The 249,350-nt window shown below is 37.4% G+C and overlaps 1 protein-coding gene across 2 annotated transcripts; it reads left to right on the top strand.

Annotated features, from left to right (window-relative positions):
- Positions 1-32,317: 32,317 nt before the first annotated feature.
- Positions 32,318-194,566, top strand: ARAP2 (ArfGAP with RhoGAP domain, ankyrin repeat and PH domain 2). 2 transcript variants are annotated; one of them, XM_032495548.1, is made up of 33 exons: positions 32,318-32,624; positions 46,065-47,104; positions 58,345-58,403; positions 59,497-59,573; positions 60,307-60,398; positions 61,852-62,205; positions 75,652-75,721; positions 81,782-81,902; positions 89,566-89,744; positions 99,371-99,486; positions 102,070-102,269; positions 104,397-104,482; positions 105,239-105,421; positions 108,243-108,417; positions 108,888-109,022; positions 115,961-116,105; positions 118,148-118,250; positions 118,884-119,076; positions 119,250-119,313; positions 132,450-132,613; positions 136,754-136,966; positions 140,482-140,587; positions 143,880-144,027; positions 145,487-145,555; positions 147,791-147,865; positions 149,549-149,666; positions 158,342-158,470; positions 169,510-169,649; positions 178,166-178,248; positions 179,321-179,356; positions 181,312-181,375; positions 186,839-186,973; positions 192,309-194,566. In XM_032495548.1, exons 2-33 carry the CDS (start codon positions 46,209-46,211, stop codon positions 192,690-192,692), a joined length of 5,112 nt encoding a protein of 1,703 aa, XP_032351439.1. In that variant the 5' UTR covers positions 32,318-32,624; positions 46,065-46,208; the 3' UTR covers positions 192,693-194,566. The 2 variants fall into 2 exon arrangements, with proteins under 2 accessions (XP_032351439.1, XP_032351444.1); XM_032495553.1 differs by lacking the exon at positions 145,487-145,555.
- The last annotated feature ends 54,784 nt before the right edge of the window (positions 194,567-249,350 follow it).

Genomic DNA, 249,350 nt, shown 5'->3' with positions numbered 1-249,350 from the left:
GCAAGTCTCCTGGGAGATGGAGCTAAGTCCTTGGCCTCTTTACTCTCTGATCATTCCTCTCTAATTGGATGAAATGCTCCTTCACTAAGAGAAAGCAAACCTGAAGAGTGTCTTTCTCTGAACCAGCAGGGCATCTTCACCATGTATGATGGAAATTCAGGTACAGCAAGTTCTCACCACCGCTGGCCCCTCAGTCTACACACTATATATGAGGCCATTGCCATGCAGGACTTGAGACTTGGGCGGAAACAAGAACAGCCTGCTTCCTCCTGTCCAAGGCCCTCCTCTAACAAGGGAGGACACCACACCAGAGGGAGAGGGCAGTACACCCCAGGCAGGCTCACGTTCCCTCCAAGGTCCTGGAATGAAATGAACATTTTCCCAAGGAGAGCCAGAAGGCTTCCCTCCCGCAGGCCTTGCGTTGTCTCGTCGTCAGCGCTGGGGTTCTGAGAGCTACGCTCGTGACACCTGGCAGACAAGATGGGGAAACACAAGCCCAGGGAACAAATCCTAGAGAACAGATGCCACCACGGGCCTAAGTCCTGCCCGGGCTGCTTGTGGTCTGAAGAGTCTGAAGGTAAAAGAAAGGAGCGGTATAAGGGATGGTGGCGAGGTTAGGGGTGGGAGCGCGGGCTCATTCTCTAGCAGAAATCTTATCTTTCGTGAGCCTCTGTTCCTTTAACTCCTGAAATATGTGTGTAATTCTCTTAATAATGTGGATATGGCTTTAATTTGATGCCAATTCTGAGAACATTCTAGAACATTGACTGTGGACCAGGCACTGCCTACATGCTAAGAATAGGGCATTTTAGGACTTCAGAGAAAGGCAGACACATGAACAGATTATTAAAAAAAAAAAAAAAAAAAGCTTAGATTATGTTAAAAGCTAGAGCATAAGGATAAATTAAAACTCTCACCAAAGCTTTGAGGAGTAAAAAATTTCATTCCAGTTAGAGGCCTGGAAGATGTTTAAATTGGAGGCTAAAGGATGAGTGGGATTTAAGCCAGCTTGCCAAGAGAGGGAAGGAACATTCCAACATAGGAAATAATATGATCAAAGTAAGGGAGGCCTGAAATGACACCATGTGATCAAAAACCAGAAACTATGGCTTGAGAGGTAGGTTTATGAGTCAGGGGAAGTGACAAGAGTTGTCTAATAATGATGGGGAGTCAGGAGGAGAAGCTGACATTTTGTTTGGTGACAAAAGAGAGATGTTAAATATTTTTGAACCAAGCAAATATATAACCAAATCTGTGCTGTAGAGATGCAGATGGTTTATACGGTAGAGACGTGAGAATTAAGAGATTTGAGGGTCTCTATTAGAGCAGCAACAGTGCAGGCAAGGGGAGGGGATGCTTTGAAAGGGGATTTGAAGTAGAGTAACTAGAACTTGCTAAATCATGAGTTAGAGGGTGAGGAATAGAAAGCACTGGAATCCATTCATTTATTTATTTGACAAATATTTATTGGCCACTGGTTTAATAACTGTACTCGGTAGTGGAATGTGACCAAAAATTTTGGTTTAGGTGACTGAATAGATAGTAAAACAATTGAGTTAAGGAATTTAGAAAAAACACTAGTCTTGATGGGTAGATAATTTGATTAGTTTTGGATTTGTTGTGTGTGAGATAGCTCAGGACAGTTCTTTGAAATACGTTAGACATTTAGAAGAGTCAGAACAATATTGGCATATTTGAATGTCATCAGTCAATAGAAGGTGAAGAAACAACCCCTGGAAGTAGAAGAGATCAGTGGGGAATTTACACCACGTACGTTTTAAGTATTGAATAAAACTGATAATGAAATGCTAACTCACTGGACCAATATACATTTATTCCCTTCTAGATGTGTGGGAAAATTCTTTCTCAGGGCAAGGGAAAAAAACCCTAAACATTTCTCCTTAGCCTCATTGACATTTGCTCTCCTCAAGTCTAAACTTGTCCTTAGTCTGGCTTCCCAAGAACATGTAATATTTGCAAAGCGAGACCTACCACAGGCCATGCTGCCTTTACTCATTAAAACAAGCATCTGCATGTTCCTGCGTCTTGTTCTCAACTAATTGATGTCACTAACCACAGAAAGATCTGACATTTGCAATCAAGATTTCTGACATTCACAAAAGTTAACTGCAAAAATTCACCTTGATGGGTTTAACATTGAATCAGCCTCTTCATTGTGGCTACTTGTTATTATGACTATTAATACTTTCTTTTACTTTCTTTACTGAGAAGTTTGTGCTTCCACTAACATTAAAGGAATTAGTGTGTAGTCTTGAATTCATATAAAACATTATGTGGTTGAAAAGACAACAGTTCTTCATATTAAAAGTATCAAAGTGAGTAGAGAGAAAATTCCAGTAAGTAGGATAGTCACTTGTTCACCAGTTGAAGAAATAAAACTTTGTCATAGACAGGACAGCCTACTGATGAGATAGGAGGGGAGGACAAGAAAGTTTTGAAGTGTAACAAAGTGGACTGCTTTCCGTGGAGTTCATGGTGGGGAGCAATGGGTAGGTCAGATGTTAGCGAAAGAGTCACATATGCTTAAGACATGATGAGGTGTTAGTTTTAGTTCTGTTATCTGATTTTGTCATTTCCTTTGAGTTCCTGGATAGTTGCAGACACCAGACTTTGGCACAGTCAGCCCAGATTAATTTTTCCCCATTTGAAAATTCTTATTGAATGTCTGCTCATTTTTGTCTGTTTGGACCAAGCTTACACAACTGAATGACAAGTGAAAAGAGGAGAAATAGTTGTTTTGTTTTTGTCTTCCCTGATGACTTAGTGCACTGGGAAAAATACAAATGAGATATCAGAGTTCTCAATGTGCACATCAATTTTTAAATGTTTCTGAAAAGTAAGTGGTAAAAACCAAAGCTTTGATGTCTGATTAAAGAGTATAGATTAAATACATATTCTATTTCTGCTTCCTTCTAAAATGCCACCAAAGAAGATAAAATAATAGATAAACTCAAAAGGACAAAGAAAATGGGTGAAAATATGACAGAGAAAAGATGTCAACAAACTTTTGAAAGATCAAAAGCAGATGGATAAGTTGTAAATGACGGAATCAAGCAAAAAGAGTACCTGTACGGCGGGAAAACAGGCCAGTTCTTGCCATGGACTCTCAGAAGGGCCCAAGAATTAGGGAAAACTAGTCCCTCTGCTAGAACCTCTGAAAGTGGGAGTGAAGTTGGGGCTGTTAACAGGTTTTGTTAGAATTCAGTTTGGGGGGCAGGTAGATTTCTATATCCCTCTCCTCTGTCCTAAGCAGCCAGGCAACAGCCTCTCTTTCAGCCATTAGAAACCAGAGATGTTTCCGATGCAAAAACTGCAGCAGACAGGCAGGAGGCCCGGCTGAGCGGAGAACCAGAAGGAAGTGCCATTCAATAAGGGTTAAGTGAAATTCTACGAGTTTAAAAAGTGAGGGCCCACTCTGTTCTGCAGCTCAGCTCCAAGCATACGTGCCAGCAAGTATGAAGTCTCAGGCAGGAGTGGGACCACAGTCACGGGGGTCAGGCATTTCAAATAAGCCTCTAATACAATGCAGAAGACTAAAGCAAACACAAAGAACTTGGAAAAAAAAAATAGAGCCAATAGAGGAAAGAGGAGAAAATACCAAATAAATCTATAATTAACACTCGTAGAGTCAGGGATAAGAGAAGCTAAGGCACCCACAAAACAAGAAAAGATTTTCTAATGAAAAGATGCACTCAGACAATGAGAAAGACCTCATAGAAATGAAAATATAACAGACATTTTAAAAAACTGGTATATGGGTAGAAAGAAACAGTTGAGGAAATATCCCAGGAGGTCACACAAAACAAAACAAAGAGACCATAGGAAAAAAAAAAAAAAGATGAAGAAAATTAATTGTTCAATCTAGGTGTTTCAATTAATGAGTCCTAGAGAAAGAAAACAGAAAGAAAGAAAGAATCACGGAAATAATACAAGGACATTTCCCAGATAAAGGACTTGATACTCCACACCGAAAGAGATAAGAGGGCTATAGATTAAAATTAAAAAATCATAACTTGTCATACTATCATGAATATTCAAAGCATCAAGAACAAAGATCCTAACAGCCTCCAAAGGGGAGAAAAAGGTCACATTTAAATCAGAAGGCACTGGGCTCCTCCACAGTAACAGTGAGGCCCAGAAAGTAATAGAGCTGTGACTTCAATATTCTGAGTTTTCCCTCTTTCTAATTCAGGATTCTCTTTTTCCCCCCAAAGCCTCATTCGAGTGTGCAGGGACAGAAAAAAAGAAATGGTAATTATGAGATGTGACGGAGGTATTAGCTAAGGCTATGGTAGTAATCATATTGCAATATAAAAGTATATCAGATTGTATAACACTGTATACATTAAACTTACACAATGTTATATGTCAATCATTTCAATAAAACTGAAAAGAAAAAGAATAAGACATTATTTTTAAAAGTGTGCAGAGGAAGAAAGGACATTTTCAGGTATGCAAATATCAAAAAATTTGCCTCCTGTGTACCTTCTCTTGGGAAGCTACCAAGGAATGTAGTTTGCCAAAAGCAACGGACTAACAAAAGAAAAACGTCAGAAAATAGAAAACCCCAGCAAAGGAAGGAAGTAAATTAATGCCTAAAGTGACGTCCCAGGGTAGCAGCAGTATTGTGGGCCTAGAGCGCTCCTAGTCCAGACCACAGCCATCCTCTGAGGTGACCAAGAGGCTGCCCACAGGAGAGAAAGTGGAACTGAGGAACTATCTGATGTTTTAACCATTTTAAGAGAAATTGTGCAACTCTTAGAAAATTAGGGGGAAGAATTATTGGTAGATGAGCAAATGAAAAAAAAATGAGACAACTGATAAAACTAAATTCTAAAGGAAAAGATACGTCCCCAAAGTGAACTGTTCAGCTCTTCTATGGAGGATATTTACACGGCCATGATAATGAAAATATCCATGATTAATGTAAGTAAAGCTGGTGATAGAAATCCATTACCAGGATAGGTGCAGAAAGCATGTGTGGGAAGAATGAGTTAGAGTTGGGTGGGTATGCGAGCAAAAGCCTTATTCCTATAGGAGGAAGTCAATATTTAAAAATGAAAATTAACAGTTAGGAATTGGGAGGTAAGTTCTAGAAGAAACTGCTAAAAGATGGAGTGTGAGTGCCTCTGGGGAAAGATGTGGGAAAGAGCAGAGCAACTCCTGACCTCTAGGAGCTAGTCCAGGACTATCAGCGAGGTCTTGCTGTTGCTGTGAGCTTGCCTGACACTCATAGCTACGTCTTGGTGTTCTCCTGTTTAACATAAACAATTTCACAGAAAATCAGTACCAGACAAGGCCGCCCTGTGACTGTGATGGATCAAGGCAAAATAAAGACCATCCTATAATCAGGTCTAAACACAGATAAGACATGAGCATGATGCAAGCCACCAAATATGAAACATCTCCTGATTCCAGCTAACAGGAGTGAGGGTTACCTTTTAACCAACAGTAACTTGAACATCTTTCTAGTCTTCCCTCCCTAGGGATAAGATTGATTGAGATACCCAATCCTGGCATCGTCCCCACTTTTAAACAGCATCCAATCTAGAGCAGAAAACTTGCCCCAGATCTCACAAAAGCCCAATCCTTAGTTCCTTTTAACATCCTTTAACGGAGACACCCCATGGCTCCCTATGGTGCAAGTTTCTCCCTCACTGAAATGAGTAATAAGCCCTACCTGTTCAATTACAGGTCTCTTCCTGGTGGCCTTCGGCTGGAGGGCACTGACAGATCCTTGGGTACTTGGGTTAGAAGGAGAGCAAGGGGCACTCATCTGTTGCTTCTCCAGAGTGTTGTCATGCTATTTTATTTTCAAAAACTATATATATATACAATATATATTACATTGAGATAAACTAAATTCACATATTAAAAAAAGAATTAAGGCAGAATGTTGCATTTACTACTGGTCCTTTGACAATGGTATTGAAGTTGATGTAACATATTCATATCGAATGGGTTACTTCAGAACAGCTAACACATATTCTATTAACTTTATAATGAGTAATTTATCATTGAAAATGCCTGGAATTCAGTGGCAAGTGTTCAAGAATAAACTTAAGTTAGAAGCAGTCAAAGAGGCTGGGCATGATCTTCAGAGGTAGAATAATTTCCACCTGGTCATGGCCCAATATGAAATACTTCATCAGGAGCATGGAGCTCTAGGTACAGCAAAAGGTCAAGAAAAGTTTGATGACTAAGATAATGATGAAATCTAATAAACAACTCACAGGTTCTTTTAAAAAATTCATCATCAAAGTCTCCTAAAAATGTAATAAAAAAATTCCGTACCATCATCAAACGCTTGATCAGGGTTCAAATTTCTAATTGTCTCATAAAAGTTTCAAATGCTTTCTTATTTTTTACATAAGTTTAAAAAATTGGACTCCAAATAAGTTCCACGTAGGTAAGTAACTTCTTGTTAATGATTTTCATGTAAATTAAGACAACTGTAAAATTCACTTGAAAAGTATGCCAACAAAAATGGGGATGGAGCCATTTAATTATAGATTTGAAAATGATTTTTTTCTTTTTTGTCATTTTTATGTGTTGATGAGAAGTAGAAGTAAAGGAGTTGATTCAAACTAAGTCACCAGATTTGAAAACTAGAGCAGACATATTTGCAGAGATGATTTCATTCCTTTGTGTTTAAGTAAATTCTCAAGTCTCTACCATTTGAGTACTGTAATTACTGTTTTTGATATGTTTTGTCATACCCGGAAGTTTAGCATTAGACTTTCTTACTGGCAAATTCTACAGTCACTGTAAAACAAAAATGGTTTGTTCAGGGTGTCAGGAACCGTATTATTCAATTATTTGGTTAGCAAAAGCTCTCTTTTTAACAGCATTAATGGCCTCTGAAATTTCTCTCAGTGTTGGATTATAGTTTACAACCCATCTCTGTTGAGTCATTGTGTGAAAACCATGACTCCGTACACAGTCATGGGCTGACGATATGAAACCGATGCAGTACATTTTCACGTGAAATGAAAACTAGACTGTCTTCTTTTCTGCCAGAGTTTTCAGAGACAGATTTTCCAGTGAGGGTGTGTCAGATGCATGGCTACAGCAGACTGTATGGTATCCCAGTATTTAGAATGTGTTTCTGTACCTTTGTCACGGCTTACTTCTCCCTGGGCGAGATTAGACATTTGAGGTGTAGTTCTGGCAAAGAGAAAAAAAAACTAACCGAAAGAAGAAAAAGAATTTTTTTTAAAAAAGAAAGAAGTCAGAGAAAAGAGAAAGAGTGTGATATGTTTTGACATGATACATATCTTTAAATTCACCTCCAGTTTCCCTCCTCTCCTCTGGACAGTCATAAGGAGATCCAGCAACGGACAGGACTGTACTGTGGGAGACCTCACCTCCACAGAATGTCCCTCCTACCCACACTCTATGACATTTCTTAGAGAATTTATTCCTAGACATATCATAGAAGCACTCATCTCTTTGAAAGTTGAATTTGTCATCAGAAGTCTTATTCCTTGCACTGCAAAAATAAATTTGCAAGAAACAAATTCTTCAGCATGAACCTCACCCTCCATGTCATGGACACTCTTTTATAAACTGGGGAAAGGAAGCTGAGAGGTGTCCAATGTGCTGCTTTACAGAAATAATTGAACTCTTCCAACTAAATCTGGATGAGCTGAGACTGCCTCAGGACCCCCTCCACCAATGTCCGTTATCACTCGGAGAACAATATTGTACACATTGAATCCTCAAGTGTCTTTGTTGCTCAGAAATAAAATTCATTATAAATGGAAAGTATTAAGTTCCTTAGAACCACAGCTTTCTCCCCTCTTTCACCCTTGTTATCGTGATACATTTGATCTTATGCCATCAACTGCTGGGTTAAATTACTTACATTCACTACAGATATTAACCAGGTCTGAAATCAGAAAGTTGCTATCAACCTGTCTTATTTGTTCACTGCCCCTCCTCTCTGCTCTTATCACCAGGTTCAGGGCGCCTCAGGATCTCAGTGAGTGGCAATGGTGGGAGGAACAGCCCTAGGCAAGCGGTTTTGTTATGAAATAATCACTGGCATCTCCTTTTTGGCCCTGTTTCCCACCCACCTCTTCCTTTCAGCATATCTTCCATGCTATTCTTTTTCTTTTGCTGCCTTGCATCATCTGCCAAAAATCACTTGGGTAAACCCATTTGCACCAGAGTCTTGGCAGGTCTATGAGTTTCCTCACCAACATTACTTGAATTTTTAAAAAATGAATCTGTGATGGTAAAATTGAAGCTTCTCTGGGATGCCCTTCCAGGTCCTTCTCAGCCCACACGTTAGGTCTGCGCAGTGAAGTGCTGTCATCGGGAGGAGGTTTTTTCTGATATTTAAAGTACTATGAGAAATGCATCATTTTTTACTGGTTGATTTCTTAATTCAAGACTAGCTATACACTGTATAGCACAGGGAAATAGACACAAAATGTTATGATAACTCACAAAGAAAAAAATGTGACAATGAGTGTGTATATGTCCATGAATGACTGAAAAATTGTGCTGAACACTGGAATTTGACACATTGTAAAATGATTATAAATCAATAAAAAATGTTTAAAAAAAAAGAAAAAAAAAAAGACTAGCTATAAAATTTTAAGGACACTTCATTTGATTTAAAAAATTTGAGAAAAGACTCAGTCTTTGCTAGGACACAGACGATCCAAGATTGTGCCACCTTTAAAAGATGCTGTTACAGTTACTGGTAGACCCAGATAACAGCTCCAATGTAATCCCAGGTTCCCATATTGAATTAAACCTGCTTTGGGTTATTTAGGTCACACACTCCATAAATGCCCTCTCTGTGTCATTTCTCTGTAAAGAGTGAGTGTGCTTCAGTTTTCTCTATAATATACATTTATTTTTGGAGCTCATTAAACAGGTTAGGAAATTTAAATAGGTCTAGTCAGTAGACAGAAGCTAACGCTGAAGTTAGAAATACTCTGTGGTATTATCTAACACAAGATGAGGGTTGTTTTTTAACTCTTGGCTGCTACTTTCAAAGACACTAAGAATGCTATTTGAAAATCAAGTCTAAAAATCAGGTCTACTTTTTTTTATATGTGTAACTATTGCCTAAGAATATTTGTTTTGTTTTAAAAGCAGAACTCCTAATAAATAATGGATGCTATATGCCACTTTGTCCAGGTGGAGGCAGACGAAAGAAAGTTCTGGTTTAGATAGTATCATCCAATTTGTCTTCACCACTGCCTCTCTCATATTCTCTTTTGCTGCAAATACCTGGTTGTGATCTCTCCTTAGTCTTAAATTGGTTTGTATTTTCCTAAAGTCCAAGTTCACTCCTGGAAAATAAACTAGGTGCTTGGGGATTAATATTTAATTGCATTTCAGTAAGGGTGCCATATGAATTCATTTGATCATACAGGACGGTACAGTCAGTCAGTGTCTCTGTATGGGACGCGGCTTCCTTGTGTTTTGAAGGAATGCCTTATTCATGTCCTGAGAGGGGCTGATAGTACTAGGAGAAATATGCCAGAATGCTCAAGACCAGAGGACTTCTTTTATTTCAATGTACAAGAGAAGTGATGTATTCATCCAAGGAAGAACCAACTCTTCTGTTTGGGTAATTTTAAAAACTGCAGTTTCATCCGTGAAGTCTTCAAAATGTTGATGATAGCTTAGAATAGGCAAAAGGAGCAATTTCTAAAGAATCAATCATTACTAATCCAGAAACTGAAAGTACAAGGAGTCTTCAGAATTTAGCTTGTGGGATAAGGTGGAGGATTTTTAAATATGCATTTTTCACATATTCAAAATATTCTCATTAAGAAATTCAAGGGTTTATTTTAAAGCACTAGACTCCCAAATATTTCCTTGTACTTCACTTGCTCTCATTTCAGCAACAAGCTGTAAACTTAATACCTGGAAAACAATCTCAGCATTCCTAAGAACCCAGAGAGTGAGCGGGAGACAGGCTAGGAATTTAAAACACAAGAAACTATCTTTAATATGCTTTTTGAGAGGAAGAGGTGATCCAGGGGAGGGCCATTTATGAGTTTATGGGGGATTTTTATAGGAAGTTGAAATCTTTATCCATATCCAAAGGAAGAAACAGCAGTGTGTTTGCGTGACCTTGAAGACTGGTATTTTGAGCCATTGCTTAATCCGGCAGCTGTGGCAATGCCCTTTTGTATGATACAAAATAAACAAAGAAGCAGAATATAGTAGGGCAAGTGTATTCTTGAAGAAGTTTGCTATGTGGTTACAGCTTCAGCTTCCATACAGTGTTAACTGGTTCAACACAACAGTGATGTCTTCCCTACAGTTTCACAATTAGCTGGGAAATCTGGGCCAATAATATATATTGTGGACAGTTAACAACTTTAATCAACATCACCTGTGAGCCATGACTCACACAAGCAGCAGGATAAGGTCAAGGCTAATCTACTGAAGAGAAGCCAAGTATTTATCACCAAATCTCTGCCGAATAGATGCGAGGACAATTGGTCCATCTACATATTACAGAGAAAGGAGCCCTTATGTGAAACATTTGCCCACTCATCAATAAATATTACGGGCTTATTGTTTGCTAAGCATTGTCTTAATCCTCCGGGTGGCTTAAAAGACAGAGCTCTTGTTCCTGGGGGGTCTTAAAAATCTAGTAGGAGTGACTAAACATTGCACTTGATAAGGATCAAAGGAAACCAAAAATGTAAAGAGCAAAGTAGCCATGTATTAAGCAGGGTTTCAAAAGCCTGAGTGCTATGGATTAGACAAGGAGAGCAAAGGGACAGAACAGCAAATAACACAGGCAGGCAAGTCGAATGGTGGATGTGAAATACAAATAATTTGCTTGAGACATCCTCAGATGCAGTGTAAAACCTGTTGCAAGGTCCCCGACTTGTAGAAAGAACAGTGGGACCACAGAGGAGCCAAGAGTGCAGCAGTCAGGAGAACTTCCTAGTGAAACCATCCCCAAGGATGCAGCTGCAGCACTGAGGGAGGTGGCTGTTTCACTCATCACCTAGTTCGACCGAGCACATCCTGTTACCGTGGGGACAAGAATTGTGAAGCTGGCAACATATTGAACTTAAAAATAAAAAGTCCTCTAGGTTGTATACCAATTTATTTTTAACAACGACATTTTTCTGCTCAGTCCTTGAACCTGTCAGGCTGGTGGCTAACTGAATTTGGTTGGTCCAGAGAAAACTTTGTGGATGTGAGTTTGGATGAAGATGTAAGCATTCTGACCTACAACATGCAGGGCACCTGCTTCTTCTCTGGGGGATCCTGGGATTTCTCACACTACTCTGTGTTAATTGCCAATGTGTCTTTTTTCCCACATGTTTACTCTCGAGTGATTTTCTGGGATGCAAAGATGGTAAAGCAGTGGAAGTATACAATATCAGGTAGCTGCTTCTAGTCCCTTTCAGCTGAATCTGCAGATTCAAAGTTTTTGGATCTCATGAAGTTTCAGAAAATTGCTGTTTTTGTGCTGTGACTGATTGCATCTGCTACATAAAATATAGTCTCCTTTTGTGGTTTTGAGAGATGTGTTCTTTGGAGAGCCTCAATACCAAGATAAAATAGAGCTTATAGCACTTTATAAGCTCAGACCCAAGGGATTTCCCACAAGTTGAGAGTTCATTTTCAGTATTTGAGAATAAAACAACAGCAACCAACTCAACTATACACTAGACTGGAAATATATCAGTGGCCTCTAAATATACATATATAATTACACACACATTTTAAAATGTAGTCCATAAGTTTTGCAGAAATAAAATCCATCCATTTTGGTGAGTGCTAATTAATTCAATTCTAAACCCTAAATTGAGCAAGACAACTTACAAACATGTTCATTCATTTAACAAATGTTTACTGAGCATCTATTGTGTGTTATGTCTTCTCTTAGCACTGGGGGACACACGTCCCATTCCTCACGTGGCTGATATTAAAGTGGGCTACTTAACATCCTTTTCGTATAGTTTAGATTACTAGGAGAGGCTAGCTAGCCAACTTTTTAAGATGGACTTAAATAAACAATTTCTAATGCTTGAAATTTGCCTTTATTATATATTTTTGTTTGGAGTTTTTCTTAGTGCTACAGGTAAAAGACCAGTTCCCAACCTGTTGCAGCCTGGAGAAACTATCTGATATTTCACAATAAAGTTAATGCCAAATTCTTTCAGATCTGACTGCTTTGTTTATCTTGATGGCTAAAACAAAGCAATTGTTAACAGTTATGCTTGAAACAAAACAAATGACTCTAGTTCTAAATAGTAACTCAGAGTATTCTCCATTGTTGATAGTATCTGTTTTTCACAATGTGTAACAAAAAAAGTGTGTTTTTTAAATGGTTATAGTTTCAAAAAAAACTACTGTAATAAAGATGTACATTTTTTTGGTATCAATTTTTCCCCAAAATGAATTAGTTCTTTTGACATGTGAAGGATCTGTTTTGATGATGTCAGATCATTGGATGGAATTTTGAGTTCTTGAAACTTCAGGAGGCTCATATGTGATATAACATTCAAATCTAATTTGAGAGGAAATGCTTTCACTAAGGTCTATTTCCTGAGCATGTCTTTGTAAACAGATGCGAGTATGGAAACTTCCTTTTGCCAATGCCACCCCTCCTTGTCATTCCTGAACATGTTCTCTTAGGATAATTAAATGTTGAAGTGTCAAAATCGAATAAACTTAAACTCTAAAGAATCATACAATTCCAGAGCTGGAAGTGATCCTTTAGGCCCCACTGGTCCTCCTTTTATAAATGAGGACACTGAGAGGGAAAAGTAGGTGAAGAGCACGAGGTTTTACTACAGAGCTGCCTCTGCAGCTGGTGAGTTCCATGTTCCAGTTCCGGCACCTGCTGCAGGTGAAAGAGAGTGAATCATTCTTTTAAGTAGAAAAGCTGAGATACAAGCTTCACACACTTACTTGAATTGGAACTGTTAAAGTATTTACAACTCCCTTAAGTATTATTTCTTTCTAAAAGTTAGTCAGGAATTTGTAATCATGGTTTGAGTGGAGTCAACATTTATATATAAAAACATATATAATATATGCACATATATAGGCATATATAGTAGTTATAACCTGTGTATTTCCCACCCCCACAAATCCAAATATTTTGAGGTACTTAAACTCATAAATATATGATCATTACAAATAAAATCAGAAAAATCAGAAATTATTCAGGAAAAAAAAAAAAGAAAAGAAATTACTGAAATAGAGCTAAGATTGCTCTTAAGCATTGAACCTAACAGTGAGCTCCCTGGTCATCAAGGCAACAGCAGGATGAAGTCTACTGGTCTCATGTTTAGATGAAAGAAGGTATAACACATTTCTAATACTGAATCCTAGATGATTTTAATGTAGAGATCTTGATGTAAAAAGCACTAAAATAATAAACAAGTTCTCCAAAAGAGGCTTTGAAAAAGCATCAAACTCTCTTCATGGTTCTTGTATCAAATTTCAGTGAGAGTAGTTGAACATTAAATTGTATTACGGGAAAAGAATTGTCTTTAGGACAATAGAATATTTACTTAGATGTGCTAATTACTGATAACCTCAACTGATGCAGGAATAGAAGTTAAAGCAGGCAAAGAAATGAGGATTAGTTTATCTCTGTTGAATTAAACAAGGAGGCCAACAGACTGAGAAGGCTCCATTGCCATGGCAGCCACACAAGCCAATCCAAATTTAAGTCTGTAAAGGCCTCAAGATTATGAAATTAAAGTGCTAAGGACAACCAATCACAAATAGCCAGCTAGGTTTTAAACTGTAGCCAATCAGATCATTTCCTTTCTTTGCTTCTGCACTTTCTTTATATAAGTCTTTCCCCGGCTCTTGTTGGTGGAGTGCTCCTAACCACTTCTAACTTGACACTGCCTGAGTTGAGTCGATTTTTGCCCACGTGAACTCTTAAAATGCTTAATATGCCTCAGTTTATCTTTTAACATCCCTAACAGTCTTATTTAACTATTACATTAACTACGCTTTAGGCTGGAATAGATGCGTGTCCACTCAATACTGCATTGTAAACAGCAGGATCAAGTGTCTCTCTACCTACTTGGACTCCTGGGACCTGGAAAGGTTGATACTCTTCCCAGGATACTCTCCCAGCCATAACTTCATTCCAGCCAAAAAGCCCAGTGGCTGTGGACAAGAAGGAAGGGAGGTAGGAAATGGGAGTGGCTTCCATGAGTCTGCACCAGTGTGGTCTCAGGAGAATAGGATTTTCCCCTTCTAACTGAGGGACTCCCCAGTCACAGCCTGGCTTCTGAGAGAGAAGGTAGGGTGTATAAAATATGTAAATGCTATGTAAAAATAAATAAATAAACAAATAAAACTTTTATCTTGAAACTCTCTGTAAAGAAAGAAGTTGAGAATTAATACCCAGGCAGCTTTTCTTGGTGGTCTAATAAAATTATAAAGGTCAACTCTTCTGAATTAATCATCTGTTTCTTAATTTTTCCTTTTTTCACTTTTTGGTGCTAGACTTTATTTTTTTAGGGTACTGACATTTTTCCTTTACACTGAAGTTAGTCCATGTCCTCCAAAAAACAAACACCAGTACCAGATTAAACATGCTAGAAACTTATTCAGGGGAACTGCCAGTGAGAGAAAAGGGGAGAGAGCTGGGAGAAGCTTGGTCTGACCTTGGGTGAAGAAAAGAGACAGGGAAGGAAGGAAGGAAGGAGAGAAAGTATTGATTCTAGATGCACCTTGCAGCTCTAAAGAAAGTTCATCATGGTCATCTAGTAGGTCTTGAGCCAAAATCTCTACTGCCAGAGGAATTTCTGGTCTCCAGGAGCATACTTGCCTTAGTATTGCTGCCACACCCAGTCATTGGCTGGAGGCCAACGGGAAGGCATGGCCCTAACAGCACTGAGGTGATGGGTTTCAAAGCTTAAAAGCTGGGTCCATTAGTTACACACTCAGCAGTCAGAGATCCAAGAGACACCGTCTCATGGCCACCAAAACAATATACTGGGCATATAATGAGTACATAGAATGTCCTTAATTTACTTTGAGCAGAGTTAATCACACTACTTTCCATTTTTATTTATCTCTTTAATATATAATAATAATAATAATAATAATAACAACAACAACAACAACAACAACAACAATAATAATAATATTTTGAATATTCACCATGTGGCAGACACTGCTAAAATCTTTATGTGCATTATGTCATTTCATTGTCACAAACTCCCTGTTATTATTCCCATTTTACAGAGGATTACTTAATGAGTTTCTTGCATGGGCAGGCTGTGATGTACTATTACATCATTCTCATTAAATTGAGAACTATGTTTCCCAGAATCCCCTCACCTAGATGGTCCCCCTACCTATAGAGGTAGCCAAAAGAAGCACTTGCAAGAGGTTTGAAAATTGGAAGTGATGCAGCAGACATTACTCTTTGAAAGTTGTTTTGCAGCCAGATGAGATGATGGGCAGATGAAGCTGTGATCAGTGGGTTCCAGTGTGTCTTAGTTCTCCCCTTCTCTGCCAGTTGGTCTTGTAGCTTACTGGCCCTGAAGATCAACAGTGGCCTCATGTATACTCCTAAACACTTGGCTGTGGACCCAGAGCTCGTTGGTCTCCACAGAAAGAACAACTTTCCATGGAGAGAAAGCTCCCCATGGAATACCCTTTTATGGTTCTAATTTAGCAACAGGATGTACTTGGCTTCTCAGATTGGCTGCTTGCTAACTTCTCTGATGTTCTAAATGCTGCCTTCCAGATTTTCACTTCCTCAGCTCCTCCCACATTTGTAAAGTCTGTTTCTTATAATAAATTCCTTTTCTCAGAACACATAGTGACTCTCCTCCCCTGCCTGAACCCTGACTGATAAAGTAAGTGCAATAAACATCTGTTGAATGAATGGGCAAGTTAGCCTAGAACAGGGATTGAGATCTACACAGCCAGGCTTCAGAGTCCAATATTGAGCCTGTGTTTGGATTAGAGCAAGCATAATCCATTTGTTTCAAGTACCAAATATACAGAAGAAAGTGTGACCAGAAGTTATTGAGATTAAAGTAACTCCTTTGTAGTTTAAAGTTCCTCACTTGCAGTTTTCCAAGTGGTTTAACAGTTTCTGCCACATGGTGAATATTCAAAAAGTGATTATTACTATATATTAAATAGATAAACATCCTACAGTTATACAATGTGTGATATATGGAGCAAAAATTTTATTCAAAAAATTAAATAAGTATGAACACCTATAGATGTATCTGGTTGGGACCCCAGAATTTTGAGTTCTAAAAAGCAGAGGATAACACTTTAGTCAAGAAAATTTTAAGAGCAGGCATTATCAGTCAAGCCCCTAATATTATATGATTTCTAATGTGTGTAAAATTGCCTATAATATATATTTTCATGACACTGAATGGTGCAAATTTAATATTACTACCTCAGTATATAAAATTGAATGTCAAAAATATCTTTCAAAAATTATGGCTTTGCCATAATTTATATAAAACTTTTTTTCTGAGAGTAATTTTACAAGACATTTTCTATCTTTTATGCTTTTCCACTTTAATTTTGAACAATAGAGAATCAAATAAGGAAAAAGTGTCACCAAATGGTGCTGTCACATCAATCTGGGAAAAAAAAATATAGGGCCATAATTAGTCGTACACAGTTCTTTTCTGTCCTTCTCTGTTTAGCTATTGTGGTTTTGCCCCAAATGTATTCTTCCTTATGCTTCTGTATGGTACAGCTTTACCGGCTGTTGTCCTATTTGGTTCTGCCAATAGGGGTCACTAGAGGGGATGGCGGATAGGGTGGGAAGGGCATAGAGGACCTCCCTCTCTTTCTTGTTTTTTTCTTAGCACTGCCTGGAAGCAGTAATCCAGAGCCAAAGTGACTGTTTCTTCCCACTCCTTTTGGTACTTCCAGAATATCTCATCACATGCCTTAGAGAAACCAGCACCAGCCAAGGGGGACTCCCTGTCAGAGGTCTGAGCCTCCACTCTATGAGGCCCCCACCTCTAAGCTGCTACTCTGGCAACTTCCATCTTTTCCCTTTGGGTCCCAGAGCCCTTGGGGCACGTGAGTTGCTTGTCCTTATTAGCTCTGGGTTTGCCCAGTGTTCTGTTTTAGCTCTCAAGGTCTCCAAAGCTTACACCACCATTCCTTATATTAAATCTTCCTTGTTGAAACTCTTGATGTGAATTCTCTTTTTCTCATTGCACTCTGTCTGATACAGTCACTGTTATATGGCTTCTAGCAAGTAAAGGGGGACTAGATTTTCTTCCTTGCCTTTTTCGTCCCCTCAATTATTTATGAGTGTTTCTAAGGTATGTTGTAAATTTCCTCAAGAAATGTCCTATCAGCTACCATGGGCATCTGCAGTTTTTCTCTTCTTCCTGGTTCCTAATGATGTCTGCTGCTAAGGCCTTGAAAGCTGTGAAACTTAGGTCCTGCTGATAGGCATCAAAGGTGAGGTCCTCCCTGAAGATCCAGATATGGGAAGCTACTCATTCTGCTGCTCAATCAGCTGTGCCCACCTCTTGATCCAAAATTATCCCTCATAATATAGCCTCCACTCTCCAGGACTGCTTTCTTTAACATACATTACAAGTTACTTCTGTGTTGGGCTCAGTGTCTTTTATCATGTAGGGAACAGCTCTCACTTTTACAGACTATTTTGTTGCAAGTCCTTCCCAACAGCAGAGGCCCGAGTCACGAGGCTCAGTTGCAGAGCAGTCTGTGTCACTGATAGAAGGAACTGCTTAGAATTAGCCACGTTCCCACAGAGGGGAAGAGGTCCCACCCCCACCCCCGCCTGACTTCAACCAGAGTATCATCGGTTTTATCTGTTTTATTTTCATTTCCTCTGAAGATTTCATTTGAACAGAGGAGACTTCTGCTGCAAAAGATTTTCAAAACTGCCAGCATAGAACCTCCAGATGCACCCAGACTTAACTAAATCCAGTGATGAAAATGCCTGTTTCCATCTAGGACCACTACCATAAATGAAAAAAATAGATGCGTGGCCTATGATTCTTAGGATTCAATATAAAATTTTCTCCCAGGTTTTAGAACATTCAAAAAGCATAAATGTCTCCCTTATTTGTTGAAAATTTGTTGAAAAATACTGCTATATGTACATGATCTGCAAGAAAACTCAAGGCCTGCATTCCTTGAAACTGTGTTTGTGGGACCCATGAACTTACTAGAAAAAATGTAGTTACACTTCGTGCTTTAGAGGCTCCAGAGTATGAGAACTGCCATCGATTAAAAAGATCATATAAATCAGAAGCCCTGGATTTCACTAGTCAAACAAAAGAAAATTAAGAAAGGTGTTGAGCTTCAGAAATCTCTAAGAAAACAGTGTACTTTACATTCATATGCATTAGTTCCAAGGAGTAAACGAAAATTGCATATAAAATGGATTTGAAAGCTGTAAAGTACTAACACAAGTAAGGTGTAGACATTTGCAATGCTCTTCTCAATAAAAGTGAATTCTTGGGAAAACATCTGAAAAGGTAAAAAAGAAAAGAAAGGGAAATGAAAATACAAAAATTTAAAAGAAATCAGAACTCTATGTAGGTGGAAGTCATATGAAAACTGGATTTTGAAAAACTGGCGTATTTCTGTCAAAGTGATAAATTCACTAAATGTTAGTGTTTATTAGTTAAAACAAACAAAATGCAGGAAAATATTAGTCTTCAAACGCTAAGCCAACTATTCATATTTGCAATAATTTCAGTGTGGTTCCATCGATTTTTCATGTATTTTTTTCCAAAGGAAAATGATTCTTAACAGACATTTCTATAGAATTTTTGGTTGTGTCCTACCCTCATGTATTTTGGAATGGATTGCTCTAATGTAGATTTTTCTCTCATTTGGTGTCCAAGTTAATCTCAGAGGTAGCTTGATGGCTTTCACATATGTGTTTATTTAGAATAAATATACTTTATTGCTTATGACGTGATTTTTAATTGGTGAATAACACTTTACTCATATTTAGTTTTCTTATTTATAATCCATTTAATCCAGTAGGAATAAATGAGACTGTGAATAGCTTTAGTGACTACTCCTTGACCCTTGTAGACATGTATTATTCATGGACTTTTCTGCATGAATTTAATGTTGATCTTTTATGCTTTAACACAGTCTACATCTTAATAGCATTGTAGAGACATGGTGAGTATTTTTGACCTCTAGATTAATAAGACAATAATTTCCAATGAATTTACAATATTTTTGGAGTTGTTGGATGTATTTTCTGTCATGATAACAGAAAGATCAACTCTTTCCCATCCTTGTGAAGAATTTTTTTTGACTCAGACTTCATATCATTCCTTTCAACTGGCCCTGCTAATTCATTTTCTAGCAGAAACGACTGCCTAATATAAATAATTCTAAGGTTAAAACACAATTTTTGAAGGGCTCTGTAATTAACTGGCTTGTAGCTAATGCCTCTGTGACAAAAACTGTTGGTATTCCCCAAGTAGGCATTCTCCCGTTATTGTTTTAATAGTAGTAACTAGAATTTTAAGTAATCACATGGATGCCCAGAATAAAGATTTCATTTCTCAGCCTCCCTTGGAGCTAAGTATAGCCATTTAGTTAACTTCTAGTCCATAGGATATGAGTAAAGTAATGGACAACTTCTAGGTCTGGCCTATAAATGGGTACATTGTGAACTTTCTTCTTCTTCCCTGCCCACCAGCTGGGATGTGGATGTGATGGTGAGTGCTATAGCAGCCATCTTCAGCCACAATATATGTATTCTACATGTTGATAAAGATGGAAAGTGCTTTATCCAGTTCTGAGCTACTTTTATGTGAACTGAGAGGAATAAGCTTCTATCTTATTTAGTCGACTGTTATTTTGGTCTTTGTTACCACATCCAAACAAGTATTCTAACTAATAAAGCACCAATTACATAAAAATCCTGTACTGGGCTATTGAATATAGGGGATAATTCTGGCTCAACTATTTATTACCAATATAAATTTGAGCAAATTACTTAAAGTCTCTTATCCTCAGGTTCCCTTCCCTTCTATACAATGTGGGTCCCTATGAGGATTAACATCCACATAAGTGCTCAGTTCTGTACTTTGACACAAAGTAAGCCTTCAAAAATGTTACCTAGTCTTATTATTAGAGCACTATGTCTATCCATTCTGTTATATGTATGTATTTTTAGCATATGACTATTTCAAGAGTTTCTCTGGAAGATATGTCACAAGTTAAACTAATTAAATTAGTGATATGTCATAAGTACACTTCAGTGAGATCTTTCAGAGTTTATATCAGCATTTGTTACCATCCACTCACAAATTTTCAGTTAGATTTTTTTCTGTCATCTAGAACTTAGTGATCTTTATTACTTTTTGGTTGTTAGTTGAATCGGATTCTAGAATTGATTTTTAAGTAAAAACCCTAAACTTTATCCATAGGGACAGCTTTCATTTCCATGAAAAAGTAGACAAACCTCCTATTGAGGCCCATATCCTAGAGGCTCTGTAATTTTCATTCAAGTTTGTCAACCCTCTTTCCAGCTTGAAGTCTATGGACCTGGATCAGATGTCTAGAATAAATGCATGCTGGTAAAATTTTAAAGATTTTGTCTTTCTAGCATAGCCATCAAAACTCTCAATAGCTCTACTGCAAGAAGTAATAATCAGTAATCTTTGAGCAGTACCTATAGGACATGGGGTTCCCTAATTCCACTGGATCAGCTTAGTTCTGAAAGTGGTTCCATAAACAACTAAGGTGTTGCACAAAAAGAGTTTCCTGATCAAATTAATTTAGGAAATGCTAAATTAAGCAAGGTTAAAAAGGTTTCTTTCCTGCAGGACTCCCATGAAGACTTTAATATGATAATGTATGTCATCAGTGTCTAGGCGAGAGTATGACTGAAGCCCAGACTTACTTGATCAAGTAGCTCTTGTTTTCACAAAGCATTATACAGACCTTTTATGAAGCCCTAGTTTGGAAGTGCTAATGCTACCATTGGCTCATACAGGCCTTGGGAAAACTGAATGGGTTGTCTGTTGGCATAACCATCCCATCAGATTAAACTGTTGCTCAAACGTTTTCTTGTACCTATACTTTGCTTCTTTAACCCCTTTAGATTCTATGCATTAAAATGATGACTATTTCCAGGGCCTGTCCTCAGGCCTGATTTCAACTTTCTCTTTCAACATTGATTCGTGCCACTGAGATCCCTGTAGGCCTAATAGCCAAGGACTTTTTTTTTTTTTTTTCAGGACTTCAGTATTCTGTCTGCGTATAAAGAAAATCCACTTGCTCTGAACTCATCATGTTACTGAAGTGGCTTGTGGATGTCCTGCCTGGTACTTTTATTGACTGAACCCATTTTTTTTTCACAAGTTATCATGAGTAGTAAGACTATCTGCAATGTTCAGAGATGTCACAGGGAACCTCAAAACTGGAATTCAAAATTCATAACATCCCGAAATCATAACTAAATAGACTATAAATTTCATTAACCATCAGAGGAAATTTGAATCAGGACACTGTTGACTGTATTAGTGGCACAGTATGCAAGAAGTTGTGTGAGGGAGTGGGTGGACTCCTTTGAAGACTTGGGTTGTTATTGTTTTGTATTGTTTAATCAGACGATTGCAGTCATGTTTAGGCCTGTCTCTAAGACACACCTCGCTCAATGAAAGATTTCCATCAATAACACAGAGATGAAAGCTGCCATTGAAGTCTGTTATCTGGGCAAACCTTTGGCTAAGGATGCAAGAATCCATTTTAATAGCTTCACATCAGTCACTACTTAAGCTAATAACACTCTGGACCCAAGGGGAGGTGGCCTGATGTAGTAATTAGTGAGCGAGGCCCATGTATCTGACAGTGGTGCTAAGCTTGATTTCCAGCTCTACCATTTACAGGGTGTGTAACCTGAGAAAGTTGCTTCAACTCTTAAACTTTTAAGTACCCTCATCTATAAAATGAGGCTAATAATGGAATTTAATTCATAGAGTTGGTATGAGGATTAAGAAGGATAGTTTACATACTGAGCTTACCTGTGGGTCATTAATAAATATGACCCCAATGTTAATACATAGATTTAGTATTTCACATGACCACACATGCACGCACTCCTGCAGAAATGAAAGCCCTCAGCCTTGTTGATGTAGTGGCGTGGGCTTTTGGTCATTTGTGTCTATCAGATGGTATACTTGGCCACAGGCTCTTGTCTATTATTCTTAGTTACGTTAGCTGTAGGATGTAAATTAGTTTGAGTTTCAGCTTTGGAGAAGTAAATGCTGGTGGTGGATCTGGAACCTAGCTGAAGGCTGTGGAGCATCTGAGAGAAGTCTGAAGTAGATGATCAGTCTGTTCAAAGAAAGAAACTTAATGTACCCAAAAGGGGCTGAGGATGGTTGTCCAAAGCTGCTGGCTGAGAGGAAGAATTTCTAACATCTCAGGAGCAGCAGGTAGAGACCAGACTCCAGCAGTGGTTAGGCGGTGAGGAGGGGAGGAGGGATGGCCTTGGGGAGAACTAGCAGGGAAAGAGCTAGAAAATTACAGCTGCACCTCCCATTCAAGAGACTGCCCTTCCTCTCAATCTCCTCTTCCCATTGATGTGACCCTTGAGGGGTCTGATGCAGCAGCTAGTGAAATGAGGAGGGAAAAGTCTACCTCTTCACTCCTCTCCAGCACCCCAAGGAAAGCTTCCAGACCTGAAGCAGGCTTGTGGGAAAGGGAGTGGTGACTAAGGACAGTATGTTTTATGCTGAACAAACAACACTGGCATTAGTCTGTTACTCTAGATCAGCCTGGAAATTTTTATTACATATACTAAACTGTTCTCATCGTGGACAATTCATTCATTCAAGGGCAGGAGTTAGAGTAAGTCCAAAAGCACAGTTTGGACGGGGCAATAGAAAAAAGACTAAAGTTCTTTACATTTAATTGTTCCCTATTGAATTCAGCTTGTTCAACAAAACATTTAACTATCTGATGATTGTATAACTGTTTTGCTTTTTATTTAAAAGTACACTCTGCATTTATGAAGATAATCTAATGAATTAAATCGGTGTCTTTTTTTAATTTTACTTTTGTAAAAATTGTTCCTACCCAGGGCATAAAGGCAAGTAACTGCTTCCAGTGCTATTTTATTTTCTTGTTTTTCTGAAGATGAATGGAAAAAAAAAAAACCTTCCTTTTTTAGTGTCCTGGTAACTGGAATGAAAAAGCCAAGCATTCATGGCTGAATGAATGCATAAGCAGTTGTTCCTTTACAAGTGGAAGAAAGAAAAGTTCAGTCAAGCATGACTGCCATGGTCTCCTTAATATGCTTGCAAAACGGACTGGGCAGACATCATGTATTCCGACTGCTAAACCAGACCAGAGTTGCAGTAGTGTGGGTACGAGTGTTTCCACAGGAAAAAATACAAAACCATTACACAGGATGCTACAGAAGCCATGTGGAGTGAAGGAAATGCAAACTTGAGAGTTGGGTCTTTGAAGGTCTGTGCACCTGCTGTTCAGCATAACTGAGAGGGTATGTCATCTTTCACACATAGAAAATGATCAAATGGCAGATAGATATCTATTCTTTAAACGTGTTTTAAAGAAACTGAGAACACTACCTTTTCAGACAAACAGGATATATGGATGTTTGTTTCCTAAAGTAAGAACAACAGACACTGACGGCACAAAAGTCATCAGTAGCCACTGTACATACTGCACATGAGGTCAGTGGTGAATGAGCTTTTAACCATGTGTCCTTGTCGGCCACCCTTAGAGACAGAGAGAGTAACTTGGTTAGCATCTTCACTGTCAGATCTACCAACACTTTTTCATGAAGTGCTGGGACATTCTTAACCTCTGTTCCCCTTCTGCCGATCTGTTTTTAATTACCTGGTTTGGGGGGGGGTTATTAAATCTGTTTATATAATACAAAAGAGGCACTTTGTAGTTAAAAAACTAAATTTTCCCTAACATTAGAATCCAGTAGAAACTGGAAGGATGAATTGATCCGATTGTCCATTTTATTTCCTTAAGTGCAGAGATACCAAATTATAAGTATCAAATAATTTTTATAAATCCCTCAAAAAGCTGTGAATTAGTCATATCTATTATTTGTAAGTTATAGCCTACATATGGACATATACCCTGAAATCTCTACAGATTAGACTGTGTACTTCTTTCGGAAGGGAATAGAAGATGGACTAGAAAAGTGATTAAAAAGTTGGTCTTGGGAGCCTCTAAATGTGCCATCAAATAATACATTTGCAATTTAACCTCTCTGTATCTCAGTTTATTCAGCTGACATATGGGCATAATAATACCTTCCAATACCTCCCATGAAGGGTTATTTTGAAAATTATGTAAGATAAGGAAATAATTATGTTTCCCCTGCGTCAACCTTTTTGATCTTCTTATCATCCTTCCAGTAAAATCCCCAAACCTAGCCATGGCCTGGACAGTGGTACGTAACGTACCTGCTGGTCCCTCCAACTTGGTCTTGTCCTGCTTTACACACTGTCTAGCCAAAAGACCTTCTTTCAGTTCCTCCAAAGTTCCTGATTTTTGCTGCCTCTGAGGTTTTAGAAATGTTCTTCTTTGCCTGGAACATACCTCAGTCCTCCCACACACACGCACAACACACGAGCTCACTCCCACTCAGCCCCTGCTTCTCAGTTTATACATCCTTGTAAAGAGGAATCTTCAGATTTACCCATCAAAAACCATTCCTTCCTTTTATTATTCTCTTGCATAGAATTTTGTTCATTCATCCTACCTCATATGTTGGGGTACTTTGTGTGAAATGAATGAAAAGACAGAAATCAGGCAGACAGGAATCAAATATTACTTACATTAATTACCTTTTGACAACAGGCCAGGATCTGGAAGCTATGGATACGTTCATACCTCCCACAGGTTTTACAACTCGGAAGAGCAACACGGAGTTCTGACTCCCTGAGAGAGAGGGATTGAAAGGGCAGGGCTCTTGTGACCAGTTCCCCCTTACAAAAACACCAAGTAGGTAAGTTACCACCCAATCACAGGGCAGAGTGCCCCCTCTCTGAGGGAGAGGGGAGGGGGCAAAGAGAGGCCAGGAGGGTTAGACTCACTACACAAGAAGGAAAAATTGGGACTAGGGGAAAAGCATTTCCTACATCCTCAATTAAAATGTGTTTGAACCATATTCAGTGACCATTTTTGAGGTTAAATATAGACAAATGTCAGCAAATTCACATAGTTTAAATAAAGTCATTCTTGTATGTATTCTATACACATGTACTATATAAATACAGTGTACACATCCATAAATATACTATGTAGTATATATTATCTGTACCTAAGTATGTGTATACTATACCTATAGATATACTGTACTGTATGTTTTATGTATAGATGAGTATGTATTCGTAATACTATACATATATCACATATACATCTGTGTGATTCATTGGGTAATGGCCATCTCTGTTAGCATACTGTAACCTCCAAAAAGATAGTGACGTAGGTCTGCTTTGTTTACCTCTGCATGTCTGTGACTCATCACATCTTATAATAAATACAAAAATTAGTTGAGTGAATAATAGCTGTAAGTGTTTAATATGTTATTGACTTATTTTAAGAACTCAGTAGATGATGACACTGGCTGATGCTTTTACTGATGAAACATTCTTAATGTGCTGGGTATTAACTTTTGATCTGGGCTATATATTTCTAAGACTTCACTTCAGAAATCCACAAGGTTGCCACAAGGGTCACTCGTATAGCTTGTCTTTGAGTGATCGTGATTTCAGGCAACATCTCATGGTTGCAACTTCCACAATTCCTAAGCTATACCCAAGGAGAAGTAGAGTGAGGAGAGACTATGGCAAACTAGAAGGTGTATGTCCTGTCCCAAAAGGGTAGCCAGTTTTCCAACCTTTCAGATTTGCTTTGTAGGAATGTGAATTTAATGTTATTAGACATTTTGATTTTTCAAGAGATGCTGAAAATCCATATTTTAATGTAAAATCCTCTCAATTTGAGAAACTATTTAAAAATTGCTAAACTCTATGTGGTCTGAAAGATTCTCGGACTTCATGCTACCCATAGCCACCTAGTTTGTGACCTCTGCTTTTGTGGCAGTTATGAGATTTTATTAATCCTTTTTTTGTTGTTGTTTTCCCTTTACCTTCTTACATGGATATTAGTCTGTGCTTTTTAAATTGGTTTTGTAAAGTTTAATTTCATTGTTTTATAAGGGATCTACTTCAAGCTATTGCTTGTGTATTTCTACCTCTCCACTTTGCTTCTCTGAATCCCTCCCCACTTTTTTTTTTCTTGATGTCAGAAGAAATTTCAAGGTTAACTATCTATTATATGGGCAGCATTTTTAGGACAAAGGAAAAAAATGGAGCTAAACAGTATGTTCAAGCTACAGCACAAAGAAATGGAATTTTGTGATGTTTGTAGTAAAATCAATTTCAGAAATACAAGAGAAAAATTGATGCAACAAGGTGAAAGCAATGATTTTACACTCAGTTGATGTATTTTGTCTGCTAATCCACTGGATTTCTCTTAACATTGATTCTTCCTTAAGGAACTTTTTTCAATATAAAAATAAAATTGGATTTTTATGTTAGCAGTAGTAGAAACTACTAGATGTCCACAACTCTAAAACACAATCTATTTGGGGGTACGTTAATATTTTCTATGCCATGAGAAAAAAATCACTATTAAACTACGACATAACATATTCATTTAGAATTTTATTGTGTATATATAGGAAAATGCTCTTTGAGAATTATTTACACATAAATTTTTATCTAATATCACATGGCTCTCTTGCTTTGCCTTCTGCAAAGAAACCTAGTATACTCTTTTTGCAGACATTTCAAGTGACAATTAAAGTCAATATGTGTAGCACTGCCAATGCAAGTTACTTCAATGAAGTGATGACAGCATGAACAGTTATATCAAGTTCATGACCATGTAGGCAATGACAACTATGCTACGATTGCTGCCTGGCCCACAGCAGTTCATTTTAGGATGAATCCCCACTGAAGAAGTAGTAAAGTGTTAAAATATGTATATCAGTATCAATGAAACACTCTAATCCCTAGAGCCTAAATGAGTTTCTGAGATATTAGTTCTATAGAAGAATTTATCTTCACTTTTTCCTTGATATTATTTAATGGTTTCTGAAAAAAACTTACATTTTAAAATATTTCCATAATACCATCAACTTTTGGTCAGTAACTGAATTGAGTAAGTATTTACACAGCTCTTTTGTCCACCTTACAATAGATAGCCACTAAGATACTCCCTTGGGGTGAGAATTTTTTTAAAAAACTTTCAAAGCAACTCTTAAAACTTGTAACACTGTACCAAAAAGAGTCGACTTACTGAATGTAAGCATTTCAGTTTAATAAAACAAGCATTTATTTAAAGCTTTATGATAAGTAGTTCAGAGAATTCAAATAGGAAGATTCCAAGTATCCATTATGCAAAGCAGACTGACAAGAGAACTCCAGTAGAGGGAAGGGTACTTCAGGAATACAAATAGAAATAAGAAAAATTTCTCAATATCCATAATTCAAAGCCCGCTGACAGATTTACTCCAATAGCAGTGAGAAAACAAAATAAAAGGGGGGCAATGGGAAAATCCAAGAGAGAGTATTGTATATGCCTGAATATAAGGTATATCCTTTTCCTCCCAAAATTAAGCATCAGAAAAAAAGTTCCTTGTGGTCAAAACTTTAAAAGTCTTCTCGGACGTATCACAGCAGAATGCTTTAGGCATAGGCTTTGAATCCACATTAGTTGGGTTCAGATCCTTTCTTCCTTATTTACTACTTGTGAATTTTATATGGGATAATTTTTTTATGTCTCAGTTTCTTCACTGGCTTAAAAAAGAGATAATGATTGTAACTACCCCCCAGCCCTGTTGAGAGAATTGAGTTCGTAATGTGTCACAATGCCTGGTACATAGAATCTATGTATCACAGAACCCCTGCCTTCCTTCAGTACGTGCATTAATCTGAGCTGCTGCCAGCTGAGCTGCGGGGATGGGACGTCAGGGTAGCGGCGTAGCCTAAAACATCCCCAGTCAGTCTTAGCTTAGGATACAGACACAGACCATCTGATGAGATTGGTTTAAAAGAAGGTGAAGATATTTAAAACAGATTAAGCAATTATTTATAGGGATGTCACCTCACAATTTTAAGTACCCCATGTTAGGACAAGCGTCCTTTTAAAAACCATTCTAAAAACCAAAAACTGGTGGAGACTATTAATGTACATGTTTGAGGTGAATGAGGAAAATCAACTTCTTAATATAAAGGAAGTGGGAACTTGTGATTTGTAATAAAATTCCCAGTGACAGAATTATAAATGGCTTCAGAAAATTAAGTACCTTCAAAAATTTAGACAGAAGTGAAAATAATATGCTCTGAAAACCAAACCAAACCAAACATTGATGATTCAAAATGCGGCTCTAGTGATGAACTCATTGATGTCAAACTTGCATGTTAAAATTTGAATAAAATTATTTTTAAAATATGAGTGGAAAAGGAAGTATTTATATATTAATAAATGAGTTTACTTTTCTGAGTATCTGTTTATCTAAAATGATGAATTAAATATTATTAGTAGACATATGCCTATTTTATCTGCATCCCTAAAATTTTATGTTTGGTAAAGGTAATACTGGGTTTTCCTTTATAGAAAAATGGAGAGAGTACCTTAAATTCTGTTGTATAGATAACCCAGGTTACGAAAGATTTGGAAAGGCTTGAGAGGGAGATGTGATTTGAACCTAGTTTTGAACAATAATTAGAGAAAAGAGAATAGAATTAAATGTAATAAGAGACTACTATTTTCTGAGTGTCTTAGACATGTAATTACATTAAATGCTCATAGGTATTACTATTCCTTGTTTACAGATGGGGGAAATTGAGGCTCAGATAAGTTAACGACTTTGTTCAAAATGCCACGGCTTACACTGATCATTCATTTTGAGCACAGGCCTTTGCAATTCCAGCACTGTGAGCTTTCCCTAATAGTCAAACTGCAGAGGATGGGTCCTGGAGAAGACTGGGTTGGAATTCTCTCTGCCTTATGGAATATCTGGTATAAATTAATTAACCTCTTTAAGTTTCTTCTAGTGGGGATAATAACACTTTCTGTTCAAGGAGCTGTTGAGATAATTAAATGAGCTTTCGCAAGTAAAGTGCTGGGAATAGCAACTGGCACACAAATTCTTTATGGGTGTTAGCCTGGATGATGTAAGGAAAAGGGGAAGGAGGCAAAGGAGGGAGGGGAGGAGGAGGGAAGGATGGCTCAAATTGCATGGTCCATAAGCAGAGTGCATTCTGGGTAGGAGAGATGGGAGGAGCAAACGTTAAGTCTGGCAGGGACAGAGCTATCTCTGCTCTCCTACAAAAAAATGGAGGAAATGGGGTGGGAGTGGGTCATTTTGGAATAAATCTAAATATATATTTGGAGTAAATCATATATGGAAAATAACTGGGAATGCATACTTTAATAGACTTGGCAGTAAACAGATTTTCATACGTCAATTCTTAAAACTATTTTTCCTGTCTACTTTTCTCCCTGAATGCCTCACTCTGAGTGATGCTAAATAATGTGTAGCCTATGAATACAGCCAAGATGTGTTCAATTTATCCACTATTTGCAACTTAATCTCTTTTAGTCTCAGTTAAGCCTATGTTTATAAAATTGGGGAAAAAAATTCCACCTCAGAGTTGCTGTATATATACAACATATAATACATGTTAGGTGTTTGGCTAGAACTTGGTATGATTAATGAACAATTAATAAAAGGTAGTCTTTGCCATATTTCCTCAGAATCTTTTATTTTCCTTCATATGTTAAGGTACTTAAAACCGGAATACATTTTATAACCAATGTATAGTTTCAATGAGGGAGCATTGTTTTTCTTTTGTTTCTCAGAGCTATTTTATTAAATCATCGGTATGTCTTACAGCTCTTAACATTATTTCCCCTCAGAGAAGACTGAAAATTCTGGGGTTGTATTGTATTTGCTAACCACTGTATTTTCAAACTATCAAAAAATAAATTTTCAATACACTTTTAAACAATAAATGAATAATAATCAATGAACTAAGATATTGTTGCAAAGAGGCACAAAGCCCAATTATTTTATAACATCTACCAAGAGAAGTAACTTGAGGACTTAGTGTTCAAGTAACAATGCTTGGCGTTCTGAGGCAGACCATAACTGATGTAAGAATTTTTTGTTTATTTATAACCCACCTTGTTCAGAAAAGGATTTAAGATGGCTTACAAAGATAAAAATAAATGACAAGTATGTGAGAACTCTGAGGGAGAGGGGAAAAAAAAACCCCACAAAGAGTATGGGCTTAATATGAAACCAAGAAAGAGCCACATAAATACAATTCTACAGGAATCCAAAGAAAAGATCATTCTTGAGGTCCGGGAAATATCAAGAAAACTTTCCTGGTGGAAACAGGGCTTGCTATAAAGTATTTAGCTCAAAAGAAACTGGAAATTTGGTGTCTCTGGAGAGTGCCAGCCACAGCTGTCACAGAGTCTGCCCGGGGCTGGAGGGTGCTTTTTCACAGGCAGGTTTTTTGGTGAAGATGATACCTCCCAAGGGCCTGGGATCCTGGGAAGCCTCCCACACTCTGGACTTCACCAATTACCTCATTTTCATAATAAGCTCAGCAGTTTCCCTAATTGCTTTACTTCTATCAACAGGTACTGGGGAAAGATAAGGACGTTTCATCTTTCAAGGGAGAGAATTCCAAATACAGTCGGTAAAAAGATGTTAATTAAAAAAATAAAAATAAGGAGTTGGTCCTTGAATTCTCTTGCAAACAAGTCGGTTTTCTGGACACTTAGGTATATGGGGGCGCACTAGGGCTTTTCTTTATGGATCCCCGTATTTTCTTGCTGCCTTACTGTTACCTGTCAAGGTGCAAGTCCAAGAGGAGATGTCTTTCCCAGATCTAACAATCTCCGGTGCCCAGAGGACTAGAGCAGGGTTAGCCCTCCTCTCCGAGGGGTGGGGGCGGGGTGGGGGCGGAGACAAGAAAAGAGAATTTAAAAAAATCTGTGAGGAGGTTGTATTGCTCAGGGGAGAGAGTTAAGATCTAAATTGAAAACCACCTCCATCCCTTAAAGCTGTGTCCCCTTGGGCAAGTTGCTGTACCCCACGGACTCCTCAACTGGAAAGTGCGAATATTAATCCCTTCTTCAAAGAGACTACATAAAGGAGGATTCGATATAATGGGTTCAGCCTAATCAGCACGGGGCTTGATAAATAGATTTCCGAGTTCATTGAATGCAACTTTACGCAGAAGCAGCCTGGGAAAACCAGCGTCCTAGATGAGTCTTAAGTTTGGGAAACGCTGAGGTAACAGGGAAAGTACTTAGTAGAGTAATACTAATCATCAGTGGTGGTGAGGTTCCGCCCATTTGACAACCCCCCCCCCCCCCAATCAGAGCGCACCGACCAACCATCTGGCCAGTGGGAGTCGGGGAAGGGTCACGGGCATCTCGGTCCCGGGAGGGCCATGCCCTCGCCGCTCAGGCCTTCGGGACGCGCCCTCTCAGCTCCTCCAACCCCGCCGGCCAGGGAGCCCCGGGGCCGAGGTGCGCCAGGTGGCGAGGGTGCCAGGCGCGGCCGAGTCGCGGCAGACTGAGTCAGCCGCCCAACTATGCTGCGGAACCAGGGCGGCCGGCCCGGCTGCCCCCGCAGCTGAGCGGCGCTGCCCCCGAGCCGGGCGCCTCTCCCCGCCCCCGCAGGCCGGGAGGAAGCGGCCGAGGCGCCGCGCGGGAGCACCTGGGGTGGGCGCGGGTCGCGGGCGCGGCGCTTCCGGAGCTGCGCGCCGGCTCGCGCTCCCCGCCTCCAGGTGCGGCGGCCGCGGCGCGCCGCCCGAGTGACAGCGCCGCCAGCGCGGCCGCCGCCTGGCAGCAGACGCGGTGCGGGCAGCCGGCGGGGACCGGGCAGCAGAGGCCCCGCGCCTGGAACGGACGCGTGAGGACAGAGCGAGCCCGGCCAGGGGAGACGCCGGCGCCCGGGATCCCCTGCACGCCTTGCCGCGCCTCTCCAGCTCCGCTGCCCGCGCGTGGGGCGAGTCCCGGAGGCCGCGGTGGGCTGGGCGGCGGGGCCGGGCGGGAGGACCGTCTGAGGCCGGGCCGGGGCTTTCCGGCACCTTTCCGGGTACATTTCCAGCGCGCAAAGTGTTCGGCTCCGGTTTCTGCCCCTTGGATTTCGCTCTCGCGTGTGGGCGTCTAAAAGGAAACCAGAAGGGGGTAAGTAATACAAAAACTCCAATTACTAATGGGATTTGGCTTAGCGGGTGACAATCCGGGTAGACAACTAGACTCTCCTCCTGGAAAAGGAGCTGCCCTTTAGGGAGTTTCAGGCACCAAGTTATTTATTCTGTAGTGATAATGAGTTTGCTGGGGTTTCTGTGCTCCCCCGCACCCTGCTCGTTATACACTTTGAGACGGCAGGCCTGTTAATTAACTTTAATTACAATCATTTGGCCTCCGCCTGCCCGAACCCAACCTCATACTCCTGGACCTGTCGACAGTGAGTTTACCAGATTGATCTTTTGGAGACAGGTCTCCAGGGAGAAAGGATACCCATCTCATTAAGTAAAGTAAGTTCATCCTGGCTTGTTTTCTTAAACGTTTCCCTGACCTCCTTGCGGCCATCTGGGGTAATTTTGATTTGGGGGAAGGCATCGTGAAATTATATTGTGAACTATATAACCTTTGATAATTAGAGGGAAATTAGAAACTAGTTTGTGTGGAATGACATTTTCGACTTTTGAACGTTTGTATGGTGATAACAACATTTTTCTTTGTGCAAGGTTGTCCTTGAAGTAGGCTTATATCCTTTTAGTTAAGAAAAATGTATTGAAAAATAAGCTATTTTTAAGAGTACATTTAATCGGATGTCATTGTGATTACCAATAATAGTGTTGTACTTACAAGCTCAGTATTGATTTCTCCCGCACTTAAGCGCTAGTTTATGGAACATTGCCCGAAAGTAATTGGAAGATGAAATTATGGCTGTTTTAAAAAGGAAGCTAACTTTTTCAAGGGGGGAAAAATAGAGAAATACTTTTAAACTCTTAGTTGTAACTTTAATGCACTTATAGAGAAATATTGAGGGGGAAATTCTCATGACATTACACTATTTAGCAATGTTTAAAAAAAAGAGGAAAAAGTAAAACGGGTCATGGAACTAGGCTAGAGCCTCAAGTGGAAATATCTCCCTGGCTCCTTTTCAAACATATATTTAACACATAAACACTCAAGGTGGGTCTTAACACCAAGGGTGTTTTATATAGACTTGACTTGTCAGTACCGTCAGATTTATTTAAATGGAAATGTACCTAGAGGGAAAGTCAAATGACTTGTTAAAACTTATTTATGTGGGCGTGCATGTGTTTGTAGTTTTTCCTTCCTCTGGAAGCCTGTCAGATTTTATATGGATTGTCCATGGAAGGGGAAGGTGAGGGTACATTTAAAAACAAGCATATATATATTTTTTCATTTTTCCTGTGTCTTTTGAATATGAAAAAAATTGATTGAATGAAAGATTTATTAAATTCTAGTGGTTTACAATTTTCAAAAGTTTCACACATTTGATTTCATATAATCCCACGAGTCTTTTCACACCCCTTACCGATATACTGCCCCTTCCCCCTTCCCACTGGTAACCACTAGTTCTCTGTATCTGTGAGTCTGCTTCTAAAAACAAATTCTTTTTTTTTAATACAAATTCTTAATCATCTAATTTCACTACAAGTTTCTAGCAGTGTGAGGCTCATAGATACTCAATGAGTACTTTACAATTCAACTACTTAGTTACTGTGGTTAAGTATAGGGCTCAGATTATAAAGAATTGCAATGTTCTTGGAAACTCTTAACATTAGTGTCATAAGACTGTAAAAATTTTAAAATTCTCTTAGGACTCTGAGTTATAAACTTCATGGTATTCAAGAAGTTATTTCTTTTTGTTTTGTTACTTTCTACCCCACCTCCTTGCAACTTTGAGAAAGGCTGGTGAAAGATAATATAAAAATGCTACCTCTAAATGACAGCCATTGCTTTTAACAAGTGGTTCTTTTAACAAGTTTTTCCCCCCTTCACTTGTTGACTCATTGAGTCCAATCTTTGTACTTTCTAAAATGAGGGATTTCTGGAGTTTTCTGTAAAATTAAGTTAAGAACTTCTTCTTAATATTGGAAATAATTCTTAGCTTAGACCAAATGTGACTGATGAGAGATTAGAGGCTATAAGATGTCTTCTTAATCTTTTCTGTGAAGGCCTGGACCACTGTAGTTTATCATTTTAAGTTGAAGTATTATAAGTCAGACTAAATTCATATTGTAGTGGCACCATTTTGCCTACTTATTTCCTTAATTGAGATAATAGTTGATGGTACTTTCTTTATATGATCCTTGCTAGTTAGAAATTTGACCTGTGAAATTTTGTTGAAGTTTCGACTCAGCATAACTTACTTCCTTACCCAGCCTATGGAGGGAACAGAGGAGCCCTGACTAGGGTGGAGTAGTCATTTTGAGCAACTTCAGGGTAACAACTACTAGTGAAGAGTGGGGAGAATTATTTTTCTGCCTCATATCATTTGTGCACAAGGGGGCTGGGCGCTGAGGGGATACTCAGGGAAGGACTCAGAAGACTGTGTGTCTTCCCACATGGTTCTCACAAAGTAGAATGCAAAAACAAAAAAGACTTCTGGTTCCATCACGTAGCTTTAGGAAGAGGACAGAATGGTTCAATCAGTTTGGAGTTGGAGAGGTGATCAGGGGAAAGTACAAGAGAAATGTGATCTCCCTGTCTCCATGCTGTTTATCGGGTGATGGGCTCCTGGGGGTGGTCATGGTGAGAGTAGTTGCTAAGACACTTGCATAGCATCTGATGAGAGTATCTTAAGTTCAGAATCCTTAGCCTGGCCCCTCCATAGCCAATTCCAGCTTCCTTTTTTGTGATCACCTTTTGTTACCCATCGAGCCCGAGGTCCATCCCAGCTCTTCTCATCTCCTTGATTGCCTGGAGACGTCTTCTCCCTCGTTGCCCCCTGAGTGGCATTCCTTCGACTTTAGGTGCAGCTGTCAGTGCTTGCTGCATTCTTTCCTATACATCGTGAAACTCCCCTCCACACTCCTTCACCGCTCTCTCCATCCTCAGAGGTCTCAATTTCTGCATGTTTCACTTATATTCATGGAGTTGATTTGAGATACTTAAGAGTTCCTTGGCACTCATGAAAGATGATGGTGCTACTTCTCTATGTGAGTAAGTGTAAAACAGTACTTCAAGTGTGAATTATGTGAAAGTCAAGGTCACAAAACTTGGTTTGTCTCATCATTACTCTTTCAGTGCTTTTATTGGGTACATTTGAGTCTTCCAGCTTTGGTATTCCTCTTTATTGACACTTACTGACTAGTGAAGAACTGACCATATGCATGTCATTGTCCCTTGCTTACAGTCATGTCTAACCTGCCCCTTTAGATTTTAAACTCAGAGGACATTGTGTGTTCACTTTCTTTATAGCACTTAGCACTGTTCTCAAATAAGATAATAGGTGTTATCTTGACTTGCAAATATTTCTCAGTGTTATCGTGGGGAGAGTAGTTAGTGTTCCTTAAATATTTACTGAATGAATAAATGTAAATAAATGAGTCAATAAGTTGGGAGACATTTGCTGAGATACCCTCCATCTAAGGAAAGGAGACTTTAATGATTACAGAACCAATAGGAATAAGCCCTCAAATTCAGTTGGAAAAGAGGTCAGGGTGCTATTTATAAGTGCAGAGAGAGGAAACCATTCACAGTGGGCTATTTTGAAACATCTGGTTGTCAGTCTAAAAATGTGGCTCAAAGTCAAAGAAATAGTGGAGTATACATTTGTATTAAAAATTTAAAATCGATAGATATATATAAATGCACATATCATAAGTGTACATTTTAAAATCTTATTGTTGAAGTGTAGTATCGTGCTAATTTTGACCTCAGTCAATTAAACATTAAAACTGTTCAGTGTAGCATGAAATGGAACAGAATTCTATTGTATCAAGAATTCTAAAGGGCCTGGTTTTCTTTTCAGCTGTCAGAATACAGATGTGGCTAAATGGTGGGGAGGACTAGGAGGGAGCTGGCCCAGAGGGAGGGAGCAGAAGCAGCCGCCCAGGTTTTAGGGGCTCCCCAGCAGGAGTCCCCCATGGTGATGCAGGCTGTGGCTTGTGATGCCATTTCATTATCCCCACTCCTGCTCTTGTAGGAATCCGGGAAGATGGAATCTTTCTCTGGTTGCCCAAGAATTATGGCTCCACTTGAAAGGTCTCTGAATTAGAACTGAAAATGAGTCCCAAACATTAGCCACTTAACTTAAAATCTGGATGGACAGTTTGAAAGAGAAAAGACTAACTGAAGCTAAGGCGATTTTTCAAGCCACATAACTGTTGGGGTGTCATCCAAGACACCTAACCCAGCTGTAACACTAGTAATAACTTCTCATAATAAGTAAAGGAATGATCACTACTGGCCTTCACTGGACCTGGAGATGGATAGCAAGTTCTAGATTTTGAAAGAGTTGTGTTTTTCAGATTGCACAGCAAGTAAAATAATCAAAACATAACTTAGAATGATCTTCTCTCCTTGATCCGAGGGGTGGAATGCTTTTGCCCAGAGCCTGTCTATTTTCAGCTCAAACTTCAGTTATTCTTCATCCAGCAGACATTAATTAAATGCTTATTGCTTGCCAAGAACTAAGATCTTTATGCATATTTACTCATTTCATCTTCTAAACAGTCCTGTGAGGTAGGCATTCTTGCCATCACTGCTTACAGATGGCAGTGGTGCAGCTCAGAAAAATGAAAGAATTCTCCCAGGTTTATGCAGGTACAATACAGCAAAGCTGGGATGACTGGTACTCACTGTGCTGTGTCCCAGGTCTAAAGTCTTCAGGTAAAAAATCATTCTTGCTACTCTAACCACATCTAAATTTTACTAAGCTGCTAAAACTATGTTTACTGCTGCGTTTGGTGCTTTGTAGGTTTATGAGAAGAATAATTTACATCGCCTGTTTAAAGGAATGTAACTTTATTAGGCAGTCAGGAGAATGCCAGTCACACCAAGTGCAGTAATACAGTATGAATGGGACCAAGTACAACATGGTATGCAGCAGACGAATTAATAATCAGCAAGTGTTTTTTTACACTTCAGTTCATGTCAGGTACATGCATATTTATTCATTTCATCCTCCAAACAGTCCTGTGAGGTAGGCATTCTAAATACCTTATATATTTTACTTGTTTAATTCGAACAGAAATCTTATCAGATATGTTATCCTCATTTTACAGAGTTGGAAACTGAGCTTCAGGGAAGTTAACATCAGGTACACAGTGAACAGGTGGGAAAGGATGGGTTGGAATTCAGGCAGCCTGGCTCTAGAGCACTGTGCTTTGTGTACTGCTGCCTGGGTAGGAAGTAATGAGGTGTGGAAGAGGGGGAGACTCAGGGATGTGGTGGTAGACATCTGTAGGACTAGAATTGGCCCCTCAAGGAAAGAAAAAGTTCAGGTATATACAGGAATTCAGTTCTAATAAAAGCCTAGAAGCCAGCCCAAATCTTCTAGTCTATCCTGTCTCCTCCTTAGTGCAGGAAAAATGCACATAGCATAAACTTGCTGTCTTTACTATTTTTAAGTGTACAGTTCGGTGGTGTTGAGTGTATTTACATTGTTGTGAAACAGATCTCCAGAACTTTTTCATCTTGCAGAAATGAAATTCTGTACCGGTTAAATAACTGTCCCCTGTCCCTCTATTCCCTGTCCCCTGCCCCTCACAACCATCATCCTATGTTCTATTTCTGTGAATTTGATGACTTTAGATAGCTCATATAAGCAGAGTCAGACAGTATTTGCTCTTTTGTGAGTGGCTCATTTCATTTAGCATAATGTCCTCAAGGTTCATCCCTGTTGCAGCATATTACAGTAAGTCCTTCCTTTTGAAGGCTGCATGGTAGTCAGTTTTGTGAATATATTACCTTTTTTAATCCCTTCATTCATCAATGAACATTTGGGTTGCTGTTACTCTGTTTCCTTTTGTGTCACATTTAAACTTAAACCTTTAAGACCATGATCAAGTACCTTTTGAAGCAATACATCAATACCATCTATTCTAATCAAGCTGTGTTTTTGTTTGTTTCTTTGCTTTAAACCATCACCATTGACTGCTCTGGTGGGCAATAAATACTTTCATCATATATGACTCTGGTTTCATACTGTTGTAGTATATCAGTTGTTTTAAGAAACTAAATTCTGTATTACCATTCTTTATACAGGAATTTCACTAATGTTCTCCTTTAATTTATCATTGGCTCTTAAATCTCAAGCAAATAAATGTAAATGACTGTAGGCTTCCGAATTTACCCACATGCATGGACACATAGACTCACAGACTGAAAAGGTTTGTAGACTCTAGTTGGCAAGGCACAGGATACTTAAGCAGCATTTCCCTAGTGACTCTAAGTGCTTGTGCCCAGCTCGGCAGTCAAATGAGAGGGAGAGTGTGAGACCCTTGATGCCCTTCTACTGTTAAATCAGTTGGGTAGCTAGTAGGAGGCGTCACAGTTAACAGCACCAACTGCGGAGTCCTACTCTTAGAATTACGGAATTTATCCACTGTTTATCTGCTGTGTGACTTTGGGCATGGGGCTTGCTTCCCTCCCAAGACAGCTGTGAGGATTAAATGAGATCCTACACAGATGGTTTGTGAACACTTTGCAAATATAGGCTATTACTATTAGCAATATAAGTCTGAGGGTGCATAAGAAAGGACGGATGTGTTTTGATGGGTGGGAGAGAGAGTGGCCAAGGTAGAGGGCATGAGGGAGAGGAGGGCAGAGCCTGTGGGTGACTGTGGCTCTGGGAGATGGCCAGGTTGAGGGAACTGGGCTTCCTGTGTGGGGTTTGATGGGGGGAGTGTTGCCACAAGCTAAGGTAGGTGACTGATGGTAGAGGAGAGAGGTGCTAAATTACCAATTTCACCCCATTCTGGGGCAGTAGGGTTCTTGACCTCTGACCTTCGGTAGTCTGCTCTACCCTATGGGATGGGCTATTATGACAGCAAGCATGTTTTCTCAAAACCACTTCCTCTTCTGCATGGTTGTGGGGTGTAAAGTGAAACTATTTGTCTTCATGAATGTGTGGAGTTAATATCTTGGTGTTTAACAGCGAGTTTGCTTGATATGCAAATACAGTGATACCGATTTCTCGTGACTATTCTGTACTGAAGCAAAGGTGGAATTCTCTAAGACCTGTAGCCTAAACTAACTGGTTTGGCATGTCATTTATATGGAGCTCTCTGAGTTTTTAAGAGATTAGCTATTTCTCCACATTAGTAACGTGAAGTCGAGGACACTTCTTTTAGTCACCTATGGTGCCAGGTGTCCTATGGGGATAGCGGATTAGTTGTAGAGATTTGGAGGGATAAAAATTGTACCTGAGGTTTCTACTTTGGGTGATACTGTAGGATGTTATAATGGTGCCACAAGCAAAAGCAGTTTCTCACACATTTCTGGGTTTCCCCCTAGGAGATCCACTCAGTTGGGGGGCTCCTGTTCTGGAACACAATAAATTTTCCTTGTTAGAGTCTGTAAGACTTGTACTGATAACATTGAAAAGTTTCACTCCTCATGTGCAGCCTAACTTCTTTCTATTTGGTACATACTTGTCTAAGGTTCCTTTCAGTCCTGTGATCCTGTGATTGTTAAGCCTATTATTTCGACACATTCGCAGGTTTCTAAAAACTCTAAGGTTATTATGTTTCTGATTTTAAAATGGTGTGCTTTAAAAAAAAATGGGTTAGACTGGCGAGTGAGTTCAATTGTACTATGCTACTTTTCCCTCCCATAAGATATTAAAATCAAGCAAAGGTAATTCCAGAAGTTGCCTGCACTGAATACTTAATAACCTTATGGTTTAATGAAGTGACTCCAGGTTTTCGGTTGTTTTCTTTCCTAGTTCAACTAGTGAGTAAGACAGAGTTCTGCTAGTAATGGGTGGAGGGTGGGTGTTTTTTTGTTTTTTTGTTTAACTTGAGGCATTAGGAGGAGGAAGGCTGTCCCAACTCGTATTTTTTTTTAATTAAAGTTGACTTACAATATTATATTAGTTTCAGGTGTACAATATAGTGATTCAGTATTTTATAGGTTATATTCCATTTAAAGTTATTACAGAATAAAGGCTATACTTGCCTGTGTGGTACACTGTATCCTTCCTGCTTATTTTATACATAAGAGTTTGTAGTTCTTAATCTCCTTCCCTGTCTTGCCCCTCTTTCCTTCCCTCTCTCCATTGGTAACTACTAGTTTGTTCTCTATATCCATGGGTCTGTTTCTGTTTTGTTATATTCATTTTTTAGAGTCCTAATATAAGTGATAACAGAGTATTTTTCTTTCTCTGCCTGACTTATTTCACTAAGCATGATACCCTCTGGCTTCATCCATGTTGCTGCAAATGGCAGAATTTCATTCTTTTTTATGGCTGAGTGTATATCACATTTTTTTGTCTGTTCATTTGTTAATGGACACTTAGGTTGCTTCCATATCTTGGCTATTGTGAATAATGCTGCTATGAACATTTGGGGGCTTGTATCTTTTTGAATTAGTGTTTTTATTTTTACTGGATATATGCCCAGGAGTGAAATTGCTGGATCATATGGTAGTTTTGTTTTTAGTTTTTTTGAGAAACCTCCATACTGTTCTCTACAGTGACTGCACCAATTTACATTCCTGCCAACAGTGCACACAGGTTCCCTTTTCTCTACATCTTCACCAGCATTTGTTATCTGGGTTCTTTTTGATGATAGCCATTCTGACAGGTGTGAGGTGATGTCTCATTGTGGTTTCAATTTGCATTTCTCTGATGATTAGCGATGTTGAGCATCTTTTCACGTGCCTGTTGGCCATCTGTATGCCTTCTTTGGTAAAATGCCTATTCAGGTCTTCTACTCATTTTTTGACTGAGTCATTGGCTTTTTGATATTGAATGTATGAGCTATTTATATATTTTGACTATTAATCCCTTATCGATCATATCATTTGCAAATATTTTCTCCCATTCAATAGGTTTTTTTTTTTTTGCGGATGGTTTTCTTTGCTGTGCAAAAGGTTAATTAAGTTTAATGTAGTCCTGTTTGTTTAATTTTGCTTTTGTTTCATTTACTTTAGGAGACAGATCCAAAAAAAATACTGCTACAGTTTATGTCAAAGAGTGTTCTGCTTATGTTATTTTCAAGAATCTTATGGTTTCTGGTTTTACGTTTAGGTCTTACTTCTATTTTGAGCTTATTTTTGTAAATGGTGTGGGAAAATGTTCTCATTTCATTGATTTACATGTGGCTGTCCAGTTTTCCCAGCACCTCTTATTAAAGAAGAAAATATCTTTTCTCCATTGTAAATTCTTATCTCCTTTGTCATAGATTGACCATAGTGCATGGGTTTACTTCTGGGCGCTCTATTCCGTTCCTTTGACCTATGTGTCTGTTTTTGTGCCAGTCATTCAGCAAGCATTTACTGAGCATCTTTTATATGCCCGAGAGTGTCCTAACTCAAGGCCTAGAGCAGTGAACAGGAGACAGGATCCCTGCCCTCTTGTAAAAGTTCACAGATACCAGGTAGTACCATGCCATGAAGACAGAGGAAGCGAGGGTGGGGAGGAATGAGGCACAAGGCATGCTTATCTGCATAGCACCATGAGGGAAGGCCCCTCTGAAGAGGACACATTGGAGCAGAGACCTACTAAGTGATGGAGTGAGCTGTTAGCCACGGGTATATTGACGAAGGAGATGGAAGTGTGGGAGGTCAGGTCATGAGGTGGACAGGCCAGCTTGGTGCTGACTGAGTGATGGGGGTGGGGAAAGCCGGGGAAAATGCGGTTGAGAAGTTGCAAGGAGTGATGTGGTGTGACGTCTGTTATGAAATGAATCATTCTTGCTGCTCTATTGGAAATATACTGCTTGTGGGGGCAGCGGGCCAGGACAGAAGCAAGAATATCAGGCAAGAGGCTGTTACAGAGATCTGAAATAGATGAGACGGTGGCCTGGACTTGGATGTGAGCAGGAGAGGTGGTGAGAAGCAGCTGGTGGTGCTTTCAAGGTAGAGCTCCATAAGATAATAAGACTATGGTTATTAAGTGATATTGAAAACCAGGCAGGTAGCAGGTGCTCCCGAATGCTTCTTCCCTTCTACTTTTACTTTCTCTTAGAAATGGGTCAGGATAGCACAGGCGGATGCGCATTCACGTCTGCCAGGCCGGCTGTTTGTTCCTTCTCTAAACATGCACTGCATATACGTCACATATGATGTTTCCAAACGAGTAAGTTGACTGGCAGTAATTGGGCAGCTTATGTGGGCTGGTCATCATCTTGGCAGATTTATTATTTTATTGTGGGATAATCGAAATAATTATAATGGCAGATATTTATTTAACATTTGTTGTGTGCAGTTGGTGCTCTAAATGTGTTACAACAGTCCTGTGAGGTAGGTACTGTTATCACTCCTGCTTTCCTGATGAGGAAACTGAGGCACAGAAAGGTTACATCCTGGGATTTGACCCATGTTGTTGGCTTCAAAATCTCAGCTTTAAGTTGCGCTGTCCCACTTCTGTAGGTGACTCTGGAATGAGTGGACTGTGATTAAATGCTGTAGGAATGCAGAGAAGAGAGTTTATTTCTTGTCCTGTAGGGAGCTTGTAAGGGAAACAGCATTTGAGTTAGGCGTCAAGACTGGGAAAGATTGCAGTTGTGGGAAGATAATGACTTAGTGATGAAAATAAATAATTATAATGATGGAAATGAACATATCCTAAGCCTTCACCACGGACTAAGCACCATTTTAACACTTAGGATGGATTATCTCGGTGAATCTTCACCAGCACTGAGGTACCTGTGAGCGTTTCCGTTTTGTGGGTAGGGAAACAGACACATGGACGTGTGCTGGGGTTCGCCCTGCTGGAAAGTGGAGGACGTAGGGTCTGAGTCTGACTCCAGGCTCGTGGGCGCTGTGTTGGGAAGCACATCCCTCCTGAGGGCGGAGAGCGGTGGCCTTAGGCTGAGGTGGGATGGCATAAAGCATCTGTGGGGAGTGTGAGGAATTTACAACTGTAATTACTGAATTTTGTTGCATATCCCAGTCTTCTTTGGAGTACGTTACAAAAGCAGATTCCTGCATCTGCTCTCAGCAGCTGCTGCTGAACAGTCCGACCACTGACCGGTGCCCAGAGAGCCACTAACCTAGAGCACGGCGTGTGCACCAGGTGCCCAAGTGGAGGTCAGAACGTGGAGGCTTCGATTTCATGTTGAGTTTGCACCTGGTAGACTTGTATAGAGTTGGGCATCCCAATCTCTTCGCGTCTGATGATGGACTTGGGGCCAGAAGCCTCTAAGGAAGTGGATCTGTGAACACTCATGGACAGTCAGATGGTTAAAAAGTCTGGAGATGGAGCCAACATGAAAGCGCAGAGAGCATTGTAGGGCCCGTGGGAGGGAGCCTTTCTGGGCCATGAGAAGGAATCTGGTTCATTAGCATGTTCACTGACAGTGGAAAGAGGTGGCTTGGTCAGAACATTTGGTATATCCATCCTTGAGTCAGCCGCTCTGGAGGTTTATGTGTAACGGAAGGAAAGGGCTTCTGTGTTAAAACACAAAGGCTCACACAGGCACACACACACCAAAAAAAATGAACAGAATGGGCCTCTCAACCTCTTCTACCGTCCCTACTGGCCGATCTCCTATCTTGTCAACATGTCCCATGCCCTTTGCAGATTTCTAGAATCCTAGCTTTAGATGTATTTGGAGAAAGCAGTGATCCATTCTGCTTCAAGGGTTTGATAGGAAGCCTTCAGAGAAGTCATACCTGCCTATTCATAATTTTAAATAGTGAATAGGATTTTGCAAAATGTGTAGATTTGCCAGCAGATACAGCATATGCAAAATATTTAACAGTTTGTTGTCTGGGGAAATAAATGCTAATTAACAAAAGGAGCTAAAGTCAATGTTGTGGCACAGGTTAAACCTGAGCCTGAAGTCAGTACATGGGAACACTGTGCTGCAGGAAATACGTATGAGGCGTGGAATCTGGTGCATTATTGCCATTTACATTAATAGTAGCTGCTCTAGTTTTTATTGGTGAACTGGGACCAGACTGCGGGGGTTCACCATGAGGAGCTTGGACTGTCTTGTTCAGGATGTGGAGTGACAGGCCAAATTTGGATTTTCAGTTGTCCGGTAGTACATGGAGACTGGGCTAATGGATTTGTTCAGAGGTGGCTGCAGTAATTCAGGCAGGAGATGTAATGAGGGTCTGAGCTGTGGCAAAGGCAGGGAGGAAGGAGAAAAGCATTAGTTCAAGATTTTCTCATGATTCTGGAGGCTGAGAAGTCCAAAATCAGAGTTCCAGCCAATCTGGCAATAATCATTTTCATTTTGTGATGTGCAAAAAAATTAGATAATGAGGGTTTTTTCTTTCTTTCTTTCGTTCTTTCTTTCTTTCTTTTTTTTTTTTTTACAAAATAATTATGTAGAACAAGAATAGTATATCTGAGAATTAGTTGTATGTGGTGTTGAGGTTTAACTTTCTCCTTTTTTTTCCCCTGACATTTTGTGATTTTGAATGACGGAGGGATACCTTACTGACAAAAGCATTTCCTGTCTTTCATCTCTTGCTCGTACTTTGCTTCTGCAGTGCTGCCTTGAATACGATCTTTTCCCCTTTTTCACACACTTGCTTGTCAGTGTTGGCAGATGTTTTTGAATAGTGCAGGCAAGAGCTTCAGGGCGGGTGGCGTGTAACACAGGGAGACCCTGAGTTGTATCTTTCCAAGATCTACTCTGAGATGTGATTTCCAGAAATGTTGCATCAGTGCTTGTTCAGATAAATATACCTTGTTTGGGTATGTCTCATTTTATTACTTCAGTGCATGGTCCTTATGCACGTTCTCTACTTTTTTCTTTTTCTTGACGCATAACATACAGATTTTTGCACACGTTGTTCATTTTCACAGACTGAACACAGCCATGTAAACAGCACCGTGGTACATCAACTTTTAAAATACTTGAATGATGTTGTTTGTGAGAAAAATAAACCTATGTGAATCTGCTGTGTGTAAAGACAATGTGACCTTTAAACTTTTTCCTTTTACTTTCATATTCACTTACTTCCTGTTACCTAATGTATAGTTAGTTAACTAGTCTTTTCTTATGTAATGATACTGCGCATGTAATGCTGCTGCATTTTTGAAATGAAAGTTATTGACCTAAGAAATATGTTCTAACTGCTTTTTGAGAGAGTCTCTGAAGAAAGTGGTGTAAAGAGGTGAGTTATTCATATCTAGTTCTAGGTACTGTTAAGAAGAATTATCTAAAATTTGCAAGTCAGAAAGAATGTACAGTGTGTTCTTTCAGTGCCTTGTCGGGGCTGTGGTTTAAGGCTCACCAATGGGGTATTTAACTCTAAGTCTTGCGCTCCGCTTTCTGTTTACCATTTGGTTAGAGCCCAGAATGGGGAAGTGCCCTGTTAGCTTATAAATTTTTGTCCAGTAGAAAGATATCCCCAAAGGTTATGGTTTTATTGCCCTGTAGGACCCTAACCAGTTTTTTTTGTTGTTGTTGTTTTAAATCTAACCTATCTGTCTTATTCTGACACACACACACACACACACACAAAACCTTTTATAATGGACTGTATAAGCCTGTTGCACAGATGCTCTTGAAAGTAGCCTTACCACATTACTGGTTCCTTCATTAATCATGAATACATTTTTTTGACACTTGCTCATTTTACATTTGAGAATTATTTTTCACCTTTTTGAAAATCACAGCCTTTCTGTCCCGCTCCTTCCCCTGCTAGCCAGGCACTGACTGAGCAAAGTAACGCACAAAGATTCCAAACGCTCAGTGAGCGCAAGGAATCATCCTCATTTCTATTGTGTTTCTTCAGAGAACATTTATCATATAAAACCAGTTTTAATAACCAAAAGTCCTAAGACATTGCTTTTCTTTTTTTTCCAGGCTCAAGCACATAAAGCATTCACTGAGGAGAAAAGAACATTTTGAGATAAGCGATAGAGGAAAAGCCAGTACAGACGTGCATCCTCCTGTGTGTGTTTCATTGCACTGCCTCTTTTAACTCTGCTTAGTAATGAAGCCACCATTATGTCCTCAGTCAGTGAAGTAAATGTCGATATCAAAGATTTCCTCATGAGCATCAATTTGGAGCAATACCTCTTGCGCTTCCGCGAATTTGGCTTCAACAACGTGAAGGACTGTGCGGCGATAAATGACAGCGTGCTGCTCAAAGTTGGCATATCACCCACGGGACACCGGAGGCGGATACTTAAACAGTTACAGATAGTCTTGTCAAAAATGCAAGATATCCCAGTATATGCAAATGTCCATAAAACAAAGAAGAATGATGAGACTCCAAAGGACCACCCTGCTCCATCTTCTGATCAGAACACCTGCATAGAGCTTTCAGATTCCCCTAGTGTTCAGACACCTAGCCCAGTGCAGTTGGAGACTGTTACAAACACTCTTGATCCAGATGAGGCTAGTGTGGGAAATAGCCAGCCTCTTAAATCAGAGGATAAGCTGACTCTTCCTAAACACAACTTCCCCATTCCAGAAGAAGAACCACACCTGAATTCAGATTCTTTATTTGGTAGCAAAATTACTAAAATAGAATCTTTGATTGCAAAAGGGACTCTAGACTGTACAACTGAAGAAGAACAAACAGAAAAAGTTGATTTGAGCTCAGAGAATGTGAGCAGGCTTCCTAATGCGGACCCTGAACTCATTTCTGCCCCTGGCTGCTCAGTATCAGACGCAAATGCTGGAAATGGGACGAATGGTGTATTAGACAGACCACCACCATCCCCATTCTTTCAGTTTCAAGGAGAAATGGTTGTCAATGAGTTGTATGTTCCATCCTCACCAGCCCTGACACCTATGAGAAGTCGTAGCAAGCTGGTTTCAAGACCATCTCGATCGTTTATGCTAAGACATCGGCCTGTACCAGAGATTCCAGGATCAACAAAAGGAATTTCAGGGAGGTAAGGATTTTTACCGTGGGCCATATATATTTAATTGGGGGAATTTAGTTATTTTTAACAATTTTATTTTCACTGTTCTCTTCTAAATTTGACATATTCATGTGCCTATTCAACCAACCTTGTCTTTCTTCTAAAGCTTTTTTTTGTCATGCCGTCTCTCTGTACACCACTTCCCGGCATCTGTTTCCAACTTATAACTGCCTGGGACTCTCCTGTTTAACTGAGGGAGTTCCTTTTCCCTCATTCTACCTGGATATTCCTTCCCCAGACCTTCCTCCATGCCTGGTATTCTGTACTTCCATGAGTGCACTTCTTATATTTGAATTGTGGACTCTGAATCCCCACTAGGTTTTTTGTCTTTTGGCAGGAGCCACATTCCTAGTGATTACATCTACTGCCAGACACAATGCCTGGCATGAATTAATAATTCAGCACACAGCTAGTGAGCACCTGCTCGGTACTGGCCACTGTGCTCGGCACCAAGGCGGTAGAGAGGTGTCAAGGGACTTGGAGTGTAGTGTAGAGGACGTGTGAAAAGCTACCGCTGAACAGTGTGAAGCCAGATCCACGGGAGACTGGGACTCTAAAGAGGGGCCCTACCAGCGGGTAGCGTCACTGGTACCCAAAGGTAACTGTGGAGTCTGAGAGGAGCTGCCTTACAGCACAGAGAGCTTTCAGCCATTTCTCAAGGTTACACCTAACATGTGGTTTTCTCCAGGGTTGTGGGGATTTTTTTTTCCCCACTGAAAGCTGACACTTGTCTGTCTGCTGGAAGTCATGAAGTGGTTTAAGTTTGACCGTTACTGCTGTGGCACTAAATTCAAGTACAGATTCCTGCCCGGGCTCTAGACTGGCATTTCTGCAAGTTTCCCCCTCACCCTTGTATCCTGCTGCTGGCTCTCTTGCCCATGAACCCTGTTGGTAATGGCAGTACAAGATCTTGGTTGTATTTACAAGAGACAATGTGGAAGTTTAGTATTTGCAAGGCAAAATGTGGCAATTTACAAGACCATGTTAAGTACCTCCCATTAGAGCATAAACTCTTTGAGGACAGAAACCCTAATTAATTTGTCTTAATCTTGGCATCATAAATATTGAGTATTTATTGGGAACTCAGTAGTGGTGGTGTTACTTATTAAAACACCCAGAAGCTGCCTTGATTTATAATTTTTCATGGGTTATCTAATTCTCACACTGGTCCTCCGAAGTAGGTATTTTTCATCCATTTTCTTATGAGGTAACTGAGCTTTAGGTTAATTTTTCTAGGGTCACATGTGTTGTAAACTGGGGTTTCATTTCAGTATATCTGACTCCAAAAGCCACGTTCTTAACCACTCATTTAGTAAATATTCTTTAAAATGTAAATTACATATATAAGATCTGGAATATTTCTTAGGAATGTAGAAGATGACCAGTTTTTGTACAACACTGTAGCTTTAGCATATTTTACCAATTTTAAACAATTAGAGTACATGAGAAGGGTCTGCCGTGAGTACACACATTAAAACTGTGTCTTTGCCAGAGCAGAGTCCTTTTGGGAGCCATAAAGATAACTTCAGATCAGAAATCCTTGGCTCATGTTTTAAACAAGATGTGCTTTTTTTTTTTTTGGTAAATTTTTGAGCGTCTTTTGGTGTTCATTTAGTTGTAAGAGTAAGCTTTGTGTCATGTGGAAGGCTTGTTATTCACGTTGTGACTCTGAGTCCTTGAAAATTAGAATTGAAATAATGTGAAAATTAGTAGTAAATTACGTAGCACTCACCAGTATCATAGCACTGCCAGGGAACCCAGTGTCACCTCTCTTTTCTTCTTTGATTATGGCAGTAAATGGTAACTATGTATTTATGGTGCTCGAATTATAAAATGAGAGCATAAATAATTATTTTCAGACTTCACTGTCTGTTTTTCTTTATGATCCTTGCCTGAATTGCAAATAGTAATTGCCAGATTTTACAGTTATAATGTAACTTTAAGAATAAAACTGGGGATTATATAATCTGAGAGTCCCTCTAGTCAAATATCTAAATGATACTTTAGTGCATTTCTCCTTGTATCGAATAAAGCTTTCTTTGAGGCCGGTGCTTTTAACATAATTTCTTTCTTTTTTTTAAACATTTTTTATTGAGTTATAGTCAATTTACAATGTTGTGTCAAATTCCAGTGTAGAGCACAATTTTTCAATTATACATGAACATACATATTAACGTAATTTCTTGTTAAACACTTCATATAGCTGTTGAAAGGAACAAGATGCTAGATGCATATTTCTGATGTGAGGAGCTTTGTTTCTGTCTCCCTGGACCTGTACCCCACCCCCCACCCCCTGGCAGTTTATCTGATGCAGCTGACTCTCCAGTTTAGTGGGTTATCTTTGTCCTTGCCTTGGGCTTCATCCCTGAATTCCTGCCTACTCCTTTTCTTGGGGAGGCTGGGCTGGGTGGGGCTACACTGGACCTTGGACTTCAGGATCTCTTTTTAACTCCTGTCTCTTGAGGGCTGGGTCCGAACTAGGCTTGATGAGCCTGCTCCTTCCTTACCTCCTCAGCTGGAGGTCTCCCGTAGAGGTCTCCAAGCAGAAAGCCAGCTCCCCCACAGCTGCCCTTCCCTGGGAGTCATAGATGGGTCTTGTCATCCTTCCAAGAGCATCCTTAGTGCTCGAGGCAGGAAGGAACAGGTCTCACTCAGCTACTGAAGAGGTACTTATTCTCCTCCCCAGTTTCATGATTTTCATGCATCTTTCATGTAACTGTTTTATCCTTGGCACAAGTCACAAAGCCCTGTCTTTTAGGTGTCATGCCTTTGAATGTTTCAGGAGAAGGAAAAATAAGGAAGCAGAGGTAAAGGAGAGGAGGGTGGTCGGCAAGGCAGCACTTGATTGGAGTCCACCTCTTATAACTTATTATAAAACCCATGTGCTGTATTGACTGAGGGCTGTTCCCCAGTTTGAAATTGAAACCTGATGTCTCAGGCCTTTTGTGAACTTTTTATTTAAAGTAAGAATCTTAGATATTTTTCTCTAGATGTACATAGACATGATATAGACATTAAAAAAGGACTAATGCTATTTTAGACTTTAATGTTGAAATATATGTAAGCAGAAAATTACAGAAAATCATAACCGGTTGTTTGCTACATTGAATAAGAAAAATACAGAAATTCATCCCATCGTTTTCATGTTTAAGAAAAACTGCATTTCATGTTACAGCGGAAAAATGCTTAGCATTCTAAAGTTCAGATTTTTTTCCCTTTAAAATGGCTTTCTATAAGTTCTATGAAAAAATGGGTTCATCATTTCAATATTTGCAAAATTTTGACTTGAACATCTAAATGCTGAATCAAAATTAATAATCATTTGATGTATTGTTAGAGGATAAAAGTATCTATCTGCTTGATACTTTTCACAAGTAAAAAGGAATTACATTTGTACTCATTTTTCATAATTAAAGAAGCTCCACTTTGAAAAAAATTTATTTTTAACGGCAACTCCTGCTAGTTGATGAAAAATTGTTTCATGATAATGAGGTAGACTTTTGTGTTGTAATCCATCTGTAATTATTTATTCTTATCCCAAGGACATTTTTTGAAACATTGAAGATTGAGGTTTAATTATCTGTGCATTGTAAATCTCACATTCTTGGTCCGTGCTGTAGTTAATGCCCTCTCATGTTTTCTGACTTTGTATTTGTGTGTTCTAGTTAGACGTTATGTAACCTCAAGGCAGTTTTCTACTGCTGCCTAATGACTGTGGTGTTTTTCTTTTGAATTCAATTCTGTAATGACCTGTAGTTAGTCTGTTATGAATTTTAAGAACTGCATTTTTAAACAAGCATTCTGTGTAATGATGTGGTCCATTTATGGAGTGTTATTAATGATTTTTTGGGCATGGCTGCCTTGCCTGAGTAATGGGTGTGCATAGATCCTAAAGAGAAATCGTTAACGTTAATTAACCTTTATGCCACTGCTTTTCTTAGCAATTTTAATAGTTAAAAAAAATGTGAAAAAATAACATCTTGTAGGTATGTTGAAGATTCACTGTAATCAGAGTTATTTTTTGCAACTTGGTGTTTCATTTAATATTTTTGAGATTTGTTCACATCCATTCATGTATGTATTTTCTTTTTCATTATGAATGAAGAGTGTTGATACTTTTAAGGACTTGGAGACCATTGTGTCTACTCACTTTACGAGGAGAACCAATCATTCTTTTCTCTAATAAAAAACAAAAACAGTTGGCTGGTTGTAGCTGACTCTTGACATGGTGTAGGGCACACCTTATTCTCTCTAAAAGCATCATCTCGTTAATCCTCATAATGTTCCCAGGCTGCAGGCCCTATTTTTATTCCCCTTCAATAAATGAGGAAACTAGACTCAGGACAGTTGGGTAACTTGACCAAGATCACCAAAGCATAATAACAAAAGAAGATGATAACTACTGCTTTTCTTTAAGAGATTTTAATTTTTGCACGTCAACCATGCTTTATAGTTGAAAATTAAAAGCAATCTGCAACCTTTAGGATAATTGGTGGGAAAATAAAAGGGCAGAAAAAGGCAGAGAGGAAAGAACTTGGGCTTTTGCACTCAGGACAGAACTGACCATGAATGCTGGCTTTGCCTCCTATTAGCTGTGGGACGTGGGCTGCCACAGCCTCCTTTTCCTTACTGATAGGATTAGGACACCTGGTGCTACTTCCAAGGGCGCTTAGGAGGATGAAATATGAGATGTAGATATATAAACTTATGCTTTGGGCATAATAGGTATTAGAATAGAAAATAGCTGGTGATAATTTATTCATAGATAAATGAGAATATAAATTGCTAATCACCAGTTTTCCAAACAACTTGTTTCTTGTATGGAGCTAATCTTTCATCGACAGTAGATCAAATGAACTTGGCTGATACATTTGGTAATTGCTTGCAGGTGAATATTGAATGCCACAATCAGTAAAAATCATTGCAAACTTTTTTCTTTACATTTGTAAGACTAAGAGTAAAAACCAACAAAATATGCTTTAAAATACTGCTAATGGGTGTACTTAAGAGTTCAAAATCTTTATTTTTAAAATTTGCCTGTTTTAATCTTTTCCTTCAGTAAGGTTGAATATTGTATTAAGTGTTGTGGTTTAGAACAGGGGCTATGGAGCTAGACTGCCTGGGTTTGAGTCTCAGGCTAGTTACTGACAAGCTGTGTGCCTGTGGGAACATGAACTAACTGCTTTGTGTGCCAATTTTCTTCTTAAAAAATGCAGATAATAATAGATTTTACTTCTTAGGGTGTTTGTGACTATACACACGCACACGCATTTATATTATGACTGTGTGTAGATTTATAAAATTTTGTCTGACATATAGTAAATGCTGAATAAGAATTCGCAATATTTATTATTAGCACAAGTTACTGAAAAGGTAGAAAATTTGAGTGCTGCTCTACTTGGGGTTGAAATTATTACTATGTACTTGTGTCAGTGACATGCAGACTTGAGGAAACAATTATAGCTATATAACAATGCCCAGAATCTGAAAATAATGAACAAGTAAAGGGTGAGTTATTTTGCAACCCCTTGGTAAACTTGTACTCCCTCCCCTGCCAAAGATGACTTCTATCCCGACTTTAAATAATGATTATTACATTCTTGCCTTTAAAAAATGTTTTACCTCTTAAGTATGTCCCAAACAATGTACTCTCTTGTGGACTTAAAAGTGCAATCATATAGTAAATATTCTTTTACTTAAGCTCATTTTGCTAAACTTTGAGACTCATCTATGTTGGTGTCTGTTTGTTTTCACTGCTGTATAATATTTCATTGTATGGATATACCACCATATCCATTCTCCTATTGTTATATTTCATATTCTCAACATCATCTGGTATTTTTACATATAAATGATATATGTGTAAATACATATGTAAATCAGCTTTATTTATGACTAGTTTACATATAATAAAATAGACTAAAGTTAAGTATTAAGATTTGAGTTTTGCCAAATATATGCACCCATGTGACCACTACCACAATCAAGTTACAGAACATTTCTATTCCCCCTCCAAAATCACCTTTGCACATTTGCAGTAAATTGTCCTGTCACCTGCATTGGGCAACCAGTGATCCTACTGTAAATTAGTTTTCTCTGTTCTAGAATTTCATATAAATGGAATCATACAGCAAGTGATGTTCCATGTCTGACATCTTTTATTCAGCATGATGTTTCTGAGGTGCCTTCATGTGGCTGCATGTCCGTTTGTGGTTTTGGTTATTGAAGAGTGTTCTTTAGTGTGCTTCTCCGACAACGTCTTTAATGTCTTGCATGTGGACATACATTTGCGTGGTTTTGCTTGCAGCATAGCTTTGTCCATGTCTGTTGAATATACTCCTAGGAGTACAATTGCTGTCATAGGAGATTCTTGTCTTCCACATTCATAGGTAGTGCAGAATGGTTCTTACCATCCTGCTCAGTTGTGTCAACACCAGCAGTGCATGTGCGTTCCTTCTGTTTCACACACAGCAGCATTTGGTTATTTAAAAAAATTTTAGCCATACCAGTGGGTGGATAGTTCATTGTGATTTTAATTTGTATTTTCTGATAACTAGCAAAATTGAGCATATTTTGATGCATTTATTGGTCATTGACCATGTTTCTATCTTGTTTTCTTTTATGTGGTGCCTTTTAAAGTCATTTACCCATTTTTTTTTTTAGGGGGGAGTAGGTAGGTTGTTGTTTTGAATTGCATTTTCTGTTTTTTATAGTGATTTTTAAGAGTTACTGATGCACCATGGGTATAAGCCCTTTGTGGAATAAATAGATCTTTTCTCTTTCTGCATTAGTGCTTTTTATTCCTTGATGGTGACTTTTAATGAATAAAAGTTCTTAACTTTAATTTAGTCAAAATTACCATTATTTTCCTCTAGAGTTAGAACTTTTTGTGTCTTAAGACATATAAAGATAGTCTGTTTTACCTTCTAGCTTTATTATCTGGCCTGTCAGATTGGGATTTATAATCCACCTTGAATTGATTTCTATGTATAGTTTGAGATAGGAGTGAAGTTTTTTAATACCAGTTGGGTATCTAAGTGATCTTATTAAGAACATGCTTTGCTCATTGCTCAAGACTGACATCTTTGTCTTAAGTTAAATAGAAATTGAGTTCCTTTATGTATGCTTCATTCTACTTCACTGATCTCTTATTTGTCCTTTTATCAGTAATGTAGTGTCTTTGTTACCATAGCTTTAAAAATAAATCCTCATACCTGGTGGAGCAAGTCTTCTCACTTTGTTCTTCAAAAGTGTCTTAGTTATTGTTCATCTTTCGCTTTTGTATACGAATTTTAAAATCAGCTTGTTAAATTCCACCTACACACTCACCCCTGTAACTCTGTTGATTGGGATTGCATTGATTCTACAGGTTCATACAAGTGGTATTGACATCTTTGCAGTATTTAGTCTTTCATATGTTCCTCCGTTTAATTAGATTTTCTTTAATTTTCTTGGTAATAATTTCTAGTTCTTACAAATCTTTGTTAGATTTAATCCTGGGTTTTGATATTTTTTGCTACTCTTGTATGTGGTATCACTTTTAATATTTCATTTTGTTAACTGATATTTGGGGATATAGTTTATATTTTATGTATTGACCTTATAAACAGTAACTGTGCTAAATTCATTTTTAAGTATTTTGAAGTATAATATTTGCATAATAAATGGTACCAATTCAAAACATATAATTTGATGACTTTTAAAAGATATGTAAACCTATAAAATTATCACCACAGTCAAGAAACAGCAGCTCTATCACCCTTAAGAATTTCTCAGTGTCTTTTTAGAGTCCATCCCTCTTTCAGACCCCTTATAGAATCGTGTAGGATGTACTTCTGTGTGCCTGGCTTTTTTTGCTCAGCATGATGATTTTAAGATTTATTCATATTACCGTGTTTCGTATTAGTTTGTTTCTTTTTAGTAGTTTATTATTTCCCTTCCTCCAAGCTTGATAGTAATCCTTTGGGTCCCTATACCACCTTCTGTTTGTCATTCACCTGTTGATGTACATTTTGTTTGTTTTAAGTTTTTGATTATTGAGGATAAAGTGCTATGAAGAAAACTACAAAAAATTTTTCCATGGGCCTACATATGTTTTCAATTCTTCTGAGTTTCTTGAGTTGGATAGCTGGAAGCTTAAGTTAACTTTACCAGAAAATGTCAAGCAGTATTCCAAAGTGGATGTATCCTTTTACCTTCCTGCTGGCAATATTTAAACATTCTAGTTACTCAGCATACTCTCTAACACTTGGTATTTATAACCTTAAATTTAGCCATTCTAATGACTACGTGGTTAGTATCCCATTCGTGTATCCTCTTGTAAAGTGTCTGTTTAAACTTTTGTCCATTTTTAAATTGAGTTATTCCTGTTACTAGATTGTAAGGGTTTTTGTTTGTTTGTTTGTTTGTTTTGTTGTTTTTAATTCTGGAAACAGGTCATTTGTCAGAAATGTAACACCATAAAGTCCAACTTTTTCTTTTTCCTTTTTCTGGTTTTGGTTTTGGTTTTGGTTTTTGTATCTTATTTAAGAAATCTTTGCATACTGAAAGGTTGCAAAGATTTTCTTCTATTGTTTTCCAGAAGTTTTAGAGTTTTAGCATGAACATTTAGGCCTAAACTCCGTTTTAAGTTAATTTTTGTGTGTGGTATGAGGTAGGTTGATCCTCATGTCTCTTTTTCATTGAGCTGTCCAGTTGTTCCAGCAACACTTGCTGAAGAGGCTATCCTTCCCCCACTGACTTGCCTTGACATGTTTTTTCAGAAATCAGTGGAACATAGATGTGTGGGCATTTATGTAGACTTTTTGTTTGATTCCATTGATTTACGTGTCTATACTTTCACCAATACCACACTGATCTGATTGTTGTAGTTATTCATAAAGTATAAAGCTTCCAATTTTGTCCTTTTAAATATTCTGACCATTCCAGGTTGTTTGTATTTGCATGTAAATTTTAGACTCACCTTATTAATTTCTCCAAAGAAGCCCACTGGAATTTTGTTTAGGATTATGTTGACTCTATGTATCAATATGTGGAGAATTGACATTTCAACAGTATTGAGTCTTCTAATCTGTGAACATGGAATATCTATCTATTTAGATCTTTACATTTTTTTCTCAACAATGTTTTATAGTTTTCAGTGTGTAGATCTTGTCCATATTTTTATAAGTTTACACCCTAATATTTCCTGTTTCTGTATGCTATTGTAAAAGTTGTGCTTTCAAACTATTTTTCCAGTTGTTCATTGCTAGTATTTAGAAAGACTTAATTTTTAAATATATTTCTCCCTATCCTGGGACCTTGCTAGATTGACTTAATAGTTTGAGAAGCTTTTTGGTAGACTTTTTTTTAGGATTTTGTATTGATTAGATACAGACTTCTTATAAGAGACCTTCCTTTCCAATCTGCATGCTTTTTATTTCTTTCACTTGTCTTATTGCACTGACTGCAACCTCTGAAATAAGGTGAATAAAATTTGTGAATCCCACTTACTTGCCTTACTTCCAGTCTTAGGCAACGTGATTGTCTTTAATTGTTAATTATGATGTTAGTTTTTCATAAATGCCCTTTATTAGGTTGAGGAAGTATTTTTCTGTTCCTAGTTTGCTGAGAGGTTTTGTCATGAATGGATGTTGAATTTTGTCAGTTGGTTTTTCTGAATCTATTTTCATGAGAATGTGATTTTTCTCTTTTATTTTCTTAATTTGGTGAATTACATTGATTTTTCTGTGTTAAATCAACTTTGCTTTCCTGGGGTAAATCTCACCTAGTCATAATATATTATCCTTTTTAGATATTGTTGGATTTGACTTGCTAATATTTTGTTAATGATTTTTGCACCTCAAGTTCATTAGGAATATTTGTCTAACATTTATCTATTGTTTTATTTTTGACTGGTTGGATATCAATACTGGCCTTACAGAATGAATTAGGAAGTGGTCCCTCCTTCCCTATTTTCTGAAAAAATTTGTGTAGAATTGGTATGATTTCTTTCTTAAATGTTTGGTAGGATTCACCAGTGAAATATTTGGGCCTGGAGCTTTCTGTGGATGGGTAGGTGATTAATTACTAAATTGAATTTTTCTAATAGATACAGGGATATTAAGATTTTCTGTTTATTCTTGTGTCATATTTGATAATTTGTACCTAAAGGAATTTTTCCATTTTATCTGTTATTGAATTAACATGTGACATAAAGTTTTTCTTTTCTTTATTTTTAAAAATAAATTTTATTTTAATTTTTAGTGGAGATACTGGGGATTGAACCTAGGACCTCTTGCACACTAAGCATGCACTCTACCACTGAGCTATTTCTGTCCCCCCAGGGTTTCTCTTAATCATCTATAATTTAGCCCCTTTAACGTTCATAGAAATTGTTTTGACATTGTGTCTTTGTCCTGATATTGGCAATTTGTCTCTTCTGTCTCTCACTTTTATTTCCCTTCCATGAGGTTTATCAGTTTTATCAATCTTTTCAAAGAACCATCTTTTAGTTACAGTGATTTTTGAATTTTGTCCATATTCTAGTTCATTGGTTTCTATTCTTTTTAAAATATTCTTTCTTATAGTTACTTAGGTGTATGTATATATGTGTGTATATATATACATATACATACACACATATATATATATATTTTTTAAGAAAGGTTAAGGACACTGTTCTGATCCTTACATTTAGATAGAAAAATAGAACTCGTTCATGTAGTAGTAGATTCATTACCCTCTGTTTCCACAGTGTTTTTCTCTGTCACTGCTGTTATGTTGTATTCTAATTAATTACCTGTAGTGTCTCCCTCCCAAGGCTGTAGGATCTTTGAGAAGAAGTCTTGTTTTATTTTCAAATTATGCTCATGGAGCCAGACAAATTTTTGACTCAATATTACAAACCTAATGACCAAAAAAAAAAAAAAAAAAAAAAAACTATACAAATTCTTGGGCAAATATGATCATTTACTTTTGTGAATTATAAATTATAAATTACAAGTGAGGAACAAACACTAGTGGGATCCAGTAAAACCACTTCCTTTAAGACTATTTAGAAAAACACATTATGGAATTTGGCCATTATATTTAATTAAAATTAAACTTATTTTTGAATATTGGTTTTTTTTACCCAAAAGAATATATGTGTCTCTAATTCTTTATTCAAGCTGGTAACATCTGTTTTTATGTATGTACTTTAACTTACCTATTTTTCCCTTTACTTTAAGCTATTTCCGTGAGAGAAGAAATGTTGCTACCTCAACTGGAAGATCTGTGACACAGCAAAGTGAGTCTCAGCATTTAAAGTCTGTAAATTAGTTAGTACTTTTTTGATAGCCTTACATGTGTTAAAATCACAGTCAAGAGGGCAGCCCCCCCGAGGAGGAGTGGGAATAACAGTCTGCTAGGGTTTATAGTACTACAGACTTTCAAAGGTGAGTAAATGAAAGACAGAAATGTACACAGAGACTCCTGGAAATTTGTGCATGCCTATGGAAAAAGATTTTTTTCTACAGCCTTCATTTATCATTAGCTACAGTCGAAGGCATTTTAACTAAATTACGTGGTTTCTGACAGTCTGAGCTACAGGACGTAGATTTATGGAAAGTAATCTTGCCATGGTAACAGCAAAGGGCTTACATGGCTCTGATCAGTTGATTATTGACAGAGGCTGTTTGTTCTTTCTGAAAATTCTGCTTGTACAAGTTCAGGAATGTTCTTCCCAATGATAAGATGACAACACTTGGCTACTGAACCTTTAAAAAATTTACCACAGCAGAAAATGCAAGTGTTGAGAGTTCTTTCTTGTAGATTGGTGTAGCTCAGGGATGGTGGTAATTCTCTTGAAGTGATTTGTTTACAGGTGCTTTAGTATTTATGGAAATAGAGGGATTGTATTAAGTGGATTCTGGCATTTTGAGTGCTATTAACATCTGATTATTATTCTAGTGAGCTTTAAATGGTCATTTGTTGGAAATTATAGTAGAATTAAGATTAATTTTCTGCTGTTAATACTATCCTCTTATTTAGGGACGAACATTATAAATGTGATATGACAGTTTCCACTCTGTGTGCGCAATGTGCTTAGTTATGTTAACATGGCTCTTAGAGGTTAGTGAGGACATTTTTGACACATCAAAAATGTGACTTTGAGAAACAGTGAGTAATATGTCTTGGTTGGGAGGTGAGAGGTGTAGAGAGTGAGAAAACCATGGTAAGAGTTAGTTTGGGGGTAAGAATTAGCATATTTGGACACTCAGAGAATAAAGCTTTAAGTTGTCATATTGCTATAAAATAATTAAACACATGCTTTTTTTCTTTGAACAAAATTTCACATTATTCACATCTTTCCATTCTCATCCTATAATTCCCCCAAAAAGATTCAAATGAGGAGAATTCATCTTTCATTTTACCTTATGGAGAGACCTTTCTCTTCCAGAGACTAGAAAATTCCAAGGTTAGTCCCATACATTTTAATTTTTTTCCATATTCAGTTCTTTGCTTTTCTGCCTATATATGCCTCTTCATTTTCCTTTAAGCTGTTTGAAGAATGTGTTATATTGAAGAAAGAAATTTCCAGTCAGTGAAATTGTGTTCAATAAAATCATAGTAAATTTATATCTTTAAAAATATATCATCAAAACACATTTCAGTTTGGATTTCAGACGTATAGGTTGGTGGGTTTGCAAAATTTTCCACAAGATATGTTACTTTTTTTTTTTAAAGACAAACCCCCATAAAAAGCAAAAGCAAATTAACAAAAACCCCTAGATTTTACTTTGCCTTATACCCAAATATAGACAGACTTGTAACTCTTTGCAATCTTTGGAAACTGTAAATTATTCAACTTATTACTGAGTTTTTCCTCTCCAATACTTGTGCTATTTTGATATATTTTTTTTCTTGATCATGATGAGAGAGAAGTTGAAAGACAAAAAGTAAGTGGGAAAGTAAAAGTAAATTTTATTCTTAGTATCATCTCTGTGCTTCTTAGCTGAAATGATATTATTAGTGATTTCAATAAAATATTGAAAAAGGACACCAAAAGGCTATATTTAATACAGTCTCCCCAGTTGTTTTTATTGACAATTGACCTAAACAATTAGACATGTATTTAATAAAACTAAGCTCAGATATTGTAGATCTTTGTAGAATATTACTACCCTAAAAAAAGTATATTTTTTTTATAGAAGAAATCTATAAGGAATGAATTTTGGACTCATGAAGAAACACTCAAAAGGGAAACAACTACTGAAAGAAACTCCTTTTTTGTCAAATCAAGGTACGAGGACATGATTGATGGTAATTGATTCTTTTGAATAAAACATGCAATGTTGAATTCTTGGTCACATTATATTTCTAAGAAAATAGTTTACATTGGTAAGTTCCAAATCCCTTCTTTCTATCACAGCACTCATTTTAATAATTGAATTTAGAGTCTGTAAACTGATCATATGTTCTATAGCAGATTATTTTTGTCTTTTCCTAGTTGAAACCACACTCTCCTCCCCAAAGTGGCAAACATGTGATGACCACGATTGCACCTTAAAAATGGAAGGTTATGTTAATATGAAGAAAGGGACAATGCACAAAATGTCAGATTTTTTTACAAATGTAACACATTCTTCTTATTAGAACTTCAGCATTGACGAGCAGCTTGAAAATTAGTTATTTGTATCACACATGAAATTAAACAGAATTCATAAGGCAGCAACTTAAATTTTATTTTTCCTCAGCTGTATTAAGACTTGGCATACTGCATCATTACCTGACATTCATCTTCTATTTTGTCCCTCATTTTTCCATGGCTAATGCTGTTGAGGGTTTCTTTAAGTTGAGACTAAATAATAGAATATCTTCAGTAAGCATTTGATATGAAGCTATTACAATGCAAAATGTGGAGGAGACAAGGGTAAATCCTTCTTTAAGGAAGCATGGTTTTTAGAACACTGTGTCCAGAAGGATGTAATCTGATGCCTAGGCATAGGCATATCTGTTTCATGGATTAGCAAAAACTTCTTTGTAATGATTTTTATTATACATTAATACATGGCTGAACGAATCTATTTTGTCATCCCTTAAATCTATATACGTAGACTTAGCGATGCCATGTTCCAGTAAATGTTACATATTACACAGCTTTTACCTTCTGAATGTACCCTGGCCCTTTCTTGTTTTATAATTAGCAATGTGGGGCAGTTTTTCGTCATCATTGTTGCAAAATAATACTAAAGCTCTCACATGTCAGACGTACTCTTTTTTTCGTCATGTTATGCTGGAGCATAGGGTCCTTGGAGTCAGTGGGGAGCCAGAGATGGGGCAAACATGTGGAAATAAGGTCTCCAAATAGACCAGGTAGTGTTCATGATGTTGCCTATTAAGTGGCTGGCCACTTAGTGGTACGGGTGAAGATGTTTAAATTGTCATGCAAAAATATGGCCATCTCCATCCTACCACTGTACCAACCACTAGAATAAACAGATCAGATTAAATGATACATAAGAAAAAAACACACTAGTTCTAGTAGTAGTCAAATATGTCTTAGGATAATGAGAGACTTCTATTTTTCTGGTCAAGAAGAGTTTTGAAAATTATCAGATGGGTTAATTGAACTCGTTAAGATTTTTCCTGGCCTTAAATTTCTGTGATCGATTGTTTAATAAACAACAAAAGTAACCGACAGCTTAAGTCACATACAGCGCTGGGAAATACCAACACCATTCTTTTCTGTTTAGCATATATGATAACAGGACGGAGAATATAAGTGAAGACAAGGTGGAAGATATTTGGATACCTCGAGAGGACAAAAGCAAACTTCCTGTAGACTCTGCTTCAGAATCAGAATATTCAACAGTAGAAGAATGCTTTCAGAGTTTAAGAAGAAAAAACTCAAAGCCATCTAAATCTAGGACTCAAAAAGCATCGAATTTGGACCCTGTTAATAGGCACAGTTATCCTCTAAGCTCAACAAGTGGAAATACTGACTCATCAATCATTTCCTCAAATGTGATATCTCCCTATGCCTGTTTTTACGGCTCATCTGCAAGGAAGGTTAAATCAGGATGGCTCGACAAACTCTGTCCCCAAGGGTATGTATTTATTCTTTTTTTTTTCTTAAGTGGCAATTTTTTTTCAGGGGGAGGTAATTGAGTTTTTATTTTATTTTTTTATTTTTAGAGGAGGTACTGGGGATTAAACACAGGACCTTATGCATGCTAAGCATGTACTCTGTTAAGTGGCATATTTTTAAAAATTCAGATGTATCCATTTCTAAGCCTGCTAGGTTGCTGCTGCTCCTCCCCACCTCCTACACATACAGATAGAGTTTTTAGGGATTTTCAATACACTTTTGCAAATGCCATTGTTGGGACAGTGAGGGACATGCACAGTGGCTGCATGGAATGCTGGGTTAAGGTTCTAAAGAGCAAATTAAAACCAAGAGTTACAATTTCACATCTAGATCCTTAATGTTAGTTTCTAACTTTACACCAAAATGCTCTATCCTGTGTCTCAATTTGTAGCAAAGAAAAACAACACAGATGGAGTTAGTATTACTCAGTCCACACTGTTTGGCTTTTGCTCCTCTTATAACAGTGTTCTGTTTGGGAATACAAGGCTTATTGTAGTTGGGGGAAAGTACGTCATTGTTAGATTTTAGCCTTCACTGTTATTGATATATTGTTTTGATTTTTGAATGTTGCACAAAAGGTCAGAGTCCCTTGAATATTATACTTTTAAAACAGATTTATCACTTCAGATGTGTACAAAGAAACTTCTGTCCTTAAGCATTTTATAGTACTGAGAAGTCTTTGGGGAGGCATTATATTTAATTAGAATTGTTTTCTGGCATCCTGAATTTTGAATGTCCCTTTGAAATATTTACTGGAAATGTTTCTCATGAATTATTAAATTATTTGGGGATTAAATCTCTCATGTTCAAGTAGTTGGTGTGGTGAGTCCCCGTAAGGTGCTGGTTTTCTCTACTCTTCCCCAGAAAAGGTGCATCATTTTTAGAAGCCTTGTTTTCACCTAAAATAATTTTTATTAGCAAAAAAATTACCAGAAGAAGCACCAGTTGACTAGTGGGAGCAGGAATTATATTTCGTAAGAAATCAAGAAAAAAAAAAAGCCCAACACTTTTGTGGTTAGTAATTGTATGGTTAATACTTTATAGAATTGCGTCCCTTTGGCAAACTGAACCAGAGTTCTTAGTATCACGTATTTTGTCTCTCTGCTTTCTGCTTTCTGGTTTCATTAGGACGACAAAATAGTCAGCTGTGTCTAGTTTTCATCAGTCATCAGTGTTATTGGTAAATGCATAGTCAGATTGCAAAGGGATGTGTCAGCCCTGAATATATACACTGTTGGAATGAAACAGTGAGCTGGAATAGTCTCAAACCTTTTGTTCCTGTAGGATTTAAATGTTTAGGGAGGTCCCAGTGCTCTTGCAAAGTACCACTGGAAGGCAGAACAGACTCTGGGTACAGAGCCCCCAGCAGCTGCGGTTTCCTATGTGATTTCTGGTGGTACCTCGCTCTCGACAGGGTTAGTATGTTTATGCTTCAGGCTCACTGAGAAAGCTTCTCCATTACTGGCCTCCTCTGGGACAGTTAGAACATTTTCCCTCTCTCTTTATCACAACTCTGACTTTCCATCCTTTCTATTTTAAGCCTGCCTCAGGTTAGAGGCTGTAAGTTTTCTAGATTTATAGTTTTCCATTTGAGGGAAAATAATTGAATTTTCTGGCTTCACAGTCTCTTTCCAAGATACCAGGATGCAGATGGGAAGGTAAACAAAGGAGCTTGTTATATCACCAAAAAGTTTAAAGGCTCTTCTCTATGATTCTATTAACTACAACTTGAAAGAAGTATGTGCACCTGCCTCAGAAGCACGTATTTATTAAAGCACAAGTAGCACCTGCATCTTTCCTTTCCCTAATGAGACTCCGTAGGCCATGGTGAGAATGTTTAAGATGCTTAGTAATTAGACAACTTGATGCCTACCCATTCCTTATGCAGAGATTGCTGAGCTTTGTATAATTCACGGTTGTACATCTCTTTGGTGCAGGTAGCACTGCTTTTGATCGCGTTCTAAATTCCACAGAGAAGGTATTAGCAAACTTTTTCTGCAAAGGGTCAGACATGAAATCCTTTGATCTGTACAGCCTTATGGTGTCTGTAGGAGATCAGCAACTCAGCAGTTGTAGCATGAAAACAGCCACAGAGAATATGTGCACTGATGAATAAGGCTGTGTTTCAATAAAACTTTATTTATCAATACATTTAAGAGGCCAGGTTTGGCTGATGGGCTGTAGTAGCATAAAACAGATTAAAGGGTTGGCTAAAATCTTACACCAGCTTCCTCCATGTCCCTTGGGCCCCAGATTGAAAATTATAACTGATTGAATACAAAACAGTAAAGCTACTTTATTCTTCTATCAAATCTAGACATCATAAGAAGCAGGGTCCCTCTTTGGGGACCTCTACACTTGTTCTTTCTGCCTTGAATACTCTTACCCGGAGAGCAACATGACTTGTACCTTACCTCCCTCAGGTTCTTACTCTAAAGTCTCTTTTGCATTGAGGCTCTGAACTCCAAATTCAGTATTATCACTGCCCCTCTCCCCCATCCCTGCAACACTCCCTTAATTGTTTTTCTCATAGCTCACAAATTGGGTGACTGACTGACTTTATATCTGCTCCATGGAACAGTCATGTCTATTGGCTCTTGTTTACTACAGCATCCTAAACAGCTGAAAGGTCGCCTGGCATGTGGTAGATGCTCTTAGTGTTTGTTCTTGAATGAATTTGTTAAAAATAACCCTAGCATTAGACATAGTACTTTCTTTAAATTTTTGTAAAACAGGTTGTTTTTTTAAAAAATTATAGGGATTTTGTAATAAAAACTAATTCTAAACACTGTACTGGTTAGAAATCTGCAGGTACCGTTGGTAGCACTGGTAAATATGAACATGGCAGTGGACTCTCAGGGTCCTTATTGAAATTCTGTTTCTGTCCTAAAGACATGTCCAAGTATTGTCAAAACAGAGTTTAAAAACAAATAATAGCTGTACTCAGTTATTCTTCCTATCTTTCTCCAAATAGTGTTTGAAACTGTCCTCAGTCATGAGTGACATTAAACAAAATAATCAGATTCATAATCTGGATTTATTTCACATGACTGAGTGTCTATTTGCTTTTGAAATGGAAATGCCAATTCTGAATCAGTGCACAGTATGTAAAAACTGCCCACTATTTAGTAAGAAAATAATTTTTAACACCATGCAACTAGAGAAATGTGGAAACATTTCCAATTGAGCTTAAAGTATGAAAATTTATGTAACTGTTAGAATGATCTAATTATAATATAGCCTGATACTATTGGTTTAAAAAATTGTATGGAAAAAACTTGATAAAATGTTGAACTCGGGTCTGTTGTTAGTGTTTCAAACAGCCCAGGCAGATATAAAACTTAATAAATGATACTTATTTTAGAGAATTCTCTGGGTTTTGCAGATTAATAAAACAAGATTCTCCCCTTTCCTACATGTAACTAAAAACCTCAAGCTCTTCAGCAAGTCTGAGTAGATGCAAATATGAAAGACTGGATAGAATTTATTCCAGCATTTCTTGACTATGTAACTCAGAGGACAAATCCTGTGAGTCGCTGTAAAGGAAAGAGAACATGGTTGATTGTGCCACATCCCTTCTAGGAGAAGCACATATTGAATATCCAAGAGTATCTGCAACTCGGAAACCCTTTCGACTTTTTAACCTGTTTTCTAAAGATGTTTGTGTGTTCAGTATTAACACACAGAGCGTAGTTACAAAAACTGCACTGTATCTTGAGGAGTTCCTGTTTTACTTGACAAGATGATTTAGAACTTCTTTCTTACTCAGTTAAATTCTTTTTTAAAAAAAGTATTACTAATTTTTTTTTAACCATAGAGAAGCGTTGTGTGGCCATGTGAGCCTGGGACAGCAGAAGCTGTTTGTATATATAATACATTTAAGAATTTATGAAAGAATATAAAGATGAGCAGGATGTGTTCCATGTCTTTTTTGTATCTTCCACTTAGGGCAGAAAAAAATACAAATAAAAATACACTCAAAGACAAAGTATGGTAATTGATACAGAAGGGTCCACAGAGTACAGAATCATGAGGTTACAGAGAGGTTGAGAAAACATTTCTTCTAAGATCTTCTAGGGAGGAGAAAGCAGTTGGAAAATGGGTACCATTTTAACTGGCGGTTTTAGATGAAATACTTTTCAGGCGAGAGGGAGTGAAAGGGCATGGGTGTCGTGATATCTGAATGTCCTAAAGTCTGTGAGATATATAGAAGGGTAAGTTGAGGTTGTTTTATGGAAGATGCAGATCGGGCTGTAGGACCTGGAGGGAGAAACTGCCAGTGAATTGCATGTGCAGGTTGAAAGCCAGTGATCAAATCTCCAAAGAAAGGCTAAATCCCAAACAGTGGTTGAGAGAGCACTCTGAAGCCAGTCCTGGGACTTGGTGGGACATCAGAGCTTCTGCTGTTGGTACCTTTGTCAGAGGCTGACTTTCCAGCCAGTGCCCAGAGTCTCCAAGGCTACCACAGTGGAGCGACTCCCCATCTGCACAGAAGCGTGCAAGTGCCTCAGATCTCCTGGGAATGCTGTCCTATGGCCAGGCTTTCAGTGCAAAGCAAATGTAGTGGAAACTTAAGAAGTCTTTATCTGACCAAGGTGTTGTGTATCAATCACCTTGTGGAATTTAAACATTGACTCTTAAATCTCTGATAAAGAGTGTCTTTTTGCCCATTTCTCAAATCACACATAACTTGTAAAGACTGTGTCAAGTGAATAAAAGTTTTGATATTTTATTTGCAATTTGAGGAAAAAAATTCTTAGTTTTAGTATTTATTAAAATAATATGGCTAATTTCCTTCAGTCAGTCTAGCTACAGAGAAGTGAATGAGGATTTCGGAATCAGACAGAAATTAGAATTGTTCATCTATCACTCATTCTCTCTGTGACTTAACGTCTCAGAACCTCTGTTTCCCACACGTAAAAGTGTAAGGGCAAGACTTTCTCCATGGGATCAGTTGGAAAAGTAGGTAACATTGGGCCTGGCCACAGATCCCCCTAATTGGAGCTCAGTAAACCTCAATTTTCTTTCTTTTCAGAAGAGCACCATTTCATTTCAGGTGATCTTTGATAACATTACTGAAAGTGAGTTCTAGTCAATTCTTACCGTGGCAACCATAAAGTAAAGAAATCATGTGTTTACATTGAATATTTAAAGTTTAGTTTTTTTGGTGGTTATAAAACCACGTGGTTTTAAGTGTCTGAAAGTTCTGCCTGACTTATTTTTAAAAAAATAGCTGGGGGGAGGGGAAATTGGATGAAGGCAGTCAAAAGGTATAGACTTCCAGTTCACAGGATAAATAAGTGCACGTAAACAACATGACAAATAAAATTAACACGGCTATAATATATGAACGTGGCTAAGAGGAAGTATTAAGAGTTCTTATCACAAGGAAAAAATTATTTTTCCACTTCTTCAATTTTGTGTCTATGTGAGAAGATAGATGTTCACTAAACTTACTGTAGTAATCATTTCGTGAGGAATGTAAGTCAAATCATTATGCTGTGTACCTTAAACTGATACAGTGCTGTATGTTGGTTATGTCTCAATAAAACTGGAAGAAAAAAAAAGGGCAATGTTTCCTCTCATCCCACTTCATCACAAGAGGCAGCCACTTGCTAATTTTTTAGTAGTTTCTTTCGGTATTTACTTTATCTTAATAATTCCATACTGATGCTTCCTGACTTTTCAGTGATCGGAATTAACTGCGGAAAGATTAGCCTAGAATATAATGTTTATTCATTTTCACTGCTGTTCACCCGCCTACACACAGTTCCCATCTAATCATATTTTAAAGTAGGTGTATAAAATGAGTTTTATCTATATTTACTTTAATATTCTTAGGACTGTGTAAAGGCTACTCATATTTGAGCTTTGCAACATAGAATGATGGCTTTTTCTTTCATTTGCCACCTTTTATTTCCTTGGAATTAATAATTACTGATTTTTTTTGTTTGCTTAGTTTTTTTATGTACTTATCGCTCATTTATCCACAAATTCTTCCTCAGGACTATAAATCTGTGAAGTAACCAAAATACACACACATGTCAATTTTATCATCCTACAGCCGCCTAAGAAAGCTTATTTAGTTTATGTATTGTAACCCACTTTTGCTTTTTGTTATCTTACGTTTAATGTAGAAAGCACTTTCTTACTTTTGACCTTCTTATAACGTACTATTGTTTCACAGACACCCTATGTTCTCTTATCTCTCTGTGGCTATTCATAAGTGTTTTGAAGCTTTCTTTTCCTGTAGACTTTGTTTCTTTCAATTTTTTGGAGGGGGTTTCTTCCCCATCTTTTATCTTTGAGATGCTTTCCTCAGATATTTCTTAATCTTGGGCATTTTTTTTAATTAAAACAAACCACTTTATTAGCTAAAAAATAGAAACCATTGTCTGAGCCTTCAGCAGGTCATAATCTTTTTTGCCGGTGGAGGGTCTTGCCTTGATGTTGACGGCTCCTGACTGATCAGGGTGGTGGCTTCCGAAGGTTGAGGCCCTGTGGCAGTTACTTAACATAAGACAGCAATGAAGTTTGCCGCATCAGTTGAGTCTTCCTGTCATAACTGATTCTCTGTTTGGGCTGTTCATCTTTAAGGAGACGCCGCAAAGCTGGTGGGATCGTGCTCTGATGGACCTTGCTGTCTATTTCTTGCAAGATGATCTCGTTAGGCCTTTCCTAATATGTTTCCTTGGAGACTCCTCATGCCAGCATCTTTAAAATGAGCCTCTTTATTGAGGGTGGTAAGGCTGATTTGGGGAGCTTAGTAGGGAAAGTGGACTTTGAGAATAAATATTTATGATGTGGACTTGATTCTACTGTAATACTGTCCCCTACCTTCAGCCATATCTGAGTCTCCCAGTCTAGAGACCTGGGTTTGACCTTCTCTAGAGAATAAAACTCTGCTGTCCTGCTGAGGAGGAGGAGGTGCCGTTTTCCAGCTGTGGAGTAAGGGATGCATTCTGGGGTGGAGTGGTGAGGGGTGCAAGTTTATCTCTTCAGTAGCCTTTCAGTCAGTCTTCCTGTTCTCAGCACCCCCTCTCCTTCATATTCACTTCCAGAGTTGCTTGGTACTTGTATCTCCTGAGACTTTCTGAGATTTTTTGAGTAAATTGGTTTTCCTCTCAATTTGAACTCTTGTAGGCTTAGCAATCAGCTCTGTGAAACCTCCTGAGACAGCCCCTCTCCCTCCTTGTGCTTTCCTGGTTTCCTAATACTGTCATTTCCTTCTCTCATCATTGTTGGTTTGTAGGTATTTATTCATTTTCATTTATTTTTTAATCTCTTGAGGTTTTGTGAGGAGTAAAGATAAATACAAGCTTTTAATTGATCATCTTAACTATAAGCTGGTTTCATGTTAAATTTTTATTTTTTTATAGAGTGTGACTGTAAAATAAAGAGGTGTCATCTTTTAACGTGGCTTTTCATCTATTATGTCATGTAAGCACTAAGCTCTTTGTAAATAGTGCAATGATTAGTAGTCACACGTTAAATGCTTTATCATTGACTTCTAAAACTCTTTTTAGCACGTGGGATTTTGTGGTAAATAACATTTGTGTTTTTCTCATTTAAAACAGAGACGGAAGCTGGGATTTCAGAGAAATTTTGTTTTATTTTTTTCTGGCCCCAACTCATTTTGCTTCATAGAATCTTGGAAACTATCATTTTGGTTTGCTTAAAAGTAAGGAAATACACTTTAGAATAGAAACATGCTGACATTTTATAGAAACATTATAATAATTCCTTGGATGTGTATCTGTAAAATGCTTCATAACTAATGCTGCAGTATTTAAAAGCCTCATACTTAAGAGTAATTAAATAAATAAAGAAATAAAAAATTCATTATTAGATATATAAACAAAAATCTGTACTTTTGGAAATTGTAGTAGTTCTAAAAAATATTGAGGCTAGTTAAGGTTGGAGCAGAAAATAAGAGAAAATACGCATATAATTCTTCAGGATTATGTAAACAAGGCACATGAGTCTGAAACAGCATGTTTATGACACCTTTTTTTAGATACTTCTGTTTAGAATGATAAGTATGTTTGTCATGATTAAAATACCATGATTAATAAAAGTCATAAATTTGACTTCATCACTTTGAGGTTCATTCTGGTTATGTGATATTTGAAGTTGACAGTTTGGTAACCTCTGCCTCCCTAAATTAATATTGTTGGTTAGCATGCTTGTCCAATTTTGCAGTTTTTTAAAGCTAAAAGATACAGTCTTTAAAAAAAAAAAAAAACCTACTGGCACTTAGGAATGAAATTAAACAGAGGTGCCTTCATATAAATACTTCATAAATAGATAATTAATTGTTTGTAATACACTGTACTTAAAAAAGAAATTTTAAGATACACAATTTTGAGACAACAAAAACTGACACCAGGTGGTGAGGCTGTATTTATAATAGTGGTCGAAATATTACATCACCTGCCCGGCCAGAGCTCAGGGAGAGAGCTGATAGAAATCCGTTCAATAACACTGCACATGCCTTATAAAATGTTCTAAGAAAGCTTCTTAAAGAAATGTTTCCCTTTGACACCCTAAAAACAAAATAGGGTAAAACCAAGGCTAATTTTTTTCCTGTCTACTTTACCTTTTCTTGAAGGAATTCTGAAGCACTTTGCAAAGTTGAACTCACATATTAAATGCATAGAGGTCAAATGTTACCGCTGCCTAACGGGATATCCAAGATGCTTTGCTATAAAATATACCAGAGTCTGTTTTGTACAGTGGTTAAGAGCACACACTTTGGACCACAATGCCTAGATTTGACTCACTGGAAAGCTCTTTATTAGTCGTGTGGCTTGGGCCAATTATTTAACCTAATGATTCCATTGTGCCTTCATCTGTAAAATGGGAGTAATAATATTACTTGCCTCATATGGTTGTTTGGAGGATTAAATGAATTAATATTTGTATATGCTTGCAACAATGCCTAGAACAAAGCACTCTATAAGTGGTGGCTGTTTTTATTACGAAGATTATTGTGCCAAAGAAGTTCTTTATTGACTGAGGCTTTAAAATCTCTTCTCTGGCTGATAATTCTTCATTATTTCAGGTCTAATTTGTGTCACGTGATAGTAGGAATAGAGGCTAGAGTGACATTGTATTTTATACTTGGTCCTTTTTTTGTAACATTTACTAAATACATCAATTTTAATTGGATTAGGGGAAGTTAATTGAAATTTAAGGAAAAGGCATCATTTATGTCAGAGAAAACTTAAAAACCATATTTACTGAAGTATAGTTGATTTACAATGTTTCAGGTGTAAAGCAAAGTGATTCAGTTACATACACACACATATATATATTCTTTTTCAGGTTCTTTTTCCTTATAGGTTATTACAAATATTGAATATAGTTTCTGTGCTATACGGTAGGCCCTTGTTGTTTATTTTATATATAGTAGTGTGTATCCATTAATGCCAAATTCCTAATTTATCCTCCTCATCAGAGAGAACTTAAAGTACTTTAGCAATCTCTTATTGAATGTTAAAGATTAATTTTACATAATTACACTGGAATTAGTTGCCTGATGTTGAGTAGACTTTCATAAGTACATGAGAAAAATATTTAACTCTTGCACAGAAAAGATAACTCTTAAAAATTTATTATTCACCAACATTTTTTAATTTAAAATTGTATTGATGTTTAGAAACCAAGTACTTCTCAAGCTCTCCCTTTTATGAAGTTGAATTTTTGATTAATTTATAGAGTTTACCAATATTGAATCCAAGTTTCCATTTGCTAGAAAGGAGGACTATATTGTGAGGAAGTATCTAAGTTATCTTAAAATAACCAGTTAGTAGAATTCAGTATTGAAGTTTACATGCAGAAAATAGCTAGTTGAATACTGACACATTTAATGAGTTAAATAGATTCAAAAATGTTTATGTAAATTTAGTTTTAGAAACAATTTATTAATTTGCATTTTTAAATAGGAAAGTACAAAATATACACATCTTAAAAATGTATTTTAAAACTGGTTAACTCTAAAATGTATTTTAAAATTACATGGAAACTAATGATGAATTTTTCAAGTTTTCTGTAGACTCTACTTTTGCTTTAATAACAAGATATTTTACAAGGCTTTTATTTTGTCATATAAAAATTCTGATCTTTAGTATTTGATAAAAGCAAAAAATGAAATTAAGGGTGAAGTAGTTGAGTTAGTAGTGTTTGTATTCTCCATACATAAAATGAAAATTTGAGGAAGCATTTTTCAATGAGAAATATATATTCACTCATCACTCACTGAGTATTCAGTTTTATAAGTTAGGAATTGTGGCAGTCACTGGTTTTACCTTGATAAAAAACATAAATGGTTTTTGCACTCAAGGATCTTAATACCTAGTATGGGAGATGGAGGACACAAGACAAATATATGATTGCAAGTTCTGCTGAGTGCCATGAAGCAAAGAGATGGGGCAAGAGGCCCAGGGAACCTGGAGGACCAATGTGTTATTCAACGGTGGCCACTTGGGGGAATGACTTTTGAACTGATGTCTCAAGGATAAAGAAGCCAGCCTCATCAAGAGCAGGCAGGGAGCATTCCAAGTGGAGAAAATGGCATGTGGGAAGGCCAGGAGGCAAGAAGGAGTTTAGAGAAAGGAGGCAGGATGGCTGGAGAGTAGTGTCCGCAGAGCAGGTACCCACAGATTTGATGGTGGCTGAGTGAATAGCAACAGAAGTAACGTGTTAATGATGGGAGTGCACAGTGGCTCTCTCCAGCTACGAAACAATTGATTTGTCACCTGCTACACTCACTCCGTTTTATCGTGGACTGGGATTTGTCTCATTTCCTGGTCCTTCAGTCGATCATTAGACAGACTTAATCTTTAAAAACATTGGGTTGAAGTGGCTGAACACATCAGATAATCACCTCGTGGTTGAGAAAATGAAAATGGTTGGGGGGAGTATCTTAGGAGTTGAGCCGCTCAAGAGGCTGAGGTTTTGGTGGCTTTCCTGAGTGTGTCCTTTGTAGTCAGTGCCTGAGAAAAGAAATGTAACTAGTCACATGGGAGCATCTTTGACTGATCTCTGAGCTGTCTGCCCACCCTCCTCCCCTTCTCATTTTTCTGTGGACACAAATGTTAAAACTCTTCGATGATGTCTCAGACCTCAAACTGTCTATCCAGATGGTGATGGAATTCTAAGAAAGCTTTATGAGTCCAAATTGCTACAACCAAACAATCTAAGACATGTTAAAGTGGGTTTGACAAGTTTTCAAACTTTGAATTTAATTCTGACTTTTTAGAAGTTTTTCCTGCCTTCTGCCAACCTTTCTTTTAAAAGATGCTCATTATTTGAGTGCCGGTCGTTTGAGGTTTTCTCTGTCATCTTGTCCATGTTGCTAAGGGACATGTGCATAATCTTGTCACTCATTCATTTAACAGATTCGTTTTTAGTGCCATATTTGTCTCTGTGTTAGTTGCTTATCATATAGGGGAGAATGAAACCTCCTTGGACTTTGTCCTTGTAAAGCATGAGGGTTGGTGTGGGAGACAGACATTAAGCAACTAAGCAAACATATGTAATCAGAGATTGTGTTAAGCGCTATGAGGAAAAGGAGAGGGTGCTTTGAGGGAGAATAACTTTGTTATTCTCCAGGAGAGGAATTGCAGAAAAGGAATGTCTGTGTAGGTGGCTGAGGTGGAACTCTGAAAGATAAGGAGAAGTTAGCAAAGGAAACAGAGGGATAATGGAAGGTCCTAAGAGCTTTATCTCCTACAGATGTTGCTAATTTTTATTCTGAAATGGAAGATTATAGGTACTGAGCTCAAGCTTACCACTCTTAACCATGTAAGGTAGGTGGGGGCCCAGAACAAAATCTTGATTTATAGAATTACAGTTGGGATTGTGTGGGAAGATGTCTGTTTACCTGCCTTTAAGTATTACATGAAATGAGTGCTACGTGCTTTTGTTCAATGTATAATTATTGTGTGTTTGGTTGGTACTTCTTTGCCTTTTAACTTTTAACGCTGGCAACTTGAAGAACGCTTAGGTCAGTGAAGGAAGTAAGAACCGACACTGTCGGATGTTGCAAGGTTAAGAAAACACATTGCAGACCAAGAGAAGTTAAGTAGAAGCAGAAGGATGAGGGATAAGATGTGAAGAGGGCTGGGAAGTTCGTTGTGGTTATATAATTAGAAAGTCTTGACATGTTCGTATTACTTAATGATTTATTAAATGCTTATATGTGAAAATGTGGTCCACACTAATGAATTTCAAACCTTTTCTCCATTTGATCAGATTTATTCTAAGTTTATCTTAAGCAGAATCACTTGGCTGATGATCGGTTTGGGAGGCTCATGGTGTTTCACTGGAGTCATAGGTGTGTGGCGCTCAGGAAACAGCCTGGAAGACCGGTTCTCCACACTTCCTGAAGTGCTTTTTCTATCTTTAAATCTGAAAACCACAGAAAGTTCTACCATTTTCTTATCTTAACCATGTTAGGAAACTGTGCAAAAGGAAAAGGCAGACATGGTCATTTACCTGTTGGTTTAGAAATGACTGTTTTTTCAGACCAGAAGTTAGTTTTCGCATATTATCTGTGTTCAAGGCTGAGCGTGTCTAGATGGTGTCCGTTCACACTGAGAGTCATGTAGAGAATAAGATATTCCAAACCGTTAGGATTGTCTGACTTCAGGGAAGGGGACTGAAACTAAATAAAAACAAGCCCAAGGGGAAGTGGTTTTTCACCTTTCCCTTACAGAGTCAGAACATGTTTTCTTCTCCTTTATGACTAAATAAGGAACATGGGATACTGTCGTGTTTTGTTTTTCATGTCAGTAACCATTTTAAACTGCATTGGCCTTTCATGTGGATCTTTGTTCCAAATTGTTAATGTTTCAGTGAGTTTTGGATGATTGCAAATGATTCTCTAGATTTAGACAGCTTTTTCAGCTTATTTGATCAGAATTAAAATATATAACTATGTAAATCCGATTGACAAAGCTGTTTGTTTGTTATGTTAGCAAAATATTATTCATGCTCCAAAGCAAAAAATTAAGAAAAAAATAGGATAAAATGTTATAAGCTTAATATAGGGTAAAACTTCATGTTATCTTCATTAAGGGATTAGCCCCTTTAAGGGATATGGGTGAATGATTGTGTTTCTGACCACACTTTGTTTTCCACTCAGCCTTATAAATGTGGGTGATGACACCATTAGCAGCTACATTAAAAAAAAATACCTAGGTCACCTGATTAAAAATTGTCATTGTATGTATTTTTTCTTTCCTATGTACTGTTGTCAAAAGTGTACATTTTCACGCCTGTTGTTTTCTTTGCTTTTTAACAGCAAATGGGAACATACTCAACAGTTATATTACAAATGTATCTAAAATCCAAGTTTATGGTTATTAAATATAAAATGACGATTTCATATATTTTACAGAAAACGCATGTTTCAGAAAAGATGGGTGAAATTTGACGGCCTTAGCATTTCTTATTACAATAACGATAAGGTAAGTACATTTCACACTTTCCAAAGATTGCCCTGGGCTTGCTAAGTGAACATCAGTAAACTAAGCACGTGGCTTGGTCTTTAAGAACAGGAGTTGGACTATCAGTGTGAAAAGAATTTGCATAGGATAAAACACCTAACTCTTTCCATAGTTTAACTTCTCCCTGACAGATTAAAATTGGGATTTTTAAAAAAATTTGTATATCTAAAAATTATTTGTGGAATATCTCTGACCAACTGCAGGAAATTGCCATGAGGGACAGACACCTAAACGAGAAACTGCCTTTATCCTAGACGGCACTAAAACATGTTCACAGGATGACACCATAAATGAGAAATGGTGAAGTGAGGGGAAGTTATTTTGTACTTTGGACGGGCTGTGGAAAAACCCAGGAGCACTTCTTGGACAGATTTCAGTGGTCATGGATTTTAAAGAAAGAGGAATGTTTGTACCTAGAGAAACTTAGAAAGAACAGCACTTGGTAGAGAGAAAACAGTGAGAGGCCCCGATTGTCTGATTGGACGGCAGAGCGTATGGAGGAGACAAGTGGGAGAGGAGGCTGAGAAGCTTGTGTCTGGAGTTAGAGCTCATGGAATATCTGGATTGCAAGGGGTTATAATACATTCTTTAGGCAGCTGAGTTCTTGATGTGATACTGTTTTGATCACATCCTTCTCATTAGGTATGAAAATGTCTTTATTCTTAGGAGATGTATACTGAAATATTTAGGAGTGAAATGCCATTATATCTGCAAATGTCTTTCAGATGTTCCCTATCTATATATATATTGTGTTTACATACATATATTTGCACACATGCATAATTAGATAAAACAAAAACTGACTATGCGAGCAGTTGAGTTAGAGGGTGTGAGTCAAATTGAGGTAGAGGATGGGAGTGTTCATTGTACTCATCTTTCAACTTCCATGTGCTTGAAAATTTCCTTAACTAAAAAGTTGGAGCTGGTAAATTTAGCCTAGTTTTTGTTAGTTAAAATCAGATAACTTTATAGTCTTAACCATATACATTCGTTCAATATACTCATTTAATCATGTTCTCTTACATTTGGTTTATAATCTAACATTATCTTCTCATTATGTAGAGGTTTCCATTACCTAATATTGGTGATAATTGTGGCTTGAATAGAGATTTAGACTTCCTTTCATATATCGATTCTTTAGTGCTACAAGGAAGAAGAGTATATTCTTTTAGACAGACAGTACTACACACTACATGCCACAGCACTAAGAATAATAAAAAGCTTACGAAAGTGTTAATTGTTTGATTTCACTTTGCAGTGGTCCTGGTAAAGCATCAAATAGGTTTAAAAACTCACCTTTGACATTTGCAAGACAATAGGATGAACATTTTTAAAAGCTGGTTTTCTGCCTCAGCTACTGTCTTTAGTTTGCTTGCTCATTTCAATGTTGAGGCAGTTTCTACGCCTAGGGTGGGTACAAGATAATCTCTATCAGATGCAATCTGACCTCTGGTTTTCTTCAGCACCTGTGCCCGCCTCTGGTTTGATTGAAATGAGGAGGAGAACTATTCAGAAGGGAGACAGGCTTCCATGCCATCAGGCTCTATTGCTATTGGTGTCATTATCCACATTTCTAGTATCTCTGCCCAACTGGACTCACTCTGTCCTTTAAAAAGCTCATCTAAATTGTAGTGAGTTGATGAATGCCTATCCACAGTAATACAGTAAAAATGATGCAGCCTTGGTTGGAAACTGAGATAAAAGTTTATCTTAAAATGAATTATTACAAATCCTTTAGGTTGACATGAAACATTTTTTTTTAAAAATCAGATTTCCTGTGGCATTTTATTCCTTTACTATTCCGTGATTGGTTTTGTGTTGGCAAAAGAACAAAAACACTGGGATGAGTATTTCCTGAAAGGAAACATGGCTTCTGTTGTGACTCTTCTGGCAAAAGGGATGGATTAGTGGACTGGGAAGGTGGCATTTCAAGACCAGGGAACAGAAGGCGTGGGTGTGGCCGTAGCTGCCGTCTCAGCTGGATGTGCAGTTTTCCTGGTCACGTGCAGTGAGTAGTCAGGTCTTTCCGTGTGTAAATGTGCACTTGAGGAACATGTGGTCGGGCTCTCGGGAAGTAGTTTGCAGGGTTGCCTGTTTCCCTCGTTTTCTTCTGCTTTCTTCAGTGTTACTTTTTGATGTCTCAGCAAGGCCTTGTCATTGTATTGCTGAAAACGGCATCCTCCCACCAGCCTTGATATCTTGTCACCCGCCAAGAAATCTAACTCACCCCCATTCTCACTCAGCTGTGGGCAACGTTGCCCCGTGGTCGCTTCATTGTCTGCAAGTGGTAGATAAGTGACAAACTTGACCTAGATATCTGTGTGTTAGGGGCTCAAAATTTCTTCCTGTAAGGAAAATTTTACACTCTGAAGAACGCAGCCATTTTGAGCCTGGTGTCATTTAGGTTTTTTACTTCTTTTCCCTGTATTGTCTTTACTGTGTGTTAGAAGAGAAATGTAAAATCAACTCTACGATGTTAAAAATGTCGATATTTGTCTTGGAATCTCAAAATAGATTATAAATGAGCCGTTAGAGAAACTGCAACTTCCTGAGGTTAAGGTGACATCATATCTCGCCCCTTTAAGTACGTTTTGATCACTTCTGGGGTATTTATTTATTTTTCTGTTACTCTTCCGTAAGTACTTACTTTTCAAACACCATTATTGTAGGCATTCAGGTGAGTTGTAATTTTTTAAGGAATTTTTTTTTAATCTCTTTGAAGAGAGCTAAAGGAAGGAAAATCTCATTTTAAAAATTCCCCTCTCTTTCCCTACAGCACTGTTTGATTTTTCTCTGCTGAAAAATGGGTTAGTGGTAACACTTCATTCCACAAATAGTTGATTATCTCACTAGAGATGTATTTTTATAAGCTCCTCTAATTCGTAGGCAAACTACAATTGAGAATGGATCATCTTGGGGGTAAAGTGTAAAGAAACGTTTTTGGCTGTTCTGGACCTTTCACCTTCTGGTGTCAACCACTGCACATTTACAGCCAGAGAGGCCCTTTTGTGGTCCCCAAGGGCGCTGTGCCCCTCCCGTCCCTTGGGTGCCCAACTGTGGGGAGAAGACCTCTCCCTCCTGAAAATTCCTAGCACCCTTTGTGTCAAGCATTGCTCAGCATCGCCTTGTAACTCACCTGCATTTATTGGGTTTTCTTTTTAAGCCAATCGTGTCGTGTATTTCTTTGCAGTGACCTTTTTCAACTGTGTCTGGGTACACACCGTGGAAACCTTGAGTGTGTCTTTTCTCGTGTTTTCACTTCTTTGGTTTTGCTCTTCCATCTTAATCTCATTAGCCATTGCCATCCATGAAAACCCTGTGCAAACTTCAAAACCCATCTTTTTCTCCTCCTCCACAAATCTTGCCTTTATTAACTCTAGCTATGACATTTGAATGATAATATGCAGGAAAGGTTAGAAGGAAAACAAGCTGAAAGCAGGGAGGTAAATCAGGAGCGTGTGCGATAAATCAGACATTAATTTGTTAGGGTGTGGGCTGCACAGGCCAGCGGAAGTGTTAAAAAGTAAATTTAGAAAAATACTGAAAATGAGCTGTCAGAGTTTGTGTAATTGTGATTGATTGGACATAGGATTCATTCATTCAGAAAATATGCATACAATACTGATTCTGTGAAAGCTGATGAAGAAAATACATGTAGGTCACACAGTCAATTGGGAAAGATTGTAATCCAATAATTACACGGTAAATATAAAAAAAAAATCACCATTTCAATTAGAGTTAGTAATTTCGATAGAGGAAAAGTACAGGTTACTGTTAGCTCAAATGAGGGTTATCTGCCCAGGTGAGGATGAGGAGCCCGAGAGAAGAGACTAGTCAGAAGGGCTTTTTTCAGGAGCAATATATGCTGAAATATGAAAGACGGAGAGCCAGTAAGTATGTGAAGATGGGTACAAAAAACTGGTCCTTGCAGAACAGACAGAGAATGCAGAGTCACTGGATTGAGAAGAACCATGATATGTTCAGGGAACCTCAAGAAGATGTGCCTAAAGAGCCAGGAAGTAGCGGGAAGCAAGTTGACGTTGTGGACGGGAGGAGAGTCCCACGTTGTGTGGGTGAGAAAGATCAGCACCAGTAGACGTCTCTCCTGCTTGAGGCTGATTGACTGGAAGAGTGAGTTTAAAGGGCGGATAGAGAGGGAAGGTGTGTTTTCAGGAGATAATTCAGTTTTAAAGTTTGAGGTGCTTATGGGACAGTTATATGCACTCTTGATGATTCAAAATATGGAAGTGGAGTTTATAGAAATGGACAGAGAAGGACGAAAGGGACAGATTTTAGGACTCTGCACACAAAGTTGGTAGTTGTAATAGTAAGAAGAGATTTTCTTAGAGAAGATAAAGCCAAAAAAATGGAAAATAAGGAGAAGAAAAAGTTATTTTGTAAGTACTTATTCTTTGACGTCTGTCTTCTTTGTCTATGAAGTTGCCCCCTCTTCTCCCCGAAGATTCTCGCATGATTTTGGCTGCTTGAGAGGACAAAAGAAAGCCTTCACTGGGTTGTTATTTAAGGTGGCATTAAAGAGTGAATAGGATTTTGATGGACTCATAAAGTCAGGGATGAGAGATTGGAGCAGAGCAGTGGAGGAGAAGAAACTGTCAAATAACTAAGAGGGAGTACCATGATGGTACAGTGTATCTCTTCAACTAGCAGAGGAGAAAGCTCCCAGGAGACCGCCATGTTGCTCAGAGTGACTGACTTGTACCTGTTTGCTATGTAGGGCTGGAGTTTGCTGCCGGGAGGAATATGGACTTGGCATTTGTGCTCTGCATGGGATGATTTAGTACGTTCTTCTCCTAACCAGTTGTTTCAAATTCTTGGGACCTGCTTAAAAGTGATGGCTCCATGGATGATGCTATGGAAGGGAATCTTGGAAGAAACCCCATGAAGTTGTATCCAAACGTTTTTTGACACTCAAGGCCTTCCATAATGTGGCTTTGATGTGTGTTTTCAGACTTAGCTCTTTTGACTCTACACTACAAATCCTCTTCTTTCTTTACTTTATACTTTTATTATTCAATCTTGCCAGCCAGGAGCCCCTCCACTCCTTCACTTATCTATTTGGTTAAACTTAAGGTTTCTTCAGGTCAGGCTCAAATGTCATGATTTCTGTGAAAATAACCTCTGACCTCTTGTAAGCAGAATTGACAATCCTCATCTTTGTACTCTTATTTCCCATGGTTTGTCCTCAGTTTTAAACTTTTCTCTCCCTAGATTCATTGGTTTTTCATTTTGAGGCAACTTGAATGTATAAATACTCTGAATTTTCCTTTCAGCACAGGGCCCAGTAAATATTACACTCTTGGTAAATAGTTGAAATTGTTGGGTGATTGTTGTGCCAAATGGTTTAGGAGGGTCCAGGAAAATGAAGACTGAGAAAGTTATCAAGAGTCTTCAGAATGACTTTCTTGAGCAAAATTGTTAACATGTATATGCCAATTGCAAACAGCTGAATCCACATTTTTTCACTCTTTCACCATTGGAGTATAAAACATAAAGTAATGCAGTGAGATTAAGATCTTTATCATCAGAGCGTTGGGTAATGTGGTTAATTGATATAATCCAGCAGTCTGGTTTCTGAGATAATATTCTTGTTCACAGTGTATAGCTGTGCTTTTGAAATGGATTAGTTACAGTACCTGTTATGGCCAGCAGATGCCTGCAAACACCGTAAAATCACTTGGACCAGATTGTTTAAAAGAACACACTGCTGTTTTTTGGAACCATGGATTGCTAGTCTAGTATAATTTTTCTTATGTGATTCATTACCTCTTAATGCCAGATGAAGAGAAAATTGAAATGATATCCCACTTAAAAGGGGCACTTAATATTTTCCTTTCTGGCATATTAAGTGTATTTGAGGATATATGCTATTGGCATGTGATTTATAAAATTTAGACTGAAATGAGGAAAGAGAAAGCACTTGTAAATACTGTGCCATTCTGTTTTTGATAAAGGGGATTTTATTTTAATGTCTTCTGTTATCTTTTTCTCTAACCAATGCAGGAGAAGTATTCAAAAGGAATAATTCCCCTTTCTGCTATATCTACAGTACGAGTTCAAGGCGACAACAAATTTGAAGTTGTTACAACACAAAGAACTTTTGTTTTTAGAGTAGAAAAAGAAGGTAAGATTATTTCTTTATCCCTATGAAAATACAGACACTAATTTTTGACACGTCGGAAGATTTAATAAACCAGTTAAGCTAGAAATGTCAGGCAGTCTTTAAATATGTTATTTTTTAAACATTTTATGATAATTTTTTGAATGCCCTAATATTAAAACAATCCACTTGACAAGTCATTGTTCAGTATTCTCTCATGCAACAAGTATTTAGTGAGAATCTACTACATGCCAAGGATGCCTCTAAATTGGGAGCATGTAGCAGTGAAAAAAAGTAGACAAACATCTCTGCTCTTATGGAGCTCACCTTTAGCTGTTATTTTGATGGTGCAAAAAGTTTAACGTGGAGAAATGATTTTTCTAACAATGAAAAGATTGGTTTTATCAAAGCTTATGTATGACAGGTTTTAACTGAAAACACAGGCATAATAATCATTCTAGTATTGACTTTGGAGCATCATTTATGTTTCTTGAAATTTTTCACCTGTGTCATCTGCTGTGGGTCACTAGATGGTGAATATTGATCTAAAGATGGCATGTGGTTTATGGATGGAGCCTAAACCTTTAAATTTTCTCTGATATTTTGGGGGTGGGCAGGGAAGGGAGGCAGAGGAGTTAAAAGTTATAACTGTGATCGACTATCAACATATCAGAACGATAAACCTCACTACTTCTAAGTAATGTAGGTAAGGCCATCTTCATTTAGTAAAGAACTAGAGTTTTACCCTATTTTAAAGCCTACTTTTATTTTAGTATCGATTATAACGAAACTTGATTTTTAAAAGTACTTCTTGGTAGTTAATTATTTAAATAACGGTGATATGAAAAAAACTACTGAATACTTGATATCCGCTAAATGGTTCATTTTCACAATAGTCTTATGAGGCATGTAGGTATTACAGTTACTCTGTTTTACACATGTAAGTATTTACCTTTTATAAATGATGATCGTATTAGCTGTTATGGGGCAATATTTGTTTTTTTTAAACTGCTCGGTTCCTAGAACTTATACCAATGCATCATGCCACATAGAAAGCATCTAATAAATCTTACGTATCACTGACAAGCTTCCATTATTGCTTGGGATAATCAGTAAATGGATACATTCCAGCTGCTGTACCCACTGGAGCAGCTTTTTTCCAGACTAGGAGTCACTCACTAGCCATTAGTCAGATCAATTTAGTGGTTTCTGATGGTCCCCCACAAAATCCCCCAAAGCAAAAAACAAACATGAAGTAGAGTAAGAAATATCAAAGTGCATTGCTTACAGTAAGTGTAAGTAACATAGTGTGAAACATACCTATGTATATACCACCCTGGTGTAACGTAAAACGTGTTTCTTACTTCACTTGCTGTTAAAAAAAAATGTCGAGAGCTATAGCCTAGAGTTGGGGTTGGCAAAGTGTGGCCTGTAACCTAAACCTGGCCCACTGCTTGTTTTTGTAAATGCGGTCTTGTTCACCCCAGCCTCTCTCATTCATTTACATTTTGCCTCAGGGCTGTTTGTGTGCATCAGGGCAGCCTTGAGTCCTGGCAGCGCAGACTGTATGGCCGGGAAGCCTAGGATATTTACTGTCTAGCCCTTTGCAGAAAAAGTTTGCCAACCCCTGTCTTAGAGTATTTTATATAGAAATATGTATTGTGAATGATTGCCTGAAATTCAGAAAGTTACCCATAGTGTATCTGAAATCACAAATTCTCTCTTCCTGTACTTCTTAAAACACATGGCATTGCCTAAAACCCTGGCTATCGGGATGGTCTTCCTAATGCTTTGGCCTCCACTGCCCCGAGGTGATTGAGGTGATTGCTTGTTTCTTTGAGGTGTTAGCTCTTCCTCTTGGCTCCTCCTACTGAATTTCACATATGCCACATAGTCTTCATTTTAATATAGACGTACTAAATAAAGCTTCCAACTTGTGTGAAAATCTGTTTAGCCATATTTACTTGTAACAGTGAAAAATTAAACAGACACGTTTTATTTAAATAAAATGTATCAACCCACACATGTTTAAAAGTTACAATGTTTACAATTGACCAGTAAGTCCTTTTGTGGTGTGTAGTTCATCTTTATGATGTAAACTGAGTATAAGAATTTCATGAACCTTGGTTTGAATTATTGTTTGTTAAATAAAGTCTTACGTCTTTAATTTTTGAAACCTTAGAAATACTGCTTCAGTGAAAACTGAAGTTTATCCACATGGAATTACTGAATATGCTATTTTCATTGAAAGTCATTTTTACATAGTAACAACTCACATCTTTAAAGATGAGTGTAGAGGTGTGTGTGTGTGTGTGTGTGTGCGTGTGTATATGTATATGAAAGTAAGTAGCATATGTGTCTATGTATTTAGTATGGAGTCTTTAACAGGATACTAAATATGTTTTCAGTGTATTTTTTTCCTCCTTCCATATATACAAATGGTTGATTATTTTTTATTTGGTGGGAACTGAGAAATCAACCACATTTGCTTATAAAAATTTTGATTTAATGAACTTAAGCCAAATTAAACTTTGCTTCAGTTTAATTAAGAAGCAAAATCAAAGTTTAGAACAGAAAGGACAATAGATTGACATCTCAACAGAGATGAATTCTTCACTTTTGGTGAAAGGTTTTGAATGACCTATATACGCAGCTGTCCTTGGTCTCCCAGAAACCAGCATCACTCTTTCTAAACTGCCGCTTCGCCCGCTGGCATTGCTTAGAGAGGATGGCAATCTGGCATCTTTTCCCCACAAATTCTCTAAGGCTTCAATTCCTCTGGGTTTCCCAGTGAAATACTGTTATTTTCTTAGTTGAAAGTTAATTATATGGAAATGATAACATCTTTCAAATTCTCCTCCTCCAAAAGAAAACTTAGTCTGATTCCTTTTGTCCTCAAGCAGACCCGCTGGAATTGCTCAGAGGGTCATAAGAGCTAATGACCCATGTTCCCTTAGCACCTGTGGTCACACAGGCAGATATGTACAAAAAACAGGTGATATTTTGAGTGGGCAGTTCTCATAGTTAGAAGAAGGCTTAAGAAGTCTAAGTGGTCATTCCCTTTCCAGGACCATTTTCAGTCCCAGCCCTCGGCTGCAGGCCCTGTGTTCATGTCCATCAGCTGGCTGCAGCCCCCGGGAGACAGGCAGGTGTGTCACCCTTTCAAATCTGTTTCTGTGCAACATTGTACAGCCCTCCAGTGGCAGCTCAGAAACTGCAAAGCTTTTGTGTGTGTGTGTGTGTGTGTGTGAAAAACACTTAGGGATTTGGGATAAGAAACATATAAATTTCCCTTAGTTGTTTTGGGTGAATAGACTTACCTGTTTAGAAATCTTCCTTGTTTCTAAAAGCAGAGCATGGGACATTTGATGTCTGGAGGGAGAGCAATGAGAGTTAAAAGTTCTCTGCTGTGTACTTTGAGTGACTCCTATGATAAAATAGGCTGCAAACTGTGCAGCCATCGTTAAATCTTCTCTCGCTCGCATCTAGCACAACAACAGATCTTACCAGTGTAACTTTGGAAATTTGTCTAGATTCTGACCAATTCTCAGTGTCTCCACCACTTTCCCTCTGGCACAGGCCACCGCTTCGTCTACCTGGATGATTGCCATAACCTCCCTGGATCGACTGTGGTCATATTTTGAGTAGAGTTATCAGAGCACTCGTTCAGCAAGGAAGTCAGATCCCGTCTGTCCGTTTCCGATGTCCTGTAGTCTTTCCATCTCGCTGAGTAAAGTACTTGTGATCTCCAGAAGCCCCTGCATCATCTGGCCCTGGTCTCTCTGTCCTGTTTCCTTCTGTGCTCTCCCTCCTCGCTGCACCGCAGGCTCTGGTCCCGTGAACGTGCCAAACCTGCTGCTGCCTTGGCCTCAACGCCTGCTGCTTTCTGCGTCCTGGAGCGCTCTTCCTTCAGCCACCCTTCTGACTTGCTACATCACTTCCTCTTCTAAGCTGTTGCTTAACCATTGCCTTCTTTCTGAGGCTACTTGTATTACGCTACATAGAATAGCGCTTCCTGTGCCCCTCATCTTGTGCTTTAATTTATTCCCTTGCATTTGTCACCATGTAACATAGAACTACATTTTATTGCCTTCCTCCTTTCACAAGAGTGTGAACTTCCAGAGAGGAAGGCCATGATCTGTCTTGTTCACTGCTTCATTCCTGGTATTCAGGACAGGGCTTAGAACCTAGTGGGCCCTCAGTAGACATTTGTATCAATGAGTCATTATCAATTTCAAGAACAACCCTGGTGTGTAGTAATGCCTTCTGTAATATTGATCGTGGGTTACACTACACTGAGAGATCTTTAGTTCGATTATATTACATCAAAAGTAAGAGTCTATCCAAACTTTGTTAGAATCGTTTACTAATGTTTTACACGGCCCTCGTGTAGTAATCCCTCATATAGTCAATCCTCTGTTGCTAATGAAAATGCCTCCTGTTAAATCCTGTGGTCCAGAGCATAGTGAGTCTTTCCTGTCAATGATTTTTTAACAGCTGTTTTGATTTGCGCACTGTAAGTTGGCATTCCTGAAAACCTCAAGAGCTAAGCTGAGGCTGAGGGTAAGGCTGCTGTCTTTTATTTACATTCTAGCATAATCACAAGAAAGTGGCGATTTTGTTTCCCCTCTTCCCTTTTTTCTTTTTCCAACCTGGAAAGCTCTACTCTGAGCAAAGGCATATCTAGGTCAGAGCACATTCTCCGAAGGAACAGTGCTTAGATCAAGACAGGTGCTCAATAAATATTTGTTATTGGAAGGAATAAAAGTACCTTGGCATGAAGAGCAGGCAGAAGCCAGCCTAGTATCTGGCTTTGCCTTTGCCCAGGGGAAAGTCACTATTTGCTTTGGAATATTGTGACTTACCAAAGTATGTTCCCTGTGGCCAATGTGCGCACTTGGCACAGCCAAATACCAATGACACTTGTAATCTCTTTTATTGTGTTTGAATTGTCTGTATCACTGTTTATCTCCTCTGGCTTGGGTAATTAAATATAAACTGAGTGTTACTGTACAGTCCTGTTCTTCTGCATGACTGTTTACTTCCTATTAGTAAATGAGGCCCTCAGGAGCTAGACAATTCTTTTAGGCGATAAGGGAACCATTTGTTGAGATGCAGCCATTATACACCTGAGTCCAACAGTTAATGCAATTGCCAGTTTCAAATTATTTCCTGGGAAACTGGGATACCTACGCTAATAGTAGTCTGGAAACCACAATCACTTTGGCCCAGTTCATTAAATTATGACCTACTTTTCAAAGTCAGTGATTTATGTGGATTAACATAAGCAAACAAACAAAAAACATCGTGTACCATTTCCTTGGCAGGAATATCGTGTGTGTATTTAATGATCACAAGCAATCATCAAGTGAAGTGGAAGGTCTGTTGCTGTTACTGAAAGTAATGAGTTACCACAGCGCAGTCTGTCTATGCAGATGCGAAATGTAGGGTTGCTGCTGTGCATCGACATTGGCTTATTTACCTGAATATTTCACCTTTTAGCTCATAATGATGCTGGGGAAGTTGGAGAAATATTTCGTTCTGATATAGAGGAACAAGCACTGTTATTTGGGGATCACGTAATACCTGCCATCAAATGTTGTTGAATGAGTTTTTAGTGAATACTTGTGGTCGTTAAAGACACAACTAACTGATTTTAGTAGTTTTGAAGGTGAACAAGAGTGAAGATAATTTAAAAATTAAGACTTGTACTATAACATAACTCTGGATCCATCTTTGAATGTAAGCAAGTCTAGTCTGGAGACTTATGTCCGTCCACAATGACATGACCTCTGAGCAGACCTGTCTTAGAAGGATCTGAGATACTGGCCAGTTTCCCAAGCTTGAGGCCTGCTTACTCTCTCCTTCTCAAAAAATTCTCCTCCCTGGAATTCAGTCTGTTTTATTGGTTTTTACCTTGATAACTGTGTCTCCATTTTTCTTTTTTCTGGCCCATCTTCAAGCCTCCTAGAATTGGTTATACCTCCAGCAGGCACCGCGTCTTCTCCTTTTACGTTAAACGTTTATCCACTATCAAGAGTCTTGTGTAGACGACCTTCATTCACATACTGCTACCAGTCTGCCTAGATGCTCGCACCAGGGCACCGAAAACCCAAGGTGGTTCTGTAACTAAAATAGAGACCCTCCTACCTTCTGTGGTCAGTTCATGATTCCAAGCTACCTTTTCTTCTGAGTAATTTTTTTTTTTTTTTTTGAGAACAGCGGTCAAACATATTTAAAACCTCAGCTATTTTACTCTGCTGAATGTCTTAACCCCTCGGAGGTTCTTTTCTTTCCATTTTCATTGTACTTTAAGTCTCTGTTGCCTTTGTGCTGACCCCTAAGCTTCCGGTTTGGTCTGTCATCATCCTAATCATGCCCTTTTCTTGCTCAGAATTGTCAGATGCTTCTCCTCGGCCTCCATAATAACGACCAGACTCCTTACTAGGGCCCTGTAGGTTCTATAGCTGTATTTTCCCACTATTTCTCTATGAGTTCAAAATTATAAATATATTCATCTATAAATTCGTCCCTGAGCAGACGTTGGCTGTCTCTGCTTTTGTTCTTGTGTTTCCCCTGCTTAGACACTGTTTTATACCTCCTTCCCCCAGACTCCAGTTTTGTCTTTGAAATTGCTCCTCATTGTCAAGACCTAGCACAGACGTCCTTTTTTTCCCTCAAAGTGCCGAGAGTTAAAACATTTGTTTCCCCTAATTTTAATACTAACTTGCTATATGACCTTCAGCAAACCACTTACCTCCACTGAATTGACTCATATATTATTGGACACCATTTATATGACATTTATAGTATTCTGTGTTCCCTTATGTGTTCACATCTAACTTGACTTACAGCTTTGATTGCTCTCTGGGGACTAGATCGAATTCCAAGGCCCGTAACACGGTGTGTTGTATATAGTTGAAGGTCACTTAGTTTTTGTGGAAGGAGTGAGAGAACTGAGTTTTAATTTAATAGATGAGATGCTGCTGTCAGTGACGGGTGAGTGACTCGCACGGCAAGCACCTCCTTGAGTAGGTTCCAAGTACCTGTAGAAAGTAAGCTTTTCTGGGTATTTTAGTAACTGCATTGCTGGGTACGATCTGTTAGCTGTTCCGTAGCCATATTACTCTCATATATTAAGAGAGACAATCCAGTGTCATGAATAATGTAAAAGAATGCTGCTTAGATGTTAACATGGATACGCATCATCTGGAGAAGATTCTGATTCGTTAGGTCTGGAGCGGGGCCTGGGATTGTATGTTTCTGCTCAGCTCTCAGGTGAAGCCAGTGGTACTGGTTGCAGGACAACGGAGTCCTGTAACCAGTACATACCTTCTGGTTCTGCACACAAGGGTATTTTTAACCCATGGTGGGTAGAACCCATGGTTGGTGAATCTGGGGGTGCAGAGGGCTGACTGTAAGGGACTTGAGCATCTGGAGATTCTGGCATCCACGACAGCCCTGGAACCAGTCTCCTGTGGATACTGAGGGAGGACTAGTAAGAGTGAGTTCTTTTCCCTAACAGAACTAGGCCATTAGCCCTGCTGACAGTAGCATTTAGGTTGTGGTTCTGGGAAAGAATCTATAAATTATCTGTTGCAAAGAAAGTTGATCTCTTTCCACATGGCTGTGTCTTTATAACTTACTAACTATGGATCTCTGTGCCTTCTCTTGTCTTTATTTTCAGAGGAGAGAAATGACTGGATCAGCCTACTGTTAAATGCCCTGAAATTACAGTCCCTTTCCTCCCAGTCTCCAGCAGTTGCTGCGCCTGAGAAATGTGGATATCTTGAACTGAGAGGCTATAAAGCTAAAATTTTTACTGTATTAAGTGGAAACAGCGTGTGGCTTTGCAAAAACGAACAGGTGATCTATGCTGGACTAATTGCAGATTGTGGTTCCTTGTATTACAAACCTTACAAACTACATGAGCAGCTGTGCTTTGTTTGTTAGGCTTGTTAATGTTTTCACTCATGGAGTCTGGCTTTTGCCTTGTATACTCCAAATGCGACAGAGTTGCTTTGTTGCATTGGCTCCGTTCCACCTGCAGCAGGTAGGTAATCTACATCAAATTGGAGACTGGACATCACCTTCTTTAAGGAACTAAGGAAATAGAATCAATGGAAATTAAGTTTTGAAAAGTATCCTTTAGATGAAGGAACGTTGCAAAACTACACGAGAGCATAATTAAGAACCAATTAACTGTTAAGCTGTTGATGAAATAGGTCTAGTTCTGCACCTGTTGCATTTCTTTTGCTTTTGTGATGAAACTAGAGTAGGCACAAGTCCCATTTCTTGAGTTTACTGGGTTTGGGGCGAGGTGGGGGGTCCTGTTTTTTTTATTTGATTTTGGTTTTTTGGGTGTTTTGTTTTTTGTTTTTGTTTTTGAGCAGGTATGTTGACTGCAAAGGAGATCATTTACTAGAGGCAAATGATTGGTGTACACACATACGCACATATGCACATGCATACATGCACATATCACATATATAAATAAGAAGGACTTGTTGGGACGTTGAATTCGGTTGACATCAGAGGATTCAGTAGAGAATTTAAATGGTTTGAGGAGACTGACGTTAAAGTTTTTAACAAATCCTGTAACTTCATGTGATTCTGTAGGCTTCTTTTTCTCTACCGTATCTGGCTTTTAATATGTATAAGAAAATTATTTTCTTATCCCCTTTTAGGAATGAATTCTTGCTTAATCTGTCAGCCTAGAATACATTAGATGCTTAGTCATTATTTGTGGAATTAAGCAGTGTGTTTTGGACATCTGATCTAAGATGAACTCATTTGTTTTTAAATTATAATGGATTACGATAAGGTGAAATGGAAATGCCGGCTGTTTTCATAACAAAAAATAGAGATAGCAACTCGAAACAAACAGGAGTTTCCAAAAAATTAACTGTAGATCTTTATCCAAGGCATCCAGTGAACTTCAGTGTGAACTTACTCATTACATTTTGGGGATAAGATTTCTTGGCCAATTAACTATGGGAGACGTCATTGAGCACTGTTGGCATATTAATAACTTGGATAGTTAGCATCTTCCTCAGGAAGAGTAGTGATTTACAGCTTAATCATGTGTCTGAGCTGAATATGAACATTTTCAGTCTCTGAAGCAAGGTGATTAAAACTTTCTTTTAATTGGAATAAGGTTAAAAATGCATAATTTGCATGTATCAGAATGGAAGTTACTCTGCCAGATTAATTGAGGTATTCATTTTTTACTTAGGCAGACCTGATGAACTTCAAATTATTAGGTTCATTGCTTACATTAGCTGGATTGTCTGAGTTTATGTTATTCCCTAAAAGTGAAGTAGAAATTTTTAAAGTTTTATTTATACGTTCTGGCTAGCAAAAAGTTACATGAAATTCTTGCTTTAATATTAATAATTGAGCATAAAAAGCATAGTAATGACTACCGTTTGTTGAGTACCAGGTACTGTGCTGATGAATTTATAAACATTCCCTTTTAATCTTTCCCACAAATGTAAGAGGAAGATATTCTCATCCATGTTTCATAGACGGGGAGAATGAGGATTAAGTAACTTGTTTAAGGATTATAGTTCATCATGCAGAGTTTACTTTAAAACCAGAACTTTATAAGCTTAAGCCTAGCTTCTTAGCTGCTACAGCAAACTGTCTTTTTAAAGTCTATGTTGAAAAGAAAATTTCTGACTTGTGACCTTTTAGAAATAGCCTAAGAAATCTTCCCTTGAATAACTTAGTTTCCTAGGAGGCTGGAGTGTGCCTTCAGTAAACACTGTATCCCATGTCAGACCTTCTAAAAATGATGTGCTTGCAGAGGAGGATGCAAGTTTTACCTTCCAGGAGGAAAAGTCAGGCAGCACCAGCATTTATGCTGCCTGGTGAGCTCAGTGCTTTATTAGACTTGTGCAGAAGTTACTGAGAAGGGCAAAACAGGGCATCTAATGAAGTCTGGGAATTTGAAACACTTCCATATACAAGGAATGAGTATCACCTCCTTAAAAATTAAAGCATTCATGCTGGACCCCTTTTGAGAGGTCAGCCTATTTTTGATAAATATATATTTCAAGTTTTTTTTAATGCATTAGCACTCCTGTATATATTCTTAAAAAGTGCATTCTATTGTTTGTATATGCGGTCTTTAAAAAAAAAAAATTGAATCATAGTATATGGAGCCAGGTCTTAAGGGACTTGGTCTTGAGTCAAACCTTAAGGAACTAGTTGGCCTAAGACTGGGTGGGTAAATTAAGGAAGACCCTTTATACGTAGGCCCTGACATACCATTCCAGTTTCATCTGTTTTTACATCCTGGTGTACGTCTTTCTTTCCAGAGCAAGGTTGCTCATTCTCACGTGCCTGACCAGATTGTGTGGAGAACTTGGGTAACAAGCACAGTGAGTCCCTTCTCCTGAATGCAGAGGGCTTTAAGCTAGTGTTTTAGGAAAAGCACTCAAAGATAGTAAAATAGTTAGATGTAACTTCTAAAAATTTTATATACACAATACATGGAGTAATCTTATGTTTTTTTTAACTGACAGAAGTGTTAGATTTGAATCTCTATATCTTAATTTGTATTGGACCTAATTTAAGTCCATGCATCAAACTTTAATTAAAAAATATTTAAAACAGCAATGTTATTGCCTATATAACTTACAGTATACATAGAATGAAAAATAAAATTGACCTACAATCCCCCTCGACATATAAACTATTTTCTTTTTTTTTTTTGCTTCTATTTATATATAGTTAAATACTAATTTATTTTGGAAGTCACTCCAGAGAGAGTAGACAGTGGATAGTGTTGGTTCTAAACTATAGCTACTGATTTGTTTTTATTTTTATTTTTTGGCTATAAGCTCAATTTTTGTATAAAACTTTAATTTTTCAGCTTATAAATTATATGAAAACTGTTTAATTCTTTTTTCTTAATACAGACTTTTATTACCAGAGTATGATCTATTGGAGAAATTAAAACTCTGTCTGCAAAGTCAGCATAAAAGAAAGTGTTTGAAAAACAATTTGAAACCATCGTTATTTCCCATAAGTTCCTTTAACTCTGTGCCTATGTCTGGAAATTTACTCTAATTTTGTGGATTATTATTAATCTTTCCTAGAGCTTTTCCTCTGCTTCCAATAGGTATCCTTAAGATTCCATGTCAAACATGCGTACAGATATATTTTCAGTGATTCTTTCACGTTTTCTGGATCTACCTCTTCTGAGTCAAGAGCCTATACATTTCTTTAAATTAAAATAGGTATTAGAATAGACTGTCATAACAAAGCCAATAACTTCTTTATTTCTTAAGGGAAGTGGCATGATGTTAGCCAGGAGAACGCCAGTCTGCACATTCCCTCCAGAGTTCACTGCCAACTCCACGCTCTATGCAATTAACATGGACTTTTCGTTTTGTTAGTTGCTCAGTTCAAAGATTCACTTTTATTTATCCATGTTATAAGTGTTTGTTGGGCATCTCTTCATTCGTGAGCACTGCTCTAGGCATTTGGGGCACAGTGGTAACGCAAAGGGTTACTGTTCTTTAAGATCTTACCTTCCATTGGGGGTAACACACAGTGATAAATAAATGAGAGAGATTTCTGATAGCCTTCTGTTTGTAGCCTTCGCTTTCATTTTGATGATCTTTTTGGACAAGAGTTCTTGTAACCCATTTCTAAAGAATTGTTTACATTGAAAGTTCTGTTAGGTACATGAATAGACATCAGTTTCATTTTAACCTTAAAAGCATTATAATTTTTATATTCCCAAATTAAGGCTGTGGTGATTTACTTTATTCACTGCTCTGCCATTCGGAGTTCGAGGAAAGTAGCTGACACTCAGTAAACATTTCTAGAATGAAATTGTTGAATTAATGGTCATTTATAGCTGTTTTCATGAGTAGAGAGTTTATATATGAATAAAAATTCTTTTAATACTGCTTTCTCTTTATGGAGTCTATCTTCATTTTTTTCGTATTTATTTACTGGGATTTTATTGTCATTTCTGACAATTTCTTTAAGCTTTTCACGTAATATAGATGTTAATCTTCATGTCATATTTTCTACAGCTGGTTTTCTAAGCTGTCACTTATTTTTCATTTTTCTGTTAATTTTTGTCACATAGAAATTTTGTTTATAGAAATAACTTTTTAAATCAGTTCAAAGCTTATAGACTTTCTGTATTCTAGAAAAATAATGATTTTATACATTTATTTTTCTCAAAATGATGTGGCTATGGTATAAGCTAGTATTTTAAAAATTTTATTGGAGGTTATAAAATATGAACACACACCAAAGTATATGCAGTGTTTTATATATACAGTATTGCTACTGGAATGGACTTTCTGCAAAGAGATACGAGGCAAATTTAAGATAATTGACTTTGGTTTCCATTTGTTATATTGTCCTGACAGCCCGTCTCACATCTTTTCCTGATGAGTTTTTGAATATCATGTTAATATTAGGGAATTCATTACAACCAGATGTCTTGCTTGGTAGGTTTGTGTATCCATTTAATGATAATTGAGGCATTGAGGTTTTAACTGCATTCACTTGATTAAACATTTCTCAAATCAGCGTACAACAAGAGACTCATTCCCCCAGCATAATGTTCCCTGGTGTCTGGCATGGGAATGAGACTCTAATAGAATGTAAATAGACCTCATAGAGCTCTGGGTTGTGTGGTGCAGAAAGAAGCAGCAGGATGTAGGTGGTGGCCTCAGATTCTCTGGGTTCTGTATCTGGCCAAACTCTGCATCTGGTGTTGCCCCGGAAATCTGGTGCCAATGTCATACAATGCCACATCTGTTTTCCACAAATGTCTAAGCACCAAGTTCTTAAAATCCTGGAATGGAAACCTGGCATCTGGTATTTCCAAAAATAGGTTTGAGATTGCAGCAAATTTGTGGTTAACAAACCCTTCTTTAATTTTTCTTCTTAGGAATCAAACTTTGATTTTGTTCCTTCACTTTCTAGTTCTAAACTGTGGCTTTTGCCAGGCTCTGTTGCTCCAAATTCGTACAAATAACCCATTTCAGTGTCTTGGTAAATATTTGCCATTAATTCCAATCTGAATGTTGAGTATGGAATCATTGGTGTGACTACTTTCAGTCACTGTAAATAAAATGAAAATATCCTCATTGAAGACAAATTCTGTATTTGGAACCCTCAAATGAGAGGATTGTCTGAATGTATTAGACCCTCCCTCAACTTGTATTTGTTTGTTTAGTTTTTATAGCAGTGTTATATTTCTGCCGTTTCATCAGTGAGGTCCAGATGAATTAAGGAACTTGTCAGTAGTCATACAGCCAGTAAACGGGTCAGCCAAGATTCCCGCCTAGTTCTGACTCCCAGTGCCCACGTCTTCATTACCACCTTTGCAGGATCAAGTCTGTTCTGCCACGCGTGGCCATTGATGCTCTTTGAGAGCCCACCCTGTGTGACAGCAGACCAACTGTAAAATATAGTTTACTCCAGAATCTGTTTTTAGCTTTATGCTTTCTATAATATATTTCTACCCACTGAATTTCTATGCTCATTGTTTTTTCAGTCCAGTTTATAGCATTTTAAATGTTGAAGTTGGGCATGTCCCTGACTTGTGCCTATTTTTCAAAATGAGAATAATGCTCACAATCAGACTGTGGTTAATAGGTGGTTATTTTAAATTTTCTTGAAAGTCTAACATTCACATTCCATTCCGTTGTTAAAAATGTCTATGTGCCTGCAGGTTATTTTTTAAGCACGCATTTTCTTGTAATTAACCTTTTAGTAGGTAATAACGTTCGGTTGGCTTCAAGTTCAAGAGGTACAAAATAATAGTAATAACAAAAGCTGCGGGGCCGATGCAGTGCTTACTGCCCCAGGCATTCCTCTAAGTGTATTTTAGGTATTAACTTAATTCACACACACTGATGCAGTCCGTACTACTGTTACCCTCATTCTGCAGACAGGTGAACTGAAGCCAGAGAGAGAGGTAGTCCTGATCAGGCTGGTCTGGGTTTTGTTGTCTGTCCGGTCAAGTGTCCCTTGCGTTCTTCGCAAAGTGGCACATGAACACAAGTCTCCGGGTTGTTTCGGTGCTTACCCTACACCATGCATTTTCCTTCTGTTGCACTTATTACAGTCCTGTCTCATTCCCTACTTAGACTGTACGCTTCCCCAAGGTGAGTGCCCTGCTTCTGTGCAGACCCAGGACCTAGCATAATTTGGGGCACTTGCTTCGTACTTACTAAACATGGTTTTCTCCAGGACAAATTTTCTCATTTTGAAAATGGCTGTATCTGCTCTGCCTTCTTCAAAGAATTGTTCTGAGAATCAAATGAGAGATCATGGCTGTTTGTAAGCTTCAGAGCACTACACAGATATTAAATCAGTTACGCAGTGTATATGCTTGAGGAAGAACGGTGGTTTTAAAGCCTCTGGACGCTGGCACAAGGGTTGGCACCTAGGACAGATAGTTTCTTGACAGCCCGGTGTGTCACTGTGTTCTGACCAGCCAGTCTTAGCCAGCAGTCCTAATAATTTCACGTGGGTCTTGCATAATCTGATTACGTGCTTGTTTTGCTCTGCAGAAGGCAGAGGGAAATGTTTATATCCCGATATTTAAACGCTGCAGACTCATACTGTTTAGAGCCTGCAGCTGGTTCTCCTATCTAATTCAGTGTTTCTCAGTATTTGCTACATATGAGAATCATAGGGTTGCAGTTGTTTTTAACTGAAAATTCCTAGGCTCTGCCCTCTGATTCATGGAATCGGAGTCTCGGGGTGGCAGGGTGAGATTAACACAGGTGACTTTGATGGGCATCTAGGACTAAGCTGTATTCTACATCTGTTCTAAATGCTGTCTGGAAAGATGGCGTACTGTCACCACAAATATTTTCAATCAGAAATGCAGTTGTTTCATATTTGATAGCTCTCGAGAGCACTGACGTTTATTTTGTTACTCTGCTGTACATTTTACAGTCCATTTATGCCGGTGAGTTCAGTGGCTACTCTAATTACCCAAAACCACATGGCCATGGCAAGCAGCTGATGAATGGGTTAAAGTTTTCTCTTTCCAGGCTGAAAAATCATCCTTGCCTTGCTTGGGAGAAATCTGGGGCCTTGAGCCAACCCTGACTTATTTTATTTTTAACGGAAGTTGCAGCTTTTAAGTAGATTTTGCACACCTTCTTGTAGAAGTGAAGCACCATCTATTCGGGCCGGAGCCATGATGAGGGTCATAAGTTTCCATAAAGGTTGTCAGTCCACCCCCCTGCTAGTCTGATGGTCTGAGCATGTGTCTCCGCCCGGAGTAACACACAGCATCTGCAGGCCAGGCCCCATCAGAGAGCAACAACCGGGCGTAATCCAATACCCAGCTCTTGTCAGAAGCTTCGCCCCGGAGGGTTGTTTGAAGGAGATGCAGGGTAACTGTTTTATTCTCCAGGTACCCTTGTATCAAGCTGGGCCATCAGAAAGCTGTTTTTAAAAAATCTTACCTTGCTACCCCTGCTTTATTTCCTCATTTTTAAGGGAGAATTTGAGTTTCCAATGACATGCTTTCGGAGTTTCTCCAACAGTTGCGTTATCCAGCAGGAGCATTGGTATGGATAATGGAGAATTTATTTAATTTAATTTAATAATTATAAGTCTAACACTATACCACTGCTAAAACTTAATAAAATGGGGTGGATTGGAATATAGAGCACCCTAAGTACTATTTTTTGTTAAGTGGGGCTTATGATACAAAGTGAAAGTGTATCACATTCTTCTAAGTATTTCACACCACTTAGCATGTCTCTGTATCTTTTCTATCACTGACTCAGTTTCTGGCTTGTTCCTTCTAACAAAATGAGCCATTTGTCCTTTCATCAGAAAAAAATCGTATTCAATTGATTTATTTTATATATGGATCATTTCCTCATCTCAACAAAAACCTTGCACATTTTTAAAAAAATTAAGTGAACTTTTTCTGCAATTTGTGCCCGGAAACTCTTTACAAGTGGGGGAAATTTGTTATAACATTGTTTTATTCCACTTATTTTATCAGTCAGAAATACACTAGTATCAAATGACAAAAACCTGAAGGCTAACTTACATAGATAGGGAGTTATTTGTTTTAACAAGATCTCTTGGTATCACTCATGGGGAGTTGATACCACCATGGAACAAGATTCTTCTTTTTTTTTTTTCTCACTCTGGCATCCTTAGAGTGCAAGAATTTGTCCTCAGGCTTTTCGTCTCAAGGATCCTTATGTTCTAAAATGGCTTCTGTGTTTCTAGATGTGATTTCCCAGGAAGATGGAAAGGCCAAGGGTGGAAGTCTTTCTCCCCAGATTTGTCCCTCCATAGCCTCCCACCAACCTCCTGACCCCTAGGCTGGGAACTGTTTATATTTTATTGACCAAAACTATGACATATGGCCCCTCCTAGCTACAAGGGAGATGGGAAAATAGAACTTGTACTTTTAGCCTCTACAACAGGGGAGACAAAGAGAAGAAGGCCTGTGAATTGTTTTTGCCTGAAGGGTCCTTACCAAAAGTGGACCGATATTTTGTGCAATGATCTGTAGTATGGCTACTTTTTCCCAATCATAATTTAGGAATTCAGAGCACACTGAACTTGTTCACCTACATAATTCATTTTTTGAGCTACAAAATAGGTATACTTTAAGGTGTGAGATTGATAAATCAAATTCCAAAACCGTTATGACTAGATAATACATTGCAAACTTTAGTGCTTTCCGAAGGCAGGCTTTGTAGCCTTCGGAACAGTCTCTAATTTTGGTGACACAAGCTGAACACGGTGGCTGTTGAACAATTTTCATACGAAAATAGCATTAGAGGAGCTTCCTATGAATCTAATTGAAGGAAGAGGAAAGTAACAAAATGGTGGCAATGAGATAAAATTGTAAAACAAGTAAGGCTTTTGTTTGAGAGCAAATGAGAAAAATCACGTGACAGCAGAGGTGACACCGCGTACTAAGACAAAGAGCGAGCGGTCTGCCGGCTTGCGTCTCAGCCCCTTCCTCCCCTGTACGGCCAGCTGTTCTTTCCACGCTACTGTACTCCTTTGAGCCTTGGTTTCCCCTTCTTTTCATATAAATAGCAACTATGCCAACCTCGAAGTGTCATTTGGCTCCACCACCTAGAAACCTGCTGTGCACATGGTAAGGGTTAGTTCACTATTAGTTCCCTTTACTGAGTGGCTAAAGGTGAAAACGTGCCTAACTTTTAAACAAAAGGCATGTGGAGTTCACGATCTCGCCCTAGTCAGCCTGTGTTTCATGTGAAAAAAAACTCATCCCTTATTAATAGCCTGACTGTCAGGCTTCAAATGCTACCGTGTTATCATATGTTGAAAATGACTACCTAAAATAAGAAAGTCACTCTCAATTCATTTTTTAATGAATGAATTCCATAAATACAGTAGAAAATTTAATAGGATTTATTAGATTTTAGAGAATGTAATTGTACTTTCAAAATCCATATTTTTGTTTCTTCATAATTCTTTTTTCTCCAAACTAGGATTTTAAGAGTGGACTTGGTATTACCATAATTCCTATGAATGTAGCAAATGTAAAGCAAGTGGACCGAACCGTGAAACAGTCTTTTGAAATAATCACTCCCTACAGGAGTTTTAGGTAAGTTATATTTAAACGTTTTGTGTTTGTACTACTGCAGGAAAGCTCGGGTGATCCACTCCTACATTGCCAGTGGTGATGTTATTTCTTATAGGACACTTAATAAAATTATGTTCTTTTTTATGTCCTGTAATTTATTAGCCAGTACGTAAAAGCTCCTTGTAAAAGTGACTTGAATAATCATGCAGTCTGTAAAGATACTAATTTCATGAGATCTGAGGTTTCTTTTTGTAGTATTTCTTTTTCTTAGTGGGCTTGGTGAGTATGTTAATTTTTTGATCTACAAATATATGGAAAAATACTTCATTTTGAAGGAATAAAATGAAAAGGGATATTACATTGTCTTTAAGCTGTGTTGTTATTTTACCCACTTTTAGCCTAATCAAATACAGTGTCTCCTTTAAGATCACAATGACCTAATTACAATTGCTCCATGGTTTCCTAAAAGGAACTCCAGCTTAAAATGATGCTGAATTTAGCTGATCTCACAGAACTTAATGATACATATTTTGTATTACGGGCATCCTAGTCATTGCTTTATTATGATGCTGAAACACAAAACTTACGGTATGTTCTTCATACATGTTAATTATCTACAATGACTCCATAGCTTTAGTGTACACAGGAGCCATAATCAGTGTCTGTTGAGTTCAACCACATTAATTCATTTGCCACAAATAATCAGCATGCCATCAGCTGGTCAGAGGCAATTGTCAGAGGGCTTTGGAAGGACCAAGAAGTACTTAGCAATTTCAGAAATACTACCAAATCTGGTACTTATTTTATCTGTTAAAACAGGCTTACTGGCTCAAATTTTAAGAAAGAAAACAAGCTTTATTTACACAGATGGAGATTCAAGCCTCAGTAGAAAATGTAGACATTGCCTAAGCTGTTTTTACTTATAATGCTTCATATTGCTCCAGATATGTGCCGTTTTTCTTCATACCAGCAATTCACCAACTGTCCGGGCACCAACTGGGTGTCTTAAATTCACTGTTATTCCACCACCCAGAGGGAGTAGCAGACCCCACAGGTTTAAAGGCTAGGTCCCACAAGGTTGTACTCATTTCATGCACCAGTCACACCTGTTGGGTCCTCAGGTTACCCATCCTTCTGTCCAGCTTAGATACAAATTGGGGTGCCCATTACCCTCTCTCCCCCAGGTTTGATGATTTACTAGGATGGCTCACAGAACTCAGGAAAGCAGTTCAATTATTACTACCAGCTTGTTATAAGAGGGACTCGTGGTACAGGGCTTCCAAGTTCTCCCTGGGTGCACCACCCTGCCAGCCCCTCAGTGTGTTCATCAACTTGAAAGCTTTTTGAACCCTGTTGTATAGGGGGTTTTATGGAAGTTTCATTTCATAGGCAAGGCTGATGACATTCTTGGCGATTGGTAATTAACTTAGTCACCAGCCTTTCTCCCTTTCCCAGGGTAGGGCTGGTTGAAAGTTCCAACTCTAATCACATCTTGGTCTCAGGGTGACCAGCTCCCATCCTGAAGCTGCGTAGCCTTCAGCCACAAGCTATCTCATCAGCATACAAAAGGCTTTTATCACTCAGGGGATTGCAAGAGCTTTAGGGAACTGTATACCATGGAGCAGGGACTAAAATCAAATATCTATCTTGCATTGTACCATATGGGCTCTGACCAGTCTCTATGGAGAGGCAGGAAACCACTAAGGAATTTGTAAATATTACAGTGATGGAACATAGAGTGCTTCAAGAAATATAACCCATGTAGGCCACTCAGTTTCTTTATAGATAATGTAGAATTGTTAGTCCTCTGTTATTTTCATTATTTCTCCACGCATTGTCATCTTCAGAACAGAAAATTTCAATGTGAAGCATCATTTTGTGGTTCACTGAGTTTGGAAGCCCTAACTGTAGTGCACTTCCTGCTACATTTGTAGGTACTCAGTAAATATTTCTTGAAGGAGTGAACTGATGTTTTAATGTTTTATTCCTTTTCTCAGGCACCCAGTAAACACTAAGAATTAGAATAAATCAGAACATGGCTAAAAATGAGTTAGAATTCTGTTAGCATAGTAATCACTTAAAACTTTCTTGATTTCTCAGTTTCTTAAAGCCATCTGGACATTCTGCTAATTAAAAAAAAAAAAGAATCTATTTTTAAGACTGAAAAAACCCCACAATTTCTAGTGGGTGTTTTTAATAATGTAGCTTCAGACTATGGCATACTTTCTTGGCAGAATAATCTAAGAGTCCTGAAGCTCTGCCAGTGTCTTAACGATTATCATGTAACTATGGCTTAGGAAACACGGCCTCTCTTAAGTTTTTGACCTAACAAGGCAATTTTTATATCCTGGTCAGAAAAATGTTTATGTTAATTTTGGTTCAAGATAATGTAAACAAAGTCATAAGCAGTGTAGAAAGTTAAAGGAAAAAAACCCAGCTTTTTCAACGAGATGATTTTTAGCAGGAAAGACTATCCAACTGCCTGGAAGGCATATTTTTCAGCTGCTATTTACTTTGTGAGTGAAATGAATATGCAAACTGAACAGGCTGCTTAATTGGCCTTTACGAGGGAGATCGATAATGCAGAAACGTTAATTGTTTCAGCTTTACAGCCGAGTCTGAAAAAGAGAAACAAGAGTGGATTGAAGCTGTGCAGCAATCGATAGCAGAAACTCTCTCTGATTATGAAGTAGCCGAGAAGATTTGGTTCAATGAGTCCAACAGGAGCTGTGCAGATTGTAAAGCCCCAGATCCGGACTGGGCATCCATCAATCTCTGTGTTGTCATCTGTAAGAAGTGTGCAGGTAATTAGTGATAAGTTTTATGCTCATCACTGTTGGGTGGCCGATTGGCACTGAGTGCTCTTTATTGTCACGTATAATGTGTCCCAGCTAATGGCTGGGAAAAAGAGAAACAGAGAAAGCTTATTACATTTAAATCAAACTTAGAAATACCATTCTAAACTTCTCTTATGCATGACTTAGATATAAAAATTGATTTTTAAGCATGTAATCATTTTTGTGTGTGTGCCTACTGGTCTATGTATGGATTTTAAAAAGACATGTTGAAGTTTTTAGAACTGAGGTGAATGTGTTTCAGGAAGCACCCTGAAAACACTGGCTGTTTGTATGATTTAGCCCTTTTTCCCCAATCGTGTTTTGTAAGACCTATTTTTTACATCAAGGCTGCTCTGTGTTCTAATCTTGTTACACAAAGTCTGGTATCTCTTATGATGAGAATTTTTATACAGAAGCATTTTCTAGGTATATTGAAGTTGATGAAAGTAACCAGTACTATGATTACTTTTCTTATTATGACCTTACACCTTACAGACAGTTGTCCACTTGAGTGGGGGGAGTGGACCCCAGCTTAGGTATGTGATTTTGGGCATCTTGGAGGAAGTTAGCTACAATCTAAACTTTACTTCAGCTTTGCAGCACTATCTGGTACTGTGGTGGCCCTGGGAATTAAAAAAGATCTATAAGACAAGACGAAAAGATCTATAAGACAGGATATGGTAAAGGCAAGAACAGAGTTGAGCGCAGGCTTCATTGAGAGAATACAGAGGATGAGCTCCTGCCTCAGAGCAAAGACAAGACAGTTGCTTCAAACCCTTAAGACTCTTCTAGAGCTCTGTGCTACCCCATTTCTCATCGTAAGAAAGATGTCCTCATGAGCTAATTAACAACATCAGCAGCATCAGTAACAACTCGAAGCATCAGTTAGTCCTCCCCAACTTTGTATTTTTCCCTAACCTTTTCTCCTCTTCGCTCTCATTGGAAGAGAGAGCCTTTGTGTTGCCCAAGGCTATTCTTTCTACTTAAGCTCCCTTTCTTTCCTCTCTTATGATCCTCACCCCATCACTTACTCACTCTTTATGTGAGTATAGTTGGTCCTTCATATCCACGGGTTCCCCATCCTTGGATTCAACCAACTGTGGGTCAAAAATATTTGGAAAAAACATTTCTGAAAGTTCCAAGAAGCAAAACTTGGATTTGCCTCACAATGGCAACTATTTACATAATATTTACATTGTTTAATTAGGTGTTTTAAGTAATCTAGGAATAATTAAAAATACCTGGAGGATGTGTGTAAATTATATGCAATTATTATGGCTATTTTATACAAGAAACTTGAGCATCCATAAATGCAAACCTGTTCAAATTCCAGGGCTTTGTGCTCTGAGTAGTTTCTGTCTCAAAGAAGGGAGGTAAGGAACCTACCTAATGTAGAGAGAGGAATGAGCTTTCTCATGTTTATCAGGCAAAAGTTCCTTAAGATTGATGGTGATGTCTTTTGTATCTTGTTTCCTTCTCAGCTTAGAGAAAAGGAGTCTGACATATGCCTGGGTGCCCAGTAATGGCTGAATGATGATCTATACAGCAGAATTAAATTGATGATCATAGGTTGCTGGGCTGTTACTCTCTTCCAAGCATAACAGTACAATAAAGAATATACTTCAGATTTTTAAGTACACATTGATTAGAGTTGAAGCTAGTTTTTGTTTAAGAGTAAAGGGATAATATCTGTATTCATATATATATGTAACTTACATAGTCCCATTATAAAATGTCTTCAGTTAACTACAATTTCTAGTTAGTTACCAAACAATGAAAAAATTCTCTCTCTCTATATATATATGTATGTATATACACGAGCATACCCACACACACGCATGCATACACACTTTTAAAAGTGTAGTTTCATACCAACACATGGTGATGAAGGCGGTTACTGTTGTCTTCATGATGGTTGGTTACAATTTTTGTATGATTACTACCACTGCTGTAAGGTGGAAAGTAGGTATTGGTTTAAGTGGAAAAGATACATTAATCCACACATACATGTACACATACATATACACCTTTTTTTAAGGTAAAATACATCTATATACAAAGTAAAATAGAAATACAACTGTTTTTTTACTTCAGGGCAACACAGATCTTTAGGACCAAAAGATTCCAAGGTTAGGAGTCTGAAAATGGATGCCAGCATTTGGAGCAACGAACTCATTGAGGTACGTCCAACCTGACTGGTGGTCAGCAGAGGCCCGGGAGGGGGTGTGCAGTGGGGTGATGTTGTTACTATAGGAGCTCTCTGATCAAGTTCTCACCACATTATAAAAATGGCTTATAGCCTGTTTAATAGTAGTAACTTTCTGCTTTAACAATGCTTCCTAAATGAGATAGTTATTTTAAAAATAAAAAAATAAAATAAAAGAAGCTTTCATAGTAATAACTACTTTTAAAGGCTTGGCAGCTCTTTTTAAAGCCAGAATTTACTTTCTTTTTTAAGCCAGCATGGATAAAATATCAGAAAAGTGAATGAAAACTTTTGGCAAAATTGACTGTTCTCTATCACGGCCACACTCTGTCATTAACTGCGATCGTGTCTAACTTGCTGTCTCCTGCATCCATTCTCTGCTAAGATTTCGATGCCACTATCAACCACATTAGCCCACCTACTAAGTCATTTTAAATTACTCTGTCTCAATGTGAGCTAGCTTTGAAAAGTAATAATGCTTTTGCTGCAATTTGCATTGCTTGCAATTTCTTTCCTAGCTAATCTTTTACCATTATTAAGAGCATCTAGACTATATTTAAAATAGAAATAGTATCTGCTTTCACACTCCATCTTCCTAAAAGAGTTGGGTCTTTCTTGTCTTTTTGCATATATTCTACTAGCTACATTTTAATTTGTAATGTGAGTCAGTTTCCTGCAGATTCAAATGCATTTTATGAGCTGATGTGTTTTATAATTTTTGATAATTCAGCTTTTTATTGTCATTGGAAACAAAAGAGCAAATGACTTTTGGGCTGGTAATCTTCAGAAAGATGAAGAATTACACATGGACTCACCAGTAGAAAAGAGAAAAACCTTTATCACTCAGAAGTACAAAGAAGGAAGATTCAGAAAAACATTTTTGGCATCTCTCACCAAAGAAGAATTAAATAAGGTAACCAGTGAAACATAACATAATATATGTGGAATCTGAAAAGCCAAACTTGTAGAAACAGAGAGTAGAATGATGGGTACCAGGGGCTGGGAGGTGGGAGAATTGGGGAGATATTGTTTAAGGATACAAACTTACAACTAGTAGATAAATAAGTTCTGGAGATCTAATGCACGATAGAGTGATTATAGTCAACAATACTGTATTATATACTTCAAATTGCTAAGAGACTAGATCTGAAATGTTCTTGCCACAAAAAAGAAATGATACTTATGTAATGTGATAGAGGTGTTAGCTAAAACTACAGTGGTGTTCATATTGTAATATATAAATGTATCAAATCAGCAGGATGAACACCTTAAACTTACACAGTGTTATATGTAAATTATACATATGTTGTTGCAAATGGTAGGATTCCTTTCTTTCTGAAGGCTGAGTGATACTCCATTGTATGTGTGTGTGTGTGTGTGTATCTATATATAGATACACACACACACACACACACACACACACACACACACACACACACACACATATACATATACACCACATCTTTATCTGTTCTCTCACTGATGGACTCTTAGGTTGTTTCCATGTCTTGGCTATGGTGAATAATGCTGTAATAAATATGAGAATACAGATGCCTTTTCGATATCCTGTTTTCATTTCCTTTGTACATATACCAGAAGTGGGATTGCTGGATCGTATGATAGTTGTATTTTTATTTTTTTGTGGAACCTTTACACTGTTTTTGATAGTGGCTGAATCAATTTATATTCCCACTAACAGTTCAACAAGGGTTCCCTTTTCTCCATGTCCTTATCAGCACTTGTTAAATCTTGTCTTCTTGATGACAGCCATTCTAACAAGTGGAAACAGTATCTTTCTGTGGTTTTTATTTGCATTTTCCTGATGATTAGTGATGTTAAACATCTTTCCATGTACCCGTTGTACACTTGGATGTCTTCTTTGGAAAACAGATATGTATTTAGTTTCTCTGCCTGTTCTTTAATTGGATTGTTTATTTGTTTTTAATTGAGTTATATGAGTGTATATATTTTGGTTGTTAGCCCTTTATTCAATGTACCGTGTGCAGGGATTTTCCCTTATGCTGTAGGTTGCCTTTTCATTGTGTTTACTGTTTCGCTCTGCAGAAGCTTTTTAGTTTGATGAAGTTCCACTTACTGATTTTTGCTTTTGTTGCTTGTGCTTCTCGTGTCATATCCAAAAAATCACTGCCAAGACTGATGTCAGAGAGATTACCACTTACGTTTTCTTCTAAAGCTTTACGGTATCTGGTCTTATGTTTAAGTCTAATACATTTCCAGTTAATTTCTGCGATTGGTGTAAGAGGGCACCAGTTTCATTTTCTGCACGTACTTACTCAGTTTCCCAACATCATTTGTTGAAGAGCCTGTCCTTTCCCCGTTGAGTGTTCTTGGTGAATAGACATTTATTGCATACTTACTAAGTGCTGAATTCATTTTAGGTGCTAAGGATATACTTGTAGTAAAAAGTAGATGTCCTTCTTTTATTCATTAGAGTGATCTTGTGTAGGGGAGACTGACCATAAACAGCTTAGTGCCAATAAATATAGCAAGTGCGGCATGCTGTGAAGAAAAAGAATAGAGTAATGAGAGAGAAAATACCAGGAAACACATATGATTAGATTGTGAGGGCAGTCAAAGGCTATCACAATGGATGGATGTTAGCTGTTACATTTTCCAACATCCTCATTTTGCAGATGTGGAAAAAATAAGATCCAGAGAGAAGGGATGGCCCAAGATCACCTAGCAAATTAGCACAAAGTCAGGTACAAGAATTCAGGCTTATTCATTCTAATGTGAAGGAAATGCTAGAGGTCATCTTGACCATGGAGAAAAGATAAGTACTTTTTTAAATAGTATCCCCTCCAGGCTAGAGCTGTGATTGTGTCCTGGGACTTCTTGGTTGTACACTGCTCTGAGCTGCCCTTTGGGATCATCAGTGAGTGATTGTCCAGAGGTTGTATTACAGAGAGCAAATTAGCTAGTGATCACTCCAAGTGCACCATGTCAGGAAGGAGGTAAAAGGTGAACCCAAGGGTAAGAATTCAGATGGAATCAGGGTATGAAATCGGAGTTTAGAAGCAAGTGGGAAGCCAATAAAGTGAGGAAGCAGGAGGACGGGATGGGAAGAGATGAAAAGGTATCTTATTATTTCAAGACAAAACAAACAAACAAATCAGGTACAAGGAGTGTCACTGTCAGTACAGCTCTGCTGTGTAACGTGTCAGGCATGTTCTAGTGTGTCTCGCTTGCTGTTTCTCCCCTACCCATACCCTCTCCCAAAAGGAAAGATCCTGAATTTATAATCATTTTTCAAGCCCCAAATAACAGCAATAATTTAAAGATTCCTCTGAAGCTGATTAGGCTGGAAAATAGATACAAACATACATGCATATACCATTCATATGGCAAAACAAAACATAGAGTGGGTATTTCGTTACTACATCTGAAATATTTTGAATTTTCTGAGCATCAGGCATTATCATAGTATGCAAGCACCAGAATCCCTTCCATGGCAATAAGATGGATTTGAAGATTGGGAACATCACAGCAGCAAAACAACAAATTGAGCCTTGGAGATCCTGGGTTGTAATTTAAATTCATACACAGTAGGCCTTCTGTGTCTGTTGCTTTAATTCAGAGCATAATTAGTATTAGATTTCTTTGTTCAAAAGGAATACAAACATCTCATAAATGGATTGGCAGACTCTCACTCATTTTAGTAGCTAGGATCGTATTTTCTTCCTTTAAAAGTTGCATTTTCTGTTGATGGCCAGGCTCTGTGTGCTGCTGTGGTCAAACCAGATGTTCTGGAAACAATGGCTTTGCTGTTCAGTGGAGCAGATGTCATGTGTGCAACAGGTGACCCTGAGTACAGCACTCCCTATCTGCTGGCCAAGAAGGCGGGGCAGAGTCTGCAGATGGAATTTCTCTATCATAACAAATTCTCAGGTGAGTCCCTATTCCTTTGCCTTCCTGGTCTTTCCTGATACATCCCTAAAAGGACTGAAGCATAAATCTGTTTATTTCTTAAATCACAAAAATCATCAGAGTGAAAAAATAGTATGATTACCAAAAAGATGGAAGATGCTTAAGACCTATGTTTTGTCTCCTTTCAAGGAAGACTTTAGGAAATAAATCTTTTATGTGTCTTTGATCTTATAAATGGAAGATGAAAATAGTTAATCCCATGTAATCACTTTCTCTGAAATTAAATCCAGTTTTCACATAGGAGCAGTAAACACAACTGAAGTGCCTATTTGCAAGTTTTATGCGAAGTAAAATAAATACTTCTGTATATTTAATGCATGGTATACTTGACGTAGTTTTTCTTCAACCTCAACTCACCTGCATATTCATAAGCAAAGGGGAAATTGTTCACATTTTTGATTTCAGATGTATTATTTTTGTCCTTTTTCTAGATTTCCCTCAACATGACATTCATTCCGAAGGTGGATTAAATCAGGAATCCTCCCAGTCCACGTTCCTCTGTGACTTTTTATATCAGGCCCCTGCTGCTGCTTCTAAACTCTCTTCAGAGAAAAAACTGCTTGAAGGTATCCTTTCCGCTCCTTTGAGATTTTGTTATCTGATGAAACTTTATTTCATTATCAAAACAATTAGGGTTAAATGTTGATTTTTTTTTCCCTTAAGATGTTAGATTTAATCTTGCAGTAGAGAAATTTTTTTTGAGGATTATAAATACTCCCAGGCATAGATAGGATTTCGTGGACTGCAGCAAAGATTTACCACCTGGCTGGAATGCTCAGTGAGTTCTCAGCAGAATTCATTGACATCTACCTTAGGGCCAACAAATTCTCTTTCAGGATTTAAGGGTTATTCCAAAGAAATGTGAAACCCAGCCGCTTTCCTTTGGGGACAGACACTTTAACTGGGGAGACAGTACAGAAAAATGTCAACATGTAGGAAGAACTGGCAGTTCTTTTCAGTACGTGTTCTGTCAGAGTACTAAGTGGTATTGAGTGGTTCAGTTTGTTTTGGTGATAGGGGTGTGTTTCTGTGTAAGGAAAATAAACCTGATGTATGGTGTCAAAAAATGATGGGAATTCACTTGATTTAATGACCTGTTCTAGGTTTACGGCAGTAGTCTGAGCAGAGTCCTCGTAGGCATTTATCCCTCTGTCTGTCTAGCTCCTTGTGTCAGACACGTGCCAGGCATTAGGAATGCAAAAATGAGTAAGACACGGGCCTCATGCTTGTGCCACATACATTTGAACTAATTTTAGAAACACAGGCAGAGAATAATGAGATCTGTCTTCCCAGAACAAAGAGTTTAAGAGAGATTGAGCTGTTGATGACCAATTGGTGGTGAGTGCTCAGAGGCTCAGGGGCCTGGTGTTAATTCCCTAGGTGGTATAGTCCAGCTACCTTACTCGATTAAAGGATGAAAATCTCACGTTAGAGTCTTAATCCTGGTCCTTGTGCATTTGAAGTGATTATTTCAGTTGAAGACTTTATTTCCCCCAAAATTATATCCCTAAGCAGAATTATACTGGGATTAACTATACTTTATTAGATTTTCATATAACCTGTAGCTGTCCTTTAATGAGCATGTACTATGTGTAAGGCATTGCTTTAGGTATTTTATGTTTATTAATTGTAATCCTCATAAAAGCTCTGTGAGGTAGTTAGTATTCTGCTTATTTCATGTGAGCACCTGGGAGGAAGGTGGCATGAAGCGGAGTTTTACATCTGATTTGTGTGATAATGATTATTGCAAAACTTTGGCTTTAGTCATAGTGTGATGTCCTGGTCCAGTGACACTAGATGGCAGAGCACTTTTATTCTTTGAGTTTAGATGTTTTTGGTTCTTTCGGCAAATGGTTTTTAATGTCTTCCTTTACTCAGCCTCACCAATATTAAGTGATGAATTTTACAGAGATTTTCTTATCTTCCGTTGCGCCTTAACAGTATTTAACCCTTAAGCAGTCAAAATTTGAGGGTTCATGAGGAAAAAAATAGGGGAGAGGGATACAGCTCAGTGGTAGAGTGTGTACAAGGTCCTGGGTTCAGCCCCCAGTACCTTAACTTAAAAAAAGGGGGGGGGGGAAATAATAGAATGATCTGTGAATTGACTATAGCAGTTATTAAAATAATTAGATAATAAGGAAAGTAATGTACTTGTTAGTAAGTTTTCTGAAATGTACAAGTTTTCTAGACTGTTTCTTCTAAATTGTGGAGTAGCTTAGACCCACCCTTCAAACCACTTATACAAAGATGAAATAAGAAATTTGAAATATAAGCTTTTCTTCTTCAAGCTTCTTAATGTATCATAAGTACTCTGCAGGCTAAAATAAGCTTTTATTTACTTTTTTGGCAATTCTGTTTATATTTATAGACTTAACCAGTTTGCTTTAATATTTCCTTAAATAGACTGTTTTTCTTAATCACCTGAGGACTGAGTTAATGTTTTAAACTTGTAACTAAATCATTCTTTCCTTTTTATCTTCTATAAATTGACTATGGATTATTTTCATTGTTGTTAAAATTTATTTCAAAAAACAGAAACTAGTGCATTCTCTGTATATCTAATTTAACCAGGGATGTTTTCTCATTTTGGAACATTCTGTTTTAAGTAAGATGAAATTGAACTTTTGTACTTTGGCTGTGCAGTGCACAGAAATGGTTTAATTGGAAAATTATCTCCTGGCAAGGTATTATTGGGTGGCAGAAATGAAGACCATCAAAGGTGTCAGCAAGGGCTGTCATTTCAAACTCAAAATAGACCACGAATCCATTCGTTACTCTCCATCTTCACTAATGTCTTCCCAGCCCCGCCGCCATCATGTCCTGCCTGGGCCGTAATACCCCCCTTATTGGCCTTTGTTTTCCATAGCTTCTCTTCATAACGTTCTCCCAACTGCAGACTTAATGATTGTTGAAAATGTAAATCGGATCGTTTATTTCCATCCCTCAAGTACAGTAGCTTCCCATTACAGAATTGAACCCGTTTCTTATTATGACCTAAAAGGCCTTCCTGTACCTTCCCCCTTCGATCTCATATCCTTCCTTCCTGTGCCACATGCCTGGCTGTGCTGCTTCCTGTCTGGCCCTGCAATAGGCCACGTTCTTTTCTGCCTCTTTGGGACCTTTGCAACTGCCATTTACTCTGCCAGGAGGGCCCTTTCCCAAGTCAGACTGCACCTCAACTCCCAGGGATCAGTTCATTGCCAGCTAGACTGAGAGGCCTCCTCAGAGACCCACTGAAGCACGCACCCACTGCCAGAGCTCCTCTTTCGTAGTATCCTGTTTATTTCCATCACAGCACTTACCCCATAAAGATGATCCCTCCTTCATTGACTGATTTCTCTCTCCCTCTGGTGGGAAAGCTCAATGAGGCATCAGCATTTTCTGGTTTATTTAGGGTTATCAAATCTTTTGTGCCTCAAACAGTAGCCACACATGGTAGTCATGTGATAAATATTTGTTGAATAAATGGACATTTCTCTAATCACATTACGACCAGTGTAAAAGCACAGCTGGCTTGTTAATATTTTGTTTTGGACCTGCATATAAAAATATATAATTGGTGACATCAAACACATTTTGTTCAGAAAGAGCTTATTTTAAAATGAAGAAGAGAAAGTTGAACTACTAAGAAACAAAGTTCTGGGGGGGGGTTCTGTTGTTTTTTTTTTTTTTTTTTTTTCCTTTTCTCTGTCAAGATTCTACAGTGGTGGCACTCCTGTTGAGCACAGGAAAAATTGAATTATTTGGAAAGATTTAGAGATGAAAGTGTGATTGTCACCTTTGCCTCTGAACAGCAAGCATCTGGATTGCATCACTCCATTAGTGCTTGTCAGGACAGCCACAGAGCAGAATGATTAAAAACAAAGGAAAAAGTCAGGGAATAAACTGCATTCAAGTCCTTCAGAGAGTTACAGAGGCTTCAAATTGTCAGTTCAGGTTTTCAGGATTTGAAGTTCTTCTAGCCTCCGGTTATGAAGACTGATCTGTATTTTTCCTTTTCTTCTCAATTTAGTGTTCATGAAAGGAGAGATTGATACTTGTTAAACCTCCGTGGAGAGCTGAATACTAGCATCCCAATTTTGGTTTCTGTTTTTCCCCTCAACTGGATTTTTTTTCCCCTTGGTATCTTACCTTGATTTCTTGACACAGTGTTTGATTTTTAAAAAGAAAGTGGTTGATATGGTTTACTAGAAACTCTGTATTAGCTGTTTATTTAATTTTATAGATGAGCGCTGAGGAATTTTGAAGATCTTTTTGTTCTATCAATGCCTGGCTTGTATAGTTTAAAAATATTTCTCCTGGGCTAAAACACATTTATTTGTTTTAGTGAAAAGGATTTCTAGCATGTATGCCTATTTTCTGTGGATGCTCAACACCATCAGCTCAGGAAATTCATCAGGAATCAGCTTCATGGTTTCAAAAAAAACAGTTTCACCTCCATTCACTCACATTTATCGTGCATATATGTATCAGAAGGTAGGCCCTCTGCTGCACCCTGATACATTTGAAAAATGGACATAGATGTTTCAAGCCTATACCAGGTGCAGAGAGGCAGTTTGTGGAGTAGATGAGAGGGTAGCTTCCCTCACTGAGTCCCTGGGGTTTTACCCCCTGCTCTGGTGCTAAGTATGTGCGCAATCTTGGGAAAGTCAATCAACCAGTTTGTGCCTGTGGGCAGAGTATAAGGAAAGGGGTATTTAGTAATTGAACTGACCTAATAGGGTTGTTTTGAGGATTCAGTGAGTTAATGTGCATGAAATGTGTGGAAGACTACATGGCGCACATGGAGGGTGATAAGTGGAGGAGGAGGAAGAGGAGGTGGAGGAGAGGAGGAAGAACAGCAGAGGGGCTCTCCATCTATCTATATAGCTGCTTCCGGTTTCCGGTTAGCCTTTGACTGCAGGTACATCCTACAGGTGGTAGCTGACAACCCTGGTACCCAACTACATACAGTACCCGTATCACTTCATAGCAATATTTCAGTGGGTCACCCCTGGAGTTCTGTACCTGGGCTTGAGTAGATTCCAGGAATATTTTTCTTCCCTGACCTAAATGTCAAGATTAAACAGAAAGAATGAACAGCTCCTGCAGACAACCACCATACACACAACCTCTTATCGGTTAAACAGCTTGTGTCCTGAGAGTTGTCTATTCTGTGGCCCCAGTTTTGTTCTTGTGGACATCTTCTGGTAACTGATTAACAGTCAGATTTCTGTAGTAGAAAGGATGTCCTGTCTGATTTTGCCTCAGCAGACCATGCCATCCAACATGGTTTTCTTAAATTGCTTCCCAAATGAATAGAAATGTCAAGCTTTCCCATCACAGCTTTGTGATTATGCATCCTCAGAGGTAATGTCTGTGCCTGCCTTGTCTGCCCTCTGGCCTGTTTTCACTTACAAAAGATGAAGCTGGTGAAGGGTTAGAGTGAGGATGCTACAGGATTAAATCTCAAGCCCATATTTCTAACTTACGAAGAGTTCATACTCACCTTTTTAAAGAGAACTGTCATTTGTTTCCCATTAGAATTTACATAATTAGATTCTGCATTTATATTTTTTTATACATCATGCATTTGACACTTGTTGTTTCCGACCTTCCAGTGGCTCCCACTTGTCTGCTGAGAAAGGCACAAACTCCTGAATACCTGTCATGTGGGACTCCTGGGGCCTGGCCTCCACCGTGAGGCTGCAGTCTCCTTTCCCGTGTCCTGACTTCATGTGTCGTCTCTTTCTTTGGCCAGATGGGTGTTTGGCATTTCCTCTTTCTATGACTTTCCTCACACAGTTCTTTCTCAGAATTGTGGAACGATTGTAGCTCAGAAGGCATTTTTTGGCTACTTTAGAAACGTGCCTTTTCAGTCATAAATGACTATTTCAAAAGCTCTGTTTTTCTGTGAAGGTTTTTTTCTTACCACTCCAGTTTGAGGGCAGCTTCCCTCCAAGAAGGGGGTCTAACCCATGAAAGGGACCAGCTGACGACGATGATTCTGAGAGGGACAGGACTCTCAGTAAAGCAGGCAGCTACCTCCTTGTTAGGAAGACCAACTGGTATTTCCCACCCTTATTTTATTAGATCTTTTTCTGCATTTAATATTGGTAATGATTCTTTTCTGAGACGCCCGACTCCTTTTCTGTTCTGTACACTCTCTTCTCATTTGCTTCAGTGCTTTTGTGGGCCCTTCTAGGTCCTTTGTTCCTTACAGTTTTAAGTTCCCTAAGATGTCAGCCTTGGTTACTGTGTATTTACAGCTACTCCCTGTATCCTAAAGGCTTTCTGGTTATTGAGACCTTTCCTTGCCCCCAGGATGCAAACCCATAGGGTGATCTACCTAATAGGAGTTCCTGCTTGGATTTCTAGGAGATAGCTCTCATTTGGTGTATCTCAAAGGAAACGCAGAATATGTGCACTAAAACTGTTTCTACTTTATTTTCTTTTAGATAAAAGTAGACATTATTGCCCACTTTGTAATCAAAGCTCAGAATGATATACAACCATTAATAAGCTCTCCCTTTCTCCCTGCATCCCATTAGTACATATCTGATTCCTTTAAAACACACGCATGCCTGTGTGTATTTCCCTCTCTCCTTCCCCGCCCCGCTCCTGTCTCTGTCTCTGTTGTCTCCCATCCCTTCCTGTCGTCAGGCCCCCTCCTCTCCAACCCATTATCCTTAGAACTCTCCTGCTTTTGGTGGTTTTATCTTTCCTTTACAAGTCTTTTGATAGTGTCCGAACAGGTTTCCTGCCTCTGGCCTCACCTTCTCAAATACAATTTTTCACAGTAATTGGAGTGTGTAAAATTTAAATCAGTTATATTTGTCTACCGAAACCATTTCAGTGCCTCACCGTCTGCTACAAAATCAAAGCTCAGCAAACTTTTCCGAAAAAGGCCAGATAGTAAATATTTCAAGCTTTATGGGCCAGATGGTCTCTGCCGCAAGTCATCTCTTCCCTTGTAGTAGGAAAGCAGCCCCAGACAGTCCGTAAATGGGCAAATGAGGCTGTGTTTCAATAAAACTTTATTTACAGAAACAGGTGTTGATCGGGATTTAGCCTGCATTCCCACAAGATGAATTTTAAATCCCCTCAACAAGGGCACTAAGGGCACTGTGGAGTTGAACCCCGTCTTCCTTTGGGCACTTACCTAACATTACCCCAAAATCTTACTTTTTACCCTACATTTCTTCCTCCTAGTACTCTGCACAGACACCGATCTTTGCTGCTTCAGTTGCTTTGCAGTTGTCTCTTTATGGATCTGCCTTTTCTCTGGTCATCAGTGTCATAGTTATTTTTGTCTTACATGCCCAGGCTACTAGACTGTAAGTTTTTTGCGGACAGAGAGCATGAGAACTTGTTATCCCAAGCGGCAGTAGCATACTCTTTACAAAAAATAGGAAAATAAACACATTTACTTATTTGAATCTAGTCATTATTTAAAAGCACATTTTTAAAAAAATTAAATGTATGGCATAGCTCAATTTATTATTTTTTTGTTTTAACTTCCTAGAGATAAATAAAAAGTGGTGTGTTTTAGAAGGAGGCTTCTTGAGTTACTATGAAAATGATAAATCTACCACACCCAATGGCACCATTAATATCAATGAAGTTATCTGCCTTGCTGTACACAAAGAAGACTTCTGTTTGAATACTGGGTAGGTCTGTCATTAAATGGGTAGGAGTTGAAAGTATTTTCTGATATTTATCATACAAGGTAATAAGGATTTTATTACCATTTCAGTTCTTCAGTTGCTTCTTGTAGAAGAGTTGAATGGTTTCTGGAAGCCTACTCATTTTGCAGCTTCTGAAAGTTCCTTAGGGAAATCACTGAAAAGTAGGAAAATTGAAATATTGTACTAAGTAATATGAAAGGCAGACATGTTGGCATCTAATTTAAAGTAAATTTATGTCATTCTATTCGTCTACATGTAGTCCCATAATTTTTAAGATTTACTCATTATTTTAAAAAATGGATTAATGAAAAAATTAATGCTTTCTCTAAATGTATCACAGTTAAAGTAATGACAAAGGAAAATATTCAGTCGTTTGTTCACAATAAAATAAACTATTAAGCATATTTAATAGCATGTTGAAAAACCAAATTCCTAAAAGATCTACTTTGGCATTTTTATGGTCTCAAAAGAGTTTTAATAAAAGAGTAAGAATTATTTAATGTATTTGGCTTACAAAATAGTTAATGAGATTTCTGTGAGGACTTTCAGAAATTGACCATCTAAGATCTTTGGTGTGACAGTTTCTTATCACATTCTGTAATGTAATAATGAAAAAGTATAAATACTAAAATGTGCAAAAATCAGCTTTATAGAAGTTTAATAAAAAATTTTATATGAGGAAGGGAAGATATTTGTGAAGCTACATTACTTACATAAAATTACATGAAACACATTACCATCATTACATAATGCTAATTGAAATAACCATTGTTTTCTAGTAAATCTAATTTGATTTTTTTGTGTGAGCATAACTGGTTATTGATTTGTTTTTGTTTTAATCTTAATAGTGCTTTTATTCTAAATGAATAATCAGTTTAAGGTGGCTTCCTGTGGAATGTTAAAATATAAGTACATTCTATATATTAAGTTGCTTAAATAACTTAAATAATATTAGTGTATGCCCATATAATCATATCCAAAAATTAAACATTCTTGATGGACTGTTAACTGATACAAGTAGGTGTGTAGGAGAAATGTCCACAAGGAGATGTGGTTAAAAAAAAATGGCTGCAGCTGGATCCTTACTCACTTTAAATAGTGTGTTATAGAACTGGAAATCAGTAAAGTAGCCACTGAGGAGTCATACAGATTTGTGTTTTAGGAGGAGAACTGACTGACGTGGTAAAGAAGTGATTGGAGGAAGACAGGCTTTAAGTAATGAGAGTTTAGCTAGAAGAAGAAGTAATTAAAAACAGTGCGTTGAGAGCATCTTCAGATTGAATTGATAAGATTAAATATCTGGATGGATGCAGTGCTGACACTAAAGGGGAAGAATAAATCAGACTCCAGGATTTCGAGCTTGTTGATGAGGTAGAAGGAGAAGCTTTTAAATTGGAACATGAAGGAGCTACAGCAGGTTGAGGGTAAAAAAGAGGAATAAAGAAGATGACTTCAGTATAGGGCATTCTGAGTTACTTAGGTCCCAGCAGCATGCATGTTCCAAGAAATAGTTGGAGCTGTGGATGGGGAACCGAGGGAGAAATTCAGGACGTGGCACGTTACCCTAATTTTATTTATAGTGAGGAGATGAAATTTGGGGATGAGATGAGATGATAGAAGGAAAATTTGTGGAGTAATACAAGAAGAGGGCCAGTTAGAGAACTGTCTGGACAATGTTTGCTTTGAACAGTGGGTCAGAGTAAATCAAGAAGGAGTGGTCTGAGAGGGAAGAGGAGGTGGAAGACGGCCCTTTGCCACATCAGGGCGTCAACAAAGTCATGCCGCAGAGTGGTTAATCAGAGGAATATTTCTTCTGTCTGATCCAGTGTATTCCATTTAACTCATTTGGATAAAATACAAGCCATCGACAGAAAACTGTGATAGGTAGCAGGTGGGTAAATAGATTTCACAGCGTTATTCATTTTTCAAAAGGAATTTAATTAAGAACTTGACCTTCATGTTATTTTTTTTTTCATAAAAGCCAAACATAACCAGTGGTATTTTTTTATTCATCTGTGCTCTAGGCCCATCTTTACCTTTGAGATCTATTTACCCTCAGAACGTGCATTTTTATTTGGAGCTGAAACATCTCAAGCTCAAAGAAAATGGACAGAGGCAATAGCCAAGGTATTTAAATATTATATTATTACCCAAATCCAGAGAATATTCTTAACCTTCAGAGCTCCATAAAAATTTTATACATGATTCTGGGAAGAATGTTCATACTTCATTAGGTTTTTGTAAGTTGTAGTCAAAAGAGGTTAACAGCTACCTTCCTAGAGCCTTAAGCAGAGAAGAAATTAATGTAGGAACTTGGAGAAACCATTCTTCAATTTAAGGGCATGCTTTGATGATTAAGATCTTTTCAGTACTGTAAAGTCATTTCTGTGTCTGCCTTTTTATAGGTAGATATCTTATTTATGATATACACAAAGGGGAAAAGAACAGATTCAATAAAAGATACAAATGAAGACAAACATTTGAAGGTTGACATTTTGAAAAATGTCACAAATCAACAGTGTCTTCCTATTTCAATTCTATATATATCAAGAAAAATGGCTTAAAATGCTGCCATTTGAAATCATGTTACAGGTGTTCAGTTTTTAGACCGATAGCTAGTTTCAGTAAGTTTTTTGAAATCTGTGTTATTTATTAATCTTTAGAATAGAAAAATTTTTGCACATGCTCTCATATCTGTAGCTATGTAAGGGATTTTCTATTTGCACTGTCTTTATTACTTTCTTGTATTTGTTTTAACAGCATTTTATTCCCTTTGTTGCCGAAAACTTAACAGAAGCTGACTATGATTTGATTGGTCAACTCTACTACAAAGACTGCCATGCGCTGGATCAGTGGAGAAAAGGCTGGTTTGCTCTGGACAAATCTAGTTTGCGTTTTTGCCTTCAAGAAGGTCAGGAAGACAGAATGCACTTGAGAAGACTGCAAGAGCTCAGTGAGTTTTGTTTTTTCCTTTCACCTTATGTTTTGGATACAGTTCTTTATTGCATGTGGTAATAGTAGCCTTTACATACAATGATGGTGTCTCACTCTTGAAATAGACTTTATTGTAGTTAGTGTCATGTTTTAAAAAAAAAATATGTTCATGCTCTTCTTCTTTCCCTCCAGCAATCAGCACAATGGTTCAAAATGGGGAAAAAATGGATGTCTTGCTCTTGGTAGAAAAAGGGAGGTGAGTACATTTTTGCTTTATATTCTTTATTATGGCAACTCTAAGGAGTTGCATATTCCAGTTATCCTCTTGGGAGGAGAATCCATTAGTTTATTGTCTTTTGGAAATTTTCCAATAATATGTGTGTGTGTATGTGTGTGTGTGTGTATTCTTTTTAGTAGAAAGAGTACACCAGTGAAGCTTGCATATTTTTCCATTTGTTATGACAAACTCAGTGTGATCAATTATAGTTTTCTACAGACCTCAGTCCATTTGGGACATTCACATTTAAGTATTTGAAAGCACTTTGGTAGTTGTAAAAATATTTTCAGTGTAGGTATATGATGACTATAAATAATACTGTGACTTATCTATGGAAGTGAGTCACGCATACCTGAAATTTGATTTCTTGAGTTTATTTGGTTTTTCAGTAAATACTAAGCGTCTAACATGCATCGTGTATTGTTATAGGTATCGAGGATACAGTGATGAATAAAAAAGATATGGTTTCTGCCCTTGTGAAGCAAGTACACTAGTGGGGAAAACAATATAAACAACAAAAAGAAATAATTGCATAGTATTGTGTCCCTCAATTTTAAATGCTTGAAGAAAAATAAAGTAATCAGAGCACACCTGATGGAGCAGTATTCTGTTTTAGACAGGGTGGTAAGAAAAGGTATCAAGTGAAGAAACACACCGTGCAGTGGTGTGAATGCAGTGTTCAGGTTCGAGGTCAAGGATGTTTTGAAGACCCTAAGAGTATGTCGTGCTTGGCATGTTCAAGGTCTGCAAGGAAGCTGCTGTGGCTGCAGAAATTTGAATAAGGGACAGTGGGGAGAAATGATGACAGAGATATCCCTGGGTCAGACTGTCTAGGGTCTTATAGGCCATGCTATATAAAGATGTGAGTTTTATTCTAAGCGTGATGGGAAGCCACTCAGTTTGAGAGCCAGGAAGTAGAATCATCTGACTTACATTTTTAAATGAGTCCTCTGACTCCAGATGAACAGTTTTTGGAGGACAAGAGTGAAGGGAGTTTGCAGGTGGGATGCTGCTGCAGAGGCCAGACGGAAGACGACTCACTGAATAAGGTGGTGGTAGGGAGTGGTGGGATATATTGTGAAGGGAGAGGTGAGAGGATTCCATGAGTGTAGGAGTCAAGGATGACCGCAAAGTTTTTGGCCTGAGCATTTACATGCATGGTGGTGCTGTTTTTTTGAGATAACAAATGCATGGAATGGAGAAGTAGGATATTTGTAAGTTTAGGATAGTAGATCAAGAATGTGGTTTTGCAAATGATGATTTTGAGACGTCTGTTTGACAGGGGAGCTGGTGAGTGGGCATTTGGATTTGCAAGCCTGAAATTAAGTGGAGTTGCAGCTGGAGATGAAGATGTGAGAGTTGTCAGCATTTGATTTATTTAGCCCAGGAACTGGACAGACTCACCCAGAGAGGGAATGGAGATAGAAAAGAGATGTAAGGACATAGCCCCAGGACCTCTGCATTTCCGAGGGGGGATGACCTAGCAGAAGAGCCTGAGAGGAGCAGCTCGAGTCCTTTCCCAACAAATAGGAAGTATAGTCTTCTGAGCCAATTTTTTTTCTTTCTCTTCATTTGCTTTGAAATCCCTTAATTGCACTAATTCAGAATGTTCAGCTCTACAGGAGTACAAGACCATTTGCAAAACCATATATAATGCTAATACTAAAATATAGCTAAGTCAGCCTTCCCTCAGGTTAATTTCCATGCTGGTGACCAGGATAATGGCTTTCAACAGTTATCTGAACCTGTCTTTTCTTGAACTTCCTGGGAAGACATCAACAGCTTTAGGCAGCAAGCATACTGCTTATCAGCCGTTTCTGTCAGAATGTGTGTTTTAACTTGCAGACATAATTAGGATGTTGTTTTACTTATTTATTGCTGGGCTTACGATGGTTAATGATGCCTTAGACTCTGATTTCTGGTACCAGATGATAGTTTTACTCTTCTCTGAGAACGTTGTCACGTACATGTTGAGGAACAATAATGAGGCAGTGTTATGTATGGATAGTATTCTGCATTAAAGCACTAGCACGAGTGTACTTCTGCCATCATCTGGTAATATTTATGAAATGCCTGCTGCCTGTGACCTACATGGCAGGAAAAAATGGTTAACAATACAAATTTGGTGTCTGAGTTCACAGAGCTTATGTTCTTAAACAATAAAAGCAAGCAGAAACTTGCTAGTGGAATTTATTGGATTTATTATATATATGTATATATATATTTGTGTGTGTATACACACAGACACACACACACACACATATTTTATTTTTTAATCAGGTTACTATAGCCAAGGTATTTTTCTACCACTTTTAGTCTATAAAGGATTTGACCAGTGGTACATAAGTTTTAATCAAAATATACCAAACATGGATTACTATTATTCAATTTGAATGTTTATTTAGTGCTTATTGCATGCAATGCACTCCCTCATGAATGCAAGATAAAGAAGCCGGAAAACTAAGTATTTTATTATTTTATAACACCTTGACCTTGACCTTGCCCTTGGGCTCCAGGAATCAGAAGGTGAACTCAGATACACTCGAAGTTCATGGAATAGTTAAAAACTAATAGAATTACAAAATAATGGTCAAAGCTGCTTAATTTGTTTTTGATCATAATTTAAAGTTTTTATCTACATGTTTTATCAACTAGTTATGTTGAAAGCGTTTTTATGAATGGGGAGAATGAGGAATATGTCAGGATGAGAACAGGAGAAATACAGGGACAAGTATAAAACCAAGTTATTTTCCTTAAATCTCTTTGAATAAGCTGCCATTAAAAAAAAAACAGCACTGTTTGAAAACAACCGTGTTATCACATACTTATATCTTGGTTTTTACTTGCTTTTCCTGTTTTCTCCAAATCGCTAATATTCCGATGGTAACACAGAGATGGCGATGTGTACAACTCACATGTACCAGGCATTATTTTACACACTTAATCAGCCTTCCAGTGCCTATGTGATATTGAGGAGAATAATCCATTTTGAAGTCAAGGTAGAGTCATTTTGTAACTTCAAAACCTAGAGACTGTTTTTGAAACAAGTGTTGTGTTAATTTCCCAATACTTTTGTACAATCACTCTCAAAAATTTTAAATTACCAACATTTAAAATTTTAGCATTTTATTAGGAAAAAAACTTTTATCAGAAAGCTGAAAAAAGTTATTTTACTACAAAAAATATGTGTAACCATACAATGCTTAATTAAAGGTGAAGCAGAAAGAAGAGAGGTCAGAAGTGTGACTGAAGAATCAGCCAGGGAGATGGGGAGTGCGTTAGGTTATAAACCCTGACAGAACACAGCGCATGCAGGCGTACCAGCATGTGACACTTGGGTGGTGCAGAACAGGGTCTCATGTGTACACACTGTGTGTGTATATGCAGGCATACATGTGTACATACATGTATGTTATGTAAATAAACACACTTGAGATAGGGAATAAAGGAAAAAGAGCAGGTTTTGGAGTGAGCTTGGGAGATACTTAGACATGCTGAAAATGAGGTGCTTATAAATATCTAAGGAGAAATTGCTAGGAGGAAGCTGTAGTTATGGACCTGATGGTCATGTCAAGGTTAATGGGGTAGAGACAGAGATGTTGAAGTTACCCATATAGAGAAGGAAGAAGATGAAATCACTTAGGGAGAGTCTGTAGAATGAGAAGGAAAGAAATGACATTTTGGAGCCTTAATGAATATGTGTCATTGGAGGAGGGTGCAGTTGTCAAGGAAGAAGAACTCTCCTGGCCTATTAAGCTGGTCTATCCAGAGAGTGAGGCAGGAAACCTAGAGAGAGTGTGTCACTAAGCCCAGGAAGAGAGTGTTTCAAGAAAGAAGGAATAATCGAAAGTGTGAGGTGCTGCCTGATGAGGACAGACACCTCGCTGGGTAAGTGATGGGGAGTCTATCTTGTGACTTTGAGGAGAACAGAAGTGAGGAAGCAGAAACTGGATTAGGGTAAACTAGGGAACTGGATTAGATTACATAAGCAGCTGGTGAGGACAGTTTGTCAAGGATGTCTGGGGGTTAATAGGATTAGTGAGGTCAAAGGCATTTGACCCAGGAAGGGAGTATGTGCTTTAGATGTCTTGAGCTTGTGCCCTCTGAAACATTTTGATGGGAAAGAAACCAAAACAAGAGAGAGAGAGTGAAGGTGTAAGAGAGAGGCCAGCAGGAGAGTGAGGTCCCTCAGTTGTAATAGGAAGAAAGAGGAATTGATGGTTGGTTTTGGGTGTTGGTAGTTTTCTAGATCTGATGGTAAGATGTTGAGAGAAAGACTAGTCTTCTGGTTTTCAGTCTGCTGGCTTTTAATTGCTTTGTGAAGCAGGAGGTAAGAATGACTCCTGAGCTTTTGGCCTGGGTGACTTGTATCATTTTCCAAGACAGGGAATACGTCCTTCTCTCCCAGTATTCAAACAAGGCCAGTTAATTATAAATGTGATTTTTTTAAGAGCTGTTTAATGTCATGTCAAAATAAGAGAATTTCATTGCCCCGTCCTCTTTTCCATCTCTCTTTTTGATCTGTTAGCCCCTTGGGAAATAATGACTGTAAGCTGCAGTAGATTGTGTTAGACTTGTCAATGATAGATAAAATTGTGGCTTTAAGAAATAAAGCAACTTCCAATTATCCATGTTGATGGCATATAAAGGTAGAATAATTGAGAGAGAGAAATCAGCCAGCTGTAAATTTTAACCTTTACTTTTTTTTGCTAGTAACAGCTTGAACCAGAACTGCAAATCATAAATAGACTCAAATTAATTTCACATCTTTTCTCTGTCCTTGTCTACCTTTGATTAAACTGTTAAAATATATTAATGTTTCTTAAGGGCAGGAGAATGAACCCCATGAACTACAGAAGTTCATAAATTGATAACCATCCACTGACTATAGTCACTATTTAGATATATATTTTAATCTTGATGGCAGCTTTCTCTATATACATAGCATGACTGTCTTTAGACAGAAAAATATTGCAGTATTATTTTCCATACACAGAAAATTTTTGCTCCAAAAAGCTCTAAGCAGAAGGTGTTCCAGATGGTGTCGCTTTAATATGTATTCTTTGTATACTTTAAAAATTATTATTTTGAAAAATAAAGCTTTCTTGATCACACTTCAGGCTTTCTGGCGTGATATTTGTTGCTGTTATTGGGACTTAGATTCTCTGCTTTTAAGAATTAGTCAGGATTTCTGTGTGTGAAAAAAAAAAAAAAGCATGTTTTTTTTATCTGTTGTTAGTCAGTGAATGTTCCTGACCACGATGAGGTCAGAAGGCACTGTCCTGGACAGAAGGTTATATATCCACTGTGACTGAAACATTCAATAAATCACAACATCCTTTTCATAAAATTGGAAAACTCTTTCTGCACTTGGCCCTCATTCTCTGATAAATAAGTTACTGTGTTCACCATTCACATTCTATAGCTTCACACTCATTTGTCAAAGACACTTAATTATTAAGCTTTTACGGAAAGGCTGTTGGTTATAATATACACAATATGAATAACTGTGCTGTGTCATCAGAAACAGAACAAACTAACCTTTTTGTTTGTTTGGTTTTCTGTTTTAATTTTTTTAAGATTGCTTAGTTGACCTACAGTAAAGCGTCATGCACTTGATGGCTCTGAAGCCTGACTCCATTTGGTTTTAACTGCAAATTCCAGACATAAAGAAACTAACACTGGGGAATAAAGACTTTTTCAGTATGTTTCACAATTACGGAACAGACTACTTGTCTCAATTTGGGAGATTAACACCCTGAGTTTAAGGTTCTTATTTCATATAAACTTACTACTTGTGATGTTTTTCCCCATCCCTGAATTGTGTTTTATAGCGGCTGATACGTTAGCAATACTCTCCAGGGTGAATTATCTTAAAGTGGTTTCTCAATTGTGCATGTAATTGCAAATTAAACAGTAGCCAATTGCCCACAATATTAGCTTGACTGCTTTTGTAACTTTCTGATGATTTAATTCGTAGAGATAGTTTAATCTGCGTGTTGCCAAGACACACGAAACACACTTCTCTCACCACCCCCACAGGTTTGCAGAAAGAAAGGGACTGTTCAAACTTATGTTATTAGGTGATATATTTTTTGTTTTGTTTTGTTAAAGAGAATTATGATAAAGGGAATAGGTGACTACTTAACAAAAGGTGGATTTTAAAGTGTATGTTATTTGCTTCCAAAATTTATTTCATTCAATTCAAAGCAACTTCTGAACACCAGAATGTAGGCTTATGAACAAATAAATGCAATGTGGTGCGAAAAAAAACCCATAAAAGAGTGAGAGGACCCTTCTAGATAAATGGCATTGAGATAATAATTTTTATTTTTAAGTATAAAAGTATATTTAAGTGGCTTTGGAATCCTAGATAGGATTAGAGTAGGAAGAGATAAGAGGTTAAGACACTAAGTTATTCCAAGAAGTGGGAACAATAGTTTCCCAGAAATCGGATGGGCTCGGGAACAAGTTCAGTTCAGGCTGGCCTTAACCTTCAATTTTTGAGGAGGAAGCCTGAACCGAAGGGCCTGGAAAGATAAGTTGATACCTTATTAGTATTACCAATTCAAGGTCATTTATAACTTGCCTTGTTCTGGAAAGGACTGCAGGCTCTTCTGTACAAGGGTACAGAAGCCTTTTTTTTTTTCATTTGTTTGTTAGCAAACTTGAAACAAGACTGTCTCCCATTACTGTAGGTGATTGCCTAATCATGTGTAGAGATGAAACTGAAAAACTGGAGGCTTTGCCTTCCTCAGAGAATAGTGTGCCTTGCTTGACACTTTACTGAACTGTTGGCTTCAGAGGAAACAAGCCATTTAAGCTAATACTTCTTTCTGCATTATTCTTGTGATACTGTCTCTGCCTCTGCAGATTTTCTTAATAATTGTTTGCCTGTTTCTGGCAGAAATTCCACTTCTAAGCAGCAGTTTATTATCTGAAGGTGTGGGGGAAAATACTGTTTCTTTATAAATTAAAATGAGGGTGATTGATGGATGCAATGACAAAATGAAGCGTGCCAGACTCTCATTTCTGTCCATGAAAAATAATTGGCATGGAACACACCCTCCCTCTTCAAATAGCTAGAGACCCAGAAAAAACATATGGGATGAACCATTTTCAAACTTGGAGACAGTAGGCATCCAGGTTGGGGATCATGGAGAGAAAGGTAACAAGTGACATAAGGCTTAAGATCACCTTGGCTTCCTATCTGAAGGCACATTTCAGACCCTGGCACAGGGAATGGGGACACCCATGTGCAGTGTGGTGGTTCTGCTCCATTGAAGAGGTAGAGATAGGATTTGGGGAAACAGTGGTAGCTAAAAGTTGCAGGGTAGAGTATCAGAGCAGAGGGGGAGATGTGTAGAGATGGAGTTCCAGAAATCTTCATAGGCATTCCCTTTTGTCTTCAGTGCAGTACTAACTGCATATTTGCAGGCTGAATCTCCAGCACACTCCCATGATGTGCTATGAGTTGAACAATTCCAGAGCTTAGACAGTGTTGGAGTGGGTTCACATTTTATCCAGCCAGGTTAGACAGCCCTCATTAAACACACAGAGTATTGTAAAGACCCAGAAAGTAATTAAGCCTACACTGGCTCTAGGGTAAAGGCTGCTCCATTTTTACCTTACTAAGCTTAAAAGACCTCTCCACAAGTAATTTAGTTACCTGGGGTCAAATAGGCAAAAGATGCCTAAACAGACATCAACACCTTTTAAAGGAAGACAACACAATCCTGACACTGAACTTAACACTCATGATGTCTAGCATACAGGTAAAATGACTAGTGATGTGAGGAATCTGCAAATCAGTTGGTAAGAACAGACCCAGAAATGAGAAAGGTAATGAAATTAGCAAAGAATATAGACAGTAATTTGTAAATATTATAAACATGTTAAAAGATGTAAAGGAAAACATAAATATAGTGAGAAAAAAATCTAAAGAAAGAACCAAATGGAACGTTTAAAGCTGAAGAATACATTATCTGAAAAGAAGATTTTATTGTATCAGCTCAACACAAGAGTAGACTCTACCTAAAAAAATCTTAATGAACTTGAAGCCATGACAATAGGAATTATCAAAACTTAAGCACAGAGAGAAAAGACTGAATAAAATGAATAGAGCCTCAGTGGCCTGTGGGGCAATATCAAGTATTCTTATGTAAGTATAATTAGAATCCCAAAGTGAGAGAAGAGAAAGATGGAGTAAAAAAGAAAAAAAATTTAAAGAAATGTGGCCATTTTCTTAACTTGATAAAAAAAACTATAAATTCATGCACATATACTAAGATCAACATACCTCAAGCATGATAAAGACAGTCTACATCAAGGCACATCATAATCAAATTCCTGAAAACCAGTGTGAGGAGGGAAAAAAAAGTACCAGGGGAAAAAAGACATTAAAATAGGGGACAAAGAAGAGAATGTCTTGTCAGAAGTAGTGCAAGACAGAAGATAGTTTAATGAAATCTTTTAATGTGCCAAGGGGGAGGAAGGGACAAAAAAAATAAATAAACAAAACAACAGCTATTAGCCTAAAATACCTTATTAAGCAAAAATATCTTCTAGAAATGAAAGTAAAATAAAGTATTTTTTTGTCCAGACAAATGCTGACTTATAATACAAGACTCAGTGTTTTTATTTTTGTATGACTGCCTAGGATATTATGTATTTTAGTCATATTTTGGGAGTGTGGTGTTTGTTTTCTAGTCGTGTTTAAAATGTTCTTCATATAGGTGAATTTATTTTTATACAGCCAGATTTATAGATACTATCATTTGTTCTGATTCTTATCAATAGACTAGGCTCAAATACGATAGTGTCTACTTTGTGGTTATTATATTGCAATTTTGAGAAAATTGTTTTTGTTAGTTTTGGGACTTGGTTTCTAGGTCTTATTGAGCCGTCTTGATTCATTATAGGATATAGGGATATTTCTTCATAGGGCTTTGGAGTCCCCTTCCCCTTTAAAATTTATGCTGGGGGATTGGACAGTTAGGAAAATATATTTATCTATAATTAGAGTTCTTCAAAATAACTTTTGAGATTTTCAAGATGTAAGTTCATATTTCTTTGGAATCCTTATCCTGAAATGTAAAATCATTGTTTGCTAACACTTGAAATCACCAAGTTGGCCAGCATTCGTGTTGAAAATCTCCTTTAAAGCTTTCTGCAGTGTGCGCAGAGTTTAGATGGCTCCGGAGAGGAAAGCTGTTGAGCTGAAGCTACTGAATGTCAGACGTCTGCTGCACTCAGTGATGTATTTTAGGATTCAGTCTTTGACAAGTTGACTCAGGAGTTAACTTGTCATTACTTATTCTACCCTTCACTGGTTCACAAGGAGGCAGCTAAACTTGTCATCACAGGATTTCTTCTGACTAGAAAGAAAATTTGAAGTTTAAAACATTTACAGTTAATGGCAGAATTATACAGGTAATGTAGGAGGGCTGCTGCCTTTTGGGTTTCCTTTACTGCTTTCTCAAATCCTCATTGTAGTTGTCTGTTTATAAGCAAACCTTTTCAATGATTTTATGTTGTATTTAGAGCTTAATTATCAGATAAACAAACTAAGGCTCAAAAAATGATACAATTTTCTCTTTACCTAAACTCCTGAATTTAGCAAGTGGTAATTTTGTTTAGGTCTACGTGAAGTAGGGGCTTGATATTTCTCAGGGAAATTACCCGAGTTATATAGTTTCATTTAGACAAATAAACCCAGCAGTAAAATGTTTTTGAGTTAAAGATGATGTAAGATAAGTGAAAATGCTTAAAAGACATGACAGGAGTATTAGAGCAAGTGTCAGAAATCTTCAAAAAGAAAATTACAAAACTGGAGGTCAGGGCTGCAGTGGTGGTGTGGAAAATAAAATCCACAGATAAAGATGTGCAGAAGCCAGAGATGAGGATTAGGGGCACCGGTGTCAGTGAAGGAGGAGTCGTCACAGCGGGTTCAGAAGGTGTTAGAAGTGAGTGGAGTGTGGTGCCAGCAGCTTTATCTTCTTAGAGGAGCATCTCTTCTTCTTCAAGAAAAGAAACCAAAGGAAAGAGAGGAGCACTTTTATTTTCTTTTAAATCAGGGCCAGTGAATTATTAGGAATGTGAAAGATGACCCCCTCCCCTCCCCTCCCCCTGCAAAAACAATCCAGAGTTCATACAACTCATTCCTTTCTCTTTGGGTTGAATCCAAAGTAGCTGTTCCACAGTCTGAAATTAAAATTAAATAGTTTTACTTCGCTGTAAATATACTTAAATACATCAGCGATTACTTTGTGTTTCCAAATCGACTCCTGTCGATGTGATAGAACTTTGAAACTATTATATACCCGCTAAATACCTGGCACTATGCTAAAGTCTGTTGGTACTGAGGTGCTTTCTTTGTTTGCACAAAGTTTGGGGTGTAGCAGCTAAAACATCCACACAGGTACAGTAGTTGCTATGATGGACAGTAGAGTGGATATTCTGCATTAAGAAGGGACACTTTTTTTTTGCTTTCATCACTTTTTTTTTTAACATTTTTTATTGAGTTATAGTCATTTTACAATGTTGTGTCAAATTCCAGTGTAGAGCACAATTTTTCAGTTATACATGAACATGTATATATTCATTGTCACATTTTTTTCTCTGTGAGCTACCATAAGATCTTTATATTTCCCTGTGCTATACAGTCTAATCTTGTTTATCTATTCTACAATTTTGAAATCCCAGTCTATCTCTTCCCACCCCCCACCCCCTTGGCAACCACAAGTTTATATTCTATGTCTGTGAGTCTATTTCTGTTTTGTATTTATACTTTTTTTTTTTTTTAGATTCCACATATGAGCAATCTCATATGGTATTTTTCTCTCTCTTTCTGTCTTACTTCACTTAGAATGACATTCTCCAGGAGCATCCATGTTGCTGCAAATGGCGTTATGTTGTTGGGTTTTATGGCTGAATAGTATTCCATTGTATAAGTATACCACCTCTTCTTTATCCAGTCATCTGTTGATGGACATTTAGGCTGTCTCCATGTCTTCGCTATTGTAAATAGTGCTGCTATGAACATTGGAGTGCAGGTCTCTTTTTGAAGTAGGGTTCCTTCTAGATATATGCCCAGGAGCAGGATTACTAGGTCATATGGTAAGTCTATTCCTAGTCTTTTGAGGAATCTCCAAACTGTTTTCCACAGTGGCTGCTCCAAACTGCATTCCCACCAGCAGTGTAGGAGGGTTCCCCTTTCTCCACAGCCTCTCCAGTATTTGTCATTTGTGGATTTTTGAATGATGGCCATTCTCACTGGTGTGAGGTGATACCTCATTGTAGTTTTGATTTGCATTTCTCTGATAATTAGTGATATTGAGCATTTTATCATGTGTCTATTGATCATTTGTATGTCTTCCTTGGAGAATTGCTTGTTTAGGTCTTTTGCCCATTTTTGGATTGGGTTGTTTGTTTCTTTCTTGTTAAGTCATATGAGCTGCTTATATATTCTGGAGATCAGGCCTTTGTCGGTTTCATCATTTGCAAAAATTTTCTCCCATTCCATAGGTTATCGTTTTGTTTTACTTATAAGAAGGGGCACTTATTACACAGTAAGCTTGGGAGGAAGGGAGGGAGATGGGAATGGAGTGTCAGGGAGGGTTACCTGGAATACACCAATGGGGAGGAGTTGAAGTAACCAGCCAAAGGGCAGGAGATATTTGTTGTAAGGACAAGAATATGTGAATTTCTTTCTTTCTTCCTTTCTTCCCTCCTTCCTTCCTTTCTTTCTTTCTTCCTTTCTTCCTTTCTTTCTTCCTTTCTTTCTTTCTTTCAGTATAAAGGAATGGCAGAGTTGGAGGAGAAGGTATGGGCCAGATCATAAAGGTCTTTTAATCTTGAAAACTCCAGAGTTGCTGCAGAAGGACAGTGATCAGGAAGTGATACCATTAGCTTTGCATTTTAGAAAGACCATTCCAGCAGTCTTGAGCAGTAGGGACTAGAGAGGTGGAGAATTGGGAAAGAAATTTTGTTTGGAGCGGCTTTAGTGACCTCAAGGAGCAATAGAAATACATGAAATAAGGCAGTTTTGGGACAAAGAGTGGGCAGAGCAAGTATGTCAGGGAATGGGAATCAGTGGAATGTCGTGATTGAGTTCATGGGGCAATGATGGGGTGGGGGGCAATCCACACACTAATCCTAGATTTCTGGTGTGATAAGTGCAGGAAGTAGGGCCAGTTTGGTAGGAGGAGGAACAAAGATTTGACATGCTTGTGACACATTAAGGTGAAGCTGTCTGAAAAGTCACATTAACTAGTATTATGGTTTATTAGTTACCAATATTTTATTTATTGAGTGCTGAGGTAAGTACTGTTATTATCTTAATTTTGCCAGTGATGAAACTGAGAACCAAAGAAGGGTGATAACTTGTCCAAGGTCATAAAGGAAGTGAGTGCAGAGCTAAAACTTGAGTTCTGGTATTGACTGGATTTCCACTCTCTTAGCTGCTTTGTGCTCTTGCTCTTCAATCCCTTGGAGATCTGATCTGTGAGACAGTTATCTCCTGGAGACAGGGATTTGGGAGTTACCAGCTTAGATACAGGGGACGAAACCACTGACCTGGACCTGGAGAGTCTTTGGAAGTTCCTGTGAGTGCACTGAGGTTACAACTTCATTTTCTTTTCAGGAAGAGGAAGTGAGCTTGGGAAGAAATTGAGAGACCAGAAAGATAGGAAAAGTCAGAAAGAATTGTGCTACATAAGCCAAATTGGGTGATAATCTTTTTCCTTTTTTTTTTTTTTTTTTAAGAATTGAAATCATCAACAGTTCTAAAATCTTGAAAAACATAACCCCAAATATCCATTAGAAGTCACGGCGATGCTTGCCAGAACAGTTTCAGTTCAGTTATTCAGAAACAGAATAAAAAGGGGAAGACAAGTGAGACCACGAGTTGAGGGGACTTTCTGGACTCTATGGAGAGATGTGATGGTACAAAGGAAAGAGGGATTGAGTGAGTGGAAGCTGGTGGTAGACAGAGGATTTTTCTTCTGAGGGATGAGACAAGATCACACTTAGAAGGATTTACGGATAATTTGTGTAGAAGTAAGAATTTTTTTAGAAGCAAACTTTTAATGTGGAATGCTTTTTAAACCTTACAGAACATTATACATCCGCGGGCATACCAAGTTGGATTTCACAGTCTGGCATACTGCAATTGAAAAAGCAGCAGGTACAGATGGTCGTGCGTTACAAGATCAGCAGCTCAGCAAAAATGACGTCCCCATTATCGTGAACAGCTGTATAGCGTTTGTTACACAGTATGGTAAGTAGCACAGAGTTCCTATTCAACCCCCAGAACTCGTAGTACCATTCATACAGTTTTTAAGTTGTACCTCCATCGGGCTGAATGAGAGCCCTTTGTATCTGTAAACCCATCAGTGAAAAGTAAACATATAGTCACTGTTCAGCTAAATGCCATTCCTTCTCCCAGTAATGCTCATTTAAATTATATTACTTTTACCTTTTCCTTCTTTTATTTAAGTGACATATTAGAAAAATCCATATTGTAAAATGTATATTGAAAACTGATCGGGGGTTGTACTTTACAGAGGTTACAATTCTACGGTGAAGTCTAGGGACGCTCAGTGCTGCCCGGGTGTGTTCCTAGAAGTGGTAAACCTTGGGACAATGTGTAAGAGAACTTAGTTTTGTTGGCTGGCATACAAAGTGTGTGTGTATTTATTCCATTCAATATGCTGTTGGTCACATGTTTTATGTTAAGAATCTTGGTTATTAATTGTAATAGTTTGACTTACTTGTGACAGATATTTTTATGAATAGTTTGCAGGTTAAAACCAACTTGATTCATATCTACATGGTACAGCTTCATTTTAATTTAATATGCCGTGATAGTATTTTAGATATGCCTGAAAAGTAAAGTATGCCTTTATGGTTCATTTCTATTTTCAAATTACTATGCACGCTTCAGATTCCTTCTGGCTGTTCCGTATTTCCTTAATACTCTAAACGGTAGGCATTTCCTAGCTATATTTTGATAAAAAAAAAAGTTTTGTCCCTTTTAAATTGTAGATAAATGCCATCAATGTAGATTGTACATGCAGAAAAAAATGAAGTGATTTATCTGATATTTTGGAAGCTATATTAACATTTCATTGTTCTCCTAATATTAAAAATATCTTTGGTTGGTTTTAATTTGAGAAGAAGGTGTAATCAGTGAGAGAGCTGTAGTAAGACATTGTGTTATGAGTTTGTTACTTATTTATTGAGCGTCTGTTGTGTGCCAGCTGCTGAACTTGGTCCTGAAAATTCAGCAGTGAGAGTGAAGGGCAAAGGATGAAGCTATAAATCATGCATTCCAGTATGAGAACTAACAATGAACTGATGTGAAACACAATGGCAGAAAAAACAAAGCCTATAAAGAAACTAATTCTGGGAAATTACATTTAGAATACGTGTATGTTAATCTCACTTTTTTCCTAGGGAGAGTGCCCTTTTAAGTACTTCACAATTATCATTAATATTCAGATCTATCAAGTTTGACTTCTGTATCTATTGTAAATATGTATGTAATCACATTGTGTGGGATTGCTCTATGAAGTCCCTTCCTTTGATAGTATGTTTATATTTTTCTTATCAACTGTAATCATCTATTTGAAAATGGGGGAAGAAGAGGGTTATCATCTCCATTTGTTAGTAGTTCCATACTAGTGCACTTGCATTTTGCAGGTATAAATGAACTGCATGCATATTATGCTTTAGCAAGAGCATAACCTCATTGAGAAGTTTCACATCATGTGAGTTTCATAACGGCATAAGGTCTTTCTTAAGCTGACAAATGATTAAAATAACTTGATTAGCTCCAGTGTATCCAATTTAACGTTTCTCTAGGGAAATCAGAAGTTTCTTTGTGGTGTTTATTTGAATTTAAAATCATTAAGCATTAGATTGTTTTCAGCTAAATTTCATACATTATAACTACTTTGTAGCTCTAGCTTAAGGTACATTAACTTGCATATTAAAGTAATAAAACCAATAAAAAAGACTATTTATTTATTTATTTATTTATTTATTTATTTATTTATTTATTTACTTTTTAATGAGCAAAACCTGGAGGAAAACCCCAATTTACCAGCATGTGTAGAAGGGAAGACTTGATACGAACTTAGAAAACACCCAGTGATTATAGGATGCAGGTGGTTGGCTCAGAGCCTTTATGGTCACAATTTGAACTTCCTGATCTTTGGGTTAAAATCTAAAGGCCATTTTTTTTTGTGCACATAGTGTCAAGTTTACCATATAATTCTTAAGAGTTTCATTTTTTTTTTAATGAGTTACAGAAGTTGGTTCTTGAGGGAACTTAATTTATGTAAATAAAATTTAATTCAAATTCACAATCATTTAACTTATGCACCAGCTATTAGAAATTCATTCAACTAGGAATATAATATCTCAGAAACTTAGTCACATATTTTTTGGTAGAATTTACTTATTCTTATATTGTGGCCATGTATTGAGTACTTATTGGGTTCTTCTAGGCACTGTGTAGCTGCTGTATACAGAAAATAGGACATGGTCTTTGCCTTCTAGGAGTTTACAGATTGTGGGTCAAAGACAAACAAATGGGCCAAGAGTTACATCTTAAGTGTACATAATTCTACGGCAGAGAGGTTCAGGGGTTGATACAGGTGTCCATGGTTTAGGGATGAATTTCCCCCAGTGTCAGGGTGGTCATGGAGGGCTTCATGGGTGAGGCATGGAACCTACCATGAGTCTCAAAAGAAACGGGGGCTAGTTAGGAGAAGGAGAGACTAGGGATTCTGGGAAGAAGAAACTGTGTGCCCAGCTGTGGAGTCATAAAGGAAGTTGCCTGTTCAGGGAACTTTGGGTGGTTAAATGTGGCCAGAACTTAGTGTAAGAAGAGTGGATGGATACAAGAGGCAGGAGTGTTAGAATAATTTATGTAGGCTCTTATGTATCACATTGAGATCCTCAAAACTTGCCCTCGAGGCAGTGAGAGGTCTGTATCCATATTTTATGTGAGAATTTGGGTGCACAAAATAGTCATAGCATATGAGATGGGAAAAGGGGACAGTTTTGATAAAGAAGGTGTGATGAACAATATATGTGGTGTAGTATTTTTTTAATACAGTAAGTGAGAAAGAAAGGTTCTGACTTATAAAGGACTGGGGATAAGGCAATACCATAGAAACAACATATACCGTATAAATAACCATATAAATAGTGTATAAAGACCAGTTGGGATTGGGAAGTGAAGTAGTAAATAGGGCAGGAGTTAATTTGTCCATATGTATAAGTATTGCTTGTGTGTTGCATGTATTGTATGTAGCATATGTGTATTATAGTACATGTATGTGTTTGAAATTTTAGAAATTAAAACCTGAGTGGAAATGTACATGCAGTAGTTGAAGTGACCAAGATGGATGGGTTCATCCAGAGAGTTTTGTAGAGGAGTGGGAAAGAGAAGAGAACTGAGGATGGATTCCTGGAATCATCAATAAATACTAGATAATAGAATAAATGGAGGACTGGAAGAGTAGTCATAGAGGAGGAGGATAAAAGATGAGATCATAATATCATGAAAGCCTTGAGATTAACAGAATTTTAACAGGGATTCATTTAGAGTGTCAGATCCTGCAAGGGGTTCTTATTACATAAAAACTGAAAAGCATCTAGAAAGTAGGCTGTGTTGTTGATATTCTTGATGAAGATGGTCCCAGTAGAGTGGGAACTGAGCACTGACGCCAGATAATGTGGTTAAAGTATATTATTAACAGGGATTTGAAGTGGGGGAAGGAGTAAACATAGGAAACTCAGATTAGTTTTGGAACGAAGAGAGATAAGAGAGCTGGGAGGGGCCAAGAGAGGACTTAAAATTTGGGGGGGGGTTTGTATCATCATTCCTCCAGCTAACCACTGCTACTCCTCTTATTTTGTATGGGGAGCTTGATGAATCCATAATTTTGAAAAGGACATGACCCAGCTTTTCATCTAGGAGGAGGTGAAGGTGGGAACAGACAGAATTAATACACAAATCTGAGTGCAGAGAGTTGAGGAAATTTATACCAGAGAGCCTCACTTTTGTCGGTGAAACTGGAGGCAAGTTTATGTTCTGGGAGTCTAAGTGAAGGCAGAGCACTTGAGGTAAAGGAACGTTTGAAAATTGTGCTATCAAGAACTGGGGGAAGGGCTGGCAAGGGCTTGCTAAAAGCTGGGGATAGGATAGTGTGTCCATTAGGTTTACATTATAAATGCTAAAGTTGGGGGGGAGCTTTTTTCTCTCATACATGTTTATATCAGGTCTTGGATAATGACTCTGTCTTGTGCATCATCCCAGTGCAAAAATTGGTTCTATTTTTAAGATATCAAAGTGGATTTTGACTTGAGCCTTTTTTTCATGTAACTTTTTTTTTTTTAAACAAAGGTTTAGGGTGCAAATATATCTATCAGAAGAATGGAGACCCTTTGCACATAAGTGAACTCCTCGAGAGTTTCAAAAAGGATGCAAGAAGCTTTAAATTGAGGGCTGGAAAACATCAGCTGGAGGATGTGACGGGCGTGTTGAAAAGTTTTCTCTCCGACATTGACGATGCACTTCTCACCAAGGAGCTCTATCCCTACTGGATCTCTGCCTTGGGTAATACATCTGTTTACATATGTTTATTATGTTTATCCTACAGAACAGCATAAAGGCTTGCCTTCTCATTTGATAATAGATTTTTAAAATCTCCTTTGATAATCTGAACATTTAATTGAAAGGAACAACGGACTTAGTGGCTCAGAACAGAAATTGTGCAAACATCAATAGTTGTTTCTATCTGCCTCAAAAGAAATTTACGGTGATAATTGCTTAACAGTGTTTTATGGTAATACGTTTTCTGTAGATTTCGTAGTGCTTACTTTGCCTTAACTTTGGAAGTAGTATAGTCAAGTCCACATGGGTTTTTCATTTCTCATTAAGATTAAAATGAAAAGTTTAATACAAGATTTGTTTTCCATGATTTTCCCATATGGCTCTTTGACTTTCCTTTTTCATTTATTCTACCTTTTTAGAGTTACTCAACTTTTTTTTTCTTTACCGTTTCTTCATTATCTCTTGATTCTGCCTAATGAAATAAAAGAAAAAGAAACTCTTCTACACTGTAAGAGAACTTATTTAAGAAATGATCCTAGGAAAGTAGTTTATTAAATCAGTTAATCAGACAAATTGATTTCAGTAAAACCTATATTTACATCAGTTAATTCAGAATAACTCCTTTTATAGAAACATTACAACAGTAAAGACTTTTAAATGGAAACGTTGCCTTAAATCCCAGATTTCTAATAGAGGTATTTTTACTTTTCAAATTATTTTATAGTCTTTGTCCCCACACCTATGATTTATGTGTAATCTTTGTTTTGTTAATAAACCGAAGACATTTCCCAAATATCAGCAATGCTTTCAACATGATGATATTGAATCTTCATTTTTTTCAATTTTTAAAATATATCATTGAATTATACCATAATTTAGTAACATATTTTTCTCTTGTACATTTAATCTGTTTTGAGATTTTTTTTTTTTTTTTGGAAAATGACTTTTGAATTTGACTATACGATGTTCCTCTGCTGAAAAATTGATTTTTTAATTGAAAGTATTTGTTTAATCTAAAACATAGTATATTTTAAGGGCTTGATTTTGAGATGATGTCACAAAATATCCAGTTTGAAAAATAATCCCAAGAATGACCCTTTTCTGTGTCAGCAAAAAAGGGGAGTATTGTTATTAAAATAAAGCTTTTCACAATTTCACTGCCTAGTTCAGAGGTCTTTTATTTGCTTCTTAATACTTACCAAATCAATAGGTTTAACTGTCATCACAAGAAAAGTTGATTGTATAATTTTCTGGAATATAAAATGTGGAAATAGATAAAATACATCTTTGTAAGCCCAGTTACCTTGCCACCCTCATTTTTGTTTGAAGAAGTTTTTATTGTAATTTATAATCACAAAGTTATTTATAGTATCTCTATTTTACAAAGAATTAAAAATTTGTCTTTATTATAAAATCAGTTATCAAAAAATCTGTGACAAATATATGCTTGTACTGAAGTTGTCAAATTTAATGACAAAGATGTCTTTACTGTTGTCAGTCTACCGGGGGAGGCAGTTGGGAAATGTTAGCGTATGTCAGAGAGGAATGTGTTTCACCTTTCGTTGGGATGTGAATCCTTGAGAATTTACTTGGAGAAGGATTTGAATATTGGGTCAAAGTGTTAAAAGTTCTATGCTTTTAGATCCGACGTAGCTCACCCTGACCTGTCAGAAAAGGGCCTTTTGTGGGATCTGACAAGAATAAACCAGAACTCTCTGGGTGACCTCACAGGAGAGCTCTCTTGGGTCCTGTGTGCCCAAGGCAAAGAATGCGTTACAGTAGCATCTCACGTATTTATATGATATATGATCTGTTCTTAAATTGTCTGAAGTCTGTGGCTAGTTGAATAGCTCATTGTATTTCCTCTATGACCTGAAATCTATCTTCAGTTTTACTTTCCAGTTACTTAAACTTTATTTTGAAAATGTCATCTATTTTATTCTTGTGAGATTTGTGAAAATGCTCTGTACTGGCATGACTTGTTATGAGTGTAGTAGCATTCATGACATGTTGCTAAATAATGCAGTTACTTCCATAGTTAGAAACTGGATGACACGAGGGAAAATATTTGGATTATACCAGGGATGATAGGTAATTCTTAATTTACTTCTAGTATAGTCTTTGGTTTTTTTAAATTATTTTAAAAAAGTTTTTTTTGGGGGGGAGGTAATTAGATTTATTTATTTATGTATTTTATTTATTTATTTATTTATTTATTTATTTTAGTGAAGGTACTGGGGATTGAACCCAGGACCTCATGCATGCTAAGCACACACTCTATGCCTGAGCTATCCCCTCTCCCCTGCCCACAGTATAGTCTTTGAATGTCATTTGGGTGTTTTGCCCTTCTGGCTTTTAGAGAGTCATCTGCAAAGCACATTTAAGTCAGTATGACCATGTTGACTTTTACAGATCTCACGTGTGGGCTAAATCAGTACAAAGGAGCCATCAGTTGCAGTTTTGAATAGGAGTGTACATTAAAAATGTGTCACAGAGCTTATTTCCTCCCCAGGGATCCAGACACTCTTTACAAGAGACCGTGTACTTTCAAAGAATCTTTAGTGTGCTGCTGGCCTTCTGTGAATAGAATACGTAGGGCAAAGCAGAGAATGAAAAAGCCTTATTCCAGAGGTAGTTGGGAATCGCAAGGATCTGTACAAGTGCAATACACTTGATTTACAAAGTCAGCGCAAGTTATTGATGGAAGAGAGGTCCTTTATCTCCCCTGTGAGGGAGTAGGTTAGACCCAACCACCACTGCACATCTTCTAGAGTCTAGGACTCTGGGCGTCTTGTGTAGTTTCCCTAAGTATTTGACTTCTTGGGGTTTGGAGAGTGGAGGAACGTCTTTCCTTCTCGTCCTCCTCTCTGTGATTAACTAAGTCCTGTCCACACCAAAGGCAGAGGGTCCTTCCTCCTCTTAGTCTGCGTCATAGTGACCAGGGCCTGCACGTGCCTTCTTCCCCTGTGCCCTTACCTTCTCCGAAGAGTCGAAGGTTCCTGGGCTGGGGAAGGGCCCTTTCCGTGGATCTGGGGGTACATACAGTTCATAGCTCTGGGGTGGTTCATAGTTTGGGGAAGATTTTTATGATTCCACAAGGAAAAAAGATCAGAAATGTCATTTTCAAATAACCAAACAGTGAAGTCTTTCCATAGCTACAGTAAAAATCTTTTGGCGTATCTCTCCAATCTGTACTTTACTGTATTATTAATTGAATATATTCCTTTTAGTTGAAGTTCAGCAGTCCCTAAAGTTGAAGGCAAAATACAACCCTGGGTTTTGACAGTGCTTCATTTTTAATTACAGAGTGTGAGAACTGGAACGTATAGGCGTGGAACGTTCACGTAAATGCTTTTCCAGAATGACAGAAGTTTGAAGGTTTTTCCTCGAGCTTGACTGCATCAGTGAAATACCATTGTGAATGTTGTTTTAAAATACTGATATAATGCACATTTGTAATAGAGATCATTTGTCTAAACCTAAAATTTTGTGTGTGTGTGTGTGTATTTAACCTCCAGACACCCAAGATGACAAGGAAAGAATTAAAAAGTACGGAGCATTTATACGCACTCTCCCGGGGGTCAACCAAGCAACGCTGGCGGCTGTAATTGAGCACCTGTACAGGTGGGTGGATTCGTGAAATTTCTTGACATTTCAAACATGACACTGAGTAATCATTATCTTAAATTTAAATTACCATGGTTAACCTTCTACTTGTGACTGTGAATCTCTCGCCCTGTCTTAAGAATGGTTTCAAAATGGAATTGCCATCAACTATCACTTTAGTGTCTCCTTCTGGAATTAAGATACATGTCAGATAAATGGCACTGGAGATTGTCTTAAATGAATTAGAAATAATCATGTGCAGCGTCCTCAAACACGTCCGGTACATAAGCAAGAGCTTCTCAGACACTTAAGAGGGAAGTTGGAGAAAGGAGTACAAGGACCAGAATTTGACGGCAGGAATCTGCCTGTGAGCACAGTACATGCTTCTTTCTTCATTATCAGTTTGTATCTAACCTGACTCTAATGTTTTGGTGTCAGATTGTTGATTAGATGAGGAAATTTTAAACGACAAAAACGTTTTCTATATCAGGGCATGTAGTCCTCTGCATTTGGGAGGGATAAGAGGGAAGGGATAGGAGGGCAGGACATCTGAAGGATGAGGTTTGAAAATAACCTTTTAAGTGGAAATGAAAGGTTTGTTGTTTTTTTTTGCTATCAGCAAGAATTAATTACAAAAACTTAAATCAATGTAAATATTCTTAAGGAATATACTGTGGCTTCCTGCATGGATGCAATATTCCTTTGAATAAATTTCTATGACGCTGAATTCTACTCAGCTTACCTTATTTGGAGTTTAGATATATATAAATCCTCCACAATTTGCCTTTTCTCTTAATCTTTCCTTTCCAGCCACCACTTATGCATGCAAGCTCCGTTACTGTAAATCTGATTTTCTTATTGCATCACACAAGTATAGCCTGTAATTTGTGTAGTCCTATCTCTATGCCTATGAGACATTGGGTCAGATTTTTTTTTTTTCTTTAAAGATTTTAATAGGTCACCAGGCTGATACAATTTAGAATGTTAATATTTTAAACAGTGAATTACACATAATTCTTAAACTTCTAATTCATGTTTGAATTTCACGTGAGTTCCTTCCCATCCTTTTCTTCAACTAACATATATTTTTAGCTTCTACTCTGTACAATATAATGTCCATTAAGATTTCGTGTGAACAGAAGTAGTTGATAATACATGCGTGACAAAAATAGTCTTACGTCCACAGTTCCCAGAGAGCACCAAGGACCCTGGGACATCACAGTGTGAACTCACAGGGATGCTGCAGGTCCTTTTATATATTTCTTAGGAAAACACAGCACCATCAGAACAGACTTTAACATGGAGAATTTTAGCATAAGACATGGAATTATAGAGGAGGGATTGAGAGCTCCATTGTGTGTTGAGGTCCAGGTGATGCTTCAGATTTAAAGGGTTAGATGAACTGGGCATGAGAGAAAAATAAGTAGAAGACGTGAGTGAAGGACATTTTCTAGGAAACAGGTGTGCTTGGAGATGGGGTGGTTTGTAGGTGGCTGGCAGGAGGTTGTGAAGGCGCTTTTGGTCATGCAGAAACATTTGGATTGTATTCCTTTCAGTGATAAGGAGTGACTGATCCAATCTCTTGTAGGATAATCATGCCTGTCATCAGGAAGAGGTTAGAACACAGGCAGAGAAACTGTTTAAGAAACAGTTTCCTTGGGTTTCTGATGAGAAGTCCTGAGTGAGAAGAGAGTAAGCTGGTGGAACATGGGGCACTTAGGGATGCTAACGTAGGGGCAGAGAAATGAAGAAAGAAATGGAAAATACATAGTGTATGTACTTGATGCAGAAACTGAAGAAAGGTGAGGAGTATTAGAGGAGAATGCCATTGCAGAAGGAAGTCTCAGAGAGGTGGGAATGTTTGATAGTGTCGTCAAAAGTTGGAGAGGTCAATTTGGATAAGGTCAGGTTGATTTAGCATTTACTTTCATCCCTGCCCTAGATAACAGATCACTTCCTCCATGACTAACATTTACTTAATTCCATTCATCAGATATTTATTACAGACTACAGTGTGATTAACACGTCTCTCGCTGTGAAATGCTTAGATTCTAGAGGTAGACATGCGGATATATTTTCCAGATGTTTACAGTCTAGTATGATGAAAGTACAGAAGTGGTTTTAAAAGGGATACCCACAATTATGACATCCTCCTCTATTAACTTGCAATTCCTTTTGCATCTTGTAAATCATATATGATGATTGCACTTGCTCTGTCTCCGCAATGCAATTTGGCATTTCACTGTGCGTTTCTTACATTATCATATATATTGCTGTCATATTTGTTTATTCTTTTTGTACCTACTTGATTCTTTACTCTTTATAGCCAGCTGTACCTACCTTAGTCTTGCTTTATTCCTTTGATAGAATTGATCTTCCTTTCTCAGTATGCATTTAAGAAATTTGCAAATGTAATTAGACAGGCAGTATGCACTATATGCTGCTATATGCACAGTCAGGGACAAATAGCACTAACAGATACTTTCATGTGAGTTACTCAGAGTCCACGTGCATTTTTATCAGTAAAAATTTCCTTTTATTGGGGTGATGGCTGTAGTTTTTGTTTCCAATCACCTTGAACTTAATTTGTGAGTACATTAAATGCTCTTTGTAAAACTCAAGTGTTGTAGTTTACTGATGTACTTTACTACTCAGGTCTGTTCACTGTAAAAAGCCATTCTTAGTGAAATCCAAGAAAAATGTAATTGTATTTTTAAATTAAGTGATTGCTTTTTGCATTTTTGATTTGTATATTATTCTATTTTGAATAACCATCTAAACACATGCTGCCAGGCTTTTTCTTGCCTGATATGCACTTTCTGGGAAGTTGAACCTAGTCCTGAACTTTGAATTTAGAACTCCCAGCTATCTGCCTCCCAGCCACCGTTCTGGCCTTGTTTTCTGCTTACATACTGCCCTTCTCCCTCTTTTATTTATGCTTCAGTCCCCAAGTCATTTGACGCTGTTCTACAAACACACCTTTCTGCTTTAGCTGCAGGTTGTCCATTACCTGGAATTGTCTGAATATGGGGGGGCTCCTTCCTCTAAAGCGACAATCAAGTACTGCTCTGTGACTTGTAGTAATAGCTCCTCTGACTTATACTCTTAACAAACTATAAGCTACTTGAAAGAAAGAACTGTGTATTTTTCTTTAGATCACCACTGCACCTTACATATCAGAGACCTTCAATGTGTGTGTGTGTGTGTAAAAAAAAAAAAAATAAGAGGATAAATGAGTATTAAGACTTATAATTTCTATGAAATTTTCAAATAAAAATGTGTTGTAATAAGCTCTGCTTGTCTCTAACAGGGTTCAGAAATGCTCAGAAATCAATCACATGGATGCCCATAATTTGGCCTTGGTCTTTTCCTCCTGTTTGTTTCAAACTAAGGGACAAACTAGTGAAGAAGTGAATGTAATTGAGGACTTAATTAACAATTATGTTGAAATATTTGAGGTAAATATTTTATATCCTGCCCTTGTTAAAATAGTTTTGTTGTTACTGTTTGCAAACAAAAGTATGTATTTTAGATTGAAGAAAATAAAAGTTGTATGATCCTTAGGTTTTTAGATATAACTAGCTTTTTAAGCTATAGCCATTTATTTCAATTTGGCTACTTTTAAAGCTTTTTTACCATCTGGTGTTTGTTGGACAGTGTTTCTATTTATAGTGTTTTTATGGGTTTTTTTTTTCCTCTTCCATATATGTATGCATTAAGTACATGTACTTAGAGGTGTGAAATTATGAATGTCACAAATTCGGTAACAAACGCCAGGCTGATCAGTTTTGCAATTGAAAGCATTTGATGTTTTCTTTTAATTATGCATGAATTGGGGGAAAAAAGAAATTCTGAAATAATATTCTGTGGTTTTTATTGTCATCTCTGTTCTAATTATTTGACTCTTCAATTTGCTATTTTATGAAGTTAGTATTTTCATGTTTCATCAGAAAACTGTTAGGAAAGGGAGGATTTCTTAGTTCAAAGAAGTGAGAATAGAGACAATAAGCCCAGGATTTGCATAGGGGGATTACAGGGGGTCTGGGTCAAAGGTCAGCTCCAGGTGCTTAACTGCTTCTGCCATCTCAGTCTTGTCATTTAAAACCTTTTGAGGCATTCTGTTAAATGTTCTTGAATGAGAACTCTCGCTTTCCATGGCTATGTATATATACAACCAGATGAAATCAAATAGGTGAATGTAACAGGTTGCCTTTTGTAGAATTCTTACATTCTTCTAATAACTGATCATGAGATTCCATAGCCAAGGGAAAGAAACTGTATTTTAATAAAATAACACAGTTTGTGTCTTAATTTTTATAGGAATGGACATGACAATTGTTGGATTCCCTTTGCTCTTGTATCTCCTTTTTATTTCTTTCTGTATGTGTCCCCTGTTTTTGATCAATAGCAACTTCTTTGCAACAGTTCTGATGCTGAGAGATGAAAGACTTAGGGGAAAAATGTGCGGCTTTGCATGCTCTCTTTATTTTCTATTTTTTGTACTGTTAATAATGTTTATCTACGTAGTTTTGTTAAATCGAACTTTAAGCAAACAGTGGGAATTTCATAAACACTTACTGAACATTTCTGTTTGAGCAATAAGTCTTGTCTCTCAACCTCCGTAAACTCTAACAAACTAGTCATCAGCCCCTTTGCTTATTAAATTGCCTCAGCCAAGGGAATTCCACTGATGGAACCTGCAGTCTGATGTGGAATCATCATCAGAGGTTCTGAAGTTGAGGCTGAATCGTGTTGGCTTTATTTCTGCTCATGCCGTGTGGGCCTGTGCTGATTAACATGGCCATTCTCATTTAGTTTCAACATGTTGGTCTTTAAATTCCTGAAGAAGGTTATGTGAGGATGAGTATCATCACTCCTTGTATTTTATTAGAATGTCCCAAATTATATTTTAAACAGGTTACAGAAGACCAAGTCAAACAAATGGACGTAGAAAATAGCTTTATTACCAAGTGGAAAGACACTCAAGTGAGTAGCAATAGTTAGACTCCAATAAATAAAAACATTAAAAAAAACCCGAAAACCTTTCATTGTAAGTAAAGGTATTTGTTGTGTTTATTTTCAAATTCGTATTTGAAGCACAATGAAAGAAATGGGGGAAAAGAGCCGAGGTAAAACAGTTGTGAAATTCTGCAGCTGACGCATACATGCAAAATGCCAAAGCATGGTAATATAAATTTGCCAAAACATAGATGGAAAAAACAGTTTTAATCATAGCAGAACGTCCTTTATAAAATCAGCTTTTGTTTATAAAAGTGCTACTGAGAAAAATAGTGGGTTTCAGAGGAAGCATTTAAAGTCAAAAGAAATACTAGAATAAACTGAAAATTCAGTCTCTCTCATGACTCTTCCCATTATGAGTTCGAAATTATAAGTTATTTCCTCTCTGCTTTTGCTTTGCATGCTCTTGGGTGATTGCACTAGTGGGAATGTTTCTGAAGTGCTCTTTGTAACATATGTTAATTCATGTCTTGAGTTGACTTTTCTAGATCTTCTCTTGCTTTCCTCAGTCGCATCATGTTGGATTTACGTGTTCAGGTGGCGCTGTGCTTTTCTAGGGTACTTTTCCTCCTTTGATGAATAGTCACTGGACCTTCTTAAAGTCAGTCTTTAATCCTCTTTTAATAACTAGGAATTGTGGTAGATTCAGAGTACCAATGTCAAGAATAAAAATGGGTCAAATATTCTATTTATAGATGCACTCAGGGGATGAGACAAATGCTTTCTTACTAGTCAAACCCTAAGTGCGCCTCATTCCTGAAATATACACTACTAATTAGAGAAGTCGTGGGAGCTATCGCTCCATATGAGGGAGATGAGGAAAGTCTTTCATCCTGGTGCCTAGATCCCCAGGTACTAATACTGTGACAGTAATTCCCTAAGAAAGTATTTCCTCCGTTTTGACCCAAAGGAATTAATGCAGCATCGAGAGGAGTAGCTGTAACACTAAAAACTGTGGCTCATTATCAGTTACTTCTTGTGTTCTTTTTGGGGAAAGAGTTTCAGTCATGAAATAAAGGAGTGTGTGAGCTCAGGAGATAATCTTTGGCAACACTATCTATATTGTTATTGGATAAATTATGAATACCATTCTGCAGTTTGATCATTTGTATTCATACTACAATAAATGAGTCTTGAATGCTTTCTGATTAAGTAGAAGTAAAAATAAGAATTGCCTATAAAATAGAGTAATTGGGAGAGAAAAATAGAAGAGTTTGGAAGAAAGCTGTTCTTTGGCTGGAGTTTTTCTCTAATCCATTCAAAACTCTCCTCTGAAGTATTTTTCTGACAGTCTCTATGTCTTATTCCTGTTTGAATTTCTGAGCTATTCTCGTTTTTGGCTGCACTCTATGAGTTCTTCGTGTTTGCTTTTTTAACTTTTAAAATGTGTCTTCCCTGGAGAGTTGTTTATGCAAACACAAGGAAAAGTAAAACTGTCAACTGTATCTTTTCTTCCCTAGAATTTTTGTGTAGCTTCAAAACTGAGGAAGAAAAACTAGAAGTATGTTTTTCTAAGCCTGTAGTGTCAGAATAACTAAGAACACTTCTTCAAAGTACATTTTTAATGTTTTCCCCAGAAATTTACTCATCAGGTTTTATTCTGAGGTAAACTTAACTTCGGAATGGTTGTTCCTCATTTATGATCTTTTTTAAAAAATAAACGACAGATATTATTTCTGAGTGGTTACATAACTTAAGGGAATTTCTGGAAAAAGCTATTCAGAATATTTTTCATAGATTCATTCGTTCCTTTGTTGATCTGCTCCATATGATACTGTCAATCTACACGGTGATATCTTATGCTTTTTATTTTCTGGCCTGTGTATTCGTCACGGAGTCTGTCGTCTTGGGTAGAATAGTGTCCCAAGTAATCCAGCACTTGCTGCTTGGCTAAAGATAATTAAAATTGAAACTTATCTTTAGTATCTCCTTATTCTGTCACTTCACTTTTAATTTGCTTTGCTAAATATACTTTTTGTGATTGTGGTTGCAGATTACATCATTTGGGTAGCTTCCTTGTCCTTAATCAACCACATCTGGAAAATAGGTATCATTATGCTGTTAACAGGAGGACTGATTTCATTTCATTATTATAAAAATCTTTAGAAATATGACTAGGACTTTCTAACTGTCTTGAGTATATCATTTATGTGCTCTTGCAACATACTTAAATTTGCCGTCTTCACATCTGCCCTTTTCTAGGTTTCCCAGGCTGGAGATTTGTTAATTGAAGTGTACGTAGAAAGGAAGGAGCCTGACTGCAGTATTATAATTCGAGTGAGTCCTAAGGATGAATGTAAAGAGTACTATTAGAAGTCATAAGTGTTAGCATTAGTTTGCATATCTTGAATTTCCCATTGCTGCTTACATTTTATTCTACGTGTCCGATTCAAATCGTGACAAGTTTGCTTCTTTATACCAATATCCTCCAGGAATCCCGTGTTTTAGTCATTTGGAGAGAGACTATCCTGTATTTGTTAGGTTATGTTAGGATGTTCTGTAGGTTCTGGAAAACAACCTGAGTTCTAATACTTCCTCCTCCCGTTCCTCCTTCTTAACATTAGGCAACTTACTCCACCAGAGCCTCAGCCTTCATACCTATAAAATGTGAGGAAATTTCAGTATTTACATCATAGCATCGACGTGAGGACCCAACAAGATACTGCATGTAAAACACTTAGCAAACTGCTCAGTACATAAGTGTTTGATAAATAACTAGTAGTACTACTATTATTAATCCCCACCCTTGTAACCTAGACTTTTCACTAGTTTAGCTTCTTAGTAATTTATTATTTTAGGAAAGGACTACACTTCTTAAAAAATTGTAAAGTCATTCAGATGACAATTATCACTGAAATGATTCATCTACTGATGTTTCTACTGCTTAAAGTCCTCTACAGTTCCCAGATGCTATTTTGTTTTTTCTTTTATGGTTGTACTACATTGGGCTTTTCTAAGTAGAAAGCCATGGACTTCACTGTGTCATTAATGTATTCCAAAGAGAGCAATAAATTCCATAGAATTCAAGAGATAGACTGTGTGAGTTACCTGTAGTGGAAAATGTTTTATGGTATTTATATATTTGCAGGATGCTTATGATCAGTAATGGACAGGAGAAATGGAAATGAACATATTCCTTTTCTAAGAAATTTTTTACTAGGTGTATACTTTTACTGAAAAGACATAAACTGGGTTGCAGTTGCAATATTCTAATGCTTAAATCACTTCTGACTGTTAAACATTAAAACTAAATTCTAATTGAAGAAAGCCAGCTTGCTTTTGGCCAGCATGCCCTTAAGACTGGTAAAAACAAAAGTAGGAAGAAACAAATCAAAATCCCAAAAGTCCCTGAAGAAGGTGGACGGGCCTGTGCTGTGGCCCAAGGCTTTGGGACCCTCGCAGAGCTGGCCCCCAGGCTGACACGGCAGACTCTGCCCTGTGCCCTGAAGTCCTGGCTCGAGCATACTTTGGTACCCCACCATCTGTCACTTGGCATGGCTGGGCACGTCACAGACCACTAAAACCCTGGGGCATTTTGTCACAGCAGACAGCAGTCAATTGTGTATGACTGAGGGTCTGGGCTGAATAAACCAAGCCGCTTTAAACTCCTAATGATAGAACTGGCGAGTGAAAAGTTTTACTCCTACAAGATCATTGGATCCATCTGCTGTCTATTGAAGGTCTCTCTGAACAGGTACCTTCTTCTCTTTTGCGTGATCTCACTTTTCACTAGGTGGGGAAAAAAAGTTCCTTAGCTGATGATTTTTCTTTTACACTCACATGAAAATGTATGGAGAACATCTGAATAGGCTGTTCCTTCCATGTGCTTAGAGAAGCTAGTTACACGTACTAAGAAGACACTTGGAGTATGTTGAGATGGCGGTGGGGGAGTGTTACCGCCTAGCCCAAGGCCGCTCTGCATCTGACACGTGTCCTGAAGCAGTGTTGCTTCCCTTGCAGATATCTCCCGTGATGGAAGCAGAAGAATTAACTAGTGACATATTAGCAATAAAAAATATAATTCCTACGAAAGATGATCTCTGGGCCACATTTGAAGTGATAGAAAATGAAGAGCTAGGTAAGTGATTTTCACGCCCAGCGTTCTTCAGTTCCTGATAGTATGAAGAAATACTGTTTTTGCGACAAGTCATTACATTGTATGTTCTTCTAAAGCTTAACCTCTCATTATGAATCCCCTTCTTCCTCAGCACATGTGTTGATCTATGTTAGCGCCACTGGCGGTTGCCCTCCTGTGATTTTACTCATCAAAGTAATTAGACTGTTTTATTGACTATAAACATAGTGCAAAGCGTTGGGCATGTATGTTGCTGCCTCAGGAAATAAGGCCTTATTTACAAGAACACACAATTTGATTTGTAACAACACCCTAAATGTCACCACCATCATCCACTATTTCACCTAATTCCTGTGTGCTGCTTTTTTAACAAGAACGAGAATGCTGATTTAAAGGATTATTATTTTAAAAACAAAATTTTGTTTTAAGCCTAGCAGGAGCTTATTTTTTGTTTTTTTTTATTTTTCTTTTTCACCTATCTTTAGTGGAGTGGATCAAATATTTTGTCATCTTTTCTCTCAGATGTAGGATAAAGAGAGCTTTTAAAACACCTTGACTACCCCAGTAGTAAGAAGCCTAACATTCTAATGACACCATTTGGTTTTAAAGACCTCTAGGAAAGAAAAAAAAATTAGATGCAGGATGTCTTTGTACCTTGACCATCTGTCTTGCTGATACCTACTAAGGTTTTGGGACCCTTTCAAGTATAGCTGTCAAACTGCCAAATGTAAAATCTTGCCACCTGCAAGCTCAAGGTAAAAATTAAAACTGGATGTTAAACTGCCTCATCATGTATTATGAGGAGTGTTGTAATCAGTGTTAGAATGGAATGGGATTATCAAATACTTTGTCCTTCGTTATTCCATCTTGGTTTTCTGTTTCTTTTTATCATGCACAATTCTTTAAAAATCTAATTTGTATAAAAACATTGCTTTTCAGTTTTCATTGCCAAGATTCAGTGACCCTGGTCCTTTGATGTCAGTTCACACTGTCACCCCACAGTCAGGCTCCGTCTGCCCCACTCACAAAAGATGCTCTGGCTAATCACTCTTGCAACCCCCCACCACCACGTCCAGTGGATTTGCTTCCGGCTCTACTTGCCTTGCCCTTACCGTGCCATCTATTGTTAATGATGCTGTCCTTTGTCTTTGAAGGTGTTCACTCAGTTTTCATTGCTGCCTGGATTCTCCTCCTGGTGCTCGAATCATTTTGTCTCATTTGTCAATTCTTCTTCCTGTGTCTGTCCCCTCTCCAGTGGGTTGCTGCTGCTCTGATCTCTCACCATCTTCTCTCATTTTACATGTTCTTTATAGACAATCACTTCTACTCTTGTGCTTGACTGATGTGTGAGTGGGGTGTTTCCCGAATGCACTTTTATTCTTCCCCCATCTGACCCACCTGTTTACTTCCGTTAAAACCCAGACTAAAGGTTCCATTGCATTCTGGCTTATATTTTTCTATAGTGCCTATCACTTAGATTTATTTTTGTATTTCTTGATGAGAGCTCTTTAGAAGGAAGGAGGAACTCACTTTTTTCCTGTCTTTAGTGTCTGGCACAGGGCCTGGTACATAATTGCCATGCAATTAAAATCTTTTGCATAAGTGAAGCACAATTTTGTATTACTATATGGTTCAATGGTGGTAGAGTCTTGATTTCTGTTGTTTAATGTTAAGGAAAGCAGCTGGGTTACCAGTTTTACCATATTTGTGAGTAAAAGATAACTGTCAGCATTACTGCCAGAGTTACCTTTCTAAATCACAGATAGGATCAAATGGTTCCACCATTTAAAACCCATCCATTTTTGGAGAAAAGACAGTCTATTCAATAAGCTGTGCTGGGAAAACTGGACAGCCACATTTGAAAGAATAAAATTAAAACATTTTCTCACATCATATGCAAAAATAAACTTAAAATGGATTAAAGACTTAAGTGTAAGACCTGAAACCATGAAACTCCTAGAAGAGAGCATGGGCAGAACACTCTTCTGTATAAATTGTGGCAATAGTTTTTGGATCTGTCTCCCAAGGCAAAAGAAACAAACCAAAAATAAATAAATGAGATCTAATTAAACTTAAAAACTGTGCACAGCAAAGGAAACCATTGAGAAAACAAACAAACAAAAATAACCTACTGAATGGGAGAAAATATTTGTAAATGATATGACCAATAAGGGGTTAATATCTAAAATGTATAAACAGCTCATACAGCCCAATACTGAAAAAATAACCCGGTTGAAAAACAGGCAGAAGACCCAAACAGACATTTTTCCAAAGAGGTTATATACAGATGACCAACTGGCACATGGAAAGATGCTCAATATTGGTAATCATCAGAAAAATACAAATCAAAACCACAATGAGATATTATCTGACACCTGTCAGAATGGCTACCATCAAAAAGTCTACAAACAACAAATGTTGATGAGAATGTGGAGAAAAGGGCACCGTAAGTACACTGTTGGTGGGAATGTAAATTGGTGCAGCCACTCTGGAAAACGGTATGGAGGTTCCTCCAAAAACTAAAAACAGAACTACCATATGACCCAGCAATCCCAATTCTAGGTATATATCCAGAAAAACCTCCAAAACACTAATTGGAAAGGACACATGCACCCCAATGTTCATAGTAGATGGAAGCAACCTAAGTGTCCATCAGCAGATGAATAGACAAAGAAGATGTGTATACACAATGGAATATTACTCAGTAATAAAAAATAATGAAATTCTGCTATTTGCAACAATGTGGATGGACCTAGAGGGTATTATCCTTAGTGAATAAGTCAGAGAAAGACAAATGCTCTTATCACTTATATGTGGAATCTGAAAAATAAAGCAAAAGAATATATATAACAAAACAGAAACAGACACACAGGTATAGAGAACAAACTAGTGGACACCAGTGGGGAGAAAGAAGAGGGACAAGACAGGGGTAGGGGATTAAGAGATACAAACTACTGTGTATAAAATAAATAAGCAACAAGGATATATTGTATAGCATAGAGAAATGTAGCCATTATTTTGTAATAACTTTAAAGTATGATCTGTAAAAATATTAAATCACTATGTTATACACGTGAAACTAATATAACTAATATAATATTGTAAAGCAACTATATTTCAGCACATACCTGCATACATACATAGCCTTTCATTATTTCCTCATAATCCATCCTTCGAGATCCAGCTCAAAGCCCCTTCCTCCATGATGATAATTAGGTGAACATAGTTCTCATTCATCTTTTTCGGATTATTTGCATAAGGATCTATATAATACTGCATACTAATCTGACTTGTAGAATAGTGATCTGGCTCCTAGATTCTGTGTTTTTAGGACTTACATTTTCTACATGTTTTAGACCTTCACGTCTCTCACTACCCCTAGCATAGTGCGTTGATGTGTAACATACCTTTCAAGTACCTTGCTAACTGAGATGGAACAAGATACGGGTGCATTTGAACCTGAGCGACTGGGATTGCTACTCCTTGGGTAGATGTGTCCAAATGTGTATGCCACATGAAAAATGATTCCTGCGTGTAGATGAGGAACCACTAGGAGATCTCAAGGCCCGAGTTAGCTCTTGGACAGCTGGTTGTCTCCTGCTTCTGTTTCTGTTGTGTCTGTAGGAGATCCAGAGCAGAAAAATGAATAGTGGATTCATTTGGGGGCAGACATCCTCTCCCTGCCACCCTTGTTTTCTCAAGGGTTGAGTCAGAACGTATCCTTGTGTCACAGGATTGGAGCTCTGTGCCTCTGGGCATTGGTACTCTGGCCTGAACTGAGAGGGGCAAGCAGAATGGATGAGGTTGGGAAGGAATTATGTGTAGCTAGAGGAGAGACTGCAGTATATCTGGAAACACTATTTTTAGATTTCATCTGGGAAAATGAAAGGATGCCCACCCTGAAAATGACTAATTATCAACTTGCATGTGCCAATCAGTACATCACAAATGGTAAGCTTAAAGTTGGGTGGTTTTTTTTTTTTTTTTTTTTTTGATTCTTTCTTGCTAATTTAAAAAAGCTATCTTGATGAAGATATAAAAAGACTAGGAGACCTCAAGTTGTTTTGACTTGTGAATGTCTAAATATGTAAAGGAACACCCCATGTACATCAAGAAAGAATACATTTGAGGGAGTTAAGAACTCACTTTTGGCATGGTTTTAATGTTTGATCAACCGTTCAAGTTGAAATCACCAGAAGAGAAAACTAAGATTATCTTTACCGCTTTGAGAGGAACAAAGCTAAGAAAGGAACAAAGGGGTCTGATTATGTTGGCTTACTGAAGCAGATGGAACCTCTGTGTTCCACCTGACCTTCTGAAATGTTAAAAGCTTTATTTCTAGTAACATGCAGGGAAGATAAAGTGAAATGTGAAAAGAAGATAAAAGTGAAGGCGTTGGTAGTCACAGGATTATAGTTGGTAGGAAGGACATCAGCAGGGAATTGGGGCTTTTTCTAATGTAAATAGAAATCCTCCAAGTAACCCCAACATAAATAAATAAATTAACGGATAAATAAGTAACTGAACCACAAGTGCTGGGTTTTATTTTAAGTGCTTGTAAATTTTAAAGCAGTCGTTCTCTACCCTGTCATTTCCAATGCCCCCTTTGTATAGTAAGTATTTTGTTCGTTCCCTTTGCTCACCTGAGATATGCTATTATACCCATTAAATAATGTTATAACCTACTTATAAAAATAACTAAAAGGAAAATATATATTATAAAATATAAATGCTCAGACACTCCTGTATGGTCAAAAATAATGAAAATAGATCCTGAAACCTATAAGTGGAATTATCATGGAGGTGACAGCTATAAATTCAGACTGATACAAGCATGTCAACTTGGGACTCATTTATCATCAGCAGAATTGCCATCATGGGTGAAATGGTGAACCACAGCCTGCTATAACAGAATTCCACAGTTTATAAGTCTAAGCTCAATTAGATCAGTTAGTTTTGAAGTTTTCCTTCTAAATGAATGTCTGAGGGACATGGGAAATTTATACTAGGTAGAGAACAAGTCTTTTTTTTTTTTTTTTTTTTTGTCTCATTCTTTGAAAAATGCCGGGCATCCTTGACCCACTGCCACCAGTCATCAGGACAAGCTGAAACCCACCTTATCCTAAGAGGAGATACCACCTTCATCATACATCTAAAGTACTTTGTTGTTTTAATGCTTCACCTTAAAAATGAACCTGTCCTCTGCCAGTGTACCCTTTAGGTACTTCACATGCTGAAAAAACATCACTGCCAGAGGGGCCTCATTTAAGTCGGCTTATTCACAGAGAGGTTCCGGTTTGTGAAGCAGTTACTTTTTACAAAGCAATGAAAGGTTTCCTTGTTTCTCCTCATAGCTGCTATGACATGGAAGATCAGTTCATTTTTAATCAAGGTCTTTCTAGCCCTTCTCTTGATTGACGCAAATGCTGCCACCCTTTGAGTATGTGAAGAGGACAGAGAAAGGCATACACCTCTAGGCTTGGCACTAAAAATGTAATTATTAAGGAAGTCATACTTGGCTCTGGAAATCCTGTGTCATTACTGCCAAAAGTTGAAGGAAAGCACCTGTTATTTCAGGTGGAAATGAATAGGTCTCTATTTAACAAAGGAGGCCAGGTTTAATTCTGTGAACAAGATTTTAAACTACTGATAACATGACTTATCTAGCTAAAAAAGCACCTCCATACCCTCTTCTTAAATAACTACACTGCATTTTCAGCAGTTGTTATGCTAGAGTATGCAAACTAGTTGTTTATTTCTAGTAATGTCCTAATGTCAGCTGACTTAGATCCATATAATCCATCATGACAGATGGTTGTAAGTGTAATTATTAATAAAAATTTGTAAATAAACAAATAAGAATTTTTATTCCAACAGTGTTTGATGACTCAGTTTTTCCCATCCCTAACCTCTTTTATAATTGTATGATTTGACAGTCTAACAAATTTATGTTTTCATCCCATTTTCAGCTCTATTTTTATGCAGCAACCTGGATCTTCAGGATTTTCATTCTCCTAAAGTATTTCGAACTTTGATACTGGTGTGAAAAACATACCTGACTGATTTTTTGCAAATCTCTGTTTGCCTCTGTGATTTGTTTCAGTATAACTAAGAACACTTTAGAGCTTTCACTATTGTATCTGTTTGTAATAGTGGAGCTCTTTCCGATATTTGGAGGTCTCATTACCAATTTAATCTTGTAATAAAGGAGAATAAGCTTTTATTTCAATGTAGATACTGCTTTCCGGTTAAGAATATCAGTCCCACCTCCAAGTCCACTGCAGTATCATCAGTTTCTTTACATGCAGGACGTTGAAATTGTCCTATTCCCTGACCATCCTTTCACAACGGATAGGAAAGTGAGGGGGAAAGTGTGAACTCATGTTAGTTTTCACTTTGCTTATATTACCTTGTTTAGTCCTCAGAAATACCTTGGTGAGTTGATACTTTTCCCCTCAAATTACATGTGTAAAAATCATCATGGGGAGATCTACACATTTGTACAGAATAAAACCAAGTTGTAGTAGTTAAGATATTGGGCTCAAAGTCAGATTTGAAATTCATATCTCTGTTCCTCATTTGAACCAGCTGTTTGACTTTAGGCAAGTGTCTGAACCTCTCTGATCCATGGGTTCTTTTACATGTGAAATATAAATAATGACAATCAGTAATCAGGAGTGTTGTAAAAATTAAAAGCAGTAACTGATGTAAGATGTCCAGTGTATATGACATCTGAGACATAATTGTTATTCCAGCAATGGCAACTGTTAATGGGATCAGTGGTATCCTAGAGCTTGCAAGTAGTAGAATCAAGAATTACATACAATAACAAATGTAAAGATAGTGCCTGTTCTATAGTTTTATATTAAAATAATGAATTCTAATTATCATCTCTTAATAGAAGATAACCAATTTATGGGTTAATCAACAATTTAGTTATGACATTGGCAAATTACGGACAATATGGTTTTTGCTAAACCTTTTAGAAAATTATTTTTAAAAAATAGGATTGATGTAGCACAAAAGATTTTGTCTGATTTTATAAAGAATTATATTTTGTCTCCTTATTCATTTACAACTATTTTCTGTTAATTTATATGTCACCGTAGACATTCGTAAGATATTTTATTTCTCAAGTATTTATTGAGCATCTATTATGTACTCAGCACTCTGCTTTGTGCAGGAGGTATACTTACAAACAAGAAGTAGGTTTGTCTCCAGGATGTCTGGGCTGGTTGCTCTGTTGTTGTTGTTTGTAATTGCCATCGTAATGAGTAGGTTTGCACCAGTGTGCACAGAATGCCCGACTGCATTCCATTGCACTGAATAGGGAGCAAAAATCTGGTTATTTACACTGGAAGCAGAAAACTTGTTGTCTTCTGTGGACCTGGGATTATTGATAAATTCTGGAATAATGTATTCAGAATAGAGGAGATCAGTATTAAGGAGGATGTGATATATTTGGTATTTTTTACTTGTGATTTTATTACCAAAGTGGCATGGGTCATATACAAGTGTGGTAATATTAACATACTTTTTCTTGTTTGTCATTAGCATTCCTACTTTAACCAAAAATAAAAAGCGCCAGTACTATGTGTTTTACATGTAGGAAGGGATGGAAGTGTTGAATTGACTTACATGTGGCTGTGGTGCCAGGAAAGTTACATCAACATCTCCATGTTAGAGCTTGTGTTCTTGCTCTTTCAATCATGCTGTTTTCAGTGTACTTTGAAAAGGTTTGAATTTCCTTTTTCCTAGCATATGCTTCCATTGTAACATTGTGTTAACTGATTGGCATATTTTGATCAGCAGAATCTTTCCTGTGAAACTGATAGTAATTTTAAAAAACCTATGGGCTTTTTTTTGTTGTTGTTAACTCTATGCTAAGAACTTTTGATGCGTTTAAATATATGACTGCAGAAAACAGAATGTATATATGGATTAGTATTTATCAAGAAGAAATCTTTAAGATGTCTTTAAGATTAGCTTCTTGCTTTTTGAACTATTTTATATCAACATTTAATGTATGATATTATTACATATGTTTCTGATTGATATTTCCACTAATAGTTAAACAGAGATTACTCAGTAATGTTTGGTAATGAGTATCATATGTTCTCATTGAGTGTTGTATTTTATAATTTCATATAAGTTAACTTTATCAACTATATATAGGTTGTTCACTAGTATTGATGAGAAATTACCCTAGTTTTGTTAGGATAAACAAAGGATTAATTTATGTTATTAGTGCTGGACAAGATTAATTTTATGAGTCCTTTTACAATTATTTAATTGTATATGCAAATAGGCAGCTTTCCATAAAGGAAACCAGAATGTCTAAATTAAAAAATAGAGTAATTCACTAATTCATTGTACAAAGAGGTAGCTTTATATCTGAGATTTTTATCTAAAGGATAGCACCTCTGATTTTTTTTTTTTAACAGTTGAGTAACAAACAAATGCCTCTGCACAGATTCATTTATACAGTAAATCTTACTATGTGCTTAATGATTTTCCAAGTCTTAGGGTCTCTCGTATATAGTCCTAGAACTATTCTTGTGTACCATAAGCTACAGTTATGTCTATTGTTAAGTACAGATCTTTCTAAAAGGATTTTTTTATGTATAATTTTAAAAGATCTTAATTAGAAAAAATTGATTTGGTTTTATTTTTTGCAGAGCGCCCTCTTCACTACACAGAAAATGTGTTGGAACAGGTTCTTCGGTGGAGTTCGTTAGCTGAACCTGGCTCTGCTTATCTTGTGGTGAAGAGATTCTTAACCATTGACACAATTAAACAGTATAATGGTAGGTGTTATTAAATCACATTGCAACTACAATGGAAGATTCAGTCGCCTAAAGGATAATTATTATGGTACAAGTGTTATTTGAAAATGTAAAAAATGCACAGGTAAATGTAGACTCTACTGACATATTGTTGTAAAATAGAAAGAAGACTATATAAACCAAGTGCCACAGCCAGATCTTCCTGGTGGGTGGCACTGTGGTGGTAGCTGGTTAAGCTGATGGTATCAAATTAAAGATTTGGAAGGAATTGTTCATCTCATTAAGTTGGTTTTTTGTTTTGTTTAGTTGTGTGGTTTTCTTTTTTCTTTTTTTCTTTTTTTTTTTTTTTTGCCATGCTTACGTGTTTTTTTAACTTTTAGATAGACGGTGAATCATCTTTTTGAATTATGTTTACATTTGAAAATTCTCTGGGCATTCAAGAAGTGCAGGCTCTGAGAATGCATGATAATAATTCTCGTCTATTTTGCAGTAATATTGGGAAACATACAAAGTAAAACACTTCCAGTAAGGACATTAGCCATCCAAGTGGGGGAAGACATGTACACGTGCCAAGTTACATCAGAAGTTAGCTAGCACAAGGGAACCATATGAGACAGGTTCTGAACTGGTACGAGACATCAGAAAACTTTCATTCTGAAACTTTGGTTCTTCTGTTATGATGACATTAACTGACAGATTAGACAAAGGTTTCCTGCCCGCGCTATCAACCAATCCCAAAAGCAGAGGGCTCAGGTTTTATAAGATGAAATTTACCACAACTTTTGTCATTTGTATTGCTAATAACCATTACTGCTTATTAACTGTGTATCATTAACTAAGCTCTCTCCACACCAAAACTCATTTAAACCTTTTTTTTTTAACTTTTCCGTAAGTTATATTGTCATTTGAATTTTACAACTGAGGAAAGAGAAGAACCTCAGAGAAATTAAGTAACTTGCTCCCAGATTACACATTTATTTACTAATTATTGGATTTGAGTACAGATTGGTTTTACTTTTAATTATTAAAAAAGAAAAAACAAAAGATGGGCAGGTTGGTACAGCTCTTAAATGCTGTAAAGCTACTTGGTGTGATCGCAGACTCTAATTAGTAGCCATAAGTCAGCAAGCTCTTAACTGTACTGGAACTAACCTGATATGTTTCTGATTTCATAATGTTTTAGTCTGTTCTGGCTGCTCTCACAAATTACAATAGACTGGGGGTCTTGTAAACAACAGAAGTGTATTTCTCGCAGCCTGGAGACCAGAAGTCCGATGTCAGGGTGCCAGCATGGCCAAGTGCAGGTTGCAGACTGGGGACTGTTTGTATCCTCCCAGAGTGGAGAGCAGAGAGGGGAAGCCAGCTCTCTTGTGACCCTAATAAGGGCACTAATCCCTTTCATGAGGACTCCACCCTCACGACCTCATCTAATCCTAATTCCCTCTCAGAGACCCCTCCTCCTAACGCCTCCTTGTGCAGCGTAGGAGGGTTTCAACATGAGAATGGAGAGAAACATTAACATTTAGTCCATAACTCTGCCTTTCATATCTTAATACTTACAGGAAAGCATTTTTACAAAATGCAAGCCGTATAGCAACTTGGGTGATGCTGGTCTTACTGACATCTAAAGAAACAGAACAGCTATTCTCTTGGCAGTGGAAATTTAGCCATTTAAAGACGTTCTTATTTTAAATTTCTTTGTTACTCCTACGTATGATTTTGACCACATCCTCTGTACACATGTAAGGAATGGAATAGGAATTCTCTCTAGCCATATGAAGGCTACGTGCATCCCAGTCATAGAGCGATGGTTCTCAGGAGGGAATTTTGTCCCCTGGGGGACACATGGCAGTGTCTGGAGATATTTCTGACTGTCACACTGAGTGGGGCAGTGCTGCTGGCATTTAGTGGTTTAGAGATCAGAGATGCTGCTGAACATCCTAGCATACACAGGAAGGTTCTTTACCACAAAGAGTAAACTGGCCCCAAATGTCAGGGCTGTCATGTTGAGAATCTCCGACAGATAATCTGTGTAATCTCTTGTAGCTCTGAAATTCTATTTGTCTTTCATTTTAACATTGAGATAAAGAAAACATTGAGCTTATGAACTAAGTCCTGTCAATAGTATGAAATGAAATATATTAGAGGTTCTTGAAATGAAATATATTGGAGGTTCTCATGACTTCTTTTCTTTTAGAAAGTAAAAGTCATCTTTTCAGGTAAAAAAAACTATCTTTCTGGTGACAATTTTCCTTTTCCTTTTCCTTTTCCTAACATTCTGAAATGTCCCTAATTCTCCACATTGCAAAATACTTGAAACCCACACCTGGACATAATAACTTAGCTCTTGTTTGAATGCTAGTGGACTGGCTATCTGAATAAAAACAGACAAGAATAGGATCTTAAAAGGCTGTAATATGAAGGAAGGTTTTGTGCAGGTGGGCCTGAGTGATAACCCAAAGCAAGGATACATTAAGTGCTGTTTATCTTTGGAAAAAAAAAAAAAAAGATCAGCAATGTTATGTTGAGCGGATTTAGAGCAATCACATATGAGCAAAATCTTTCTTCACATTGTTTAAGGGCAGGAAGTAGCAGTCGGTGACAAACTGTACATTGGCTCTACCCACAAACTGGGTGGGAAGACTGGGCATTAAAACGATGCCTCACACATTTGTACAAGTCCTCTTTAGGGGGTTGCGAGCGTGTCCTTCTGTGGGGAAAGCATCCAACTCTGTAAGGTCCAGACAAAGCATCTTGCATGAAAATTGGGGAGCCCAGCAGTGGAAAGCAGGCTTCTGTGACGGTTTGAGGGATTTGGATGAAACATCCTCTAAAGTAAAATGGCAGTAAACTTCTGTGTTATTCTTTTATCTGCTTCCTTCCTCTAACAAGGTGGGAGCTGTGAAACATACCCCCGCCCCAGCACTCTCCCACCTCCACTGGCCAAACCGATATGCAACTTGTTAGTATGATATCTATTGTCCTTTCTACCAGGACATTATGTCCCTCTGCCTGAAGGGAAAAAAAATCAAGGTTTAGAGTGACTCCATCAGCAAATACAGTAATTGGACATTTCATATTATTAGTTATGTATTTTTGGTCAAAACTAGGAGTACCTATGAAATCAATATTTAACTTTTGTTTTTCTCCTAGCCAATGAAAATTTTATAAACGTTTTAAATTAGAGCCTGATTTATATTCAGATTGTCAAAGTAAAATAATCTTTGTCATTATACTTGGTCCTGCTTCTGTGCGAATTTAAAGTAGCACTTAAAAACTCCAGGTTGCTGTAAGACACAACTGTAAGAAAAAAATGGTGACTTAAGGAATTTGATTTAAAAAACGAACACCAGGCCAAAGCTTCTTTAAGTACTTCTTAACGGGGTACACTTTGTGATAGATTTTAAGCTGGTTAGGTGTTCAGTCTCCTTTGTCTCTGTCTTGGCAAATGTCTCCTAAATCAATCACAGTGACCACCTACTCCAGAATTATTGCCCCATTCCTGACATGCACTGCTCCTTCAAACTGGGATCTAAAAGGACAATAATGAAAGCAAATCAAATGTGATTTCTCTGTCAATTCATTAGCAGAAAAGCTGGAATCATCTCAGAAACACATTGCTCTTTACAGCAAGGAAACACTGTTAATGATTTCCTTTCCTTTCTTAAGATTTTTTTATTCTAACCTGGAGGCAGAGTAGAAATTAGCCGAGTTTGAAACAAAGGTGATTTGTCTCAGTAACAGATAGGGAATGTGTTAATATTTTGTTAAAACTTGAAGTAACACTTCCACATCCTTTGCACCCTATCTTGTCATACCCGATACCTAGTTGTCATAAATTTTACTGTCTACCAATCCCTGTCTCTTCCTGTCTCGACCCTGTATCCACTTACACACACACACATATGACTTGCATTTTGGTAATTGTATGATAGCCTTTCTGATTTTATGTAACATATTCTAAGCCTGTACTTTTGTTTAATATTGTTTTCACCACCTTCTTGCTAACTGAAGAATTTTCTCAAATACCTTTACGAGTTTAGGGTTGTTCAGGGGCTTCAATTCTCTCAGTGTTCTCACTTTTTCTAAACAGTTTAAAATACAGACATTACAAGAAGGAATAGATTCGAGAATCATCCAGTACTTAATTTCTGTTCATTCATTTAAGGCAGTGTCGTAACATACTTTACTTTCATGGAAGTGTATGAGAGTAAATGAATTTTCTGTCGTCTCTACTTAAAAATCAATTCTGTTTTTCAAAAGCCACATTTTATTTCTTAGAGACATTTTGGGCTATTGTCATTATTGTAATGAGGAGTTAACTAACTTGAAAAGAAAAATAATAGTCCAAATTTCTTTTCTACCCCACGGATTATGACTGAGACATTGAGAGAGGGGAAGTAAAACTTCATTTAAATTGCCATTTAGACTTTGTCATAGCTAATCATATTCGAACATCTTGTATTATCGTTATCTCTTGTATTGTGTTAACTTTCAACATCTCAATCTCAAGTAAGCCATACATGTATAGCTTCTGTAAGGTTCCAGAATATGTGATTTTATGTCACAGATCTCTTATTTTAAGCACTAAAGTTCTTTAATATTATCCCAATAGAATATGATACAATGGAATCAGGTTGTAATGATCTCAATGGGGAAGAACTACTTTTAAGATAGAAGATGTAACTCAAATGCAGATGCCTGGGGGTTTCTAAATTTAGATTGCCGCATATGACAGATGCTTTGGAATTAAATTTGCATTAGAATAGAAGAGTTCAAAATGCAACTGCTTCCGGCAAATTCAGACCTGGAAAGCTGAGCTGTCCTCTGTTGACTGACTTAAGAAAATAAAAGAAAATTCCAGCAAAAATACTGTGAGTTCATAAATCAGAATCTAGCTGAAAGAATTTATATTCCACTCTGCATCAAATGTCTTTAACTCCAAAGATGGGTATAAGTTGAAGGCAAGACCTAGTCCTTCCACTTCAAGTGGAAGTATTTTCTTAGAAATTAGTGATAGAATAGAAAAGTAGTGTTCTACTTCCTGCAGTTTGCTGCATTGTCATTAAAATGGCATGGAATCTGGCACTTTTCTAGTCAGTTCTCCAGTAGTAACGATATTTACAATTGTGCTATTTATGGGTAATCTAATTACAGGAGGAGGTCATCAGACTGCTAGTTCTGTTGAGCGTTGCTTCTTCAATACAAGTAACATAAAGGAAAATAGACTGAGAATGGGGGGAGGGGCGCCCATTTGACTTTTCCTAAGAAATAGATTACTGTCAGGCAGCTGTTGTATCCAGTTTGATTTCTACTCAGTTGTAGAACTAAATTTTAGTAAATGCATTTTGAGTGAATGTCATCCAGTGAGTGAAATATATCAGAAATTCTTCCTCCTCCAAGTTATAAAGAATACATGTGTTCTATACAGTCAATATCAAACAAAAGAATATGCATAATCTTTAATGTGGGAGAAAATTTTAGATGTTAGGCTGTAAATATTGCCAAATACCACTTGGTTGTGGCATATTTTCAGGAGAATGGCTCTCATGGAAACTGTCTCCTCCAGCACTTGGACTACACAGGCAGGGGTGAAACTTGGTTTTTCAGACAATGTACAGGCCTGAGGAAATACGTTTTGGCAGCAAAAGAAGGGAGACACACAGAGACCATGAGAAATGGACCCATTGTCGTGTAGTGGCTTGTCACTGCTCAGATCGTATATAAGAGAGAGTAGCTCGTAGTTATCATGAATTCACTGTGTTCCAGAGGCTGGGCTGACTGCCCTGCGCACACCATCTTATTTAATTCCCTCGTAGTCTTCGGAGATTTTATAGTGCTCACTAACCTTTTGTAAGTGGGGAAGCTGGGACAGGGAGGCATTAATAACTCCCTCAAGGTGATCTGCTGGTAAGGGAAGGAGCAGGAATTAGTCAGAATCTCTCCAAATCCAGGCCATGTATTCCCTCCTCAACCACTTGCTGTACTGCAATCAAGGATAAGTCAGATTTTAGTTTTTAAAACTTATAAATTCAGTCTATAAATCATCAAACCTTTGGAAGGGTAATTTTTCCTCTCTTACTACAGACTCTGCAGTGCAGGAAAAAAAAGAAAGAAAGTGAAGGGGGGAGAGAGAAAGAGAAAGAGAAAGAAAGAGAAAGAGAGAGAGAGAGAGAAAGAGAGAGAGAAAGAAAGAGAGAGAAAGATGTCTGTCCTCCATAGATAAATAAGCAATTATTTTCTGCTTGGTCTGTACCAAGCACTGTTCTCAGCACTTACGTACCAAATGTACTGGTTGATGACTGTATGGTCCCCATTTTGCAGGTGAGGAGACTGAGATTTAGAGATGACTGCCTGGGAGCCAGTGGAGGGTGTGGTTGTCATTCAAGCCCAGATGGTCCAGCTCCAGAGTGCGCTCCGAGTCACTGGACTATGTCAGTTCTCACATAGGTTGGGGAGGAAAATCCAAAGTCCGCATGGTTTTAAAAGGCAAACAGGAAATGATTATGTACTTGAGAGCTAAATTATGAGGCCAGTGTGACTTTCTACGTGTCATTGCCTAATTTTTCCCTTAGAGTTTTGAGACATAAATAACAAATGTGGACTGAAGTAGTTAGAAAAAAATTGTCATGGCTGAGTTGGGTGCAGAAGTCGGGCTAAAACAGGTGTAGAACCAAGGAGAATGGGAGTTCCTTCAGATTCAGTCCACTGATCCACTTGAGTCACGCCAGAGACAAGGACTGGTTTTCCAAGCAAAGTATTATGATCAACTGAATATAAATAAATATCATATTTTAACTTTTTAGTTTATGGAGATGCGTAGGAGGAGTCTAGTTTCTTTAACCCTTCAAAATTCAGGGAAAGAAGTTAAGGCTTTTAATGTTGGGTGGGTAAGACTTGAGATAGTAGAAAAGTAGAGCTTTGGAAAGGGGATTCATGTGCTAGAGCATTTTTGCATAACATGAATCTGGAATCGTATGGAGCCATTAGAAAAGTAGAACATGGAGTCACAGGGTCCTGGAAGCTGGGTATTAGGTAGAAAAGGCAGGGGTTAGAGAGACGAAATTGAAAAAGAAGCGGAGGTGAACCCCAAAGAGAAATTCTGGAAGAACAGTGGCTGCAGTGCTAACTGACTGGACATGAGGGATAAAGGGGGGATATGTATCTTATAGTCATCATTCCCAAGTTTATGTTCCCCTCTGTCTGCCCTTCCTCCTCTCCCTCACTTCCTTTTTCTGTTTCTTCCTGTCTCTGTCATCAGTTATTTAATTGGGATTAGAGGCCACTAGTTAGGAATTACTGTGTTTGTATGAAAAGTTGAGATTTTCAAATGGTTTGGAAAAACTTTTTTGGGGGGGAGGGTATCAGTTTCATAGTCCCAGAGTCCCAGTTATATGACATCTATTCTGTTTAAATATATTTGTTCATTTCTGTTTTGTTTCATACATGCAATTTTGAAGGGCTTTTCTTACTAATACAATTACCACACACTATAACTAAGAATACCAAACTATCACTTCACCCAGTATTAACTCTGAAGACCCCTCACTGAACTCCAACTGAGCTTTCCTTGCCCTCACAACCACCAGGAAGGGGGGAGGAATTTATGATTCTCTAGAGATAACAGTATACTGGAATTTGACTGGAATGAAAGACAAAAAAGGTAGTAAATGCAATTGAACCTACAGGGTATATCCCAGAATCTTGCTCTGAAGGAATTAAATGCTTTGGTTGTACATTAAACCTTCTTATCTGTTACACCTGCAAAAGAATTAGATGGCTTTCCCAAGTCATTTACTTAATGGCTTTATTTATTATGTGCTGTAGATGGTTTTTTTTAATTAAAAGCAAATATACGTGGTGTGCCTTTTTTTCTTTTTAAAATTCTTATTACATAGACGTATTCCATGCTTAATAACTTATATTACACCATACCTAAGATTTATATCGTGGACCATATGATATGTAAAATCATTCTTTTTGATTGGATCAGAGGGACCCAATGGATCCCTCTATGACTGTAAACTGACTATATGACTATAGAATGATGTAACAAGGGGCGTGGCCAGAAGGACTGCATATGTGCTATTAGAAATTTAAGAATACTGCTCTGAAGTTAGGAGCTGAAAAAGCTTGACATCTAGAAAGACCAGTGTGCTGGGAAGAACTATGAAGATCGCAAGATTCAAAGAAAGGGGGAGGCCCAAAGCATAGTATCGGACCAGAATTTCAAGAATTATGAAGCAGAAATCCCACTGCAAACATCCGAGTAGCAGAAATTTGAACTCTTCGTCCAAAGGGACATGCAAGGCATGAAACATATTCTGACAAACTCAAGATGAACTCAAACCTGGACAGGGTCTGGACAGCAGGTGTGGTGGATACAGCTGGTATGAACTTTGTGCTGAACTATATTCTTCTGGAACAAAAGATCTTAAGCTTTTTACCGAGGATGAGGTGGAGGGAATGAAAATATGAGAGTGAAGTACCCTGAAGTCAAGGGACCACGCAGAACTGGAAGCATTTGGAAAAGTGAATTATTAGAAGCCCTTTAATTCATAAACCTTGGTTTTGTTACACACTAAGTCATGCATGTTCCCCAAAGTAGGCAACTTCATTTTGGCCCTTAAGCACTGGGTATTTTTCCTACTTATTTTAACATTTTGAGAGCAGACAGAAATGTTATCATGAGAGCTTTTAAAAATTCTTTTAAGTCCTTGATATTTGTAATCAAACTTTGTATTTCAAAATTCTTTTCATTCTTCCCTCCTCCTTAACATATATTCCTCTCAAAGCCTCCTTCTAAGTTCCTTAACAGTGTATGTGTGAAGATTTAGCTAATATACTTAATTATATATAATGATTATTAAAGTAAATTTTAATAAATATTCACCAAAGATGGAAACAATATTTATTCCCCAAGCATCCTGTTTTCTCTTTGACCTATGAGTAATTTACTTAGACACTGAACTCATGATTGTTTCTTACTGGTCAAATTAAAAAGCTTTATTAAATTGAACAAAAATCTAAATGAAAAAGGTACAGTCAGAAGGTGTGAATAGAATTGGTTTGGCTTAAACAGTATCTATATCTTACAACTTGATTGTAATTTAATGCTTTTAAATGCTTTACCTATTTCTAAATCACTAATATGATAAATGCTTTTCTCCACTTTCTGGCTCTAAATCAGCCGAATCACGAAGCTCACCCAGTGTTTTCTAAATTGCCCACTGTACTCTATCAGGATACACAAGCATTGTTGGTTAGCACATGTTTATCTGTGTCTCCAACACTGCACTACAAGTCCAGAAACCATCTCTATCTGCGTTAATGTTATTAGAACCAAGTGCATACTAGACCCTTAATACTCTGTGAAGAAATGAATGATGTCGTGTGAATTTTGCTGAATACTAGTTTTATATAATTGTTTTTTTCTTGATCTTCTCATTGCAGTAAAACGTTTTCTTTCAAGTCTTTTAATTGAAAAAGTGTTATTTGTAATTCAAATAGAAGTTATTTAGCTATAAAAGATTATTTAAAATATTTTTCTATGGAATTGAATATTAAGGGATTGTTCCAGGAGACATAATTCAGCAATATATTTTTCACAAACTAGTTTTAAGTCAGAAACTACCTGAAAAGAACCTATTTTAATATGACAGTGTGATTAAAAGAACATTGTCTGTGACCAGCAATGTACATCATGGAAACTATTGGGTCTTGTTAATTACCTTTGTTTCTGGATAGGATCAGTGATGTGATTAATCCTGGGGATTTTTGCTTCCAGGTCATCATTCTGTGGAGTTATTAAGAACGATTTTTTTTTAAGCTCTTGTTTTCTTATGCTAATTGTAATTGTGAACATCTGTGTATTATTTGCTGTGTAAGTTAAGGTTTCCCCAAACCAAGGAATTACTAGGTTTAAGACTAAGAGTTCTTTCTAAAATCATTCAAGTTATCTTGTAAATTTTAGAAACTATGCATAAATATTTAAAAACTGTGTCACCTTAATACCAGGAAATTACTAAAGGTCCTCATCCTGATGGAGTGTCCTGCCCTACATTTTTTGGGGATGCCATCTAATATGAGGACCACAACAGCCTGCAGGATGAGTGCCATTACTCCTGTTGTACTGGAGAAGCAGGAGCTGACCCCACAGTGACCGTGTCATGGCTGTTGGCCTTCAGGTTCCTTTTCTTTCCACTGTTCCTCAGTTCTCACGGAGACAGTTGGATATTGTCAGGATTTCAAGAAGAAAGTTGTGTACTGGAGATACAGTGATACATTTATACAAATGCAACATGGTTTTCTTACCCCAGAAGTGGCTTTGAATAGAATTGTTGAGATGCTTTCCAAGTGTGGGACACTGGCAGTATTGCACAAGTGTTATTATCAGTTCTGTCTTATTTACCCTTGCTAGTTTCACAGGTACAGAAATTTCTCAAATGCCTTAAGAATTTCTGGATTCCTGACTCAGAAACCCAGAAGAGGTTTCCCTTTTATCTGTGCATTTGCATTGTTTATATGAGTGCTGTTCAAAAGAAATACAATGCAAGCTGATTATATAATTTTAAATTGCCTAGTAGCCACATTTATACACACACACACACACGTACACATGCACAGGTGCAATTAATATTTTGGGCATAAGTTTAAATAGAATATATTAGTAAAATCCCTTCAATATATAATCAATATTATAAAATTGTGATTTTTGTGGAGAGGGTAACTAAGTCTTCAAAGTATGGTATATATTTTATACTCATAGAACGTCTCAATTGAAACTAACCATGTTTCAAGCACTTATTAGCCAGTAGCTAACTGGACAGCATAGACAGGCCTATATATTGTAAATAGATTATAAATAGATCTAGATCTGTGAGTTGCCTGACACTCCCCTGACACAGGGTGTTCCCAGAAATTAACTGGAGGCTTCTTAATGGTAAGACACAAGTTATTACTTTATATTATCAAAACTGAAGATACACAAATGTTTCATATTCTATTCCAAATAAATGAAAATGTACCTAACTTACAAAAGTAAAATTTGTATTTTACAGAGAGGAAGGGCCTGGAAAGTATCAAAGAGGGATTCTTGAAAATCAAAGAAGAACCATCTAAAATACTGTCTGGAAATAAGTTTCAAGACCGGTATTTTGTTTTACGAGATGGATATCTCTTTCTTTACAAGGATCTGAAGGTATTTGTATATGTAGTATTTGAATATGTATATATTTTTGTGTGGGTATTAGCATTCTTATTTCATAACTCTCAGCCCTCTCTCTTGGAAGTCAAGGCCTGTAGTAAGTAAAATGCATAAGAAACTGATGATTTCTTTCAGCTTCTGGCATGACATTAACACACCCAGAAACACAGTAAAGAATGTATATGGCCTTTTTGAGCACCTCATATTTTTTAGTGCAGAGAATGATTAAAGTCCTAGAGAAAACTCTAATATGTGTTAAATAGACTAGCATATAAATCAGCATCTCAGTCAATAAAATTAAGAGACTGTGTCAGGCCTTAAGGCAAAAATAGCTTGAGTTGAGCTAATGGAAATTAATAAAATATGGAATAAAAAGGCAAAACCCAAATATTAAGTCTGATTAAAAATTAAATCTGATTAATAGATTCCCTATTTTTTTAATGAATTGACTCATAGTATCATATTTACTAATTGAATCTTAATGATATATCCCCATAAGTTTGAATTCCCTAGAAGCTTTTATTAAAGAATTGAGGGATGGAGAGAGGAAGGAGATGAAAAGGAGGGCATAGATATAAGAATATTGAACTTAGCATCAGAAAATCTCAAATCTGCCAAGTTGGTTGTGTGAATAAGAAACGTAAACTCTCAACCTCAATTTCTGGGTCTGTAATATGATGATGATAGTATGAGTCCCGCACGCCAGATTGTTGTAACGTTGAAACAAGAATATATGTAAAAGTTGTTTTTCAATTTATATACATATATATACACATACATATACATATCAATACATATTTATATATTAGCATGCTCATCAAAAGACTCCACTAAGAATATGAATAGGCGTGTTCCAGACTGAGAAAAATATATTCATAGTACATATATCTGAAAAAGGCCTCATATGCAGAATTATAAAGAACTCCTCCAAATCGACAGTAAAAAGACAACCCAATAAAAATCTGGGCAATGTATTAGACAGACACTACAGGAGGGGAGACGTAGGAATGGCCAATAAGTGATTGAACCAAAAGTGCTCAGCATTGTTATCAAGGAAATACAAACTAAAACCATAAGATACCTTATTAGTATAACTAAAGTTATAAAGAGTGACAACACCTAACATTGACAAGGTGTTGATTAACTAAAACCCTCGTAAATTGTTGGTGGAAGGTAAAATCACACAATCACTATGGAGAGCTTTTTGGAAGTTTTTAAAGTAAAGTTGCTCATACATCTACCCCATGATCCCGCAGCTCTATTTCTAGGTATTATGTCCATTAAAGCACTTGTTCAAGAGTGTTCATAAGCAGCTTTATTCATAAAAACTGAAACATGGACGCATTCCTCATGTCCTTCAATAGGAAAATGATATAGTCAGACAATAGAATACTAGTTAGCAATAAAAGTGAATGAATGCAACAATGTGGGTGAATCTTCAAATCCTTGTTGAGCAAAAGAAGCTCAACACAAAATAGTACCATATGAGTCTGTCCATGAGACGCCTGAGAACAGCCAAAACCGTTTACGGTGATAGAAGTCAGAAGGTGTTTGCCTGGGGTGTGGAGAAGGGTTGCCACAGAAGCAAGCAGGTGGACTCAGTGGGGGTACTTCCTAGGATGATAGAAGTAAGTGTTCTATCTCCAGTTTTGGATGGTGGTTACATGGGTATATACGAGAGCATCTCCACTTCCTTGAGATTCAAGAGATACCCACGCAATTATTTTAAATGTGGAGTAACAGTCGGACCTCAAGATGCTTTTTTCTCTTGTATTACAAAATTCCCTTGAGTAATCATTGCTTGCATACTCCGAGTGTGCAGTGCTTCAGGATGTTGTGTTGTGGACATCTACAAAGAAGGACCAGAATAGTGACATCCGTTAATATGTTATGAAGAAGGAATGATTAGGCAGTTTTCCAAAGTTCTACCGCCCATTTTATTGTGGCTTCTGTTGAGCTTTCCACCCATTTTGACCACTGTCCCTGTATGTTCCTCCAGCAGGGAAGCCTCCAAGTGGACACAACTAAATCTTAGTAGCATTCCTGCTTTGTGTATACATCCCACATTCACTTTCTTCAAAATGGAATGTCCAGGAAGGGAGCTGACAAAATGGCACTGAATTCTGCAGCCCTTACCCCTCTATGCAGAGAGCTGCATTATATTAGGTACTGGATCTCCCGCTGTGTTGTTCCATCTGATAGGCCTAGCGGGGAGTCTGTGTGGGTATCAAGTGATTGGTATCGTTTATTATCCTGTGTTATCATTCTTCACTTTTCCCAGTAGAGGAAGAGTAGAGTTTGCAGAAATAAGGCACTGAAGAATTTGGGGTTATGTGAACTTAACACACCAGATTTTAAGGTTCATGAACTTTAGGTTTGTGTTTGTGAAAGGAAATGCTAAACTTCACAGCTGATGATCCTAGCCATCTGGAACTGGGTCGGATTGGATTTTCTTTGGTTTTCTTCAGTGAGTCACCCATCCTGATCTTCATTAGACTTCCTTCCTTCATCCTTGTCCTCCTATTTACATAATATGTTGGTTAAGGGTCACTTTTGTAGTTGGATGTTTTCTTAGAGTATTTAAAAATCACCCTGGACTTTTTAATCCTACTTAGGAACCAGCACTTCCATTGTGTAGCAACAGAAGTTTGCTAGAAACAACTAGTGGTAATCCCAGTGCAGTCATAAAGGAGCAACTGACATTCGAGAGGTTAATCCATGAAAAACAGACTTCTATACATGTCACTTCAATGGTCTCATTTTATCTTTACAATAACCCTGTGAAACTGTTACTGTAATTATTCCCACTTGACAGACAAAGAAATGAACCTACAAGATACTACATAACTTGTCCAAGATCACATAGCCAGTAAGTGACAGAGTCAGAATTCTTTCCCAGGTGTCTGATTCCAAAGGCTTTATGCAGGGACTTAATAAAGAAAGAATAATTTTGTATTTAGTTTGGTGTTCTTGCTGACAGAATTTTATTTAAAGAAGATGGTTCTTCATTTTAATAGTACCAAATATTTTCAACTATGACCCTCCATACAATTCAATTTTTTATAATGTTTTCCCCAAGCTAAGGTGCATTTTTAAATCTGCCAAAGGAAGCCTCTTCATGGAGAAATTTTTTTTTTTAGATGGAATGATTTGTAATTGAGCTGAAGAATCTCTTACCTTAATGGAATATGTTTTAAGAATTTGTATCTTTAAAAAATTTTTTTTTATTGAAGGGTAGTTAATTTGCAATGTTAGTTTCACATACACAGCAAAGCAATTTGGTTGTTCATATATATATACACATATATTTTCAGATTCTTTTCCATTATAGATTATTACAAGAAATTGAATATAGTTCAACCTGTGCTATACAGAAGGTCCTTGTTGTTTATCTGTTTTGTATATAGTAATGTGTACCTGTTAATTCCAAACTCCTAATGTATCTCTTGCCCCTCTCCCCTTTGGTAACCATAGTTTGTTAAGAATTTGTATCTTTTTGAAAGGATCATCCTGCTTAATCAAAGGTAATTCATATAAACTGGGAGGCAGTGATAGTACCAAGAGCTTGGCTAAAAGACAATGTTCTCTTTTTTTAAACATTTGTAATATTTATTTTTCCCCACATTTATTGAAGTATAATTGACAAATAAGAATTGTGTATATTTGTTACACAGTGTGATGCTTCTGATATACATATACATTGTGAAATGATTATCACCATCTAGGCTAATCAACATATTCATTACCTCACATATTTTGTGTGTGTGTTTGTGGTGAGAACATTAAGATCTACTCTTAGCAAGGTTCAAGTATATAGTACAGTATTACTAAGTATAGTCACCATGCTGTACATCAGATCTCCAGAACCTATTCATTCTTCATAACTGAAACTTTGTACTCTTTGATCAACATCTCCCCATTCCTCCCACTCCCAGCCCCTGGAAACTAGCATTCTACTCTATGCTTCTGTGTGAGTTTGACTTTTTTAGATTCTCCAACTAAGGGAGATCATACAGTATTTGTCAGATATGTTCTTTAAAGACACTGAACACATTTTGTTTTTATCACAGTGACCTCAGGTTATGGAATTATAGTCTAATTAAGTGTTTGAAAGTTGTATTTATGCATCTATCAGAATCAATTAATGTAACTGATACTTTAATTTGCACATTAAGGCAAACCGATGAGAGACTTAACAGGGTTTCCTTTAAACTCAAACTACTATTATTTTCAACACATGATGTTATTTGGCTGGTTATTTCTGCATGTTGTTGATCCTTCCCCTTTGATATTGATGGTCCAGTCATTGGCAATTATTAGCTTTTCAAGTGACTTTACAGTAAATAATCAGTAGTAAAAATCCCCTGATTTATTTGAATAAAGATTTGACTATGGTTTTGACAGTTGTCCTTAATGTATGTGTGCCTGTATATACTTAGAAAATGATTTACTGAGAAGGGAGTAGAAATTACAAGTTGAAAAGTGTATTTAAAGAGACTATGTGTTAATTAGAGATAATTTATGAATGCTCATTAACAACAAATTAGGGTAATCCACGGGGGAAGCTATATTTTGTTTTGAGAGTTTTCCCTGCACAGAAAATGTTAATTAAAATGTTTTCGGACTTGATTTACATAGAAGGTGAGAAGTTTCAAAGAATATTACCATTACACTGTTAATGGTGTGAAAAAAGCAAATGGGGAAGAGGGGAGGTCGTTAAAAGTTGCATGCAGACTCCTCTTAGAAACAAGAATAATTTCTTAAGCACACTAATTTAATTGGCTTAGTTAAAATTCTCTTTTGAAATATAGTGCCTGAAGCCACACATTACATACTTCATAACACTTGAACTTTTTGAAAAAATTCCCCAGAAAATGCATATACCAAAAGAGTTGTCATAAACCAACAGTAAAATTATCTTGCCAAACAAGATTTCTTTTTATAGAACTTCCCATGAGGATCCTTACAGTTTCTGTTTATGCATATTCAGTTTAAAGATTTAAGCTGAAAAAGGTTTCTTTTCACCAGTGGCTGGTCTCCTCTCAAATTATGTCATCTGTGTTCTCTTAGGACAGGATAGGGAATAAAGTCCCAAGCTTGTGTGTCTGGAGTGGCTTGGGAATCAGTTGTATTACTGCAGACTCTCAGATTATTGCCAACAGTGCTGCAGAATGTAGGCAGTCCTGGACTTACCAACGTCCTGTTTAAATGAAGACAGCCTCATTCAGGCGCAGTGCATCTCACTCTCAAATGTGCATCTAACTCATCCTGCTGGAATTGCTGCCTCCCACCCGACCCTGCGGCTCCCTTTATTGGGACTGAGTCCAAGGGAATGGCAGTCTGAACTCTGAGGAGGGACATGAACCTCAGCTGTAATCTGATTTAACCTTTGGCAGAGGTGGCCCGGGGTCTCTGCTACTATGTACACTTCTAAGCTCTCCTCTCCTTGACTCTTCTGTATGGAATACTCATTGCTACCTCACTGTTCCATGTTAGACTTCAAGTGTTTTTCCTTAACCTTCAGTAAAGTAGCGAGCTAAAAAATCAATACCTCGAAACCAAACTACCAGAAAATGGCCTAAACAAGAAAAAGAAGCTGATTTGAAGAAAACTCAGAACATCACTGATAGAAATCACAGAAACTTAAAGTCTACTAGTATTGATCTGTAGGTTTAATGTAATTCGTTTCAAGATCCCAAAGGGAATTCTTTTTTAGAACTTGGAAAAAATGACCTGATAATTCACATCAAAGGGTAAACAGATAAGAATCCTTGCAAACATTTGGGCGGCATAAAAAGTAAAATAATTGTCAGGTATTTCCCATCCAACTATTTATGCATACAATAAAACTAAAATAGCTTAGATAATATCCTGGCATAAAAACAAACAGGTTTAGCAATGGTAACATAAAGTGAGGTAAATATGTAATTGTTTATTACAATTTATTTTTGATAAATACTAGCATAAATCCATGTCTGAAGAAAGATTTAATAAACAGGGCTGGGATCATTGTTAACAAATTTTTTTCAACTTGAATTCTCATCTATATTGTATGTAAAATATATACTCCAGATTGATAAAATAATTAAAACTTTAAAAACACTAACCCATCAAGCTGCAGGGCCACGCAGTTGAGTATTTATCAGCTATGTGGGAACCCTTTGTGAAGTGGTCGTTAAGAGAGTCCAAAAGAAAAGATCAGTATATTTTTGACTTCATAAAAATAAAGAAAGTAAGCAGTAAGCAATCTGGGTAAACTATATTTCATTTAAAAAGATAAGGCAGTTTCCTGTTTGATACATAAAGAACTAATGTCAATAAGTAAATGCATGGATAAACTGTTGACCAAAGCAAAACTGAAAATTGCTAGTGGATTCAGGAATATGTTTTAATTGTAAGTAAACATAACCGATCAATTTTGCCAAAATCTTCTTAATCATGTTCCTAGCCTTTGACCCAGTGGTTCCATTTCAAGAAATCTAGTCATACAGGAAAAGTGTCCAAAATATTATTTTTAAGTTATGTACCATGATGGTAATAGAAAACTTATTGATAAGGGTGTCTAGAAGTAAGTCCACCATGTAAATTCCAGGCCTTATCATCACTGCCACAGGGAACATTGGTCCCCAAAGCTTAATTCCTGACCTTCTTCCTGCCTACTTTTTTCTCTATATTTCCTCTATATTCTTCTACCTGTTTCCTCCATGGAAACCAATTTTTAATTTTATAAACATGTTTTCTCCCCTTTACTTTTCAAATTCAACTTCTTTCATAAAGAAAAGACTTCACAGGGATAGTTTAACTTTTATAGAATTTAGGACTGATTTGAGCTACGTATTTGCTAAATGGGCTTTTGTGCATTGTCCTAGGGTTCTAACAACTTGTCTGTCTTCCTATTTCTATGGAGCAGTGTGTCCTAAATTTATAATAATAATAGCTGTTAATTTCTTATGCACTTAGTATATGGTCAGTTAGTGGCCTAAACCCTTTAAAGGCAATTTTTCTTGTTTAATCTGTACAATAACCCTTCACAATAACCCTTTACTTTCTCATTTAATCTTCACAATAACCACATGAGATAGTCAATATGTTTATCATATAAGAGCAAAGAGCAGTAATGTGTGGTCACAAGCTAGCCAGTAGCAAGCCAGATTTGTACTCAGGTCTCTGACCCCAGGCTCCTTGCTCTTGGTTGTAAATGCTGTCTGTCTACCAGACTGAAAAAAAAGATTTCCTTGAAAATTTTTAGGATATGGGGAAAGCTTGTTTTAATTATTATTTCCATGGCTATTGTCTTTATAAAATCTTTTGCAGGGTTACCAAGAATAAAGAATGAAGTGTGTGTGGTTTGATAATAAGTTTTTAACTTAGAGCATAATGATTTAAGTTTTGCCTCTGTCAGATAACTTTCCTGATGGTTCAAGGATTTAAAAACAATTTTTAACATTAATCAGATAAATATGTTTGGATGTGTATGGAGGATATATAACTGATCTAGAATAAATGTAAATTCTTTTTCATAGTCAACTTTCATGAGTTATTCATGAAAATTTTCATTAATATGGATATTTGATATAGTTCAGTATATACCCATATAGTTTCATAGTCTGTTTTTTATAATTCCGAAATCCAAAAAGTACAGAAAGTCATAACCCATTTGGTGGCAAAACCTGACCTAAACCAACATGAAGATACTTGTCTTAATCTGTTCAGGCTCCTGTAAAAAAGTACCATAGACCAAATGGCTTATAAATAGCAAATCTCTCTCTCACAGTTCTGGAGGCCAGGAGTCTGAGAGCAGGATGCTAGTGTGCTAGGTTCTAGTGAGGCTCTTCTTCTGAACTGTAGACTACCACCCTCTCCTGGTATCCTCACATGGCAGAAAGAGAGTGAGCTAGCTCTCTGGCCTCTTTTACAAGGGCGCTAATCCTATTCACGAGGGCTCCAATCTCATGACCTCATTACCGCCCAAAGCCCCCACGTCCCATCACACTGGGGGTTATATTTCAATTTGGAGGGGATATAAACATTCAGCCCATAACAATATTTTAGCCTTTATTTATTCACACTGTATGAAATGTCATGCATCTGTAGAGAAATATGAATATATTTGAATCAGGGTGCTGCCCCAGACAACACGGGTGGTGTGGTTGAGTTACAGAATATATTGCATATACATTATATTGTTCTTTTTTTTAAATATGAAAACACTGAAAAATTATCAATTCTGATATAACACTGGTCCCAGATGTTTTGAATAAGGAATTATTGTGTATGCATGTGTTTGTATATACATATACACTTATTTATAAATATATATATATATCCAAAATTATTTAAATTTGTAATATTGTAATCAGGACAATCTTTGTTTACTAAAAACTTGGTATTGTGTTCATGAAACATTCAAGAAACTAAACAATTCTAAACATGATCATTAACACTCAAGGAAAATGTAAGGATATTTCGAAAATGTGTTTCCTTACAAATTATTTTGTTTTCCTTTACAGAGCAGTAAACCTGACAAAATGTTTTCTCTCAGTTCAATGAAGTTTTATCTTGGAGTGAAAAAGAAAATGAAGCCTCCAACAAGGTAACAGCTTGGAAGGGAAGGGTTGTTGACAAAGTCACGGGAGAGTATGTCTGTTCAAGGGAGTGGGGATCCGTGGCACTAGTCTAACTTCGTATGAATTAAGTTTTAGACAGACAGGTGGCCGGGGATCTGTGGCAGATCAGGGAGCCTGTGTGGGTGGATAAGGAAGGATGATGTCTCCACTCAAGTCAAGCTCCTGGGTGAATCCATGTCCTCTGTGTAGAACAGGAAACCCCCAGAAGACCCCGTCTGCTGGGAAGCATATGGGTTTCTTTATGTCCCATTCCTTGCTCAGTCACACCCTCGTGGTGTTAAGGAGTGTTGCAAAAAAGTCTACCCACAGAAGGACAAATGCTGCCCTCCAGCTTCCTTGGCTTTTAGAACATCTTGGTCCTGGCTCTACAATTTGCCCTTTTGGCTTTGCTGAATTTGGTAATAAATCCATAGCACATAGATGGTAGAAAGAAGACCCCTCTTAATCCTGGCTTCACTTTAACACCTGAATCAACCCAGCATTCAGGTTATACTACACTTTCTTATCACAGATTACTTTGATTAGCTAGTTGATGTTGGCACAAATATTTTTAACATCATAAAACATCGTTTTAATGGACTGTATATGATTTCAGATTCTATCACTGAAAATGTCCTCACTTTTGCCTCTGTGCTTAATTTGTAAGCCCGGCACATATAGCTGTGTTGCAATGGGCACATTCTTTCATCTCTCACAATATCAGTAAATCAATATGTAAATTATTGTCTTTTGGCCATTTTCCTGGACATCCGTCCTTACTCAGCCCAGAATATCCTCTGAGAGATTTACCCCATGCCCCATAACATCATAAGATTCCTTCTGTTTCTCTTCAACATATTTAAATTTGTAGTCAAATCCCTCAGTATTTATCTTTATCTCTAGATAAATGACACCCAATGAATCATCAATTGTGAATATCAATTCTATTATGCATTCCCACCATTAAATATTACCTCCTTAACATCTAATTGTTTTCAGTCTTGTAAAATGTATCATTTTTAATATGTATGCATGTGTTTTTTTTCCCACATGATGCAGTTGGGGATTGACAGCGTATTCTGAAAAGCATCACTGGTAAGTTAACAGCTGGCAGGTTTGGATTTGCCATACTGATGATAACGTCAGTAAATGAATAACATTATTCTTTCTTTGGCAGATAGATCTAGAGACAGGAAATGTTTCACCTAAGTTAAAGTCTTTTCTAGATACTTTGAACCTAAGAAGGGGAAAATAGATTTGTTTCAGGGTGTAGGTCCATTTCAGTCCCATGTATCCTGTTTGTCAATGCCTCTTATGACAAATTACATGTGATTTCTTCCTAGTTATCATATAAATGTGGAATCCCTGGTTTTATGGGATAAGCAGGCAAAATTCAGTTTTAAATAAAGGATAACAACTTGTCAAAACTCAGATTAAAATATATATATTGGTTTCAAATCTGTTCTTTCCATAGAGGTACTTTTTTCCATTGATGTCACCAGGATCTAGCCACTCTCTGTAGACATTGTGCCAGGTGATGATTCCTCCTCCCCCACCTCCCTGTGTCTAATCAGTCTCTGACCTGCAGGGGATCTGCCTCTTAATTCTCTCTCTGATCCGCCCAGACCCATTCTGTCCGTGGGGCCACTCCTTCATTCATCTGCCTGGATGATTCCAGGAGTCCTAAGTGCTCTTCATGCCTCTGACTTTGCTTTTGGTTTCTGGTACGTTCTCCACCCAGCACCAGAGGAGATTTTCTCATGCTTCTTTTCTGCTTTAAAACTCTCCTGTGAATCCGGCACCTACAGGATAAAGTACAGGATTGTAAGCACAGCACACGAGACCCTTTAACATGGGGCTCCGTCAGCTTTATCTCCCATGACTTTCCCTTTTTTCCCTAATGATAAAACAGTCATCTGTCTTTAGTTCGCCAGGCATGCCTTGCTGCTTCATATCTGCATGGTCCCTTTACTATACCTTCTTCCGTAGTGTTTGCTACTCACTTTTCTCATCACTTCATCCTCCTGCTGATCTGGCAGACACAACTGTCATTTTGTATTCAAACCCTAGCCAAAATGCTCCAAAAGTCTCATCAGAAAACTCTCAGCTCTAATCATTATTTGTTTATTCTTTGCATCTATAATATTTTGTACCCGTGGGTGCATAATTAAAATGATTGGTGGAGAGAACAGTTTTCCTGATGTGGTAATGGGAAGGGACACTGTTTTTAAGAGACTCTAATGAAAGAAGCAAGAATTATTTTTAGATGTTTCATTTTAACATTTTTCCAAATAAATTATCTATAATACAGGAATAGAAAAAATATAATTACACTGGAATATCCATATACCGTTCTAACATCAGTTACACTATTTTCCTCTGCCAGGAAACAACTTTCAAGTCATCCCCAAGTGTGCTGTTTGTTTCTATGTTTGTGTTTAACTTCACTTTCTCTTTTCCTCACATGTTATAATTTATTTGTTTACATTCCTGGCTCCCTTAATAGACTATGTGAACCTTGAGGGCAAGATCTCTGTTTTAGGTAGGTTTTCAATAAAAGGTTACTCAGTCAGTGTTATTGGACATGCAGTGGTTTTTCTTTCAGTTCATTTTTTGTGAGTCTGGTGGAAAGTAATGTTTATAATCATAATGATGGAGACTTCTAAGCCTTTTTTAAAAAATCTGCTCTTAAGAAAATGTGCACATATTTTTCTTCTTAGGCTCAGAGTTTCTGGGGGAAAATATTTTACCATTATGTACCTGAAAAAGCAAATGACATTGACCTTTTTGCCTTTCCAAAAATATTGCTGATCATTTTTCAACAGCTCCCTTTACCTATGTCTTGCTTAAATGAACATATTTACACTATTATTTTGGTAATATACACTCAACAGAAGCCTAAAGCAACTTGTACTGAAATACTCCCATTTTGATTACATTACATCATTGATCAGAAGAAACTCCAAGAGGTATGATCACTTACCAAACAAATACACTGGAGAATCCCATTGTCTTCTTGAATTATATATTTTATAAACCTTGTTTTGCAGGCACCTGTGTTGTGATAGTTCACAAACTCAGATGGAGTGGATGGCCAATGTCTTTATTGCCCAGGTATGATTATCTGTTCCAACCATCAATTATAATAACTGTTTAAGGAAAAATGTCCATGTGGTGGTGCTTTTCAAAGAATTCTTCATGAGTTTTATGCACATACTTTTTTTTTCATTCATTTTTTAAAATATATGAGAATGCAGACTTACCCCTTACTCCTTGAAAGAGAGTTTACTCTTTGTTGAGGCTTTGTTTTGCCAGCCCAGCAGCTCCTTAGCTTGCAAGAGGTGCTTCAAGATGGTCATATAAGAACGAGGGGCTTGTCTAAGCTGTCATCCCATTGACCTTTGTTTAGAAAATGTGTTCTTTTCCTTCTTATTCTCCCCATGGCCTCCTGATTTTCCAGAAACAAGGACAGGAATGTCCATTTCTTGAATACATACTGCATGCTAAATACTTCAAAAGAATTAATTTGTGTACTCCTTGCAACAAATCGTGCAAGATTATGCTTATCAGGGAACAGGATTAACGGAGGCTCTGTGATTTGCTCAGGACCGTACATTTAGTTAGTGCTTTAAACCCAGGGGCGCCAGGGGCCGACACCTGTTCCCATTCCCATTTGGCCTCCCTAGAGGAGGACTCCCCCTTGGAGGGACAGTTAAATAGTCCCCTTAACAGGGGACTGGTTTCATCCCCAGCCTTGTCTGGCTGAACGCCCAGCAATGCTTCCCCCACAAGAGCACTGAAGTTCACTGGTGACAATTAAGTTGCCACTCTTTATTACTCGGGATGTACTTCCCTGTTTCTCTTACAAGTGAGAAGTTAATTCACCCCAGAATCTTGTCCTTGTTTTGAAAACCATTTTCTCTGTTCATTTAATTTATTAACCTTTCCAGTGGTTAATAAACACTGCTCTTCACAGCCTGACTGTACTATTACTGCCTGGGAATACGTTGCCAGAAAAAGACCGGCTGCTAACTTCTTAGAGGCTTTTCTTCTTTTTTTGTGAGATTTTTTAAAAATTCAGATATTCAAGTCCTACTTAAAAAAAAAAAAAAAAAGGTAGATTTGAAGTATTAGTAAAATTGGAACCAGAGAGTCTAAAACTGTTACAGTGTCGATTTATGGCATAACTAAATTTGATGTTTTTGTTTTTATAATTGAAGTCAGTAGACTCTGTAGTTGAAAAGAAAGGTGTAAATAGCCAGAAGCAGAGGTTACGCTCACCACCAAGTTATTTCTCCCTGCCTCACCTGCCCTCCCTTGTTGTGTTCACCCCAGAGACTCAGCGCAATTACATTTCTTCTGTTCATTCCACTTCTTAGAATTAAGGTAAACACAAAGGTCCTTTTGGATTTGAGGATTTAATGGTTCACCTCCATAGGAAAACAGATAGGAAAGTAGCAAATGTTAATAGTTAATATGTTAATACACACATATCAACAGTGAGTGCCCCTTACAATGAGTTCTTTGTGGTGCCTGAAATACTTTTCTAATATCCATCCCCATCCTCCCCCACTGCCTCGAAAGTCCTCAGCCTACATGTCACATTCTCAGAGAAACCTTCCCTGATCTTTGGACCAATTAGACCTTCAGGCTGCAGGACCCCTTAGCATCCTGTACTTCGACATTGTAGCTCTAGTTTAAAACCATTTGCATATTCAGGTTTTTCAAGTCTGTCTTTCCTACTAAAACATAAACTCCATGAGAGGAAGGACCATGTCAGCCTTATTAAAACTACATGTATATCTGCATCACAGAGCCCAATGCCTCCGACAAAGCACATGCTCACATGCTCAGTTAGTGTTTCTAAAATAGGAACAAGAATAATCTGATACAATTTCTAATAGGTATTAGTGTGATGAAATGATAAAAATAAGCTAGGGAAGGGAAAGCCAGCATGACTGATGTAAGGAAGGCGCTAGTTGAGAAAGCCTCTCAGGGAATCCTTTCTGAGTAGCTGACAGCTGTGCTGAGACCTGTCTGAAGTGAGGGAGTCAGGTATCCAGGACAGAAGAGAACACTCCAGGGATAGGGGCCAGCAAATCCGAGGTCCTGACATGTCATCCTCTTGACTCATTCCATGCACATCAGGAAGGCCTGAGAGAGGATGTCAGAGATGAGGAAGGCAGGGGGCAGTTGATGTAGTCAGAGATTGGAAGTCTGAGTGGGAGACTAGGGAATGATATAATCAGCTTATATTACTTAAAAAAAAAATTGTGGTTCCTTTGTTGAGGCTGCACTGGAGGGGGTCAAGGATGGAAGCAGGAAGAACAGCTCTGTGGAAGATGGCAGTTCACACTAGGGTGGTAACAGTGGATCTGGTGAGACATATTCAGATTCAAGAGTATCTGAAGGTAGAGCCAGTACGGCTTACAGATTGATTGGCGATAGCAGTTTGGGAGGAGTAGAAATCAAGGAAGAGTCCTAGCTGTTTAACTTGGTCAGATGGTGAACGTAGGTGACATCATCAGAGATGCAGAAGAACATTGAATGTTCTGTTGTGGCCATGTGAAATTTGAGATGCTTATTGGACATACAAATGGATAGGCTGATTAGCAGGTTAGGTGTCTGAATCAAAAACTCATAAGGCAGAAGTTTGGAGCCGAAATGTAAGTCTGGTGGGAGCCAGCATTTGGGTTGTACTGAAATGCCGTGAGGGGATTGGGCGAGATGAGAGAGAGAGAGAATATAAGAACAAGGGAGAATAAGAATGCACAGTTGCAGAGGGGAGGCTGTAGGGAGAGAACGTGAGGAAAGACAGATAAGCCCTAGGACACTGCAAACTTTCAAGGTCAAACAGAAGAGAAAAAATGAGCAGAAGAATGAGAAGCATGGAGGAAGAAGGAAATCAGGTTTTGGGTGCTGAGAATTCTATCAAGGAATTGAAGGAGAGAATGTTAAACCAGCAGAGGCTCTGAGCAGACATAAAGCAACGTGAGCAAACACATATGTTCATTATTGCTGAAAAAGTCATTATCCCAAAGAGGGTGTGACCCCTTTGTCCTCAGATTATTGACTCAATTCTGGTCCACTGAGCAATTATAGATATGACTGGAGAAGCGTTATTTGTAATCAGAGAAAATACTGATTGGAAGAGATGTTTATATGGCCTTAGATGTACATTTCGTGGTGGGAAAATGAAATTCTTGAATGATTACTAATAATTTGTTGTTGTTTTTCCTTTAGTTTTTTATTTCTTATTGATATATAGTTGGTGTACAAGATTATATGAATAACAAGTGCACAGCATAGTGATTCAAAATTTTCAAAGGTTGTATTACATTTATAGTTACTATAAAATACTGGCTGTATTCCCTGTTTTGTATACTATATCCTTGTAGCTTGTTCATACCTAATAGTCTGCACCTCTTAATCCCCTTCCCCTATATTGCCCCTCCCCCTTCCCTTTCTCCACCAATAGCCACTAGTTTGTTCTCTATATCTGTGAGTCTACTTTTTTATTATATTCACTAGTTGGTTTTATTTTTTTAGATTCCACATATAAGTGATATCATACAGTATTTGTCTTTCTCTGTCTTAGTTATTTCACTTAACGTAATAATACCCTCCAAGTCTATCCATGTTTGTTGCAAATGGCAAAATTTTATCCCTTCTTATGTCTGAGTAGTATTCCATTGTATATATTTGCCACATCTGCTTTATCTATTCATCTGTAATGGACACTTAGGTTGCTTCCATTCTTGGCAATTGTAAACAATGCTGCTATTAACATTGGGGTGCATGTATCCTTTCAAATCAGTGTCTTTGTTTTTGGTTTCTTTTCGGATATGTACCCAGGAGAGGAATTGCTGGATCATATGATAGTTCTGTTCTTATTTTTGTTTTCCATGGTGGCTCCCCAGTTTACGTTCCTACCAATTGTATGAGCCTTCTCTTTGTCTCCACATTTTTGCCAACATTTGTTATTTGTGTTCTTTTTAAATTAAATCAATGAGTCAGGGAGGGATATTAGAAGTGTTGGGGCAGAGTAAGAGATGAGCAGTAACCTTCAGAAGGTCGGGAACCCAGTGGTATGGGAGTAGAATGTCAAGGGAATGCTAAGTGCTCACTTGAAATTTGAGGGTAAATTTAAAAGTGAGATGAATCTCCAGACTGATCTTCATCATTTTGGAGGCACCAACAGAGTAAGTTAAATGGGGTTTAACTAGGGCTTGGCCAGGCCAACATTATAGAAAGAGAAGCAGCAAATGGCTTGAACATATTGGAAGGAAGTGAGCATACTGATTGACTGTGAAAATCCAAGGCAGGCTGTGAAGGAAGTAAGAAAGAATGTGAAAGGAGAATGGTGGTAGAGAAGAGACTGAAGATCTCAAGAAGTCTAAAGAATATTTAGAGCAAATGAAACTAAACTAAACTAGCTGGAAAGTAAGGGTCAAGGTCAGACAGTGAGCAGCAGACCCATGTCTACTACAGCGTTATCCACCACAGGCAAGGTATGGATTAGCACAGAGTCTAGCAGTATGCCCCTCAATATAAGTTAGCTGCTATTATGTAATGAGCACACATTCAACATCTGTTGAAATTAAATTTTTTGGCTGTATAAAATGTGATATTACAATACAGACTGCAACCTAAGAGTAAAAATTTGTTCTATCTTAACAGAAGAAAATAACTAGTAGGTATTCAGCTATATAATTTACTAGATGGTTTTCATTTCATCAGTAACATCTCTAAGCTTCTCAGTATAGTTGGTATTCTGTATTTCTTTCATAGGTTGTCATCTGAAAATCAATTTGTTTTTCCCAACTTCTGAAAAGTTAATCTACCCTGAGAGGTAGAAAAATTCTTTAAAGTTTTTCCTTTCATATGCATATCTTCAGGATTTATCATTTAAGAGCTTTCATTTTTACCTGTGGGTATTTCTCCACTTCGCAAAATTAACTTTTCTCCAGTCATATCTATAATTGCTCAGTGGCCAGAATATGTAGTCAGTACTATCTGAGAACAAATGTACCACATGTTCTGTTGCACAATGTACAGTGTGAATGTCTTGGTATAAGATAGCAGTTCTTTGGAACTCAGTTAGATGAAAGAGTAACATTTTCCCAAAGATCACAAAGATACTTGTCCTGACAGTCATGCCTTATGTTGACTTGGGGGTATATGTAACATCAAGTTATTTTTACACGAAAGTTGTCTTTGTGGGAAGAGAAGATGAATGTATAGTCATTTTGACTCCAGGGCCTAGAAATGTAGGCAGGTGTATTACATTTGTTGGTTTCCTTAAACATATTCCCCCTCATGGTTTTGTAAGTAGTACAGAAGGCATGTATTTGAAAGCTAGAAATTGAACTGAGACCTCAAAGCTCAGTTCACGTAAGAGTTTTGCATCCTGGAGTGGTTCCGCCACCAGAGTTAACATCATAATTACAACGGGGCGCCTCATGGAACACAGAGCATCTGACTTGGACGTATGGAAAAGGAGCCAAGTGACTATGTAACCTGGTGTACCACATGGTATAAATCACACACCAACAGCAGGAAATTGTGTTTCTACAGCATGAAAATGATATATGGCCACCAGCTGGAAAGGAGCGAAAACGTTCTATCACCAAAAATCCCAAAATCGGAGGTTTGCCTCTAATTCCCATCCAGCACGAGAGGAATGCAACCCAAGCCCGGAGAAATATTGAGGTAGGTTAGGATTTTATTTGTTTTTCCATTAATTATAGCATTTGTTTTCTTTTGTCATAAGGTGATTCAATGCATTAATTACTGCATTGGTTTCAAAACCACAGTAATAATTACTTTGGAAAGCGTAGTAAAAATCATATCCATCAAGAAAACTTTATGAATAACCCTGTGCCACTCTTTGAAGTTTTTTATTTTATTAACTTGTCTTAAATGATTAGTTTTAATAATGTCATTGACCACTCAATTACATATGCACAGTACTGCTTTTTTTTTTATCCCTAAAGTAGCCAAGAATGTCAAGTATGTATACAGAAGTTCTCGTGAAAATTGCAGTCTCAAATTAGTCTTCCAAGTTCACATCTAACCTCCTTAGAATAAGCCTGTGGCAGAATATGTCTGGAGACACTGTGACTAGACATTCCAGTAACACAATCAAATTCCAGTGGTTTGGGAACCCATGGGGTGTCTCAGTTCATTTAAGGGAACCACAGGATGACCCCTGAGCATCAATAAAGGAAATTTGGCATCTTTCATGAAAACTGCTATTTGTTTTCCTTCTCACCTTAAGGGCAGGGTGAACATAAAGAGCATCAGTCTTGATTCAGGAAAGGACGCAGGCTGTTTACACTCAAAACTGACCCTTCGGGACTAGCGCAAGTTTCGATGCCTTAGATGAGTTGCAAAAGAAAAGCACATAGAAGATATTATTTCTTTTTAGAGCCTCTGTTTGGGATTAAGCTGTGTGTTTCTTGCTTTCCAAACAGGAATAACTTTTGAAGGATGAAAGCCATTTTAATTTAATGATCAGATTTTTTTTTTAAATGTTTTACCATTTCGAACATTTATTCCACTGTAATATGCCTCTCCTCTAAAAGATAAAAGCCTTGAAAATAATGGCTTATTTCCTTCGCTGCCTGCTCAGGCCTGTGCTGATAAAAACACAGGGAAGAAGAAGGCTCCCAGGAGCCCAGGCGCTTGTCCCTCCGGATGTTCTGTGCTTACAGGTTTCTCTTGGCAACTGCTCTGCAGAGCTGTGGCCTCCTCAGCTAATCTAGAATCTTTCCAGGAACCCAAGCTGAACCAGTGAAGAAAAGTAGGGGAGTAGATAACCCCAGCTTCTTCTGCCATTGCCTCGTGATCGATTATGGAACAAAGAGAAAGATAAATTATTAGAATCAAATATATTAACCAGTATCCAGTATGGAATTGAGACGATGATTTAATATACAGTAGTTTGTTACTTAATCCCAAATTCAGAACTTCAGAGACAGTTTTTTGTTTCGTTTTGTTTTGTTTTTTAGCATACTTAAGATCAGAAATTTGGTCAGCTAAAACTAACAAAATTGTTAAAGGCTTTTAAAACAATGCCATGAAATACTAGTTGCTTGAAAACATATGTGTAGTTAAACTAAGCCAGACTTTTTTGTAAATTTGGTAAATGTGGTAATTCAACATATTTGGCAAAGAAAATTTTTTAATATTTAGTATTTTTCATTGAAAAACATTGAAAGTTTAAAAGGAATTAAAATTACAGTTTTTCATATGAACCATTAAAATATAGAATTAGATTAGATTTATGTAAATGTGTGAGAAAATATATTAATAAAGTAGCTTAAAATATTATTAAGTAGGTTATATTCATTAGAAAAATGTAGTCTTTATCAATGGATATATTCAAGAAAGATTGCTTTTCAGATTGTTGCCATACTGGTGAAGTTGGTGACTTCCCATTCTGTGATCTGTCTTGCTTTCATGAGGCTCAGTGGAAGGTAGAATGAGGATACTTCATCTGGGCATGGAAGGCTTCCTGGAGGAAGTGACTTCTAAAATTAACTGAGTAAATTAGTAGTGAGCTAGCTGAATAAGCCAGGGGAAGTAAGATGTTGGCAAAGGAAATCAGATGAAGAGGCCAACAGAGTGCTTAAGAACATACAAGCTAGATGCTACCTAGAGCCCTCCTGCTTACTCTTGGGTACCTACACTTTATCATTGTGCTCAGCTTTTATCTGTAAGCCTGTAGGGATAACAGAAGCCCTTAATTCGTAGGGTGCTTGTGAGGATTAAATGATATCATACTTGAGAATTTATTAGACTAATGCTTGGCACAGAGTTAACACTTATTGAGACAAAATAAGGACCTTGGAAGGAATATGGAATAATTCACTCGTTTCCAAAATTGCCTTTCCTTTCAAGAATGCCTTGAAAGGAATCTGTAAAACAAAAATTATGAGTAAAGAAAATGATGCAGTTGAAGCAGAAAATGGTGACCTAGAATCCTACCCATTAAACACCTCTCTCCCCTGTCATCATCCTGGAGCACAGTTTGATGTGGTGGAAAGAAGACTGGTTTCAAACAGGCCAGCCTCGGATCCGTTCTGAACTCCCACCTGTGTGACTTTCAGCATATGGTCATTTCCTTGGGTTTCTATTTCTGCATGATATATTCTGTAGTGTAAATAATCATATAAAGTATAAAGCATTTAAAACATTATCATGAGAATAAATTAGTGATATATACTTTATAGCAAAGAGATGATATCAACTAATACAGTGACTTCAGTAGTGAAAGTCATTTTAAGAGAGTTTCTGCTGTAATCGGTACACTGGTCATACTACGTTTTGCTATCATGAGACCTCCATAACCATTGGCCCTCATCTAGATATAAAGACAAATACATGCGGGCAGAGTCTAGAGCCTTGTGAGAGATTTGCTCACCCATTCCTGCATCTTGCTCTGACTGTGACAGAGGAACTTTTTTTTTTCTGGTGGGAGACCGACTCCTTTTCAGATCCTCGTTCCCATTCAAACGGTTTTCTCTAAACGCCCCCTGACACAATCTAGTATCGTCTGGACCAGGCTACCTCTTGCTTTCCCAATTTCATACCTTGTCTTTTAAGAACAGTGCAGCACATAAAGGATGTCCTTCTTTCCACAGCATCAATGCCCTTGGCTTTCTTTCCCCACAGCAGGCTAAGGCCCTCCACACACCGCATTGTTCATGCATATCACTCCCTCTCTCATCTTCTTAACAGTTCTCTTCATCCCCCTCTCCCCACTTCATATAAGCTTATGTCATTTAGGCTAATATTATAGTTTTACTTGAAATTTCAGCATTACATATATTAATATTTGTCCTCCAAATTCAACATCTAAGAGACTCTTAAAGTCTTTCTGCTGATAGTTGAAAGATAATGAGAACTATTATTACAGTATATGTAAAACCACTCTATATCCTTGATTTTCCCTAATAGATGCCAAGTGAAACTGTTTAATAAGATTATATTTTTTATAAAACTCCCTGTCACATTCCTATGCTAATAGTCATCATTTTTACTAATCTCTCATTTTTTTATATATTGTGATAAAATACACATAACAAAATTTTCCATCTTAAGTGCACAGTTCATTAATTACATTCACATGGTTGTGCAGTTACCAACACTACCTCTAACATATTCTAATGAAACTTTGGAATTAAGCTAGGAACTAAATAACTAAATGTTTCTTCCTATCGATTTTAGTGTAGAAGAAATACTTATCTATAATGCATAATCTTAATCTTATCAGAAAATTCCAAATTACAAAATACTTATAAATTACATTGATGAAATTGTTTTTATTCAGCTTGAATTTGTCTCATAATTTCCTCTTTTGATCTGCTGGGATTTAGGAAAATAGAACAGAATATTATACATCTGAACTTTTTTAAACCTTTCTTCAGTCACTATTCAGAAAATATTTATTGATCATTTCCTGTATGCATGCTCTGTAATAGGGTGAACAAATCAAAAGTGAAAAAATAGAAACCCTTCTTGCAATGAGTTGACTTTATAGCAGGGCATTCAGACAATCACAAGAGATGAGTGGCTTACACAGTATATTAGAAAGTGAAGGGGGAGGGTAATAGTTCAATAGGAGAGCATATGCTTTGCATGCACGAGGTCCTGAGTTCAATCCCCAGTACCTCCGTTATAAACAAACAAATAAAGCCAATTTAGCGGGGGGAAAGTATAGCTCAGTGATAGAGTGCCTGCTTATTAGTATGCACAAGGTCTTGAGTTCAATCCCCAGTACCTCCATTAAAAAATAAATATAATCACACCCCTGAAAATAAGAAAATAATAGAAAACATTTTTTAAAAAAGTGATGAGTGCTATAGAGAAAAATTAAAAGGTGAAGTGTTGCCTTTTGAAGCATGTTATTGGACATCCTTAGTTACTACACTGTTGATGCTACTCAATTTCATTCTTAATATTATCATTTTCATTTCACCCTCTCTCTCTCCAACATTTGTAATGTAATAAAAAAAAATAAACTCCTTGAGATTTCTTCTGTCTGTGCTTTGCAATTTTTACTAAGGAAATTACGAAGACATTTCTTCAACTCTTGCTTGTGAAAAGAAAGATGACTTTGCCTTCCTGCCCCCACCTCCACCCTGACCCAGTTTGAGGGCGGTGGGGGGTAGCCTTTAGCTGGGGCTCCCTACCCAGTACATGCTGGATTCTCTGTTGTTCATTTTTTTAATCTCACATTTGATTAGGGTGTAGTCCCCTTTGCCCAGTCATGAGACGCCCTGAACGCTAGTGAAGAAAGTGCAGCTCGCAACCAACGCAGGTCTTGTCTCAGTGGACCTGGACCCTGGGACCTGCGGGCACTTAGAGTTCACCGAATGAATGTGTACTCTAATCCACTGATACCAAAGTGGGCTTTAATACATAACTGTGTGTACCTTCCAGTGTCTTCTGAAATGTGTCTGTGGGATTCTAATAGGCATTATGTGAGGAAAAGATTTCACTAGTCAAATATTTGGGGGAAGAAAATAAACAGAAAAAAGAAGTCAAACAGGATTTTCCGCTGTAACATCTCTCAGCTTCTTTAATATGCTAACATGTATTGTGAATCGCAAAGAGGGGCCTGTAGTGCAGAGCATTTCTGAGACTCATAGGCCACAGAGACCACCTTTTTTCTCTGTGCTTCGGGTACAACACTAGGAATTATAGATGCATGAACATGTGACACATCCAAGCAGAAGTGAATTGGAAGAGGCAAGTTTGAAATGAGAGTCAATTTGAGTACCTAACTTGAAAGACACCTTTGAAGTGGTACGTTAAATGCTTGTTAAAATGAATTTCCATGGTCTATATTTCAGTTGATTTTGTAGCTCTGAGATCAGTCTATAAATTCAGACATGCTGCTTGTGCCAAAGGAGAGTTAGAACCTAAATCACGGAAAGAAATTCTCGTGTAAGAAGCATCAACTTTTCCACGCAGTGTATTTTTGAAACAAAGTGTGCCAGATCTTGCTTCCCTGTGAGATGTTTCATTTTATTTTTAGAGTGCAAGAGCAGAACTCGAAAGGCTGCGGATCGGTGCAAAGTGTGTTCAGGAGCCTGGGGACAGCACCTTAAAGGGGAGAGCTTCCCTTGTGGCCCAGTGCCTGGAGCACAAGGACGATAAACTTCGAAGTCGAACCAGAAAACATCGGAGTTTCAACTGTCTGGAGGACACAGAGGCTGAGGTCCTCCAAGGGCAACCAAAAGGCCATAAAGGGCTAAAGACATTGAGGAAGACCGAGGATAGGAATGGCAAAGCTACTTTGGACACTAATAATAAGTTACCATCCAGGGTCATTGAGGAGCTGAGCGTGGTTCTGCAGCGGTCAAGACCCCTTCCAAAAGAGTTACAGGGGGAGCAGGTCGTGCAGAAAGAAATAAAATGACTTATGTTGCAAATTATTATTTTTTTTAAGTATCGTGTACAATGTTTGCAAACCGGAAACCAAACTATAAGATAATTCCTGGTTGGTGAGATCGGTCTAGCTATCCTTAACCATTTAAAGAGCATTTTAAGCTATATATATATATATATGTGATTAAGTGTAAGATTAACCATTTTTTGGTCTGAACAAAGCTTGTACAGTTCAGCTGTATTAATAAACCTTGTGTAGGAAGGCATTGGGTTACTTTGAGTGGCCAGCCTTTTGCAGTACAGTTGACCCTTGAACAGGGGATGGGGGTTGGCGGGTTAATCTGTGTATAATTTATAGTTGGCCCTCCTATCCAAAATCCCTCTGCATTTGTGGATTCGACTAATTGTGGATGGTGTAGTACTATAGTATTTACTGTTGAAAAGTATCCACGTATTAGTGGATCTGTGCAGTTCAAACCTGTATTGTTCAAGGGTCAACTGCAGCTGTCTTTTAAGTGGTGTAATTTATGAGCAGAAATTGCAAACTGTACTGTATTGTATAAAATGTGGTGTTTAAATGACGCCTATGAAACTATATATAACACATTTTGCACTTTGAGAAACATTGTAAATAAAATTGCTGTATGTCTTTAGGTTTACATAGGGTCTGCCTTAGGGAACAGTCAGGGAAGGAAGTTGAAAAGCGGGTACGGTTGGTTTTAGCAGCTGCCTGTCAAACAACACTAGGGTTTTTTAAAAGAGGCAGAGAGTTAACAAATGTCCTAAAAGTCAAGGAGGCTGTTGAGATTCATTCTAGTTCAGTGTTGACTGGAACTTGTTCATGTGAAAGAGTTCCTTACTATGGTTCTGGTACGCGCAACATTCATCATCACAGGGTTTTATTGTTTTTGTTTGTTTTTTGTTGTTGTTATTGTTTTACTTTGTATGTTCATTTCTTATTATTTTAAGTAAGGTTGTAATGTCTTTTCTGCAATGCCAGAATTTACTGGACGTGTACAACATGTGGCCATTTTGGAGTTGGGGTTAACTTTTAATCTAGTCTGGGTTTTTTTTGTTGTCGTCGTTTTGGGGGGGGGGGTTGGTTTTTTTTTTAATAAAGCAGCAGTCTCCTCCCTGTGCTTAATGATAAGACAAAGCCCTCTATTTTTGTTTCCACATAAAGAGCAGCTACTGAGTTGGTTATTTTCCTCAGACAGACAATACTACCTAATTATAGTTCACATTAAGGGCATCACTTTTCATCAGTTTCTTTAGAATTTTATTAGGTCTGGTGAGTTTTGATTAACATTATTTTATGTAGCCAAGCTTTACTCCTCCCATTTCTTTTTGCCCCCTCTGTCATTCAGGTGTCTTATCTGAATTTGTCTATGTTCAAAAGCCCACACTTCAGTCAGTCCAATCATAGTACAGTAATGTGCTGTTAAATGCTATGAGTTGCTTCATTGTAAAATACTGATCACTTGTATTTGGTGGTGATAAGACAGTTTACCACGGGTTTGTGACATCTATTCTTTAAATCCACATAGATTGGAATTTTTTTAAAGAAAGAAACTGCTGGTCAGTTTATAAAATAGGTGGCATTATTGGGCAGCCTTCCTTTGAAGCAAGAAATCATGCTATTTAATGAAAAAAATCTAAAACTATTTATGTTTTATGAAATAAGCAGACATGAAAATTATGTTTGACAGTGTTGGACAACAGGAAAGTATCTGGATATTTTTACCTGCCTTATCTGAATACTTTTGAAACTTGAGCTTAAAATCTGATAACTTTGGTTTCCCATCCATTCCTGTACAAGTGTCTCCATTTTTCAAGTGTAAGATAAGGGCCAATGATGACATCTCACATATTTTGAGTAAAAATTAAAATTGTTTTACAAGTCCACTTGAATGTGTGACTGTTTTTCAAAATAACCACCTTCAACTTTTGAAGACAGACAAATAAGTCAAATAGATTGCCTTTCCTGTTTTCCTTTTTTAAAAATCTGAATTTAACATATACTTCAAGCTAGCTGTCATTTTTTCAAGCACATCAGTATGAATATTATTCCTTTTAAAATGATGAATATATGCAAACATGACACAAACAAATTGATGGTACTCATTCACTTCTAAAGCCCTAAAGTTACTTACTAGACATGGCTTTTAAATATTTGATTTCTAAACAAATCATTAACTAATGATTTATCAAAGTGGCACTGAAAATTCAAAACTAAGCAAAAGTAACTGAAGTAAAAATATGTCTGCATAACTAAATTAGCTGCCAATTTGCATTGTTCATTGGGCAATTTTTAATCCTAAACTACACAAACTGTATTAGGAAAGAAATATTTTTGAAAATACATCAAATTTATTTGGACAGATTGTAGTATTCATATATTTGTGTTTTCTCAAACTTCTGATAATCACTCTGGAGAGATGATGAAAACATTCATCATCTCATCAAAATTTACACCAAGACTTTCATATTATTCACGCAACAAAAGACAGAATTAGTTTCATGTGAACAATATCCTGTTGTGTGTACATCATCACGTTTATCTCTAATCATTTGGAAATACAGAGCATAGAAAGGAGTCCTGTGGGTAACTAAAATTCATCTGCTTTACATCCCATAGTTATTATTTTTAACAAGTTTTTGTTGAAAATGTTCTAAATTATGTTGTATATCCCTATATTCTCTGCCATGACTGCTATATGTTGAATATAAAGGTTTAAATAATTCAGATACCTGTACAGATTTAAGACTTTTTTGTGACATACTGGATTAAAGTTCAGAATCTAAGTGTCCTTATCCAAGAAGTGGGAATAACACCTGTAGACTTTGTGATGACTAATATACACGTGAGCCTTGAACAACCCAGGTTTGAACTCTGAAGCTCCACAAATACTCATATTTTTTTCAACAGCCAGTACTACACAATGTACCACTGGCTGAGTCCACAGAGGGAGCCAATTATAAGTTACATGTGGATTTTCAACTGGGCAGAGGTCAGTGCCCCAACCCCAATGCTGTTCAAGGGTTTGAACTGCACAAGTCCACTTATCCATGGATTTTTTTTTCAATAAATATTCAGCTGGCCCTCAGTGTCTACACATTTCACATTTGCAGATTCAGCCAACTGTGGACTACAAACTTAATAAACTACCCGTGGTTGGTTGAATCTGCAGGTATGGAACCCGTGAGAAACTATGGGACTTGAGCATCCTCAGATTTTGGTATCTGCAGCAGTTCCTGGAACCAATCTCTTGCGGATCCCAAGAGACGACAGTATGTATATATATATTTATGTGTGGGTGTGTGTATATCACATACCTAACCCACAGTAAATGTTATTTATTAGTTTTTTTTTAGTTCTCACTTGGTCTAAGTTGACACTTTTTACTACTGGTTTTCAGATTGCTTCTAACAGTTTTTTTCTCATTCCTTTAAAAATGTTTGTTATGCACTAAGAGAACAGATTACCACAGGTCATAGTCTGAATTGTGTTCCCCCTAAATACATATGTTTAAGCCCTACCCCTAGTATTCCAAATTTGGAGTATTTGGAGATAGAGTCTTCAAAGAAGTGATGATGTCAAAATGAGGTTAATGGAGTGGGCCCTCATCAAATCTAAGTGGTGTTCTTACAAGAGGAAATGTGGATACACAAAAACACCCAGGGCTGTGTTCACACAGAGGAAAGACCATGTGAGGACACAGCGAGAAGGTGGCCGTCTGGAAGCCAAGGAGAGAGAGGTCTCAAATGAGACCAAACCACCAGCACCTTGATCTTGGTCCTCCACCCTCTAGCATCGTGAGAAAATCCCTATAGTTTAAGCCACCCAGCCTGTGGAATTTTGTTACTAGAAGCCCTAGTACACTTTTATATTAATCTGTCAATAAAGATATCAGATGAGCAGAATCCCCCCTTGAATTTGCTAGTATTAGTCTGCACTACTGTTACTCTATATCTCAGAACATCTTTGTAATATTACATCAGAGTTATAGCTATCATAATGATAGATGGAGAATAAGAAAGGGTTTTGAGGTGTATCTACTTAGAAGTCCACTGCCTAAATAACTTGAACACTGAAATAATATAGCACAAACAATTCAACATCGTGGTCCAGCAAAAGTATAGTTGGTGCTGATTGAAAAGATTTAAGTTCTATGACAAAGATTGAAGTTCTCTGACATGAAGAACCACTATTCCAGCAGAGTGAATATACTGATGCTTCACAACACCTGATTGATAGAGAATCTTGTTATTCCTTTCAAGAACAACATAGAGAGGTCTTCAGTTAAATAACTGAACATTCACTAAACTAAGGAGAGACAAAAGTTCATTTCAATCAACCTGGATATGCCACTCCATGATCCCGAGATCAGGTAAACATTAACAGTGACATATCTCACGGGAGGGAACCTCATCTTCCCCTCCGGCTAAGGCCTCATTTGACTTCTGTTTGCAAAAAAAGTCTTGGTAAAATTTGTCTCACTTCTTGCCTTCTATTTTTTCCTTCCCATTTTCTCTTTGAGCCCTCTTCATTCAACATTTTGCTTCCCACTCTTCTATAATATCTGCTCCTTGCAAGGTCAGAACAAACTTGTTGCCAATTTAAATGATCAGTTTTCAGGGAGAGGGTATAGTTCAAGTGGTAGAGCACATGCTTAGCATACACAAGGTCCTGGGTTCAATCCCCAGTACCTCCTCTAAGAATAAATAAATAAGTAAACCTAATTACCTCCCTCCAAAACAACAACACAAATGGTCAGTGTTCAGCCATCATAATCAACACATCACCCACTATTTGTAGCATTTTATATAGTTGGTCACCCCTCCTTTGTGGAAATCATTCTCGGATTGGTCTCTAGGACATCATTATCTTGTAGTTTTTCTCCTTCCTCACTGGTCAGTCTTCTCAGATCCTCTACAGGATTTACTCATCTTTATATAGTCCAGTCCTAGAGGAATTCATCTAATCTCATAGCTTTAAATATAGTACATCTTCTGGCTATCCCATCTGTTTAACTTCAGTATGGACCTACTCACTGAGTTTCAGACTGTAGTTTACATCTCCACTTGAGTGTTCATCTGTCATCCCAAATATGCCATATCTAAGGCACCATCAAACATCTCCTACCAGACAGACCTCAGAACATCCCATATAAAATGGCATCATCACCTTCTATCCCCTTTATCTTTTTTTTTACATCACAGGACTCATCACCTGGTAATTTACATATTTAATAGTATATGTTTTAATGGCCTAATTACTTCCACTAGAACATAACTCAGCCAGTGCAGAATCTTAAGTTCACCACTGATTTCCAGTGTCTAGAACAGTGCCTATACCATAGCCTATAGTCACTACTGAAATATATATTGAATAAAGTCAACATAATAAAGTAGCTTGAAGAAAAACGATCCCAAAATCCTAAAAGCTATCAACAATGGGTTAAAAATCTGTGCAAAGGTTATTGTTGAAATGAATAGAAATAAAGGTGGCAAGATTTTGAGGAAGTAGCAACATTAGAGATGTGGGGGGATGCTATACAGTTGTTCTTTTTCCTGGGGCAAGATTCAGAGAATCTAAACACAGTGCAAGAAGTTAAAAATACTAATCTGGTATTTGATCAAGTTGAGAGATGCTCTTTGCAGACAGATAAATCAGCACAGCTTTTGTACCCTTGTATAGCTAAGGAGCCAAATTAGAGCATCAAGGGACTAAGATCCCAGGGAGAAGGGAAGAATAGAAAGCTGACTATAGCTAGTTTTCCTTTTAAAACATTTGCTGAATACTGATGCCACAAAGGGCAGTAGGCTAATAAGCTCAGTAGAAAGTTTCTACTAGCAGAGTTGAGTTTTTTAGAGAGAGATCCTTGTGAATATATAGGCTTTCAGGTGGAAGCCTTGAAGAGCCATGGGTCAGGATAGGTATGACTTGAAATCTTGACAGATCATCATCAAAACTGCCCACAGCCTCTTCAGCTCTGTCCCTGACTGGGTCAAAATCATCAACCTCTGCTCTACTAAAACATGAAAAGATGAGTCCTTTCTGGAGAAAGATAATATTGCTTATAGCCTTAACATTTTTTCCTCACTGTCTGGCATTGAAAAAGAATTCAAGAGACAAGACCCTATCACCAAAAACCAAGAGAAAAAATACTAAGAAAAACAGAGATTCACAAATGATCAGGATACCAACCAGGGATACAATGACAGCTACGGTTAACATTATCACAAAATACAGGAAAAAGAAAATATAGAAAAAAGTTGTATCATTCTGCCAGAGATTTAAATTTAAACAATCAAATGGAAATTCTGGAGGTGAAAATTACAGTAACTGAAGTTTAAAAAAAATGGGTTTAACCAAATAATAGATGTGAATCAAAGAATATTAATGAATTGGAAAACAGATTATTTTTAAAAAAAAATTGGGGGGGAAGTAATTAGGTTTTATTTATTTATTTATTTGTATGGAGGTCCTGGAGATTGAACCCAGGACCTCATGCATGCTAAGCACATGCTCTACCACTAAGCTAGCTATCCCCTCCCCACAAGACAAATTTTAAAAAAAATACATCCAAATTGAACACAAAGAAAAACAATTGGAAGAAATAGAAAAGAGAGATATGTGGGACACTAAGAAAAAGTCTAACATACATGTAATTTGATATCCAGAGGAAGAGGAGACAGAAAACAGGGAGGAGGCAATACTGGAAGTGATAATAACCAAGAATTTTTGAAAACTGATATGAGATGTCAATTAACAGATTCAATAAGCTATCCAAACTCTAAGCAAGGTAAATACAAAGATAACTTCGGGTAAGTACATTATAGTAAAACAATGGAAAATTTAACAAGGAATTCTTAAAATCAGAGTATCAAATAACACTAAATTAAATTAACAATAAGAGACTGACAGTGACCTATCATCATAAAAGGCAAAAGCTAAAAGGGAATAGAATACAATCATTAAGTGCTGGAATAAAATATCTACCACCTAGAATTCCATATCCCTTAAAAACATCCTTCAAAAAAGATGGTAACCATAGCCCCACAGTCTGTAGACCCAGCCCAGCCACCAGTGAGCCTGCTCCAGCCTCAGGCCTAGGCTCATTCACCAGCAAGTAGATACCAGCCACAAGAAAACCACAGCTGCACAGCCTACAGATGTTGCCCACCCACTAGCAGGTCAGATCCTGCCCTGGAAATGGCTGGGCCCTGGCCACGCCCACTAGCCATTCAACACAACCTTCAGGACAACCCAGTCCCCACAATCAACTGTGTCAGGAAACAGCCCCACCCACCAGTGACCCAGCACCAGGTCTGGGATTCCTGAGCCCTGTAGCCAGAACCCAAAACACAGCTTTGCCTACCAGCAGGCTGGCAGTGGCCTCAGGACCTGGTTTCACTCACCAGTGGCCAGGTAGCAGCCCTAGAGTCTCCTAAACCCTGACTCCACCACCAGGAACCCAGATCTAGCCCCAGGGTCCCCTGAGATTCCACAATCAGCCACATCATGACCTGGTTCCATCAACCAGTAGTAGGCAGCCTCTGCACAAGGCAAGGCCTGGCAACCAAACAGACCAGGAGCCAAACAAGGCTACCAGACTGCCTGCATAGGCAGCCCACCACAACAGAAAGATACATGCAGCCTTCATAGTGGGAATCCCTAGAGTACATAGCTGATGGTGAGAGAGGAGTGTGCTGCTTGGACACACAGGACTTCTCCTGCAGAGTGTCACTTCTCCAAGGTAGGGAAATGTAACCAACCCACCAAATACACAAATAAAACAAATACAAGAACAGCAAGTTAGGCAAAATGAGGTGACAGAGGAACATGTTCCAAAAGAAGGAACAAGTTAAAACCCCAGAAGAAGAACTAAGTGAAGTGGAGATAGGCAATGTACCCAAAAAAGAGTTCAGGGCAATGATCATAAAGATGATGAAAGAACTCTGGAGAAGAAAGGATGCATAGGGCAAGAAGTTAGAAATTTTTAACAAAGAGTTAGAAAATATAAAGAATAGCCAAAGTGATGAAAAATAAAACAACTGAAATGAAAAAAATATACTAGAAGGAGTCAACGGTAGAGTCAATAATACAGAGGAACAGATCAACAAGCTGGAAGACAAAGTAGTGGAAATCACTGATGCTGAACAGAAACATGAAAAAAGAATGAAAAGAAATGTGGACAGTTTAAGAGACCTCTGGGATTACATCACGTGCACTAATACTCACATTTTAGGAGTCCCGAAAAGAGAAGAGAGGGAGAGAAGGGGACTGAGAAAATAATTGAAGACAAAATAGCTGAAAACTTTCCTAACCTGGGAAAGGAAACAAATACCCAAGTTTAGGAAGCACAGAGAGTCCCATACAGGATTGACCCAAAAAGGAAGACACCAAAACACATTGTAATTAAATTGGCAAAAATTAAGGATAAAGAAGAATATTAAAAGAAGCAAGGGAAAAGCAACACAAAACATACAAGGGAACTCCCATAAGGCTATCAGCTAAGCTTTTCAGCAGAAACTTCAGTAGACCAAATGGGAGTGGCATTATATATTTGAAGTAAGAAAGGGGAAAACCTATAACCAAGAATACCCTATCCAATAAGGCTGTCATTCAGATTTGATGAAGAGATCAAAAGCTGCACAGACAAGCAAAAGCTATAAGAGTTTAGCACCACAAAACAAGCTGTACAAGAAATGTTAAAGGAATTTCTCTAAGTGAAAAAGATCACAATGAGAAACATGAAAATTACAAAAGGAAAAAGCTCATCAGTAAAAGCAAACACATGGTAAAGATATGAAAACATCCACGTACAAAGCTAGTAGGGAGGTTAAAAGACAATGGTAGTAAAATCATCTATATCCACAATAAGTAGTTAAGGGATATACAAAACATTTAGATGTAAAAAATATCAAAAATAGTCATCATGAAGGGAAGAAAGTACACATGCAGGGCTGTTAAAATGCATTTGAAATTAAGAAATCAGCAACTTAAGACAATCATGTGTATATATAGATTGCTATATATAAACCCCATGGTAACCACAAACCAAAAATCTCTAACAGTATACACACAAAAAAGAAAAAAGAATAAAAACATGAAACTAAAGATAATTATCAAATTTCAAGAGAAGAGAACAAAAGAAGAAACGAACAAAAACCACCTACAAAAACAACCCAAAAACAGTCAACAAAAGACTAATAATAACATACATATCAATAATTAATTTAAATTAAAAGGACTAATTGCTCCAATCAAAAGACAGAGTGGCTGAATGGATACAAAACAATACCCAAGTACGTGCTGCCTACAAGAGATTCACTTTAGATCTGAAGACACACACAGACTGAAAATGAGGCTATGGAAAAAAATATTCCATGCAAATGGAAACTGAAAGAAAGTTGAGGTACCAATACTTATATCAGATTTTAAAATAAAGACAGTTAAAGAAACAAAGAAGGATGTTACATAATGATCAAGGGATCAGTCCAAGAAGAAGATATAAAAATTGTAAAAATATATGTACCCAAAATAGGAGCAACTAAACACATAAAGCAAATATTAACAGACATAAAAGAGAAATCAACAATAACACAATTATAGTAGGGGTTTTTAACACCCATAGACATCAATGGATAGATCATCCAGACAGAAAATCAATAGGGAAACACTGACATAAATAACACTATATATCTATATCTATATACCTATATATCTATATCTGTATATACACACACATAAATACAGAACACTGCATCCTAAAGCAGCAAAAATACACCTTCTTTTCAAGTCCACATGAAACATTTTCCAGTAGAGATGACATTCTAGAGCACAAAACAGGTCTATGTAAATTTAAGAAAATTGAAATTATAAGAAGCATCTTTTCTAATCACAATGCTAAGAGAACAGAAATCAACCACAAGAAAAAACCTGAAAAATGCACAAACACAATGAAGCTAAGCAATGTGCTACTAAACAACCAATGGGTCACTATAAAAATCAGAAAGGAAATTTAAAAAACACCTGAAAACAAATGAAATGAAGACATGATGATCCAAAATCTATGGGATGCTGAGAAAGCAGTTCTAAGAGGGAAGTTTATAGCAATACAAGCTTACATCAGGGAGCAAACAAAAAAATCTCAAATAAACAACCTAAATTTATACATAAAGGACCTAGAAAAAGAAGAACAAACAAAACTCCAAGTTAGTAGAAGGAAAGAAATCATAAAGATCGAAGCAGAAATAAATGAAAAACTAAAAAACACAGACACAATAGTAAAGATCAATAAAGCTAAGAGCTGGTTATTTTAAAAGATAAAATTGATAAACATTTAAGACTTATCAAGAAAAAAAACGAGTCCAAATCAATAAAATCAGAAATGATAAAGGAGAAGTTACCACCAATAGCACAGAAATACTAAGAGTCATAAGAGACTAACAAGAACAACTATATGCCAATAAAATGGACAATCTAGCAGAAACAGACAAATTTCTAGAAATGTACAAGAGGAAATGCAGATGGCCAACAAACAGATGGTAAGATGCTCAACATAATTGATCATCAGAGAAATGCAAATTAAAACCACAATGAGATATCGTCTCACACATATTATCAAAAAGAACACAAATAACAATGTTAGTGAATATATGAGAAAAGGGACCCTTGTCTACGGTTGGTGAAAATGTAAATTGGCGCAGCCACTGTGGAAAACAGTATGGAAGTTTCCCAAAAAACTAAAAATAGAACTACTGTATGCCCCAGCAATTCCACTTCTGGGTATGTATCCTCTCCCCTCAAAAGAGAAAAAAGAAAACACTTATTAAGAAAGATACATACACTCCAATTTTCATAGCAACATTATTTATAATAGCCAAGAAATTCAAGCAACTTGCAACCTAAGTGTCCAGCAACAGATGAATAAAGATGTTATATCATATACATAGACATATGCGAACACACACATATATAAACACACACACACTCATACACAATGGAATAGTACCCAGCTATCAAAAGGAATGAAATTTTGCCATTTGCAGCAACATGGATAAACTTGGAGAGTATCATGCTAAATGAAATAAGTCAGAGAAAGACAAACACTGTATGATATCACTTATACTTGAAATCTAGAAAATAAAACAAACTAAAGAATATAACAAAAAAGAAACAGACTCATAGATATAGAGAACAAACGAGTGGTTACCAGTAGCAAGAGGGAAGGAGGTAACAGGCAAGATAGGGTTGGGGGTTAAAAAGTACAAACTACTATGTATAAAATAAATCAGCAACAGGATATATTGTACAATAAAGAGAATATAGCCAATATCTTATAATAATTATAAGTGGAATATAATCTTTAAAAAATTGTGAATTACTATGTTGTATACCTGAAACTTATATAATATTGTACATCACCTATACCTCAATCGAAAGAAAGCAGAATAAAGACTATTTCAGATAAACATATAAGCTTTCCCCAGCAGATCTGTACTGAAAGAAATACTAAAAAGAGTTCAGGCAAAAAGAAATTGGTCCCAAATCAAGTGCCAAAATACAGGAGAACTAAGGAGCAAAAGAAGGGGAAAATGCAGATAAATATAAATCTATATTTATTATACATTATAATGATATACTGTCTTGGCTGATATATGTAGGATTAATAATAACTATTCCAAAGAGGTGTTAGGGGTTATGTGGACTTAGAGTCTTCTTAGGTCCAAGCACTATCAGGAAAGAAGTGAATGTAATAAATTATAATAAGTCAAGGATGTGTGTTGTAATTTCTAGAGTACCTGCTAAAAGAAAAGAATGTATGACTCTCATGTTTATACAGAAGACAAATGTAAAAATAAAATCTATTTAAATAATCCAAAAGAAGAAAACAAACAAAAAATGAACGTAACAGGTCAAGCCAAAAACATTTAGTAAGGTGGTAGATATAAGGCCAAATACATCAGTAATTACCTCAAATGTAAAATAACTAAACTTCAGTTAAAAGCAAAACAACAAAACCTATATGCTGCTTCTAAGAGGCACACCTTAGAAATAAAGACAGATATTGAAAGTAAATGATGAAGAAAAGATATATTCTGCAGACACGAATCCAAATAAGTTGATGTCCCAATACTAATATAAAACAAAGATGACTTCAAGGCAGGAAGCATTACTTCAGATAAAGAGAGACATTTCTTATACAGGAGGATATAAATACGTAAAATCATTATATTTACCATATAATTGTAACCTTCAAGGCTCACAGTCCAGAATCACATTCCCCTCTAAGAAGATGCCATCTGGACAGCTAAGAGCTCCATACACCTACTGCATGTAACATGAGTGCAGACACTGCAGGAAGTCTACAAGTTTTCTACCAGCCACAATATCTCCTCTGGTGCCTGCTCTCACAGAAGAGTCTCTTTGCTTCAACTTGTAAGCAAGGATTAGAGATTACAATGATAAAGGAAGACTTTTTACTATTAATCTCTCCACTGACAGAAAATGTATGACTATTAGGAAAGGGTGTCTGGGACAAGATCTAACTGGGGACCCACCTGAACAAAGAAAGAATAATTAAACAAGTTAACGTTCCTCTTTTGATGCAATCATCCATGCACTGTGATGAGCAATCACCTTAGTGGTTGAAACTCTCTTCTTCCCAAACACACACTATCATGTCATCATTGCCTTTAGAGGCTAAGGAGTGATTTCCCACTCCAAAAACGTGAAAATTTCCATTCCAAAAATAGAGAGGACTGGTTGCAACACTCAGAGTTATCAACCATCACCAAAATCATGGACCTTCGGCTCATTTCTGCTGAATTCTTTTTATTTATCAAATCCCAGCAACATAAGACAACGCTTTCTTCAACAGTCCACTTAAACTTCATTCTAAATGTTGGATTTTCTGGGTCCTCATAGCACTCACGGGGAAGTATCCATGGCCCTCGTTCCTGTAAGTGCTGACTACAACACAAGTCAAACCCTGCATATGTGCCCTAGCTCCAGTGCAACGGTTTACCCCTCCACACACTTTCTACAAATGGTGACCCCAATGAAAGGTTTTTTATATTTATATTTTTATATTGCAAATGGTTTGGAAACTATTGGAAGTAACTCATATGCTTGAGTCAACCTGTATTAATCCTAATATTTCTTCTTTCATATATACATATTTTTCTTGAAGCATATAGTCAGTTTACAATGTTGTGTCAATTTCTGGTGGTACAACATAATGCTCCAGTCATACATGAACATACATATATTTGTTTTCATAGTCTTTTCACCATAAGTTAGTACAAGATACTGAATATAGTTCCCTGTGCTATACAGTATGAAATTATTGTTTATCTATTTTATATATATTAGTTAGTATCTGCAAATCTCAAACTCCCTTTTATCCCTTCCCACCTGCTTTCCCTCAGTAACTAGAATCCTGGGCAAATATCCAGAGGGAACCTTAATTCAAAAAGATACATGCACCCCAATGTTCATAGCAGCACTATTTACAATAGCCAAGACATGGAAATAACCTAAATGTCCATCACAAGATGACTGGATAAAGAATTTGTGGTATATTTATACAATGGAATATCACTCAGCCATAAAAAGAATAAAATAATGCCATTTGCCTCAATGTAGATGGACCTGGAGAATGTCGTTCTAAGTGAAATCAGCCAGAAAGAGAAAGGAAAGTACCATATGATATTCCTTATATGTGGAATCTAAAATTAAAAAAAAAACAACTTATTTACAAAACACAAACAGACTCACAGACATAAAAATCCTAGTATTTCTTAATCACTTTCTGCCCAACTGCTCAATTACTTAAGAAGACTAGAAATCCTTTAGTGAGATATATTTCTTCTTTGACAGATGAACTGAGCCTTTGCTTCCAAGGAATTTGTCTGGCTTGTGTATTCTTATGCATTATTCTAACTACACACCAATTCTTGTCTCTCCATAAAATAAAATTGTGAAATTACTTTACACAAGTAAATGAAATAGAATGGTTTAATCAGTAGTCTTCAACTGTATGGAGTTACCCAGTTGAGTAAGGAAATTAGACAGCTAACTAATATTTTAGAACAAATTAGAAATTACACTTTGACATGCTAGATCAAATTTCTAGAGATATGATGGTTATTATGAATATGATTTTGCAAAACATAATGACCTTCTCTTTTACTCCCTGTCATGAAGAATAGTGTTGCACATAGACAAGGAATGCTATACATTCATTTCAGATAAATCAGATCTTATCTAAGATTTTATAATCATCTTACAAAATTACCAGAATTGAGGCTTCTTTAGAGGATTTTAGTGGAATAATAAACCTAATTTAGTGGCAGATGTGCTCATGTCTACGGAGGGGCTCACTTTTTAAATATTTTGAACATGCTCTTATATAATTAATGCAATTCAAATACTCGAAATATTTCAATCATTTCTATCAGTTGACTGTTTAAGTGACAAAATCAACATCAGTACTTATTGCATATTTTAAAAGATATAACCTGCCAATCAGTTAAAGTCATTAAACTTGAACACTAAATTTCTGGCAATATACATTTTAAATTACTAATGCAAAACTAACTCCTGTCCTCATCTGTAATCAACCATCATTATAGAATGTCCTATAAACAGCCTGCGGCCCCTTAGAGGATTTCCTATTATGCTGCAGGACAAAGTGCTTAATAAATATTTCTTGGATGACTACAGGGGTAAGAGCGGTCATCAACCTTCTACTTAGTGAAAATTATTTCCAGATTTTGATAAATGTTTATCTGGCAGTTTGTGGTAAAGGTTTAGTTTTGGTTTTTGGTTTAGTTATATTCTTGCCTATTCATTTCTTTATTTTTCCTTTCTGTTTGCTTTTTTCCTTCCTTTGTTAATGGTATTTAAATGGAAAATTGGTGAAGGCTCTTCCATTTGTTCTATATAAACATTTTATACTGGAAGTCTAGATCTGGTCTCCCTCAATTTCGATTAAAATTCATTTCCCAGCTTGGTTTTTGAAGATATATACCCTTATAAATTCATACTGCACTTCTGAAATAGATTAAAATGTAATTGCTTTTCATATGGAGTACTTAAAATTTAAATGTCCTACTTATCAGAAATCCTGTAGCTTTTTCTACTTGCCAACTATAATAGAAAAAAATCTGACCCTGAAATAAAGTTGCTAATTTTTCCAGTTTTCAGAATAATAGAGAAATAACTGATTATCAAATGTCAATGGTTTATATTCATAAAAAATCTCCTGAGCTACTCCTTCTGGTCCAAAGAGAATTGGGGGATATAAAAAAGGTCAGTGTTAAGCCTATTGCAGGTGAGTAATCCAATTGCTGCTGTGATGTTTCTGGGGATTGAAACCCCTAAGTCCATTAGAGCTGGCACATTTTAACAGGAGTAATGCATGTTAGCAATTACAGTGATATAGTGAGCATTTATGACGTACAAGGCATTAGCAAAGTATACCTAACTTGCAGAATTGTTTTAACACAAGATAATCTATTTAAAACATGTAGCTTTTTACTAGTCACATTCCCAAATACTTAGCAAACATTAGTTTCCTCCTTCTTCATTCTGTTTTCATTCACTCTTTTATTCCACTTAACAACAATTTATTTCGTACCCACTTCATGGTTGGTACTGAGCTAGTCAGCAATTTTGTAATTGGATCTAAATTTGTAAGACAATCAACTAGGTGAAGAAGAAGAAATGGAACCAAGGTTCATTGACAGTGCCTACTTGCCAGCTCTCTGAGATTTGATGGAAGTTGCCTAATGCTCCACTTAATCTCCAAGTAAACCCAGCCTCCCCTTTACATAAATTATATTTAAACACTCTTCAAGCTTTACTGAACCATTTGAAAGGTGCATTAAGTATTCTACAAGTAGAATCTGAAATATTTGTCTTTTAATGAGAGAGACATTATTGTTAATGTCTTTAGAAAATGGAAGTGCAGTTAGTTGAACGTATGGTAATTCCTTTTAAATTGGTGGATCGCTTTTAGAAACATACAGCACTGTAGTGGGAAAACGTCATTAAGTTAAATGGGCATGGAGGACTAATTCCCAACGTGTGTGTGGAAGGCTTTCCTCCACATCAACAGGAGATTCTCCAACACCACCTGGTTGTCCTGCAATTCCACTCAATTCTGACACTATTTAGCCAAAGAAGCTCACTTCAGATCCCACAGGTTGAGGGCTCAGTCCCACAAGACTGCTCCCCACTCCCTATGCCAGTCACAAGACCAGGCTATCATCAGTGCTTCTGACCCACCGGCTAAAGTTTAGAAGTTCGAATGACCTGCTTCCCTGGATTCTATTAATTTTCTAGAGCCCCTCACAGAGCTCAGAAATGTTTTACTCACTAAATCACTAGTAATTTGGATTACTTACTTAGTAGAGTAGGTTATTATAAGAGGTTTGTTATAACTCAAACAGACGAAAGAGATGAATGTGGAAAGGGAGCAGAGTTTCCCTCTCTCTGGGAGCATTACTCACCCCAAATCTGCACATGTTCACCAACCTGGAAGCTCTCCTTTGTGGTTTTTATGGAGGCTTCATTACATTAAGTACAACTGATTACATCATTGGCTATTGGGAACTGAACTCAATCTCCAGTCTCTCTCCCCTCCCCAGAGGTCAGGGTGTGGGACTGAAAGTTCCAACCCTTTAATCACAGGGTTTTCTCCAATCCTTCCATGCAGTCTGAAAGCCACCTCATTCACATAACAAAAAATACTTTTATTTCTTCATCACAGAAATTTCCAAGGGTTTTAGAAATTCTGTGCCAGAAATGGGGAAAAAGTCCAAATCTATAGTTATTATAAATCATCATATTACAGTAGTTGTGTTGGGTGGGGACAGAGGTTGACTGGGATGATAATGAGGTAACTTTCTAGAGTGGATGGATTGTAATGTTCTCTCTTCTTGACAGAGGTTTGGGCTACAAAGATTTATGTATCTATCAAAACTCAGGGAAGGTATGCTTAAAATATGTGCGTTTCACTTTATGTAAATGTTATATAAAAATGCATGCTAAAGCATTTGAGGAAGTTGTTGAGATGTTTGAAACATTCTTTATTTGTTTATTTATTTTTTATGGAGGTACTGGGGTTGAACCCAGGACCTTGTGCATGCTAAGTACACACTCTACCACTGAGCTATATCATCCCCCACAACATTCTTTAAATGAGTAGGAAATAAAATGATTTCATGGATGAATAGAGAAGAATACAGATTACGGTTGAGCAAGTGTAGCAAAATGGAAAAGGTAGAATCTAAGTGGTAGATTTTAGGGGGTTCACTAAAAAGTATTTTTGACTTTGCTGCATGTTCAAATGTTTCCCTAATAAAGTGTTGGCAAAATGCATCATAAAGGGCATGTATAATTTATTCACTTTATCTAGGATTTTTGATGTTAATAAAAGTATCTGAGACTGAATTAAATTGTATTTAATTTCAATTCTGCCTTTTCATATGTACCCACTGTTCATAACAGCGAAAGCTGTTTCCTGCATGTGTTTCTTTTAGAACTCAATTAACATTGATTTGTCCATTGCTGCAGACTATATTAACACTAACAACTTAGAATAAATTAGTGTTTGCTCTTTATGAATAAGTTCAATAATCTGCTTCTTTCATTCCTACTTCCTTTCCACTGTGTTCCAATTAAAAGCTATTAATGTTTGTATTTCCTGGCAATTTTATTTTTACATTCATATTCAAATTACCACATTACTGAAATGTATGTATTTCCTAATAAATGTCAAATTTTATTGTTTGTTATTTCTATTTAAGAGTTTAATGACTCTACTTGGATGCTCAACATTTAACTTTTTTTAAAAAAATCATAGTTCATAAATTTAACATGCCCTATTTTTCAGACATGAACTGTTCTAATAGGAAGCACTAGGTAATAGTCCAGAAAATGGTTAGGTTCATTGAAGATGTCAAAAGAGCACATGAAAACTACTATCTGAATTACTTTTATTAAAAAAAAAAATATTTATATTTAACATATAGATTGACCAGGATATGCTCACTTGGTCTTCATCAGTCACATATCACATGTGACTTAATTTCCTTAAGAAAGAGTGATTTGTGATGTGAAAGGCTTAGCAGCTATGCTCATTGTCTTACGTTGTAACCCATACTCGACCATGGAGGTGGATTTATAAATATTTATTAATTTCAACTAACCCCTGGAAAAGTACACTTGGTTTAAAAGATTTCTAAAAAAGCAGGCAAGAAACAAAGAAATAAAAGTAAAAGGAAAAATGATCTGTGAAATGAAAGTAATACTAGTAATGTGAACATCAGAGAAAATGACAAAACCAACTTACCTTCCTGACCACAAAACTGGAGCACTTCAAAGCCTCATTATGCAATGAGGATAATGCTCTAAAGCGATCTGACCAAAAGTCACCTAACGCTGGAGTTATCAGGAAGAAGACTATTAGAAATTATATCTACTACCATTAATGATCGGCTTAGCCCTAAAGGAATTTTCATGTCTTGAGATGTTAACTAATGATAGTATGAAGTCTTCTTGGGAGCAAGACTTTTTAAATCTGGAGATAATGAAGACAAATCTCTGCCATTTTAAAACAGAATTTTAAAACTCATTTGATACTTAATATTGTACTTCATAAAATTTTACTAACATAAATTATAAACTTTTGGAAGTCTCTTTTGAGTGAAAAATATGAAAATCAGGAAGAGCTGGACAAAGACTTGTTCTTCCCACAGCAGAGGGATGGAGTATTACGGGATAAAAAACACAAATGCATTTAATTGGAAGACAAAAATAAGTTGCCAGAAGATTTGGACAATCAAGTGTAGTATTCAGTTGAGTGAAATAACCATATTTCAATTATGTCTAACGTACGGTATTTTCTAAATTTCACTTCAGTAAGGAGGTACATAAAGAACTACCTTTTTGTGATCCTCTAAAGAAAAATATAGGGGAGAAACAGATTTTAAATAATGCCTCCAATAAAATTTAAGTTTCCTGAAACACCTATAAGTGCGCATGGAGCAGTGTCTTTGATTAGAATGAAGAGAGAATTCTAAGATGAGAGAGTATCACAAACAAATTCAGTCCATCCTTAGAGACAAGATTTTGCACTGGAATGTGTTGTTTTAGGTTTATGTGCTTCAGCTGGAAATGTTGCCAGTGAGTAGGTTCTTATCACAGAAAGACGAGACAAGACACGGAGGTTAAGGAAGTAAAGTGAGGATTTATCAAGGGATGGACAGTACACTCTCAAGGGGAGAGCCAGCAGGCTCAGGGGAGCAGCTCTGCAGTTTCTTTGGCAAGTTGGTTACATAAAGCATAAAAATGAATGGGCGGAATATTCATTGGGGAGGAAAGGGTTTGGGTTATATTCCCTGGTTTTCATCCCAGCTCCACCTTCCTGAGCAGAGGAAGGATTTTCGTCCTTATTTAGTCTGGGTCAGAAGTGTCATGGGGTTGGTGCATGATGGGTACTTCTAATGTGCAAGGCTAATTTTATTGTAATGAAGGCATAATGAGCAAAACGTTACACTTGGACACTGCAAATTCCTGCCTTTTTTCACCTTTATTTGTGTGGTCTCTTATCAGTCCTGAGGTTCCTGCTTTTCTCTTGTCTGCTCAAGGACCCTCATTATTTACAGGATGTATGGCTTCCTGCATTTGGTCTGTGCCCCTCCTTGTTTTGCCCAATTCCTGCCATTTGACCCATGCCCCTTTCTCTGCTCATATCTAGCCATCTGCCTGCTCCAGCAGAAATGCTCTCGTTTTGTGAGGGTATTCCAAAGAACTACCGCAAAGTTACATTCACACAAATTTCACACTAATTGGCTAACTATAAAAGTAAAAACATCTGACAGAGATTAGCAGATGCGAGGCTTTCTGACTGGAGCACAACCCTGGAGTCTGGTGGAAGATACTCTGTGTCAGAATCTGTGTGAATACAGTCATGTGTGTTCATGACACAAAGCCGTTGAGTGATTACATTGCTGTGGTAAAAGCTACAGGAAAGAGACATCTAAGACCTAGCACTTCTGTCCACCTACAGAACAAAGTGTAAGAGATTCCTTTCCAGGCATGGACAATAAGTCTCAGGTCATTTCCTCTAAAGCTTTCGTAAAGTACACACTGAATTAGTCCATGCTAAATAAATAAATGAATAAAATAACTAACTTAGAGTTTCAAATATAATCTAAAAATTCCATTATCTCCTCTCCATTAACTTTGTTTTAATTGTGCATAATTAATTCTAAGAAGAGCAAAGTTACTATGAAAAAGTTTCTAAGATAAACTCTATAATCAGGCAAGATATTTTATTCATATATCTGTCTGCACTCAAATGAAATATCAAGCATTATATGTCATGCTCATTGACTCTTGTAGCTTTTTTTTTAAACATTGAAAAGAGCTTTCCTTTTCCTTTCAATTCTCATTAATGGACATTTCTGGAGCTCCCAATGTATACTAGGTTAGGCATTACATAATTTCACACATTCTATCTCATTTTACTTAGAGCTGAGTAACAATCTATAAGGCAAAGACAAAGCTTTGAAATTTTAAGATTTAATCTTCAAGCAGTGTATTTTGCATTAGCTGAATGCATGAATTCTGAAATGGAGACTTACTTAAAACAATTGCAAGAACTCTGTAGCAATCAGCTACTCTTCAAGAAAATGGCCTAATCACAAGTAAAGGCAGCTTCTTGTTAGACGCCTGTGGCAGTCATTTTTAATATGGCCTGGACCTTAGATCAGGAAGCCAGGTGATGAAGACTGTCTCTGCATTATTATTGTCACCGAGTAACGCTGGAGGAGGCCATCAAGAGGAAATGACTGCCTGTTGACCCATAAGCTGGACCCGGACCATCAGAGGCTCCTCATCCCCTCCCTTGTATTTGGAGTATATGTTCTGCCCCCCATTCCTACTGTGAGCACCATGTTCAAGGATGCTGACTTGAGAGAGCATGTGTTGTTGAGACTATCTGCACAGCATACACGACTGAATACATTTAAGGCTTCTTTATAAATTTCTAAGACCCTGGTGGGTGAGTACAGAAACCTACTCTTCTTTTGGCGGCACAAGATAAGCCTTGCATGGAAGTTTCCTTGCTTATTAAGCTTGTCCGCTACCAATCTGGAGTGGCCTGCCTCTTTCTTTGGTCTCTCCCTGCCTTCTGTGTATGGGGGTGGCAGGGCACTTTCAGATTTCACCCAGGGAACTATGGAGGTTGTGAACCAGAAATTGGTGAACCATTCAGCAGAAAGAAAAAAAAAAATAAAGGGTCTTGGAAAAGAGGTATCCATTGGGAAATCCTAACTGGCCATTGACCTCTATGTGGGGAGGGGTAGGCATACGTTAGATGCTTGTGGACCGCTGAGTATGAGGATGTTCTCAAATGCAGGCTGGTCTGATGCACTGCTTGAGAAAGTGTGCAGAGGGCACTGTGGCAAAGAAAGGAGACAAATGGCTGTGCAGTGGGTGGGTCTCTACTGTGGGCAGTTCCGCTGGACACCGATGCCCAATTAGAGGCTGAAGCTTGAGTTAGAAAGTTGAAATAAGGGCTGAGGTTAGAGAAGCATGTGCAGGTGTCCACTACTCTGCTAGCTTTGGGGCTGGCAGACGAGGCGGGAGAGTAGGATAACAGGTTGGAGACCCTGGCATGCCACTTTGCAAATGCAGAAGGACACAAACTGCCACAGTTTAAGGTCCAATCACTTTTGACAAAGCCTTATTGACATACTAAGAGGTGAATTCCCTGGGAAAGTGAGGAGAGTAAGGGGAGGATGTTGGAGTGACAGACAGTGAAACAGGTGAAGTACCCCATTCTGTCTAATCACTAATACAAAAGAACAATTTAAATAGTAATTACCCTACACTTCTGATAATAAACAAATACACACTAAACTCCTAGGAAAAAATTTACACTCCTTCTCTGTCCCTTGAAGATATAAATCTTACTCTGTCTTTGAAATACAAATACCCCAGGAGATATCTAAAACACTGCCCATCTTTGCTTGAGACTATATTAAAAAAAAAAAAAAGAGAGTGAAAGAGGAAGAGTCTTTCTAAAATATAAACTGCTATAGAAGTTTCCTTGTCCAAAGTATCATCCACAGCTTCCATAAGATTACACATAAAAGGCAAATACAAATCTTAAAAATCTCTTCCACAGATATTAGTAAAAAGCTTTAGCTATGTGAGCAGGGAACCTTAACTTGTTATATATGCCATACACATTTTGGATTCAGCTATTGTTTATAAACTAGTTAGTTTTATATTGTGCCCAATTCATGGCAAAAATTTTAAAATGAAATCTATAGGTTCTCTGTGTCTGTATGTTTGTGTGTGTCTATTAATGTTACATATATGTGACATTTGTATACTTTCAGATGGTATTTTCAAAATTAATTTGTAAAAGAGCTCTATTTAATTGGCTTAAGGAAAAATAAACTTTAGTATCAATAGTGTACTTGTACTAGGGTGAAAAGATAGCAGAGTAAGAGGATGTGGAACTCACCTCCTGCCATAAATACAATAAAAATACATCTAAATGTGAAACAATTCTCATGGAAAACTAATTGGAAACTGATAAAAGAACTATACTACTAAGGCTGTAAGAGATGCCCATGAATCAAGTCACATGGGAAGAAAAGCATTGGGTCGGAACCTGAACCCCTGGGAACAGACTAAGAGAAAAAAGGATATTGCACTGGTGGGTACTCACCTTGGAGAGTGAGCAGGTTGAGCCACAGACTGGGTGTCCCACTCCTAGGGACCTACACAGAGGAGACAAGTCCCCTTGGCTGCTCAGAGAACCAACAGGACAGACAGAAAGGCTGGAGTAGCCTAGACTCCACAGGTGAGGAGTGCACGAGTGCTGATGAACTACCAGTCAGGACAAAAAGAGGTCTCCCCTAGCAGCTGCTGCATCATTGTGCTCCCCAGCTGAGCTAAGAAAACACCCCAGCCATGCTCACTCCACACCACACTGTGGCACTGGATCTAAGTCAGCCAGAACTCAGGAAAATACATGATTTAGGGATGTGAAGGAAACCCGGGGTCTGAGGAGTGGGCCGGATGGGGCAGTGGCAGCCATTGCTGGCACTTACTCAAACAGCTCCCCAGAAGCAGCCTAGACTTCTGATGGCAGCTCAGCTGCTTCAGTTCCAGCAACCACCACACTGTGATCTCCACTCCCAATTCAGTGAATGCTCTGGGTCTGCTCACACCACGTGACAACATAGCACTAGGTCTGGGATGAGCACACAGGGGAAAAGACACAATCTTGGGCTGCATCTGAAGATACCTACATAGACAGTGCGCTGGACCTCTGTAAGCACACGAGCCCCACTAAGTTCAGTACTCCACTCTTTTGGGGCAAAGGCCCCAGTGTGGGGAGAAGGAAAAACACATACTTCATGGAAACAGTGCCAGCTTGAGCCCAACTCTCAGGGTTTTGGCTCCAGCAACATAGGAGTAGGTCTGTCCCTGACAGGTAGGTACATGCTGTTGAGCAGAAAGGCAGTCCCATCTCACATCATGCAGAGACTCTTGCTACTCCAGCATCAGCCACACCACTTACCAGAGTGAAAGTGGCCAGCACACCCTGAGGAAAGACGTGATTAGTGTCCATACCAAATCCAGCCCTCACACCAAAGACATTGGGTACATGCAGCCTACATAAAGAAGCTCCCATATAAAAACACCCCTTTAAGACCACAAAAGATAACTGTTTCACCTAAATTCATAGAGCCAGAGAAAGTTATGTAAAATGAAAAAGCAGAGGAACTACTCTCAATTGAAAGAGCAAGAGAAAATCCTTGAAAAAGTAAATAATGTAACAGAGATACTTGGTCTACCAGACAATGAACTGAATTAGGAAAGAGAATTGATCTAAGCACAGATCATTTTAAAAAGGAACTTTAGAAACTATAAAGAAGACCCAATCAAAAACAGATTCTTCAATTTCTGAGATAAAAAGCACACTAGAAGCAATGAATAGCTGACTAAATGGCACGGAAAAACACATAAGTGGCTTGGAAGATAGAATACTGGAAACCACCCAATCAGAACAGCAGACAGAAAGACAATTGAAAAAAAATAAATAAAAGCAACATACGAGATCTATGGAAAAACATAAAATGTGCCAAAATTCACATTACAGGGAATCCAGAAGGAGAAGAGAGAAGGGTATTGGAAATGTATTTGAAGAAATTATTGCCCAAAACTTCCTAAACCTAAAAAAGAAAACAGATACCCAGGTACAGGAAACACAGAAGGTCTCAAACAAGATGAATCCAAACTGACCTACACCAAGATATGTCATAATTAAAATGGCAAATATAGACTTAAAGAGAGAATTCTAAAGGCAGCAAGAGAAAAATAATCATATACAACAGAATCCCAATAAGGCTATTAGCAAATGTCTCTATAGAAACTTTGCCAGCCAGAAAGAAGTTGCATGATACATTCAAACTCCTGCAACTTAGGATACTCTAGACAGCAAGATTACTACCTAGAATAGAAGAAGAGATAAAGAACTTCTCAAACAAGAACAAAGTTGATAAACATTTAGCCAGAGTTACCAAGAGAAAAAGAGAGCGGGCCCAAATAAACAAACAAACAAACAAAAAAAAAAAAAAAAAAAAGAAAGAAAGAAAAGAAAAAGAAAAAGAAAAAGAAATGAACGAGAAGAAACAGCAAACAATACCACAGAAATACAAAAAAAAAAAAAATTTAAGAGAATAATATGAACAGTTATATGCCAAAAAGTTGGACAACTTAGAAGAAACATATAGCTTCCAAGATGAGTCAAGAAGAAACAGACAGTTTGAACAGACTGAACACTACAAGTGAAACTGTATCTGCAATTAAAACAAAAAAACAAACTTCCAGCAAACAGTAGTCCAAGACTGGACAGCTTCACAGAGGAATTCCACCAAACTAATACTTACGCTTCTCAAATTATTCCAAAATTATTTCAAATTACTCTCACAAATTGTTCCCCAAAAAAGCTGTAGAGAAGGGAACACTCCTAAATTCATTCTATGAGGCCATCATAACCCTGATACCAAAACCAAACAAAGACACTTCAAAAAAAGGAAAATTACAAGCTAATATTTTCAATGAATGTAGATGCAAAAATCCTCAACTATGTATTAGCAAACTGAATCCAACAATGCATAAAGGATCATACAGCATGATCAAGTTGGATTTGTTCCAGAGTCATAGAATGGTTCAACATATGCAAAATCAATCAATATGTTACACCACATTAACAAGGAAAGACAAAAACCACATGATCACCTCAATAGACACAGAAAAACATTTGACAAAATTCAACATTCATTCATGTTAAAAACTCTTATCAGAGTGGATATAGAGGAAACATATTAACATAATAAAGGCCACAAGCCCACAACCATCATAATACTCAATGGTGAAAAGCTGAAACCTTTCCACTAGATTCAAGAAAAAGACAAGAATGCCAACTCTCACTGCTTCTATTTAACATAGAATTGGAAGCTCTAGACATAGCAATCAGACAAAAAAAAAAAAAAAAAAAAAAGAAAAAAAGAAATAAAAAGCTATCCAAATTGTTAGGAAGAGGTAAAACTGTCACTATTTGCAGATGACATCCTAAAATCTCTACCCAAAAATAGTTAGAACTTTCAAAAATTAATTCAGCAAGTTTGCAGTATACAATATTAATATACATAAATCTGTTGCATATCTATACACTAATAATGAAATATCAGAAATATAAAGGTAAAAAAAAACCTTTCAGAATCACATAAAAAGTATACTCAGGAATAAACTTAACCAAGGAGGTAAGAGACCTATACTGTGAAAACTATAAAATACTGATGAACAAAATTGAAGATGATTCAAAGAAATGGAAAGATATCCCATGCTCTTGGATTAGAAGAACTGATATCATTAAAATGGTCATACTATCCAAAGAAATCTACAGATTTAATACAATATCCATCAAAATACCCATGATACTTTTCACAGAACTAGGCTAAGCCTAAAATTTATATGGAATCACAAAAGACCTCCAATTGCCAAAGCAATCCTGAGAAATAAGAACAAAGCTAGAGGTATAACCGTCCCAGGCTTCAGACTATGCTACAAATCTACAATAATCAAAACAGCATGGCATTGGCACAAAAACAGATACATAGATCAATGGAATGGAATACAGAGTCCAAAAATCAACCCACACACCTATGGCCAATTAATCTATGGTAAAGGAGGCAAGGATATACAATGGAGAAAAGACAATCTCTTCAACAGGTATTGCTGAGAAAACTGGACAGCGCATGTAAGACAATGAAATTAGAGCATCTCCTCATGCTATATACAAAAAATAAACTCAGTGGTTTAAAGGTCTAAATGTAATACTTGTAACAATAAAATTCCTAGAAGAGAACATAGGTGAAACATTTTGACATAAAACATAGCAATATTTTCATTGATCAGTCTCCTAAAGCAAAAGAAATAAAAACAAAAATAAACAAATGAGACCTAATTAAACCTAAAAGCATCAATAAAACAAAAAGACAGCCTACAGAATAGGAGAAAATATTTGCAAATGATGCATTAGACAAGGGGTTAATATCCAAAATACACAAACAGCTCATACAACTCAACATCAAAAAAACAAGCAATCCAATCAGAAAGTGGGCAGAAGACTTGCTTAGACATTTTTCCACAGAAAGATATACTGATAGCCACAGGCCCATGAAAAGTTGCTCAACATCTCTAATAATTAGAGAAACACAAATCAAAACTTCATTCTTGTCAGAATGGCTGTCATTTAAAAGAACACAAATAACAAATATTGGAGAGGATGCAGAGAAAAGGAAACCCTTATTAATGGGAACCATTATTGATGGGAATGTAAATTGGTGCAACCACTATGAAAAACTGTATGGAAGTTTCTTAAAAAATAAAAATAGAACTGCCATGTAATCCAGCAATTTCACTCCTGCATACATATCCAGAAAAAACAAAAACACTAATTCAAAAAGATATATGCACCCCAACGTTCACAGCAGCATTATTTACAATAGCCAAGACATGGAAGCAATCCAAGTGCCCATCAACAGATGATTGGATTAAGAAGAAGTCGTGTACATGCCTCATATAATTATTTTACATGTTCAGTAAAAACAAACAAACAACAACAAAAAAACCCACACACACACAAAAACTGTTCTCCTTGTAACAGGAAGGAACCACAGCAGTTAGTTGGCTGAACTCAGTGTGGTTTGGGTAATGATTGATCACTCATGAGCCCTGGCCATTAACCCTTTGCACTGCCATGTGGGCTTTTCTAATGAGGTTGATGCCATGGTTTGAACAATGTGTAGCAGAAGGGTGGATGATCATGAATAAGCCCTTATGAGTTCAGGACATGTGGAAAGACATTTGGGTTCACCTGCCAGTTCTGTCTCTCACATCCTGGCTCATATGGCACTGACATGCCTTGGCAATCGGGAGGCCTGTGCCTTAGCCCAGGAATGAGCCCTAGCAGCCAGCCCTTCCGCAAATACAGCAGACTGGGTGCATGGAAGAGCAGCTACCGTATTTCCCAGGTGGGATGGGGTATTGCCAAGAATGCCAGATTGCCCTTGAAATACAGTGACTTGGCCAATGCAGTACAAAATGTCCTGCATGTTCTAAACAATGCCCAGAGTAACTACCAAAGGAGTCTGGGGCCATTCACTAGAGTTCCCAGTTGGTGTGGCATTGACAAGCCTATTTTATCAACCCCTTCCAAGTGAGGACCCTGAATATGCCTTGGTTTGTGTGGACACTGTGTCTGGCCTAACCCAAGCTACACCCTGTCTCTGTGCAAACCAGGTGGCCACTACTGCTATGCTGCTGAGAACATCAAGCCTCATCGTGCCTGGGAAGGGTGTTAGCTAGTGAAATTTATGATGGAACATCCCTCCAGGATAGGTGAACTATTTCACACCCCTGGATAAGGAGGAACTACCCAATTTCCACTAGATCCCATTGTCCTGCTGCAAGCGGACCTGTTGAAACACACTATACCTGAAATGGAACACACACCACTGAAAGAGGGAAGAGGTGGGGATCCTGGTCTGGCATATTCCACCCCGAGTCCATCTCTTCACCCCTGACAGTGCTGCCTCCCATAGCGGACATGTATGGTATACACAGCGAGGTCAAGTTCCTAAAGCTGCTAACCTCCCTCTCCTAAAGGCCAAGTGGGCTTGTTCTGTTTTGGCATGGTCTGACTGGTATGATGTTCTGATTGGTATGGTCATTTGGATGCCATTTTTGTTTCCTCCACTGGCTTTAAGGACATTATAGCACACATAGAAGCCCTCACTAAAGTCTCTCAACAAGTCTTAACATTAAAGCCTGCAAAAGCTTTTCTTTAACTGAATCCTGAAATGTCTAATTAAAGAATATAAGTGAAATATGGAGAGAAAAATGCAATTTTCCAAGGTTTCCTTTAGTTTTTTCTCAGTATTACCAAGGATTAGTTGATAAAATTATAGATTATTTTATTGATTACAGAGACCCAAATCTTGAAGAAGTCTCAGGGGATCTTTTTCAGCATCATGAGGCTACTTAATCATGAGTGTGACCTGACTGCAAAATCATGGAGGGAAGGTGTGAGCACATGGCAGTCCATAAAAATGTTTAAGAGAGAAGGATGAACTGAGGACCATGCATTTATTGATTAAGTAAGTGGCCAATAAACTCTTGACTAGAGGAGGCCATTAGCATGAAATCCTCAAAGGAGACTTTGAATAGGCACCTACTGAACCATATTTAAAAGGCATATTTGAAGGGTTGTCTTTTTCCCAGCAAAATAAATAGTTCTCATCACATTTGATATAATCTTCCCAAGCATCTAAGGAATGGAAAGCATGTATGAAGTGGAAGAGAGACATTATGAAGTATTTGAGAGCAACAAATGATCTAAAGAGTTACAAATACCTAATCTTTCGAGAAAATAAATGCAAAAGAGCAAGGTACACTGAAAAAGTCCCGTAATTGTGTTAAGCCCCTTAAGGTTCATGTCCAGCACATTAGGCATGTTGTAATTGAACAGTTGAGAAACAAATTAAAAATTTAATGATCTCTCCTCCCTTTGGAAGTAAACTTAGTTCCCTATTACCGATGCTGCCAGAACTCATATCATTGTCTAATCAGCACTTAATGGCTCACTCTTAGTGCCTCTAATTTTAGATAATTAATGTGCACGTAATAAAGCCTCATAAATGTTTTATTTTCATACGCCACATGTTGGAAAAATATAAGCAATTTACTGCTAGATCCTTTCTTTGGAATCTCCCAAGATCTTGGTCTGTATTTTGCAGAAATATGAGCAGTATATGCGTTTTGTGTCTACATGGACAAATTTGTACAACACAACTATTTTCTTCTGCTTACCCTCAAATCTTCCCCCACCTCCACTCTCTTGGTCACCTCTTTGGCTGTCACTGGAGAGAAGAAAAAGTAAAAACACAGAATGAAAGTTTATTTTAAGAGGATGATAGGATTCAACTCACAGATGCTCAAATTACTCACTGATTTTAACTAAATGAAATTCTTTTTTTTTTGGTCCAAGCATAATCACAGGAGTAAGTTTGTACATTTTGCCTCATCTGCTTTCTCATAACATATCTTTCTAGCTATGAGTCTACAACTTCTGCTAAAATAGCCATCTTCTTAAACAAGTTTTCCTAAATGGAGAGTCTATTATCTCCTTCATAACTCACTGTTTTTCTTCCTTGTCGCCCATCTCTTGGTAGCCTACTTTGTCCCCTACACAAACTTCTCCTGAATTAATATGTTTTAGGGTTTTAAGTTTGTCCTTAGAGCTGCTCCATCCTTATCTGCTACCTGGCATCCGTGCCCTCTTTAAGGCAATTCTCTCAATGCCTGCTGATTCTCTTTAGCACAGTGACTCGCTGAGTCAAGAATTATTTGGGAAGACTCAGAATAATTTCATTCCATAGGCCTCAGACACAGGACTCATGTTATAAAAGGAACTTGTTTTAAGGGAAGGGAGACAAAAGATTATCACATGACATGGACATGAATCAAGATTAAGAGTATGGGGAGAGGGTTATGGTGACATAGGAAGATTCTGGGCTCCCCTCCTCCCGTGGACACACTAAATCTGCAACTACATATGGCACAACTTCCTCTAAAAAAAAAACCCTAAAAACCGAGCAATTCCTACATACCTGGAGAACGAGAGAGGGCCCACGTCAAAGTGGATAGGAGAGGCTGGGACCCAACCTCACCAATAAACTGCACCCCCAGTGTGGCAACTCACAACTGGGAGGGAACTCAAAACCCAGATCTTTTCTCCAAAGAGCAAGGGTTTGAACTCCATATCAGGCACCCCAACTTTTAAGACTTGCACTTGGGAGATGAGCCACCAAAACATCTAGCTTTGAAAACCATTAAGACTCGAGTCCACAAGACACTCACGTTATAGCAATCTGAGAAACGGTCCTTAAAGGGATCTTGTGCTCCTCGGACTCGCTTGCCCCAGGGCCCAGCGCAGAAGGAGCTGACCAAGAGGTACCCGGACTATATGTGAATGACGCTCATTTGCTCATCTGAAAGTGTCGATCTGAGGGGCAGGCACCATCTTCACACTCTCACCTGCCTCATGATAGCCAATGGGTGCCAATTTTTTTTCTTGCAGGTGCCATCTATAAACCCTCTGTCTGCCTTGTTCAGGCAGGCAGGTGCTGTCTTTTTTCTTTTCTCCTGTAGGCACCATCTATATGTCCTCCCGCTGCCGTGTGCACTATCATCCTGACCTCCCTTTGCTGAGCTCCAGAGCACCAGTGTCTCCCAGATGGGAGCTCTGACATGCGTCTGGTGCCCAGTTTTTGAGGCTGTCCATGGGATGCCCTCTAACTACCTGGCTGTGGAGGCAAAGAGGGCTTATAATCCTGAGTCCTGTGAGACTCTAACAGTCAGAGGGACACTTCTTGGCAGACGACCACCTCCAGGGCACTGCACAGACAGCAGAGTGAAACACAGTCAGTCCTTCTGTGAAAGAAGCCTACTTGCTTGTCCCGGAGCTTCAGTCTGAGGGACAGGTTTCCAGTCTGGCACACAGCTAGGGACCTCTGGAAGTGCTCCCAGGGCATGGAGCCTGGTGAATGCAGTCTTTGCCCACTCCCTCTGCCTCTCTGCAGTTCACCATTATCTCTCAGAAAGGAACTTGTACTCTTGTCTGTCACTCTGACTTCTGAAGCTGCAAAAACCTACCACCACCTAACTCTGGTGGCCAGTGGGACCTATGCTCGTGAGTCCCACGGGACTGTAGCCAACAAAGAGTTAACCCTCCCCCTCCCAACCAGCCTCACGCCCCAGCACAACAGGAGATGACAGAGTCAGGAGGGCCGTCTTTCTGTGAAAGTGGTCGGTTAGCTGACTGCCATAGCTGTGGTCTGAGGGGCAGGCTCCTAATTAAACACACATCTAAGGGCTGAACCTAATCCTTGTAAGAGAAAAAGGAGTGTGGACACTATCTCGATGCTTTCCCCTGGCTGTGCTCCAGAGCGCTAGTATCTCCTGGAGGGGCGAGCTTTCACATCATCTAGCGCTACAGTTTTTATGTCTTGTGCCTTGGTCTTTGTGATTGTTGCCCAGGGGACCCCTTGATTGCCTGACTCTGGAGACGAGAGGGGCTTGTGTTCATGGACCCCATGGGATTACAGCAACTGCAGAGATAGTCACTGTCAGGTTACCACCCTCAGGGCATGGTACAGACAGCAGACTGGAAAGCATCTCCAGTCTTTCTGTGAAAGAGGCCAATTTGCTTGTCCTGGAGCTTTGGCTTGAGGGGCAAGCTTCTGGTTTGGCACACAACTAGAAGCCTGTGGAGGTCCTCTCAGGATACATAGGTTGGAGGACATAATTTTTGTGCTCTCACTCCGCCTCATTGTACTTCACCAGTATCTCACAAGACAGTAGCATATACCCTTATCTGATGCCCTGATTTTTATAACTGCTACCCAGGGGACCTACAGATCACTTGGCTCTGGTGGCCAGCAGAGATTATCCTTGCAATCCCACAGGATGGTGTATATTTGCATACTTAAAAAGCTCCTGCCTGAGGGTCTGGTTTCCAATCAGCCTGAATCTAGACTCTGACTGAGAGCCTCCCTTTTAGGACACTGACAGGTCTTGGCCTACTCGTATCCACTGAGAACCATTAAAAATAAAACAGGCTGCTTGCACAATCAAAAAAGGTTGAGGGATAATCAAGAGTTAGGGCAGGACTGAAAGATAAGTTTCATCTCCTACACAAGGAGGTAGTTGTTCATCTAATGCATAGAAGCCAACACAGAGAGTCAAGCAAAATGAAGAAACAGAGAAATACGTTCCAAATGAAAGAACTAGATGAAACCTCAGAACAAAACTGTAATGAAATGGAGATAAGAAATTTACCTGATAAAGAGTTCAGAGTAGTGGTTATAAAGATGTTCACAGAACTCAGAAGTATGAAAACACTGAGAACTTCAACAAAGAGAAAAATATTATAAAGCACCAAACAGAAGTCACAGAGCTGAAGAACACAGTAACTGAATTGAGAAATACAATACAGGGGTTTAACAGCAGACTAGATGAACCAGGAGAAAAGAGCAATGAACTCAAGGACAGGGTGGTGGAACTCACTCAATCAGAGCAGCAAAGAGAATTTTATTTTTTTTTTTTAAAGTAAAAACAGCTTAAGGGACTTATGGGACAACATCAAGTGAACTAACATTCACATCATAGGGGTTCCAGAAAGAGATAAGAGAAAGGGACAGAAAATTTATTTGAAGAGATAATGGCTCAAAACTTCTCTAACTTGGGGAAGGAAACAAATATCCAGATACAAGAGAAGTCCAGAGAGTTCCAAAAATAATAAATCCAAAGAAACTCATACTAAGACACATTATAATTAAAATTTCAAAAATTAAAGAAGAGAATCTCAAAAGCAGCAAGAAAAAAAATGTTACGTACAAGGGAACCCCCCCATAAGGCAATCAGATTTTTCAAGAGAAGTTTTGCAAACCAGAAGACAGGAGCACAGTATATTCAAAGTGCTGAAAGGGGGGAAAAAAAAGAAAAGAAAAGGAAAACAAACAAACAAAAAAACCCCCTCCCAACCAAGAATACTCTCCTGGCAAAATTATCTTTCAGAATTGAAGGAGAGATAAAGAGTTTTCCAGACAAGCTAAAATTAAAAGAGTTCATTACCATTAAACTTGCCTCACAAGAAATGTTAAAAGGATTTCTTTAGCTAAAAAGAAAGTGCTCTAAATAGTAACAAGGAAACAAATGAAAGTATTTGGTAAATACTGGTAAAAGTAAATATATAGTAAAGATAGTGGATTACTCACTTATAAAGCTAGTATGAAGGCTAAAAGACAAAACTAGTAAACATTATTATAACTACAATAATTAGTTAAGGGATACACAACATAAAAAAGATGTAAAATGTAATATCAAAACATAAATCATAAGGGGCAGAGAGTGAAAATGTAGAGCTTTAGAATGTGTTCAATCAAACTTACATTGTTATCAACCTAAAATAGACTGTTATAAATAAGTAGTTGTATATAAGTCTAATGGTAACCACAGAGCAAAAACCCATAGTAAATACACACAAGATAAAATGAAAGGACCTAAGTATGCCACTGAAGACAGTCATCAAACCACAAAGAGAGTTTAGAGAACTACAAAATAGCCAGAAAACAATTAACAAAATGGCAATAAGTACATACCTATTAGTAATTACTTTAAATGTAAATGGACTAAATGCTCCAATCAAGAGACATAGAGTGGCTGAATGGATTAAAAAAACAAAACAAACAAACAAACAAAACGGGACCCATTTATATGCTGCCTACAAGATACTCACTTCAGATGTGAGGACACACTGATTGAAGTACAAAGAAGGGGAAAAAAAAGATTTTTCATGCGAATAGAGACCAAAAGAAAGCTCTGGTAGGTACACTTATATCAGACAAAATAGACTTTAAAACAAACATTGTAATAAGAGACAAATATGGGTATTACATAATGATAAAGGGATCAATCCAAAAAGAGAATATAGTATTTGCACATATTTACGCACCCAGCATAAGAGCACCTAAATTTATAAAGCAAATATTAACAGACCTAAAGGGAGAAATAGCAATATAATAATAGTAGGGGACCTTAATACCCCACTTACACCAACAGATCATCCAGATAGGAAATCAATAAGGAAAATATTTTCCTTAAACTGCACATTATACCAGAAAGAATTAACAGATATATACAGAGAATTCCATCTAAAAGCAACAAAATACATATTCTCAAGTGCACACAAAACATTTTCCATGACAGATCATATGTTAGGTTATAAAACAAGTCTTAGTAAATTTAAGAAGATTGCTCATTTCAAGCATCTTCTCTGACCACATTGTATGAAACTAGAAATCAATTACTAGAAGAAAATTAACAAATATGTGGAGATTAACTAACATGCTACTGAACAATCAACAAAACCAAAAGGCAACCTACAGAATGGAAGAAAATGCTTACAAATCATGTATCTGATAAAGGCTTAATATCAAAACTATATAAAGAACTCAAACAACTCAATATGAAAAAAATCTGATCAAAAATTGAGCAGAGGGTCTGAATAGACATTTTTCCAAAGAATACATACTGATGGCATACAGGTATGTGAAAAGACGCTCAACATCACTAATTATCATGGAACTGGAGGTTAAAAACCACAACAGAGATATCACCTCACACCTGTCAGAACGGCTACTTTAAAAAAAAGCAAGAAGTGTTGCTTACAATGTGGAGAAAAGAGAACACTGTGCCCTCTTGGTGTTAATTTAAACTGGTTCATTCACTATAGAAAATATCACAAAATTTCCTCAAAAAATTAAAAATAAAATTACCACGTGATTCAGCAATTCCACACCTCTAGGTATTAATCCAATGAAAACAAAGACAAAGTCAAACAGATAGGTTTGACAGCGAATCCTCATGTTCACTAAAGCATTATTACAACAGCCAAGACACTAAAAACAACCTAAACGTTCCTTGATGGATAAATGGATAAAGAAAATTGGTGTATAAATACACAACAGAATACTCTTCAGCCACAAAAGAAATGAATAAAATTTTTCCATTTACAACAAGGATAGGCCTTGAGGACATTATGCTAAGTGAAAAGTTGGAAAGAATAAGATAAATACCATATGATCTCACTTATATGTAGACTCTAAAAACCAAACCAAACCAAAAAAAACCCACTGAGCTGATGGAAAATTGAACACATTGGTTGTTGTCTGAGGTGAGGGTGAGGGATGGATGAATTGGGTATAGGGGTCAAAAGGTACACATTTCCAGTTATAAAATGAGTAAGTCATGGGGATGAAATGTACAGCATGGCGAGTATAATAAGACTGATCACATATTTGAAAGTAGCTAGGATACTGGAGCTTGAGAGTTCTCATCACACACACAAAAATTTGTAACTCCGTATGATGAAGGATGTTCACCGGACTTCCTGTGGTTATCATTTTGCAACATATACAAATATCAAATCATTACATTGTTCACCTGAAAATAATACAATGTTATGTCAATTATACCTTAATTTTAAAAAATTACAGATATGAAGCCAGTCTGGAAACATTGCAGAATTTTCAGGCGTGGCATTCAGGCCAGGGATTACTTCCAACTGTGCGGGCCAGCCAGGGCACAGAAACAGAAGTAGACGAAAGCTGCACAGGCCAGTGCTATACAGATCTGAAGAGGTTAACCTCCAGCAGCCCCAGGTGAGAAATCAGGCTTAGGCAGGAATAGCCCCAACACACAGGCACTGACCCCACATTCAAGCTAGCTCGGAGGAAATTGCAGAAAGCAGTTGTGGTTTTTCGGTGGTTGTTTGGTTTTTAACAAAATGACTAGAAACAGCTGTTTGAAATCTGGAAGAGATGTGCAGATCTACACAAAGAGTGCAGGGCTAGTAACTCCAGAGCAGGAAATAGTTTATTCTTTGCCATTATTCTAGTCACTTTTCTGAGTGTGTGTTGGAGGGCGTGGGTGAGTGGCTAAGGGATGGAAGGTGCAAGATGCTTCCGGAGGGAGAGAGGCAGAGCCCAGCAGGGGCTGCTGCTGTTCCCAGCAAAGCCTGGATCCCTCACACGGAGCCATTTTTCCCTCTGTATCTTCCTATCCTTGGCAAATGCCCTGAATACCCCTTTTACTCCTTCACCTGATTCTTCCTTGTCTGTATCTCTGCTGAAAAAGACAGTGATAATTATTTAAATAGTATGACTATTTGTCATAGGCATTTAGCCATATTATTTTTCCCCTTTAATGAGGTAGGAGTGATATTGGGGAAATTTTACTTTTAGTTGGCATAAATGTTCTTGGAAAATTTTTAAAAATGTAAAAAGATGACATTTTACAAGATTGCTTTCCATTCTTAACATAATGAACAATTCAGTCACTGTTGAATAGCGCAATCTATTTTACTTCTTTGAACAAACTCCACTGTAAGAGCCAACATCACCCATGTGCTTCCAAAGCAGAAAGTAATTATCATCACAATTGCTTTTACAAAGATGCACATTTTCTTTGCGGCATCGCTTCTCATCTTCACCTTCCTCCCCCATTTGTATTCATATGTCCAAAGCGGCTGTATAAAAAAGACTACCTCTTCTGCATCTTCTTATCTAGCTCTGTTGAGATATTAAAATAGAGCTAACTGTTGCCCACGTCACCAAAGGTATGTTATAGGTCAAGGCAAATTGTCAGGGTCTTTTGAGATTCTGAAGGAACTTCAAAAATACACATGTTACCTCCTAAGGAAAAACATGCAAAAGTATTTCCATTTGGATATTTAAGAAAAACACAAGGCTTTTACATTGCTACTCTGATCTTCTTTATTCCTGGATCCTTTATAATCTTTGTTTGTTTGTTTGAAGTTTGAAAATATTCACATTTCAGAGTCTTTTGAGGGAGCCAAGTGCTTTCAACTATAATTGAAAATGCTTTAGAAAAAATAGGAAGACAATGGAAAGTTGGATAGAGGAAACCTTTTGCCTTCTCTATACAGCTGTGCAGGCAGAGAAGGTCCAATCAGAGATATTAGTGGTCCTCAAAGATATGCCAGAAGATTGATATCCAAAGGGCTAATGTTAATCACTGAATTCTCATAGTCAAACTGTCCAGAATCTGCTAGAGCTCCCACTAAATGGCACAGAGGGAGAAGGAAGAAAAAGAACAGAAAGGATCTTATGTACTCATGTGGCTAAATTTTTATAAGACTAGTTACTTGGTCACATAAATTGACCTGGGTGATAGGAGCTCTCTTAGAATTTGGAAAACAGAGAAACAAGACTGTTTGATAAGAATTATAAAATCCACCCAAAATGATGAGATTCAAAGTAACCTTGAAGAAAGAAGTTGGCCTCCTGGGCAGAAGAAGATGAAAGAAGATATTAATGAATCTAAAAAAGAATTATTTATTAGAAACAGGGATTAATTAGCATAAAATACAGAAAAGCAAGAACATTAGGCAATCAATGACAGCAGCTTCTCGTCCTAGTTCTGTCCTGGGGAGAGAGTACACTGATAAAAGATTCACCATGCCTGGTTTTGGTAGCAGGTATCTCTCGACTCTGACAATGGATGTAACTGTCAGAACCCTGAAGCAATTAAATATTGAAATGCTGAACTAATTCTCTTCGCCCTGATTTCTGTGCTCACCAATCAATTTTAGATTATAATTTTATTTTGCAGGAGGTGGTTTTCCTTCAGGGAGAGAAGGCCAGCTAGAGTACATGCACGGCTAATCTTTTCTTTTAAGCTTAGTGTGATTGTATCTCTGAAGCATAGGTCCTTACTGCCACCGAAGTCACCAGGCAGGCAAAACTCGGGAATGACAATGATGAGATCAATACGGTAAATGCCAATTTGGAGGGCCTCTGCCTGCCTGCCAGTCAGCTTTCTGATGACAGCATCATTTCAGAGTATTGATTGAAATAGAGAACTTAGTTCCAAGTGAGAAGATGTTCCTAATCTACTCTCCCTTTCAGCCTACACCCGGAATAATGGGCACCAAATGAAGAGTGTGGGGCGTGCGTGAAAGTCTTGGAGTGCGTTCAGAGAAGAGAGACTGAGATATTGAAAAGACTAGAAATCATGTTTTATGAATGGGGGAAGACACCTAGCCAGGAGAAGGAAGAGGAAGAGGATGAGGACACAGAAACGGATCTTATAATCTGAAGCACTCTCCTGTTGAAGATGAGACAGATCACTTCTGTATTCACAGTGAGTTGGAGTAAGGACCACAAGGTGAAAATTTTATTGAGAAAGATTTTGGATCATTATAAGGAATAAGTCTTTGATAGGTTGAACTTCCCGATAACTGAAGGAGTTGTTCCAAAAGGAAAAATAAATTTTCTGCTTTTGCAAGTATTCTAACAAAACCTGTACAACAGCAGCTTGGTAGGGATGTTGAAGAATAGGTGCCTGGAGTGGATATGTTTTCTAGTCACATTAATGTCTCACTTAAAAAATGTTCTGCATTTAAGGATATAGTTATAGGACTAAATTCTGAACCACTGAAATATTTATATAGTGTGGTATATGGGAGAATTGATTTTATTTATAAGGTGGTATTTTAAACCATATTTTCACAGAGTTAATCATTTTTCACTCATGACATTTTGACTTATATCACATTGTGCAAAACCTCTACTCTGAGAACGATATATGCTGTTGAGACAATGAAAATCCAAATAAATGGAGGTATATGCCTTGTTCATGGATTGAAATATTCAGATTAGTAAACATGTTGATTCTTCTCAAGATAATCTATAGAATCTTTCCAATCCCAACCCAAATCTCAGTATCTGTAGGGCATGTTTTTGTGTGAGCACGTGTGTGTATATGTGTGTATGTGTGTGTTGACAAGTTGATTCCACAATTTTTATGGAAACTCAAAAGATAAAGAAAAATAGCCAGTGTAATTTAAGAGAGAAGTAAAAAGATGAGTAATTTACAAGATAGCAAGACCTATTATAAAGCTGAAAAAATTAAGACAGTGTAGTGTTATCAAAAGTAAAGAAAAAAAAGAATAGAGATTCCAGAAACAGGTTCACACAGACTTAACCTCATTTGTGACAAATATTGTGTCACAATATTCAAATATTGTGTAGTAGTTGGGAGAGGACTGTCTTTTCAACAAATGTTACTCTGTCATTTGGACAGCCACACAGAAAAAAAATCTAATGCCTGCTTTGCACCACACCCAAACACCCTTACCCACCCTAAAATTTTAATAGACTCAAATCTAAACCTAAAGGCAAAACAATAGGAGAAGACAGAATCTCTTTAGCATACTGGAATAAATGATGATTACTTAAGCAAAAAATTAAAAAGTACTGTTAATGAACAAATTGATAAATTGGACTTCATATTATTTACAATGAAAATCACTGAAAATACCAAGTATTGGTAAGGATATGGAGCAAGAAGAACTCTCACAGACTCTGCTGAGAGTGTAAATAGCCACAAACACTTAGGGAAATTGACCCAAAAGTTTCATTCCTAAGTATACATCCTACACAAATGCAAAGGTATGTACTAGAACCTTCATAGCATCATTGCTTGTAATAGCTAAAAACTGGAAATATACAGAAATATATAGAATTGATAAGTATATTCACAAAATGGTATAACATACACCAATTAGAAGGAACGATATGAGTGAATCTAAGATAATGCTGAGTAACTCAAGATCAACAGAATATGTGCTGTATGTATAGTTCACACAAAGGATAAAAAATAAATCAAACATATATATATATATATATTCTGTTAAAATTCAGGAGAATGATTGTCTTTGGTGGTAGCTCAGGACTGGGAGGGAGCACAAGAGAAACTCTGGGATGATAAATTCTATTTCTTAATCTGGGCACTCTCCAAGGTGTGGTCAACATTTGAACATCTGAATTGTTCACTCATGATAGGTGCACATTTCTGGATGTTTATTATACTCTGAAAATAGTTTGAAATCATAAAAAAGAAAAATGTGTTTGCAAAAATATTCTTAGGTATTTGCTGTTTTCTAATACTATTTCAAATATTTTAAAAATTACAAGTCTGTAACATGTTCGTTGGGGTCTAGGCATGCACTTCTGCCTCTAAATCTTCATTCCAGCCACCTTGCTCTCCCCTTTTCTTCTTGTACTTTAACTACAAAACTTCATTTTCATTAACTCAAAATAAATGTATCCTCTTCAAAAGTGACATTTTTTACTTACTCCTCTCCAGTCTGCATGACTCTAATTTCCTTACCTTGTTTTATTATATTGATAAGAGATACATTATGAAAGAGCAGCAAGAATGGTGGTTATTTTAGTGCTCAACCTGATTTTAAGGAGAATGCATGATGTTTACTATAGGACCTGTATGAATATCCTTACTTAGGCTAAAATTTTCATCCTACTACTAATTTAATAACAGGTTTTTAAAAATGAATTTATTTTGAGTTTTATCATTGCTTTGTCTTCATCTAAAATGATTTTTTCCCTTTAATTGGTAGAAGTCATGATTTATGTTTCTGCATTTTCTAATATTAAGTCATTCTTGCATACACAGAAGAAAAAGACTCATTCATGGAGTATTTTATATAGACTGTTGGATTTTATTTTAATTAGTTAAGGACTTTTTCATTAATATTCATGAGTAAACTGGACCCATAAGATTCTTTTATTTCCGTATTTGTTGACTTTCAAAATCATGTTATGCTGGTCTTTTAGAATTACTTGTGGAGTTTGTTTGTCTTCCTTTTCTATGAGAGTTTTGAAAAGACTGGGATGGCAGTTGCTGTTTTGAAAATTTGATAGAACTTGTAAAATCATTTGAGTAAGCTGTGCTTTGGGAGGTGTGACTTTAAGCTATTCCTTCATTTCATTTAGTAGTTACAGATTTATTTAGATTTTTTACAATCTTTTGTTGTGATTTAAAAAATGTTAAGTGGACTAAAACTGTCTTATAAAGAAACTGTCACACTGTAAAAATATTTAAAATTCAGATATATGCTGTTTATAATATAATTAGATAAAGCAAATACATATGCAGAGATTGAAAGTTAACTAATGGAAAAAGGTGCATCAAGCAAATAATTATCAAAATAAAGACTGCATATCTATGTTAATATCAAGCAAAATAGACTTTTAGAAAAGAGGCATTACTGGGGGAGCATAAATGTATAGTAACAATACATTCTATTCATCAAATGATACAGCAATTCTAAATGTGCATGCTTCTAGCAAACTGACCTCAAGCATTAAGAAGCCAAAATAATAGAACTATAGGGAGAAATTGATACATCTTCCATTATAAAGGGAGAATTCAATAAACCTCTTTAAATTAATGATAGCACAAGTCGAATAAAAAGCCAGCAAGAATCTGTAAAATCTAAACAATTAGAAAGTTTTGCTGAGTGCAAGCATATTGAACTCTGTACATCACAGTTAGCAAATATATATTTTTTCATGCACACATGGATCATTCAAAAATCGATCATATATTAGGCTGAAAGCCTCAACATATTAGAAAGTGAAGATGTCACATATATTTTCTGACAGTGCAATTAAGAAGTCCATTTCTAAAAATAGCTTTAAAAACTTATAAATATAAACTCAAGTATACATTGCTAAATAATTAGTATATTAAATAAAAATTACAATATGAATTTTAAAACATGTAGAACTAATGGATAATGAAAAACTTCTATCTCAGGACATTTGGAATTGAACCAAAGTGATGAAAATCTATACCTTTAGATACTTCTAGAAAAAGTTGTTTAGAGAAAATTATTCAAAAAAAAAAAACTTATTTAGAAAAAAGCATGAAAATTAGTGTGTTGTGCCTATCTGAAGCACGAAAAATAAAATAAATCCAAAGAGATTAAAAGAAATATGTAATAAAAACAGGAGTGTAAACCAATGACAGAAAATAAAAATACCATGTGGAAGAATAAAAATATGAAAATTTATTTCTATAAAAATATATCAAAAAGGCACACCTTTGGTGACATCTAGAAAAAGAAAAGATACAAAATACTGTAATTTTAAAAGTGGATATAAGGGATAAAAAGGAATTTAAAACATAATGACACCACTGACAACTATTTGCCAACATTTTTGTAAACTTCAGTAAAAGACACAAACCCATGAAAAAGGCAGCATATTAAAACTTTTTAAGTTTTATAGCATACTTTATATCTGTATTCTCCTTCCGACGAGTAATTACATAACTATGTTTTTTACTAGTTGAAATAGTCTTTCTTATACCCTTAACCATGTACATAGACAATGTATTTTTGTAGAACCCAGTAAGTGAATTTCTATAGCTTTGTTAAAAAAAAAAATCCTATTTAAAATCTAGATTTGAGTGTATCAAAGTAAAAGGGAAATTACGTACAAGAATCAATTTAGTATTAAAAGAATTTCTCTTAAAATTATCATGAAATTGTAACATTAACAATGTTGATTGTATATGTGAGGGTTCATCTCTGGGCTCTTGATTCCACTCCACTGGTTCATGTGTCCATTTTTATACCAGTGCCATGTGCTTGGATTACCATAGCTTTGTAGCACAGTCTGAGGTCTGAAAGGGTGATGCTTCCAGCTTTGTGTTGCTTTCTCAAGATTGTTTTGGCTATTTGAGGTCTTATGTAGTTTCACTCAAGTTTTAGGATTGTTTTTTTCTCTTACTGTGAAAATTGCCTTTGGGATTTTGATAGAGATTGCATGGATGGTTTTGATTAGTAGGGCCATTTAAACAATATTAATTCTTTCAATCCCTGGACATGGGATATCTTTGCATATACTTGTCTCCATGATGAAACTTTAGTTAGGTTCCTCTGAGCTCTCTTCTTGACTAAGCATTTACATTGGCTTGCCTTTAGCAAGAATCCTTTGAGACTAGTTTAGCGAGAATCACCAACCCTTAGTATAAAATCAAGTTCCTCATCCCCCACACTTCATACCCTCATCCTTTACTTTCCCTTGTTGTGTTTGGAGTTAAGTTCAATCTCTATACTCCATTGCAAAGTCTTCTCTACTGGTTTCACAAATGTCCAAAAAATGTTTCTTCAACGTTTTTAGGAAAAAATACTAATTAGCAGTATAAAATTTTGATTTTACATCTCTACCTATGAAACAATTTTCTTTAATGTATGTCAGATTCCTTTTTACTTACCAAATGTGAGAGCTGATTTAGTATATTACTTAACACAAGAAACCTGATACAGATACAGTTATGTTAACTCTGATCTTGGGCAAGATTTTCAACCTTTAATCAGTATTTCAGTTGAAAGAAAAACAAGAAAATATACTATTTTCCCAGTTCAGTTATAGGAGAAGTGAGAGGTTTGGGTTGATTACTAGGATTTTTGGTATAAGAAGTCCTTCTATCAGTATAAATAAAGCGCAGTTTTATTCATCTGTGGTACCTATTTACTAGGGGAGGGGTTGTATGTAAGAAAAACAGAATATTTTCAAATAAACAGAAAGTGGCAGACAACATCCATACAAGGGAAGCGTAAGGAGAATTTATAAATTGAGATGATTTCCGGTGAAAATTCATCTACAAAATCAACCATCCTGCAGATGAAAACATTTTGAATCAGACATTCAAATACTCAGAACAGAAATAGTTCTCTGGAGTCACTCAGGACCAGGAAGAATCTGTGTCCCTAGAAGCCAGAGTGTAAAAAAAAAAAACCCTATTCAAGGGGTTTAAAATACAGTGCTCAGAAGGGCACTGGCCCAGTATTGGGACCAAATTATCCATCAGCTGAAGCCTATTCAGTTCCCAACTACCAAAGACTTTAAATAATCCTTCAAAGCATCAATATGATTCCAAATGGCTTAATGGCAACCCAAAACAAAGCCCAACATTATTCACAGGAACAAAAATATCCAGCAGGCAACAATGTAAAATGAAAAATGCTGGTCTCCTACCTAGAGTTACCAGGTGTATAATGATACAGTGGAATAGAATTCATCAGTAGCAAACAAATCCATCAACAGACCCGAAGCAACACCGATGGTTGAACTGGTACAGAACGACTTTGAAACAGGCAGGGGAAGTGGACTCTCTATGGTCAAGCCTGGAGGGGAAGGGGAAGGAAGTACTAGAAAGACAGCAACAACCTCCACGGAATCTCCAGAGATGGAAAGTGCAGTAACTGACATAAAAGGCCGACGCAGACACACAGTCCCATTAAAGTCAGGAATCCGTGAAGAGGGGTTCCGTGGAGCAGTTGAGAGGCAGCCTAGAACAGCTTTAAGGTCATGGGCCTTAAAGGAGCTGCAGTTTCAGGTTCTCACTCCCAGCTCTGAAGTTACAACTGTGGATCCCTGTGTAAGGCTGTTATCATGCTGTGTCTCAGTCTCCCTCTCTGTAAAATGAGTATGGTAACAACACCTTCCAGCCGGCTTGTCTAAGTATTAAAATATTTACTATTTGTAAAGAACAGAGACGTTTGCCTGGCACAAGTTTTAATGGCTCTAAAAATACCTGTGAAATAAAATGAAAGCCAACCCAGCTATTGTCCCACAAACACACAGAAAGCAGTTTCCCTCTTAACTTACCTTCCATTTTATTCTTCAGTTTTTGTTTTTTGTTTTTTTTTTTCCTGCAGCCACAGGGCCTGCAGAGAGCGGGCATTTCCTCTTCCCTGCTGGAGTTCGAGAGTCAGGAGCTCCCAGAGCGTAGTAGAAGCCTGAGCTCCTCGCTGCTTCGTGTGGTCTCTGAAGCCCACAGGAGGGCCGGTCACTATTAAAGGTCTTGGAGGTGATCGCTCCTCTCCTATCACTCAGCAGTGCTCGTCATCAGACTGCTCATACTCCTGACGTGGGTCTAAGGCAGTCACTCAGCGGATAGGGTGACTTTCTAGACAAGGATACCCCTCAGAGGTATTTCCCCGTTATTCTGCCCTCGACCTTGATGGACACTTTCAACAGTTTAACATAACTTCCAGGTCGAGCGAAGCTCTTCTGCTGGTCTATAAGCTCGGTGAAACTGCAGATCCTACAAGTGAATTCAGCGGCAAAACAGCGTCCCAGCCCTGATTCTACAGTAGAATCAGCTGGAAGGCATTTTGAAGGCCAGCCTCAGTGATTCAGACTTAATTATTTTGGGCTGGGTCCCAGGCATTTGTGTTTGTGGAAATCTCCCCCGGCGATTCTAACAGCCACCCTGGGATGAAATCTGCTGTTCCAGAGTAACATCCTGCACTTTGCCAGGAGCTGCACTCAAGTGCCTGGGGCCTCCTTGGGCCACTCCTACCTCATCATGCTCCAGGGAGGCCGGGACTTTAGTAACTGAGTCGCACCCAGGCTGCAGTAACTACCTGGAGAGGGTTTAACTCTCCTGATGGAGTTGCTTTCCCGAGATTCTCACGTGATGATAAAAGTTGGAGCCAGGGCATGGGAGTTCTGAAGGCCTCAGGTGGTTCTAAAGCACAATCAACGTGGAAAAGCTCCTCTTCAAAGGGTGAGATGAGTGCAGGCCTTTGTTTTGCCCCCTAAGAGATGATGTTTCTCTTGTAATGACTAAAGAGCTTTCAATGCTTCCCTGTTATCTACAAATACAGGTCTTCTAAGGCCATGACTCAGCAGAAACTCTCCTTGGATTCCCCTGTGGATCCCACACACACCCATGATTTCCAACTTTTCCTCATACCTCTTTTCTGGTGACAGGTCTTTCCACCCAGAGATGCATCACTACACGCCCGCTGAAACCTCAACCATGTCCCGCTCTGTTCCTCCAAATTCACTTTAATTCCAAAATTCTCACTGTGTGAACTTTCCTAAGTTGTACTGGAACTTTTCCTATAATGGTAGTGGAAAACTTTAATTTATTTTTAATCTAATTTTTTAAACTATTTTATTTTTTAATTAAAATTTTTTATTGAAGTATAGTCAGTTTACAATGTGTCAATTTCTGGTGTAAAGCATGTTTCCGTCATCTCATATACGTACATATGTTCATTTTCATATTATTTTTTATTATAGGTTACTACAAGATATTGAATATACTGCCCTGTGCTATACAGAAGAAATTTGTTTATCTATTTTATATATAGTAGCTAATATTTGCAAATCCTACACTCCCAATTTGTCTCTTTTCAGCCCGTTCCCCACCAAGCAACCGTAAGTTTGTTTACTATGTCTATGAGTCTGTTTCTTTTTTGTAAATGAATTCATTAGTGTCTTCTTTTTTCTTTTTTTTAGATTCCGCATATGAGTGACATCATGTGGTATTTTCTTTCTCTTTCTGGCTTGCTTCACTTAGAATGACAATCTCCAGGTCCATCCATGTTGCTGCAAATGGCATTATTTTATTCTTTTTTATGGCTGAGTATTATGGTATTGGAAAATTTTTAACTGGCAATTTTCTATTAGCTTATAAGTTTCCTCTCATCCCTTTAAAAATATAAGCAGCCCTAAATCATGGTGAAATGTACTTCCCTTGGACTCATATTGACACTGAAGGAGGAAAATCATGAGACAGGGTGGGAAGCTTTGCTCCTTGTTTATGGAGAGGTCTCCACTTTCATTGTCCTTGGTTTTCAGACCAGTTCTCCCTACAGGGGTTACTGGAAGAGGACATTGCCTTAGGGGATGTGGGGAAGGGCATCTGAGCCTAGGGTGGTGGTGTTCCAGTCCCATCTAGATGTGCCTGACTGATGCCAGTTGGTGAAGGTTGGGTTGGATTTCAACATATGTGGGTCCTGTTACTGAGCCCAAGCTTGTACTGCTCACCACACGACAGGTCCATAAATAGAGATGAGTTGTTGGGGTGAGACATAGTGACTTTATTTGGAAAGTCAGCAGACTGAAAAGATAGTGGACTAGTATCCCAAAGAACCATTTTACCTGAGTTAGAATTCAGGCTTCTTTTATACTAAAAGGGGAGGGGGCATGGCTGGTTGTTGCAAACTTCCTGGTGCCTGGCAGACCCCCGAGGGCATGTGATAATCCTTTGTTCTTGCCACTGTCCATGTAGGTCTGGTCACGATATTCCTGTAAAATTCCAAGACAAATATTCTCTGTTCTGCAACTTATGATCTCTATGCAAATGAAAAGTGTTATACCTTTCAAGGTCAGAGCCTTGAGAGTGGGCTAGCCTGTATATTTCAGGCTACAGGAAACATTCTCAACTTACAGCAAAAGCAATAGAATACAAAGGTTAATGTAAAAAAACAGATCCAATATGGAGTCAGATTTGTTCTTCCCTGTTACTGTCCTAGCTGTGACCCTCTGCCTGAGATTTAAAACACAAGCACTGGTTCTGAACCAATCCTGCCCCCAACTGCAACTGTTCATTTCCATCCCATAGTTGAGATCATGGGGGCCTTGTAGTGACTCATCAGCCCAGTGAGTTCTCACCAAGCTTGTATTCTCCATGGTTGCACAATATTGTGCAAGGGCTCGCAATGTTAGTTATTTTGCCCTATTTTAGTCATTGTTAGAAAAGTGAAAAAATAAGTTTGTGTGTTTATGTAAATGACAATAAAAGCTGTTCAAGAGAAAAGATTTGTGAAACTGTGACCTACACAAAAGAGAAGTAAAATAATGTTTATCAATTTGATCCAGGAAGTGTGGAGAAACAAGTTTGAGACAGAATTTGATTGTATATTTAGAACAGTTTACATCTTATGCCATGTATTCATATTATCCAAAAGTGAGTGCTGAAGTAAGAAGCCTCAGCTGCAACCTCACAAGGAGTGAATTGAGGTCCAAGAACACTAAATATTAGGACTCTGCTCCCTCATACAGCCAGAGAATGTTGATGGCTGCATACCAATCCATACGTTCCCTTATCTATAGGTTGTCATTATGGTTAATGACCCTGCATGCAGCAAGAATGTTGGGGAGAGGAGAGTGGGAGGGATGACAGACCCCAAGTCACCAGGATGCTGAGTTCCCTCCCTGCCCTTTGCCCTCTCTCCGTATCGTTGGGTCCCATCCAAGCCCTGGACACACGGCAGAGCTAGAGGCTCCTCCAGCTCAATCTCATGTTTAATTTTCATTGCACTGGGATTGAGAGAGAGAAGGACTCATCCATTCTCTTATTTCTTGAGGGAATTTGGATCAAGGTTCACATTTTAAGTTTAGGATTTGGATCAGAGACAGAGGAATTTGATGACTGCTTCCGGGAGTGGGGTTTGCTGGGAGAAAGGCAGGAATGGGGCACGGAGGGCCCATGGAGGGCTCTGGGTACAGAGCTCTTATTAGAGGACAGGATGAGAAGAAAAAAAAAAAGAGTTAAAAAAATAGGAGTAAAAAAAAATACACTCTTGTCAAACAAGAGTGTACTGGACATAAGAAATTACTGAAGGAAAAGGCAAAATAATGTTAGCAATTAAGATTAAATTAGAAGTAGATCAACTGAAAATATAATAATGGATTTTCGGCAAGATATGAGAATATTTATGAAAACAAAACCTTAAAAATAGCTAAAAAGATCACAGAGAGTAGTAATTTTTAATAAAGAAAAAAGTCAAACATACTTGAATTCAGTGCAGAAAAACCAAACAATGCAATGAAATTAATACTTAAAACTATTTTCCAAGAAAACTCCATGAAACTAAAAGACTTGCAATTATATATTAAAATACCTGGTGTACCCGGAAAGATTGATTCAGATTTGTCATCTCAAAGGACATAGCAGAACTATTTGGTTTTAAAGATAACATATTCCCCCAGAACATCAATAAAATACAGAAAAAAACCCAGAAAACCAAGTCACTTACATAGAAAAAAATCATTTAACTGCAGATTTTTTGACAATAACATACAATTGAAGACGACCTTACAATAGCATTAAAAAAACAAAACAAAACAAAACAAAAAAAACTCGAGAAAAGCAGTACGTGTGCCAAGGATTTTATTTCCAACCAAACTCTCCTTCAATTATCATGGTTATAGGAACAGATATAAACATGCCCAAACTCAAGAAATACTGTATCCAAAAGCCCTTTCTGTGTAATATACAAAAACATTGAGTGTCATACAACCAAGAGTTGACTCTGTAATGTTTGGCAAAAGAATTTAGAGTGACTATTGAATATATTTAACTGTATATAGAAAAAAGTCAAGGGTAGAAGAATAGAATATAATTGTTATCTGCCCTGATATTAAAAACTAATAATGCTGCAGAAAGGAGAAAGAGAAGGTAAAGGAGCTGAAATAAGCTCGGAAATGGTCATGTAAAAAATAGGTGGAGACAGTGGGTACCATTGTAAACTGATAAACCAAGTACAGATTTCCCCACTATCTGAAAGGAAGGCATGCCTATGAAATCTTTCGTAAGCAGAAGTGGTGTAGAGCAAGAAGACATTACCTTAGAACACATGTTGCTAAGGGATGCACAGATGCTCACAGTCACAGTTCAAAGCTATGGCGGCTTGATGCTGAGTGCAATTCCTGGGAAAGGAGCTGGGTGGCGCCACTCTCACAGCTTGGGGTGTGCGCTGCCTCTCTACAACTGCAGCTGCAAAGCAAATACTAAGCACTGTTTTCGCTTTTCACCTTTTTTCATAAAAGTGAAAATTCTCTTCACATTTCTTTCAGGTAATGAAAACAGGTACTAACGTAGGTCTTTCATAGACGAGAGGCAGCAGAACTTCTGAAAAGCAGGGAATACCTGTAAGGGAAACTAAGTAAGGGAAGGAGGACCAGGAACGTTAGCAATGTTATTAAAAAGGTAATCTCTGGAAGGAAACCCCAAACCTTCACACGTGACAAAAGAAACAGAAAAGGAGAGAATAAAACAGAATGCATTTAGATGGGAAAAGTAGATGTAAAATGTTAGACCCAATTAAGAAGTAACATATCAATCATCAAAGCACAAATGCGCTTAACTCACCTATTGAGAGAAAGAGCATTTTAAATTGCCTTATTGACCAAAGATCAACTCTGTTTTAGACAAAAGACATAGTAAAATAAAATTACTCATTAAGACTAAAAATAGAAGGGTGGGCAAAAAATGTATGGGACAAACGTACACCATAAAGTGAAGCTAACTAGAAACCAAGGGTTCTAATCTGAATACAGATGAGGTGGCATTCAGACCAAAAAGCATTAAAAGTGACAATGGTGAATACCTCAAAATATTGCAGAATGAAATGTATAATGTTGATGTGAATAATTATGTATATGCATCAAATAACACAATTACATAAAATGAAAGCTGCAGGTGGTGCAAGGAGAAATAAACAGAAACACATAAATAATAAGAGATTTTAACCTTTAGCATCTTTAACACACTATGGTTAGTCCAAGAAAAGCTGTCGACAAAAAATAAGGATATAGGAAATCTAAATAATGCAAAGAATAAAGTAAGTTTTATTGATATGTGTAATATGTATTTATATATGAAACTTTACATGCTAATAACACAGAATATACCTTATTCTCAAGCACTCAGTTTTCACAAATTGATTACGTGTTAAGTATCAAATAATGCCTCATTAACATCCTTAAAGTAGAAATAATCCAAACATATTCCTCAATCACAGTACAATAAACTAGAATTATTAGTAAGAAAAAAGCAACACTTCCATCTGGTGGGAAATCTGTCTTACAGCTCTAGGGGAAAAGATAAAATAGAAATGAAAATGATAAAATTTATGAGAAATAAAAAGAATTAAGGAGATAAGGCACTAAATAAATTCATACTTAAAACCTAGTAAGAGAAAAATGAAATAAAAGTAAATGCAAAGATTTAAGAAAAAAATAGGTACACGATTAGTGAGAGAAAAGAGGACAAAATTAGAATTAAAAAAACTGATTCTTTAAAAAAATAGACAAAATATTAGGCAACCTAATAAAAACATAAAAGGAGAAAGTACAAATTTATAAGTAGAAAAATGACAAAATGAAAATAACCAATGAAAAAAAATTTAGAAAAATCATGAGAGATTACTGTATATAAGTACATACAAATTATACTGGAAAATTTAAAGGAAAAACATACAATGAAAATAAAATTTACCAAATTTTACTAGAGTAGAGATAGAATGGTTAAACTAAGCTATTTTCATGAAAGAACTTTTTTCAACTAATACTATTCAAAACAGCACCATATGTAGCTGCTTTCATGGAGGAATTCTTACCACATTGCAGAGACTAGATAATCATAATAATAATGCTAAACAAATTTTTCCAGAGAGGGAAAAAGAAATTTTTGAATGCTTTTAATGAAGCAGATGTAACTTTAATATTTACAATGATAATAATAGCACTTAGAAATATAGATGTCAAATTATAAATAAAACATTAGCAAGTAAAATCCAGTACCACCTTAAAAAAATATACATTGTAGACCAGTGAGATTTAATCTGGAAATGCAAGATTAGGTCAATATTAGCATATCCATTTAGTACCTCAGTCCTAAAGCCAGTAACATACCCAGTGATTTACTAAGTAAATATTTAGTGGCATTCCCACTGGTTCCTTCCAGGGATGTCTTAATGTGTGTGCATTCAGTTCAGTCACAAGGTACTCATGCTTAAAAGAGCCCACACTTGGTTTAACACTCTGCTGTAGCCATCTTGAAATTCTTACTTTTTTTCACAAGTGGTCCCACATTCCGCATAGGCAGATCTGGATTTGAACCTTAGCTCTGTCACTCATTATCTACCTGTCCTTGGGCAAGCCACTTAACTTCTCTGTGGCACGCTATTGTGCAGTGCGCTGGTGGAGACTGAAGTTGGTATATGACAATGCCAGGTGCATGGTAAATACCACAGTAAGTGATAGTTACATGGTAATTGTTATTGCTGTTGTTGTGGTGGTGGTGGTGGTGGTAGCTGTGGTTGTGGCTAATTTTTTTTGCCAAGGTTTAGTCTTGGTTTCAAAAAAAAAAAAAGAGTAGGCAACTCCATTTGAAATATCAGAGACAACTTTATAGGGAAAGAAATTCTGTAGCTGAGTCTTGAAGACTGAGCCCAGTCAGCCATGAAGAAGAAAGTCATTCATGATGGAGGGAATAGCAGATGCAAAATCAGGAGACTTGTAATCAGATGGGCATCTACAGAAGTAGCATGGGCATGGATTTGGGTGGATTTGGGTGGATTTTGCTTTGAATCTCCCATCCGCTAGATGTATGACCTTGGGCAAATCACCTCACCTCTCTGTGCCTTTGTTTCTCCATCTTTAAAAAGTTGAAATGACAATAGTATCTATTTCATTGGGTTATTTTGAGAATTAAGAGAGTTCATATATGTAAAGTACATAAATAAGCACTTAGCAAATTGTAAATGCTAAACAGGTGATATAGAGATATTTTTAACCAAGGAAATCTGAGTCAGACAAGAAGTTTAAAAGAAGAAGGCCAGGGCCACAGAGGGTTAGTCTGCCATGCTAAAGACCCTGAATGCAATCTCATAGGCAGTGGAAAGTCATTAAAGTGTTTAAGCATAATTGTGACAGGATCTGACCTGCCTTCTAGAAAATTTGCTATGACAGCATTATTGAGACATGAAGAACTGTGGAATGAAAGCTGACTTCCAGTTACTGTTGCTCTCCCTGCTGGCACACCTGACAAAGACAATTTCCATCTCTAGTGTAAGTGATAGTCAGCATTGGGCAGATACATTTTCAGCTCAAGAAGGTGCCTTCCGGCCACAACCTTGGTCTTGGGAGGCACCCTGGTGGAGGCCCAGCCATAATTCACGTCCTAAACACTGCTTACATCCCGCAGCCAAGAAAGAGTCAGAATGTGCTCTAGATTATCACTCTTCATTAATATCTTTTCCAAACCAACTCCAGGCTTGTGGAGTCTGAGCCAGTCCCCTGCTGAGGGCTTTAACACTTCCAGTCCCCTGTTACCCAGTAGATGTCCTCACCACTTGCTAGAGCTGCCAGCGGGTCCTTGGACGTGCTCACTGTCGCTCACTGTGTAACGGCAGCCAATAAACCATGTTTACAGAGCATCCACCGTGCTTAGAGTGCGGGAATGTGGCTACAGAAAACTGCCACAGCAAAGAAAGCAATGGGAGACGCTTGTACCTCTTGCGTAGCAGTCTGACACCCTGTCATTGCATAAGCTCTTCCAGGCTAGTAAGAATTATTCAATTCAGCTAAAAATGTGACATGTAGACGACCCCCTCTACCTGTTTCTAAGGTGTTTGACAGGCAGGGAGTCACCAGGCATTGGACAATTCAGAGAGAATATTAGAAATTCTCTTTATGAGTCAAAGAAAATGTCAATGTTTCACACATGATTAATCATCTCTGGTTTCCAATTTGATTTATTTACTCAGTCTTGACCAGCAACAATGGTTTAAAATAGTGAAAAACACATTTGGAGTATTATTTTTCATTTAAAAACTTTCAATAGCATCAATACTAAATATGTTATTTCCTCCAGCGGCTTGGGAGGTTTTGTTTTGTAAGATAAACTCTCTGAAACGCTTTGAACTCTCAAAGAGCAAAAAACATGGTGAATACAATAAAATTGCATTTTGAAGATTTATTTTTTTATAATGTATCCTGGCACCACCCATTTCATTATTTAAGGTATTCTTAAGATAGTTTGAAAGATATTTTAAAAAGTCATTAACATTTAAAACCAAGCTTCTTTGTTACATGTAGAGATAAATTATCTTTTTTGGGGGTAATATTTTTCCTGAGTATATAAAAACCATTTTACATAATATCATTACCTCATTGTCAATCACTGAGTAATACTGAGCTGTTGTATGCAGTTACATTTGGCATTTCAAGTTTTTGTCTGCAAAAGATAACTCCCCACAACTATTCCATAATTGTATTTACAAAGATAGAAACTTGTTACAGGCCTCAACCTTGTCCAGAAAAAAATGAGATTGAACAGAGTGTCAGATTGTTCATCTCTTCTGAAAGAAAAACATTCTGGAGATCCGGTTTGTGGGACAACAACATGCATTTAACAAAACAAAAAATAATCAATTTCATGCCAGTGACAGGAGGTGATTCAGCTAGCTGGCTGGCAATAAAGGTTGTTTAGCAGGTTTCAGACTCCTAATTGGGTGTCTAGCTTGTTAAGTAGCATCTGGTCTTTAATTAGTTGAAAAATTATTACCACTAAGAGTTGCTTTAAAAAGAAAAAGAACAAAATAATTAAAATGTTAGAATCCATATGGCGGGTGCTTAGCCGCACTTGTCAATAGCTGTTTTCCTTCTTTATCACTAATATGTTTAAAATATTCCCATGTTACTTACTTTTTAAAGTGTACCTCACATAAATGTAAAATCCCCAATACACCCAGAATGGAATAGCAAAAAAAAAAAAAAAAAAAAAGCTGCTTGCCATTTAAAAATTATTTTTGACTATGAAATTATCTCCAATATCCCACACCTCATGGATGGAATATGTAATTGATAAGTAAATCTTATAGCAGTCCTCATTATTGAAAAGATTAGGAAATCCCCTATTTGCTTTAAACACGACACTGGTGAAAGTGTGAGTGCCTCACAGATGACAGGAAAAGTGCCTGTGAACACAGATTCCATTTAATGATTAGCAGAAATTTAATATTGCCAGCATTAGAGGAAACCCCAATTTGCCATGGTTTTGTGATTATATTTCTACTTTACTTAGAAATACATTTTTTAAAATATAATATGCTATGTAGTAATAAACCAGTCTACCTACACACTGTGCATGCCATGCAAATCTACAATGAATGACACTCATATATGAGAATGCTCTTAACTCCTGTGTTGACAAAGCTGTGCTGCTTAGACCAAATAGTTCAAAAAACATTTTGCTTTTTATTTTTAATCTCTTTTGGTTGAGGGTGGTGGTATAGTAGAAAGCGTATGTGTTTTAGTGCCAGCAGAACTGGATTCAAGTTTTTTCTCGCCCTTTTACTGACCTAATGTACCTTAAGTCATCTTTGTCTCTATTTTTTCTTCTGTGATAGAAGAATCATGAAATCCAACCTGTTAGATTTTAGTGACCTCTACAAAGTACACAGCACGGTTTCTCAAATGTATTACCCACTTCATAAATACTTTTCTTATACTTATTTCTAAATTTGTGTAATGCATTTCAGTAATCTGTGAAAATCAATTTGGGGGTTCACTTCATGCTCTTATGACATAATATCAATGAAGAATGAATTATATAAGATCCAATGTCATTCTAAACAAGTATATCATTTATTTACCAATCTCTGAGACTTGGATACTTTTTGTAACATGAAATTTGATTTTTATGCCATTTCACCCCCTGGTTATTAGAGGTAATGAGATTGATTTGAATGGAAATTTCAGTATAATATTTATTCTTCATCCTCTGAAACTTCTAACTTGCATGAAGGGGAAGCATTCTCATAAAGGTATTCAAATCAATTCTTTACATGTATCTATGTTTTAATTTGCAGGTGCTTAATGAACAGAATCACAGTCATGCCCAACATGGTGGTCTTTTGTGGCTACTCTGGGACAACAAGTCTTCTCTCTTGACAGAATGAGAACATCATTCTTTAATTCTTCTTTAAATCACTTCTTCTCCTTGTTTTAATATTAGTTCTTCAAATTCATTGCAGTATATTTCAATGAATCCTTTCCAACAAAATGTTATGAATCAACATTTGTCACCACTTTCCTGCTTACTTTTCAGCACTCTCTGTAGTCTCTGCCCATGAAATTTCTCCATCACTACCTTCTGCCTGTTGCTGACTTCACTGCTGATGCTCTGCAAATATCAAATTATCACGATCAGGCAATGCCAATTGGGAGAAACCCTGACATGTGGTATAGTAAGATGCAAATCAGGCAATATAGATTAATAGCAAACATTTGGTTGACATGTCTAATTTCACTTGGGTTGAAACTAAAACTTTATTGCTCTCCTCCATGGTCTGCTGTACTGCCAGCTGCCTTTTCTACAGATGCTCTCAACATATGAGATGGAGGCTGAGCATTAACCCCCTGCTGCTTATCAACAAGATGCCAGTGATCATGCAATAATTTGCTCTCTTTTCAAGACCTAACTTGATATGACATGATGGAAAACCGCATCGCCATACACTGTTACAAGTGTCTGTAATTACCACTGCTATACAACTAAAAGATTCAGCTCACTCATCCCATCGCTCTTGGAGGATCCCCGAGTGACATTTTACTTTTCCCTGCCCCTGGTTTTCCCGCATTCGTGACAGCTGGGAAACTCTTCGGCGTAATCATGAACAGCCTAAGCAGGACATTTAAAGTTTCACTATTCTGGTCTGTGGGCTCATGGTGACTGTTTCTTGAGCTAGTTAAGAACAAGATATAAACAATAGTGGAGGATTCCCTGACGGCTGTGTCCTGGCGGGACTGGAGAGGGGAAGAGAGCAGTGGCAGCCTGCATTGGACTCTAGGATAAACACAAATCTAGAGGGGAGCTTGCCTCAGGGAATTCTGTAGAGTTTCTTGGTTTTTCTCCTAAAAGTGTTTTCTGATTTTTGCCTAAAGACACCATTCTTACCAGAAGCTCCCAAGTTCTGAGTTTTTTCTCTTACAACCTTGAAGTGAGTTTAACACAACATGCCAAATC

Source organism: Camelus ferus, chromosome 2, assembly GCF_009834535.1.
Source record: "Camelus ferus isolate YT-003-E chromosome 2, BCGSAC_Cfer_1.0, whole genome shotgun sequence".
Taxonomy (NCBI): domain Eukaryota; kingdom Metazoa; phylum Chordata; class Mammalia; order Artiodactyla; family Camelidae; genus Camelus; species Camelus ferus.
Note: the sequence above shows the minus strand (reverse complement) of the source record. Positions and strands in the feature narration are given on the sequence as shown.

Bases quoted from the DNA above. Each gene is read 5' to 3' on its own strand.
- ARAP2 (XM_032495548.1), top strand. From the start codon at position 46,209: ATGTCCTCAGTCAGTGAAGTAAATGTCGATATCAAAGATTTCCTCATG. The intron at 109,023-115,960 runs GTATCCTTTCCG...TTAACTTCCTAG, and splicing joins AGAGAAAAAACTGCTTGAAG to AGATAAATAAAAAGTGGTGT. The intron at 132,614-136,753 runs GTAAGTAGCACA...TTTTAAACAAAG, and splicing joins AGCGTTTGTTACACAGTATG to GTTTAGGGTGCAAATATATC.